Below are 225,061 nucleotides of genomic sequence, written 5' to 3'. Positions count from 1 at the left end.
CCAAAATATATATATATATATATATATATATATATATATATAAACTGATTTAAAATGAATTTTGAAGAGAATTTTTGTTGGCGTCTGTGCGTACGTACGTATATACGTATCTCGCATAACTCAAAAACGATTAACCTCAGAACGTTAAAATTTTGTATATAGGACTGCTATAACATGTAGATGTGCATCTCGTATTTTGGTTGCAATCGGCCGCACCAAAAGATACTCTGTTACTCGGCTCAGTGATCTCAGTTACGTTATTCTTATATATTTGCAAATTGTGCATTTTTTGCTTTAAAAATGATTAAATTATGTTGTTCTTATCTTCCGGTTAAGTTAAACCACATGCCTTTAGTTAACCCACATGCAATAATTGTGGACTTATCAAACATTTAAAAGTTTTTTCAGTGCGGCTAACCCTAACTTTTTATTACCATGGCCGCCATGTTCGTTTACATTTCAAATTTAACAGAATATTGGATTTGTTGCCAAGCTAGAGAAATTAAGCTTCGCAACAACAAAAGAACGTTTTCTTTTATTATTGCAAATTAAATTATGCTTAATTCATTCTGGAATTATCATTTAAGTTGTTAGCTTGTTTTTGCGTTGAAACTATAATTTTAATTGTAAAAATTGTTTTTTAATTGTTTTAACTGTATTTGGTGTTTTATGTTGTTCTATAGCCTTAAAATTTTAATGAAAATATTTTGAATTTTATGTATTTTTGCCTTGCCGCGAAGGGAGAAGTAAATTAATTAGTAGCGCATGCGCATTAGGTAAGCGGCGCTGAATCGTCGGCGAAAAAGTTTTTTTTTTTTTTTTTTTTTTTTTTTTTTTTTTTTTTTTTTTGTTTAATTTCTTTTATATATCGTTTTAGATTTATTATAGTATTTGAATAGAACTTATGGTAATTCTTCAGATGATATAATTTTTGTAAAAATGAATGTTAATGCTGTTAAGTGAACGTAGCGCCGAAGTGTGGCTATGGTAAATAAATATAGTGAACTTTAAAAGAGTGCATTTATTCTATGGTAGTCAAAGCGCTATCAACGAAATAGATTTAATTCAAAATTCGTTAATTGTTAATTCAATATGTTTAAATGAAATGTGGGAAAATTGCGTATAATTTAATATTCCATGCAAGTTCCATACGAGGAAGTCTTGTGGTGTACACATCAGATTTTTGAATTTAATATTAAATCGTGTAAAAATAACTTGATACTATTATCTCAGCTTTTGTTAAAAATTAAGACGCAAATTCAATTAAAATTTCAATAAATATATAACACTTATTTCTATAAATAGATATTTCTAAGAATAGGACCCAATCACAAATTTTGAATCAAATGTATGATGTAATAATTAGAAAATTTTATTTCAAATGAATACGTTCAGTACATTCCAAAAAAATAACATTGTTAATTAATTTACAAAGATCCTTCCTTTAGGAACTATAATCCTTTCCTGCCAAAATCATAAGATATTGCCAATCAGAGAGGTAAAAGATTTCCATTTATTTCTAAACATTTACCTTTATAGTATTTTCGCAGTTTTTAATGCCAACAAAGTCAATAGTAGAATCATTCTTATCGTATATATCTTTGCAGTGAATCCCATTTTTACTTTTAGACAGCATATTAACATTTTCTAAAGATTCACACCAATTAATGCAAAACGGGTGATAATTTATTTGACGCCTTTTATGTTTTATTATCGAAGATGGAGTCCCTTCCCTTCTCTAGTGCACAGTAAGAACGACTAAAATAGTTCTTTTCTGAAATCTGATGATGTCCATGCTTACATTCATCGCTTGATGGTTGATCGACCTCAGAAGAAACTCCGATCCCCCTCTCTACTCCACTTGCTTCTTTACCTCCTCTCTGAGGGAAGTGTAACTCTACTTTACCGGTGCCTAATCCTTCAGCAGATTACGTATTATTCAATCGCCGGAGCGCTGCAGAACTGGCGACGGCAACAAAAGGAAAGTTGGTGCGCACCAACTTCCCAATTAACTGGGATTTAGGCGAAGAATCTTTCACTTGGGCAAGATTTAAGCTGATTGGAACAGATTTCGGAGCCACCTAATTGGGAAATACCTCTCCGTGATTTGTCCTGCTATGGTGGCAGAAGTAGCTATCCGCGAAAAGCGCTAGTTTTATGCCAGGCTTGTCTAATATACAAAGTCCACGTGACATCAGGAAGTAACCACGCCTCCTCGGAAAGAGGAAGAGAAAAGGAAATCTCGCATGCACTTGCCAGGACCGTGAGGGGTCGTATTAGTTTTATTTTTGTAGCGCAGTAAAAAAAAAAAAAAAAAAAAAAAAAAAAAAAAAAAACATTTATAAGTTTTTCAGGGAACAGTTCGGAAAAGTAAAAGAAGATAAAGAAGACAAGTCAGACAATATAGTCAAAATTTCTATTTCAGAATTAGGTATATATTTTTCAGCTACAGAATTTTAATTTTCCTAATGGACGACTATTACACTACTGCTATTATACACAAATTTTTTCAACCTGCTTTTAGTTTACTTAAAATATTTTCTGGATTGTTAAAAAGTTCTAATATTTCACAATATAAAAAATTAGAATGCCCTTACTTTTATTTTAGTTGCTCATATAAAGCAAATAACACTTTTTACATGATGATTTTAACGTGGATGCAAATTCTATTTTTTCCTAACGAAAAACTAAGTGTCGCCTGATGTGTTGTTTTGTTGTGAGCCTTAAAAGGGAAGGGCTAAGAGTGAAAAGGGCAAATAAAGTTTATATGCTTACCAAATAAGACATGAAAGAAACGTCTCCCATCAGCAAACTTATCTCGTCATTAGACTCCTTTATTTGTCGTAGTCTGGTTACTATACCCCTTTGTTTATCGTAAGCCACCTTTCTTTTCATGCATCAGCCGATTTTTAGTTTCAGTGTACACTCTAATTATATTATACATCTTACTTTTCCCTTCATTTATCTTAATGTACAACTTCCAAATGTTATAGAGAGAAACATACGCTTTTTTAAACAGATTATATTATTGCTTACTAAGGTACTATCGAACTTCTAAGATAAAAATGTCGGTTGCTTCGAACTAGAGCTTAAATTGCGCCGGAGCCCGGCTCCGTTACTTCTTAGTTTTTGGGATAAATTTCTAATTCTAGGTAGAGCGCACCGCAGCCCTAAATAAGAAGGCTTCGGCACTTCTTTTATGTAACTGAACAACAATTTCGGTAAAAATTTGATCTTGAAAATTTTATTTGCTATAAAATTATATAAAAAATTGCGTATTAAATTTTAATTTATCTCTTTGCATTTTATTTAATTTTAATCATTTAATTACTTTAATTATTCAATTATTTTAATAAATAATTAATTAATTACGAATTAAACTATAATTATCAATTATATAATTAATAAATGTTAATTATTAACATAAATTAAACAATTAGCCATAACAATTAATTATTAATTATTAATTAGTTTGATAATCATTACCTATCCAATTTTTAAATTATTAATGATTTTAATAATCATTTTATTCATTTATTTACTCTTGTCCTTCCTGACGATCTTCCAGGGCTCCGGCACTTCTAGTTTTAGAATTTAAGTCCTGCGTTAGAACTAAACTTGGGAGTTGAATAATAACTAATCTTTCTTACCAATTCATATGGAATAAGCTGATGAACAGCTTCTTTGCCGAATGATATAAAAATTTCTGCATCATTTTACCAGCTGGAATCTACATGAAGGCAGTGTGCAGTTAGAATTCAAGCCGTTAAAATATTAACGTAACACACTGTCATAGAAAATTCAAAAAAAAAAAAAAAATTCTATATTTTGCAAATGATACGTTCTTCAGTCTGCTGATGATAAATAAAAATAATCTTAAATTTGCATAAATCTGAAAATGATTTTTGGAGAAATTATTCAAGCTACCATCAACAACTCAGAAATTTTTACAGGAAAGTATCTCTTCGTACGCATGTAATCCTCGTATACTTTGCATTTTTCGATTAAACAGCAGTTTCCACGAGTGATTTTATGACGGGGGGGGGGAGAGGAGTCCACATGACCTGAACATTTGCGGCACCTCATCTTAAAACACAGGGTATGCTTTATATTTTTTTAACGATTCGGCGGTTGCGAGATTAAGCGATTCTTTCTTTCGAAATACGCGCGATACCTGCCAGTCGTAAATTTATAATGCTACCTGTGTTCGTTTTCGCGCACTGCTTTGCATAACTGGAATGCGAGTTGAGCTCGTTGATGAACATCAAAAGGTTGAATTAATTCAATAATGTAGACAGTCCCAGCTCTCGCGAGTTGAGCTATCCCATAAATCCGCTTCTAGTAACTTCCTTACACATTTTTCTTAAGTGTTTCAGGTTTTTCACCCTTTCAAAGTTTTAAGTTCAGTGCTGTCTTTGGGTTTTTTTTTTTTTTTTTTTTTTTTTTTTTTTTTTTTTTTTCAAGATTCCCTACTCTGACAGCAATAATAGTACATTTAATCCAAAGGAGCTTTGTCCCTGAAGGACTAGTGTTTTCGTTTTGCGATTTTGCGTTTTGCTATAAATGTCCATTTCACTTTTCAAACTGTTGCCACCAAATGTTTGAGGCCTGCATTATATTTGAAGAAATTAAATAATGAAAGATCTGCATAAATGTATGTATATTTCTCACATTGTGATAAAACAACGGTACATAGAGCCATCGAATTTAGAATGACGTAATCCTGTTGCGAATATAGGCATGTGGAAGCGCAAATTTGAAATATGGAATTTAATTTATTATCGATTTCCTATTTTGTAAAAATTGAACGAATTTTTGATTAACAAACTCAACGATTTCAAAGCGAGCAACATTCAACGTTGTACAGAAAAAAACATTTTTATCTCCAGCGCGTGAGACTGCGTATCGGAAATTCTAAAGATAGGTTCAATTTGAAACTATTTTGCGATATTACTCTTGACCTGAATTTTATGGTTTAAGTGCGACGAACGTGATATTTAACAAATAGAGGTAACAGACAAAATGATCGTAATTTAAAATCTGAAACCTTTCATTTTTTTTAACATTTTGTCTGTTACCTTTATTCTTTTTATATCTTTTCTTTTAATATGATTTGTAAGCACTGATTGAATGCGGATGGGAATTTTTAGATACTTATTTATGACTTTCGTTTCGCGTCAAAACTGTTAATCGCGAAGATCAGCTCTGTAATGATTGAAAACCTTTTTGTATATTTATTAATTATAACAATGAGCCTAGATTTGTGATTGCTACATGCCCGCCAAGCGTGCAAGAACGTACATTAAATTAAAGGAATATGCTTATGGATGTCGATACAGATTTGTAATCTCGGTTTCAAAATTTTGTACTAATAATTTAATAATTTTTGTTTGTATCTTTCCTTGAAATCAATAGCAGATTTACTCGCATATAATTTTGACTCACATGTATGAGGGATTGACATGATCTTGCATGATTCAGGCAAAGCTGATTATCTGTAATGCTTGAATAACCAGGTGAATGTTTAGGTGCTTGTTTACAAAATATTTAGGCAGCCTGATTTCTCACTCGCGTTCTTATTATCCATTTGTTTAATTACTTCTTTTAACATCAGCATCGCTTTCTGAAATCTTTACTACTACCGGTCACTGATGTTATTCCAGGTTGAGAGCCTGTAAATTAAACAAGCAAGACTCCCTTGATCGTCATGCCCACTTTAGTTTTTGTTACCCACTCTCTAGTAGAAATGTTTGAGAGTGAATTCCTGTATCTTAATTCTCTGTTCTTTAGAAACAATCACTTTATTTCTATTTATCTAAACCATAATCCTAGGATTTGACTTTTCCTTAATATCAAACTTTAACGAAATATTTTTTATGTTTTCCTTGTCTCACGAGTCAGTTGTTGCATTATGCTAGTTGCTATACTATAATGGTTATAATACGAGTTCCTTTAGAAAGAATCTTAAAAAGTTAGATATTTTCATGGCAATGAGTTACGCAAAATATACCAAAATAATGCGAAATATAACACACGTATACTTTATCAAGCAATTTAGCAACCAGTCAGCTTAAGTGTCAATCCAGTATTTATCTAACTAAATTAATTCTCGCACTTTTTTGGAATTTATTGCATTTAACACATGAAAGTATAATTAATCGTTTATAAACTATTTTTTTTTGGCTCCATGGGGCCACATAAAAAGTCAATTTCCATGTTCCAAGGCAGCTCTATCTTAATACTGAAATTACTTTCATAAAGTTCTTTGCTTTTATAAGACAATCTTTGTAATTGAAGCGTATACCTAGAATTAAAATTTAGAAAAACAACACTGGTACCCTTTGACGAGTACATCTATAGATGTATGGGTGCCTTTACGCCGAAACGCCGATACGTATGAACACCTTTGCGATGTGGTAATACTGTGCAACTTCTTCAGCTCAATTGGCCAATATTAATAATCTTTTATAGGCGTCTGCATTGCCATACAACTGTTAAAATCCAAAAATTGATTCTAACTGCTTGGGCACAGCAGTTAAAAGTATTTTATATGAATTTCTAGCTGACTTTCATGCAAAGAGCTTCATGTTAATTTGATTATAATTTCTTTTTTCACTTCGACTGTAAATATTTTGCTCCAAGTTCTGCTATCCCATTTCGACGTCAGATCATTTGATTGACGCTGTGTTGCCAGTATCACTTTATAGTCGGGCCGTTCTCGTTTCCCTTCATAATATTTTTTTCATTCGATCGTTTGGACAATGGCGCGCACTGTTGGCCTTCGCTTCTTCCGAGAAAGAAAGCGACCTAAGTTCCACAAGCAAAATGCAGTATGGGGGGAATTCCAGAGACCGAAAGTCGCAGGTCAAAGGTCACCGCGTCCCCGGTCTCGAGTTTTCGGTAACTGATATCCCAGTCGTGATGTTGGCCAGATGCGGAAAACTCGGCAAAGAAGACGGGTTGTCACCACAAGCAGAAAACTTCTGATGAAGTTATGATTTATACGTTTACTGTAACGCTTTGATTACAACTTGCCGTCATGTATACATTAGCGGGCAAACATTGGTAACCGTGGAACAAATTCCGAGTGCTTATTTTTCATGGATTTGCAGACTTCTGTTCTTTCAATGAAATCGATTGACGCATTTCTAACAAATCTAGAGTTGTTTTATTCTGAAATGTTAAAGCAAAAACATATTGCAAATTAAATTATTTGGACTTATTTTAAATATCAGTTTTTATTATTCTTCAAACAGTGAAACAGTCTAATAGATATAATAAGTGTGGGAAAAATATAAAACATAAATAACTAGAGAAAAAAATGACTTAAAATAAACCCTATTGTATAGTAAAATGCAGATTCCCTGAGAAGGAATAATAAGATTTCACGACGTGTCTGTGAAGTAGGTATGAGAAATGGATTGAAAGTTAAAAGTGCTTTTGTATAATTTAGTCACTCAAGAATATTGTGTGCTTCATATGAAAGAGTGTGGATGAAGATACGTTTCGGTTATGTAAACGGCTATAGTGTCTGAATTTGTGGCTCTGGAAATTCGCATCAGTTTCAATATGCTATAGATAAATTTTATTTCCTCACATTAAACAGTGAAGATATTAAATTGCTAATCTTCTTTCAACAAGAAGGAGCACTTTACTACTTTACGAATCTCTTAACAAACCAACTGAACCGTCAATTTCCGGAACGGTGGATTGATAGAAAGGGAACTATCCCGTGGCGTCTAAGAAGGATCTTACGTTTCTCTAGGATTTTGTTAAAAATCTGATTTACTGTGGAAAAAATTGTTAAACCTGATTATTCAAGATTTATTTTCAGAAGAGCAAATGCAAGTACTGCACCAGTTTTTCTTTCTAGAACATGGACCGAAACTGAAGATCTATGTATGACGTCTTTTAGGTAGTAATAGTACTTACTTGTCAACTTTGTTCATGACATTGTTGATGAATAAAAGCCCTTCCAATCCATTTCCATGACAAACAGTTCACAGTGACCCAAGGACCTAATGAAATCTCAAACACCATTTTTGAAGATCCTGGAGGGGAGGGCATTATTATATAGGATCTTCAGAAATGAAGAGTTGGATTTCATAATGTTTCTCATCGTGTTTAGAATAAAAGGCTAAAATACTTTCAAAGAATTCAGCACAGAAAAGTAAAATATATATATATATATATATATATATATATATATATATTAAAGAAACACATTTTCCATTAAATAGTATTATCATCTAAGTCTAGAGACGGCAGGAAATAATTTTCTATGTTAATAATTTACCGGATGGTTTCTTAAACACCATGAACCAGTACGTGAAACTTAAGGTAATATTTTTCTCACGTAAAACATACGGAAAACGACTGACAGTACTGGATTAATAATGTATCTGGCTCTTTCAATTGGGACCCTATTTACATATTTTGCTTCCAATGAAATCAAAATAATATCACACGGAATTTTTGTTAATAATACAAAACCCAAACACTGATATTTTAATAATTGTCTAAAAAGAATTTTAGGTACACATGAAAATATGAATTGTTATTATTAATCAGTCTTCAAAAAAGGAAGTTTTTCATTTTAATTTTAAAAAAATGTATGAATAATAACTTTAATTTAACCGCTCGAGAGCATCTTTCCCCCTCCACTCTACAGAAAGAAGTTTTGCTTAAAACGTTAAACTTTCCAGTCCTATTAAAATTTTTAAATAATATTAATTCGTTTTAAAACAGAAAAAGATCTTTCTTACAGAAATGATTAAACACATTCTTAACAAAGTATTTCGGTATCAAGAAAAGAAGATGCAATGCTGTTATTTTTTATGAATTGGTGCTTATGTTCGATCCCCACAAATTTATTTTCTCACCATTAAAATAAATTGGGCCAATTCATCACCTAGTTCTTCAGCATCAATATCATTGAGTTAAACATTTTCTGTTTGCTTCCCATAATGTTCATTTTCAGTTTTACATTGACACTTTAAATCACGTATGTATTGCGATAAAAATTTTAACAAATTTATACGGATCTTTAAGTTATTAATAGGATCTTGCATGCCTAATTTTCATTATTTTGCCTCAAATGAGAGTTACTAACAGAAAACAATTTTCTTTCATTTTTTTCAATGTTATATGCTTCGGCTTGAATCGAAGCATCTTCTTGAAAGCAGAGAAGAAATGCACTTCGTGTCTCATTATATCCATTTCGGATTGCTTTTATTGCATGTACACTACGGAAAAAAAAAAAAAAAAAAAAAGAGCCGGGGGGGGCAGTTCTATATCTTCCCTTCTACGGGGCCTTCCCTTTTTTTTTGAACAGTATAAAAGTTCAAAAAAAAAGTACAAAATTCAAATTGCGTTCTTCATGTCCCGAAAGCGCGACTTAGGATATATATTAGATTTATATATAGCATTGTTCTAACATAATAATTTATTTACTAAAGAAATATCGATTATATTATCTCCTAATATAAATTTAGTAGAAGTATAAAAAAAAAAGGGAACCCATATGTAGAAAGTTTAATTCCGAAAATTGTGTTTTAAAGTAACTTGGATGTAAATTATGAAAAAAACGTTTTACGGGGACTTGAATTTAAATAATGAGTAAAAAAATCTCAAACTTTGAAAAAGAAATTAATAATTAAGAACAAGTACAACAATAATTTACATCCAAGTTACTTTAAAACACAATTTTTGGAATTAAACTTCCTACATATGGGTTCCCTCTTTCTTAATACTTCTACTAAATTTATATTCGGAGATAATATAATCACTATTTCTTTAGTAAATAAATTAATCTTACTTTGCAGCTATTGCGCAAGTATTAGAAAAACATGTTTTCGAACTAAATAAATTTTAGATCATTCAACATTGTATTTTGACACAAAATCGGACTTTTTCTGAAACGATATGCCAATTTTTCCCCACATTTCATATCTATGACTCAATTTGCGCCAAACTATTAGTTTTGTAAAAATCGCACGAGTAGTTTTTAAAAAATTAGCTCTCAAAATTTTAGCTCCTCAATGTTAATGGAGTTTTTTATATATTTATTAATCTCTCTTTTTTTTTTTTATTAAACTTATTTGATTCTTCCTTTCACATTTCGAAATTCAGGTTCATTCCAAATAAAATTCGCCAATTTTTATGATTTATATTTAAAATTTGTATTTTTAAATAATTTTTATAAATTTTTCGAAAAAAATTTTGAATTATAATCGATAAAATTTTTACCCTCATCTTAAAGTAGACGTATTTCTAAGCATAGCTGCAAAAAATTACAGTTTGTATTCAAAATTTTCGAAGATATACGGGAATTTAGATACTGGCACATTTTGAAATTTAGCATATTTGTTGAAAACAATAAAATATCAAATGTGGTTGTTAAAACATCAAATTACTTTGTTAAAACTATTTGAAAGTAGGAACGACATAACATTTTTTCCGCTCATGCATAGTGCCTCCGCTCCGTCGTAATGGAAGGGAAAGGAAAATTGGTTTCCATATATAAAAAACTCCGCCGAGTGAATTATTCTTGGCACAAACTAAAGAAATTGCACCAAGATAAATTTTTGAATTTCTCCGTAATTTGCACCAAATTTTATAAAATTTAATATCTAGACATAATTTGAGTCGTAGAATCGAAGTATGGAAAAAAATTGGTATGTTATTTCAGAAAAAGTTCGATTTTATGTGTAAATACCTATGTTAGACCAATGTTATATATAAATCTAATATATATCCTAAGTCGCGCCTTCGATGCATGAAAAACGCAATTTGAATTTCGTCTATTGGAGATAAAGAACTCTCTCCCTTTTTTTTCCTCCTCCCCCGCAGTGAACTTTGCATGACCAACTAATTTCACGTAGTCTCTTGACAGTGAAATACATCTCGTTTAGGGAAAATTTAGATTCCAAAGTGTTTCAAAGGCTGGGAAACGTATATAAAAAAAAGATTTAATTTTTTTTTTTTTTTTTTTTTACTAAATTAGAACACGTATAGCTCGCAGACAGCTGTGTTTCTAACTGAATTAAGTGAATATACTGGAAAGACCTATATTAGTATAATAAAGGTTCATAATATAATAAATTATATTCATAATACAATATATAATAAAGGTTCATATATATAACATTATAATAAAGGTTATCATTTATTATATTGTTTATTTCTAGCTGGCAGACCTTTATATTAACCGAGCAGTGTACACTGCGAAAAAAATAAGACAGTTCTATATCTCCGTTCTATTGGGCCGATTAACGAAATTTATCTTGTTGTTTCTCATGTCTCGAAAGCGCGACTTGGGATATGTATTAGATTTATATACAGCATTGTTTTAATACATGTATTTTGACACAAAATCACACTTTTTCTGAAATGGCATGCCAATTTTTTCCAATATTGCGATTCTACGACTCAAATTGTGACAAACTTTACAAGTTTTATAAAAAATCGCACGAGTAGTTTTTAAAAAATTAGCTTCCAAAATTTTAGGTCCTCAATGTTAATTGAATTTGATGTATATTTATTAATATCTCTTTTTTTATTAAACTTATGTGATTCCTTCTTACAGAATTAAAAATTTAGGCTTAATCCAAATATAATTCTCTCATTTTTTATGATTTATTTTTAAAATTTGTATTTAAAATTTTTTTTTATAATTTTTTCGGAAAAGTTTTGCATTATAATCTATAAAATTTTTACACATCATCTTAAAGTACATGTATTTCTAGGCACGCCTGCAAAAAAAAATTATATATACATGAATTTACATATTGGCACATTTTGAAATTTGGCATATCTTTATATATATAAGCGGCTTAAGTATTTGTCGCCGATAGTTTATTGTTGCCACTCGGAAAAATGAACGCGGAAATTAACGTTTCCGCAGTTTTTAATTAATGTCTTAGCCGATTAATGTCGTACGAAGATGAGAACGGTATCTATGGATTCGGAGAATTTTTTGGAATCTGAGGATACGCGTCTCGAATTTCAACTCGGCGCCGTTCCGTAGATATTCGAGAAAAAAGAATTTGCCACGTAGCCAAATCCGTCTAATAGGGAAAACGAAGAAAGAAAGTGGAAAATGTAGAGAAAACGTAGGGGAAAATTAGTTTTTAATTAATATCTCGGCTAATTAAAGTCCCCCAAAGACGCGAATGGTCAAAAATGGCGTGCCACGGACCTGCGGAATCTAACAGTGTGCTTCGCTAAAGCCCGGGAGCCAGCCGTTTCGGAGGAGATAATGTTACTTCACCCCATACATATATATATGCGGCTTAAGTGTCTGTTTGTCGCCGATAGTTTATTGGTTGCTTGCGTAACTGTACTAGCCAATGGGTGAAGTTGTCACGGCACAGAGTTGCCGTTTCAATTGAGACGTAGACAATTTCCTGTAAAACTTGCGTTTGATATGACCATCACTAAGTCTCACCAAACGCTTAAGAGTGTCGGCATTTTTTTACCTGAGCCTGCATTTGGACACGGTCAACTTTATGTTGCCTGTTCAAGAATCGTGAAAGAACGGACGTAAAATTAAAAATAATGGATAATCCTCTGCAAGGGGAGCTTAAAAATGATGGAAAGATCTACACAAGAAATGTTGTGTACAAAGAGATCTTTGACACGTGAATTAACATTTCATTATTTAAATCACCTTTATTTATTGAGCTAGTGGTGACTCTTAAGAAATGTACCGCCAGTGGTTTCCTTCATTGCGCTCTACTTTAAGCAATTAAGCAAGTAGAAGAGGGAAACCCCGTGGGGCAGTAAGCAAAGGGATGTCCTCGCCGCCTGCCCTGGGTAATTCCGTTTGAGTTAGCAGACACCTTTGCAAAAATCATTTTAATTACAATTTATAATATCTGGAACAGCGGTCATTTCGTATGACAGCCGGTTTTCTAGTATGCTATAAGCGATAATAACGCCAAATGTGGCTTACCCACTTTGTTAAAATTATTTGAAAGTATGAAGGATAATTTTTTTCCCTTTCGTTTACAATGAAAAAAAGAAAAAGAAAATTGGTTGTCATAAATTAAGAAGTTTGCCAAGTGAATTATTCTTGGCGCAAACTGAAAAAAAAATGCTCTAAGATAAACTTTTGAATTTCTTCGTAAATTTCGCACTAAATTTTACAAAATTCAATATTTAGGCATAATTTGAGTCGTTGAATCGAAATATGGAAAAACTTTGTCATTTCAGAAAAAGTCCGAATTTGTGTCAAAATAACTATATGAGAGCAATGCTGTTTATAAAATCTAATACGTATACTAAGTAGCGCTTTCGAGAGATGAAAAACGCCAAATGAATTTCGTCAATCGGTTCAGTAGGAGGAGAGATATAAAATTGTCCCCCTATTTTTTTTTTTTTTTCCTCATTGTACGTGCAATGATCTCATTTTCGCTCTAATTTAAGACTGACGTGTTTGATCTCAATCTCATTTCAGTCCAGATATTATTATCCACACGATAAGCGAGAAAGTACCAGACATCAGACTCAGCCTTCGCCTTACAAAAGATGGTGTGTTCGGGGAAATGAAAAAAGCTCACTATGTCTGCTTAATGTATGACTAATGAATATTATGATAAAAAGTACATATTTCAGTGTTAAAGTTTGTTCGATTAGTTTTCAAACACCATTTATCTTAAAAACCAAGCATTTCACTCTTCTTGTACCTATAAAACAAAACGTATACTCAACGTAATAACAGAATTTTAAGATTAAAATATATATTGTATGTAAATGTGCAGTATAATTTAATTATTTGCATTAATGTTTCCTTTAAAAAGGGCTTTCCTAGATAAATGTTCATGCCTTTATCATTAAAAATTCGACATTGATTTTTTTTTGCCTTTTTACTTTATAACATCTTAATATAATTGCTTACTTGACTTAAAAATGCTAAACTATTGTAGTTCCAATTATTTAGTTTCAAACTGGGTAAAAACCGGGTTCAATTGAAACAAGCAACATATTTTCATGATCAGGAAGTTCTCTGAATACTTTGACACACAGTTGTTGCACGAGATTAGTGTTAAAAGCGCGTTCTAGCTAAATTAGAATTAGAAGGAATTTATAGCGATGATAATTTCACAAAATTTGATTCACTAAATTAATAAAGAGTTGGGAGAATGAAGAAGAAGGCACGTACCTGAAGTGAATACAAGGAATAATCCATACTCATTTTATGCTGTATAGCCATCAAAAGATCAGCGGATAACAACGTAGAAAAAGAATTTAACAAGGAGACCTCTTTAAACTTGAGGCACCTTCCAAGCTAGAATCTTTTAGATGAAGTCTTGTACAAAATTAGGAATTTGAAGAATAAGAAAATTGTAGCTTTAATCAAATTCCCCTCCCCCGTAACTCGAATGCAAGCAGTTTTCCGAAAAAAAAAAAAAAAAAAAAACTTTATGAAAGAATCTTCCGCTTCTTTATCTTACACTCATGTCCATAAATTAAGGATAATGCAAAATCAGGCAAAGGAAGAGTTAGAAGCAAAACAAATTTGACTTATTTGTAAAGCTTATTTATTAAACAAAAGGTAAAGAGCAAAAAAAGATGCTATATGTTTGATATTATTAAATAAATAGCGATTTTTTCTCCCTGGAACAAATTAAAAAAAAAAAAAAAAAAAAAAAAAAAAAAAAAAAAAAAACAATATTACATGGTTGGTATGATTGTTAATACATTGTATGTCTCCCAGACGATGCAATACAGTCCGTGCAACGCCTAGGCATGCTGAGTATCAAATTATCGATCTGATCTTGGGGGATATTACACCACTCAAAAAGCAATGCTCTCCGAAGTTCCGGTAGACATGTAGGAGGAGGTTGACGGGCTGCAACTCGTCGGCCAAGCATGTCCCACACGTGCTCCACTGGATTCAAGTCCAATGAGAATGCTGGCCTGTCAATACGGGTAATATCCCCCGATTGAAGGCATTCGTTTACGATGTTTGCACGGTGAGGACGGGCGTTGTCATCCATAAGCACAAATTGTGCCCCCATGGCGCCCCGAAACAAATATACATGTTGTTCCAGAATGACATCCAGATAGATTTGGCTTGTCATGGTTCCAATTTGAACATGCAGGTCAGTTCTGGAACCCAGAATAATTCCACTCCAAAATGAGCACTCCTGCACCACCGTAACGGTGTCGTTCAGTGATGTTTTCTTGGTGGTAACGGGTACCTGGAGCTCTCCATATAAAAGTCCGGCGAGAATCAGACTGCAAGCTAAACCTGGACTCGTCGGAAAACATCACACAAGCCCACTGTTGCGGTGCCCACAATGCATGCTCTCTACTCCAGGCTAACCGCAGGCGACAGTGAGTTTCAGTAAGTGGAACGCATCTGAGAGGTCTACGAGCATATAAACCAATCTTCCCTAAGCGTCTGTACACGGTCTGCCTTGAAATTGTCGTACCAGTGGCTGAAGAGAGCTGACGAGACAGGTCTGAGGCTGTGCTCCGCCTGTTTCTTTTGGCAGTAACTGCCAAATACCGGTCCTCATTCGGCGTTGTAACTCTGGGACGACCTGTGCTGTAACGTCTACTCACATTACCATCCTCTTGGAATCGTTGCCAAAGCCTGGAGATGACACTCTGGGCAATTCCAAGTTTGTCTGATACTTCCAGTTGGGTACGCCCATATTCCAAACGGCCGATAATTCTACCACGTAAAAAATCATCCAAATACGTCCTTTGTGTCATAACTATTTGGTTATTGCACTGAAAGGCTTATAAAGCGCCTGCGAACAATTTTACTTCTTTGCCTGTTTTCTTTATATATCACTCTCTCTTACACTCTCGTCATTGTGACGTACCATCGGTGTCATCTGGTTACTTCCTGAAATTTGCATATGATTCTTGAAGATATATGTAGTGATTTTACATGTGATATATTTATTTTAGAGTTCGATTTCCGCGTGACTCCGAATTATCCTTAATTTATGGACATGAGTGTAGATAACATTATAGTATTCTACTGTATTTATTCAATTATACAAATATCACCAGCTCTAAAAACATATTTTTGTATTTAAAGTATTTAAAGTTGGTTTAGACTTTACTGTAAATTGTGATAATTTCAATATTTATTACTAATTTGAAGTTACCGATTTTTCTATGAATTTACTCATAGAAAAAGATTGTATAAAACTAAAATGTTAAAAAAAATTACTGAAAAGATCCCATTTCGAAAACTTCCGATTACATTCTGTTTAACATTAAAAGCAGTGTTTATGATTAGAAATTCTCCCATACCAAAATAAAAGGAAATGAAGAAATACTAAAGAGGAATAACACATCTGAACTCACTATTCAAATTCCAGTTCATGAAATGAAACAGATTAGGTCCCCTAATCCCCCGTCGCTCTTTAAGAGAGGGAGTATATAAGGTACTTCTCCCTCCTTCTTAGCATGCCTTCAGCACACTCGGCGCATATTCGACAGGTTCGAGTCAAGGCGAGGGTATGGCTCATTCCTGCTTCGAAATAACCTAATGTCTCTACAATGTTTCAAATTCTTGCCACCAAATATTATCGGCATGTATTGTATCTAAAGATGCTGAATAAGGAAGAAGCTACATGAATATATGTAAGTTTCTCGTACTGTGGGGGAAAAAAACACTTGTACCTAGAATCATCGAATTTTGAATAACATTGTCCTCCACCCGAACAAGGGCACCCGGAAGCCCGAATTTGGAATCGCAAATTTATTTGATTTTGTATTTCATATTTTGTAAAACTTTAACGACTTTTTGATTAAAAACCTCAACAATTCCAATGCGGGCAGTGGCACCACTGTAAAGAATAAGGTTTTTTTATCTACAGCGCGCGAGACTGTCTATCGAAAATTTTAAAGATATGCTGTTTTTAAATATTTTTATCACAATGCGGTATTAGACCAAATGCTCTCGAAACGTGTATGTGTCGGTAAATGAAAAAAAAATGCCCATTTGAACGCAATATAAAATCTGAAAGCTTTTAGTTTTGAAGTGTTCAAAGTACAGTGTGCTTTCGATTATCCAAGATGATACCGAGGAAGGTCACGAATAACTGAAAAACACGGGTAATCCAAACTATCGAATTTCCTATGCATATTGTTATATGTTGACAAACAACTTTGTTTTGTTAAAGAACATTGTTGTTATTTTTCCAAAAGAATAACTTTGTTTTTGAGAACACTTAAATATCTGTTGAATTTCACTGCGTATTTTTCGAAGTGCTATTTTATCATTGTTTTCGAATCCCCTTTGGGCGACGAAGACCAATATAGTTTCGCAGAAATGATTTCTGTCTCTGGAGTAATCTGTCTGGTCTAATTTCATTCCTAATTTAACTGTTAGTATCTTCTTTGCTTGTATTTTCAGTATCACTTTCTGCCTTTTCTATCCTTGTGAGATTTGAACCACCATCCGCATCACTCCAGCAGCTCTGAAAGCCCGGCTCATTCGAATCTCCATCGAACCATTCCTCGATGTTTTCCCGATCGCCACTTTTGGAGAATGATTCGTTTCCAATTTTTTGGCAAGTGACATCAGTTAAGCCTCGGCTTCTTCACAATTAGTTAATTGTCTGATTTCTATATTAGGAAGAGTTTTTCTCCGTGATCGGATTTGGCAAATGTTTATCTTTTACACACTTCACACATAATGTTGAGTGCGCGTGCGTAGGCACAAATAATCCGTAAGCCTCGATAAACCGCGTACGGATAAACGACAGTACACTGTACTTCATTTTTTAAACTGATGTAGATATTACAAATTATTTAACAAAATGATACCAAAATTTTAAGAAAAATCTGAGATGTTTGTGCTTAAGAATATGTGAAAAAGCAAAAATAAATAAATAAATAAATAAGAGTAAGTTAAAGCAATAACATGGCTTTACGTAATCAATATTTATTTGTACATCATAATTCTCAGCGTAATCCACGTTATGTCAATACAACAATGTACAGACTCATTAAGAACATAAAAACTCTCTCAGAGACGACTTATGGACACGGAACAATACACAAATACATTAGCCTTCTTTTTATATATTAACTCTGTAAATCAATAATAAAATTTTCCCCATTTTCATTGCTGTTCGCTACGAAAGCGATGCTTATTGCACGTTACTCGTAACTTCGTAATAAGAAAAATCAGCATTTCTAAATGACAGCTTTTACTGAAGTAATGATAGTTCGTTCGGAGATGGTAAGAATTAGTTGGTTTCTTCCTCGCTGTTTCAGTTAGATAGCTTCTTTTACTCTCCAAATTTTCGTCACTTCATTTCAGTTTTTATTCAGTTCGAGTGATATAGTCACAGAAGAAGAAGATGAGATCACATATTTTTAGTGTAGTTACTCATAATTATTCCTTTATTTTTATACATTCAAAAACTCATACGAAGTTTGAGGTGATTGTTGGTATTTACATTCTGTTAACTGCCTTATCTGTAAGATGGTATCATTCTGTGTATAAAAAAAGAGTAATAAATCCAGGATTCATTTTGAATATCTCTGGTATCACAAACATGAATCAAAGAGATGCAAGCTTCATTTCTTTATATAACAGCAGTTAATGACAGCCGTAACTGAAGTCTGTTATGCAAACTTTTCATTATTTGTAATTTGCTCAAAAATGTTTTAGATTTCTTTTTCATTATTTTCTTAAATTCATTTTATATTTGAATTGATTACTATATTTAATTGTTGGATGCAAAAGAATGTAACTATATCCTATGCTGTGGTTTTAAATTTGGTTCTAAAATTTTCGCATTTGTTTGAATTCCAAATTTCGCTATGGAAAGAAATTTATTGCTTTGTTACTAAGAGACGTGACAATTTAGAAAACTATTATTGAAACAATTTTTTTTATTTTAAAATTTTGTAAATTATTAAAATGAAATTTTGTTAAATAATGCTAATTTGACTATGGTTATTTCACTTTCCGTTGCTTCCGCCTTTTATTGTAATAATTTAAAAATATTATTTGGAAATCGGTTACTTAACTTACTTTTGATACATTTTTCTTTTTGCCCCAGAGCTGGGAAATCTAAAATCGTAAATAAATCGGTTAATTTTTTTTTTTTTTTTCATATAAAACGATGAAGTTTACCTTACTATAAATAACGTTATTTCAAGCGGCATGGGAAAGTCAGACTTCATAATTTGTAAATAAGACTTTTGACCATAAAGATATCAAAGCTTTTTTAACTCTTTCATGACGAAGTCACCCGAAACGCCCGTGCATTAGACACCGGCAGGTGGCCAAAACGCATGCGTTCATTTTCTAGCTGATGCTGTCCTATCAAGTTAATTCATTACTCATTGGTTTTGAGAGTTTTTGAATGACGTCTCTTTTCTTTAGCGTCAACATTTAGCTACTGATACTCGCATTTGCAATCCTATCCGAAGAGCAAATTGCGCACAGTGGATGAAACCAAAGATCTTCAAGATAGAAATAATTGCTTCACATAAGTAGGTTATTGTTAATTGTGTAACATTAACCTACTTATGTGAACTACTTATGTTAACTATTTGTCGAACAAAAATCCGTATACACGGGTGTTTCAGATGTTTGACAGGGACAAATTTTGTCCTCCACCGATATGAAAGAGTTAATTTAATTGCTTCCTAATTACAGCAGAGTGCTTTCCATGGTTGCGTAATTCCCATACTACATTTTTTTCAGTTTAGTTTTTTCAATCTTATCAAAATTAGCGAAACATAACCTTACGGAATTATGTCATTAAAGAAAAGCAATACTGAAATCTTCTTTACATCCTATCTTAATTATTTCACTCATATATTTAATGGTTACAAAATTGCAAAATTCCACCATTTATAATAATCATAGATTACATTCAATACGCAAAGAAACGTTATTCATAGAAATATTATCCATTAAACTTGAGAATTAGATCCATTAAAATCTATTTTCTTTATTTTAAGTTTTATTATTTCCATTATTTTAAATTTTTGCTCTCTCTTAATTCTAACGTTACATTTATCAATTAACTTATTTTTCGTGTTCATTTTGGACTTACAAAAATTGAATTATGTTCCACCGATACTGCAGTTTCAAACGTTTATCCGTTTTGTACCTGCTATGATGTTGCTCTAAGGCATTGCAGCTTTAATCACTTACAAGTGGGGACAAAATTTCAGCTGTGAGAGATGTTGACATTCAGAGGTGGAAAGATCTTCAGTTTTATGGATGTCAAACTGCTAATTCCGCGAGGATAATTTGAGGAAAAAGACTTTTACTTTTAGATTATAACTGCATAGTGTGATAGACTGGAAGCTTCCGAAAGAAGCCTGGCAATTATTACGTCTATCATGAGTCATAATAACTACTTTGCCTTTGAATGCGTTAATTCAATCACTCCCACTGTATTTTCGATTTCAAATTGAGACGTTTTATCTTTAAAGAGAAAAAACGCTTAGTTTTTGAGCCTAAACTTGTACACCAACGTCGTTTTCAAAACAGAGTTTTAACTGCAGCAAATGATAAATAAGGTTCAAAATGTCAAATTGCTTTTAAATAACTCTCTTAATTCTTTTAGAGGATTAAAGATTTCTTTATTTTCTCCATCAAAATCATCCTAAAGTGGTGAGAACAGCCTGTAATTATCTTACCTATGCAATGATAAATCTCCGTGGCAAAGAACAGTTCTTTCTTTATTTTTTTTTTTTTTTTCAGCCTATAGAGGCGTTAGCCCAGAAGGGCTATTAATCACGAAACAGCATTTTGCGTCGTTTTTCTAAAAATGTCCCTTTTACTTTTCAAATTGTTGTCGCCAAATATTATCGCTCTGCATTATTTAAAAAAAAATTAAATAATGAAGAAACTGCATGAAAGTATGCATATTTCTTGCATTGTGAAAAAGCAACGATACCTAGAGGCATCAAATTTTGAGTAACGTAGACCTCCAGCCAAACATGCGCATCTGGAAGCTCGAGTCTAGATTTTGGAATTTGTTTTATTATCTCTTTCATAGTTTTTAAACTTTAAAGATTTTTTGATTGAGAAACTCAACGATTTCAAAGCGAGCAATGGAAACACACTATACGGAATAAAATATTTTTATCGCTAGCGCGCGAGACTGGCTATCGGGAATTCTAATGATATGCTGTTTTTAGCCCAAATGTTCTCGAAACGTTTATGTATGGGTAAATTAAAAAAGCGCCCCTTGGAAGAAATACAAAATCTGAAAGCTTTCAGACTTTTTTTTTACTTTTATAATTTTAAATACTTACAACGTTTGTTTTATTTATTTTACTTTTAGAAATTTTGCTTGTTGTAAAAATTACTTACAGTGCAATTACAGTTACAATTATTTTGTACAATACATTTCTGTTCCTCAAACAAATAAAGTTACAAGTTTTCTTACATTTACAGTTCAAGTTCTATATTCTTTTATGAGCTTTCTGAAAGCATAAGGTTTTAAAGACCGCAAAGTAAACCGTTCTGAGGTGGAATATTGTTTCCAAAATGTATAAGTAATTTTAATTATACATTTTTAGTAGAGTACAGAAATGGTTTATACACACTTGTGCAAACATCTTTTACTTATACTGCTGATATTCACTATAACATTTTTTCATTGTGGAAAGCACCTGCATTTTTATAATAATGCCGTTTTCCTTTTCTAGTTAGTATCAAAGGTTTAAACATACACACACACGAAATAATAATTATTATAAAAATAGTAATAATTATTTTATTTACGTTTAAACTTTATATCGTTTTGGAACTTTTAAGGAGATTTAGTTGTGGTTTACATAAACAGCAAACATTCTATGCAAGTTAAAAAAAAATCTCAATAATTTCAGCTTATTATAAAAATTATGTAAAAATTTAACTGTAAACTGATGTTAACTTTAGAGTCAAGCTGGAAGCATTTCAAAATAATCTGATACACATATTCTCTTCGAAGAGCTTTGCTTAATAATAATGAAACCTCTACTAGTAATTTAATTCGTAAATAATTCATTATTTCGATTCAGACGTTATTACCTCAATTCTTGAAAACTGTGCCATTTGTTATTACATATATATAATCTAATCACGATTATTTTAATTCGGATTTCTCCTCTATAATAGAATATTTCAAAATTCTTAAATCCAAGCTATAAAGCAGTGATAAATTAGATACTGATAATCTCAAAAATCTTTTGTAGCTTTTAATATAATTCATTTCAAAGTGCTTATCTTTTACGTCACATACTGGAAAAATTGAGGACTCCAAGTCTCTTTTGTATAATCAACATTTCATGATGCTCTTTTTCGAACGTGAACAAAACGCTGGTAAAATAGTTATATGACTGTCTCGATTTAGTTAGATTTTTATGCACTTCGATGCGATAAAGAGTCAGATCACATAAGACTGCTTGACACGTTCATAGAGAAATTCTCATTCGTATAAAATATTAGATCATCCAAAATGGCAACTCATCGTTGGGGTCGCATATGTTACGGGCTTTCATTTTAGCTCTTTTGTCGTTGATAATAGTCTTTCATAAATTTACATCCGGCATGAGATCAGAAAAATCGTAACATTCTGTGTAAATTATACATACATGAGTTCTGTTGGATTCAGTTTCTTTTTCTCAGTAAAAAATTACTGTTTGAAGTTATCACAAAATGGCAACAATTCTATGATGAGTTAACAGCACACACACACACGCCATACAGCAGGCTAGAAGAGTTCTTGGAATGATGTCAAAGGCAAAGACTCGCCGCCGGGCGAGACATGGCGGGGGACTAGTGACGTCATACCGGGATTGCCCTCATAATCCAGGACGCTTGGGGCTGCGGGCGGCGGCAGTGAAGAGGCGTGGGGAGGCTCCACACCCATGCCGGATCCGCCCCCGCACGGGCTGGGCTCGGAGAAGGAACTGGTTGCGCCCGGACTGCTCACGTGTGGAGGCTGCGAGGATTGCTGAGGATTCTGGGAACTCTGGCTGCCGGGCTGGTGATCCACCTGCCTCAGATTGTTCCGACGCCACTTGGCTCGGGCGTTCTGAAACCATACCTACAATGAGGCCAGAGGTCAACAACATAGTTTGGTGAAAGGAAAATATATGTATATACATGGAAAGTATTCTGTTTATTTAATTAAAATTTTAAATTTCAGTGTCAATGCAGAAAAATTTAAACAATGTTTAATTTCAAAGACGCAGAAAGAGTGTGAAAAAGAAAAAAGAGATAAAACTTAAGTACAGCCAGTTACCTGATTAATCGGAGCAGATAAATCAGTTTGAGAATAAGCCGATCCCTATCTAAAAAGAACTATCTAAAAAGAAAATGCTATTTGTTTGTTGTCATAGACAATTACATAGTGAACGCTTGATTAACGGGAATGGATTAATCGGATTGCGGATGCAACTGACTCTGTCTTAAAGTTTATTTATTGTATAAGGATAGAAAAATTGCTATCAGAGTAAAACAAAGCTGTCTATGGAAAGCACAAAAAAGAAAGAAAATTCATCAGGTAAAAGCAATGAGAGTAGATGATATTCTAGCTCTTGGGAGTTATTTTTATCCACAGCAATATGTAAAGTAATTACACGTAATCCTAAATTGTACAGAGAAAAATATTTTAACTGCTTCGTTTATAAAAGTTTGAATTCAATGACATTGTTCAAGTTCGGTTGTGAATATATTGGTCTCAAGTGCCATTTATAACTTTCCCTCCTAATTTAAAAGATGTTTATTTTTCTGTTATTTACAATGTGTTTTTTTAATGTTGATTTAATATGTATGGATAAAAAACCTATTTTCCTTACTAAAAAGCTTGGAAGTGCTTGCAAATAAAGTAAATATTTAATAATAACCTTTTATTAATTTTAATACGGATTTCTTGCATTTCTGTGTTTTTATAACAGCCTTGGATTGGCAGTTGAGTTTACTGTAGGTCCTAGCCCCGATCTTACTCCAGTTAATCGGGTTTAACAATCGGGATCAAGGTAAAGTCAGAAGAAAGTATATTTCAACTTCTCGTCGGTGTTGGTTACATAAAGAAGCTATATGTGGTCTTATGGTGGATAACTCTTAATCAAGGAAAAAAAAAAAAAAAAGGGGTGCGAAAGAATACTTTCTTTAGGGCGGCTAAGGAGAGTGCTTTTTCTTCCTTGGAAAAAAAGGTTCAAATTCAGGTTCAAAAAAAGTTCAAAAAAAGGTTCAAAAAAAGTTGAGCGCAATTTGGAGCGCAATTCCAAATAGGAGCAAGACAAAGTTCGAGCACCATGTCCAGTAATCTACCAAATACGTAGAGATTTTCGATGGAAGCATAGTGGAACCAAATGAAAGTAGCATTATTAATAAATTGCTTCCTTTCACTCCGAAGCTTGTTTTTATGTTTCATGACTACTAAATTTGAGATATTTTCTTGGTATCAGTTTTAGCTTTTACTTAAAAGTATGAAAACTCGTCATTTACTATATATTATAGCAAAGTTCATCTTTAAGTTAATCAGTGGCAAATAAGTTAAAATCTACCGAAATGTGACAGTTTCTTTCCAGAAATGATTCCAATAAATATCTACTGAGTTCATTTCGCATACTGCTTGAGTGAGGACAAATCAGTTGCTTTATGGGGGGCACAGGACCTTTGGGCTCGTCGAAACGATAATAAAATCCTCATACTCGAAACACAAAAACTCATATTATATGATTAAAAGGTTATACTTTTTTTTACTTTATACCTTAAATAAATATGCTTTATTAGACTGTATATGAAATGAAAATTGTAAATATATAAATAATTTGTAAATTTTAAATTTTAAAATGTACATAAGAGACATGTAAATAAAAATTATCAAATGTTGCGCGCATCATAAATTTGAAAATATTGCATATAGAAAACAATTTTGGGTAAAAATTTATTCGAAATACATTCACCTCTAATGCAAAACCAAATATATTATAAAATGAGTCTTAAATTTGAAAAATTAAGAAAAAATATTTTAATTTAAAAATATGTAATTTTTTATCATTTTTTCAAGGTAAATATATGTAAATGACATATGTAAATTTTTTGGTTTTAGCATGCAGAGTAACAACAGTAGCATACACAGTTAAATTTTTATGGGCATAGCATATATGGTTTGATAATAACACAGCGCGCAAACTTGAAAATTACCAATTTGAGAAAAATCCAATTTAAAGATACAATATCACTTTTCTCTAATTTTTTTTTTTCAAAACAAATTTTAAATGCACCAGAAGCTTAAACTACGCCTTCATTTTATTTATGAAGCTCATCAGCTTCCTTTTTTCTCCTTCTTTTGGTAATTCGAGCCTTTAAAGGTTTGTTCTGGGCTCGTTTCTGTGCGAATTTAATACGAATTCTATTTGCTTCTTCCGCAAATGCTACACAGTTAACTCCAAGTATACATTCTAATTCTTTCATGATGAACAGCGTTGCCTGTTTCCCATCATTAAAGTTAGCTACTGCTTAATTTGCAGAAATTTTTACAATTTTCCTTCCAATTCAAGATTCCACCGTCTCAAAATTCTGCCGCTCGAGGCAGCTGACCCAGTTGTTCCGGCTCTGATGTCAGACCTGACATCAGAGCCTTGACATCAATGGATGTTTAATAATACATGGCGTCCACGAAAATCCTGATGTGGCCTTTGAAACGTGAGTCACAGACATATACTTTCAGTTAAAATGTTTTACCTGACGCAAAAGATTCACATTTTGTAATTTTTAGATTGAAGTCATAGGGTTCCAACCTCTTCTCTTATAGCTATGTGCGTGGAACGAGAACTGGTAAGCGAATAATCGCTTTAGCTCAGGAAACAGAAACGTAAACTCAAGAAGGGTTAATTATCATTTATTTCTAAAAATAAGAATTTACAGACGGCTCCTGTCTTAGAGCGTACAGGAAAGCCTCCACTTGGGCTTGAACTCAAGAGTACTAAGAAATCAAACTTAACTAAAAAGATACAGCCGAAGCTATCAAAATTCTTAAGGAGGTGGCCCCTAAATGTTAAATAAACGGCGAGGCTATCAAGGGCCCGAAATACGGCCGAGCGTAGTAATAGCTTAGAGAGAGTGTAGCCGAAAGGCAAACGCGCGCTAGTCAGAACCTCTGGCTCTCTAACGAATTCACTGGAACTTCGATTTAAGTACCGCTCTTTCTTCGTTTGCAGTAACCGCGATTCTAAAAGCACATTCTGGTAGGAAATTGTAAGCTGAAATTAGAAGGGACAGGAAAGTAGCTTTAATTAACGATAACTGTTAAAAACTTAGGATAAACCTTACAAAGTAATTATTAGTTATTTTAAGTTAAAATACTAAACTTTTTGTACGGCTCCCTAATAGTTATACCAAACATTTATTCTTGCATTAAAAAATAAAGCGTAAAACATTTGACTTCCATGCGACAAATTTGATTGATATATACATAATCTCAAAATGTTAGATTTTTCCCATCTTCTTCGGCTTTTCTTGAAAGGCCGATTAAAAATGAATTAGAATATATGGAGATTGAATTTTTCTCCTTTAATGGCCATTCATTGATATTCTTTCAGGATTTTCTAATTCATTCCTTAATTTTGTCAAATAGGTTATGTCGAAAGAATTTTTTTCAAGAAGTTTATAAATTTTTATACCCTAAAACTAGAGTATTAATATTCAAACTCATTTGTATTACTTTAAATTCATTATCCAATAGTCACCAAAAATCAATAAAATAGAAATACTTTGAGATGTTAGTTCAACCAAATAATATTACAAGCTGGCTCTTCGTCAATACTGAAACTAACGAGTGTTTTCTAGAACACGGATTCTGTAAGATTCTATGAATAAGATCTCCTTTCTGAAAAATTTATATTGTTCAGCAATTTTCACGACAATCTGCATAGCAGCCTTGATTATTAACATGAGAAACATTTACGATAATTGAAATTTAGACGTACCGCCATTGAGCATGATCTATAATTTTAAAATTAATTACTGCGGTTAAGTTTTGTCGTTCGGAAGTTAAACATTGTTTTTATTAAATATAACTAGGGCCCAGGAGGACGGTACAAAATGTTACATTTTGTCGTTTTTAGAAAATTTTTATTTGACAACAGGAATATTTGCATCACTTAAAGCAATTCTGTAACTGAAAATATATGGCTATGTCCAACAGTTGGGAAAATAAAAGTCTTTTAAATACTTTGTGGATACAGTGTATAAACCTTATGAGCGAAACAACTGTGTTTAATTCCAAGTTTAGTGTTTTGGCAGAAAAAAAATTATCACTATCTTAGCGAGGAATATTTGCTGCAAGTCTGGTGAGTAAGCGATCCAATGAAGAAAAAATGCTTTAATGCATAAAAAAAGGTATTTAATTCTCTCATATTTATTCGTAATTATGAGGCAAATAAATGTAAATTATTTTTAATTAAAAGTTTCGGTTGAATATTTAAATATTGAATATTCAAATATTTTTATATTTGATACACATGAATTCCTTATTGATCAATGAATATGTTCCTTGGTGATAAAAACGTACATGAAATTTCTACAGACAAAACAAGAATTTTGCTTAAGATTAAATTGTATAGGTAGATAAAGAAGAAATTCACACCACGACACATTTTTTCTGCGGTTACAGTGGTGTATCTAAAACGGAAAATCTCAGATTTTGCCGCCTGAGGTGATCCCCGAATTTGCGAGTCCTCTTTGTATACAAACAAAAACTAAAAAGTGTGTCGAAATGATATATATCGGAAAAAAAGTCTTTTGTTAGCAAAAACATAAATGGCATTGTAGAGGTTCACGGGATTGGGGTCCAGTTGCTGTTATTTAAAAGGAAAGATTGCTTAAATGCACAATATACATTTATAGCAATTTTCATTCAAAATTTCTACGGAATAAAATAGCTATAACAAGCGTATGTAGCTGCTGAGATCCAGTGGTGATTTCTTTAAATATTTTAACTGAGTAAAAACTATTTTTATTCTCAATTTAATTAAATACAGTAATATGAAATCTCATTATTCTTCACTTGCCTCGATGATCCACGTTAGTGAAACCTATAAAATAATGTTTCTCGCGAAAAATGCCCCAAAATGGGCGCCCAGGGTGTACCACCCCCTCCGCCTGTCTAGCGTCACTGTGCAGCTGTTGATAGAATTTAAAAATATTTCCCACTGATACAAGGAACAACTCGTAAGAAATCTGATTTATACTCAATATATGTCATTTTTTTTTTTTTTTTTTTTTTTTTTTTTTGTTCGCAAAGTAATTCTAAACCGGTCTCCGTGATTGAGAAAAGAGAACGTGTAGTGTCGGACCTAAAGGCGTTGAGTTCTTTGTTGGCGTGTCAACGTATACGACCTGAAATGCATGTTGCTTTCTCAGAAACAACTCTGCAGTTCAATGCTCTTATTGACATTAAACAAAATGAATCTTTGAAATGAAATAGTTTACACATAAGTGGATTATTTAATAGATTTTGTATTATAATCCACCGCCGACCGCTAAACTTTTATTAAAATTTACTCAGTAAACGCAATTGTAACATTGTAATGTTATTTTGCATGATATTTAATATCACTTTTAACGTATACGCTGCCTTAGTAACCGAGGTAAAATTTCTAATACTTCCTATGGTTACATAAAATCGTAGAGTATTCACATGGCATACATAAATACAAATTTTTTGATAAATTGATCCATCAGCTGGCGAATGGTTAAAACTGCCGAATACTCGTAATTCTACGTGAGTTAAATCCTGGCAAACGGCGGTTACTCAATGAGGATTTTCATGGCATTTTTATGGCGTATTTTTCTTCACTTAAATCAGTCAACAGACTATTTAATAAATTATGTACAGCGCTAAGTACTAAAATTACTAAAATATGTAATAAAGTGCGCTGTAGATTGTCTTTACACTTATATATATTTACAGAATATTTGCTTTCGCTGTCGTAAGTAGGAAAATAAGAATTCTGACCTTTCAGATTAACTCTTATCTGTAGAGATGAGAACACTAAAGCACCTCTGTGAGAATATAGAACTTAACGTAGTTTATATAAACTGTAAAATTATAGTAGGGATAACCATTTTTAAGAAAAGGATAACCACAAGAACCATTCTTATTATCAAAGCACTGCATAAGTAACGAAATATCGTTGCAAAAATAGCAGTTAGATTTAAATTAATTTCTATCCTATATTACCTGGCTCGTCACGATGTTTTCTTAGACCAGAGGGTTATGAAAACTAGCTGTATCAAGCTTCATGATTTTAAAAAGTAGGTTGTGAATCTTACCATAAATCTTTGGAGCTTGTTCTGTGATTCTGTGACCTTTCCTGTATAAGGGCGAGAACCTGCCAAAAAGGCTGGGTATATTTTGATAAGTTGTTAAGAGCACGGTCATCCGCTTCGATCCCAGATGATTGTAGATTCAAGCAGAATATTGTTGGAATCACATCGCAAGCTTAGCACAAAAGCAAGCAGCCTTTTGTTGTAATATTTGATGAGAAGTACTCGATTTATTTTGCTATCATAGTTATTTTTAATATCCACAAAAAATCCGAGGACCCCAAAATATTTACAAAAATTTCGTGGGACCCCATAAGTATTGCGCAAATCCGACACACGCGTGAATGAAACTGCCAATTTTTAAAATTATTATAATAAGTTAAAGAAATATCAAAACTGCTAAAATTTTTGGCGACCCCCTGCAGCAGGTCCCGCGACCCCCATGGTAGTCGCGGCCCACAGTTTAAAAAATCCTGCTGTATTTGATAGTAAATAGTAGTAGCGACGTCAACTTCCCAAGCTTTAATTTAAATTCTTTGGTTAGCTTTTTAGATATTAAGGACAAGTTACTTCCTACTGCAGGTTTCGTTTGCTTTAGCTGAAGACTTTTGTAGGGAAATTGTCTCGTTTACACGTTAAACATAGGGAAAACCATCAGATCGCTCACTAGGCAGGAACGCCTACAATCGTACCCGGTTCAGAATTACAAATGTTCAGATATTTTACCGCTCGGTCGCTGGTGTGCTATTTTACTCTATCGAAGTTGCAAGGTAAGATTTTTTTTATCCTATGTGTCCTATGTGTGAAGGCGTCCATCAGTTTAGTCAGCTAACGTTCATATGCTTTTCTTTAATAAATTAACAAACTTGAGCACGCAGGGGAAAGACATACTGCACGCAGAGATCTCAGCACTTTGAAGTCGTCTCTGAACTAAAAACTGAGAATAGATGTTCTCTCTGGTCTTACGTAATTTTCCCCCGACCAACCGGAAATTTCCTGTTCCTTTCATTTCTCGAAATTACTGGAAACTATATCGGTTAAAGTATACATCTAAAGGCCCGATACTGTTATAGTTACATACAGGGATCAATTACAGTTATTCAATTGCAGTACCAATAACAGTTATACAGAGACCGAACCCTAATGTCCCTAAATGGTCAATATGTTTGGAGACTTTTGGAGATTTCTCGCCAAATGTCGAAACAAAAAAATAATCGCCAAAAGCATTGCCAGCTTGACGATATCTCGCCAATGTAGCGAGATAGCCATTTACCTCAATGTTAAATAGACTTGCCCCTACAACCTTATTTTTTCGGCAAAGCTTTCGCATTCTTAACCCTTTGTGACACGCATATTTAAAATATATTTTAATCTTTAAAAAAATGCCTTAGAATAAGTCAGATGGACTTACTTAAATGTCTTTAAGGCTTGAAAAACATTCTGCGCTTTTATTTTTTGCGTGGGAAGGTGGGATACCGTTTGTCCCACCATGCAACTAGCACATGTCATACAGCATATTGGTGTATAGCAGGAAAAAAAATTATATGTGGAATAAATAAACAAAATAAAGCGTGCATTCTAAAATATTCATAATAAACACACTAAAATGCATTTTGTACTTATTGCATATATGCATGACTTGTAAAATTTTGCATATGCACATTTTATATATATATATATTTAATATTTTTGAATTTTAGGAACAAAAGAAAATATTTTCTTGAATATTATTTTAAGATTAAAATTTGATACACGTACATATGATACTAAATAAAATATTAAAATTGGCACTTGATTCAAAAACATTTATATATGATTAAAATTGAAAAAAAGTCATTTTTCATGAAACTTTGAAAAACATGTTTCATTCTTTTGTAAACATAGAGGCACTTCACATGTTTCACACATCCAAAATGTTCGTCGTTCTTCTTTCAATGTGCTGCAATATGCACATCTTCTCCTGCTCGTTCTCTTTGGCGTGTGACTTACATTTTTTAGTCTTTTTTCTGGTTGTACGAACGGGTTTTTAGTTTTTATTTGAACTGGGGATTTCAGCTTTCTTTTCAGCTCTTTCTTGCCTGTAAGTGCCATTAGACCTTCTATAACTGAGAGAAGAAAATCTTTCATTGTGTTTACATCATGATCGGGTTCGCGAACAAAGTTAAACAGAATAAATGCGTTTACTATACTCGCATCTAAAAAGTAAAAAAAAAAAAATTCATGTGCCACCATTTCTTGCTTTTGCGGTATATATTCATATAGTCCTTTCAGTTGATCAATCAGTCGACCTATCCCATGTTCTTATTGTATGAAATAATGCTGTTTGGGCACAGTACTTTTTTTTGTCTTTCCACCTCGTTCTTTTCTATTAATTTCTTTCATTTCAGTTGCCTTTTCTAAGCAAGACAGGATAGAAACGGATCTTTTATCCTGCCATTTTATGCAATAAATTGAATCATCGCTAACTGAAAAGTCTATATATTCTCTTGACATATATTTGTGGGTACAGTGCCACATGCATAGATGGGTCTGTGTCTTTAAAAAGCGAAACAAATTATAACTACTTCCCTTTCTTCTTCAGCAATAACTTCAACCTCAGTTATTCTCTCCTGGATTTCAATTTCATCTGAATCAGAACTGACATCTGAAGCATTTCAGTCGCAATTGGATGGCAATTCAGCAAAACGATTTAAAGCTTCCTGAGTTGTTAATTTTTTTTTTGCACATTTTAGCACATCAGAGCATATAACGGATGTAAAAGTGCGCGCAATCACGAAAAAAGTAGATGCAAAAAAGAAAAGAAAAAATAATCGTGAGTGCTGCCATCTATTGAGCGGAAATTCAAGTGTGTGGTGGGACAAATTTTAACCCACTTATTTCAACTTCAAAATTAATGTTATAAAATATTAAATCCAATTAAGATTTTTGAAAATAAAATACCTTTGAATATTAAAAAGAATCATACATATCATAAATTGTATACCAAAATTTTTAAAATATTGAAAAATGCGAGATACAGGGATATCATTCTTATGATCCTATTTTGAATATTTTTTTGCTTATAAACTTAAGCCCTGGTATAGTAGTGACATCTACAGAGAAAAATAATAACTAAAATAGATTATTTTTAAAAGATTAGAAAATTTCTAACGGAAATTGCTAACTGAGAAAATAAATATTAAGTAGGTGGGACATGTTTTGACCCACCATGCCGCAAAGGGTTAAGGAATTTAATGTGGCATTTACAAGATACCTCAATTTTACGTATAATTTCACTAAAGTTATTTGCACATATATAAAATTCGTAAAAATATTTTCGGTTATTTTTAAAAACTTCTTGTTGCGTAAATAGTTGAAGGAATCCCCAGGCTCAGTTTTAAATAAACTTTTTACTGCAAACTTGTTATTTTCTTTTTGCGAAATATTTGTTTCTGTTGCCTGTTGTTCAAGAGGCTTACTAGAGTTTTCTAGCTGTTTCGGATTTAAATTTTTTCCTTTTCTACTGATTTTGAAAGACACTTTTTGACCCAGAAATATGCTAATTGGATACTAATAAAAACTGAAGGAGAAGAATGTGAACGCGTGTTGATTTCAGGTTAAAGTAGTTACTACAGCAGTTTTTCTGTTAAAATTGATATCTAGATGCTGTTTATTGTGTTTCGTATTTCAGCCTGGAATAATATATTTGGTTATTATAACTTCTGAACCAAATCAGTTAACTCAAAATGAGACAAAATTCAGCTTCAGACTGGCACTGATTTTGCAGAAAATCTAAGAAGCCAAAGGGCAAATTCTGGCAATGAATATTTTTGCTCCTTGAAGAAGTAGACAGCGTTAAAAATCTCTAGTGAAATAAGTAGAGTTTTCCTATAAAAATGCGCACTAATGGATTGAATTTTGTCCAATTTTGAATTTGAAATTTGATTGTTTCTCTTCCATATACTGCCCACTGAAGTTAAGATTTATGAAGTCTGAATAATGAAAAGCTTGATGTTACATCATGCTTAGTAGGTATGCTCTCTTTATGGATGTACACTTTGACTGTTTTTCAAAATCTGATGCTTCAGTCTTCATAAAAGCTTCTTGTTACTGATTGTTTAATCCGCACACTCTTCTACAAATGTCTATTAAACATATTATTTATTTGGGAGCGTAATATTTGGGATATCGCGTTGAATATGAGCGTAACTGATATGGTAACGTCTTATGATAACATCTAAAATTCGAGAAACTGTTGTCGTAATTTCAAGCAGAAGTTTACAAGAAATTTTGAGATTTTGTAGCTTTCATTGCTGCAGTTAGTCTGCCTTTAACAACAAAGATAGTTAATTGGATAATAATAAAGACTGGTTATGCATGTCAAATAAGAAATTGGTTACAGCAAGTGTTACGTTTGAAGAAAAACTAAGCGGCAACACATACCTGGAGCACCCTCTTGGACAACCCCGTCTTCTGGGCAAGCTGCTTCAGGTCTTTGGCATCGGGATTCTGGTTGATGGCAAAATAGGATTTCATCGTCCTCAGCTGGTGATGCTTGAAAGAAGTGCGCATGCGCTTCGTTCGCTGAGGGCCTGTGGGGTTGAGGCCTGTGGAGGTGCCAGAGTTGGAGTCGAGAGAGGAGAGATGGAGATTACAACCATCCGCCGCCTCCATCACTGTGAATTGCAAAACGTCACTTTCAATTAGTATTATGTTAACTTGCGAGGTCAACTTTATACTGATATTTAAATCTCAGATAAATTAAATTGTTGAGCCTTTTCTTACTTTTCACATACATTTGGTCCAGTAAACTTTCTAATTGACACATGAAGATTTTACAATATGTAGGGCTATTTCAATAATACTTAGAGTTATTAACTATGCTTGCTCTAAGACCTTGAAGGCCTGGATTAGAATCATCAAATAGGAAGTTAATACAAATAAAAAAATTACTTTAATGTATACGTATGGTCTAAGTGAATGTAGCTAATCTTCTTTTTGGTTACCTGCAGCTGGGGGGGGAGCAAAATTAATACTGACATTTATATTGAAGTGACACTCAGCTTAGAATATGAAATAAATTTATGAAAGAATATATGAAATTTTTAGCGAAAGAGCAGAGTAAAGTAACATCATCTTTAAAAGTATGCGGGAAATATAACCATAAAAAATTTATCATAAATTTACTACTCTTTCAGGAAGCATTCATCCTTCGATGGAAATAGCTATAACTTACTTTTCTAAGAAGTATATAAATATGCTTAAAAGTAAAAGTTTACTGAACTGCATTGGGCGACTGAGAGGGAGGGATTTCTCTATTCGAATCAAGAGTGCTCAGATTTTCAGGTTTTCTGAGCCCTACTGAATGAAAGGAAATGATTTGATGGACCGTGTTGAATACATAATATATGCAGGATATGTAAATTAAGAAACTTTATTTATTTTTTATGCATTTTTAAATTTAATTAAACGGAAATTCGAAGCATAAAAGTAGGAGGTTATTTGACCTTACTTTGAGATAACTAATTCTTCAGTGTCTGGTTCGTCCGAAGCGATTGCAGCGCTTAGTGAGTTCTAAATATTCAGATCTGTTATTGAATTTTTAATTTTCTTTGTTTCACCTTGAAAACAGATTCTCACCAATGCAAGTGCTGCTGAATTGAGATGATAATGCTTTTCCATAAGAAAGGGTATTCGGCAAAAAACAAGAATCACTAAATGTCAAAAGTCTCCTAGGAAATAAAGCAATTTTCCCCTTTTCTTTCTTTTTTTTTTCTTCGTCCTCTTTTTTAAATTAAAGTTTTTACTCACACTTAGCCTGACATTAACCGCTTTAAAAATGCAGTTTCTCAAGGGAGTGAGTACGCAGGACATTCTGCACATTGTAAGATCAAAATGTTTGGGAAAAAGCAGCAACGCCATGATCATCTTGGAAGACATCTCCAAAGGCACAGGTCATTGTACTGAAGAAGTGATGCCTGTCTTGTGAATCCAAGACATACCAAACCGTATCTAAATGCCTTTATTGCTGCGCATTATAATGTCTTATCTTACTTTGAAAAGTGGATGTTAAATGCAGCCCGCTGTAAAATGAACCGAATGGCATTTACTTTTATTTTATGTGCGTACATATATTGCTAAACTTATAATGTTATATTAATAATATTAGAAATAGATATTTTGTTTTATTTTACCTGATCTTCAGAAATATCATAGCTCGATTTTCCTGCACTGAATTTCACTTGTTGAACTTATTATTATATTTCATTTTTGTAACATTAATATTGGTACTCTAAAATATAAGAATTTCTTTTGACTGTAATATTCCAGAAGAAGCTGAGAAAGTGTTAAAATACGGACATGACAATTATACACGACAATTTTCAGCATAATGCATAATACCTATTTTTCATAAATTCGCATAGTATCGAACATTTTAAACGATGCTAAGCACCAATTTCCTAAAATACTTAAATTTTTAATTGAGCTTTTCTTTTTATCTGCCTGCAGTGGTATCTATTTGCTTATAGGATGTTTCTATATAAAACTTTCAGAAGGTTAAGTTCGCAGTTAAATTGGCTCTTTAAGTAATAGTTCAGCACAATGACATTCAGAATATGCTGGATTTACTTAGTTGCAAGACTTTGTTTTTTAATAAGTGGAAGGAAAATTGTTGGTAACGATATTTTAGATCACTTCGATTTCCCAGAATATTTTCTTCAGAGTAGTGATCTTTCAGGTTATCATAGTAAATAGAATCTAAAAATCGCACTTTAAATTTTTTTGAAGATCCTGAATAAATATATGTTCAATAGATAATTTTTATTTAAGAAGAACCACGAGAATTTCACAAATTTGAGATTAAAATAAACATCACAAGCACATTTCAAATATTTATTGATTTTATTTTACAATAGAACACACAATGCAATTTATAACGAAGCATCAACATTTATTATTCAATCCAATCCATTCCTTTCTTCAGTCGCTTACGTTTCGAACAACAAATTTTTCAAATGATTTGCATTATTTAGAATGCATTTTAGACCATGTTATTTGGAAAAGATGTATTAGTTTACAGAATATTATTCTAAAATCACCACGGCGTAATATTACAGTTTGTTGATGGATATCTTACACAACTCCATTGAGGATAGTTGCATATTAATAAGTCATCAGCATACGTTTTCCAAAGAATATCTCTTCTTTTAGAAACCACATGGCAAGCATTTACTGTAGCACAGTCATAGATTCTTTGGCAATATATTATGCTATCCTTATCTTCAAGTAACCATGGTCTGTCGAGATATATTACACAGTGATCTAGCTCTGAAGCAAGGAAGTTCTGTGACAGGATATTGGCCTGATGTTGAAATCATAGTTTCTCGCACCCTCGGTATTGCATATTACTCAGAAATCTGTGAGATTTCGTGTAAAGCATTAAAAAATATGTTGCTCACAAAGTAAGAGTCTAAAGAGATGATGACTGTTATAATAAACGGTACTGTATGCCTTATCCTTTAAAATAAATAACTATTTCAGTTATATTTTATGTTATTGGTTTGAGCTTCAAAATCGACATATTCCCTGTGACACATTCTTTTCAGACTTCCTTTTATCAAAGCATCAAAATTGGTTCAAGTTTTATTTATTTATTTGTTTACAGGAAATTCGCCCAAATTAGGATAAATTAAAGACAAAACTTAGCATCATGAAAATATCTGCATTAATGAGCGACATTCACTTACTTAGCGTTTGCGACAGCAAGCCTTCTCTGACTACAGCATCCGTTGTCTTCCTTTTACGAGGGCGCCCCTTCCTCACTGCCCCTGTTGCTCCCGAGAAAGAAGCAAATGCCCCTGCGGGAGGACTGTTGGCGGGCTCGTGGCTTGGATGCAACAAAGTGACACCCGGATACCTGTTAGAAAAACACAGCTATAGTTTTTTGTATCAAAACATAATTTATTTTCATTGTGAAACATTATAAATGTTCGAAGCTGGTATCTCATATGAAACTTCATTTATTTGAGATGTAAAAAAAATATTGTTATGGCCCATTGTAACTGTGTGTTCAATCTGTCAAGATTTTCTTGGACACAATATTCTGAAATTAGCTGCCGATTAGAGTACATTCTCAGCTTCTTTCAATGGTTTTGCAAGAAGGCTTATATAAGAACTGCTAAGTACTAGCAAATAAAGCTAGTTGTGAGAAGAAATACTACGAGCTGTAGGACATATTTATTTCTTTTTCACATAAACTATTATCATGCAAGCATAGCTATCATCTAACATGTAAGCTCGGAAGCAAATCTATTCATGCAGTATGCAATTTGTATCATTCAGTTTGCAGTTTGCTTAAACTGAAAGGCGGTTGCTGGAATGACAGATTTATTCGAAGAGTAACTTTTATTTCCTTAATTACTGTTCACTGTTAAATTTCAGAAACAGATAATTACAAGAAATCTTTAACTTATTGAATAACGATGCAAAAATTATACGGGGCCACATAATAGTTCTACTTGTAATATCTTTTACTGTGAAGCATTCCCAAATACAACTTTTTTCATTACATTTAAAAATCTTGTTTTTAACTAGTACTTGCTTTTTATATGCATGGCGAATCGGTAATAAGCGTTGATGATTCGTTTGTAGACAATTTTCTTTGAATTTTTTAAAAATTGTATATATTTTTTTAATTGGAAAGTTATTTGCCATAACTTGAGTTCTTTGACTGTCGGCACTTCAGCATTATCAAAGCATGTCATTCTTAACATTAGCACAAGATATTCATGGCTAAATACAGATGGAATAACAAGAACTGACAACAAACATCCTGAAAACGTTTGACGACAGAAGCTCTTCGGAAAAGGCGCTGCAAATATCCTTGTGATGCTAAATAGTGAAGTTCTCGAAACATCTAAGAATCAAAACCGTCAAAATATCTTCTCATATTCTGGAGCATAGGGATCTAAAATATATTCTTAAGATATCAAATCAGGAAGTTCTCAGGACATATGATAATAAAATTTTTCAGGATATCCTCAGTGGGCTCGGAATTTTTCGATACATCCTGAAGATATTCTGTGTCCTGTGTTTTGAATATAAAGATTATTGCTACACTTTGTACTCTGACTTTACGAATTTGCATTAATAACTAATAAAAAAAGGGCAGTTTTAATAAAAAAAATTGAAAATAGATATATATATAAATTGAAAATCACATCCTGTTTTACAAGATAGAAACAACTGGACTGACCTTGGCAGAAGGGGTCCACCTTCACCGTTTGGTAGGAAGTTCTCTCCGTGTAACATGAGCTCGTAGTGTACCCTGCAATACACAAGGTTGTCTCGCAGGCCAAAATAGTCGCCCTGCGTCAGCGCTGTGTTGCACCAGGCACACGTGAAACAGTGCAGATGGTACACCAGGTCCCTAGCCCGCATCACCAGCTCGTTGGCAAAGATACCACGTTGGCAGCGGGCACATCTCTTCACCGCAAATAACCTGTAAAAGCAAAGTTTCACTTAAAATTGAACTATTTGGATTAAGGTGTAGGTAATGAGTGCAAAAAAATTAAAGGTAATATTAATCAGAGGTAATACTGATACACCTCTCTTATGTTTTACAAAATTCGGTATAAAGTTGACTTTGAGTTCGGTTCTGTGGAAGTCGTATACTTTCTCAGGAAAAAAAAAAATTACTTTGCCAATTTCGGGACTAAAATTGATACAGGTTAGGCTTATTAGTCCTTGGAAACATTTTATGTTGAAAAGCTATATTGGTATTTTAAATAATCAAAAGTTTGTTAGATTATATGATGAAAACCTCATGCACATAATAAAACAAATCCACATAAATAATTTAGATGCACAATTATTTCACTTCCTTATATAACTTTGTTATTGGATGATTGTCAATGCAACTCACATTAATGTCTCTTCCTTCAGAAAATTTTTCCATTCATCTAACATTTACGAGCAATATTAAGTGGATCTCTAATCAGTCTGGTATCATTTACCTATCTTACGTCATAGGATTATTGACATTTTCTGATGGCCAATGTCCATACACTCAGAAAAGGCTAAAGAATCTAGATGACATAATCGGACAAACCTGAAACAGTTAGATGGTTGAGAAAGTTGACCTGTGCCAGTTAATTAATAAGTTTCAAAGTTAAAAATAATTAAAGGAACATCTGAATAATTTCTGAAAAATTAAACAGATTTTTGGAATTTTCAACTGTATGATGCAAGGAGCAACTGCGTTTTGGTAAACATGAAAATTGCAACATACAAAAGCCTATCAGTGGCCGCGTGGGTAAAATCACAAAACACCAGTCTTTCGATCAGAATTATTTTCTGACAAATGGCCTGATTTCAATTGATTTTCTTGACTTTTTCGGTATCAAATATGAATACGAGCCAGTTTCCTTAGAAAATCCATAATGGATTTCAGTGTGTCATTTTATTATTTTCAGTTCTTCTGTTTTCTGTAGCTTAATAGATGACCACATTGCATTATAATTTGCAAATTATCACTGGAGTTTTACTTCATAACAATAATCAACCAATAACCGACCAAACCCTTAAAAAGTCTTCCTTGACGAAATACCTTCCATAATCATGTAATATGTGCTTTGACATAATCGATTAAACTTGCGACATAAGAGGAGTGCATAAATATGCAGAAATGAAAATGTATAAACGCCGCTCCCCCCTTCAAATACTTATGCTTGCGGGAAATCGTAAATGTTCACGCAGACTGGGTACAACTGCGAAACTGTATACTTGGTATCCTGCATTTTTATTTCCTACTTAGCTTTTCCGCTCTTACAAAAACAATAAAATGAAAACTTTCAAAGCAAAAATTTTTTTCTCTTCAATTCTGAAATTTGAGATAAATCGTAAGTTTTTAGTTGCTAAATACAATGAAAGACTTTTTATAAAATTTAAAAGTGTAAGATTTTTATTGTTTGATTTTGGCTCTATAAATTTAAAAAAAATTAAGAGTTACTTATTCATTATTTTCATGTTCGAAAATATACAGAAACTTCTCCAAGCAACTACCCCCGAAAGTGAAGGCCATTGTCTGTGTATTTTAAATACTTGAAATCTTTAAAATACAACGATATTGTATGAAGAAATATTGCATATTTCCTGTCATTTGTAATACAATTTTTAACCAATTAGATAAACAATATTTGTATGGAAGTCGCTTACCTGCAAGATGATACAACTTTTCTTACAAAAGATTAGATAAATAATAAAACTCCCACTAAATTTATTAACTTCTTTCTTAAAAAATCTGATGCTAACTATCAAATTTAATCTCGAATCCAATAACATAATAATGACATTACTTTAAACTGGTAAGATGAGTAAATCAGGAAGTGTTTATAAGTATTGGAGATTTCTGTACATTTTGTTTTTAATTTCTATAAATTTTATTACTATAAATTTCTGGCTCTTTACTTTCACTAATTAGGCTGTCTTATTTTTAAAAAGTTTTCAATAACGGCCAATATTCAGTGAAGACTTTTTTTACCATTCTTTTACTTTTTTTTCTCTTTTCTTGAGTTTTAGCACGAAATAATTATTTTTAAAAATATTCTATAACTCCGGTTCTGAATTCTTCTATTTTAATTTCACTGCCTCGTGATTCCTACAGACCAATTTTCTTTCCTGATTCAGCCCCTCATTTTAACACTTGACTATTCTTTATCTACAGACCAATCAACAATACTCTTTATTTTTAGAATTTTTTCTTTATTTTACATCCTCAAATACAGAACTAGGAAATTTTATGCCAAGTTGAATTTTCCCTCGCTCTTAAATGTTGCAATCCTTGGTCACTATTCCTCCAGAAAATTTTTTCAAACAAAATGACTAAGCGAACAGGGCAGCCATTTTATATTTTTTTAAAAATTAGTTAAATATTCATAAGTATTTTTTTTTATTTTTGGCTTTATTTTCATAGTATTATATTTCATAGCGTGAAACTTTATTTTATTGTAAAAGATTTGTAAGTATGTTGTTTTGATTTATATTTTCAGTTATTTTTTATATTTGATTATTTACATATTCTTTCACAGCATATTCAGGTGTTTTATGAGATATTTTTACACAGATGTAGAAATCGTGTTGGGGGTATTTTCCTGGTCTATTTGGGAATAAAACTAACTTGAACTTGTAAGGATCTTAAGTTTTACTAACGTTTATTTTATTTTAAATCTTTACTATCACTTCTTATTTTCTACTTCCGGCCAGAATTATAAGCGTGAAGGAGTTTATGCAAAGTTGTCTGGCGAACGCCAAGTATTTAAGTGTGGCCTTTTTGCCAAGCAGAAGAGAGGAAGCCGTGAGTTCGAAGCAGGCCGCTTACCTTAGAAGTTACGCAGTTGCTACTTTGCCTTCCAGGCCAGAGGTTTTAATCCTCTTGATAAATTAAACGTATTGTAGTGTTCACAGTCTCTGGGCTACATACGCTTTCTGTTATTATAAGGCCAATCTTATTCTAAAGTTAAATTAGAGTTTAGTTTTATTTTGATATCTTTTAAGTTAGACCCCGAGTGGAGGGTCATTGTATTCCGAAGTACGGAAGTCATTGTATATAAAGAAAAAATAAAGGGTTTTGTATACCCTTCGTCTGTATCCTGTCTACTTACTACAATTAGTGAACATAGCTTTAGTAAGCTCTCTGTTCTAGTCAGGTCATTGAATGTTTCCGAAGAAGGTTAGAAGAAACATTGAACCTGATAGTGGCGCCCGACGAAGAATAACCATGGCCGAGTTTCAAGAAGAACCTGTGCTGCCTGCAGAAACAGCTCAGAACCCAGAAATGCCAGCTGCCGCCCTGGAAGGATCTGGGTATATTGTCCAGACCATGCGCGCTTCGATGAAACCAGAAGCAACGTTTAATGGAAACTCACAGGTAACCAGTTTTTTGGAAAAATTGGATGACCACTTCATGCTCTACCCCGTGCACGAGTTTCAAAAAGTTACCTTAGCTACCAGCGCTTTGAGGGGCCAAGCGCTTAACTGGTTCAAATGTATCGGCAGAAGTCTCTTGGGTCAAGCAGGAAGTCCCACCTATACTTACGAGAATTTCAAGACTGCCCTACTAAAAGCCTTCCCTGTTGTAAGGGATCGTGCGAAATTAGAAACAGAACTTTTCAGTATATATCAACAAAGAATGGAAAACATCTCGAGCTTTATTTTAAGAAAAATTCACATTTTCAAGCTCTTGTATGGAAACCGTCCGGATCCTGAAATAATTCAAGTGATTTTGCCGAGGTTACTACGCCAAGTGCAAGACTTTATTGAATTGAGAAATCCGACTACACTGGAAAAATTATTTGAGCTAGCAATCCAGTTTGAAAGTAGAAGAACGGCGGACGTCGAAAGAAGACGCCAATATCAACAGCGAAACCAATTTGGTACGCCAAGACTACAGCAAACTCAAGCACATGGCTACGGAGAAAAAGCGAGTCAGTGGGCAAGGAAACCCGAGCATTCAAAAACAGCCGGCGAACGTCGACAGTTCAATAGCAACCCAGGAAAAAAGTCTCAAGGCCAGTGGAGAAAGAAGGAAAGCACCGAGAGGAAAAATAATTTAAACTAAAACGGATTTCTGCTGACGAGAGGGTGCGGAAATCCGAAGGCCACGAAAACCCCTCTTCCTACAAGTTAAATACAGTAATGGTGAAAAATTTAACTCTTCCGAAGATTGAAGTCTTGGTAAATAATATCCCGGCCACCGCACTCCTGGATACCGGCGCGCAGTGTTCCTGTGTGGCAGAAGTCTCTTTTAGAAAGTATTTTCGCAAATACCGCATATATAATGCGGATAATACAACAGTATTAGCGGCGCAAGGAGAACAATGTAAGTGCGTAGGTAAAGTACCTTTGTACATCCGTATCAAGGACGAACAAGTAAAGGTGATGTTTTTTATAGTAAAGAATTTGCAAGCACACTTAATACTAGGAATAGACTTTTTTCAGACGCACAAGCTACACTGGATTTTAATGAAGCGTCCCTTAAGCTGACGATGAAACCAGTGCGTGTAGAAAAGGTTGAACCGCCAAGGTTAAATCTCGACCACCTGCCTAATGACGAGCAAGATAGAATCCGACAAGTGGTAAGTGAATTTGCTTCCTTATTTAGTGATATTCCAGGATTTACCCAGGTTACTAACCATAGTATTGACACCGGAGATGCATTGCCGGTTCGTCAAAAACTATACCGGTATGATAAGAATAAGGAAAAAATTATAGAATGGCATATTACCGATATGCTACGTAAAAAGATCGTAACGCCTATCTCAAGTAGTTATGCTAGTCCGGTGGTTTTATGTAAGAAAAATAATGATTATCCTTTGGAGCATCCAAAAAGGTGGAGATTCGCTATTGATTACCGTAAATTAAATTCCATAACGAAATATCCGGTATATCCGTTACCGATTATAGAAGAAATTTTAAGGAACATAAAATCAACCAAATTTATGACAACTTTAGACTTAACGAATGGTTATTTTCAAATAGGGATCAGGCCTGAGGACGTGCCTAAGACTGCTTTTATAACCAAGTCTGGCACTTATGCATTTTTGCGAATGCCGTTTGGCCTTTCAGACGCCCCAGCAACATTTCAGCGATGCATGGACATTGTGTTAAGACCTGTTCTCGGAAAGTCCACATTTATCTATTTAGACGATATCATTATTACTAGTGATAATCTAGACCAACATGTACAGGATTTAAGACAGGTGTTTTCTTTATTAAATGAGGCCGGTCTAAAAGTTAATGTCGAAAAATGCAAATTTGCAGCCCCTGAATTAAAATATTTAGGTTACAAAATATCGCAAAAAGGGATCGAGACAGATGAATCAAAAATAATCGCTGTACAAAAGTATCCGACTCCAAACACGGCAAAGAAGCTCTCTTCTTTTCTAGGACTTTGTTCATATTATAGGTCCTTTATAAAAGATTTTGCGGCTATCGCTGAGCCATTGTTAAAATTAAAAAGGAAAAAGGCAAGATTCTCGTGGACGGCCGAAGCCAATAGTGCTTTCGAAAAATTAAAACAAGCATTAACGCAAGCCCCTGTGTTGAAATTTCCTGAAAAGGATGAAAATTTAGAAATTTCAGCGGATGCTTCGGATTATGCGGTAGGAGCGGTACTTTCGCAAAATCAGCAGCCAGTGGCATTTTTTAGCCGAACTTTAAATCAAACACAAAGAAACTATTCCGCGACCGAGAGAGAGGCACTTTCAGTTCTGTTAGCAGTGCAAAAGTTCCGAGTCTATTTTGGAAAGGCGCCGATAACAGTATATTCTGATCATGCGGCGGTAACTAGATTGTACTCTGGAAAAAATTTATCCCCAAGGTTAATAAGATGGGCACTCAAGCTGCAAGAATATAATCTGGTAATCAAGCATACCCCCGGAAAGGAAAATATCGTAGCAGATGCCCTGTCACGAATTAAATTAGACGAACAGGGTAATACCGTAAAAGTTGCAATGCTGACAGCGTGTACAATAAATTCCCGAGAAACTGTAATAACCGAACTGGGTAAGGATCCTGAGTTTGGAAGTATTTATGAGTATTTGAAGGATCCTGAAAATTTTAGCCACCAAGATATTGTGGCGATAAGAAATAGGGCGGCCCATTACGAACTAATAGATGGTCTATTATTTTATACAAAAACTACGAATTCCAACAACGAATTTCGACCTGTTATCCCAGCTAGTCTTAGATTAAATATCCTGCAAGAGCTCCATGACAGCCCTTTAGCTTCTCATGCTGGTATTCGAAAAACTACTCAACGCGTACGCGAGGCAGTCTACTTTCCTGAACTGCAAAAGTTAACAAGGGCGTATGTCCAGTCCTGCCCAACATGTCAAGCCGTTAATTATATTAATTTCCGCCCGGCCGGGTTTCTAAATAGTATTAAATCCGAATTTCCAAATGAAATAATCGGCATCGATTTATTGGGCCCTTTCCCAAAAAGTCAGTTAAACAAAAGTCGCTATCTCCTTGTTATAGTTGATCATTTTAGTAAATGGACCGAAATTGTTCCCTTAAAACGAGCCTCCGCGAAATTAGTTACCGATTCTATTTTAAATAAATATATTTTAAAATACGGGGCGCCCCTAAAAGTTATATCGGATAATGGTCCTCAATTTGTAAGTAATATATTTGAAGACATGTGCCAAAAACTGGGCATACGTCATTTAAAAATGGTCCCGTATCGGCCGCAATCAAATATAGCGGAACGGGTCAACAGAAATATAGTGAAAATTATCCGTAGTTATGTTAAAAATTTTCATAAAAGCTGGGATAACTATGTCAATGAATTTGCTTTCGCCCTTAGGACCGCAAAACATGATACAACGGGCAAAACTCCTGCTGAGTTATTTCTAGGCAGAAAGGTTATAACACCGTTAGATAAACTATTTTATGTGCAACAAAGAGCCCCAGAATTTAAAATGGGTGATATAGAAAAACTAATAAAAGAAGCAAAAAAGAATACGGAAGTAGCACAAAGAAAACAAAAATTGTATTATGACTTGAAACGACGGGGAGTAACTTATAAAGTAGGGGATGAAGTACTAAAAATTAAGCATTCACTTTCTTCAGCACCAGAAGATAAAACTGCCAAATTTTTTCCACGCTTTGAAGGACCATATGTTATAGAAAAAATAACTCACGCTGTTGTAGTGTTAAAGGCAAGAAATGGTGAAACCTGTTCCGCAAACATTGACCAGATAAAACCATTCTATGACCGTAATAAAATGCAAATCTTTTCAGATCTTTTGCAGGATCCGGTACGGCAGACACCGCAGGTACAAGTTCCAGAGGTGGGAAAACGACAAGTACAAGGGCAAGCCAATGAGAGACAGAAGCAAGTGAAAAGAAAATTGCCCCGCGGAAAAATTGAAGGTACAAAGAAAAAGAAGCCGTTCCACCGTCCAAAAAACAGAGTTCACGAACACCCCCAGAATGAAGAAGGGAGAAGGACGACGTATGTGGAAAAGACCGGGAGAAAGGACGGCAACTATAACCCGGCTGTGAAACGGAAGATTGACTCATCCGACAGAACTCTCCGCAGCAAAAGTCGCCGAACTGCGGAAGGGCCATCAGCGGCGGAGGAAAAAGTACAAGAAAAATTTGAACGGCCAACAACGAGGTCCAAGCAGGATCACGACAGAAGTTTCCCGGTTCCACCAAGACCAGCTGCCTTCAAACGGCCAAGACCACAAGCAGAGGACAGAAGGAAGATGTTCAAGGGTGGCCGTAGTGGTGAAAAACGGAAGCTTCCAGAGGAAAGCACTGAAGGGCGAGCCCGTACAAGAAGGAGGATCAACCAAGCTACGGTCTGCAGCACCTTTAAAGACTGGGCCCAGAAAAGGATGTCTGAATATTACAAAGATAAGTAAAATTTTATGTTACTTTACAAACTTAAGTTAATCTTTCATTCTTACTGCAAGTGGCAGATTTCAAGAAGTTTTACCTCATGCGAGGTCTACCTTTATCGCCAAAAGGGCGAGAAATGAGTTGTGACCGATTTTCTTATTATGTTTTTCAATTACTCGCGCGTAAAACTAAAGTTGATGTATAATAGCGTTGTATAAAGACTTAAATATTGTAAAAAGTTATTGTATAAATTTTATTTAAAACATTCTAACAAGAAAGAAGTTTTAGTCTGAAAGACTTTTTGAAATGTAGTATTATTTCAATGTAGAAAGAATTGGCACTTGCTTTGAAAAGAATAGAAGTTAACAATGTACTACTAATGTATGTTTTCAAATGTGTAAAATTAACGGCATCTTGATATGTTCTTGTATACATGTGAACTGTTATTTTGAATTTTTAGAAATACCGTGATATGGTAAAAGTGAAAGTAATGTTAAAAATTTGTTATTCGTGTGACTGTAAAGATTAAATCATGGTGAATATGTGTTAAAGGTTGAATGATGTAGTTAGGCTCTCTGACGCTACACTTTAGAGTTAGCCACTTTCAGAATAGTACCTCAGGGTCTAGAGTTGAAATTAGGGTGTGTTAAGAGGTCTCGTATGTTGAATTTTAACACATTAGTGTTTTGATTGTAGGAGGAAGTGTTGAACACATAGACAGAAACACATTCGTGTTTGGTGTTTTTACAACACATGTCAGAGAGCACGGGGAGAGATAATTAAAATAGTCATGAATGAAATAAGAATGTTAAGAAAAGTATATTCTATATGTTATTTGCAATGTCATTCTGTAACATTTCATTAAACTAGTTTTCCTTCCAGATCTCTGGAAGGAACCAGAATTGAATAAAGCTCCTGTTTTGATGCAGTACAGATGAAAAAGAAAAAAGATTGTTGTATATTCCGGGAGCTGCTATTGTAACAAATTTCTTTCTTTTAAAATTTTCTAGTTTCTAGCTAAGTTATGACTGTAAAAGGTTGGCCTCGCGTTAGTTTCTAGAGCTAAAAGTTTTCAACAAGGTCGTTTTAGACCTCAGTTTCAAACTAATTAACTCTGGCGGGAAGTATGTAAGGATCTTAAGTTTTACTAACGTTTATTTTATTTTAAATCTTTACTATCACTTCTTATTTTCTACTTCCGGCCAGAATTATAAGCGTGAAGGAGTTTATGCAAAGTTGTCTGGCGAACGCCAAGTATTTAAGTGTGGCCTTTTTGCCAAGCAGAAGAGAGGAAGCCGTGAGTTCGAAGCAGGCCGCTTACCTTAGAAGTTACGCAGTTGCTACTTTGCCTTCCAGGCCAGAGGTTTTAATCCTCTTGATAAATTAAACGTATTGTAGTGTTCACAGTCTCTGGGCTACATACGCTTTCTGTTATTATAAGGCCAATCTTATTCTAAAGTTAAATTAGAGTTTAGTTTTATTTTGATATCTTTTAAGTTAGACCCCGAGTGGAGGGTCATTGTATTCCGAAGTACGGAAGTCATTGTATATAAAGAAAAAATAAAGGGTTTTGTATACCCTTCGTCTGTATCCTGTCTACTTACTACAATTAGTGAACATAGCTTTAGTAAGCGCTCTCTGTTCTAGTCAGGTCATTGAATGTTTCCGAAGAAGGTTAGAAGAAACATTGAACCTGATAAACTAACTTAATTGAGTTAACATATTAATTTAGATCCTATTAAATCGAATTTTCTCCCAAGTAAACTAGGAAGACGATTCAAGTTTCCTTAACTGTTGGTGATTATGTGAAAAAGGCTTTGAAAGTCAGCCTTTTTACATGGAGTCAGAAATAATTAATTTAATCATGCTTTTCTAATAGTATATTTAACTGAACAGTAACTTATGTGCGATACAATAGTTTTCAAATTACAATAAATTTTTACTCTGGTTTTTCTGGGAAAATAATATCTCTAGTTAATATATATACAGAGAGAGAGAGAGAGAGGTACGTGTGTGTGTCTGTTTCTCGGATTCTTTTTTATATATTACAGTGTAAATAAACTAATTATTATTTTAAGTGCACTAAGAGAATGTAAAATTTATAAAATTATAAGAGAATAAAGGAAATAAATAAACACATTTCTTTACTTTCCTATTCGTATATATTTGCTGTTTTAACTTCGGAACTTCTTATTATTGTATTGATACTGAACAGTTGTCAGCTCATTTTTCCAGAAAAATGTTTCGAAATTAAAATTTTAGGAAATATCTGAAAAAATTTTGGGTACTGTATTTTAAATGTATATGAAGATAGGGAATCCTTCCTAACATTATTATTTAGAGTTCCAGATGATTTTGGTCTTCTGTGCAAGCGGTCGCTTATGGAAGATGACGTTCAATTATTGAAACTATTAAATTTTTCAGAATCGAGAAACATCAAACATTCAACTGCGTCTTCACGAGGATTAGGACCACAGATGTTTCAATGACGCAATCGATGTGCTAAGAACTTACATCAAGGCAGCATGCAAGCAAGTATTTTATAATTTCTTATATTTTCCAAAGGCGACGGAGGAAAGGTGGGATACTCAGTCGACTAAATGCAAGTGGCTACGAGTTATCGTCCACCACACTTTAGAGCACATAAAGGTAAATGCAATAATTCCTTATACAATATCGTTGTATTCTAAAGATTTCAAAGGCAAAAAGAATGCCTTTGAATATGAATGAATATGAATGAAAAGAATGCCTTTGAATATGAATGAATATGAATGAAAAGAATGCCTTTGAATTTGAATGAAATGCCCTCACTTTCAGCCATAGATTCAGGAGAAGTTTCTGTGTATTTTTGCATGTGCAAATAAGGAATAAACTCTTGATTTTTTCTTTATTTATCAAACCAAAGGTAAACAATAAAAATCTTCCACTTTTAAAGTCTATAAAAATTTTTCATTGTATTTATTAACTAAAGTTTTACGAATAATCTTAAATTTTAGGTTTCAAAAATACGTTTTCTTTTGAATATTTTAATTTTATTTTTCTTATGAGAAAGAAGAAACGATGTAGCAAATAAAATTGCAGGATACGTCTCGCAGAAGTCAAACAATGATCACATGATTTAGCGTTTTAAACATAGCCGATCTTCGTTATAAAAAATACCAGAAGAGAAAATTTGACCTATACAAGCATCTCTCTACTTCGTCCTGTACGAGAATAAGCATAAATTAAATTCAGTACAAAACTTTACTCGTCGTGCATGTGATCTATCCATTCTCAATATAACCAAATTTTAATTAAAAAAAGGGCAAAAGTTATCTTCTGGTAAGCATAAAGTTTCTTCCAATAATGTGCATTTTAAAATTTCAGAATAAATTTTAAAAACATATTTATATGTTTATTAGAGTATATTTTTTAATGTAAAGTGATTTGGATTCCTCCCTATACAGTTGTAACTTTCCTGTAAAAGGGCTTTCACTGCATGCTTTAATTTTGTGCCGCGAAGCTCATATCGGAAGTTACAGCAAATGACATTTTTTCCTTTCAAAGCACGTCGAAATCGCAGTTTAACTTCAATCCTATTGATGACCTTTCGAATGTAATCAAGAAAGCTATGATAATAAACTTCAACCTTTCATTATTATAGTTTATATAATAAGGACGTAGAAGATAATATTTAGAGAATCAGATTTTCTCAAGTAATACTTTAAACTCTTCGAACTCTTTAACAAATGAAATGATGGTAAATTTGATTGTTTTACGTATAGTAGTTAATTTAGTTTAATCTTTGTCTCTTACAGAAAAAAATATAAATACAGCTTAAATTTATAAAGTCTGTAACATCACTTGCCTTTTATTTTTTACCACAATTTCTTTTTTTCTTTTCTTTTTTTTTTTTTTTTCCTTTAAATTTTTCTATTTGTAATTCCATCTTTAAAAACTTTTTTAGCTCAAAAGAGCGTTAGCTCAAATGGGCTCTTAGTCTCGAAAGGGGATTTGACGGCATATCACTTTAAATGTCTGAATCACTTTTCAAATTGTCGCTACGATTTACTATCTCCCTATATTACTTTTAAAGAAATTAAATAATGAAGAATCTGCGTGAATATTTGTATGTGTCTCGCTCTGTGAAAAGGTCCTAGGGTCATCAAAATTTGAATAACATAGTCCTCCACTTGAACATGGCCATCTGGAAGCCCTAATTTTGAATTTGGTTTTTCATATTTTGCAAAACTTAAATGAATTTTTAACAGACTCAACGATTTGAAAACGAGCAGTGGCAAAACTGTACTAATTAAAACTTTGTTATCCCCAGCACGCGAGACTGTATGTCAGAAATTCTAAAGATATGCTGTTTTTAAATAATTTATGATTTTGCTATTCAACTGAATTTTACCTGCTGTAAGGGCGAAGAACATGATATTTAACTAATAAATTTAACACATAAAACATTAATAATAAAAGCACACAAAAATTTAGCAAGCCATCTGACTAAGAAAAATGTACATTGATATGATTAACAGAGAAGGGACTACTAAAAATAGAAAAATGTATGTCGACATTTAATACTTAATCGGAAATTCTAAACACATGCTGCTTTTAAAATCTTTGTAATTTTGCTGATGTATTGGTCCTAAGTGCGAAGGTCACACGCACTTAGCGCCAATTCACGAAGAAAATGATACATAATAATAAAGCTAAGAAGACAAAAAGAAATGGGTTAGGAGGAGAAAGTGCAACAGCAGACTGGTAAACGGCACGCTCAGCGAGAGCGTAAAGAACCTTAACAAACCCTTTCAGGCAATAGTTAAATCTGAAACTTTCAGACTTTTTTTTTTATTTTGTGCTTTTTGCATGAAATAGGATGTATAAACTTTATAGGATTAAATAAGGATTTATATAAAATTAATGCTCACTTGTTACTTACAGAAAAAATATTTCATTTTATATTAAAACCGTAGTTTTGAATGGGTTATCGCTGAGGATTATTTAAAATTTTATTAATGCCATTTTCTAATTTTTGTTACATTTTTCAAGTCATTTTCATATTTAAACGTGGAGATTAACCTATCGAGATTCTATTCGACCTTAGAATTCCGAAAATATAAATTTAAATATAAATTTGTGTTCTTGACAATGCAATGATTTAACCTTTACATCAATACGTAATACATGCAATTATTTTTGGACAAATGTATGTAATAAATGTAGTAAACATCCTTAGAGGAAATACTGGCAAATATAATATGTTTACTAAATAAATTAAATGACATATATCAAACATTTTCTGGTAGTTATTAGTTGGTTTCAGAAGGAATGGATTGAAATATTTTACGTAAGTTTGAAAACGTTTAACAAATATCGGTGTACTGATGGGAAATAAAATAGAAAATATTGAATAAGATTTTTCATCGCTGAATGCATAATTCAGACTTTTTTTTTTTTTCAAAATTCACTTGAAAAGGTAAGCTGTAAGTAACAAAATGCATACAACAGTAGTCTAATTACATTTAATCTAAAATGTTTCCCACTGCCTTCATTTACAAACTGATAACAAGAAATGTGTTAAGGCAACTATAATATTTACTCTTACTCTAGCTTGAATTTACATTTAATGTAATTAACAAAAGCTGAAGTTTTTTTTTCTTACGGGTTGCCAATACAGTATATCGCAATACAACGCAAAACAAATACTAAAGACTAATTAAACAAATATTATAGCTCTCCAGCATCAAATTGCCATAACACTTTCTCTAAACTTAGATTATTGCTCGTTATTTAAACTCAGTTAATTTGCATTTTCTGGTGGAATAATAGAAGTAGAAAAAGTACACGAAATTCTATACATAAGTAAGATGTTAATTAAACAAGCTAGTTTAGTCTAGTATTTTGCAGAAATGGTTTCCGGCCACAGTTATAAGCCAAACGGAATTGTACAATTCTAGCGGACATTGCCTGCATTTACTGTTTCGAAACATAGTGAAAACTGACAAATAAAAACGATTATTTTTAAAAAGCAGATGGATTTTTACAGGTAATATTAATGATGTGCCAGCACAAGAGAACGATAACAAAATATTCTAAGCTGCATAAAATAAACTAAAGGACAATAATAATAAGTTAAATATATATATATATAGAGAGAGAGAGAGAGAGAATAGTCAAAATTGTAGAAACTACATTGGTAAATAAAAAGATAAAAGACGAATCTATGCTGAAGCTGCAAGATCAAAATAATTTCAAAGTGAATATAAAGCCGGAACGTAAATTAAATATAAATTTAATTCCAAAAAATATAAAGGTCAACCTTTTTTTTTATCTCTGTGAAACTGATAACAAAAACAGAATTACGTCTACGAAGGGTACATAGTTAAAAACATAAGCGATCCATTGAAAATCTTAAAACCAACGTAAGAGATTTGAATATATATATATATAAAGTTGTATAAAAGTGCACGGAAAAATTAAGCTCCTTTGTTTAAACGCTTCAAATGGAACTTGTCAAGAAAAAAGTGTTTTAAAGCTTTAAACTCAGTTAATCAATGAGTACCGAATACATGTTTCGTTCCTCTGAACCATTTGAGATTCTCTACCGCTTTTGCAATTCTTTAACCATACATTTTAAAATGAGTTTGAAATGAGTTTCAGATGGGCCAAGATCTTTCCCCTACATGCATTCGTACTCAAAAAAAAAAAAAAAAAAAAAAAAAAAAGCAGATATACATGAAAATAAACAGTAGTAGATGCAAATGATAAAAGAGTAGCATAAACTATTTAAGCATTTCAAAAACTAAGTAATACAACAAATTACTAAACCAAAATAAAAAATATTAATTAAGCAAAGAGCTTCTAAAATTAGTTATTTTAACAAATAAAATGACAAAATCGTCAACTATCGAAGTACAAAGCACAAAACAGGGCAGGCTCAGAAGCCTAAAGAAAAAGTATGTGAAACTGCTAAACAGTAAATCTAATTAAAAACTAAATGCTGAAACAAACATTGTCTAATCTTGTCCATCTCTTCATTAGTGATGAAATCACAGCTAGAACGCTAGCAGCTAGAGGCTAGCGGGTGGGATTTATGTCGAGAAATCGAAAGAAGTTTGTTCAATATTAAAATAAATTACCCTTGATATAAGTCGGAAGTGGGAACAGCAAATAACATGCAGGTGAAAATAGTAAATATCATGCTTTACAAATAGTATGCATGTGGAAAAAGCACATTTGCGCTATTTGTACCTTCTAACTCCTAGTTTGAACTGTATAAAATGAATAGTTCGCATTTTATCTCACTTCGTTCTTACTTTCCTAATCTCTACGCGAACATAAATAAACCTTGCAGCTATACGAAATGCACCTTACGGACTTACGGACGAATGAAACAGAACTTTCCTTCAGATTTCTTATTTTATTTTGGAGATATAATTCTAAATATTTAAGATTTTTCTAGTAGGAGACATATAGATAAAAAATGATAGAAAATGATCCCATAGCTTTACCATAGTAATTAGTCGAAACTTTGTGCATATACATCTTGATATCTTGATCATTAATAGTGGTTTTTCCAAAAATCAAAATCCACATTCGAAAACGAGAAATCTCGGTGACTTTATATATAAATCCGCTCCGATTTGCTTCGTACTTTCGAAAACTCGAGTAGCTATTTCCGCAAAACTCCCCGTTCTGTCTGTCTGTCCGTCAAATCTCGAGAGCCCCTGAAACACGAGTGTTTGGGTGAACTTTTGTAGATGCTTCGTTCCCTCTCCTCGCCTTCCTCTTCAAACAGGAAAAACCGGAACACGTTTAAACCCTTCAAGAACGCGGGGTTCCGAAGAAGCGGATATTTTTAAAAACCTTGTTTTTATTATTTAAACTGGAGGTAAAATTTGAGTGTTCTGTGAAAAGGTGGAGCGTGGAAGGGGGTGGCGTCAATTGGCTGCCAAGAGAGCTGCCTACTACTAACGTATGTTCGCGTAGAATGCGTCTTCTGGGACGTGCGGTTGCCATGACGACAACAACGCTTGAAATCGTGCGCGAGGTTTTTAAGAATATCGATTTGCATGCGAGCGAGTTTGGTTTACTTTGCTAGAAACTTCCAGCCTTTTTGTGTTACATTTTTTTTTTTTTTTTTTTATTTATTGGAAGGCGAATTCCTTCTTTCTGGTTTTGTATGAGTGAGTGAAGATCTTGGTATGAACTAGAGAAACGAGATAAAAAGGAATAAAAACTAAGTGTGAAAAATAAAAGGCACGTCATGGAGCGAAACAGTTCCGCAAACACTAAGTTTTCTTTCATCTTCAATACTCGTTTGGTGAATTAATGTAATTAAAAGTACTTATTTAGTTTCTGTGAAGCTAAAATTTCGCGCAGAGGTGCTCTTCCAATAACTAGTTGTGTGACTGCTGTTGATGTTTTTTTTTATTTCTTGTTGTTGTTGCAATTATGACTGACTACTTGCTTTTGATGGGTTTTTTTTGTTTGTCTTTACTTTTAATCAAGGCCACTTGAGGGCAAGGAATTATTTAGAAGTTGTGTTTATTTACTTTGAAGATTAAAACCTGGAAGAATTTCGCAAAAAGGTCGAACTTCTTCAATGGGAAAAAACATTCAATGGCAAAGTGATAAACACTTTGATGGTTTACGTTAATTTCGAGAGGTTACTTCTTTCGAAAGACTTCTACATTAGATAACACAGACAGAGAGAAGTAACAGTACTCGAGGAATCAGATATTTCATAAAAGAACTACTTGAAATAGAAATCTTTTCGAAGTACACACCTACACAGCCTTTTCTTATGCCATATGGAGTAAATTTAGCAACATGCGCTTCATTCTTGCTCCGCGAAAGAATAAAATCAAACTCGAAAAGGAAAAACTTGTGGTATTTGTTTTGAACGGGGGGGGGGATTAATAGAGGTGATTTCGAAGCAGCAGGTATAAAAAATAAACTAATACCTTTCCTGAGAATCGGAACACGAATCTTCCAATATCTAGCTGATTGTACTCTCCACTGCACTATACTACGAGAGACAACATGGGGAATACGACATAAGATCTGCACGGCAAACTCAAAAACATATTTAGATCCTATGCCACTGCGAAACTGTGTTGATAGTCCCGTGCAAGTAGCTTAAAAAATAATAATTTCATTAAATTATTTCTTTCTTGATTATCTTCCTTGATAAGCGTTGTTGCTAAATGTAAACCTTGTCCACGTTATGATGATATCAAATGTATGCCTGTGTCGATACTATACCGTGTCTGTCGTACACTTGTGACGTTCATGTACATGTGGCAAATGTGAATTAATCCTCTCTCTCATTATTTCGTCATCAGCAAAATTTCTTTTCCATCGTGCTAATAATATATCAGGAAACTTGAGTCAGTCGTCTATTAGGGTGGATTATATAATGAATCGACGCAGTGTGGATCCTATGTAACTATATTTTATGAAAGCAAGCCTTATATGAGAAATGCCATCACTCTTCACATTCCCCTAGGCACACGCATATGACTTAAAGGGTGAGTAGGTAGTCCACCAGGAAAAGATGGAAAAAAATAATCATATATTAAATTTTAGTTTAGGGACCAATATATAGGTTGTTAGCTTTACGGAGTGGTTTGGTTTGTTTGATTACGGAAAAGCGCTCGAAGAGTATCTACTATTAGAGAACAGACTTGCGTTCATGGATGATGTTCTAAAGGAAATTGTCTCATATCTACGTTACATATGAGAAAAACCACGAAAGCGGGAATTTTAATCGGAATCTAACTACAAGTGCTTAGGGACTTTCATGAACTACACTTCAGTGACTTACTTCTCGGCTACCGGTTGAACCGATTTACGAAACGTGAACTTCAACCCCATCCTCACTATGAAACCAACCACAGTTGCCTTCTGGATGTTACAGAGTATACAAAAAGAGCATCGTTGGAAGAAATGCCACTTCCTTATAACGACATAACGACTTTTGCAGCGAATCTTAGTACTAAGTTCTGAAATTCTGTTCAAAGCTTTAATACTAATTCATGGTTAGAAAAAAACTAACCCATAATACGTAAAGTAAGAATATAAAACCTTGTTATATTTAATTCTTAATATTTAAGAACTTAAAAATATGAGTGGAAAACGATTAAAAAGAGAACCCAGTAACATACAAAGATAAGTATAAAAGAATAAGAATGTTTATGCACTGGAATGATTAGACTATATGAGTAAATAAAATGAGTCGAAATTTAATGACATAAACTTTGCGCAATGTTTTTCGCATTATTTAAAAGGATTCTCTTCCTTGTTGTTAGCAGAAGAGCGATACTATACCATCAAATTGCCTCCGTCGAGGGATCCTTGATAAAAACTCAGAACTCGGTAAGACACACCTTCTATGCCTTACCTAAATCAAATAATTCGGACCAAACCTCTCTCTCTATATATTGTATTGTCTTAATCAAACTCTACTTTAAAAAGTAAGCTCCATACCTTTCATTTAGAAAATAAGAAGAAAACTAAGAACAAGAATATAAATTCCTTTTTTTACGGTACTTCGGGATTAATTGCAGTTTTACATTTCCGTTTTGTAACTACTCGTGTTTCCGATTATTTTTTTGAATTCGTATAACTGTGCATTAAGTACGAATGATCATAAGTTTTGTGCATGCTATTCAATCACATAAAGCTTACAAATCTGTTTGACTGTAAAGAAATGGAATGTAGGGGGTGGAAAATCTTGTTGTTGTTGCAAGTCGAAAATTTAAAATTACAACCTATCAAAAAAATAAAATATTTCCTCTAACAAAAGCATTTAAGTAATTAACATCTGATTTCATAAAATTAAGCTGACCCTTAAACAATTTTATAACAATTCTGTTCAATAATTTTTGGCTTTCTAAAAACTTGATTAACAGTCTACTGTTGATAGGAACCAATCAATTAATATTATTTAAAATTTCAAAAAATATTGATGTTTACTGTTCTGAATTTGGATATGGTGTATTTTTAGTACTTTATTTTTGCTTATTTATTCGTTAATTCATTTTAATTGATAACATTAATGCTTACTTTTTATTTAATCTCCTGTATGATCACTTAGTATCATGATAGGTATTCATTATGTAAATTCTATTACACCTCTGTTAACTTTTAATTGATAAACGTTTTAACTTTAACGATAGCTCAAATCAAAACCAAGCAGAAATCCTACTACTGGCTCATGACGTCATTGGCGTTTCTCGGTAATCTGGAAAAATTCTAAAGTTTTCGGCAAAAGGTCCTTTTGAAATATTAAATTCAATTGTTCTTCAAGCTTCGGAATAAGTGCGTACCCTCTTCCTTGAGCAGTTGCATAAAAGGACGTTGTAAAAGACAGTAGTTAGTTTATTTAGTTTATGAGACTGGCTTGCTAGACAGCATGCCATTTTGCTAAATGAGACTCATTTTTAAAGTGGTTTTTACAGTCTATCATAGTCTTCGAGTATTAAGAATTCGTTTTATCTCTGTTTTTGTCCTTGGGCTACTAAAAGATATCTTTTGCTGCATGAGCTATTATTTATTTCAATAAAGTTTTAATTTCTTACTATTCATCTAGCGTAATTATTAATGGAATCTCTACTAACCCATAACATGAAGCAATACGTATATTTTATATTGCAAGTTATTTGTGTAATGTACACGTAAAAATAATTTAAGTAAAACGTGAATAACATTAAGAAAATCATAAGCAAGAGAAAATATCTCTAAAATAAATTCACAATTTAAAAAAATATTAAAATCACAAATTATGGATACTTAAATATAAATCTTCTATTTTCAACATGAATGGCCTTTTCTTTTATTACCTGCATTATATCTTATATCACTCATGTTTAGGTCTTTTAGAAATGCCTGTGAAGAATTGCTTCCTACCAAAAGTACTTAAATTTCTAAAACAATAAGATGTTCGAACAAAGATCTCAGACAACAGATCAGAGTTTCCTTCTTAAATGAGAGCCTTAAGAAGGAAACTCAAAATAGAGCAAGATTTAAGTACAGGAACAAATCTCCTAAACAATTTTTAAGAGGAAAGAGCACTTTATAAAAAAAATATACTGACAGCGAAATTAAACAGCTGGAAAACTTTTACACAGAAAATCCAGTGTGTATGGTATGCAGCATAAATTAGCTATGAAAAAAACTATTCACTCCAACTGATCTGCTTCTTCAGATCTCAGAAACTGGGTCTAAATGAACAAATTTCACTTTTAATATACTTACTGAAGTTTCTGTTTACAGATCATATAGCTGTGAAGATATTTTAGAGCAAACGAAAACGCTTAGAATCTACTCCATAAAACGCCAAAGCGATATTTCCTATACCAAAGAAGAAATCAATAAACAATACTATTGTTCATTCAAATATCTATATGACAGTATGTCAGTAGTTTTTGCAATTTCAAATTATTCGCAAACATTACCATTAGTTTACAAAATTCAGTAATTACTACGAAACAGCAAAAGGGTTCGTGTTAATATTTGTTGGATAAAAGCTTGTAGAGTCTAACCTTTTTTGGTAGAATAAACTGGTGAACTATAAAAAGACTACAGAGGAATAATCCTCTTGTCTTAAACTGCAGACAGACAAAATCAGAAGAAGGATGTAAATAGTCCTTTAATTTGAATTAAATAGCCCTTTAATTCTGTCATTTACATTGATTGCAGACTTCTGGACCAGGAATTTATTCTAAAGTATGATGGAATCTAAGCATGTTGAAAACTTTCTGTTACTTAGCTCAGAATTTAAAAGAATATTATTATTATTATTATTTTACTTATTACGTACTCCGCCCTTAGGCAGTACATGGAAAAGGATGGATACTCTGTGGAGGTCTTTTTTAAGGGTCACTGGCTCGTATCTACGTTACACATGGGATAAACCATGAAAACGCCCATGCAGCCAGCACGTTCGCCAAGACTCGAACCTCGGACCGAATTACCAGTGTTCAGCGGCTTTTACCGCTTGACCGCTGGTGGGCCAAAAGAGTGTTATAAGGTATGCTTTTTTGTCTAGCCCATTTTATTGTTCGCAAAAAAAAAAAGCATTCTTGGACTAAGACAGAAGTGACTTCGTCAATGGGAATATTTTGCTTTATTCACAAATCCTAAGCTAAATTAGAGATTACTACTCTTCGTGTTGATGTAATACAAGCACAGAAAATAAAAGTAATAAAGTTTTCAAACTAATTAACTTATTAAATACAGATCATACATAAGTGTACATTGACAGTGAAAGCATTTTTTGGGGGGGGGAACATGATTCAAGCTTAATCGCAACTTAAAAAAACAAAAAGCAAGTACAGAAATATGTTAACTACGCAGTATGACATGGTGAAAAATAACATGGTGCTGGCATGCAGTGTATAAGAATATATGTCAAATTTTAACAAGTTGGAAGCGAATATTAATAATCAAATATCTCATTAATAGCAATTTAATGACTTTATAAGATATTTCTCCCGCCTTCTTAGCATGCCTTGGTGGTTCGATTCCTGGCGGGTTCATTGCTCATCTTTCATGTTCTCCTGTTTCAAAAAATACCTAATGGCTCTACAACTTAATGAGATATTTTACAATATACCAGTTACATTTCTTTGCATTAGTAATTAGTTTATTAACTTGTGGTTTTCTTTATTTTCTAATTTGAAATAAATATAGTTTCAGCCTACATCAGAGCCGGGACAAGTATGAGGGACGATTATTCACCTGAGGCAAGTGCCTCGGGTGAATCACTAAGAGGGCGCCAAACTGGCTATACAAATTCGAAAATTACTTTAATTATGTTTTTAAATTTGTTAGTTATTATTAGGAGAAATAAGCTTCGGCAAACTTAAATTAATAAAATATTAGGAAGAATTTCAAGAAAACCTGGAAATTAATGCAGTGTGCATTTCGATGTTATTTCTTATTTATCAAAAAAGAATTTTTTAACATTTTCATTTGAAAGCTATAAATAATTGGCTCTATTATTTTTCTGAATTTATAAAGCTACGATTAAAAAATACTTTATGAATTATGGTAAAATTAGAATAAGAATTATAAGTCCAAAGGGGCTTTGTACCTGAAGGACTATTGTTTTCGTTTTACGATTTTGTATTGAATCATTATAAATGCCCGTTTCATTTTTCAAACTGTTGCCCCCAAATGTTAGAGTCCTGCATTATATTTGAAGAAATTACGTAATGAAAAATCTGCATCAATGTATGTATATTTCTCGCATTGTGATAAAACAACGGTACATAGAGCCATCGAATTTTTAATGACGTAATCCTCGTACGAATATGGACATGTGGAAGACCAAATTTGAAATTTGGAATTTGTTTTATTATCGATTTCATATTTTGTAAAACTTTAACGAATTTTTGAGTAACAAACTCAACGATTTAAAAGCGAGCAATGACAACACTCTACGGCGGGTCGAAAAACCTTTTTATCTCCAGCGGGGGGGCGGAACTGTGTATTGGAAATTCTAAAGATATGCTCATTTTAAAATTATTTTGTGACATTGCTACTGAACTGAATTTTATGGTTTAAGTGCAAAGAACATGATATTTAATAAGTAAAGGTAATACACAAAACGTTAAAAAAACGCCCCTTTGGACGTAATTTAAAATCTGAAACCTTTCAGAATTTTTTGTTTGTTTAAGTAAGTTTGCTTAAGTATAGTTATTTTGATAGGGGCATATATTTACCATTTTGCCTCAGGTGAAAAAATATCTTGGTAACTACACTTGCGTTTTATTAGTGGATTTTCTTCAGTTTTTTGTAGGTTCATATTAATTTTGCTTATTATTTGAGAGCACCAAATAGTCTAATAAGATCCCATATTTTCACGAAATTCTTATTTTCCAAGCAGGAAATACTGGGTGCACAGCAAAAATTTGAAAGTAACACTAAAAGTAAAATCGGTCAGACACGACTAGTTTAGATATCTATTTTTGAGCGTAAAATGATTTTAAGTGCATATAATGAGTTATTAAATGGTATGAAAGGTGAAAAAATTAAATAAATAGTTACCAAAATGTTAAAAAAGTATACTACCTTTAAATATTAAAGAAATATGTACAGATAGTAATAATTAATATGTTAGTTCAAATTTTCAGCTTAGCCATTTGTTTTCATTTTCATATAGATAGTACTAAACAGGGAACACCATAACATGTTACGCGATATTAGAAACCTATTTGATTTATGATATTTTTGACAAAAAGTCCAGATAAAATATCTTTTAAAATCATTAGTTATTTGTACAAATGCCTTTTATAGTATCGAACATAAATGAAAGATAACATTCATAATACATTTGAAACAACGTCTGGGGTTTCTGTCAGGTTTCGTGAGTTGAAGATTTATCTTTTTTTAGCAAAAAATAACACTGCATCCAAGTGTTAGAAAAATCTCAAATTTGAAAAAAAAAAATTATAGTCTGGAGCAAATTATATACGAAATAGAAGCACACAAATTTCTTTATTTCAATTTAATATTTTAATAAAAAATTATTTTATTTCATTCAGGTTATCACACCCACAAAACGTTTCGATTGAGGAAATTTCTTTCACAGTTTTTCGTTTATATTCTTGTTTTATTCCTTTTAGTAATACGTTTTAAAATTAAATAGTAATTAGATAAAACCTGTGAAATATACTTCAAGATCAAAGATTTCAACAGTTTTTGCAAGGTAAAGCAAAAAAACTTTTATTTCATTGTCATATAACAAGTGATTGAATGAATAGCTGCTTCTCAAAGTGTCTGTTTTTATTTTCTAATTTGTTTTGTATTTTAATTCTATAAGCAGTGCTTTTCTTTCCCTCGTTAGACCTCGACCTAAACGTCCAACAAAGTGCTTCTGTTTCAAAAGCCATTAAGATCAGATTTCTTGTTTAGGCGTTATGCTGAAAATGAAAAAAGAGCAAATTAAGACAGTGAGAAAAAAATGCTTTCTGATCAAGCCATTACAGAAATAGGTGCCTAAATTTCAAGAAGTAAATATCATAGAGCGGTGGAGTCAAATTCGCGACCTGCGGGTTACATGCGGCCGTCACAACTTGCTGATGTTTACCACAACATACACCCGAAAAATGAGCAGAAATGTATAGGCTTTTGAATTTATATAGGTATAGGTATTGAATTTAAAAATAAGAGTTAAGTGGATAAATTTTAATGGAAATGTTTGCCTACTTAAATGAGCTGAATGTGAAACTTTAAGGCTAAAATCTACTAACAAACAGTACATAATAATAATATCTTCCCATGTTTAATGTTTCAAATAAAACTTTTCATGGGCTTAGTAACTGAAGCAATAAACTCGGAAGATTAATTTGTGCCGAACACACATTTCGCTCTTTCTGACCCTATGCGACTCAAATGGCTATTAATTAATTATTCGCGAATGCTAAGTAATATTTTTGATAGCCTCATAATGTCATAGAACTAGCTCGAAGTGTTATTTGTCTCTATTAATTACAAGAAAAGAATAAAAGTAAATTTAAAATCAACCCAAACTAAACGCAGAAAATACAAAACCATAATATACAGAAAAAAAAGTCTAGAAAAACTGTACGCAAATACATTCGAAAACGTATTCTTTTTTAACTAAGATAACGTTCCAAAGAGTCCTGAATACATCGCTAAAAAAAGAGTTGAGCTGAAGAAAATTAGCTAAAATCTTAACTTCTAATAAACCAGCAATTTTCTAAAAATGATATTTAGATTAAAATCGTTATTTTTGTAGCGAGGAAACTTAAAGCTGTTAATGCCTACAGTACAAAAATTAAAAACAAAATTTATAAAAATTGTATGGTTTCTTTTAGTTTGCCTAACAAATTATTTTAAGTTTGGTACCTTTTCTGAACCACTTATTTTCCCCTCTCATTTTCTCTCCAGGATGCAATTTGAAGTCAAGTGAAGTGAGTATAAAACAGACGAAAGGAGTAGTTTATTCAAAGCGGGATTTCGCTAGCCAGGGTACGTTACTAGTTTGTCCTTGCTGTTACGCTGAGTTACTGATACACCTTTTGGCCATTTAATAAGTATATCGCCGGGTAGGTTGTTGAGTCAGCCTAGTTAGCCTTAAATTATGTTCTTAGTCCAGCACCACATCTTTATCTTTGAATTTATCGTGTAACGATTCTTGAGTTCCATCGCAAGTCGTCGGTATTATTGTAAGCGCGAAGAACGTTCATCTTAAAGAGTTTGATGAATAACAAAGGGTTTATTTTACCCTTCTTCTGTGCTGGTATTATTCACACCTGTGGGACAAGTCCCCAGGTTTCTTTAGGATTCAGTTCCCTTTATGATACCTAAGAGACTCAGATCTTACAAACTTACATATGCATTTTGTAGGCAGGTAAAAATTGCTAATATTCCTGAAGCCGAAATGTTAGTGAGAGGGCAGGTTGTCAAATTCTACGGTTTGAGCGCTTGTGATAAGGAAAGAGTCAACATTCTGTAAGAAACTGCCGTTAGAGGAGGCTGGACACACCTAGTATTGGTATGTTAAAGGAAAGATTTGTTGTCTGTTCTCCTAAGGACCCGTGTTTTGGCATATATTTGGTTGAAAATTACGTTCAAGTTACAAATGGATTGTTTAGCGTGCTTTGAAAAATTTCCTGTGAAACTGTTTGACGTTGTTTTCAATGAAACGAACTGTTAAGACAAAATTGCGAAATTATTTGTAAAAAAATTTGATTTTAAATACTAAATCTGGCTAAAATCAGAAGAAAAATTAAAATAGCTCAAAAGCTCAAAAGCTTAATATATTCCAGCTGCAATACGTCTTAGAAAAGAGTTGGCTCTTCGTTAATAAAAGGAAAGTGTGAGATTAATTTACAATTATAGAACTTAGATTTCAAGATATTACTTCCATATTTACAGTAAACGTTATGTATAAGCCATCCTTCTTTACCCGCCTCTCTGTTTACAGGTGCTATTGTTACTACTCTCGCTTGTCTGATATCAGAGCAATCCCAGGAATATCATCGTGGCAAGGAGACAATATTGCTCTTGTCGTTGGCAAGAGCCTTGGGAATCATAGAAGTGACAGTACGACTTTACTCACTTTCGGCCCCAATTTTAAAGGACAGCAACCCTTGGGAAACTGGTCGAAAGGTCTCCTACCCCCTCTTCACCTACCATCAACCTCTCAAGAACACATTCGGCTCTCCGCATATTTAGAGTGCCCCCATGCCGCATAGGCACTATAATTTTACGAACATCCATGCCTTCTTCGGGATTGGAACCCGAGCCTTTCGATACGACAGTCGGAGTCACTAATCACTATCCCGGTTGGGCGGCCTATTTAGAGTAAATTAATTATATCGCTGTTAACAGGCAATTTCCAAATCATAGATAATGCATGCTTTTTAGTGTTTGGTTAATTTTAATTTTGGGAATTATATTATCAATAAGAAGATTTATTAGAAGTCGAATTTCTTCTAGAAAGAAATTTATATATCGTTGCAAACATTTTTTATCCTTATAAGCTGAGTGTGAATAAATAACGTCTAAAATTACTTTTTTTTTTTTTTTTTTTCTTTTTTTTTTTTTTTTTTTAATGTTAGAATACCAGTTAGCGAGTTCAATAGTACTGAAATCAATTTCTCTCTTTTTATGTCATAGATTTTTAATTGTTTGTGGTCTAAAATTTGCAAATCTAAGTAATTAATATCTTCTAGCTGTTGACTCGTCTTATTAAGTTTTAGGCAAGACGGATAGATATTATTTTTTTTTTCAATTTCTTCAAGATTATTAATTGCCGAGATATCATCAACATATCTGAAAGTATAAGAAAAGTAAATACGTTTTTTTTTTTTTTTTTTTTTTTTTTTTTTTTTTTTTTTTTACTATCTGTTTTTGGAAATGAAACTCTTAAGTGAATAGGTAAATGTTACATATAACAGGAGAAGAATTTGAACCCATAGGGTTTCCGGTTACCTGTTTAAAAATAGTATTATTAAATTGCATGTAGTTATGAAATAACACCATTTTAAGGTAACTAAACCGATTTTCTTGTATAACGATAATCTGACGAACAGCATTTGAGAGTAGTTCTTTGACATTATGAGATTATTATGAATATTACATAACTCTCGCGAACAATTGATTAACGACATTTTGAGTCGCGTAGTGTCAGGAAGCACGAAGCGAATGTTCGGCACTGATTAATTGCCCGGTTTTAGTGTTTCAATTGCTAACCGCATGGAAAGTTCTCATCCAATAATGTATAGGATAATTTATAGTTTTAATTTTTATTTTTATTTGTTTTTTCACTTCATACATTTTCATAATTTTATTAGCCCTTTAAGAGAAATTGCCCTATCTGGCTTTATTTTTTTCACTTCTAGTTAGCATGCGACCATTCTACTGCCCTACACAATCTTCCTCAGATAGGATAACTTTATTTTTTTTTAATACTGCTTATATATATATATATATATATTCTAAATAAAATTTAAATTAAATGGTATATGGAAAGTTTTCTTGTTATGAATTATTGGTTTATATATATACACTAAAGTAATATTGAGTTTATTATCTCCTAATAGTATTTTTATAAGTAAATTGAATTTTAATCATGAAAAATAGAAATGAAAACTTTTAAAATGAAAATTAATTTTAAAAGGGAATAACAAAAATGTGAAAGAAAAATTACATATTTTACCCTTTGCTCAACGACACAACATTGCCGCGTGTAAGATGAAAAAAATTTTTTTTTCGGTAGTTGCAAAACATTTATTTTCAATCTCGATGTTTGTTGATTAAATTCAAAAGAAAAATATATGGAGTTTATATTTCTTTAATTTCGCTGAGTTTTCTGATTGCATTTGAAACTTAAATACTTTACCCTTTGCCGAGTGGCAACACAAAACTTTTATGTCGTTACATTTTTGATCAAAATTTTCTTAAATTAGCACAAAATGGGAAATAAAAGAAAAACAAACTCAAAATTCTTGGTTTAGGATGCTCATATTCGGGTTGAAGATTACGTGTGGTCAAAAGTTGGTGTCTTATTGGTGCCGCCATTTTCCCATGATGCGATCAAAATAGAAAAACAAAGATATTTCATTTTGCCGAATGGCAGCACATTTTTATATCGCTGAGTTTTCTGATTAAATTTGAAACATCTTATTATTTGCCGAGTGGTGACACAAAGCTTTTATATCCCTGAGTTTTTAATGAAAAGTTCCTCAAATTCGCATAAAATATGAAATAAATAAAAAACAAAATGCGAAATTCAAAATTTGGTTTTCGAGATACACAAGTTCGAATAGTGGACTACGTGTATTCAAAATCTGGTAGCCGTTTATCACCCGCATATTTTCTAATATGCTAGTTCTAAATATTCTGAATTTTATTTATTAAATTCTTCCTCTTTGTATGCCGACGATCACTTCACATTTTAAGTATTCTGACGCCTACACTAGAACCACGTTCCAACAAGAGTGGTACTCAAGCAGCGTACAGGCAACGACTGCATCAACACACCTACCCCTATTCCATTCTCTCTTATGAGCCACGAAATCGAAAGAAACGTTCTCTGAGGTGTTGTAAAGAATTTCATTTGAAGAACAGCGAAAATGTAGTAATTCGGGATTGCTGAGGTGTGACGACTGCCCGTGTTTGATGTTTCCCGCTCAAACGTGTTCCTAGATGCTTCCACTCGAATTTCGCACCGTCTTGAATTTGTATTTCGTTCGATCGGTTGAGTTTTGGAGTTGATTGTGTTTCGGGCTACTGCGTGCTGAACTTCAACTACTTTTATTCGATTTTGGAAGCCGCAGGAGCACGTTTAGAGAACATTTGTTTTTAGTGAGTGAATTAAATCCGTTTAGTGAATAGAAAATGTTTTTTGAAATACAAAAATCAACATTTTTTTATTTTTAGGTTTTTTGATTATTATAATCTCATTAATGATATGTTAGGAATTCAGAAAGACTTTTATTAAAAGATACGGGCTAAAAAAATGCGTATAAAACAAAGCCTCTTAAGATAAGATATACAGTTTTAGTTAAAGCACTTAAAGTTAAAATTATAATTTTTTATAGCTATCAGAATATTCTTGGTCCCATGAGAATCAAAATACAGTCGTGGGTCAGCTAAAAATAATGAATTTTAAATCAAAATGATTAAAAACGAATTTTAATGAAATCACGTAATCATTCTTAGGTATGGAATATATGTAATCATACTCAGGTATGACATTTCTGTAGTATCTATCCCATTTAAAACCCCGTTGTTTGCTTCATTTAATGCTTTTTCATCTCAAGAAGGAAAAAAAAATCATTGCGTCCGAAGTTAGGAGATTTATTTCTTTTAAATCAGCAAGCACTACTACAACCAAGAATACGACGCTTTTGGATCTATCTGGTGACATAAGATCCTATTCAATTCATTTCACTTCTCATTTATTTTCAAAAATCCGGTCTCCTCTAAGTCTTTTAACAATGATGAGTTTAAAATTCTGACATTGGCAGTAGCTGCATAATAGATTAAAAAATAATTCCAGATTCCATAAATTAGGTTATATATTCCAAAAGACTGCCTCTAGAAGACCATTTTTGGGTTTTCTGGATTATGCAAATGTTGGAATCCCGTGGTGATTAGTTAAATCATTTAGTAAGATTAGATGAGGAAAATTCAATAGGAAACAAAAAATATTTTGTATCAAATTTGGAATAAAATCGTTGGGAGAAACACAGTCTATAAAGTTTTGGATTATGTTCGCAAAAAATCAAAAGTTAAAGAACGAAACAAACAGAATCCGACGGTATACCTGAAGAAACTCTTCATGTTATCCGATAAGGAAAATTTTTAAGTTTATAAGGTATGTCATTTCTTTTAAATAAACAGAATTTAGGTACATGTAGAAATCTAAATTTTTTATACTGATCTTTTCTTTAGTTTCAAATGTAACACTTTTACATCTCAATTCACTCGTAAATTTTTATTCTTATTTTTTTATTAAAAGTGTGCATTTTACACCGTAATAAAACTTTTTTTTAACTAATTGTTGACTCATAAACTAGGAATGGCGCGATTAACGTCGGCTAGCAGTATGGCTAACGCCGCAATATTAGCTGCCACCGAGGAATAAGAAAAAATATAGCTACGAGATTCGCTGCCAAAAGCTCTATCTATGAAAGATTCAAAACTCTCGCGTTAAACAGTCTTAAAACTCATCTGCATTCTGGTGAGGGTTACGAAAGGGAAAAATAATGGTAAAGATCCAAATCATAAATATGGATGGATTTACATTGAATGCCTATTAACGTATTACGTGAAATGTATTGAAAGCATTATTTAATTCAGTCACTTAAAAAGATCACAAACAAAATTAATAATTTTCAATATGTGCTCTGTTAACAGCATTACAGATGTCATAATAAGTAGGATTTCAGTGCATGAACTTGTGGTGTTAAGCTTGTAACTGCTTTTGTAACTGCATCTGATCTGATCGAGATTATCAAGTCTTTAACAGTAAATCTGCTTTTCGACGAAGCTCTAGGGGAAGAAATCTAACGCAGTAACACCAGGACTTCTTGCTGGGCAGAATTTCCATCAATCTGACCATCCTGATGGAAATCGGCGATTGAATTTGTTTTGCATATGATTAAAAAAGTAATGCTGTGCTCGATTTTGTTAAAAGAAGATTTGACACTGAACATGTTCCATTTACATTAGCTCGATTAGAGGGAATAAAAAGTAGCATAAAAGTAGCAGCTGCATAATAAAGTTGATAGTAATTTTATAAAATTAAAAGGGCAAAAAGAAACTTATTAGGAAACACCAGATATACCTTAAGAGAATCATAATAATTTGTATATGTGTCGCAAAAGAATTTGAGATTTCTAAATTTTTAACTATGGTTCGTAATAACATATGTCATTATCGTTCTGAATAAGTAAAGCAATAAAGGCACTTTCAATCTAGTATTTTCCATATTTCATACTTTCACAGCTTACTTCTTTTTCTGATGGCCAATGTATTTAGGTTACAGTAATCGATGATTAAGAAGTGTTCTTTTTTGACCATAACTAATAAATCCCGATGGCCTTGTTTTACCAATATGAAAAGTGTTCTACTTTACCAGCTTGAAGGAAATGATTTGTATTTGTTATTGCAAATACCGTAGAACTTCGTGATTGCAGAGAAGTCATAAAGAGCTTTGCAGGACTCTTAAATATGAATTTTTCTATCACTTTTCATTCTCTCATATATTCAATTTTTAAACCTCCACATTCTGAATTATGAAAAGCAAGAGGTAAATTATCAAGTTTAGAAAAATAGAAATGGCTCACTTCTTATGGTTAAGTCCCACTTTCAATTCATGTCCGCCATTAACCATGTGGTTAAGATCGATGAATGCTGATGGCTGACTAGTTAAAGACCTGAGGGATTTGGACCTATCTCAAAGTTCCAGACTGGATTTCACCATGCGAAATTTTCCAATTTCCTTCAGAAAAACTCTCTGCGAAGGTGCTTCTTTCTTAAAAGGGAAAATGTCATCATGGCTTAATCAATTATTTCTTCATAAAAGTTCTTAGATGCTCTGAAACTGCTCTAAAGGTCCTGCAGGTTAAATATGCACTATAGGTGAAGTGGCAACATGTTTCATTCGCTATATGGCCACACATGATTGACAAGTTCAATCTTTCACTGCACTGCAAGTAATATACGAAAGCCAGAGGATCTGAGGTCACTTCCTGTGCCGCATAAACGCTGAGCGAAAAAAAAAAATATTAGCTAGAATCATATTTGAAAGCTTTAGCAGCTTTGAAGAACTTATAAAATGATGTAATATAATATTACCAATCGCGAAGACTTCAAAACTTATATTTGCCAGTTCAAGTAGCAGTTCTCGCAGATATTTAGATAAGGTAAAAATAGGCAGAATAATAACGATTTTTTTTCCCCTAAAAGAGGACGAAAATTAGGGTTAAGAATTAGTGCAGTATATTAAGCAAAACATGTTAACAGTAGTTTTAATGGTTTGACCATACTTTTCTTCTTTAGTTGAGTGTAAGGAAATATCCAAGTATTAAAGAAGTAGGTTATACGTCATGTGTGCAAGAAATATGAAAGTACAGGTAAAATACTTTTATCACCTCTTATTCTTCACTCAGCAATAAAATGTTATGTGTAATAAATAAAGTTCAGAAGCACAAGAGCCTTGATGTTGCTAATTGGCGATAAATAAAACTTTTATTTATCTTCTGTATTATAAAAGTACAAACGATTTCCTAAGACAGTTAGTATTTAAGAATTTAGCATGTCTCCTGTTATAGGACAAAATGTGTTAAACAATTTTTTCTTGAAAATTATACGTTATTGACTCTTCCAAGAGAGAAAACCTTCTTCTCCTTCAACGAAAGAGAATGGCACACCTTAAAATATTATTATTTTTTCACTATATTGTTTTTGGCAACAAGAATACTGTTGTGATAGACAATGAATGACCACTTTAATTTAACGATTGCAATAGGCACATTTTGGTGCATGTATGTGGTGTACAGATCCATACCTAAATATTTCATTACCTGAGACATAAAGGTAAATGCTCCTTCTTATGTATAAAACGCGGAGTGCAATGCGATTATCAGATATAAATTATAGGCACAAAACAGTCAAGAAAAGAATATGCTCCGCTTTTACTGTATGTTTTTTCGTTATGCATTGTAGATTGTCCATTTCTATCAATTAGCTATCAGTATCCAATCTTCTCTACTCCCCTTCCTACTTCTTGAATAAGAAAGGCCAATGTTAGTCGATAGTTTTATATAAAACTTACGCTGATCTAAATCCTTCTCATTCACCTAATTGAGCTATCACTGTCATCCAGAATATCAGCTAAAACCAGAACGATTAATGGGTTTATACAGTGTTGGAAAAGAGAAATATTTTGAGACTCGAGGAGAAGAAATGGCGCTAGGTAATTACAATTTATCAGATTGAAGCTTTGGGATATGTGTAAAGCTTCATGAAACTAGAATGCTTCCTTCTTTGTATTTTTTCAAGTGGCAAGTAAATGAAATGTCAGATAATAAAGTGACTGACAAGGCCGTTACTCAGTACTTTTGTCGGAAAGGCTCGCAGCAGCAAAAATACACAAGGACATATTATAGTCGTTAGGTAAGGAAGCCCCAACATTTTCAGCTGTTACACAAATGCTCGCCGACTTTAAATATGGATAAAGTAACATTTTGGACGACTCACGAGAAGAATGTCCTGTGACGGAAACAATATAAGAAAACACCAGCATTGCCTCAACGAAGGAAAGAACCAATATGATCAAAGGCGATTGTGAAGTGACATTAAAAACAGTGTCTGAACGTTTGAAGATCTCGATAAACAAATGCGATACGTCACCCATCAAGAACTGTCCATAGACAAAGTGCCGGTTTAAATGGTCCCTAGAAACTTTGCCAGAACCAAACCGAAGATTCATTTTGAAAAGGAAAGGGAAAGAGAAATATTCATTTTGAATTATTTTATGAATAAAGGATTACTTTTAATTGAGAATATCGTGCCAATCTAATACACAACCTGAAAGATGGTATAAAGGAGGAGAGGCCAAGAAAAATTGAGAAATGATTTATCCAGCGTTACGACTGTACCGCAGTTGCATAAATTGATTGAGTCGACTTTGGCTTCATCTCCCTTCCCCATCTATTTTATACCTCTGATCTGGCTCCATGAGATTTTCATATGTTTGCTTCTTTAAAGAATTTACTCCGAACACATCAGTTCAATACGGCCGATTATGTCATTCAGGCGGTTGTTTAGTGTGTAAGACTCAGGATAAATTTTTGTATAAGATGATTGAAAGCGAAATGCAACACAGAATGCATAATTTCATTGATACAGAGGATAAAATTGTCAATCATAATAGAAATAATAATAGAAACATTACCTTCCCTGTGAGTCTCAAAACGTTTTATCTTCTCCTTATATAGGAATATTTTTCTTATGTACTTTATAATAACTAATTACTACAGAAAAGTTTCCAACGTATTCTGTATCCCAATTTCTTTTTCTTTTGTCTGCTGCGATAGCAGCTTAAAGAGACACCATGAGTAATTTTATACCTCATAAATTGGCACTCATATTGTAGTTCGCCGAAGGCAAATTCCTCTCTCTCCTCTAGCTTGCCCCAGCCCTGCTAATAGTTCGCTCTTAAGGCATTTTGAAAAAAGAAAAAAAAAAAAAAAACCGGCCTGTGATTTATAGTAACAGATTCATGGTCGAAGTTTTATATTGGCATTATTTCAAGGGGGAGGAAGGCGAAAGCATTTCGAAGAAGAAGCAATAGAATGTAACTAAATATGAGTTATACAATACAATTTTAAATTTACATTTCCATATATAAACCAATTAAATTCTGGAAAGGCATTCAGCACTGTTATTATAGATCAATATTATCATTTAACTCATAAAGTATTTCTCCCTCCTTTCAGCATGCCTTCGTGGTGTAACGATAGCACACTCGGCGCGTATTCGAGAGCTTCAGAGTTCGAGTCTCGAGGAGGATATTGCACATTTTTCACCCCTTCAGCTTTAAAAAGACCTAATGATTCTACAAACTGAACTGAGTTTATATATATATATATATATATATATGTATATTGTTCTGCAAATACGAGTATTTTTGAAATTAAATAACCCATTTTCAAAAAAGAATTGTTCAGCATCGAAATATATGTTGTTCTGCAAATACGAGTATTTTCGTCATTAAATGGCCGATTTTCAAAAACGAATTGTTCAGCATCGAAATAGTTTGTCGGAACTGACAGGCAAAGAAGGGCAACACTGTGTAACTTCGGAAAACGACATTCTGTTGTATTGTGTATGCCCAGCAAAATCATTTTGGAAAAAGATCACTCCGCTTTGAATTTTTGTAGAAATGCAAACGGAAGTAGCACAAAAACAATTTGGGAAACAAGCCAAAAAAAAAAAAAAAAAAAAAAGATGAAGATTTTTTTGGTATTTGAACAAAAAAAAAAAAATCTGATATTTGTGAAATCTTACAAAATCCCTTAAATTTCACGAAAACATATGGGGAAAATTGCATCGCAATGAAGTTATTGACCTGTCTACATATATATATATATAGTATCGAATGCAAAATTTCTAAACCTAATTTTTTTACACTATCTGGAATGGCTGTTGTTTCTTTTTATACGAACTAACATCGGTTTGTCATCTTGTACAGCTAATACCGTCAGATATCTATCAGGTTAATGTTTTATAATTTTCCCACCCTATTTCTAATTTTGCAAAGGTTTGTCTGTATACACGCCATTTTATGTGTCAATAAATTCTTGCTTTTATTACATAGACAGACACTCACTTGCAAGGTGAGAGAGAAATGACCGAACCGAGAACAACAAATCTTATTACAAAAACACGAGCCAAATAAATATTCATCCCTTCATTATTATTCCCACCACGAATACGACGTAAACAGCTCACACCGACTCGGAACAGCGTGGTCACTTCAAACTTTCCGAAAGGGGCTGCAGACGATAAACCCGTTCGGTTACGGACTGCCCTCGGGCTGCTGCTGCCTGTCGGTCTGTATGAATGAGAGAACCTCTTTCGGCGGGAGAGCGGTGCGAAGTGTCGACGGAAGAGTGGGGAGAGGGAGGTTGACAGCAAGCGATCGCCATCTCTTCCGCTCTGTGTTGCGTGAGGAACAGGTGTCAGCCGCGGGCGATGGAAGCTTCTGGGACCACCCCTCCCTACCTGCATTCCCCGAGCACTGCAACCTGTTTTGTTCTATGAATACCAAGTGTTGGGTTATTATCAAACAGTGGTTTTTCTTTTGATGATGTTTAAAGTCTGAAGATGCTTTTGGGATGAAATCAATAAGTGCTATTTTTTTTTTTTTTTTTTTTTTTTTTTTTTTTTGCAATTATCTGTATATACTGGGCTTGAGTCTGAAGTTACTCTATAAATATTTTTATATGAAGCTGAAGTGTAACAGCATCAGTAACCGGACCTCAGTTATTATCCGGATCTATGCGAATTATTATTTATCCGAATTAGTTGACGCTCTTTCAAGGTAATGCAAATTTAAGCTTTATGGGACCAGCTACTGATATTTGATTTGTTTTCTTATTACATGTGTATTAAAAGAAAATCATTATTTTCTTAAAAGATTCGAACGGTGGTTTTATAAGAAGAGTTATTAAATTATCCGTCAGTATTGCTAGTTGAGATATGCTTCCATTTTTCTTTTAACACAAACTAACAAAATTTGACTCTATAGACATCATTTGTTATTTTTGATTTTATTTCTATTTCCACATAAGTTGAAAATAATTATTTACCTATATGTCATACGATTTTGTAGCTTCATACCTTTATTTTAGTTCGGTAACCTAACTAGGCAATCAGAATTGCAGGAAACTAAAGTTCTAGCAATTTTTTCTGAGATCTGATTGCAGTTTTACCCATAAGCCAGAGATATAACCATAAGATTTACCCATAAGTTATGTATTTGCATTTCTTTAGATTATAGATTGAGAGAACTTAACCTGTCAAGCGATTAGAGCTCAGTTACATCTCACCCGAAAAAAAAATAAAGTCCCAATCGGCTTTAAAATTTACTTGTTTATAATTAACGGACAGAAGTGCATTGACGCCCAGAAAGAGTTGTTTGCATCTCCATAAAAATATCGCGGGCTAAAACTTAGAAGAAAAAACAACGTAAGAGAAAAAAATCGTACAAAACATTGTGTTTCGTAGGAGAAACGAAAACAAGGACAAAATACTATTACGGTTCTAAAACATCGTGGCAGAAAATACGGTGCAAAAGTTTTGCAATTTTAAAACATCCTCGCGTAAAATACCGTGGTAAAAAATAAAGCAACCACAAATCATCGCATAATGATAATATATCATACATGTATTTGTGGACTTTAAAAGTTTTAGACACATGTTCGCATAATGATTTGTGAGCTTAAGAGGAGATGAGGCATATTTTTTAATGGAAAAAGCAATAAGGAAACTTAAGCATGCAAAATCTAAAAATGCATAGCAATGAAAGTTAGTATAAGAGTTAATAGAATTTTAAACTTACGCAGGTAATTATTAAAAGTCATTATTTAATTAATCTCTATCACTAAGTTGTATTAATAGCTATTAATAAACTTATATAAATACGTTAAAATATGGCTACGTCCCATTTCCGGCTTTACCAGTTGAATCATTTTTAAAAATCGTGCTATTTGCGCCCCATTTGATGCGGTGGATAAAAACGTTTTTCCATTTCAGCCTTTTCAGGGTCAACGCCCACCAGCGGCCGAGCGGTAAAGACGCTGAACACTGGTAGTTCAGTCCGAGGTTCGAATCCCGCGAACGGGCTGGCTGCATGGGCGTTTTTGTGGTTTTCCCCATGTGTAACGTGTATACGAGCCAGTTTTCCCTAGAAAGTCCTCCACAAAAGGCATCCCTCCCCTTAGGCAGATAGCCCTAGTGTGCTTTTCCATAATTAAATACACCACCACACCACACCATTCAGGGTCAACGCAAAATCCGAAAGCTCGATAGGAGGTCATATGACTGTGATATATAGTGATGTCACAATGATTCTTCGCCCTTTAAACTTTAGACCCTGTTTAAATAAAATATTAATCACAATGGTGATTACATTTAGTACGATTAGTACGATATTGTAAAAGTCGAACAGAAAAATGAAAACTTTGAGAATTTGACTAGCATTAAATCTGTGTTTAAAATATAATGTTCTAAGGATCGTGAAATTCGTGGGTGGTATTATGGTCACAGTTTTTAATAAAATATATTTATTATTTTATAGACTTTTAAGCATATGACTTTCATAGTAGAAAAAAAGTGTTAAACCACGTATTAGAGAATTTTTGACGGCTGTCTCCCTAAAAGAGTTACTCAAACTCAACCTCAATTATATGGTACTCAAACAAAGAATGTGTCTTCCTTTCCTGCTGAAATAAGAGTTCTTCGTGTTTCTTAATCTCCCTTCCAAATAAATGAAAGGGTTACGAATAAAAAGGGTGAAATAAAATGATTTTTTGATGTCCTCATCCAGAACACCCGCAGAAGAGGAAAAAAAGACTACGACTTGAATCGCTAAAGCCAGAAATGGTATATCACGATAAAATATACTATAACACATGTCTGCGATGCATGCAATGATTTGCAGGTGCTTTATTTTTTAAAACGAAATTTTCTAAGACGATGCTCTAGAGCTGCGAAATTTGGTAACTGTTTTATTTTCTACGACATTGTTTTACACCATGATGTTTTATAACTGCGATTTTCTCTCCTTGTTTCCTTTTTTCAGGTGACGCTTTGTACGGCCATGTTCTCTTCTTGTTTGGTTTTCCCCGCAATATTTTCGTCAGAGATGTTTCCGCCTGCAAGCCAAAAAAACACTGTCCACTCACAAATCATTCCTCCTTATTGTTCTCCTAAACTGCTTTTTACTTACCTCTCGCTGAGAAATTCCTTTTCGTGCAAATAGGTCTACTTCATACAATATTAGGTAATGATATTAAAGAAATGTTATTTAATTAGCTATTTTAGATGTTTGGCTTTGTGATCCACATAGTCAGAATACTAGAAAATGCCGGGGTGCTGCGAAATGCAGTCTAAAGACTACTAGCCTATATTGAAACTGGAATTTCATGACCATGATCAATCGTGTAATAACACAAACATTGCAACATTGACAGAATGTGATAATATTATTTGAAAATGGCAGATTTGTGACACTTCATCTTACTATTAAATAGTATCATATAGCATCTTCATAGTTTGCCTGACAGGTACAAGTAGAAGTTAGGCCAGCACCTCCGTAGTACCACAGGTAATTGACGTATTGCTGAACCTCTGACAGAAAATTGATCAGATCATACTTGATTGTACGTTATGTTGCTGTGCTGTGACTTATCTCACTCATTTGGCAGTAACATGAGAGCACATCCACGAAGTACATGATGGCAAGGAGACCAAGAATGCGCCTGTCGCTGGCAAGAGCCTTGAGCGCCATGACTGTACGACTTTGATCAGTTTCGCCTCCAGTTTTGATGAAGAGCACCCCGGGGGGTGGGGAACGGTACGAAGGTCTCCCATCCCTCGTCCCCTACCACCAACCTCTCGAGAGAACGTTCGGCTCGCCGATATTTAGAGTGTCCCTGTGCCACATAGACACTACACATTTACAAACATCCATGCCTTTTCTGGGATTCGAACCCGGGCTCTTCAATACGGCAGTCAACGTCGTTAATTACTATCCTGGTTGAGCGGCGATTGCACATTACAATGTTGTTAACCATTTTAAAATTCTTGCTCGTTAAAGCGTTACGGCTCGTAGTTGAGTTACTTTCTCCCATGAACCTCGGTCAAAATTTTTCGCTTCAGGAACCATGAGCATAAATGCTGTAATCCGAGATTTTATTCCGAAATCGTTTCAATATTTTTCTGATATTTCATTTAAAAATATTATAGCAGCTCCCTCTATACATAATATTATCTTTTTTGTTGCCAATCTAGAGAAACTAAGCTTCTCAACAACAAAGATAGTATTATACGCAGAGGGAGCTGCTACATTTTGCTGCTATAACTTTGCGAGAAGTGAGAGCTGTGTCTGCATAGTTTTTTTATTTTAGTTAAGTTGTTTGGTGATTTATTTATCGTTGCGAAACTGATTTGCTAGCTGATCTACTGAGTCATATAGAAGCTTTCTTTAATTTTTGCTGTACTGTGAAGGCAAAGATATTTGAAAAACTACTGGAGAAGTACTGAAACGTGTTCTTGAATTACAGGTCATAATAAAGAATTCCAAAACGCATCACGTTCGGGTCACCAGATGTTGTGCTCAGTCAATACATGAGATAGTTTAATAACTTAAATAATAATTCCAGAATAGATTAAAGATATTTTAATTTACAATAATAAAAAAAAGATGTTAGGGTTACAACATCAAAGCGAAATAATTTTTATTTTCGCTTTTTCTTGTTGACAGTCTAGTGAAACTAAACTTCCCAACAACGAAGATAATGTTATACGTAGCGGAAGCTGCTACACAATCATAGCAATCCTAAACCAAGAAACTGTAGTTCAGTTGCACAATGGGGCAGGGCACGAAATTTCTGATTTTAAAAAAATCCCAATTTTTCAGAAAACTGGAAATAATTTCTTTTATTCCGAGCCTCTGGATTTTTCTGAACCAGGAAAATATGGAGACAGACAAAATAATTCTTAAGATACGGAACTCGAGATTTTTTTGCAAATCTCCAGATTTCTCGCAACGGGATCCTTGAGCATAGCTTTAATTCATCTGTGTTCCTCTGTTAAGCAATCAGGCACTTTGTTTAAATTGAAAATTGTATGGGAAACACTGTTAACTGAAATATTGATTGTAATTAAAAAATTCACAGATTATGTATTAATTCATAGAGCACATACATGCACGCATGTTGTGACTAAGTATTAATTAGGGAACTAAACTAGTATGTCTATAATGAGTAAGTATCGATATTGTTGTAATAAGCAAATTTTCAGTTAAGAGTTAGTGTGGAATTAAGAATTTTACACTTTTTAACATGCCCTACTATGCCCTAACATGCTAAACTCATTACTAATCGGTTTCAAACAATTAGTGAAGATAATTTTGTTTACGAATGAGGGTTTCTAAACTTAGTCCCCAAAACTATAAATGGAACAGTACTACGAAAGCATTGAAAATAGAACATCTCTAGCTCAATTTTATTTGTTTACTTATTTTCCTTCCTGTCAAGCAAGGATTTTGGAAGATGAAATCAACTGACATGAAAAAACAGAAGAAAGAAACTTTCCGCCTTACAGCGTGAAATTCAATGAAGAGAGTCTAACCACGTATGGTTTCCATCAGATAACAAAATTAACAACATCAAAAAATGAAAGCAATTTAGAGATTTCACACCGTTGCAGCTAAGCGTACAGAAGGAATAAAAATGTAACAAAGAATTATATTAATAATAAAAAAAAGCAAAATGTTGTATCTCAATCTATTCATTTCCAGCTTCGCCATAATCCATCAATTTGTTTATTACCATAGTTCAATTTCTTTTTCTGTTTCTTCTTTACACGGCGTCGCCACATCCGTTGCCAACGGCAATCTAGAAACTAAAGAGTTAAAAAAAATATATGATTCATTCTCTTCCTATGGCAGGCTGGAGCGTGACTAGGTTTATCAATATAAGAGGTGTAAAAGCTGTCAGGTGAAATAGAAAATATAAACAACTGCGATTTGGTTCAGCGGAAGTCTAGAAGTACCAGTCGAAGTTTTTTTTGGTAAAAATAAGACTCATTTCCAGTCCGTAAAGGGAAACTCCTCAAGATACATGGAATTAGTGATGTATCTGTCTCATATAATGAGATTAGTGAGTAAGATTAAAGGTTTTAGATTCTTATCTGATAAAAATTCCATTCGTATTCAAGGTTTGTAGTAAGGGCCGGAAGCATTAATTGTATCTGTGTTAATCAAGAGTTTTCGTTACTCAAATCTACTCGTAAATTACACTTTTGGTCATAAGACAAACAGGAAACTTTTACATGCTCTATTTATTTTATGATGTACACATGAGTTGTCAACACTGCAGAGTCTAAGACTTACTGTGATTACACTGTAAGTTTTGAACTAAGGAAAAATATTTAATGGTTTGAACTGAAATATATATATATATAATTTATTTCCTAAACAGTATTGATTAATTGATTATATTATCTCCTAAGTTTAATTAAAGTAGAATTATTTTAAAAGTGTGAATCCATACTGGTAAGTTATATTTTGAAAGATGTTTTGAAGTAATTTGAAAGCCAAATGTTAATAATGTTTTAACGGGGACTGGAGTTAAATCATCATGAAGAATAAAATTTCAATTGTAAAAGGAAAAATTAAAACATGTAATCATTGTCATTGATCGGAAATTAGTTGACTTTTCAAGGGGAACAAACCAACTCCCGTTCAATGAACAATAATTGATAAAAATACGTAAAAATCAATTACTGTAGAGAAATCCTAAGTAATCCTAAGTAAGTACTCGAGTTACTTAGGATTTCTCTACAGTAACTGATTTTTACTCCAAATTGAATTGACTAAAATGCTTCATAAGAATAAGTTCTTTGAGTATCAGCATTGGTTCATAATTCCTTCTATTCGCGGAAATATTTGGCCTGACTAGAATTGCCGGTTTGGCTTTAACTTATAACTCGAGTAAAGACGAAACACTTTCGTATTTACGTATCTTTATCAATTATTGTTCATTGAACGGGAGTTGGTTTGTTCCCCTTGAAAAGTCAACTAATTTCCGATCAATGACAATGATTACATGTTTTAATTTTTCCTTTTACAATTGAAATTTTATTCTTCATGATGATTTAACTCCAATCCCCGTTAAAACATTATTAACATTTGGCTTTCAAATTACTTCAAAACATCTTTCAAAATATAACTTACCAGTATGGATTCACACTTTTAAAATAATTCTACTTTAATTAAACTTAGGAGATAATATAATCAATTAATCAATACTGTTTAGGAAATAAATTATTATTAACTAACTTTGCAGCAATTGCGCAAGTAGTAATAACTTGTATTCGCACTAAATGGATTTAAGATTATACAACATTATATATATATATATAAGCGAAATACCCCTGACTCATCACGAGATTTCCAAAACTATGTACCGAACTATGTACAACATTTAAATGATAGGGTTACTAATAACATTTATATTTTACTATTATCATAAGTTTCATGAAAATAAATGTTATTATTAAGAGTAATAAGTTATTGTGATGAAAAATAAAAATGTTGTTATTTATAAAAATTGCCATACTTAAAAAATCAAGGACAAATAATTTTAATTAATTAAAAAATTTGATAACAAAGATAATAACATTTATTTTCATGAAACTTATAACAGTTAAATATATACAAATCTTAGTTTTATGTTGGCAATTTTTCGTGGCCTACTGGGGATCCCGCCACGTTAATTAATGGGGATTCATCCCAATACACAGTACCTCATGGGTGATGGAGAAATCTGTGTATGACAGATTCACTTACTGGCACTATATTTCCCGACTTTAAATTTAAAAAATTTACATTGAGTATCAATTCGAAATTACACATTTCGTCCATGTAGGAAGTCTAGGTTCACATTCAAATAGATAATGTGCTGCCCAGCAAAGCGGGCGAGTATCAGATAGTATATATATAACGATATTAAAAAATACTTGATTCTTGTATGAGGAATAAGACTTTTAGTAAACATAATAAATATTTATCATACGAAAAACATAACCATTACACTTCATCAAAAAAAAAAAAAAAATCCATGATCGAAGTAAATGTATGTTTTGTTCACTAAGCGTTCTTATTCGCACTACTCGAGTCAGAGACATTTTCAAACCTTGTGTTTTTAACGAAAGGAAAAGCACATTTAAAATTCTTAATGCGTTTCAAGATAACGCATTTATTACATTTAAAAATAACAATTTGTTGCACTTAACTAAGTATCCGAATTACACTAAGTAAGAGATGTGTAACATATGTTAGGTTAATTAACCATATATTATAATTTTGATCTTTTTTATAATGTGTTCCTTCCGTATTCCTTACCAGAATGCAAATTAGGTTTGATAGTATTTACGCTGAAGGCGTTGAATCTCAGGGTGAAAGAGAACTTCTGGCACTTTCGTTATTAGGATTCATTTCCAGCTCTATCTAAAAGTGATTCCTTCTGCCTTAGCATTCTTTCGCTAGCCGATGTTTCAGACTTTCGCGTCGGAAAATTATTGAGCCAGCTTTTACCTTTTTTTACTGAATGTGCAGTCTTAGACAGCGTTACTAGCGTTTGAATTTAACTGACTGATGTTATTGCTTAATTTACATCACCACAAGTGGTGATTTGCGTGTAACACAAGTCGTGCCTTTTACGTTCAAAGTTCAGACTAAATCAAAAGATTATTTCAACACTTTCCTTAATACATTGAGGGTTGCAAGAGGTAGCGATAATTTCACTGTCTTTATTAATTTATTTAATTTATAATTATGTAATTATTGATTAATTAATTAATTATTGTTTTATTAATTTATTAATTATTTTATTAATTTATAATTATTTAGTAGAATCTGCAAGGCTTAACTTTCTTTTCCCGATCAATAGCAACCCTACAAGATATTAAGCTGAGAATTGCGTAAAAATTTTAAACATAAAAGTTTTAGATCAGAATGTAACAATTTAAAGAAGTTATCATTAAAAATTTAAGGATATTAAAATAAATAAAATAACCTAATAACATAAGAAATCGTGAAAAAAGAGTTATTTCTCTTTTTTTAATGTGAGTATGTTATTATATATCTATTACTGGCATCAGGCCTCCAAAAAATTAAGCCTTCATTATACGAGTAAATATTAAATCAATTTTAAAGAGTTTCAATTTTTAAAGCTAAGATATTTCATTCTTAATTTCGTTTTAGAATATCTATGAGTACAAACAGGAAAATATCAAAATATTAAAAGTGTATTACCCTTTCAAAGTTAATAAAAACATGACGTATAAGAAAAAGATTATAATACAGCAACACTGCAGTTCATCATCCCGATTCGGCTTATATTATATACAGATGCTAACAGAGTTAGGAACTTTGTTATTAATATATTATAGGGAAACTAGTATATAGAAATGTACGATCATGTATAAGATATTTTTCTCTCTCCTTTCCGTATGCCTTCATGATGTAACTGGAAGCATGTTTGACGCATATTCGGTAGGTCCGAATTTCGAATCTCGGCGAGAGCATTGCGAATTTCTTCAGTTTCCTGTTACTGAAAGAATTCTAAATTACTCTTCTCATGTTTAAGAACTCTGCAGCACTATGAAGGGACTATAAAACTGCAATAAAACTTACTTAAGAATAATCTAAAGCAGAATCTGAAATGCAGATGCTTGGAAAAATGCAGAGTGAATGCACATGCTTGGGCTCAAAAGATGCCTTTGAGCAATTCTCAAAGATCAAAAGCTATTGGGAGCCTAGAAACTATCTTACAGGAAGAGTCCAAAACTCAGAAATGGACGTCATCATATGAGGTATCAAGGAATAATAGATATTTAATCAGCGTGGCAGTAACAAACCACACAGCTTCATCTCGAATGTTAATACAGGATTGGAGCTCTGTTACTGTCTGCTTTAAAATTTCGAGGAATCCATTTCTGGGGAGACAATGTTGAAGAATGTGCTATGAGCCTTAGTAATGGCGAGTAGATTGGATTAAAATCTTGTGTTCTGACAACTACCAATTTGACTTGGAGTATCTTGATGAACGCAAGTGAATCCAATTATTATGAATTACGGATATTTTCAAGAGCAGCTGCTATTTATAGAAATCTGTAGAAACTGATGTCATTCCTTTTATTTAGCAAACACTTAGGCTATATTCCAGCAAGACAAGGCTCGATCACATGTTGTCTGAAATGTGTAACATTTCATCCGAGAAAAGTAAATTCCATTTCTACCCTGGCTTACCAATCGGGTAGACTTATCACTGATTGAATGCATATGGAAATGATCATTCGATGACAGGCCAATACCTCTCCTCCTGCAGTCAGTACTAACGAACTGTGGGTTTGGATTAAAGCAACTTGGCAGACAATACACAGAAAACATATCCAAAGCCTCTTTGTTTCGGTACCCTGATAAACAGAAGCTCTTATTCCTGCTTCTGGGACTTCATGAAGCATAGATGTTTTTTCGAATAATGCAGTTACATCAGTTTGAAATTTGAACTATTCATTTGTATCACTATTAGTTATGCAGGTCTAAATTTCCTTCTGCTCTGATTAGTTCTTGGTATTGCAATTTTTACAAAAATATAATTGTATTTTAGTTGAACCTGTGTAGCTTTAAAAAGAAAACGGAGCTGACATCGTTCCTTAACTCGAGATCAAAAGGTAACTCCAAGGGATCGGATATCTCCCCGAGTTCTTTTTCTTTTAGCTGTTTAACTCGTTATTTCTCTTTACAGTAGATGCTACGGATATCAATATTACGCAATAAAATTTAGAATATTTAATTTAGACTTAATAGTTTCTTAATACTATAAAATACTTAAAAATATAAAATTTAAAATATTTAGTTTAGAATATTTAAGTTAGACTTGTTTTTATATTATCAGATACTCAGCGAAAACTAAAGTTTTAGAAATTACAGTTTAAGCTTCTTTAAAAATATCGGATTTTATTTGTAAAGTGATTTATATTTTCCTACAAATTCGAATGGCTTTTGTTTCCTTTTGCGCTAGAGCTCCCTAGATTTTTTTCGTTTTTACAATGAAAATATATGATTATAGTTTATTAAAAAGTTAGTATAATGCTCAATATAAAAAACAGAGATTATTTAAATGGAAACCTTAACTTGTTTAACTTTTTAATTTCTTATCATTGTACATGAAATAATATCTTATCACATTCCATTTGAGTTTAACTGACAGTTAAAAGTTTTAATCAGCTTTTTTTCTTTATGCCTCAGTTCGTCACGTACTCGCTCAGTCCAGAGGTTTGTCCAGATTTGTTTGGCAAACAGCAGCATAGTATAAACTAAGGGAATAAATCTTTATTACAGACCTGGTAGATTGACGTTTCGATTTGTTTTGCATCCAGAAAACTGCTGCTGCATTGAAATAGTTTATCAAATATTAATAGGTTCATTTATCGGATATTGGTCCGTTTATCAGATATTGGTTCAAGTCGGTAAGTTCGTTTTAATTTAGATTAGGTTGTTCGACCAAAAGGTGTTGTAGCCTTGAATTAAGCCTTATGTAACGAACTAATGGCCGCTCGGTTAAGGAGACTTTACTGTAACATTTTAATTTAGCGCTCAAAAGGTGTAAAGCAAAATAAAATTCTTAGTTAAGTTTTTACTTGCTCGTGGTTTTGTGTTTCGATAGTTACTTAAGCTAAGGGCGATAACTCGCATCATAGTTTTCAGGTAACTTTCAGAGGTGAGAGTTTGATTTGGGTTGCTAAACAGATAAGTCCCTGAGGTGTTAAAACATAATAAAATGACTATCGCAAGAAATGAAATGAAATGAATAAGAAAATGAATTGATGAATATGAAAATTTGAACGAGCTTAATTTGCAGAGTTATTAGGTTTTCTGAAACAGGAGACGTGAAAAATGTGCATAGCCCTCACCGGGACTCGAACCTTAGACCTCTCGAACACGCGTGGGGTATGCTTCCAGTGACACCGCCGCGAGAATACATGGAAAGGGGGGAGAAAACACCTTATACTGTTTTTTCCAAAGTACTTTTTTAAATGGAAAGGCGTTTTATTTAATTGCTATTAGCTTTGCGGCACTGCAAGGGCGGAAATGGTAATCATTTTATTATGGAAGGACCTAACAGGTGACCACCGTAGCATTCTGTGAAGGGGGACTGATAGTTACAATAATGCCTTCTCCCAGATTTAAACTCAGGCCCATCGTTATAGCAGTCAGAGTCACTAGCCACTATACTGGCTGGGGGGGGGGCATTCTCCGAAGTAAGCGTTAATCAGTTACAAGCTTCCGGATGTGAAAACCTCCCTGTGAATTGAACTACACTGTGCAAACAGGCATTAGTCTGGTACCAGCATTTGCTGACCATGGTGTTCATTTATTTCGCAAAATATTGCCGCATCATATTTGTGTACTTGTTTGCGATATACATAGATCATAGTCAGCTCTTATTTTAATCAGCTCTGAGGCTTGTGTTAATAAAATCCATGGTGAAGTTCCTTTATGTAATTTCTATACCAGAGAAAATTATACAATTAAAGGATTATTTTCTGGGGACACGACCCCTTTTCATACATAAGGTGTATTAGTTCCCCCTATTTATACGATTTTAAAGTTTGTACCTTTTTTTAACTCACCCAATATGTGTTTTTTCCCCTTTCATATGAGGCTTATGAATATTGAACATATTAAAATAAACTAAATATTTATTTCTAAATATTTAATCGTAAAGCGTTCATAAAATGATTAGCAATTAAGCATGATACTGGATTTCAACAAAACAGGCTGAACAATTAGATTGCAAAACCAAAAACAATTTGAGATTTAAAGAAGATGTAAATTAAAGTTAAACGCAGTGTTAAGAAACAAAGAAATGTCTTTTCTTGAATACTCTTTCACCTTGTCCTTCCTTAGCTCTGCAGTTGATAGAAAAAAAATATAATTAAGATTTTAACACAAAATAAAAAACTGTGAAGTAGCATTCATCCAGATGTAACTGTCAAACATTTTTCCCAAATGCTTGCCCAAGTCTGCTCTTGCGCAAAACCGGATGGAGAAACATCTTACAGGACAATTGCTTCCTGAGACTTGAAATTAAGTATCTCAGATATGACTCTGTTATCGATCGCCCGAAGGGAAATTATGACAGCGTTGGACAGTTGATTCTTCTAGAGAAATGTAGGGTGTGTCACAGGAATCTGACGATTTCGAAATTGAAATCAACACAAAAATGTTACACAAACATTGTTGATTTTATAAAACAGTAGGATATGCAAAGTTATTTAGCTTAGCAGAGTGACCTTTTGCACGATTCTTAATTTTTCAGCAACACATTTTTCAAATCTTCTCATTCATTCGTGTAACATTCTTCTAATTGTCATGCAAGTTTTTCATCGCATTTTGGACCATCTAGATTCTTGTAGTTGTAACTGTAACCTTTGGTGTTATTTTGAGTTCCTCTGTGTTCAGAGGTTTATTAATATAATGTTAAACCTAGAGAAATTAGGCAGTACTGTTAACCTATATTGATGAAATAATCGTCATACTCCACGCAGATTATTCGAAAAGCTTTTTATTCAAAAGATTATGGCATATTATAATAAATAACATTGTATATACTAGGTAACATTACAAATAGTTACTTAAGTTATATTTCTTCGGCGTTAGTTCAATCCAAAAATAGTCAAATTTCCATAATCAACAGTGGCTTGGATATTTTATTCAGCTGAATGCAAATCTTTTCAAGTTGACAATAGGATACGATAACAGTTTTTAAATATTTAGTCGAGGACTGAAGGAAATAGTTATACCTAATTATTTCTGCTTTTGAGTCTTAACTATTAAGTTGCTTTAAATAACTCGCGTGCAAAATTAAGAGAATTTGCAAATTATGTCTATTTTTACGAAATGTATTGAACCAAAGGGTACTATTTATGCCGCCGAAAAATTATGCAAATATGATGACTCGAATATGTAAGCGTACACGTGCATGTCTGCAGAGCTGGGATTGTCGAGGGGATATAAACGCAGGGGGGGGGGTTTGCTGATTTGCGTACTCGTATTCCTTAATGACATTCGCCATATTTCTCGCAAGAGATGGGTAAATTTTATAAGGTATCATGTGAAATGAGTAGCCACGAACGTATGGGTGATGGAACGAGATGGAGAATTGTCGGTTGATTGAAGGCAGGCCAAACATAAGCGCAAGTGGCTAGAGAGCTCAGTGTAATGCCCACTGTCATGTACAGTTTGTGGAAACTGTGTCAGGGCACTAGATCTGTATCAAGAAGACCTGGACATGTTCGACCAAGATCCATAACGACGAACGAGGACCGTTATTTAGCACTTTTACAGTACTGCTACAGCTTCATAACTCTCACATGAGCTTTATGCTGCCACTGGAACCCAAGTTTCGCGTTCTTCTATTTGCCTGAAGGATTCATAAAATAGGACTGTATACCAGATGATCTTCTGTTTACTTTGCGCTCACTGCAGCACAAAAGAGAACGAGTTTAGCATGGGGCAAACAACATGCGCCTTCAGTAGAACATCCTGCGTTTTACAGATGAGTTGAGATTCAGATTGGACATTGATCCTTGGTGTACCTGACTCTGGAGAGAGCCGAACACGATACGTTCTCTTCCTTATCAGGAAAAAAGATCATTGGATAGGTCTAAAATTCTATGTTCGACTTTTCAGGGGCGAAGTTGGTCCTGACTTCCTGTTAATGGACAACAGTACTCCTTCGCAAAGCGGTCATCTGGTCGCCGATTATTTGTAAAGTGAGGATATTCATCACATTGATTGTCCAACAAGATCTCCTGACCTTAACACTATACACCAGGTATGGGACGCTCTTGGAAGGGCCATTTCATCTCGCCATCTTCCTGCGAGAACCTTCCCAGAGTTGAAAACTGCCTTTTGCAGAAAGGGGATTGACTGTCACAGAGACTCCTCAACTGCCTCCTGTACAGTATGCTGTCACGCTGAGCAACTTGTTCGGCTGTGAGAGGGGCCCGTACCTCCTGTTAGACTCATTTTGAGTTTGATATCCCATCACGAATATCGAACGCACCGGTCTGTTACATTTACTAATAATCATGCATACATGACTTAACGGTAACTCTTTTTCTCTCTTATAAATGTATATTTATAATAAATTTCATTAAAATTTATCCATTATTTTATTTTTTTACTAGGTTCTTACAAATGAAATGACTAATGAAAAATGTGATAAATTCTATTCAGCGAAATCAAGAAACACAGTTAACCTAAATTTTTAGTGATACGAAATGCATGCACGCACTGAAAATTCCGTAATAGGAACTGCTGGTTTCAGTAAACGTGTTAAAAAAATCGTTAAAATAAAGTCAAGCAATAAAACCAGGAGAAAGAAATCTGGGAACAGTTTTTTGGTTTGCTTCGAAATTTTGGGTTTCTATAAGCAATACAGACAAAAATGCAAAAAATACTAGAGAGATAACCAACTGTTGTCTGGCACTAGGAGGTGGTTCACAAAATTCAGATCAGGAGATCCGAGTTTGCAAAATGAATTCCTTACTCATTCTCTACATGTTTCTTTTTATCAAATGAACAATTTGTTTGAATCTGATAAACACTAATTAGTGCAAATGATTTTTCAGATTATGAGGCATGGATGTCTTATGTATTGTGTCCTGTTCTACTAAACAACAAACAAACAATCTTCAGAAGTTGAAAATCCAGTATTTAAATTATTTCTCCACAACTCAACAGCAAAGATGCATCTAGCATCCTAATGCAAAATGCATTTCAATTTGCTACTTTAATTAATTAGGCAAAAAAAAAAACTTACTTGCATTAAATGTAGTGGCGTTTCGTACCAGGACTTTCGTGGAGAAAATTTATATCTTGGTGAAAATTTTCTGAACTGCTTATGAATGCCTGGCATCTATCCCAACCCTTTCAAAATGAATACCTTAATGGGAGAAGAATTAAAATTCAAGAATGTTCCTATCAGTTGCCCTACTTTCCTTCAGAATGCATAGTTCTCTATCAAAATGCTCTTGTAGAATGTCTTGTAGAATGGTTCTCTGTCATTAAGCTACTAAAGCCAAATTGTCATAATTTCTATTCTTAATGAATGTTAAATGTTAGGTGCGTTTGGTTTATTATGCAAATCGCGCGGAAGATTTTTGCCTGAAACAAACAATGTTTTATGAAGACTGGCTAACCCATCTTACATTCTACATAATTAAACTTCAACAATTCTAGATAGCCAGATGCACAATTTAAATGAGTCATTTTCCTTCCGGATGCTTCTCTAGGACATTTTACTGCAATAGCCCAAATAGCCATTGCGTTCATCCGCATAAAAATGACTCAGAAAGAAATACCAGTAATCCACAGTTAGCCAGTACATATGTATGTACTGGGTTAAAACGTAAGTTAATGGCCGTTTATGTTGTGTTTAAAATTATGCGGTAAAAATAAAATGTATTGGCACAATGTTTTGTGTTATTCGAAAGAGAATCTTTACCTTTACAAGATGGCGTATTTGATTTTTTTTTAATCTGAGCTAATATGTGTTATTTTCAGATCATTAAAATGGAGTGTCAAGTGGACAAAAAGAAGCATTTTCGACGCCTTCTTCTTTTTTGGGTTTAACCGAGTCGCCAGTGCTGCAGAAGCTGCCCGATAGATTTGTGAAGTGTATGGAGAAAGTGCAATGCCTGAACGAACTGCAAGAAATTGGTTTGCGAAATTCAAAAATGGAAATTTTGACGTCGAAGACGCTGCTAATTCCGGAAGACCAAATGAGTTTGATGAAGAGCGATTGAATCAACTTCTGCATGAAGATGCGCGTCAAACCACTCGAGAATTAGCCGAGCGAATGGGTTGTAGCCAAATGACTATAGTTCCACATCTTGGGTCTATCTATGGGGAAAGTCGGAAAACTCGAATATTATTGACTAATTTATTGTTTTTTGTTTTGTTAACATGAATTTTTTTTAATTAAAAGATCGGTCATTACTTAGGTTTCAACCCAATATATTTTATAAACTGGACATGTTAGAATGAATAGTAGGCAATTTCTCTTAGAAATGAATCCAGGAGAGTAAGGTAAGCGGCTCTTGCGTACTTTGCTTTGCTATAATAGGAATAAATAAGCAAAATAATAATGATGATACAAAGCTCCTCTTAATGAGAGTGAATATGGAATCTTTGACCTGTCAATGTTCAACTTTTGCAGAATAAGTCATATATTCAAACATTTTTCTAAAAAACTATCTGACACATTAGCAACATTTTTATAGAGTTGAAATAATATGGGAAATTTGTCAGTTGATAAATTGCTATGCTAATATCCAACATCTATTAAGCTAATCCAAAGATGTAAATTAATACAATTGTAAATCGCATCGAAATTAAGGAAAAAATCTTCAAATATATATGTATCTCATTAAAAGATCTGTTTAAAAAAATTTTAAAAATATATATATAAAGAAAAATAGCAAAAAAAAAAAATTGTCAGAACATTCATTCCAGCATCTTGCACAGTTTAAAAATGCTTCTATCGAAGCTTTGAAATGTATGTACAACAAGGGAATAAAAAGGGAAAAAAAAAAAAAAAAACTCCGGAAAAGTAAGAGAAAGAAATCAGAGATACTAACAAGGAGTTTTTGCGAAATATCATGCATAAAAACAAACATGATCTTCTTCTCTCCTCCCCTTAAAAATAAATAAATAAAATAAATTTAAGTAAAAATCGGGGCACATTTTAATGGTCTTTCGCTATACACATGCATTAGAAAAAAGGTAGCTTACCAGAAAAGGATTATGAGAGATACACCGCTTTTTTGCATATTCAAAAATTTCAGAAAATGTATGCGAGTGTATCTGAGCATGCCATGCATTAAAAAAAAAAAGTCATAAATATACGTGGAGACGGGGGGAATGGGCATGGGGAAAGGCTATGTTACTTCCCCCGTGGAACAACTTGAAAGAGGCAGAGCAGCGTGAAACTCGCATCGGAAAAGCACGAACATTTCGCTAAAACACATTTCTGTGCTTTTGTTATGCACGCCTCACACTTCGCCAATGTGCCCGCCGGTCATAAAAGTTCGAAATAGGAAAAGAATTTTCCGAATTTGAACATTTCTCTTTTTATTTTCGTTCGTTTTGAAAGCGCGCAGAGCGAGCGCTGTTTTGTGCTATTAGATAGACAGAGAGAGAGATGTGTGCGTATGTTGGGGCGCATTTGTGCTTGCTTTGCTTATTTGTTTACTTTATTTTTATTTTAGAGTTGAGTACATTTACTCGGAAGAGAAATTCGTTGTGTTCTTTTCAACTACGTGTAAAAGCTTCCATTAGCTTGATATGGAGATGTTGTGTAGTTCGATGAAGCGATGTTTTGATGGGGGCCATACCTACATTGCATAGACAGTTGAACGGGATTCCGAATTCATACACTTCCCGTGTAAGGATTACTTTAATTAATATATTATTTCTTATTTATAATGTTTCCTGCACCCCCGACAATTGTGTATACCCCAACAGAATACTTAATTTAAGTGAGCTTGAAATGGGACCGAAAAATCTAAGTTTTAGTGAAAGGTTTGGCAACATCAGCCTGCCTCTGAACTCCTCTGCCTTGACTGTTGCTAGTGAAGCTCATATTTCATTGAAAATTAAGTTAGTAGACATGGAATAGCTGAAAGAAATTACTATGTTTTACATTTAAATTTTGACATGTAACCACCTTGAATCATTGCTGTCTCAATGTCACAAGAAGCAGAAATTAATTGCTATTTGTTTCAGTTTTGTATTAGCAGCTGAAGCTAACCAAGACTTCATCAGAAATGTTAAACTTTAATGAAAGATTGAAGTTAAGTTTAATTTATACAAATAAGCAGAGATTGTTAGGAATATATATATATGTAAAGTTTAGCAACGCAATTCTTGTCTAACGTTTTGAACATCCAATATAAAATCCAGCATGCTTCTTGTAGATTTTAAATTCGTAGTTTCCCTCTGGTCATTATTGATGTTTGCCATTTGGACACTGCTGAGCACATATAATTACAAAGAACTCAAATATATTGAAAAGAACTACTACTGGAAAAGCAATACAATAATATCTCCATATCATCAAATAATGCATTCTAAGATGAAGTGCTATTATTACTATGATGAGTTTCGCTCATTGCAGATGATAGCGAAAGTTACATTTAACTGAATATGTATGATATATGCAGGGAATCCCAAGCTAATATTTACACTCTTTGAACGTTAGTAACATAAACTGGTAACAGGAAGTGTTATCTTTTCTTTCTTTCATGTTTCGTATATTAAGAGGTTTTCGTGCTTTTTCCTATGTGTAACGTGAATACGAACCGGTTTCCCTTAGAAAGACCTCTATGAAGGTATTCCTTCCTTAGCAAAGTGGCCCTCGCTTACTTTGCCATAGTAAATATAATCCAACCCCCTATAAAGAGATGCAAAACATAATGAATACTACACGATTCTTGTTTCCTCTCCGTACTATGAAAAGTCCCAGCAAAGGCCGAACACGGTAAAGTCGCTGAACACTGGTAGTTCCGTCCGAAGTTCGATTTCTGGCAAACGGCCTGGCTGCATGGGCGTTGTCATTATTTTGAGCGTGTGTAAGGTGTATACGAATCAGTTTGCCTTAGAAAGTCCTCCACGAAAGCATCTTCTCTTAGGCAGATAGCTCTCGAGTGCTTTGCCTCAACCAACCAAATCAAACCGTTCTTATGAAAGTAAGAGATTTGGCATTCTAGTCTAAACCTCAAAAGATGGAGAAAGGAAGAAAGGTAACACAACATAATATATCGTTTTAAAGGATAACAGAAACATCGCTCCAAGACTTGCGTATATGGAAGCAAGGATGCGTCGAATGTTGTCTGCCAATGGACAACTTCCTCTCTCCAGCCACTCCTAATACCATCAAAGTTGGTACTGAATAAGTTAAGAAGAACTTTTATCCCAGGATTGGTCTCCAACCTCAGAAATATACGAAGTTACACGAGGACCATTTTAATATTCCTGTAGATGGTAAAACCATTATCAGACCCGCTAGGAAACCATCAACAGCGCGACGAATGAAATATTTCTGAGAATATTCGCTTTCAGGGAATCTGACTGGTTGACCTACGCGAAGATCTTCCGGAAGTGTATTCTGTCCTTCCTCTTCTACGCGAAACAGAGCTGTAGACAAAACACTTTCCCCAGCCTTGTAAACTGTTGCCGGCTTGTACATGTAATAGATCGATGAGCGCAAATGTTTCCGCTGTTGTTTTAACCAAAATGTGTTGTTGTCTTTGATATAAAAGTTTTAACTACTAAAATTGAAAAGTTTTGGACTATACTTAAATATAAATTTTCATTTAGAAATTGTTATGGGCTTCAAATAAAGCACCACTTTCTGGCGTCCTTTAAAAACTGTTTCGGGCTTCAAGTACCACATCTGGTTGCCAATTTTACACAAACACTAATCAGCTTCTTATATGAATACAGGAAATTTAAATATGTAAAAAGAAATTTTTAAGTTTTATATAAAAGTTATGGACGAAAAAATCATTCCACACCCACTCAAAGACAGGCAGATATCATTGTCAAAATACTGGCGCCATACGGCGAATTTAATTGAGCTAAGGTTATGCATTAAATTTTATTTTCGTAACGAGATTTCTGCTCAGGAACGTTTGAAATACTGAAAACAGAAAGTCTTTGAGGATAACATTTTATCCAAAACAAGATTTGTTTGAAAGACATAACATGTTTAAGGAAGGTAGGAAATGCATCGAAGACTAAGCTATGGTGAAGAGGAATTAGATGAATCTCTTGAACCACCTGAATTCTGAGGATGTGCTCACGAATTTTGTACCAGAAAAATGCCCCTATTCCTATTATTGTTGTAGTTCTTCTTGAAGTCAGGCCAAAAAATTCAACATATGCGACTCTGAAAACTCCTATTCCCATGACATGGCTCTGTATGTCTTTTTTATTTCCTTATTTCCACGGTTAAAATCTCTGTGTTATGGTAACTCTTTTGAATCTAATGCATAAGATTACTGATATAGCCTTTTTCATCTCTCTTATCATACAGGATTATAAACCCGGGAAGGGTTTACATGTTCTTAGCAATATCTCATAACGTCTTTGCCAAGTAAGTGGATATCTTTGGATGTAAAATAAATTAAAGTGACGTGAACCTTTCTTTGCTTAATTAAAAATTTAGAATTATAGGAAACTGATCGTAAAGTCTGGGTAAATTAGATTTTGAAATATTGAAGTTTTTGAATCAGTTCAAGCTAAACTTCTAGAAGTTGCTAGTGGGCAGATTAGAAAACCAATCCCGAAGTTTCTGAGCCGAATCGAGCAAAAATTAATAGAAGAATTCAAAAGATAGAAATGCTTTAGTATCAGCTGATATATACCAACTAAATATACCAACCAAACAGGTCTATAGTTATAATTAGTTTGATGAAGGAATTAATATATAAACAGAAGGCAAGTCTATGCAGGGAGCGTTTCATAAACGTGTTTGAATTCTAGAAAAACTTGCCAAAGTATGTCCCTAAAAACCTGAAAAGTTTTTAAAGATTTTGTTATATCTTAGACTATAGAGATTGATTACTCTTTCTTAATTCTTAGATTGATTGTTTCTTTGATCCTGACAAAGAACATTGGAGTTATCTGCCTAAGAGGAAGGATGTCTTCGTGGGGGACTTTATAAGAAGCGTACGGCTTTTCGAGTAGACTTTTGGAAAAAATAAAAACAAAAATCAACACAGTTTGAGAACAAAAATACTGGTATAATTATAATCTTAGTAAGTGTTTAAACTATTTGCATCTTCTCAAATCTTTTTAAATCACAGGTGTAGAAACTAAATTATTATTTCTGTAATTAACACAGTATCCTGAATTTTCTGAAATTATTAATGCCAATAATAAATGGAAGAATAAAATAATATAAAAAGTTTGTTTTAAGAGTACATGAAAGTATTAAAAAATTTTAAGCAAAAACTTTTAATGCTTTTACCTTTGGTTTTGAAAGATGCGAATGCGGAATAAATTGGTATGAAAACTCGAATTTTTGAATCACAATTTTTTTTAATTGCAAATTTTTTAATTTTTTAATAAAGATTTGCGGGTTTGGAGAATTCAAATGTTCCTTCCCGATTTACAGCACCAATTGTAGTTTATATATATAGACATTTTTCTTGACTTTTGCTGCAATTAGTAAACCAACTAACAATTACTACTTATAAGCCCCTTACCCGGCCTATCAAAGGCCGAGCGTTAAAATCCACTGAACACTACTAGTTCTGTGGGTTCGAGTCCCAGCGAACGGGCTGGCTGCTTAGGCCTTTTTCGTGTTTTCCCCATATGTAATGTAGATGCGAGTCAGTTCCCTTTAAAAGGTTCTCCACGGGCATCCCTCCTTTTCCTTGTAGTGCCTAATGGCAGACCACGTAATAAATAAAAATAAAGCCTCTTACCCTAAGGCGGTTTGGCGCCGAGTTTAGGAAGCACTGGAATAACGCATATTGTGTTAGGCAGATGGGAATGTGATTGCTTTATAACAGCAGGATAAAAGTAATAGTTAAGATAGTTTCTAAATAGCTTAGCCAATAAGTTTACGAATCATCGCAATTATTACAAAAATTTGATGGAACACAGCATAACAGAGTCCTGAAAACTGATATTATAAATGTCGACAATATGCATCAAGCAACTACATTTCTTTTCTTCAGAACATTTCTTTCAATATAACTACAAGCATTTACCTAAAACATTTATCGTGCTATGTAGGTTTTTTCAATATAATTTGCAGTGTTTAAGCAAGGAGAAAAATCAAATTAGATGCGAAACACTCCAAAATAAAATTTTAAACTGGGGAAAAAACGGTTTGGCATACATTTTCAATACACTTCTGTGAATTTCGAAGATGATCAGACACAGAACCTTCTTCAACAGATTCGCTTATTACGGTCCTCAGAGCCAAATAAGCCATATATGCAATCTATCAACCTATTTTGCAAAAATGTTTTGGCTCCTGGACGAAGACGATACTGTATTTGATTACCCTAGAAATCGACAGAAGTTTCTTCAAAATCTACACTAAGAGATTTATTTTTGTCTCCTTAATTTTAAAAAAAGGAAAATAATTGAAAACTGCTATTCTAACTGAATCAGTTTACAGGATTCGTGAGCTGTTCTGGAGAGATGTCCAGCGTCGTATGGTGTTTTAAGGAGATATTAAAAAACACTTAAACTTACATAGATATTACAATACTGCCTACTAGCGGCTGAGTGTATAAGACAGCTCACCACTAATTTCGTACCGAAATGAAATCCCGGCGAACAGGCAGGCTGCAGAGATTATTTTCATGGATTTCCCCATGAGTATCTTAATATGAGAGAATTTGTCTTAGAAAGTTCTTCACGAAGGTATCACTTTCTTAAGCTTGCAACCCTGGTGAGCTTTGCCCTAATCGAACTGTCCCAGTCATTATAAAATCAGTCTCTACAGTACTAACAATAACAACTAGGTATGAAATTATTACAATGATGCATTGTAAGTGTTATAACTAATTTAATGTTGATATGATTTTTATATGGAGATGACTGCAATCCAGAAATCAAGAATGTGGGTTCAACTTTCGCGAAAGGCTTGTCTGCATGGCTCCGCTCTTTCGAGTGCAGTGAGGGTCTTGTCCTTCTCCTTAAGTCCCTATCACATATGTTTCCGCTATTCTGAAGCGGACGTCGAAAGGGACATTTCTAAGAATCCGCATATTTCCATGAAACCCACGTTAGTTAGGTTACCATTTTCATTTACTACAAAGACCTTGAGCTCCAAACAGTAATCGAATATAGCTCAGATTGGGATCACGTGTTTCTTCAGAAGCAGGACTTTCGTCTGATTGGTTAATCTCTACCCGGGACAGAGCTGCAGCCGAAACACTTTCGGCGAGGTTTCGAAAAATCCCGTGTATCAGGTACATCGTTTCAGTAACTAGGCGGGATTTCGCTTCTAGCGAGGCTGTTTTTCTCAAGGAATCCTCCCATTTAAACCAGTGCTAGCAGAATCTCGTTTCTCAGAAAAGTACCGTCCAGCAGCGACTGTCGCTAGATATGATAACCCCTTTACAATGTACCTTGAGCAATATACATAATAGAAGGCTTTGACCATTCTTGAAGAATCCTTTCAAGAAAATGTCTGGCTATAAGAATGGGAAATGGGGAATTATTTCATTACATTTCTCCTACTGCCAGTTCCTTAATGTGAAATCTGCATAGGTTTGTGTTTATCATTTTGGAAAACTTTAGCTTTTTATAATCGGTATACTTCAAGAGTCAGCGACTTATTTAAGCTTTCTATAAAAAATTTTCTTAAATAAAGAACCTAAAAGTTTTCGCATACAAGAATCAAATACAAATACCGTAATTCTAAACGAAATTTTATTATCAGAACTGAAACTGGTGAAAGTATAGCTTTGTAGAAACTTGCAAAATATTATTTATTTTTAGAATTCGAATAAAGTTTCAAAAATAAACCAGAACTTAAGAAATAATATCTAATTTTGAAGGTATTTTTACAAAGAATTTAAAACATCAATAGCATTTGAACCTTTCGGGTAAAGGTTAAAAAAAAAAAAAGGAAAAACACACGCGGAAAAATTTTTCCCATCACGGCTGTGGTTAAATATCGTGTTGCAGATAAACACCGCCAAATACTCAAAAGTAACAAAACGCTTACATTTACGGCGTAATAAAAAGTCAACTTCAAAAGCTCCCGGTGAAAATTTAAAAAAAAGAAAAAAGAAAGGGGGAAAAAAAAAGAATATTCTTTTTGAAACAGATTCAAAACAGACCGTCAGAAGGTGGAAAAAATCGATTATAAAACATATCTGTTTTACTTTTTGATTAATTTTTATCCAAAAGTTCTAAGGCAGGGGAAAAAAAAAGTAATCATGAAATAAAAATCATAAAAAGGCGTGAAAAGTGAGAGGAAATCATGCATGAAATCACAGACTTTGAGGGATCAGAAGAAGCAAGAAATGGGCGGAACTATCATCTCGGTAGCGCCCTATAATCATTCCTTTATTCATCTCATGCCTTAAATCGAAAATGGCAGATTACCCTTTAATTTGCAGGGATAAAAAAGAAGAAAATCCCCTCCCCCTTCAAAGAATTGAAAGGTCTGCTTCGGTAGCTGCATGAGTAACTTGGTTTGTATAATCCTTCAACTGCTTGCTTTCTTTGATGGAGATATATGGTAGCCCGTTGAAATCTGAAGATAAGGAAAATGTATTAGTGAGCATCTTTAAAAGAGGAGACAGAGTGCCTCCTTTAAAGCACATCAGCCATGAAACATTTTTCTGTTTTTCTAATCTCAGTGCTTAGATTTTTGTTTATGAGAAGAAGAAAAAGTATGGCTAATTTCTGAGAAACAATTTTAGATGCTCAATTATTATTTTCTCTCCCTTAAAAGTTTATTATTTTGCACTCTTCCAGCAATCGGGTAATAGGTAACGGACAGGCGGTTTAAGCCCCACATCTGTCACGGTACAAAGTGTGCTATCTAGGCGGGAGGGACGTAGAACTTTCACGCTTTGCATTGATCTTCGGCAATCTAACTCATTTAGGTGAATCTGTACATTATACCATTCGACAGAGGTACTATGATACTTAAATAATTTTTTTGACATTGCTACTGCACTCGAAATGAGATGCATTCATTCATAATTGGAGAAGTAACAAATGATTGCACGCAAATGGAAAGATAATGCTATGCATTGTACTCGTACATTTTATATGGTACTACACGATGCTTATTCAGTTTCTTTGCGTGCTTGAGTACATACACATCATCAAACGCTAAAGCTACATCTTTTTGTACATGTTTGAGTATAAACGCATCATCCACTCTAAAGTTATATCTAAACTCTTAAGAATGATATAATGACAAGACTAGTTGCATGTGATGTTTTACAGAAGAAAATATTATATTTAACCTTATACATTTTACAGTGGTACACTGTATGACAGTTACACGAGTGTCATTATTGTATTTTTTAGAAGCCGAAAATGGGAAAAATCAGCTATGCCCTCGCCAAGATCCCAATTATGAATCTTCTAACTACTAGCCGGATGTTCTACCATTTACGTACGAAGAGTACGGGGGAAAGGCGAATTTTCGTTATATTCATCCCGGCCTTCTTGATTAAGGAGAAGGGAAAAGGTGGTTAAGGAGAAGGAAACGACACTCACTTGGCTAAATCAAGGTGGTGGCGAATTATCATCCATCATATTTCAGTCGGACGACAGAGCCCTAGAATTTTTGTTAGCTTGAAATGGGGAAAATATACTAGCTTTTGCCCGGAATTGAGTCACAGCGGTTCCGACTGCTAGCTTGGCATGTTACCAGTTACACCAGGAAATAATGCAAGGGGAAAGGTGACAATTTCTTGCATCATTATCTAGCACAATTACATATGCAAATGATGGTGCATTAATAAATTGCTGGAATAGTTGCAAATGATATTATGCAGAAATAAAAGACGAAGCTGTACATTATACATTCAAATCGTTGCTACAGATGACTTTCTTACCCTCCCAAAGCATACATACATTGTCAGCGCTGCTGTTGCGAGTCAAGTTTGGTGTGTTAATAAGTTGCTGGAGTATTTATAATTACACACACATATATATAGTCCCCGTTAAACATTTTTAACAATTTACATTCAAGTTACTTTAAAACAATTTTCGGAAATGTTTACTGTATTATTTTTGCCTGTAACTCTCTGTTTGTTTTCCAATCTATACTTCTTTATTTTATGAATTAAGCATTAGTTTTAATGCACATGAAAGTAATAACAATTTTTGTGTATATAGGATGTTAATTCTTCTGAATTTCAATACCTCTGAACAAAAAAAAAAAAAAAACTTTCAGATTTTTTTTTTGGTGTTACCTTTATTTATTAAACATTATGTTCTTCGCACTTAAACTATAAAACTCAATTCCTCAGCAATATCACAAAATAATTTTTAAAAAGCATGTCTTTAGAATTTCCAATTACACAGTCTCGCGCGTTAGGGATAAAAATAGGTTTTTTTTTTTTTTTTTTTTTTTTCCCGTAGTGTTGTCATGGCTAGCTTTAAAATTGTTGAGTTTCTTAATCAAAAATTCTTTAATGTCTGACAGAATGTGAAGCAAATAATAAAACAAATTATAGGCTCCGGCGCAATTTAAGCTCTGATAAGAGTACAGGTATCCTCATGTTGGGACATCATTGTAAAGGCTTCTACATGATTTCAATATGATTTGTTAATGCAGGTATTAGTTTGAAAATTAAATAATAATGCTTATCAATTATGCACTAAAACTTCTACAGGTACCATTGTTTTATCACAATGCAAGAATCATACATACATTTATGCAGATTCTTCATTATTTAATTTCTTTAAATATAATGCAGGGCTCTAATATTTAATGGCAACGATGAATGAAGTAAAAAGGGAATTTTCCTGATGAATGAAGTAAAAAGTGATTCGCCATTTATAGTGAATCAACACAAAACGCCAAAACGAAATTAATAGCCCTTCTGGGCAAATTGCCTCTTTAGGCTTTAAAAAAAAAGAGAGGGGAGGGGAACATTCCAAGCATAAAGAAAAAGAAAGAAAGGAGGTGAAAATTAAAATCCTCCCGGTAAACTGGTAAATCCTGGTTTTGAGTAAATTAACTCTACAAATACTTCCTCTTAGGAATTCTTTTTTATTCTAAAAACACTCTAAAGCAAATTAATATGATTAAAATATTTACAACTTCAAACCTTTTAATGATATTAATTTTGAAATTGCAGAAATTAGGCCAAGGTACACACGGTTAATTTAATTTTATATTGTCTTGCCGAATCTGTTTTCATGAAAAATTATCACTTCAGAAAATGCGCATTGATGAACGTATAATGCAGTAAATTCAGGAATGCGCATCTTTTGAATGTCAGCTTCTTTGTTAAGATCAAGGTCTCGAGCAAGAAAATATTTTGATGTTCATTTCTTCGGTAATAACGTGGTAATGAATGTGAGAATTTAAAAAAAGTTAAGTTGCATTTATTTTTTTTTTAATGTATGTATCGTCAGAAGAGTCATAATTTTATTCGGGAGAAGGATAATGAAATTAGTTTGGTGATTGCATTGTAAATCATGGAATGTTTCTGCAAAAATTTACGTCAAATATTCCGCGAGAAAGGATTTTGACGACATTACCAAAATCTAGTACGTACGAAGAAGCAATGTAGAAATTTTAGTACATAATTGATAAGCATTATTATTTAATTTTCAAACTGATACCTGCATTAAAAATCACATTGAAAATAATATGGAGACGCTTTTATAACGATGCCCCAACATGAGGATACCTGTACTCTTATGCAAGGAGATAACTGTTCTTCAAACAGAAAATTTCACAAAGTGCCCCTCATAAAGGGCACCTGCATCTTAATAAATTTCAGTTATGAATTTGGAGAAGACTGTTTCCATAAAAATGCATTTCACTTTTCCGCCGCTATTCAGAATTTTCATCTTTTTTTTTTTTTATTTTATTATTATTATTACAACAGAAAACTAAGACTTTACTTGCATTGCAGTGCTCCGATATAAAAAAAGGCCCACATCTTTATTAAGGTCGCCTTTTTCAAGTTAAAAACGATTAAAATTAGCTACACACACTGTCCAATGAATTAGAAACGTTTGAGATGTTCATTTGAATGCGTAATAGAGATGAAGTATGCAATTTTTTATGACGTTTGTTATACGTGGTTAGAATCCTAGTATAAGTAAAGTGTAAGAGTGCTTTTCACAATGAATGAAGTAAAAATGGGAAAAACGACAGATCTTTCTCCATTTGAAAGAGGGCTTATTATTGGTGCCCGTTTAGCAAGGGCCTCGATTTTGAAGACAGCAGATCTAAAAAGCAGTCATATCAAAGGTTTTCAAAAGTTGGAATCAGAACCTACAGTCCTTCTCTAGAAAGACGTAACTGATGCGGTTCGAGAACATTTTCCCAAAAGAGTGATCGGCGTCTTCTCCGACGAATTATACGGCAGGACATGGAATCTACTGTGCTTCAACTGACACATATCGTCAACCAAGACTCTTCCCAACCGATTTCAGCTCGAACCATGCGCAGCGAATTGCAGAGGATAGGAATGCATAGTTGGATACCTCTGAGAAAACGACTCATTTCTATCCGACATGAAAGAATTATTTTGCAGTGGTGTCGAAAAGGAAGACAGTGGACATCTGAGGATTGGCTAATGTGATCGGATGAATCACGCAACGCCTTATTTTGCACTGATGAAAGATGTCCAGTTTGACGAGAACCTCATGAAGCCATGAAGCCATCTTGCCTTACTCGCACTGTGGAAGGGTCTGGTGGGAGTATCATGATATGAGGCATGTTCTGCTGGCATAGACGTGTGCCCTGGAGTTCCTCGAGGGTAAGCAAACAGCCATGAGATACCTAGATATGCTGGAAGATCAAGAGCACCCTGCAATGTTACAAATTTACTCGGATGGCGACCGATACTTCGTGAACGATAATGCAACTATACATCGTGCAAGAAGTGTTCAATTTTGAACACTTCTGGCACGATTGGCTGAACATCGATCCGAATTCCAACACTTTCTCTGGCCACTGCATAGCTCGTATCTTAACCTCATAGAAAATGGGTGGGAGATGGTGGAAAGATGCATCCGACAGCACTCTCCTCTTCCATCTAATCTACAAGATCTAAAAAGCTACATAGCCAATGCATGGTATTCTCTGGACGTGAGTGCACTCGATGCTCAAACGAATCAGAGCAGTTATCCGTGCAGAGAGTAGTCCAATAATATATTGATCTTGGGTTTATAATTCATTGGCCAGTGTGTGTATTTTATAAGGGTTCAATTCTTTGGGTTAAACCCTTAAACCTCTTTATAACAGTGCAAGCACCTTTATATCATAGCATCATAGTGAAAGTTCCTATTTTGACCAGGAGTACTTAATTGCATAACGGCACCAACAACAAATTTATGGCAAGTTATCGTATAAAGTGGTTCCAATAATGAGTTCAAGATTTTTTATTTAAGTGAGACACCGAACAACGACTTAGAAAAATGACTTCCATATGCCTGAAAAGGGTAGCAAATTGTATTTAACATGAAATTCTTCTACGTAAGTTTTATATGAATAAAATTCACTATTTGTTGCTCTTCATCTTCAAATGTAATATTGTTGCGGCTAAAAACAAAACAAACTGTCACCTTCATCATCATTGGAAAAGCACCAAGGAATTTAATTATTATGATGCAAATTAAAAAGGAATTAATAGGCTATCCGTGTTTCTAGACTAGAGGCACTAATAAACCCTTTTTCTTCGGTAGAAAAAATTAATCTGCGCAGATAAAAATTACGAGGGAAGATACTTTAGATTGGAAACTCCTCTTCTTTAAGATGGAAAAAAAAAAAAAAAAAAAAAATTGAAATTTTTCAGTCTGAGAAACTGCAATTTGAATACTTTAAGATTATTTAAGAAATCTATTAGAAGGTAATCCAGTAACTAAAATTTTTAGTGTCAGAAACCTTTTTCGTGAATATCTTCACCATCAGTGCTCACAAGTGGTAGAGCGGTAAAGTGATAGTCACTGAACACTGGGAGTTTAGTCCGAAGTTCGAATTCTGGAACTCGAAGGCATATACGATTAAAGTTACATATAAAGTCAGGATACGGTTACAGTTACATATAACAATCAATTACAATTTTTCAATTACAGTACCAACTGTAGTTATATAGAGACTGTCATGTGACAGTATAGACCAATATATCACCAAACGGCGACTTATCTCTATTTTTAGTCAAATTTGGCGACAAACCTTAGTCGTTTAAACAATCACCAGCTTGGCGATATCTAGCCAATTTAGGGAGAAAGACATTTACTTCAATGTTAAACAAACTTGCTCCTGTAACTTTATTTTTTGGGCATAGCTTCGCTTTTTCAAATATTTCATGTTACATTTTACAGAAGATAACACAGTTTCACATGTAATTTCACGAAAATTGTTTACATATGTACAAAATTCGCAACACTATTATGCCCAGCATCGCCTCTTTGTGTACCTCTATTTCTTGCAAGAGCTGAACCATTGAGAGAAAAATACTGCATGTCTAATATGAAGGCTAAAGAAAAACATTTTTAGAGTAGGACTTCGATCCTCAATGACGGTCTCAGGGACAAAAAAAAAAAAAAAAAAAAAAAAAAAAAAATTAAGACGCAAAACACGTGTTAGTAGAACGCTTATATCTCAATAACTCCAAATTTTCAATTTAAACTGTTTGATAACTAACAGTAAAATTTCACGGTGTGGGTACATTATTCAAATGGTTTTATCGTTTATATAATATTCTAGAGAAAGAAATAAAAGCAAAATTAAAAATTTTATGAATTTGATAAAACTTTTCCCACTGAGCACTTTAAAAATTACCTAAAATTTATTTCGATTTTTTGCTTGCTCCATCAGAATATACCAATTAAAAACTAGTTTTAAAATGCCCTTGCCACCTTGGAACGCACAATACTACACAAAGTGGGCCAAAAGAACCTGATGACTTTCAGACTGGAACCAACACTGTGAAGTGTAATACAAATATTTACATACTTTACAAAATAATATGTAACAATAAGTTATGGTATTAATGATAACAGCACAGTTTTCTCTTCAACTTCTTATAATCCGAACAACACATTAATTGTTAGACAACATCCTCACTTCAAAGCTAAGCCGTTCTGGAATAGATCTCGAGAGTCTATAGTTCTAGGCAATATCACATTTTCCAGAGAATCCATGCCTGTGCTTAAGCAGGTGTTCTCAATCGTATGATTTCTTAAGCAAGTAATTGTAAAGGTGATTTTCATGATTTCTTTAGCAAGAACAAACATTAGTGGTACTTCCTTTCAAGGTCGCACGTTCTCTTCACTGGATGCATTTCTAACGATGTTTCGTCATTAGACCTGTTTCGTCATGCTTATCATTCTGTACAAGTCAGTAATCGTTCAGAAAGCGAGAAGCCTTCATAAAGGTACCCATCACAAAGTGCAGGCGCCTTTGCATTAAATCGATCTCTGATCAAAATGACAGAACTACACTCTATTCTTCATAATTGCACCCTGGTATTTGGATGCCTGTATGCAACTTTAAGAAGATCAATTTCTACTTTGTAAGAGCAACCTTCATAAAAGGTACAGACTTTCATATGTCGCAACACCGCTCTGAAAATAGACTTTCATTTTACTTTGCTAATTAGAATAGCAAATTCAATCTCTACTTGTATAGAGGTGCTTCGGCATATAAGTGTCCGCACCTTTAAGAAGATTGGCATTTTACGGGTTAGTAACTCATCTGCATAAGGATCCGGGCTCCTTCGGCCAACTTGCATGAAGATGCCGACACTTTTATGATGGGGTATCATTATGAAGGCATCATGCTCTGTCAGGAAATGTGGTTATAGTTCTGCGTTCTGTGGCTATAGTGATAGAGCAGCATCACATATTACCATAGAATTCATTTTTGTCTAGCAAATGTCTCTGATCTTTTAATTTGCTTAAGGAAAAGATGTTCCAAAGTCATCACATTCTCCAGACTTGTTAGATATGGGATTATTACCTTCATAACTATACGAGATTTCAGGTGTGCTTTAATATACCTAAGATCGTAACAGCGAAGAACTGAATTAGCATTGTCCAAAGAACGATGGAAAACTTACATGATAGATTAGAGCAGTGTTGCACAAATAGAGGAATAACTGTGAAAAATGTTTTGAATAATGATAATAAAAGGGTTGAAGTACAAATTTACTTAAAAATTGATCTCATTATATCTGCCTCTTTTGTGAACTGAATAAATTTTTGGGTTACATTTGATGGCCTTAATTTCAATTTTAAAACCGCCATATTATTGTAGCTCACGCTATACAAGCAAAGGTTTTCAAACAATTTCAATTTTGCACACCGTAAATAAGAATTAAAAATAAAAGTATGTACATCATGTACCAATTTGTGTACTGTAACGTCAGGACACCCGTGTCGGGTGAAAGAAAGACAGGTTGTCTTTTAAATTATTTATTTGATAAACTAAAATAGATTTCTTGATTAAAACATAAAAATAAACTGATCATTACAAACCTAATCATACAATATCCGCTAACGCAGATTGGACGCAAAAAAGCGTCCCTTTTACCGTAGTTACAGCATAAAAAAAAACTATTGTTCTACAGAAACCACTGGCGTGGTTTAGAACGTAAAAGATGCATCCTGTCACCTCAAAATCACATGAAGAACTCTTACACAAAGATTTCACTCGTTTTGTTATCTGCGAAGAGAAACATAATTAGTTCCTTGTGTCCGGAAACTCCCAGGGGGTTTTACCTGCAGTCCTGCTTTTTTCAGGTATGGTCCATTTTGTCCGCGAACAAAACAGGAAGTTATAATTCAGCACCTGTGCCCGCGGGGGGGGGGGGTGCTAGTAGCTGTAACGTCACAGTACATGATGCCATTATGCATTCATTTTTAACATTAATTTAAATCTTTTGTGTAAAAACTGTATAAAAAAAACTTATGCAATGTACAATTAGTGGTACATATAGCATAGTCTGAAAAACGCTAATATAAAGTAAGGCAGTGTTTATAGGTTTTTTAAGAGATCTCTCAAAAAGATAAATAAATAAGAAAGCAGTATCTAAACGAAATTTCTGTTTAAGAATGCAATATTCATATTTCAGCTTTAGAATCAAATGCTGTTAACATACTGCTAATACACAAATGCAGTTTCAAAATTCTATTTTTAGTTTGGTGGCCTTTATTTTATTTTCTCATCTTGAGTAAATAACGTTGTTTCTTAAAAAGACATTAATTAATATGCATGCATGTTTTATTTTTTCATACAGGAAGGATCTTCTCATGTGCCAATTCAATTTTGTGCTTTAAACAAAGACTGCTTAAGATATGCTTACCATACGACATAAAAGTTTTTCAACGGGAAACTTGTATGGTCAGGGAACAACGTTCACTTGAAATGATATTTTAAAGATTTAAAGAGTTTCTTCTTCGAACCGCAGTCTAGATTTAAATTCCTATCCAACCTGAGATATCCTTCGTCTTCCTCCCCCCCCCCCTCGTTTTCGAACATCTCCCAAACGCTACTGAAAAAAATAAATGACTTTTAGAAGAAACACGAAAGAAAAGCGTTCATGAATAAGGAACGAAGTTTAAGAAAAGTCTTGAGCTGTATTTATAAAAAAAAAAAAAAAAAAAAAAAAACCACTATTAACATGAACAAGAACAAAGACGTGAATAAGAACAAAGACGAAAATATGTATGAATGTAAACCGCATGTAAATGCGAAACGTATAAAAGGTTATTTGTTGTATTGTTTTTAATTTGCAGTGAAAGTTTACATTGATAATTTCTTTTCTTGTGCTTAATATCAAGTTCATTTAAAAATATGTAATGATAATCAAAGAATCTGTTAGCAAAAATTGTTATTAGTTAGAGAATCAAATGCAGAAGCATTAGTTGCGATCAGCCTCAAAAGTTATTTCCCAAGACCACAAAATAATGTAATATGAAGAAATCCCCTTTTCTGTATTTCCCTAATCCAAAACGTTGCGGGATATGCTCGCACTCTTCCACTTAGCCCCTCTTTTTTTTTTTTTTTTTTTTTTTTTACTTTTTTCATCACCCCGTATCCCCGGGCATTTTTGATAACATGCGTCAAGGCGCGCAGGCGTCGCAGGGGCGTTCACCATCTCCCGTTTCCCCTCTCGCCCTCACGCGCCAATTGAAACAAAAGCGCATATTCGTCCTAGCCGTGTAGCGTGGGCGGGACTAGGTGGAGGGAGGTGTGCGCGTGCGGTATGGAGAAGAGGGGGTGAGCCGTTGCCCGTTGACAGAATCGCTGGAGGTGTCGGTTCCCAATTAGCGGAGGGAAGCATTCCAGGGCACGCGACGGATTCCCGATCGATTTTCCCGGATGCGCGAGAAAGTCCCTATTAAAGGGAAAATATGGTCCCGTAATTTGATACTGCACTTCATTCGACTACAAGTAAAATTTAAAAAAAAAAAAAAAAGATTTCCTGTGCATGCACATTTACAACTTTCGTAGATTAGATAAGGTTTCCCCCCCCCCAACAATTTTCTTCAAAAATTGTTTTATTTTAGCGAGTAAATCAGTCTCAGGCACTTAGAAAAGGATGACAGATTTTGATATAAGCTTAATATAAATTGTAATACGTTTTATTATTATCAAAAATATAAATATATGGTAATACTGTTTTATGTGGAAATAAACTGTGAAAATAAGTTTTACTGAATATTTCTAATTTCGTCCAACGGTTTCTGCAAATGTAAAAGGATGTTTTGGTGCAATACAATAATATTTTGCTAGTAAAAAAGGGTAACATATTTCCATGCGAAAGGCTGGAAAAAGGGTAAAAAATTAAATTAAAAAAAGAAAAAGAAAAAAGTAGAAAAATTTACCAATGTGTTGGCAACCAAAAAAAAATATATATATAGAAAAAAAAAAAAAAAAAACTGAAAGGATTCAGATTTTAACGTAGCACTATAGGATTTGCTAGGGTTGAGCATCGCAGGTTGCCAGTCTGTCTTCTAACTGCTCCACCCGCCTCAAAGAAAGAAAAAGAAAAAAGTATATAATTATTTTAATGAATGTAGATAATGCCATTTCATAATTATATTAAATAATTCTGATTCGAAATCTCATTATTTAAATGGACTTTTATTTAAATCAATGAGATTAAAAAGTAGAAAAAATATTTTTGCGAACTACTTTTTTGCTTTTCAGTCACACGATTTGCTACTCAGTAACTTAAAGAATAAATTTGAAAGTTTTATTTTACTTTTAAATAATACATTGCGAGAACATTTGGAAGGAACAATGGGAAAAGTGATTCGGACAAAAAATAAGTTTCGAGACTGATAGTGCCTATCATGCTAACAACAAAAATAAATAAATAAATAAAATATAATCACAAAAAAATCTGAAAGGTTTCAGATTTTAAATTACCTCCAAAAAGGCTTTTTTTTTTTTTTTTTTTTTTTTTTTTTTTTTTTTTTAATGTTTTGTATATTATCTTTATTTGTTAAATATCCTGCTCTTCGGACGTAAACCATAAAATTTAATTCAACAGCAATATCACGAAATATTTAAAAGAGCATATCTTTAGAATTTCTGATACACAATCTCGCGCGCTGAAGATAAAAGTGTTTTTTGATACTATTCCGTTAGAGCGGCGTCAGTTAGAAATGAAGAAAAAAATGAGGAGAATACACAACACGCCAAATAGCTTGGCTCGAGAATTTTACGTTTGAAATGTTATTACTCGTAAATTTTTTGCCATATTTCGCCATTTTTTTAGTACGATGGATTACACAATTTGGCAATTACCTAATGACAAAGAGGTTGTCATAAGATTCTTTCAGGACTAAGGAATAATTCATAGCAATAGTTTTGGTTCTCAAAATCCTCCAATGAAGTTAACTTTTCACTCCAAGCTCCCATATAGCGTTGCTACGTACGTTCTTGCTTTGGAGAAAAAAAATAATTGAATTGACGTCGATTCAATTTTGCTAACTTCAGTTAGAAATCAGCCATAATACGACAATAGATTGAAATAGCTACTTTAAAGTCTTTTCACCTCTGCATTAGCCCTGACAAAATTTGATGGCTCTAGGTACCGTTGTTTTATCACAATGCGAGAAACATACGTACATTTATCCAGATTCTTCCTTATTTAATTTTTTTAAATATAATACAAGGCTCTAATATTTGGTGACAACAATTTAAAATGTGATTTGCCAGTTATAGTGAATCCATGCAAAATGCCAAAACGAAATTAATAGCGCTTCTGGGAAAATTGCCCCTTTGGGCTAAAAATGCTTTTCAGACTTCAGTCTTACAACCTCAAGGGATGAAATTTTAATATTATGTAAATAAAATTAATGACTATTGTTGGCAACTGATAAAACGAAATGTTTTTTGTTAATTGAAACTGAATCTTATTTTAAAACTACTATTTAATTTTAAAAACGTAGGTTCATTTTTTTTTTCCTAGTAAAATAGTACAAACAAGGAAATGTCAAAATATTAAAAAGTTTGTTACCACCTATAGGAAATTTAAGGGGAAAAAAAAAAGGTTTAAGAAAAACTGAAGAAAATAGAAGACATTCCGTTTTCCCCACCTTGCTTACTAATCTTTTAAAAGTAAAGTCAAAAACCAAAGGAAATTAAGTAGTGTGTAATAACTTAGTGTTATGCAATAAAAAACTTTTGATCCGTGAAAACTCAGAAGTCGCTTAATCTAGTAGCAGAGTAGCTAATTTAAGCAGAGTCGTAGCTAGGGTTTTCAGCGCCCAGGGACAACTGAAGATTTCGCGCCCCCTACTGCTTGCCAAGGATGGAAAACATTTAATTCTAAAATGTCGTAACATCAGTTTGGCGCCCCTTGGATCCTGCGCCCGGGGACAGTTGCCCCCCCTTGCCCCCCTCTAGCTACGCCCCTGAATTTAAGCGCTCACTTTATAGGCATTCCTGAAATTCACCCCATGTTTCCTAAAATTTCACCGTCGTAAGCAAACATCAGATTAGAATAAATTTAAAGCACATTAGTCTCTACATACTATAATAATAATGAAATAAAAGTAAGTGATTAAAGTTTCAGTCCAATGCAACTGAATAATGATACAAAATCAGTATTTACTGAAGACACCTCCTGCGAAAAGAATCTCTGTGCGTCGTCGCAAGACATCAGAGGCTTTAAAAGTGATCCTGAATTACTTAATATCTCTCAGGCTACTATGATCTGAGTTCACAGTTTATTTTATTTGGCAAAAGAGAATGATGACCCAGTCGGAATGGCCATATCCCATCCAGGAAAAATTGGCGTCCTATTTGGTGGGTAAGTAGATCCGAGGAGGTTAGAATTCCCTTGAGTAAGGAGAGCAAAAAGCATTCAAGTACTGTGCTGCGAAGAAAGAATGGACATTCAGCATATATTCATATAATCGATATTCATATCCATACAGAACTGGTACTGGTATACTATCGACACAATAAAAAGGAATTTTTATAAGATTAAACATGTGTAGAGGATTCTTGCACAAGTGTCAACTTCATAGAGTTGACACAGTTTTGACACAGCTACTCAGAGGAGACATGTTTGTCACCTTCGCGATCGATAATGAGTAGGTACGATTCCGGTATACGACTGATATGATGTAAAATCGGCACAGCATAAGACCAAAACTGCGTAGGGTCGAAACTGACATGACATCACTTGGCGTAGGATAGACCCAGCATAGAATGGAAGCTACGTAATTAAGTCGATGCAAGCATAGCATCATACGACGTAGGATTATTATGGCATATAAGACCAACTTTGCGTGGAATAGATACCATGTAAGATTGGCACCAGCACAGGATTGACACAGCATGCTAATGAAACTGCAATGAATCGTCACACCGGTGTAGGATCGCTACAGTACAGGGCTGAGTTAATATAGAATACGATTACCATACACATAGAATACGACTACGTACGATTGGTGTAACAGAACTGACACAGCATGAGACTGATAGGTACAGCCAGAAGCTAGGCTAGTACCTCTGTATTAACACGAGAGATTGAGGTATTGCTGGACTGACACTGTATTCGTCTGGCATAGTATCGGGAATATATACTGGCATAGTTTCGGGAACCCATTCTGCACATATACTGGCATAGTATCGAGAACCCACTCTGCACAGACTCGACGCCGCATGCTTCTGACAACGGCGCAAAATCAACACCGGCACAACATCGACAACTGCACAGAAGTGACTGTTCCTATAATCAAGCCTGCGTAAAGTTGACTTTAGCGTAGAATCGACTTGGCATGGAACTGAGAGATATAGGTAGAGGTAAAAGTGGGCGGGATACCATAATTTCACCACTGGTCATACAGGTATAGTCCAGCCTCCCTAATTCTGCATTCTTCCCCCAATTTTGAGGGATTAGACATCGGAATGCATTCTGATCGTTTCCTACCCTTCTTCCGAACTCAGGCTTATTGGTACGGCAATTAGCATCGCTAGCCCCTATAGCGGCTGCGCGGTATATGGGACTGACACTCTATAGATTCGATACTAGAGCAGGATCGACATTGTAAAGAACTTACTCACTATTGAACTGATGCCGCATGTGATTGAAACCGGCGCGGAATCAACACGCTGTATCTGCACAGAGCTGACACTAGCATGAAATCTGCACGGCAAAGAACTGATTCTGTGATTCTACCTACAATCCACACCGGTGCAGAATCAAAACACAAAGGACTGAAAATCAACACGATGTTATGTCGACATTACATGCAATCGATTTTGCATAGCATGGTCGAAGATCATAATTACTCGAAAAACTCGAAACCGGCTTTGCAGTTGCAATGCGGATCCTGCGTCGCCAGAAATGGCAGCACTGTCCTATGAATGATCAATATTTTGCAGTTATAAAATTAATAAACCTCTTTCAAAGGTGTCATGTTTCAATATTCATAAATTCCATTGGAGGGAAGGAAAAAATTCAAAATCTTCAAATGACGCACACATGCTGAACCTTATATATTTAATGCATTTCAATCAAAACTAATAATTAAAAGAATGTTATTTAAACGTTTTTAATGCCGGTATATATTATATACCGGCGCCTACTGAGGTTACCTTGCCAATAAATGGCAGCACCAGGCTTCTCTTTCTCTACTCTGTGAGATGACAGAATTTCTTTATATTATAATAGTATATAACGTAGTAACTTGTTTATGATTAATTTACAAGTTGTTTAGTATTCAATATTATGTTTGGGTTGGATGGTGTGTTTAATAATCCTGTCCTAGGACTGAATACAAGTATATTATTTTGTGTTTATTCTTTGTCTACTCCACTCAAGTTTTTCATTCGTCTGTTTAGCTAAAATTTTAATTTCAGCACTTCGCCCTTTCCCACGAGAAAGACTCATCGATTTTAGTAATTATCGTCTGCGTCAAAACGTTAAACCACTGTAGGAGGTTGAGTGGGGCAAGTTCATGAAGGTAGGAAAGGGAGGAGCGGCCATTCCGCGCTAGAAGTGAAGCAACGCTTTGAAGCTTGGGTTACCAGACGGGGTGTTCTTTGTTTACATTCAGAAGCTCGCTTGACAAGATTCTGATAGTATTTCGACACACGACAGTTCCATAGAAATCGAAAAAGGGACACTCTCGCATGAAAGAAACATTCATAGTGGGACGAATAATAGCAATTTGTATAGTTTACTGACATTTACGCAAAAATCACATCTTGGTTATTTTTCGATAACTAACAACAGCGATTTTGATTATGAATTTGTTTTATAAAATTCTAAGCTGTTGCACTACAAAAATATAAATTTTAAGAAAATTGCTAAAAGAGATCTGCCAAAATTTATTTTCTAGAAGATTTGAAAAGTTTGAAACTTGATGGCTAAATGTAAATATAAAATTATGTATGCTAAAATATTTGTAATTAGGCACATAGGTCAGATTAAGTTTTTATTAAATAGAGTAACGCATGCAAGGGCTATCTGCCTAAAGAGAGAGATGCCATCGTGGGGGAATTTTGAAGAAAAACTGACCTTTGAGTGGGTATTAAAAATAATACTTATAATTTTCATTCAAATTATATTCATATATATTTTTTATGTAAAACTTTCGGGTGTATGCTAAATTAGTGTAAATTACTTTACACGAAAAATATAGTGAATGCACAGAAATTAAAGATTTGCACATGCCGGAAATGATAAATAGGAAATATGTATGGGTATTTATGCATGTGCTTGCAAAAAGCATGTATCTGCCTTTGACAAAATACTTAAATATTCATTAAATTATTTATAAATGTATTTGAAATGAAGAATTTATTCACTTATAAACAACTGTGAAGAAATCTAATGATTAAATGTATCTAATTTATAATGTTATAAATGTTATCTAAATATATAATAACCTTAATATTGAATTGTAAACATAAATTGAAATCCTGTTGACAAATACGTTATAAAACTATTTAAGCAAGAATTGTTCGTATTGGAAAGCAATCTGTTAAAAGGTATTGTAAAGCAAATGCTATGAGATGCGCACTTAAGAACGTAATAAAGAGTTTTGGAATATGTATTGTTGAAATGAAGGGTAAAAAAAAAAAAAAAAAATCTGATAAGTATAATTAAAAGAATTATTCCCTTTACATTTTATAATAACTCAGTTACAAGTTTTAAATAATACTTAAAAAAAAAAAAAGAAAAAGAAAAAAAAAAGAAAACTTATTTTATTCCCTTTCAGAAATGTTCAGAGAAAGTCAAATACTATTTAATACCTATTTAATTATTAGGAATTAGCGAAATACTTATTTAAAGTATTTCGTTAATTCCTAATAATTCTCTAATTTAAAATGAACCGAACAGAGCATTAATTATAAATTGACTTACATTTTTCGATTTAAAAGAAGCCAAAAAATCATGTCATATTTAAGAATGTATTTTAGGAAGAAGCTCTATAAATAGAAAAGAAATAATGCATAATTTTAATATTAGTAATACAATAAACTTTGATCTTAATTTTTGTACCTTAACGAATAAAATCGAATTACCTTAATTTTTTTTTCTAATGTAATTAACGAAAACTTGTGAAAATATTTCATTCAAATTAAACCATTCTGAGAAAACTGTCCTGTGAAAAGTATAGCATTTAATTCCGTTCAGAATGAAATGTTGTTTAAAAATATGTTGTTTTCACATACTGAAAAGTATGTGAAAACTCTGAAGTGTTGTAGAAAAAGAAAATATATACATTTATATGTGTATTTACGACGTAATTACAAAATATTTACATCCGAACGCGTCAAATCCCATAGAATTCAATGGTAAATGACCCAATGTTTTGGTCACCACGTAGGGATCGCCGGTGCTTCAGAGCAGGGTACGGAGAAACTTGTTTAGGGCGACTCCATCTTACTTCCTACCTCCTTGGGCAAGTTAGCCCCTAAAGACGCCTGTTGTTTCGTGTTTTCTAAAATCCTACAATGCATCTAAAATGAAAAGAAGTGGTTGACGCGCAGGTGTCACACCATCTTCACAAAGGAACTGTGATAACATCACACAAAGGGAAAGTTCACTTAAAAATACGGGAAACTGGAAATGCACTTTAGCTCCATCTCTTAGTGTAATGGAAAAACTGGTGATTTGAAAGCACGCTTTTATTCATTAGGGTATCTTCTTTGTTACTTTCAGATAAAAGACTAGGGAACACAAGGAAATAGGGTTAGGATACAAATAGGTGGTTTTCGAAATAAATTTTCACATTTGGAAGGAGGGAAAATATTTCTAAGGCCAGTTTTAGATGCAAAACATTTACCTTTGGAAGGAAAAAACGAGCAAATTTTGAATAATTTAGAATAGTGAAGTTTTATAGAAAATGCCTAAAAGAGGACTCACTGTGGAGGAAGCACTTACTCTGTTCGAAGAGCTTCCTTCTGATGGCTCAGATATTGCCGATTCTGATAATTCTGATGAAGAATATTCAGCGCAAAATAAAGAAGTGTATGTCTCGTATGAATCAGATTCAGATGAGAATCAAAGTCGTGTTGATGATATGCAAGAGATAAACTCGTCTCAGACATTAAAAATAACGTGGGAAAGAAGAAGTGACGTGACAGTAAATCCGGAATTTTCGGAAAGATCAGGGCCATAGGATGAAGTTTTGTCCATGGAAGACAAATTCCCTATTGCGCTATTTTTGTTTTTATTTGACACGGCGCTGATTGAAAACGTAGGTTTCCAGACGAATTTGTATGCAACACAAAAGGACAAACCTTTTAACAGTTTAAATTTAAAGGAACTGTTAAAATTCTTAGGAATAAATTTATTGATGGGAATAAAGAGGACCTCCAAGGGATTATTGGTCGTCTACACCAGAAATGCATGATACATTCGTTTCTGATCAAATGTCCGTAACAGGATTTACGTGGATTTTATCCCATCTACACCTTAATGGTAATACTGTTCAACCTCAGAAGGAATCCCCAGAATTTGATAAACTATATAAATTGCGGCCAATTTTGTCAAATTTGGCTGAAAAGTTTTTGAATGCATTACAACCACACCAAAATCACGCTGTAGACGAGTCTATGATCAAATTTAAAGGTCGTTGTTCATTGAAACAATACATGCCAAAGAAACCGATCAAACGTGGCTACAAGGTATGGATGCGATGCGATGAAAGCGGATTCATCTGCCAATTTGACATTTATACTGACAAAACAGGAGAAGTAGCCGAAAAAAAAATTTAGCGGAAAGAGTAGTAAAAAATTTGTGCACACCGTTATATGGGAAAAATCACAACCTTTCTATGGACAATTTTTTCACAACGTGTAATTTATTTAGGTTTCTAAAAACGCTAAATATTTATTGTTGTGAAACAGTAAATATGAATAGGAAAAACCTGCCTAAAGAGGAAAAAGCCTTAGGAAGAGGAGATTTTAATTTCTCAGTTAGCAGCCACAAGATTAGAAGCGATAAAATGGAAAGATAAGAGATGAGTGAATGTCTTATCAAAATCAACCGACTAAAATTCTTCAAATACAAAGAAAGGAAAAAGACGGAACTATGAAAAACATTCCCTGTCCAAAAGCTTTTGTGGACTATAATAATAGCATAGGATTTGTAGAATACTTTGATCATTTGAAAAGTATATATGAAATTGAGAGAAAAAGCAAAAAATGGTGGCATAGAATTTTTTTCCATTTTTTAGATGTAACTCTAGTAAACTCTTATATTTCGCATAAAATATGCCACGAAAAATCTTAACAAAAACCTCTGAAAGGTTTTCGGCTAGAAATTGTCACAGGATTAATAAACTTGGGCAAAAGTGATAATATTTCTAAACGTAAAATTTCAGTGAAATCACCTGTTGCCATAAAAGTACACAAACCCTTTGTGCCACAAGCAAAAAGGTTGAAACATACTGAGCATCTTGCAGTGCGATGCACACTAAGACGATGCGCATTATGCAGCACGGAAAAGAAACAGAAAAGAACAAAATGGATTTGTTCTACTTGTGATATTCCTTTATGCATGCAAACAAATAGTGAAACATATTTCAAGAAGTTTCATTCGTAATAACATTTCGTGGATATGTACATGTTTATATTAATTGTAATTCGTAAAAAGCATTGGAGTTTTATGTATAATATTTTATGCTTCAGGTTTTATAATTTGCTACAATAACGAAATTTCATAAACTTAGGAAATTAATTGTAAAATGAATGCTACTTTTTTCTGATGAACATTTCGCCATATATTCCAGAAAACATCTGTATAACATATTTAGAATTATTTTGATGTTTTTAGTTATATAAATTTTCTTTGGGAAAAGATTACGAAAAATTTCTTTTTTTCCATTACAAATATATTATTATTATTTTTTTCATTATACACTTCATTTTAGAAATATACCAAGTTTTTAAAAATTTTCTATGGTAATATTAACAAAATAATAGAACCTGTGTTTGTGAAAAAGGTTGAAAGATGGTTCCACAAGACACATGGGCCTGATAATCGAAAAAAAAGGGGCTTCGAGATATACTAGTACTTTACTTCTATCGCAGAGATATTCTTCCTCAGCTGAATTATATATTACTACCTTATTTATTCAAAAGTTGAAAAAGGGCCGTTAGGAGGCCAAAGGGACTGAAAATCGAAATAAGAGTTTTGAGGTGTATAAAATAATAAAATTGTTTAACTGCATTTCTCCCTGAACAAAGTGATGTATTACAACCTATATTTACAAAAAATTAAAAAGGGGCCCTTACGGGCCTCGATAGTCGGAAATGTGTGTGTGCGGGGGGGGGATTCTTGGTATCATAGCAGGCAGTATGCTTTTCTTTATATATTATCTATATATAAGCATAAAATATAATATATATAAGCATAAAATATAATAATTTAAAAAATGCAACATAATTTTTTAGCTGAGTCGTAGAGTTTCATTTTTCAATTTTTTAAATTTTCGGCTGAGTTACATCTCTTTGTAACATTATAATAGCTCGGTTACAGCATGATAGGCTTACACATGCAGTGTTATATTTACTAAATTTTTTCATAAAATGATTATATTGAATTTAAATCAATTTCAACACCTTTTTACCCATATTTTACATAAATATGTTCAGCTGGATTTCATCATCAAAATGCATAAAAACATAAATTTAATTTTTTAAATTTTAAATTTCTAGCTAAATTCTAAAAGTTTTCGTCTTCAGATTTGCATAACTATATTCAAGCACCCATCTATACAGACGCACATCAAAAGCACGCAAAGTTCAATTAAAAAACAAAAATTAACAATTGGTATCTACCGGGGGGAAAAAATGGGAAAAAATGTCTTAGAGGGGCACAGGTATAAAATATATACCGGCTCTCAAAATTCAGGATTTCTCTCTAGATTTTTTTAAGTCTCAATTTTGTGTTCTTAGGGTCCATAAGTTACAATTCATGCAAAATTTTACGACAATTTAAATTATTTTATATACCGCCCCTCAAAGGGTTAAAGGCCGAAGGCAAAGATGGATTGGAATTAGGATCGTTAACTAGAACGGAAAGATTTTTTTGAATGTGAAATGCCTCTAGAAAATCCAGTTCTCCAATGGAAGATGTTTTTTGAATAATTTGGGCAGCAGAAAAATTGAAAGTGTGATTTTCGGACCAACAATGTTGGGCAACAGAAGACTTCTGTGTTTCCTTTTTTCTAACATATGCCTCATGTTCTTTGACGCGAATGTAATGTTTGGCCAATGTAAATTAAACCACACTGGCAAGGAATCCTATAAATACCCCAGGAATTCATATCGGAATGGGGTCCTTGAGAATGGAACTCGGAATTTTTTTGATGGGAGAATAAACCACCCGAAAGTTAAATTTCTGCAAAATAGTGCAACTTTATAGTTAATTGATGGAAAGAAGGGAATGACAACAGAATTTTTATAATCTCGTAAAAAAAGAGTGTGCCTTTCAGTGTATTGAGATAAGAATTTTTTAACTGCTTGACTTTGTTGACTATCTTTGTTGTTTGACTTCTGATTTAGTATTTGTTCGGCGTGCTATGGTGTCTTAGCCTTAGGATGTTGAAATTTTTTATATTCGGCAGCTATAGCATCCGGTGTGTACCACCAATTTTTATTTCAATCGTTAGTACAAAACGTTACGTGTGTATTTATGTATACATGCGTATGTACGTGTTTTCCCTTGACAAGTTCTTTTGAAGCGTTTTGTTTTCAATACGAATATTTGTAGGGAATATATTTTCGAAATTTAAGCAAAACAAAATTCGATCTATAATAAAAAATATGAGTTCCATTTATTTATTTATTTACTAATTTTTTTAAGTCTACTTTGACTGCCATAAAATTAACCGTTAAGCCTAATGTTTCCTTTAGTAAATTAGATTTCGGAATATTTCTTCGAAATTACATTACGTTCATTAAAAAAAGTTAACATTTATAACTTTAATTTCAAAGTACTTTTTTATCACTAGAAAGAAGAATTTTTTCTACAGTACAAATGTTGATAATTATTCGCTAAAGATATTAAGTTTTTATGTGGTTAAAAAACTTTCTTTAAATGGAATCTTTTCACTTCTCTCTGAAAGTGTCTTTCTCCGGTTTTTTAATATATTGTATTCAGATGTCATTTATCTTGAATAAGTAAACGATGTTTTTTTGCACAAAAAGCGGAAAGGGGGAGAGCTTGGGAAACACTTCTATAAAATCATACATCCAAATCCTGCCCCCTTTAAAAAAAGGGTTTATTTTTGTAAAATCCTGCCCCCCTTTAAAAAAATGGTTTTATTTTGTAGGGTTTGTTTTTTTACTTGCTGTAGCAAGAAAACTTCGCAATTACTCGTAGAGTAATTATTGGATCACAAAGCAGAAATTTTGCTTTTGCCTCGGGAAAAAAAAAATGTTTTTTTCCATATTATTTATAATAGATATTTAAGCGCTTTAAATATTAAAAAAGTTAAAAATTAATTACAGAGATCTGCAAAATTTGTGTAAAAACTTTTCGTATTTATACTAAATTAAAAAAAAAATTTTTTTAGCACAAAAGAGGCTTGTATGTATGTTTGTTTCTCGAGATGAGAAAAACGAACGTACCTAAGAGTCATTAAATATTGAACAGCATAATCTTCTACCCGAACGTGTGCACTTGGAAGCCCAAATTTCGATTTTCTAATTTATTAGCCCAAAAGAGAGTATTAGTTTCGAAATGAGATTTTGCGTCAAATCACTGTAAATGCGTGGTTTCATTCGACAGGAAAGGGGAGGAATAAGTTTCTCTTTCTCGGAATTACTGCAAGACAAAATAAATGTTCACCTACATTTTTATTTCTTAAAATTTATTCTAAAATCTAAGCAGGCTTTGATATTCGAGAAGGTATTATTTTCAAGTAAATATCATATGTTGTCTGTTGAGCTTACTTAAATATTTGACTTACTGTGACTCCGCAAGTAAGGGTGCCTGATACTTGTTAAATTTTAATTGTAGTACAAAATACCTTTTGTAAACGTTTTAGTTTAGCTCTAACCTATGTTACCGAAGTTCAACTAGACTTGTAAAGACGACAATTCGTTAGATCAACAGGTTTGTTAGGTAGTAAATTAAGTTTCAACCTCATACTCTGACATCATTTTCCCTTTATTTAAAATCTTTTAAAAACGCTATTCATACTACTCACGTACTGTGCCTATATTTTCCAGAGAAAATTTTGGTGTGAATTTGTAAACTGAAGTTTTATACACATTGATCAACCTACAAATTCGAACTTTTATTTTATAATTTCAAGTATGGCCATAGAGTCAGGGCCCTTTTTTAGCCAAAAAAAACGTAATAATTATATGCTCTCTTAATTCATCCATCTATGTGTTTCACATGCCTTAATATTCTAATGTTTGATTTGACAAAAATATCGTCTTTCACCTTACAAGGAATTATCGTAATCATCTGTGCATGCTGTTGTACTGTAAATGGTTAGCACGTCCAGCTAGGAAATGGAAGATCCACAGTGGGAATCTCGAGAATGGCAGACATGGTTTTCACTTTTCTTGCTTCGAAAAACTTAATGTTTCTTTTGCAATAACGCACGAACTTAACTTAATTCGTTACCAATTGGATTTAGTCGGCTGAGTCTTGTCTTTTAGTGAAAGAGAATGTAAGTAATAAGCCCATTCACATTTGCATATTGTCATAATGTAAATAATAAACATGTCCGCTTAATCCGAAGTTCTGTGGTCCAATTCGCAGAAGGCCACAGTTGATTTTTGATGCTTCCCGCTTCGAAAAACTTAGCTTGGTTTCGCATAGGAAAGGAAATTTTTCATAGAGGTATCCAAAAATTAGAGTTGTGTGTATTTTGCATGAATATCTCTTCTTGGACTTGTTTATGTGTTTTAACAGTGCCCGTGCATATGTATCTGGACATGTACGTACATATATATATACACTGCCCTCTAAAAGTTAAGGAACAGCATGTTTTTCAGAGCTCACCATTATAAAAATATCAGTAACGTTTAAATTCGCAGTCATATGCATGACAAGTAATGAATTTTAAGAAAATATATGTAAAAAAAAAATAGCTACCACTTTAATTTCTATGGAAATGAATACTTATATAGGAGTTGGAGACAAAATGCAAAAAGTGTAATTTTTGTTCACGAATGTTGATCTTCAGTTCTTATTATTGTTTCGTGGACAATATTCAGAAGCCATTTGCCCGTTGAGATGGCGGGCGATCAGATGGATGTAGATGGGGATGTCACTAGCTGATGCTGTTGGACGTTTCAATGTGTTACTACAGTCCACCGACTATGGAATCAGTTTGAAACCGAGGATTCTGTGTCTAGAAGACATATTCCAAGCAGACCTAGAGTTACAACAATTGCGGGTAGTCAATAAAATATTAAAAGAAGTTTGTTATTTGCATTTTATGATAAAATTGGATATAAATCCTTAATTTGTTGATTATGCATTCAATTATTCCTCAATACTTCTTAATAATTGATTTGTATATGCTATAATGAAAATAACCAAATATTTAAAAAATCATCTAAATAATGTTAATCAAAAATGACGCTTCATTTATAATATTTTAAGCCAATTTTTAATTAAGCATGCATATATTAGGAACAGCTGAAACCTCCTATAACGATTTTTCTTTTTTGGTTGTTATTAATCAAGTACCAGCAGTATTTTATTTTTCTTAAAAAGAACTCTTTATTGTTACTATTATTTTAATTTAAGACCATTTTGTGAATTATAAGCACCTAATATTTTGAAATTCATTATTTTAATTTTAAATAAAAAATTCTATATGTTTTTAGGTATGGTTAAATCTTACAATAAATCAGTACCAAAACCGAAAAGCACCATAATATAAATAATAACACAGTTCTCCAACATGCCATCACATTGCTTTAAAAATAACGTTCGCTATGAGAAATGCATGAAAAGTGTTTTTGTCAATGCGCTATTTAACGTTCAGGAGGTGTAAGCGGTTTCTTTGACATTAATATGCTTTACGTTCCGTTGGAAGAGCTGTTAATTGACCTCATCAAATCAAACAGCAGGAACTAGATAATGAAACATTAATTAACATAACAGAAAGACGGGCTTGTGAAGATCGGGAGACAACTTAGACAACAATGTCTCCGTGTTAAAACCTACACAAGAATTAACAATTTAATATCTGTAAGAAATTTTTTTAATGGTTGAAACCTTCTCAGAACATATTATGGAAATCGATTCCAATAATATTGAATGCAGCTTTACAGTTTGCCTAACACTAAGCAATGTAATTCGTTGCAACAAAGAAACGTATGAAAAGAAAATGCTAAGCAGAAAAAGTACAGACATCGATACTGCAATTTTTGGAGAATAAAATTAATTACGAAAAACTGGCAGGGTCGGATTGGGCTGGTCTGATCGGTGCAGTCAACTTGCATGAAGTATCGGTGCCATTTTGTAAGTTGGCCGTTATTCGTCAAGAAAAAAGAGGTTCTAGGCACTCTTATGAAGTTCAATTTATACAATGAAGAATGCACATTTCTACCATTGTGAAAAAACAACGGAACCTAAAATCATTAAATTTTGAATAACGCAGTCCTCCACCTGAACATGGGTACCTGGAAGTCCAAATTTTGAATTTCGAATGTGTTTTATTATCTATTTCATATTTTGTAGAACTTAACGAATTTCTGATTAACAAACTCAACAATTTCAGAACGAGCGATGGCAACACTGTACGGGGGGGGGGAATTATCTCTAGCGCGCGAGACTATCTATCGGAAATTTGTGATTTTGCTGTTGAATCGAATTTTTTGTTGCTTAAACGCCAAGATAATGGTAGTTAATAAGTCAACGCACAGAATGTTAATAATAAAAAAAGTTTTGTAAAACTATCTTAGTAAGACAACTGAACACTGATATGAATTGAGAAAAGACTGAACACTTAACGCTGTATCGGCAATTTTAAACATATACTACTATGCTGCTTTTAAAATTTTCGTAATTTTCTCTTGAATTGTATATGTGGTAAATACGAAGAAAATGATGCTTAATAATAAAGCTAAAAAAAGGGGGGGGGCGGTAGTAGGAGTGAGTGCAACAGTGACTTGTAGACTGCGAGATCAGCGAGAGCATAAAAAACCTCAACAAACTCTTTTAGCCGACCGTTAAAATCTTAATCGTTGCAGATTTTTAACCATTTTATTTTTACTGTCATTAAATCTTTTTCTTCCAATAAGTTTACTGTTTCTGTTGCATGAATTATGTAATTATGATCAATGTTTCATTCTTTCTTAGATAATCGATATCAGGTGACAAGGCAGATTTATGGCCTCCATAATAGCACAGCAAGAGCTTCTTAATATACAAGCAAATAAATAAAAAAATATCAAAATGACATACAGGGAAATAAATGGAAACCCTACTTCTTTGTTAATAAGGAATTCTTCCATATTAATGTCACCATGATTATAATTTAGCTGATATTCGTAATTTGCATTCAAAAGTAAAGGGAAAAAAAAAATGCTTAAAAAGGGTTATGCAGCTGTTGAAACCTAGTGGTGATTTTGTTGAATATTTTAACTCGAGTGAAAACTATTTTTTTCTCATTATTAATTCTGCACGCGATTCAGAATCTCATTATTCTTTATGTGTTTCGGCCATATATTGTCAAATAATGTTCCACTACAAAAATTCCACTTCCAAAAATGTGCCGCCGCCAAAATAAGGGTTAGTTTTATTCGAAAGGAACTTGCTTAAAAAAATTTGACGTCATAGATTATTTTGGGAATTTGCAATTCGTCTTCTTCTGCTGCTTATGATGAATTTTTAATTTGCTCTTTAACTTAAAACGCTAACTCGCTCCTTTTTTTAAAAAAATAAAACATTCCCCTAAAATGGTTTCTAGTCCTCAGATCCTTAAAAGTCGACTGGCTTCTGCCATGTAAACTGATTTTTCCTTCAACTGAACTCTGAACAACGGCTTTTTAAACCATGTTAAAAATTAAAAAAATTAGCTGAAAGACTTCTTTTCTCATCCTCCAGAATTAACTAAGGCAGAGGATAAATACCTATCAATCCCAGCTCCTTGCTGCTATCCCAATATACTAGCACATTCATTCAAATCATTATAAAATAATATAACTGAAATTAGCTATAGGAAGGGTAGCTTTTCTTTTATTAATTTTTAATGTTTTACAAATCTTTTTTTTTTTTTTTTTTTTTTTTTTTTTTTTTTTTTCCCAGTCTTTCTGAACACACTTGTTATTGTAGTTAGGAGCTAATCTAGTGGAGATAGGCACAGATAAAAGTATAAGATATAGGGCAGAGATAAAATGCTGTAACTGTCTTAATAGAGCCCTGGTCGTTTGGTTAAATATCACCTTGAGTTCGCCTTGAGTCAAAAGTTACGAAATGGAACTTAGGGGGTATCTTTAATGCTCCCTACCCCTGTCATATAATGCCATGGAATGAATACAATTTTGATATTTATCTACTGTTATGGTGATGGCATAAGTTAAATTTTTGCTTTTTGTTGACTCTGTTACGAGGATATAATTACTGTGCTCTGCAACTCAATTAACGCCATTCGCGGGAATAATAGAAATATTTCAATCCCTAAAGTTAATTAAAGGAAATTACTGGTGTTCAATACTATAAGCCTCTTGGTTACTTGTTCAGTGTTTAAAACCTCTTCGATCTAGCCTTCATGTTGAAAAGCGCCAAAATGAAAAAAATGGTGATATTGCAGGGGGAAAAAAATACGTATTTACTCTGTAATTCTAAAAGCTATGAATAATGAAAAAAAAACTGGTAGTTTACAGTCACAAATTTTAAATCGAGTTTTCCTATCATGGACGTTATGGCCCACCGCAGAGGACATCGAAGGAGCGTTGTTATTTCGGCAGCAAGGGGCATTGGGAAAAAGTGAGCGACAAAATTATTGTTCAAAAATATGATTGCCTACGCATTTTTGAAACAAATATTTAAGTAGTCATTTGTTTGTCCAAATAGTGCACTCACGCATCTTTACAGGAAACACACCAAATTGTGTAAATCGAAACTTCACACAGGTTTGTCCAAGTTGCGCTTAATTTCATTTTCCATTCCAATGATTCTTACAAATATTCTAATATTATAAAAACATGACAAAAACTCCATACTTGTAAGGACCAATTAACATATTCTTTTAACATGCTACTTGGGACACTGTCTGTGCTTTTCAATACTGCTTGTGCTCTGATATGGATCTGTGCATAATTTGCCACGTTCATTACTAAAATCTGCCTCTTGCCTTTCTCTTCTATTTCTGTACTACGGGATGTGTTTTAAATGATAACTTGATACGATACAAGAGCAAGAAATATTTAATAATTTTTGTATTATTTAAATTAAAGCCTGCAAATTGTACTCAACCGACATTTTATATATCATTGTTGCAGAAACTGGGGAAAGGCGTCGCGTAAAAGAAAGCTCGAAAGGGGGAAAATGAGTTAAAAAGACGGAGAAACAAATTCTGAAACAGGGCAAATAGTTCTCTAAAGTTAGTCCTACTGCAATTTGGATTCTGAAGGATATGCGTACAGGCGGTATAATCAGCGTTTAAAATCGACCTTCAAGGAATAACAGATACATATTAAAAGAAGCTAAAGAAGAACGTTCATTGTAAAACAGAGCTTGAACTTGCGCTGCCCCACTTCAGCTCCAGCGCCCTGCGGGCACGTGTCCTGCAGGCCTTACTTCCTTAACCCCCGGGGCACACGTTGCAAAACGTCATTAACTCATTCAGGAGGAACAATAGACTGATCCGAGATTACGATACAGACAAGTCGTAATAAAAAATAAATGGATAAAAAACAATCATCGCAAACAGAATACTCGAGCACGTTTCATTGTACACGAAACCGTATTCCTTCTCGGTGTTCTCCAACTATTACGTGCCAAGTTTCTCTAAGTTAACTTTTTTTTTTTTTTTTTTTTTTTTTTTTTTTTTTTTTTTTACTGTTGTTGCTGCTATTTAGTTTCTAGTGGTCAAGAACGTTTCTGAAGGGGTTGGTTGTGGTGACGGGAGATGACATTGATGTTTGTTTTGTCTTGATTGTTTTTTAATTTTGACAACAGGAACGAGTTTCATAAGAGTCGTTTGTTTCCAGCTCTTTGTAGAGAGTCCGTGAAGATAAAATATTAATTGTTTAATAGAAAGTTTCAAGACATATATGTATATCTGATGGCTAATACAAACGTCTCAAAGCTCATTTTAGCTTATTTTATGTTGGTTTCATTTGGATTACTTTGTATCAAACAGATTAATCAAAGCCACCCAAAGTACTTAGCGACGCTGACTGCTGTAACGAAGGGTCCGGTTTCGAATCCGGAGAAAGGCGTGGATGTTTGTAAATGTATAGTGTCTATGCGGCTTAGGGACACTCTAAATATGCGCGAGCTGAAAATCTTCTCGAGAGGTGGTGGCAGGGAAAGAAGAGTGGGAGACTCTCTTACCCATGCCTCTAGGGAAACTCTCTCTCTCTCTCTCTCTCTCTCTCAAAAAAAAAAAAAAAAAAAAAAAAAAAAAAAAACCTCAAAATTCAAAATTTTTCAAAAAAAGTGACAGCTGAAGTCGAGCTGTCACTCAGACGGTACTCAAGGCTTGACTCCTTGCCACGAACAAAATCGTGCGCTTGTATTGATCTTTGTCAGACAAGTGAGACTGGTAACAATCACAGCATAATAAAGCCATTTATTGGATAAACCATTGGATTGAACAGAGATATGTTAAAGCAGTGAGTGGCCGAAACTCCGAAAGATGATACCTGACAGTTTCGTAATCTTATACTCTTGCCATTAATCCTGCGAAAGAAATTGCTTTGCGAGAAGAATTTTACATGCATTTTTTTCAGAGCAGTACGATTATAAATCTTCAAACTTTACCCTGGACAAGAAACCCAGGTATATAGCAGTCAGTTCATCCAGAGTTCGTATCGACCACAGTGACACCGACGGAGGTAGTTACATTCGTTGCGCTGTCAGCAGAAAAAGTTTTCACTGTGAAGGCGAAGAGGACAAAATAAGCGTCAATGAGGAATTCTGTTTGCGTTACTGATATCCTTCGTGACATAAAGAAAATACCTGCTGTTTGTCACTAGGTAAGGCGTAAACGAAAGTTCGGTATGGCCACTACGACATTAAGATTGCAATACAAACTAAAATAAAATACTTATTTCTCAATGAGGGTTGCAGGTTTACGGGCAGTTACTATATTTACATAATACCTATAAGTCTGATATAAATCTCTAAAGAAAAGTTTAAGCAAAAGAAAAAATTACTGGTACCGCATGAAGCTCATAGATAAGCGTAAGAAATAAATTTAAGAAAATTACATAAGGTGCTAATAATTTAGAAGAATGCCTTCATAAGGTGCCGTAGCATAAAGATGCTGACACATTTGTGCAAATCAACTTGCTTGATAAGGTAAAAAATTTCATAAAGATACTCGGCATAAAAGTTCCGAAATTTTATGAAGCTTAGGTAAAAAGTAAACCTTAAAAAATTGCCGTGAGGCGAAGGTCCGTAATGCAAGTAGAATACTCATTTGTCTCCTTAGTCAGCAGTGCCCTGGAATGAAAGTTTTTACAGATACAAAGATTGATCTTAGGAAGGATGTAGGCGCCTTTATGCTAGGTACCATCATAAAGTTTTCTGTCTTTTTCGAAGAGTGGATGACTAGCATAAATTTATCGACATCTCTATCCCAGTCCCGTATCGTAAGAGTTAATGCACATCTCTTTTGTTGTGAAATATTGCCTTAATCTCCAGCTTCCAGTCGCCGAAAGAACGTTCACTGATCTCCTTCTGCCACGAATTGGCAACATGGTATCTTAGTTTTTCTCCGAGAATATAACTGTTTGTACCACCGCCGGCAAGACGAGATAATGCTTCGTGACATAAACCATTCAGTTGGCCTCTTACCCAAGTATATTTCCCTATATCTCCCTATATCTTTCCCTATATCTATGCGGAAGTGGTTAGCAGAACAGCAGGTTTAAACCACTATCTCCAAACCAAAGCTCCGACGCCAGGCCGACAGGTCAGGCAACCTTCATTAAATCGAGTAAACACAGATTAAACCATATACACAGAATAAAATCTGAATAAAATGTAAATGACACCATGAAATGTACGCATACTATATATAAATGCGGGATATATATACAAATTACGCAGAATAATACTAATGATAAAGAGGCATATATAAATGTCAAAACACATAAATACATAAACACTGTTATTACTAAATACAAACGCAGAAGAATGAGTCCAAGCTACTGTGAAATGGCAATATGTAGCAAAAATAAACAACAGAGTATGCAAGAAATGTAGTAAATATTGGCACAGGTAAAAAAGTAAGGAAGCAGTCTGCTTAAGAACTGCAGTGAAAGTTGCAATCAGCCGTAAAATCTAAGTGCTTCACAGTGGATAAAGCAAAATGAGTAGTCTGACAAGTGAAAGCTTTCAGAGGCTATTTCAGAGGCTTTGTACTTTTAGGCACAGTCATAAGTTTTAGCTTCTGCTGAACAATTATGTTTCAGTTTCTAAAACCATTGGTGTTAGAAGCTTATGCTTAGTTGTTTTTGCCCGATGTTTTCTAAATGTAGGCAGGAGAACACAAGGTGGTCTGAATGAGCCTCCTCCCTGCACACGCAGCTGCTGTCCTCTCTGAGCTCAAAGTGTCTGCCATATTCAGAAAAAGACCCATACCCCGTGATATACCGTGTCCGATAGTTGCTCATTGATTGCGGCTCCAGAGAGACTTTATGAAGAAACTTATAGATCCGATATCCAGTCGTGTCTTAGTTCCTTGCCATTGCCATTTACAGATTAAAGTGATTAGTGACGCTGACTGCCGTACCGAAGAATCCATGTTCGAATCCCAGAGAAGGCAAGAATGTTTGTAAACTTATCGTGTTTATGCGCCGATAAACACTTATCGTGTTTAAGCACAACGCATGACAATCCGAAATCCTCTTGAGAGGCTGATGGTAGGGGAAGAGATGTGGGAGATGCTTGGAACCCCCTCCCCGGGAAATTCTCTCTCAGAATGGTGGAAGTGAATGCTTAAAATTTAGTTGGGCACAACAGCACCTCAATCATCTATGTTACAATAGAGCCTGTAGCATCTAGAAAAAAGATCTGTCGTTCTTGTCTTTAGGTGAATCCTATCATCGTTATATATCATTAAAGTTATTAAAACTGCAACAATTATTAAATCAGTACACTGTAAACGGGAAATGGGGTATTGTATCGGATAGATCCTATAAAATATGTTTTGATACTGCACTTCTCTAGACATACTTTAATTAAAATGACTTTGATTCATCCAGTTTTGGTTATTTTTTTAATTGCTTACATCAAAGTCCAAAGGACACAAAAGGATGGGATGAATTCTTGGAACACTTTCGGAGAAAATTGGCAAGCATTTACATTACTCAGATAGAGGGCGATATTCGATTTTAATTACGTTGCAAATTAACATTACTCAAGGACAGGGTTATATCCGATTTAGTTCTTATTGCACACATTTTTTGAGATAGCCCTTCTACGTTCATTTTATTTCTAGCCATGTTTTTATTAATGAATTCATAACAATTGAGTTCATACAAAATTACTATTACCAGATTTTTTTTTTTTATGCTAGCAAATAACAATGAGGTTTTCTTTGATCATTTCAAACATTTACTTCATTTTTTTATTATAAATGTTAAAGAGGGGTTACAGAACAAAGCACAAAGTTAAAGAGGTAAAAAGAAACAAAGCACAAAGTTAAAGAGGTACAATTTTAATATCAAATTGAAGACTATTTGGAGATTTGAAAGTGACGAAAATAACACAGTTTGAGAGATTTCACTGTAGATGATGCAGGAAGTTTTCCATCAACAGGGACAAATATTGAAGGCAAATAGTTATTTAATTACTTAGTTTAACGCAAATAAATACATATACTATATATATGCGTAAGTACAAAAACACTTTTCTGACTCCATGGAAATGTCCTGTTTGCCCTTCTGTATATAATCCTATGTTGTTGCATCCTTATCCATCGAATTTAGTTGTGCCTTATTATTAATATATTTATTAGTACCTGCTATTCTCCGTTTTTAATTATTCATGCTTTTTATTTACTTCTAATATTTTTATATCAATACTTCATCAGAGAGAACATGCAAGTATCGTATTGACTCTCTTATTTTTTTCTCTAGCTTTTTGAGTGAGCTCTTCTAAATTTAAAAACAAATTCGTCCAGGTAGCGATTGTTTTCGTCATACTATTTGAAATTTTTTTTTTTTTTCCTTTGAGAACATACAGACTCGGATTTTCTAAGGCAAACCGGCTCGTATATAAGTTACACAAGGGAACACCCCGAAAAACGCCTATGCAGGCAGCCCGTTCGCGGGATTCAAACTTCGGACTGAACTACCAGTGTTCAGCAACTTTACCGCTCGGCCACTGGCGGGAGTCGAAGACGATGACGGCAGGTGACGAACTGCAAGCTGTGCAGACAACACACAGAGAGCACTTCAAGCACCAGTAAATGATTTGAGGCTTAGGTATTAATAGTAGGCAATAATAAAAAGGCGCAAAATTAAAAATACGGAAAAAAAAGAATGACGGTATCTTATTAGATACTGTAATGTTAATATTACTATGTGTTCTTATTCAAATGCAGTTTTTTTAAATAAATAATTTTTTTTTTTTTTTTTTTTTTTTTTTTTTTTTTTTTTTACTTGTAAACGCTTTTTATATCTATATTATATCCTTCTTTTCATCACTGAATTCAAATTTATTGTTTGCTCATAGATATAATTTTTTGAACATAACTGAGTAACAATTATTTTCGTTTTTTTTCCTAATATTTGTTAATTTCGGATTAGAATATCAGGATATTCAATGAATTCGGATATTTCCAAAAGTGTCTATTTATAATGAACTTCGGATGAAAATATATTCAATTTTAATAAAACAAATTATATTAAAACTTCGTTCCACTCGAAAAGGAATTGAAACGAATGTTTTATTGAACAAAATCAGAATTATGAACATTATACCTTTTATCATCATTTGTAAATGCTTGCAGTTGACTTAAACGATCGCCATTAAAGGATAGTTCTATGACAAGGTTCTTCGAGGTCGCTACGATAAAAACTTCCTTTTCATGACCTGCCAGTATCAACTTTTTCATACATAAGAGCAAAAATAATAAGTTTAATATAATTTATACGTCAACTATTTTTAATATGGGAAAAAACTTTCAATATCAGTTAATAATAAATTTTAGCACAAAAAAGGGCATGAGTATTTTATGTCATTCAAAATCTTACAAAACTTAGAACTACCTCGAATTGTTTCAAATTTTAGAACTCGAAGCAAGGAATGAAATTCTTCTCTCCTGCCCATCGATCCATCTGCTTTGGCAATCAATTTCACTTTTCATTTTCGTCAGGTGAAAGCGAAGGACACCCCTACTACACTCTCACACACGCCCCTTTCATCCGAGCAGCGCCGAACTTCAATTTTCAAATCCCTCCTTCCGTAACCCCCCCTTCGTGTCAAGTGCGCCGCTTCCGCCGTTTGCCGAAGGATTCCGAAGTCACAGGAACAGGAAATCGAAGTTCAATGCCAAAACAGTTCGTAGTGAAACAAAGAATTGCGATGAGAGTTCTAATAGCAAAATTCTACACAGCATTAAAGCAAAATTCTTTCAAAATTTGTATTTAAATAGCTAAGTTTTTGTTGATGATACAGAAAGTCTTTTAAGATTAAGTATGAACTTTTTCGGATAGATGTAATACACACAATGCATTAAAATCATAGGCCTGGTTTCATAAAATATCGAAATCAGCTTGTGACTTAAAAGTCTACCACTGTTTAATCAGCTACACACTACGTTCTATCTAACTTTGGTAACTCTTGGCATGCTCAGAGAGATTCTGGAGGTCTTTTAAGAAACTACTAAAGAACCTATTAGCCAAAACTGTAAGAAGGCATAGGACTGAATTCATAAATGTTGGAGATTTCAAGGAATCTATGTAATGCTCGACCCCGTGTTTCTAAAATCTGTGCTCCGAGAGGTATTTGAATATTATTATTCAAATGCTATTTATTCTTTTAGGTTTCAGAACATTAACAGTCGATATATTTACAGTTGTCATAAGAGGAACATCTAACGATCATAGCACAGACCACTATGTCTTAAAAGCAGCTGTTTTGGTGTTCGCTGTTTAGAAAATTGCTTCCAGGAGATAATGTCGGTAAGTTCCCATAGATTCAAAATCCTAGAGTGAAAGTTTCATTTGCATTTAATTCTGTAAAAAGAATTTTCACTCAGGCGTCCTGCTAAAACGTACTGAAGACATTGAAAACAAGTAGCTTAAGAAACCCTGCGTGAAAACATGAGATATAGGAACTATTTGCAGTTTGATCCTGAGATTTCCAAAGATGAACAATGGAAAAAGGCCTCATACGTTTTACTAAATTGATCCGAATTTAGTTAACAATGCGACTGTTCAAAAATAAGTATTTATTTCATATTCCAACCTAACTGCAAAAGCTGCATGCTGTAACTCTTATACAGGCCTATGTTCTGATTTTGGATGCTACGGAAAAATTTCTGACCTACCAAAGGCTTCTGCAAAACGAAAAAGTTTGAGAACTTTGGTTTAGCCTATCACATTGACATTCTCTAAATTCCTTTTTATGATACTTTGATACTTTGTTGGTTATTCTGGCATGCAGCGGAAGATGCATTACTCTATGCTCTTTCCAGATTCCTGAATGAGTCCCCTTAGGGTCCGGACATTTTTAAATATCCAAAGATGAAGCTTCTGCAGTTGAGAAAGCTTTGTAAAAGAAAAAGAGAAGTGAAGCCCTGAGTTTCGTTGATCAGCAAGCCATGTCTGGGCAGCTGCAGAAGGACAGGGAGGTGGGAAAAGCTGGCCGGAAACACATGAAGAATTTTGTCGAATATGAAAAATTCCTTTCTAAAATGCAAGATATAGTTTTATCTGAAATTCGAAGGAGTTTGAAGACTGATTTTAGGAAAAATCGAGATTTGAAGGAGCCTCTCACCGTTTAAATTTTTAAGTACAAAGTTATTTTAATACTGTGTGTCTCTCAGCCTGTTGACAAAGCTTCTTCATGCTTTATGGGTGCTCCGAATGGTATGTCTAGAGGTTAATTTATGCTGAATTTCCAAGCCGTTAGGCCTGTTCCAAGTATGAATGTCTGTGACTTTAATGTCTTTGCGACATGGGGGCTTTCAAAATCTATGAACCTTTAAGTCTTTTTGAAAGGTTACTAATAGGAAAACAGAGTACAAGATCCCTGAACACCTTAAGTCACGGCCGTCCGCAAGGCGGCTCAAATGAAGCACTTGCCTTCTCTTCAATCGGCTAAAAATATTTATCTTCGAGTTAATGCATATATAATATACGAATACTTTATGTGTTTTTATATATTGATGCAACACTATATTCTATAAGCTAATTGTGAATTCCTTAAGTCAACTAATTGAATAAAAATTTATTGATGTATTTATTTCTCTAGAATCATTGTTCCTCCTTTTAGAAAATTTTCTTTGGAAGAACATTGTTTTAATTGTCCTAAATGGGAAGATAATTAAGTGCCTAATTTACTCTTATATAATTTCTCTTTGTATAATTTGCTCTTAATTAAACTATTCAGTTCAATACTAGATGCCGTTTGACAAATAAGCAGAGATACTTTTAATCTGAAATTTTAGAGCGTTACAAGACTATTTTTTTATCTATTATATACTATTTTTGTTTTGAAGTTTACTGACTTAAATTTGACTCTAGAGCCTACTAAGTATTTTTTGGATCTAATATTCTAAAGATTTAAATTATAAAGCATATTTATTATTTATTGAAGACAATTTTCTCTCCTCTTTGTGATTGTGATTCCTTCCCCCTTAAAATGTGAAAGCGATAAAATTTTAAAGAGAGACTAAGAAAAATGTACTTATTTAATCTTATACTAAGAAAATTTTTTGTCAAAAATAATATAAAAAGGGATTTAGTTCAAAAGAATGGTTCTGCAGATTCTTGTTTGTTTGTTTATTATTATTATTATTATTATTATTATTATTATTAAAATGTTATTTCCTTTTAAATGTACCTCAGCTGACGGTTAGTTTAATTGTCTCAGTTTTTAATTTGGGGAAATATCAATATGTATCTGAGAGAAAATATGGTAAGTAATATGAAATACGATGATGGAATATGAAACATGGAAATATGATGAAATTTATACAGAAATAAATGGTATTGTACGTGTCATAGTCTCCTTTTTGTTATTTGGGGTTAGCTTATATGGTAACAAATGGTACTATGTATACGTACTGACTATTATCACATAAATTAACACCAAACGGAACAATTATTTCTCAGATATTTTATGTCTAGGTAAAGTAGGATGTTGTCAAGTTTTTTCTGATAGTTTTTAGTCCACAAACTTTCAGAAAACTTGAGATTTTATTCGCGTAATATCTATATTATTATTTTCTGAAAGCCTTGTTCATAGTTTGTCAAAAATATATAAAAAACGAAAGCTATAATGGAGAGTTTCTCAATGGTTCAGTCTTGCAAAATTTTCACTCCTTTTATATTTCGAAATATGACACAACGTCCGATAAGTTTGGAAACGTGACTTTTGACACAACTTTTTCTTCGAATATCGGACTCCTAAATTCTCTTTACTCACGTACTGAATCCAGATATCTATGCCTGAGGGCAGATGCAGTGAATACGTTATGACCGAGGTATGAGAAAGTGTGGGAAACGTCGTAAGCTTTGGAGGTCACCGTTTCTACCATGCTGCATTGTAGCTGTGTGTGTTTGAGAAACCACACCTTCCGGCCACTCTTCTCTCATACTTAAAGAATATTCTCATCGTCCTTTTATTTATTTATTTATTTATTTATTTATTTTTTTTTTTTTTTTCTGTTCTTGACAGCTGTTTTTATGATATGGGAAGAAAAGCTTATTCTTGTCTTCCTGAACAAACGTCTAAGAGTTCTGCACTTTATATTACGCAGGATTACCCGGATACATTATCTAAATCCCAAAATTTTAATTTTTGACTTCGAAAAATCTAATTGTTACGTTACGTTAACAAAAAAATTACAGTCGGGGGGGGGGCTGATAAATATTGTCACAATTCGAGGTATAAGATCTTTCATTTATGATCTGCACAGGTTCAGAGGTATTTTCAACCGATTTCAACCAACGCGGTATGTCCTCAATTTATCTTTTAAATTTACACTGTACATTGCTAAAAATATGGAACTGTTTAAAAGCAATATATGTACTGCTGGGATCTTTTAAATCGTAGGACATTACGCGCTAAACTTTCTTTAGATTGAGATGCTTGCAAACTTGTCACTTCCAGTGAGAAAACACACTTCAGTCATTAGCTCATTTCAATTGCAGTATTTTTTTTTAATTAAGAAATACATCTAGCAGATTAATTTCTGACATTTGAGTTTAAGTTTTCCAAATTAGCTTTATGTTGATTCTTTCCTTCTGTCATGTATTCGCACATTCAAGGATGTATGCAAATTTTATATGATTCTGAGAAGTTTGGGGCCCTGATGCTGCTTGCCTAGGGAATGTAACGTCAGGACACCCGTGTCGGGTGAAAGAAAGACAGGTTGTCTTTTAAATTATTTATTTGATAAACTAAAATAGATTTCTTGATTAAAACATAAAAATAAACTGATCATTACAACCCTAATCATATAATATCCGCTAACGCAGATTGGACGCAAAAAAGCGTCCCTTTTACCGTAGTTACAGCATAAAAAAAACTATTGTTCTACAGAAACCACTGGCGTGGTTTAGAACGTAAAAGATGCGTCCTGTCACCTCAAAATCACATGAAGAACTCTTACACAAAGATTTCACTCGTTTTCTTATCTGCGAAGAGAAACATAATTAGTTCCTTGTGTCCGGAAACTCCCAGGGGGTTTTATTTGCAGTCCTGCTTTTTGCAGGTATGGTCCATTTCGTCCGCGAACAAAACAGGAAGTTATAATTCAGCACCTGTGCCCGCGAAAGGGGGGTGCTAGTAGCTGTAACGTCACAGGAGCCTTGCGTCCGAGTAGAAAATAGCATGGATCTTATAAAATTTCTCATAACATTCATAGAAGGATGTTCCTGATTTTAGCACTCCTGATAAGTGTTAAACATTAGTTATGTTTTTACCTACTTGATCCGTCTCATGCTGTAGCACAGTGCAGTTACAATTCACTTATAATCCAGCTAATGCAGTGTAGAATTCCAGCAAGTCGCGGACCACAAGAAATGAATAATTTTTTTTGGGGGGGGTGGTATTATTTTAAGTTTAGACAAACAAGTTCTGAAGAATGAAATTTAGTGTGCACTTTTACCTTTTGAGTAGTGCCCAAAGTAGGAATTAAGAAAAAGTGACGACTCTCTAGTATATACAAGCAACTTCTAAAGGTCACTAGTTAAGTAGTTAATTCAGTATGTAGAGAGATTTAGTTGTTACAAGTTAATTCTATAAGTATAGAACGAAATGGAATGGCGTATTCAATAACATTTTAGTGACAGCATTTACTTTCAAAACGAAGACTTTCAAACCAGATAAGAACAAATTAAATTTAACGGTGGCTCATAGGTAATGATAGCGCTATCTCTGTACAGAAAACTGCTTGGCGAGTATTGCTGTATGACAGAAAATACTTATACATCTTAATAATGAATCTTTGTTTTACTTTTAATGATATCTGGGTTAATATAGTTTATAGACTATCTAACCAGATGAATGGTTTAGTAATTAAGACAGTTAAACAACAGCAGTTGGAAGACTTCTAATTAAAGCTTGTCGCATGACCTTTTTCTAGGTTTCTCCAACTTTTTGAAATCAACATATCTTTAAAATTTCCAATAGACTGTCTCGCGCGCTGGAGATAATTCTCCCTTCCATACAGTGTTGCTATTACTCGCTTTGAAATCGTTGAGTTTGTTAATAAAAAATTCGTTAAAGTGTTATAAAATACGAAATAAGTAATAAAAAAAAATCCAAATTTGGGCTTCCAGATGCCCATATTCGAGTGGAAGACTACGTTATTTGAAATTCGATGTCCTTGTTTTTCACAATGCGAGAAAAATACATGCAGTCGTGCAGATTCTTCATTATTTAATTTCTTTAAATATGATGCAGGGCCCTATTTGTTGGAAACATTTGAAAAATGAAACGTATTTTTATAGAGAACGACGCAAAATGCCAAACCGAAATTAATAGCTCTTCTGGGCAAATAGCCTTTTTACGCTTAAAATCCTGTAATTTATCTGCGGGCGGAGAAAGTCCCATAAATCACATATGAAATGGAAAATCTTAATTATCAATAAAAATATCTGAAAACATAAAGTTTTTTGAGCACTGAAAGAACCTCTTAATGGACGGAAACAAATTTCCTCACTTCACGGCGGTATCTTCATTATTGATCTCAACAACTTGTCAACAAAACACTTGTTACAATCTCCAACATTGACTTGAGATTTGAATTATCAGAATAATCTTGCCAAATTAGTGCCGGCTGAAGAGAATTTTTTGCACTACTACACTAAAGAGGCGAGAAAAATATGAAGGACTTTAGGAACCTGGTGTTGTCACGTTATCAAATGCAACTTCATATTATTCTTTGATGGAGTTCCAAAAATAAAATTCTAACGGAACTTTACATTCTAACTATCGGAGTCACGCAATTATGACGGTTTGTGATTCAAATAACTTTTATTTGGATAAATAAATAATTATAATTGCATGGTGCAAGGGCTACGTTATGGAGTAGGTAAATGTCATATGAAAATATTTCCCAAAATACATTACGAAGTTGTGCAAGCCTAAAATCTTGCAGAAAAATAAGAGAGAAAAGTAGAAAATGGGTCCATAAAAAATGTAATTATTGCTAAGGAAACTACATTATTTTCTGTTGAAAAACTAATACAGCGCACTCTTAGTCACACTTGCAAATTATATCATGTTTTACTTTTTAATTATTTTATCTTATTATTTTATAAGTTTATTATTATTATTTATTTATTTAAATTATTTATTGGCGCGAAATTTAAATTTAGTATACCCTGTGTATTTGAATATAACCTTAGTTTAGCTGTCTTTCTTAGCTTTACCTATTTTGAAAGTTGCCGAATAACTAGGAGCAGCATTAACTGTTTGGCTATTACATGACAAGAAATTTTGTCTAATGGAAAATTACAGTTTACATAAAAATATAAACTTATATAAAAATTAATTTTAGATTAAAAAATGGATCAAAAAAGCACCTGTGAATAATTCTTTAACCATTAATTTGTAAGCACAGATGCAATTTATCAGTATATTTGAGCTTAAGTTGTAAGATATATTTTCCCTCCTTACCGAGTGCCTTCATGATGTAACTGAAAAACACGGACAATCGGAATGTCCAGGGCTTGAATTCTAGCAAGGATATAGCTTGCTCTGTCATACTTTTGCTTCAAAATTTCAATGATTCTGCAAGTGGGCTAGAAATAAAATGTGGTGGGCGGTAATTAATCACCACCAGGATTTGGCGACTGGATCGCAGATTGCTCTCTCATCCTCGAAGTGAGGGAGAATAAAGGTATTTTCGTGGCGTAATTGGAAAGCACACCCGGCTGGCACTCGGGAGGGTCGGAGTTCGAATACCGAAGAAAGTACTGTAAATTTTCACGTCTCTTGTTCTGAAATACTAAAATGCCTAACGATCTAGACAAAGCCAGTAGTCGAGCACTACAAACCAGACATGATACAAATGCTGGTTAAAGAAGTAGCTGAATGATTAAGTGCTTACATTTTACAATAAGATTTGGAAAATGTGTTTACGAAGTGCACTGTGTTCTGTAAACATCACAGATAATATTCAGCATATTGCATATATTTAATGTAGTCAGCGAAAAGTTGTACCCTCTACATACATGGCCACACTTACCAGTCTATATCGTTTTGTATTGTAACTACATGTAGTTCGTTCTTCCGTTTTAAAATTTCCTGTTGGCTTTTGTTAGTTAAATACAGACTGTACTGCACAGATATTTCTCCAGAGCATTCCATTTACAAAGCTAGGTCATTAGATGAGAGCTAATATATTTCCAAGGCTAGAAATTATAAAAGGATTATCATTAATCACGAACGTTATCAATAGAACTAAAGTATTGAATGGTAGCTTTAGCAACAGTTTAACTCCAAGAGTTACCCCAGAGTAGTTGTTTCGCCAGGACACACTTTTAGTTCAAGGATCTTTAGACTGATCCAGCAAAGCAAACTTCAGTTGCACCACCCTTTTTTGCACACGCAATACACATTGTCACCTCTAAAAATGGACTGGCTTGGGTGTGCATTGAATTCGTAATCCGTCTGAAACACTACTCTGTAGCAGGCCTATATCTCTCGTCGCAAACACAAAGCCTGACCCCTTGATCATTCAAGCGTTTAATACACCTGTTTCAGACTAAACTCAAATTCTGTCGTGGATGGGTTCCCCCCTTTTGCTTCCAATGTTATCTGTTACTCGAACAATGGGTCCGGGTTTTGTAGCGTTTATTTGATGATTGTTTGTTTCATGGTGTCTTAAGCTGGCAACACGCACATGTGTCCAGCTGTTTGACAGCTTTTCTTTTTCATTAGCCTTCAAAGGAGGTTTCGCTCAGCAACTACGAAATAACTTTGCTGGTCTGTTTATATTTAAAGAAGGCTGACGGAAGCCTGTGTTTATAATGTTTTAATTTTTATAAAGTTTGGCTAAAGTTAACTGATCTGAAATAATCGACGGAGTTCGAGTAAGCTTTGTACAAAAGAACTTTATTTTAAATTGCCGTTGGAAATTTAAAAACGCAGTTTATGGACAATTTAGGAGAAAGAGTTTCAGACAGATGCACCTAAGCATATTATTACAATTAGAGATAATTTGAAACATATAGTATTATTCAAAATGCCTATAGCCATACTTTGAATGAATGCCGACATCAATGTGCCCCACAAGGCAGCAGAAGTCGAATGAATCATATCGCAATAACTGAAGAAAATGTATGAAGCAAGAGGATCCTAAGACAAAAGGCTCCAAATCATATCTCCATTACATTTTGAAGTGTTATTTAGAGAAAAGTTACGTTCTAAGAATGATTAATGTTCTCAATAAAGATAATCTGAATCGAACAGTTTAGTTTTGCAAGAAGTATTTGGCAAAATGTGTTGAGAGGGTGCAATTTCCAAAAAAGAGTTTTTGGTAAAATGAGACTACTTCTAAAAACAAGCATTAATTAAAATAAATTTTGTTGTCGAGGCCATATTATATGGAAGAATTGTTTCCAGAGTCTACTCCAAACTTCTACTTTTCGCCTCAATTTTGAGGGAAAGCACCCTAAGGGGTAGTCCGGTGGTCTCTCATCCCTCTCTCACTTCACCACACCACACGAGAGGACTTCCGGATCGCTGCCTATTTAGAGTGTCCCCAATGTCGCATGGATACTATACATTTACAAACATCCACGTCTTATTTCATGTAATTATTTTTAATTTTGAATATATGCTATATCTTGTAAAATTTATTATTTCATATATTCAGTAAACACGCACTTGCATATTTAACTTAAAGGAGCCTCACGTTAACACATCCATGCTATTTTATTCCATCCTGAAAGGGAATAGTGTAACACAAATCTTGATTTCATTGGTATGTTTATATTTGGAGAAGTTTGATTGCACACTTATGATATATAATGTTGCAATTTTTATAAATAATGAAAGTATGTTTGGGATTTAAAATTGCTGACAAAGGCTTTAAGACTGAAGTAAAATTATGTAACTTTTATGATAACTGCTTTAAAATTTTTTGGTCTTTAATAAATTAGTTGCAAGCTTCGTGGCTATTTGGGAGTCTTCAAACCCGATTATATATTTAAAAATATACTATTCTTTTAATCTTTTTCGCTCATGATATGACATGTGGTCAACACTGACAATTCTCTTTATGCATCGTTGTTGACCTTTGACAGTGATCGTTCGTCACTATATAAGGTATTTTCTCGCTCCTTTCCACATGCCTTCGTGATGCGACGGAAGTACGTCCGACGCATCATTGGGTGTTTATGCGGCCGCATGCGGATTTCTTCGGTTTTCTAATATCGAAAAAATTAAAAAGAATCTCAAGTGATGTCTGAACTAAGAAAAATAGCAGACGATAATTCCTCATTGCCAGGATTTGGTAACTGGGTCCTCTTAATCCCAATCGCCCTCTAAAAGGGAAGTATATAAATTATTTTTTCTCTATTTTCGCAAGCCTTCGTGGGTGCAACGGAAACGCATCCGATATGTTATCGTGAGGTTAGGAGCTTAAATTCCGGCGAAGACATTGCATATTTTTCATGTCTCCTGCGTCGATAAGCCTAAAGACTCTATAGCAGTGGTAGGTATTTCGTCATTAAAATGGATGTAACTGTCAAGTTGTTTTATATTTGCAATACTTTGTGAGTTAAAAATTAAATATCGATTATGCGAATTAAGTAGGGCCAGGATGGGTGCGGATACCCGATTTTCTGTTTTAAAACGATGATTACTTTGAAATTTCGAAAAGACTTATACTATTTGAGGATTATGATATTGATATCTAAACCCTCCCCCCCCCCAAAAAAAAATTCATTTGCTTTCATCATTAAAATATTTCCCCGCTCTTACACACGCACACACAAACAAAACACTCAATAATACTAATAATAATAATAAGCAACAAAATCCGCAACGGTTCTTCGGGTGGAGAATTTGCTCTTATATCTAACACAACGATAGTCAATTAGGGGAAAACTGAATTTCGGGTCTCTCACAATTATGGAGGGAAGGGGAGCATAAATCATTCTTCTAGAATCCTAAAATTTGAACCTTAAAAAATCATACCTCCTCTTTCTTTTTTGCCGTAACAGATGCCGAAATTGTGGCAGATACAGAATCTACACTAGTTGACTATGATGAAATAGAATTATAGCAAGATTATGGAGACATGTCGGTGAAAGAAGTAGGAAGAAGCCTAACGTATTAGAGCCATCTAAAACGATTGTTTTTAAATCACTCGCCTCAATTTTTATTCTACGGAAAATTGTGTAATCCCGGAAAGAGACGTAAATAAATGGTAGATTGTATCAAAGAATTATTTTTCGCTATGTATGTCATAATTATTTACGTTTTTCATATATTTGAATAAACGAATGTATTTAAAGCTTTATAAGGCTTTAAAGCTTAAAATTAAAATTAACCATTCCTAACACTACATATTTTTATAAATGATGGTTCTATGTTGCTAACTTTGCATATATTTTTGTTCAAAATTTTTCTCAGACATTGAAACTTTAGTTATCTCCCAAATATTTTACTTTGAATATTTTTCTCTTCTCGCGATATTCAAATTATCGAAATTCGGGTGAATTTTTAATTTATAAAATTTTAATATATTTAATTCATAACATATCCAGTTCTTAATTTTATGACTATTTGAAGCATTATCGTAATTAATAAAAGATGTTTGAAATATTACTTAACACACTGCCTTACAGTGACTATATATATCATTCAAATTTTATACATTATCCAGATGATGGTGTCGTGAATTCATAATACTTTGAGCAATCTGTATATCTTTCAATATGTCTGGTCTTCCTACACAGCTACAGCTAGCAAAAGAAGGTCAAAAATTGCCTTAAAATTCCCTTCGACAATGAACGTGTTTAGTTCTGCCTTCAAACGTGATGATCTTACAAGACTGCAGAATCATATTACTCTCCAAGAACAAAGCTCTGTAGGGAGTGGACATCCGGTTCGAACAAGACTGTCTTTGTCGCCCTTTTCTAAAAGGTTGGGTTGTTGGTACCGGAAGCGATTTTGCTTTCCAAATAATTTTCGTTAGAAATCTATCACACTCGTCAGTTGCCAATGGCGATACCAATCTTCTTTAGGAAGAAGTTTCTACAGTGACAAACTTCAGACATTTCAGCACAGAAGAGGAAACAGTGGAAGATGCAGAGGAAAACCAAAGGTCACTGAACCGTGATGTCGATCATAACACTCGAAGATGCGGAGAGAGTTATTTCTCACTGAGTTCATCTCAAATATTCAGATTACGGAAATCTTCTAATAAGAAGTTGAGGAAATTTTTTTATTTCAACATCTAAACTAGAAGACTGAACTTAAAATTGATTTCTTAGGAACGAAAGGGGGAAAAAAAGTCGTGTCCGGAAGTTTCCTTAAGTGACTTTCCGTTGCCTTTAATGCAGAGAAGCAACTTCGATCCTGAAACGAACCTTTCTACAACACATTCTTAAATGAAGGAAATATACGCATGTACTTTATAATGCAATATAAAAAAGCCGTCCGAATAAATAGCAATATTGATGTAAAATAAGGTGGTATTGTAAATGTAAAATGGCTCCCATAATATTCCTCTGGACCCCAGGGGTCTGTTAGGCAAAATAAAATTAATTTGGGCCTGCATAGACAACGTCGGGGGTCTGCCAAAGGTTGATTATAAAGTAAAATAATTGAGCCCTGTTTTCATTATTATGAAAGTTAAAATAGTAATATATAAAATGGTAGAGATTTTTACATTATGAGTAAAATATAACTATAAATAAATACATAAAATGCACGTAATGACAAGCATCGTATGGTAGAAGTTGGGCTGTTATTGCCTCCTAAATCTTATTTAGAACGAAAGGACAGTCTATCTGTATATTTATGGAGGTATGAAATCTCACGATACATGCAGTACCTTGTCTAAAACCACTGAAAAATCGAAGAATCAAAATACGGAACAATCGTGCATTTAATCAACAATTTAGTTGTTTTGTACGCGCATTGTAAACTGCATGCAACAAATTTTTCTAGTTTTGAACAAAAAACAGTATCATTTTTTAAAAAATTTTAAGAAGATATCGAATGCTATGTAAATATTTTTATGACAGTTGATATCTTCTTGTATATTAAATTTATTTTAATTTAATATAAAAGAAGAATTTTTATTATTTAAGTTAAACTTTCTTAATGTACAAAAAATTTCCATTATATAATACTTATCAATATTAAATTTTAGATTTATTATCAATATTAAATTTTAGGATTTATTAATTTATGATGGTAATTGAATTATTTATTTTTCTTGAAAAATAAACAATGAAATTACTAAAAATGCGTAGCTATAAAATATGCGACACTCATTTAAATTATTTTTATCCTTATACCTTAAGTGCTTAAGTAATCAAATGATTCGAGCTTTATTTTGTAACATTCTGCTTTCAAAATAAAACAAAATATTTACGAGTAGTAATTTTTTGACATAATTTGTCTTATTCTTTCGCATATTAATATGCGCATATAATTTCGCATATTTGTTTTCTTTCTTTGCGGGTAACACTGTTTATGAGCCGATAAAATATAGTGTTGGAAATACTTAAAATGTGGTTTTATCACGTTACCTGTGTGTCTTCTATGCAATAAAGTAGTTTTAATGAAATCGAGAATCAATGAAATCGTCTATGCTTATGAAACATTTGACAAAAGTCCATAAAGATGATATATTTTAGGCAATCCAAAAAAGAAAAAAAAAAAAAAAAAAAAGTATTGAAAGCTTTCTTATTTTATATTACTCCCAAACAGGAGTTTTTTCATTTACAGATGCAAACACGTTTCGAGAGCATTTGGGTTAACGCCACATTGGGCTAAAAATATTTAAAACAGCGTATCTTTATAGTTTCTGATAGACAATCATGCGCGCAAAAACGCATTAAAACCAAAGGGGCGTTTTTTTCACGGGGCATTCAAAACGGATTTGAAAAGTGATACAGATATTCAAAGTCATTCGACGCAAAATACCGTTAAATAATATAACATCTTTACGTTGCTAAGAACATAATGCCAGTAAGAAATGTAAAGAAATCTCGCGCATAAAATATCCTTTCGTTAATGGAACGCTTTGAAATCGTTGAGTATGTTAATAAAAATTTTGTTAAAGTTTTACAAAATATGAAACAGATACTAAAACAAATTCCAAATTTGGGCTTCCAGATGCCCATAATCGAATGGAGGACTACGTTATTCAAAATTAGATGGCTCCAAGTACCGTTGTTTTTTCACAATACGAGAAACATACATACATTCATATTTAATTTCTTTAAATATAATTCAGCGCTCTAATATTTGGTGGCAACAATTTGAAAAGTGATCCAGACTTTTTTCTATGTAAAAAAGTATAAGCAAAATTTTTTCTATGTAAAGAAAAGTCATATCAGTATATAATTTTTCAAATTTTTCAGAACTGCAAAAACGAGGGGAAGATATATCCTTGCTTACTGTCAACATTTAATAACTCTTCATGTTCTATCTGTCATTCAGATTCAATGTGTGTGGCTTGTGCCATCTTCCTGCTGTAGCAATTTTATTAGCCCAATAGTGTAAGTTGTCAACTGCGAAACTGTTAATGCAATCCCTAGTCCCAAAAATTAAAATTTTTGCAATTTTTTCCCCTACAGCCCCACGAATTTTATACCTTTTTTCCCACGATAAAATTATTGCCCTAATAATAACAATAAATACCAACTCAGAATCAAAACTTTAATATTTTTTAACATTTCTGACAAACATAAAGAAAAACTATAAACAAATATTTAAATCCTTTTTTAAAGAAAACATAATATTTATTTAGCTAAGCAACTGTTGAGTACAGAATCCTTCGTCAAAAATATTTAGCTTGATGTAAGCAGATATATGTTATGGCTGTCTTATATCTCTTCTAACTGCTGATTGCTCATCTACACGAGAAACTTTGAAAGAAAAATAAATGTTTTCATTATCAAATAGAAAAAAAAAACCCTTAAACTTGCATTTTAAGGATACAGTGTTTTAGTAAACGTTCTTATGATTATTACTGACAAATGAGAAAATTAACATTACAAGAAAAATGTTAAAATAAGATCTTCTTGTCAAATCTTAATAAAATGATTAAAAATTAACAAGTTAACAAAATTATTATAAAGTCATATTTTAAATACGCCTGAATATAATTACTAACTTCCGTATTTTCATCCAACGACTCGTCAGAGTAGACCTTCACCATAAAGATAACAGCCATAAACCCAAATCCATAACTGAGTTTCATGAGGGAAAATAATAAAAAACGACAGATATTACATATATTGCTCTTTTTTGATATTCCTCAAACTTCCCTGATTTTCATTAAGGCATTACAGAGTTTCTGGAATGTTAAAACGCGGACACTTCCTGGAAACAGACCAAAAGTCCTGAACGGATTATGAAAAGCAATAGCAGCGGATCGTAAAAAAAAGTGCATGAAGTTAACTTTATAAGAGAGATTTTCCTCGTAGATAAAAAATGTGTTCTTCTGTTCGAAATCAAACATGTATTAAAAGTTTACAGAAAAGTCATTAAGTCAATACGTGAGAATTTCTAATTAAAGCGTTAATATAGAAAATTCCTCTTAAAATGCGTGGAAAAACATCTGTGCATTATCAAATGCTATGAATCTTCAATATTTATAGGAATTTAAAATTTATTTGTTTGGCTTATTTTAAGTTAACGTAATAAATTATATTTAATATATTAAATTATATTTCATAGCATTAATTTAGTTTATTTATCTTAATACACGTGAAAATTGGAATTGTTTAAGTTAAACAAATTACACTGATTTCTTAGTTATGCATTATTTTTTGTAACAGTCGCTGAAAAAAGTATAAACTGTGTTTGTTTTCCTGTATACACATTTTATTAACAGTTGAGAGATACAGGGTGATCAGAGAATAAGCCCTGATTTCAAAAGTTTAATACACCATTTTTACAGTTTTTACATTTTTAAATACACCATTTTTACAGTTTAAATACACTATTTTTACAGTTTTGTTAATAAACGTACAGTTTACCGCATAATTCTATCGATCTTTGTTGTAGAGATATTTAATTTTGAAATCAGGGCTTATTCGCTGATCACCCTGTAGTTTCACATGTTACGGTTTACATTATACAAAAAATTAATCCCTGGACTAAAAACAATGTTATTTCCAAATCACGCTGAATCAGATCTATCATTTATTTTCATTATAAAAGTATACTGCTTATTAGTCTAGCAAGTCTAATCTTATAATATACAATGTACCATTCTTTCTAATACTTTGGGAAGTGATTTGTTGACTTGTAGTATATATAATTGATGGTAGACCTTTTTAAGTATTAATATTAGTCACATTCATTAGGGGGCTGCTCTTTAAATAGCCTTCATTGAGTATTAAAACCTCATTACATAAAACAATATCTAGATAGAATATTTATTACATGATTTAGAGAAATAAGGATCTATAACACTATTTAAATTGCGATATTTCGCATGATTCTTCTGTTTTTTAATATTTTGTTTTAAAATAACTAATTAGCAGTCGGTATTATTTTTATTTAAAAAGAGAAACAATTCGAAAGGCACATAATCTACATTATAAACAAATGTTATAAAGCACTCCTGAAACTTTTTTCACTAAAGAGTGAGAGTATCGATAGTGAAATAAAAATTTTATTTAATATTAATCAAATAAATTTTGGATTGGATTATTAATTTTATGGCAAAGCACACGAGGGCTCTCTGCCTAAAGGAAGGGATGCCTTCGTGGAGGACTTTCTAAGGGAAACTGGCTCGTATACACGTCACACATGGGCAAAACCACGAAAACGCCCATGCAACCAGCCCGTTCGCGGGATTCGAACCTCGGACCGAACCACCAGTGTTCAGCGTCTTTACCGCTCTGCTGCTAGTGGGCTCAAATAAATTTTGCTTCAATTTCTGAGGGAAGAGTAATAATATGGTGAAGGTGAAAGAGAATTCGATGATGTACCTGGAGATTTAACGGGAGATGAACATGACGAACTGTTTATGTTATCCGATATTGAACACTTTTAAGTTCATAAGTTAGACATCATTTCTAAATAAACAGTATTTAGCCACATGTAAAAGTCTAATTTTTGTAGGCTGATTTTTCCTTATTTTTAAGCTATCATTTTTGTATCCAGCGTATAACGTGCAGCCATTTTGGTCGTATTTCTTGCATTAAAAGTGTGCGTTACACGCCGAAATATACCGTACTCAAAAATTTAAGTTTCTTCGCAGCTGCCACCGGATCAGAGGCGCGGGGCGGTTCTCCCCATCTCTCGATACGTTCCTGAACCTACTGATACAAGCGGCCAAGGAACATTTTACATTTAAAAAATTGGTAAGGACTTCTTCTCCTCTTAGCAGTGCTTCTACACATGTTATTCGGAAGAAGGTCCAAGCGGAATTTATAAAGAAACAAGTAATGGTTAAATTCATCGATGCTTGTCAGAATGGAGGATTTCTTGTGATTTTGAGATTAGAACTGTATGAGTTCTCATTGATTAGAATTTCGGTAAATTCTCACCACCATAATATTCAAAATTAGTAAAATACCCATTTAGAATTGCATATTAATATATATCTATGAGTTATAATTTAAACGGAATTGGTGTGTTTCGAAAGGGGTCGTTGCCATCTAAAGTGAATTTGCTTTGAATTTTTCAATTTTTCAACATCGAACGAACAAGTACACAAAGATAATCACGTTTTTTTTTAATTCAAATCCATTTAGTATTTCTTTAATATCATCTAAAAACTGCTTTAGAAATAAAATTTTATAAAAACTGGAAGTTTTCAGATATTACCTTTATATATTAAACATCATGTTCTTTGCCCTTAAACCATAAAATTCAATTCAACAGCGATATGACAAAATACTTTAAGACGAACATAGCTTTAGAATTTCCGATACACAGGCTTGCGCGCTGGATATTGCCATTGCTTGCTTTGAAATCGTTGAGTTTCTTAATCAAATCATGTTTATAAAATTTTACAAAATATGAAATAGATAATAAAACTAATTCAAAAAAATTCTTAGTAAGATTAATAGATAACGGACAGTTTTTCATTAAATAAAGAAAACACAGCTGTATGATATAAATAAAATACACTCTTTTGCAAAAAAATCGAACCACTATGAAGGAAGTGGTTGTTTTTGATGAAATTGAATATGTGTATAGCTCATACACAGGTAATAACATAATTAAAAAATCAAGGTCGTAGTATCTGTTCGCGGTTCGCAATCACCCATTGAGTATTGAAATTAGTAGTTGGTCGACCCGGCCCTGGCGGCAGTACATGCTTGAATTCTTCAAGACAAGGAATGGTAGAGGTTCCTACTGTCGTCCTGCGACACATTCTGCCAGGCATTCATCAGTTGTCGCTCCAGATCTGCGATATTTTGTGGTGCCTGAATCTGGAGGCCTACTATGTCCCAGACATGCTCGACTGGTGAAAGGTCTGGTGACCTTGCTGGCCAAAAAAGAGTATCAACCGCACTGAGACAGTCCAGAGATATGCGAGCGGTATGTGGCCTGGCACTATCTTGTTGGAAAATGGTCCCAGGATGACGTGCCATGAAGGATAATGCAACTGGCCGCAGGATAACATATCGTTGAGCTGTTAAAGATGTACGGAGGATGACTAAGGATGACCTGCTGTCATAAGAAATAGCGCCCCACACCATCAGACCAGGGGTTATGGCTGTATGCCTTTGTAAAACAAAGGCTGATTGGGACCGCTGCCCCCGTCCTCTCCAGACGCGAACTCGATGATCATCTGCTTCAAGAGTGAAGCGGAATTCATCGCTGAACACTATACGATGCCAATCTAATGGCATCCAAGATGATCGGTTGCATAGTCGACAATGATACCACGGCCTATTGCTCGGTATGACTACCCAGCTTTACGCAACCCTACAATGTGACCACGTTCAAAGTCGTTTAGTTGTCTGTAAGGTCTTTGATATCGTTGTAATGGCACCTTTAGTTGCTTCTTTACGGAATTACAATGGCAGCAACAAAAAAAGATAAATTTTCCGTCTCTGTTACTGATTTTATACTTTGCGAATTGAAAGCGCGTTATGATCGCTATTCCTGTTCATTCGCTTTGAAACTTTGATCATTTGCATGTTCGATCAAAATGTCTTTGCAGACCAAATTTCGTCACAATCGCGAAAGTCCTTCTTGGTGCTTCGATGTTTTTGCAAAAGACTGTATTTAGTAACACAGCGTATTTTGATTTACGGAAAAAATTATGATTTCATAAGACTTATAATAATATTATCAGTAAACGAAATGTAAGTTATCCATTTTTACTAGGGATAAGTGCTCAAAATGTAAGAAACCTAAATTCATGATTGCTTTCTAATTTTCATTAAGAATCGGAGTGAAGCCATTCAGAAGGATAAGGACTGTTCTTTGTATTAAAGTAAAATAATAGTAATTTTTTTTTATTTTGCTTATCTTTAATGTCAAATTAAACTTTTTAGAGCACTAAGAATGCTATTAATCTCGATCCTCACTTTTTTGTCCTTATCATTTTTCAAATAAAAGTATGTGTCCACTAAATGTCATAGCAATGCAGGATGCTTAAAGAAATAATATAGCAAATGTAAAATATTTACTCGATTAGGTATTCTAAAAATGTGTTGCTTTTAAAAATTTTGTGTTTACTATTGAATTTTACGTGGCGTAAGTGCGAAGAAAGCGATGTTTAATAAAAGTTAAAAAGACAAAAATAGCTGTGCTAGCAGTAGTGAGTCTAAGAATAATAATGGCAAATTGCGAGCTCAGCGAGAGCATAAAAAGCCTTAACAAACCCTTTGGTGCGACATTAAAATCTGAGTCCTTTCAGATTCTCTATTTCTTCCGTTTTTTCCCTTTCTTCCTCCCTCCTTAAGTTTCCTCAATGATTTTCGACGCATTTTTGAGCTCCGATCATCCATTTTCTCATAACTCTATAATTGCATTGAACCTGTAACCGCCATGCTGTGATTACCATCAATGGTCTGCCTTTTTAGAATCGAGAATGCACAAGATCGACACTGTGTAGTTTCGACATGCCGTACAATCGAAATCAAAAAAGAAGAGGGAGAAAAAAAGAAAATATAGAATTAAAAAAGAAAAGCCTCCAAAAAATTGCGTTGCCAGATATACCAGCATAAATTATTTAACATAAAAGAAAGCGATATTCCCTTTAAACTACTTTTCTCACGCTAAAATGTACATTTACAAGATATAGTATGATTAGTAAGGTATGTTTAATATACGTACGAGTTATCCGAGAAATGGGTGTCAGAACTGCCTCGAATAACCTTAAACACAGGTAAATTGAAGAGGGAGAAAAATGAACAGCAAGGTGTTCTTCGTGATGCTAATTGTCTAAATATGAATGGTTTTCCAAGTTAGTAATTTTCCTGTTAAAACTTCTAGAAATTCTGGAAAAATTTTTTTAAACTGCAAAAGATTTTCAGTCGAAGATGTCTATAAAATTCACTAAATCCTGTTTCTATACGCTTGGAAGTTCGTTATAGCCGTGCAAAATTATATTAAGTATGGAAAAAAATTGAATGGGACTTAAAAGTTCGTTCGTTATATTCGGATTTTCGTTATAAACGGAGCTCGCTATAACGGGGTTTGAATGTAGAAGATTAATGCTTATTTTTCACCTGCACAGAATCGTCACTAGTGTACGTTCAATACTGATATAGTATTGACTCAGGCAACTGATCGGCACCGCATAAATTCGACATCGTGTAGGATCGACAACTTGCAATCGACATTGGCATAGCACATATAATGCTTATAAATAATAATGGCGCTAAATAAAGACAGAAAGAATTTAATTACATCATTATTGTTTCTATATGGTATCAACACTAGCATACTATCGAAAGTGGATTGTAAGCTGCTACTTCAATCGAACCCCAGTCTCGATTCTGTACCTATTCGCCTTTCAATCATTCATTCTGATCAAACCTTTTGAATTCCACATTTACAAAGTCTATTGATTGAAGGTCCCACTAGTGGTCGAGTTTCTAACACCTCTAAATGCTGGTAATTAGAAATCAGGCGAGTAGGCTGTCTGCATGGTTACTTTCGTGGTGTTCGCGGAGTGTAACGCGAATACGAGCCAATTTCTTTTAGAAAGTCCTCCATGGAGGTATCACTTCCCTTAGACAGAATGCTTTTGCGTACTGTGTCATATTCATATAATGTAACCTCATTAATTGGGATGTGAACTGATTGTAAGATAATGTTTTCAAAAGTTACAGCCATACTTATTTTTCTTGGACAAATGTCGATAGCCAAGTCTCATTTACTAATCTTGCATTTTCGTCACAAAAAGTACGTTCGCATTTTTTTAAAAAATGTCTCGCAGAAATAAGAGTGTAGTAATGATACAATGGCGAAACAATAAGCTTCAAAATGGAGGAGTATGCAAATCCTTTTATGAATTTGAAGTTTCCACACCACCAGAGCCAGATTTAGACTTGATAAGTCCCTAAGCTATTTGAGATATGAGGCCCTTTATAAGTCTGTTATAATATATTTTAATACTATTTATACTACATTTTAATTTTTTGAAATTGGCCCCCAAGAAAGTGGGGCCTTAAGCTATAGCTTGTGTAGCGTTATACATAAATCCGCCCCTGCACACCGCAGCAAACAGAAGTAGGATTCCAGGACAGAAGTATGTTTCCTTTTCAGTTATATTCCTGATTTTTAAAAAAAAATGAAATTCATTTAAGAATAAATGGGTTGTTTGATAGTCCGAGGTCTTGTCTGGGTGATCTGAAATGATTCAGAAACATTTTGGTGTGTTGTGCAATTGAATCGCTCAATAAATAACATTTTAGTTATTTATGGTTTTGAGAATGCTATTCTTGTAGACCATACATGAAAAAATATGTTGATTACTTTATTAAAAAAAGCAATGGCTTTATAAATGCCATTCAGGTAATAACTTCAAGAGAAAATTTAAAAGGAAAAACTACTAAAGAATCACCAAGAAAATTCGGACTTTAAAATTTGTTCATGCGAACAAATTTTAAAAAGAGCTTTTAAGAGAATTTAATTTTAAAATAGAGATCTTTAATTTTAAAAGAGAATTAATTTTTTAAGAGAATTTAATTTTAAAAGAGCTTAATTTTGCTTTCAAGAGAATACAAGTACAGAGGAAAAGAATTCGAATTTCTAATATACAAGCATATTGCTGCGTCTACCAATTTAATTACATATTTATTGCAGCTGATAAAATAAAAAATTGTTATTAAAATACACAAATATGCAAAATGGAACTACAGAGTGGCATCAATTTTTTATAAAGTGGTTCAGAATAATATTTCGTCGCATTTAGGAAGAAGAGGCTCTTATCAGAGTATTCCTTGTAATGCTAAGAGCAGTTTTGTTGAAAATTTATGTCACTATAAAGTTGAATTTTGCATAAACCTATGACTATGTTGCATTTTTTAATTATTTTCTTTCCTTTTCGTTGAATTTTGTTTTAAGTTTACTTTTTTACCATTAATTTATGAACTTTATTTTTTTATTATTTCTTTTTTAAATCAGTTTTCTAATCATTTTCAAATGCTTTAAATAAATATTAAAGGATAAAAACTAAAAACTTCTGTTAAACTTCCTTAATTTTAAAGATATTACTGTAACATCCACATTAAGCACTTCGAAGCATTTTTATAAAACCCAAATCTAAAACATTACATTCGTGCCTTTAAAGTTCTCCACTTTTAAGCTGCTAAATCTGGAGAATAAATTCATTTTGTTACGCAGAATCGGCATTTGAATAAAGAACATACTTCAAAGCAGAAAAAAAATAATGTTTGATTTATATTACTCTGATAGGAGTCATGGGAAACAGAAGATTTATTGTTGCATACTTTGATTTACTTTTCGCTATTTAGAAATTTATCTTTCAGATGGTTTATTGAGATTTATATCTTCCATATTAGTACAATTAAATTACATACTATAATGCATAAAAAAGAGTTCTGTTCTTAAATACTATGACATCATCTGCTATCACACATTTCCTAAGATAGTCTCATAGTATTTTAAGTCCAAAGTGAGGTGCCACCTAAGTGGTATGAGGAGAATTTAGCACATATAAAAGCACATTATACATATGTTATCATATATATCTAATGCATATATGTATTAATTTATTCAAAGATATATGAGGTTCTTTATATATTAATTAAAAATTATGTATAAAAATTATAATATACAATGGTTGAGTAAAAAGTACTGGCAACACGTCGATAGCCTGAGAAAGCCTTTTTACAGTGTAATTGCCTACCATGTTCACCATCTTCTAACAAATTACCGGTAAACGTTGTGAATCGTGAGCCCGTCCACTTTTGTTGATGCCCCATGGCGAAGGTTATAAAGAATTGATAACCTGTTGGAATGGATCTATCGCAGTTGTTCTTTCGTTTTGGTGAAGAGATTATGGGCATACTGATTTATGTCGGATGTGAATAATGGATGTTCCAGTACTCCCATCACATTCGTCACAGGAGATTCGTGACAATGCTCTTAAATAATACTACGTACTGTCATGGAGAATGACTGGTTTCGTTACCTGAGACATCATCCGTGTCTAGCCCTCGAGAAAAAGTAGCGACATTTGTTGGTGGAGCGTTCCAGAACCTCGCATCGCCACCGTCGTAGGAGATTCTTAAAATGAGGGGATCTGTCACCAGCAAATTCCATCTCTTCCTTCGGAATATTGGAAGCAGATAATCTCTGCGGGTCCCATAATCACCAGAACAATGTACAGTATCATAATGCGAGCGCTACCATGGATCTTGTACGATGGTGGCAATGGGAGGTACTGGAACACTAACCATTTTCTTCGGATATGAATATGTGTTGCTATGGTATCTTCACCAAAATGAAAGAGTCACTGCGAAAGTTACATTGAACAGTAGAGAGGAGAATATCTGGTCTTTAGGACGATGTCCTCTGAATATCAAAGAAATTTCGTGTGCTTGAAGGCACACGTAACCTTCCTTAAACGTGACAGAAGATGATAGGCCTGGAAGATTATATTGACAGATTGAAAACAACTATATTTATGAAAAGAAAGTATTTTTGGAAATATCGAAGAGTTGCTATAACTTCATATCTAAGCCTAGTAGAAACTATCAAAGACAGCTCCTCAGGCAACAAATGCACAGAGATAATTCGGCAATATTGTAATTACATTATGCACACAGACTACATAAACCTATTTGAAAAAATTAATTTATTTAAACCAATAAAAATATATCAGGAGTATAGCGAAATTTGTTTGTTGAAAGTGAAATTTGTAACTGATACAAATAAAATAACGCCCAAATAAATATTGGGTTGAAACATAAGTAATGGCCGTTTATGTTGTGTTTAAAATTACGCTGTCAAAGTAAAATGTATTGGCACAATGTTTTGCGTTTTTCGAAAGAGAATCTTTCCTTCTGCAAGATGGCATATTTGAATTTTTTGTCGGAGCTAATTTTTGTTATTTTTCAAATCATTAAAATGGAGTGTCAAGTCGACAAAAATAAGCATTTACGTTCTTCTTTTTCTTTACCTTCTTTTTCCGTTTAATCAAGGCGCCAATGCTGTAGAAACTGGTCGAGAGATTTGTGAAGTGTATGGAGAAGGTGCAATGCCTGAACGAACTTCAAGAAATTGGTTTGCCAAATTCAAAAATAGAAATTTCGATCTCGAAGACGCTGCTTCGTTCCGGACGACCAAATGAGTTTGATGAAGAGCGTTTGATTCAATTTCTGCATGAAGACGCGCTTCAAACCCCTCGGGAATTAGCCGACCGAATGGGTTTAGCCAAATGACTATAGTTCCACATCTTGGGTCTATGGGGAAAATCCAAAAACTCGGATATTATTGTCTAATTCAGGGTTTCTTAAACTTTTTTTCAGTCGCGACCCGCTTTTATCACTGAGATCTTTTCGCGACCCCCCAGGACCCTATAATATTTACAAAAATTTTTTGGGAGCCCATAATTATTCCGCAAATCTCACACGCTTGATTCATACTGTCAAATTTTTCACTTGTACTGTAATATACTATTGCACTTTTAGGTCATTAACTTTAATTTCTAATTTTAGACATAGAACAATGTGAAAATTTTAAATAAGTAACAGACGAAATGACAGCGTCATGTGCAAAGCAAAAAAAAAAAAAAAAAAAAAAAAAAAAAAAACATTTATGTTATAAGGTATTTCTCCCACTCCCCTAGCGTGCCTTCGTGGTGTAGTGGTTCTACACACTGAGCCGGTATTTCAGAGGTCCGTCGTTCGATTCCTGGCGAAGGCGGTTGCATATTTTTCATCTTTTCTGCTTCCAATTAACCTAATGACTCTGCAATGTTATAAAAAGAATGCGTCGAAACGTTTTCGTTTTTTTCTTTGTCTGTATTTGTCTTATCTTTATCTATTTTCAGATACATTGTGTAAAAATATTTGGTAATTGTAAAATTATTATAATAAGTTAAAGAAATATCAAAACTGCTAAAATTTTTGCCGCCCCCCATGCTGTAAGTTCCGTGACCCCCTTGGGGGTCGCGACCCATACTTTAAGAAACACTGGTCTAATTTATCGTTTTGTGTTTTCTTAAAATAAAATTTTTTAAAATTAAAAAAAAAAGGCGTTTACTTATGTTTCAACCCAATAAATTAATTCAAAATTTTCTCCAATACCTAGCCATGTTAAACTTACGGGACTGCTAATGTTCCGTACAGGTAGTTTCTTCTGTATATTGCATTCATACATATAAATACATTTTACACGGGATCTTATCAAATAAAAGACAGAATTCGAAGCTGAGAGAAGCAAACAGAAGGCTGTAAGCTTCTTAACCCTACAGCAGTAATCACTAGTCATTTATGTTATTACTATCAGTGTTAAAGTAAAATCTCCAAGTATTTATTTTAAGCATATGTAAAGGATTGTTAAAAAAAAAATTGTACGTAAAAATTAGTAAGAAAAATTCTTATTTCTTGCCATTAGCTCAGAAGAAGAGAAAAACAATTCATTTAATTATTAGAAATAGTTCATTTAATTATGCTAGGTAACCTGGAAATGGTTGCTTTGTACAATTTACAATATATGGCTCCAGTAACATTTTATCGATTAAAATAATGATACAATTGGTCATAAAAATTTATCTTTTATGTATAAATGGTATTTAGTTTATTGCAAAACATATGAATAAAATATACCATTAATTATATCAGTTACATTCACTATAAAAATTCTAAAATGTAAGCGCATCATGGCTGGATGTACTAGCCCTTAGTCCACCACAAATCGCACAGCTGACTATGATAATTCCTTATAAAATAACAACACGAATTATTAAAAAATTTGTTCGTTGTATCTTAAATTTTTTATTTTGTTAAGCAGCTAAAGTTGTGATTTAAAAATAAATTAAAGATCCTATGCCATATTGAATGGCAATGCTGTAAGAATTGGGTTTTACCTGTCTATATGAATAATAGATTTAAAAACTAATGGAATGACAGCATTTTTCAGGCTCTTGCTATGCCAGAGTAAGATGAAATAAACTCTTAGATATAAGAAGTCATATTGTAGTCTAAAATTGGATGATTAAGTAATAATTTTATTCAATGTCATACGCACATGTGACTTCCTGTTCCCACTTATTCGACAGGTTACGGATCAGAATGCTATAGCAAACCAGAGAATGTCAAAAAGAGAATTTTTTTTTTTTTTTTTTTTTTTTTTTTTTTTTTTTGTCCTTACAAACGAATTTTTCTTGCCGAAAGGTTTAATGAAGTCAGTGTGTATTCACTTACGAATGAGAGAACTACGAATTAGATACTGACATATTTTATGAATATCAAAAAAAGTGTTAGCAGTTTGACTTAAAAGTAATTTTAAAAGTGTCTTTAAAACAACTCATCTGAAACCATTCCTGTATGCAGCTACTAACAATTAATGGCAAACTTCCACAGTGTACAAAGATTCCTATACGAAAGAAAGTTAATTGCAAATGGTGGGTTGCAGACAATAGTGAAAACTTCAAGGTTACATAAGAAAATGCCCAGTATTTTGTGACCGAAAACTACAGTACAATATTTCTAATCGCAAGAGTTTTAGCTATTTTAAGACCAAGGTAGTATTGCAGAATTTGAAGAAGTAACGAAATATTTTATGAGTAATGAGAACTTCACCATGGTTATTGTCCGAAAACTATAATCGTATAATTTCATAAATACTGTTTGTAAATTTGTGGGGAATATTAGTCATTTCTGACCAGGAAATGCGAGAATTGAACTGTACCCTTGCCGGGAGTCGAGCCCAGATACTTCTATGCTAGTTGAACATACTAACCATTTATACTACGGAGGGGGAATGTTATAATTCCTTATAACTTGTGTCGAGTATAATCTTGTAAATTTATAAATGCACTATTTACGAGCAAAACTGACGAGGTCAACCCCGTGGACGAGTGGTTAAGCCGCTGAATACTGGGAATTCGACCCGGGTTCAATCTCAAAAGTTGAATGGATTGACTGCATGGTTGGTTTTCGTGGCTTTCCCTATGTATTTATAACAGAATATAGAGAATACGAGCCGCTTTTCAGTTAAAAAATCCGTCACTGATGCAACCCATTCCTTAGACTTTGCCACACAGGGATAACCCGAACGCTATCCTAATCCATCAAAATAGCGGTGATATTATATTCATAAAATTCATCCTGTTATGCTTCTTTATCGAAGTAGCTAAGGTAAAACTGATTGCTTGATTAATGAGTACTGTAGAACATTAAAACGTAAACAATTGTATCTTTACACGAAGCATAGAAACGTATTACAAATTCAATATATGAACATTGATTATAAATAAAAAGCATCAAAACGATTGGAAAACAGGGCATACATGACTCAGTATAAGAAGTTTGCACTCATTCAATATCATCAACAAATATATTTCGTTTAAATACAGTAAAAGACATATAAATGGCATTCATCTACTCTGCATAAAATATTAGTTGAAACAGAGATAATTAAGGAATATCGAGATACGAGCCAAAATGGAGCAGAAAGAGGATGACATACATTTTGATATCATCCCGAGAGTTTTTTAGGGAACTTTAGATTCTATCCTTCCTGGGAAGATTTATCAGTAGAAGCCGTACCGTAAGTTAACCATAAATCAAGAAAAAATTTTTATCATGTCAACATCTGCTTTTAACGAAAAATTTAAATGCAAATTTGGCAAATTAAACGCAAAAGGTGAAAGCTTTATATTTTTAATGAAAATACTCAAATGTGTACAGTGAGACATGAGTGAACTGCAAAATGAAACTTTCATAGTGCAATCTAATACCCCAGTAAATATATACAAAGTCTGAAAAAAATCATCATTTTTTAAAAAAATTACTATCTTATCTTCATATTAGGATTGCACTTTAATACTTGAAACTGGTTTAAGCTGAGAGGTTGAAATTGGTCCACTAACTGAAAAATAAATCTCCGAAAATTCAAAAAATTAAAATAAAAGTCGAGAAATCATTTAAAATGAGCTGTTCAAAGTTGCAGTGCCAAATGGTAGAAAAAAAGAACATGCTGGGAAATTATCCCATTCTAAATTAAGGCCAGATAAAGATTTTATAATTTTGTGAATAAAAATAATAAAAGATGTCATTAGTGAGCAATTTTCATTACCATGCAGTTTTCTAACTTTGGAACGAAGTTTTCAACCAATACTTCTCGCAAGTGAAATGACAATTGCTAGTTTGCATTCACATGGAATTCTAGTAATGGAAACAAAATATAACACCTTGTTTGAAGTGTTATCAACAAAAAGAAAATCTGTTTTGAAGAGAAATTTAGTTATAAAAACAGGCTCAAATTGGTGGAGTAATTTTGAATAAAAAACATGAAGATTTTCAGTGTATAAAAGTTTTCTTAAAAAAAAATATATATATATATATATATACTGAAGAAAAAAGATATACAGCTTATTCCTCTCAAAGTTGATTATAGTTTTATTCAAAATTTACCCCCAATTTAAGTTTGCCGTAATACCTAATTTTAGAAAGAAAACATATGAATACGTCTCAAAGAAAACATAAGAGACTGTAAACTGCAGGACATGACTAAAGATGAGAGTACATAAGAAAAAGCTGAGGATATTTCAGAAAGAAAAAGTTTTACAGTAACTATACGAACTACGGATTTTTAAAACATCTTGAGGTTATATGTTTAAGAAAATTGAAGACTATAAAAGTTTAATAGTCAGAACAGAAATCATGCAGAAAGTGGAACAATCTGGGATTAACTCAAAGGATAAAATCAATTTAAGCATGCAAGTACTCACCGGTAATAATCATCCTTGCAGTAGATATTTCCATCCCTGGAGAAACATGTAAGTTCCGAGTCCAGCTGCACTTTACACTCGCAGCACGTGAGGCAGCGCACGTGCCACTGCCTGTCCACGGCCAGCAGGTAGTATCTGTCCGCAATCTTGCCCCCGCAGCCTCCGCACAGGTGCGGCACGGGGGGCTGGTACTCCCCCACGCTGATCACCGGCATCGGCCGCGGATCGACCCCGCTCCCCCCCGACACTCTCTCGCCGGGGCCTGATGGGGGGCTGCCGGCCCCCCTCCTCTGCTCTCCAGTCGTGGAGGGTCGACCCTCCAATTAGCCCACTCCAGGAAGGAGAAGTGCGCCGGAAGGTTCTCCTCTTGGTATGCCGACGGCACGAGGAGGGAGGTCACTTTAGAACAACCGCAGACGATGTTCCCTGCTCTAGGGGGCTCCTGTAGTTCTATCACAGCCGCTACTTCATTTCTCAACAGCTCCCAGAGAAAGTTGCCCTTAGATTTCAGTTTCAATTCTCTAGGATAGCACAGTTTCGATTGAAGTAGATCCAACTTTCAGTTTTAGATTCTTTGGTTCTGTTCGAGTAGAAGTCATCTTATTACACTTTTGTGTGTTTTGTTTCGTTACTGATTTAAATATTTACTCCAAAGTCAACTTTTTTAAATACTACTTTCGAAAAATAATTTTTGGCAAAACTGAAAAAAATTCTGAAAGGTTTCTTTTGCCATTTTAACTCAATGATTGCTGGATATGGATCAGGCCTTTTGTTCCGTAATTTCCCTATGTTGAATTCTTATAGATTATTTCTTTTCCAGTTCCGTAGGATGTTTCGCTGAGAAATTTTATTTAAATATTACGAGAGGAATCAATATCTAAAGAAAAATAACCTTCCAGTTTCAGAAATTTTTCTTGCCCTACGGTTTACAGTATTTTAGTCATATATTCCATTGAAATGCAGACTTCCATCGATAGACGATATCAAAGTTTAAGAGTACTTACAAAATATCACTTATGAAATACGAAAATTTATTGTGAATTCTACCTTTCCTCAGTTACACTATAAAAAACAACAAAACGCTTTCGATTTCTGAATTTCTACGAAATTCCAGCAAAGTGTAGAACTGATTTGAAATGGTTGATTTTCATTCAATATATAGGCAAACCTGTAACCGCAACTTCCCTTTGCTGACAGATTCGAAATTTATTATTGTAACAACTGTTATTAAAGCACAGTTCTTCTGTTGTCACTGCATCGATTAAAATGTTATAATTTAATGTTCAGATTTTGAGCATTTTAAGATAATTGAAACAGATTTGCATTGCATCATGGGTACCTAAATTATATCCTATTTCTTTAAAATACTGCTGCTTTTAATATATTCCGTAAGTTTTCAGATATTTCTGCCATATTTTTAGTATTGATGCTTGAAAAGTACTTCCGCGTACCAACAAAATTTAACTTTCTAAAAATATATCGTTGTGATTCCTCTGTTTCATCTTTTGATTACGATTTTTTTCCCTAAACAATAATTAAAAAATAAATAATTATCCAAATTTACGGATCCGCTAGTTGTATCAATCCAATGATCTGAATTCCTTTAACTTGAAAACCGAGGGAAATGATATTTCGAACATATATAATGCGCAATCCAGTCATAAAATAAAGCAAACAAAAAGAGAAACACCACTGTATCAGCTGCTGACGATTTGAGATGGTCACTCGTTAATCTAGCACAAAGAAATGTACAACCTTCCTCTCTCTGAAAGAGACACATTAACTGTGACCGAACCACTTGTTCCTCACTTTCATCTCTCCTCGCACCTGTCAGTAGATCAAGAGAAGTGCGTCGGCATCGTTCTCTTCCGATCCGCCACTGGCAAGGCGTTTGCCTCGTCCCGCCTCCAACCGGAAAGTCACGGCCAATGACCGCTGTTGTAGGAGTGGCTGAGAAAAGTGATTGACAGTTACGAGGGAGGAATGGTTGTGGTGTAGTGGGGGAAAAATGGATCGCCCTCCGAATGGTAGGCTCGCACACGTGAGTGGCACGTGCGGAAAAGGATTTCAGCTGTAGAAATAGGAATAGCCTTAGAAATCGCTTTTTTCCCCCCCTTCATAACTGCTTTTGCTCCTGCAGCGTGAATGATTGAAGTTGCTGACTTTCTAATCTTTATACCATGACGTGTGCCAATAAATAAACGGCTTACAAAGTATATTGCCATTTTATATCAATGATGCGTATGTTTTTTGAATACGCAATTTTTTTAAAGTCTATTTAAAATTTCTTATTCAATACTGTTTCTAATAAAGCCACATTCCAGTTTAAGCTAAGCTTTCGAGGAAATTTATCGTGATAATTAAATTTCATATGTTTTTTTTTTTTTTTTTTTTTTTTTATTTTTTTTAATTCACTCCATTATTTTGTCTTAAGGCTTTACCCTTATCTGTGTGTTATATGTATCATTTGCAATCTTTGAAATCATTTTGAAGCAGAAAATAAAATTTCCCCTTTAATAATTATTACCAGAAAATAAAATTAAATAAAATAAAAAAGGCCGATGTACATAACTTTTATAATTTTATATTCATCTACTAAGTATTACTAAAGTTAAAATTTTACTAAAGAAGCTTTGCTATAATACAAATACAAGCCAATATGAAAATCATCTGAATATTTTACTTTTAAGCTCTTCCTACTACAAAAATCAAGTCTTTAAATAAATTTTTAAAACTTTTGTAAAAAGTTGTTTGAGTGAAAATTAACAGCAAAAAAAGAATAAGATTTTTTATTCAAAAAATGGATAAAAGCATACAAATATTACACATTTTTTTTTCTTTAAATAAAAATTATATACTTTTGCCAGCTTTCGAAACTAAATTTTTACCCAAAACTCACCTCAAAAAATATTTCAACGAGAAAAAATTCAGGCATTTATTTCTGCATTCTTTTTTAAATACAAATAGCAGCAGATTTTGAATAAGTTGTGAATAATAGTTTACCGAATTGTTATAAATGCTGACTGTAGATTTTTTTTTAAACACAAGTATCGTGGAAACGAAGTTAAGACATAGGAATATGCTTCGAGTATCAAAATTCCAAATAAAAAAATCCTAGATTTTTTCTTCGTTGCACTTTTGGTTTTTCTTTTTTACTCCAAGAGAAATCGGAGATTACTAGATAGATTTGTATATAAATAAATACATACAGAGCTATGTATCTAAACAACCGATGGATGACACAATTATTCAATTAGCTGATTATTTAATACGCATTTATTAAATTCCTGCTATTAGCTCACACTCTATCCTATATCTTGTTCAAATTTTCAATCGTTAATAAAATACTTTTTATTTCTCCACTCAAGTTCAAATACATTTTTTTAAACTTGTAGTGGATGACACTCGATGTTAATACAATTTTTTCACATATTAAAGTCAATTCCTGCTTATTTATTCCTGCTTCTGCTGTTTTTATGAAATGTATGATAAAGACTTACAAATAATGACCGTTTATTAGGAATTTTCAGGTGCTGTAAAAATTAATTTTATAGCAACTTATAAATAATTGTACATGACTGTGATAAATGGGATTGTAATATTTAACAAAAATAAGTGGCAACAGTAAGACAGCGTTCTAAAGATTTTTAAAGTATATGGAATTAGAGAATTGTAGTTTCATAGAGTTGGATGAAGCGGATGTAATGTCCCATTATGTAGCGAAAATTATTAGCTTCCTAATTTTTTTTTAAAATAAAAATAGTTTGAGGGACAAATTTAAGGCAAATTTATGGACAAATCTAAGGCAGTGCGCAATGCCTAGTTTGTGCAATTCTAGGATATTTTTTAAGTGAAAACAGATCGATGTGTACATGGACACAGAGTTTGTGCTATTCTTTGACTTTTTATTTTGGTTTTTTGTAGCGGCCATCTTGAAATTGTGCCTTCCTGACGTCGATCTTGGCGTCAAAAAAGAATCGAAAAAAAACAAGGGGCACCCAATTGTAAACTTTTACCTTTCTAACTCGCGATGCACTAAGACTCTCTCGATGCTAGACTACTTTTCGCAGATCAAGCATATGTCGCCTTGAGTCGTGTGAAATCATTAGATGGAATATTAATTGAAGAACTGGACTGCTCGAAACTCACTGGAAAGGTTCCTTGCAATAATGAAGCATTGCAAGAGATGGATAGAAGAAGAAATTATAAACACCATCAGCTTTATAAATTAGAAACGAAAAAATTTTAATTACCTTAATAAAAAGTAACTAAAATTAAAAAAATTTTGTTGTTGAACTAAGTATTTTTGTTTATTATATTACTTGTATGTGTGAAGATACTGATATTTTGATTTTATGCGCATCCTCAAGCATTGCTTCGGAACGAACACCAAATTTCATTCATCAAATTCATTTCATTCAAATTTACTTTTTATTGTTGATGTCATTCAGATTCAATTAAATGTGTATATACTTCTGAATAATTTATCCTTTATTCTTACCGAAAAAATTTGAAATATGAGAACAGATAAGAAAAAGTAGAAATATCTTTGCAAAATTATATGCGCAAGGCTTAATTATACGATTTCAATTTTTAAATTGCGTAGCATATCATTATGAAAAATAAAAAAATTAAATTATATGGTTTCAATTGAATTTCAGATTATACGAAAAATTAACACTGTTTCTTTATGAAATTTTTTAAAATTTATCATTAATTTTTTAGTTATTTGTTAAAAAAGTGTATATCATTTATTAAAGACGAAATTACTATCTTGTCATTTATACCAGTACAGCCAGCCCTTCTCTATGCTCAGCGCTTTTACTCATATTCAAACCTATACTTATCTCTATATATTTATTTTCTTTTGTACCATGCACAAAAGTGAAAAATCGCGAATTTTTTTTTTAAGTTTCTTGGCTGAAAATGCTCTACCCCCCAAAGTTGCATATTCACAAATATATATGAGTATCAAGAGTGAGACAACTCAACGCGTCTGACAGTCTCGCGGGGAGAAGAATGATGGGAAATAAGAGTATTATGCGCACTTCTATTAAGAAGTAAGAACAACAGCGGTAATATGTAACCTCTCAATCATCAATTCTTTTTTATTTGTAAATACCATCTTAATGTAACTCCAATAATAGCTAAATTAAATAATTTAGTCACCTAAATGTGTTTCGTCTGTCTACCAATCACCTAGATGCTAATCTTATACATATCGCTCGTAATTTTTTTCAAAATTTTTCTACTTCACTTACATTTTTCGCAAGAACCTTGAATAATAGCAATTTCATATAATCCAGTAACACTACGAAATTTTCGAAAACTGTCGGATGAAAGCGAATCGTCCCCCAAAAGATCAAAAGATATGCACTGACAGGGACAAAAAGGACTAAAAGAGACTTAAAAGTTTCCCAGGACTTAAAAGAGATCCCTGGTCCTATTTATCCCATGCAACAAGAAACCGGATGATGCAAACTCTACGCGTGCTGATGTTGTTGGCTGTTGTTGGCTTGGTTTCTGCAAACCGTCTTCCAATTTTATGAAAAATATTTAAGTTATATGTATTTCATGGTGTAAACATTAAAATAACTTCTTTGGCAAAAAAAAAGGGGGCACCATGAAGAAAGTGACTGTTTTTATTAAATCTGAATGTGCGTAAACCTCATACACAAGTAATGAAGTGATTAAAAATTCAAAGCCATTTGGCCCAACAGCGCCTAGCAACTGCACATTGAACGCTCAAATCACTAATAAACGAAACTCCTTGTTGGTGATGCATGCTTTTAAACGTTGAGGTATGAAATGATAACGATTCCTAATCTCATCCTGCAATACATTTTTCACGCATTCTTCAACTGTTGCTCCAGATCGGCGATATTTTTTAGTGTTCGAATCTGGCGGCCTACCATATCCCGTACATGTTCGATTGGCGGAAGGTCTGGTGACATTGCTGGCCAAGGAGTAGTATCAACAGCTCGGAGGTATGAGTGACACGAGACTATTTTTCACTTGTCTTGTCAGCCCTAAAATCAGAAAGCTCCATGCTCACCCATCTTTACACCGAAAACTGCTCTACATCGAATTATCTACATGGGTTCGGCATTGGAGACTCGGATCAGTGTTTTTCTGGTAGCAATTTGACAGGTAATTTGAGACATTACTTTCATGAATGCACCCTAACACAGGACATGCACTTCTCAGAACCCTCTGAAAATAATCTTCAGACCTGGAGGCCTTGACTAGTGGAAAATGAAAAAAGTCTAAAGAAAGCTCTCAAGATAATTCCATATATTAACGATAGTAAGCATAATATTTAGGCCTCCCGAACAGCAAACTTTTTCTACCTTAGAACTGCCTGGTGTAAAATAGGGTAAGGTTGCTATCGATGGGCCTGCTCCTTCACTGAGCCACGTCCATTATTTTATTAGTATTAACTTTTATTAGTAGGCGCTACCTGTTGACTGTTTAATATACTAAATGCAGCTTGAAACTGTCATCTTGTTTTCATGCTACATTTGAGAAGATCCATGCTCAAACAAGTTGCTTTACAAGAAAATAAGACTGTTATACTTTTCTTCTAATTCATCAATGTAAAGAAAATATAGATATCAGTAAAACGTTAACAGTGTTATTGATAACATTTAAACCGTGTTCAGTCAGCGTTATTTGACTGCATTAACAATGGTTTTTTGCTTTGTTATAGCCGAAATTATGGAAGTATCACATACCGACTGCTAGTTGCCTTCAATGAGCCAGCCTGCGTTGCTATGATTAGGCTGGTGGCCCAACCATGGAAACCATTTCGAGGCTAATATTTTATAACTTTTCAAGTTGAAGAATAAAATGTCACTGCATCTGATTTAGCAAAAAGCTATCAGGAGTAATTAAATCTGTAATTAGGTAATGATCTCATTTTCTTTTTTTATAGAAATAATTACAAGATATTAATCTAATTTTAATCTAAATCGAAGTATCCATAATTCGTGCGTAAAATGAATATTTTATTGAAATTATTGTAATGTTTTTAATTACGTCTTGCGTAATTTATGTCTATTTGTAGCTTTAAAGTTGTATCTGTGCAACAAATAGATTAAGAAACATTAAGGAACAAGTTTCTACGACAGAGACAGAAAGAAGGAAAATTAGAAGTTGTCACCCAGTTCCATATAGCAAGATTGTTTGGGAAAGCATGTAGACAAGCAGCAACAGTTCTATAAAGATTTCCACGATGAACGGCGATGAATGGTTTTGCTATTGGCTAATGAACAGAGATGTATTTCAATACTCTCATTTTGTTGCAGCAGTGCAGGACTGTCACATGACATGCAGTCTCCAGGGAGAAAATCTGTTGCAACCACCAGTGGAACAAAATCAGAACCGCTTCCAGCTGGTGCATCAACATTGTTGTTAAAAGTTAAAGTTTCTATGAATGAAATTTGTCCGATTCCATTTAAATTCTCAGTTGGATAAGGCTCAAACAAAGCTTAAAAAAAAAAAAAAAAAAAAAAAAAAAAAAAAAAAAAAAAAAAAACAATACTGATAACGAGTAGCCCATAAAAGTAGGTCTTGGAAGAGGCTTAAAAAAAGCAAAAGGAAGAAGAGGCACCTCTGTGAAAAGACTATTCCAAACTTCTAGACCGGAGAGAAGACAGTTAAAGGCTAAACTTTCATTACCTTCAGTAAATTTTATAGCTTTGTTAGTTTAAAACTGAAATGTTTACAGTACTTCTCCTAATGCATTGCCTTCACTGCTGCAAGTGTACAGCATTACTGTGAAAAGTAACATACTGAAATAATTTGCCATAAAATGGAAAATTTAATGCAACATTGATAATTTCGAAGCTCTACCGGGGAATAATGAGGTTCGATCTGGTTTGGGTTCATTCGCAGACGAATGGGCTGGCTGCATAGTTTGTTTCGTGTTTCTCTTCATGTGTAACATGAACACCTGATACATTCCTCCATGAAGTCATTCCTCTTAGGCAGATAGCCCTCATAGCTTTACCGTATTCGAATAACTTAACCTATTCTACAAAGCTATCTATAAAAGTAATAATATTCTTTTATAAGAATACACTTAAAATTATTATTTTTTCCTTATTACTTAAAAGAATCAGTGAATCTAGCTTCTCTATAAAGATTTCCACGAATGTAACATTCCCTATAAGGATATATCTGAAGGAAACTTTTCTTTCCTTGCCCCTTAAAAGAATGAGTTATGTTGTACATAGTGAGTCAACAGAGTTTAGGACTAAATTCCTACAAAGTCCAAAATTTAAGAAAACGAAGTTTTCCCGTCTTACCTTTAGTATACGATCATTGTGAAGCTATACAGGGTTTGCGGTCCTACAGGTGGATTCGTTCATAAAATTCATCTTTTAGCATACATTGTAAGTCTATGATTACTATTTTCTGAATCTCTTTAATGCTATTAAGACATTAATATACAAGCTGAAACTCAATTTAAAAAAGAGAAAATAACTCGCAGGTGCCAAATCTGTTGACTAAGGGGTTTGAGGTAATACTTGACGAAAATGTAATTGTATGATGTATTGCTAGAAACCCTTGACGAGATGGAATTGTGTGATAACTCATTATCTTGCAGCAGAAATCAGTTATTCGATTCAGCTTTCTCAGTAAAATGTTCTGGAAAAAGTCTTTAAACATTTGTCCATTACATCTTTATAAAATGTAATGGACAGAACCTGTATACCTCAAGGTACACAGGTATACCTCAGGTATACCTGTGTACCTGTATACTTTATAAAATGTAATGGAGTATACTTCAGGTAAAAATCCCTTGGGAATTATCCCTTTCCAATCGAAAAAGTCACTAACTTAAATCTTTAGTCGACATTTCTAGAACTGAATTTCAGTGACCATGTTCCTTTTTTCCATCTCAAGCAGATGACTGCCATTTTGCATGCAGATATTTGATCTTCTTTCTCTTCTACATCATTCAGTGAAAAATAAAACGGTGTATTTAATTATGGCAAAGCACACTAGGGCTATCTGCCTAAGGGGAGGGATGCCTTCGTGGAGGACTTTCTAAGGGAAACTGGCTCGTATACACGTTACACATGGGGAAAACCACGAAAACACCCATGCAGCCAGCCCGCTCGCGGGATTCGAACCTCGGACCGAACTACCAGTGTTCAGCGACTTTACCGCTCGGCCGCTGGTGGGCTGAAAAATAAAACGAAAACAAATTTTTCTCTTTTTAAGATTTTCCATGGCGACAATTTCGTGAGCAGTGCCTTGTTGATGTTGAGCTACAAATCAGCAGTCATTCGAAATGACAGACGACAATTTTGTGCTACAATTTCTGAACTTTTTCGAATTTTTCGTCCACTTGAAACTGCGAAGAGAGGCCATTCTAAGTTCATCAACACCTTTTCGTCCATACCAATGAGAAACGTTGAATCGTTTTAAAGCTTGATCGTTATGTGATTTACACATTTCAAATGTCTCAAAGCTTTCATACCCATGTTCATTGGATCCTCTCCACAGAGAATTCTGTCCTTCAGCAGAAGATATTTCAAGAAAAGCAAGTTGAGATGTCATAGTAATATATAGTATCAATTATCGTTTGGCGAGTTTGGTCGACTTTGTTAAAAAAAAAATAGTTTCAAAATTATGAAGAAGCGATGTGTAGTTTCTATTATCTGAAATGCTAAAAAAGGAAATTTCTGCACTACCAAATGTTACGATGATCTGGTAGAACAAAAATTTATCTCTATGTTTTCTTATATATTAGATTATTATATTATATATTAGATATAAAATTATTCAAAAAAGGCTTCAAAAAGTGAACTACTTAAAAATTTTGCATTCATTAGCCACTGAATTTTCTCCGTACAAGAAGACTAAAGTGGTGACGTCACGAAAGACTTTGCGCCTTTTTGTCCGGAAATTCTCTGCCAATAGGCGTACCTCCGAAACAATAGAGATATGGAAGCTAGATGTCAAGATGAAAGAACGAGCTCCATTGGTTACTTTCCTTTTTTTTTTTTTTTTTTTTTTTTAATCAACCTTTTTTTGGCTTTATTGTTATGGTCCTTCTTGTCTTACCTTTGTCTTATTTTTTGTTTGATTTTTGCTTTCAGCGTTTAACAAGAGACAAAACGAGCCTCGTGCGCCATAGGAAACTCATTTTTACCCGTTGTGGCAAGCCTAACTCGAATGACTGAAAGAAATAGAAATTTAATGGTGAACGATATTTGAAATGTCAAACTCTTCAGGCAGCCATTTTTAAATTTCAGTAGGCATTTAACACATAGGTGACACATAATATATAACTGTGTATCAAATTTGGAATACATAGATAATAACATATTATTATCTTATATTCAATATGTAATTAATATAAGTTAGTCATGTTATGATGGTGCCAATTTCTATGAACACCTTTGGGAGTTTTGAGGAATATTTTGAGCTATTGTGAATAATAAAAAAAAAAATTTCGAATATCAAGTTTGCTAATTTCATACATCACCTTTAATTTTCTATTTATTTGTATTATTGCAGTTGTTAAATTATTTCTCGGCCTAAAATATATATAAGGTTAAGCTCACTTTTTTTAAAACTAGAATAGTCTGATTACCAAACCTAACAGAAGAAATTTCACATTGTATGCAATTTCAGAGTACTAAATGAATAGAAAAAAAATAATAGTAACTGAAATTTATTCTACGCTTCTGCTTGAAGTACTAAACAAACTTTACACAGATGTATTTCCATGATTGCAAGAATAATAGACATCAAGTAGATTCGAGCTATATCAAATTACGAATTAAATTCTATTATAAATTTCAAGGTCTAATTTTCTATTAAGCAAAAGCCAAAATGAAAACTGACTAGTTCAGATGTCTTTCGCTCGGCTACGGCTAAAAATAGAGCAATTGTTTTAAGGTTTTCCTGCCGGAGCTAATCCTCTAGGCTTCAATTAGATTCTTATTCTTTTTAACATTCTGTCATTTACATATTCTTGTAAGAGTAGATGAAAATTAGGTGTACGGAACAGATTTTAACATAAGCAAAGAAGTGTTAATTAAAATAAATCTTACAAATAGTTCAGTGTTACCTTCACTCATTTACATACTAAAATATTACGCAAAGTAATCCTGTTGTCATATCCAAACCGAAACTTCGAACTCTGATCACCATGCACGATTTTAGGTCATGTTATAAGGTATGTCTCCCGCCTTCTTAGCATACCTTCGTAGTGTAGTGGTCAACACGCTCGGCGCGTATTTCAGAGGTCCGTAGTTCGATTCACGGAGAAGGCACTGCTCATTTTTCATGATTCCTGCTGCAAAAAAAAATCTTAATGGCTCTGCAGTGGCGCCTGAATTAAAAAGGTGGTTAATAATGATTCTTCACCACCAGGATCTGGCGATTGGGTCCCCAAAAACCTCAGTCGCCCTTTAAAAGGGGGAGTATGTAAGGTATGTCTCCCGTCTATTTCGCATGCCTTCGTAGTGTAGTGGTCAGCATGCTCGGTGCGTATTCGAGAGGCCCGTGGTTCGAGTCTCGGTGAAGGCGTTGCTCATTTTTCATCTCTCCTGCTATTAGAAAAATTAACGTCTCTACAATGGTCTAAGATCAAGCTTTCAAAGCATATTAAATAGACTTTATGGAATACAGGAAAGGATCGTTTTTCTCAGCAAGAAAAAAACGCCCCTCGTTATCTGCCGTTTGTGCCAATGAGTGTCGATGCCAAGTGATCAATCATATTTAAAAAAAAAAAAAAAAAAAAAAAAGGATTTTACATGAAGGAAAAAAAAAAGAATATGGCAAAGAAGAAAATGTATGTGTATAGCCTGTAGAATCATTTGAAGTTTGAGTAAGAAGCATAAAATTAGCTGTAATCTTCGGAATTCGATTATCGGAGCTCACGATAGCTAGCTGGACGTGTTTCTAGCAACTGGTAGAGAAGAAGAAAACAAATGTAGTACATCAAAATATTCTCCGTTCTCTGAATTCTTGATTTCATGGAGTAGTGTTCATTACATTGCCAGAATTTATATATACATATACTAAAACCCAAGTCGCCCTTTAAAAGGGGAAGTATATAAGGTATTTCTCCCGCCTTCCTAGCGTGCCTTCGTGGTGTAGTGGTTCTGCACGCTGGGCTGGTATTCCAGAGATCCGTGGTTCGATTCCCGGCGAAGACGGTTGCTAATTTTTCATCTCTCTTGCTTTCAAATAAATTCTAATGTCTCTACAAAGTATCTAATGCTTTGCTGTCGCATTCATGCGTTATTTGTTTAATCTATTGCGGTGAAATATGTGATATTTAACTGCCTAAGGCAGGGAAACTTTCCTGAAGGACTTGCCTTAAAATGCTATTTTTTTTTTTTTTTTTTTTTTTTTTAAATTATGTATATCTTGATTTTGCAGTTATATATAACATGAGCGAAAATGTTGCGAACACATGTCAAGATTTTTCCTTCTTGATTTTAATAGATATGTAGGTACTGAAAAATGTTTCTCCAATGTGTCATTTAGATTACGTGACAGCTGTGTCAAATGGTTGGAAAATCGGAGCTTGCTATTGATTCAGAGCCTATTATGCTTCCACAATAAGACGGTCTTGCTCAAGCATCTCTAGGTATTTAAATATTCCTGCAAACATAATCTCGAAAACATGGAAGCTATTTGTTAGCACTGAAAATTGTCACCCAAGTGAAAATGTTAAGGGTCTATTCCAAATCGACCACAAATTCTTGAAAATATGAAACAACTTTAGCATTTCAAAATATTTGCGTATATTTTCACTCGGTAACTTTTCTCGTAAGATAAAAAAAAAGTGCATTACTGCTTGCATTCGTTCTAGAGATCCTCTATCGCCTTCTGATGGTTTGAAATGTACACGAGAAGATATTTGGGCCAACATTTTAGGTGTAATATTTCACAAAGAATCTGTCATTCAAATTAAAGCTACCATCACACTTACGGACGCGAAATAGAGTAGGCAAAATTTCCTGGAAACGTGTTTTTTTTTCCCCCGAGAATCAGTTTGACGGCAAGTTTTTATCCGCAGAATTTCACGTTTAGCCGCCTAGACGGCATACCGTTAGGAGAGCCTACTGCGGTACCTAAGGACCGAGATTTGAATCCCGGAGAAGGCATGACTGTAACTATCCGTCCCTTCAATAGTAGGCAACAATGGCAGCCTATAAGTGATTCTAGAACAAAACGGTCACCACTTATGAACTCAGGAGTGGACAATGCTGAATATACAAGTGCCCACTATAAAAAAAAAAAAAAAAAAACATAAAGGTTTTAGATTTTAAATTACGTGCAAAGAAGCGTTTTTTAAAGTTTCGTGTGTTACCTTTATTTGTTAAATATCATGTTCTTTGCACTTGAACCATAAAATTCAGTTCAACAGCACTGTCGCAAAATAATTTTAAAATGAGCATCTCTTTAAAATTTCCGCTACACAATTCCGCGTGCTGGAGATAAAAGGTATCCCCCCCCCAACGTAGAGTGCTGTCGCTTTTAAATCGTTGAGTTTGTTAATCGAAAATTCGTTAAAGTTTTACAAAATATGAAATTTATAATAAACAAAGTCCAAATTTCAAATCTGGGCTTTCAGTTGCCCATATTCGCAATAGGATTACGTCATTCAAAATTGGACGGCTCTAGGACGAGAAACATGCATACATTTATGCAGATTCTTCATTATTTAATTTCTTCAAATGTAATACAGGGCGATAATATTTAGTGGTAACAGTTTGAAAAGTGATACAGCTTTTTAAAGATTTCAACACAAAAATGTCATAACTAAAACAATAGTCCCTCAGGGACAAAGCCCCTTTGGACTAAAAAGAATTTTGCGATAATAATGTAAAAGTTTCGACATAGGTTTTGCCCCGCTCATCCAATCAGTAAGAAGGAAAATTCACAGGACCTAACAATGTAAAATTTCAGGGAGTAAGGATTCCTCGAAGTTTCATCGAACAGGTAGGTAAAATTCTTATCCAATGTAACAGCAATTTAATTCTACGAGAGGATTTTCCAGGAAATATTGTGAATTGCCTAAGATATTATAGAATTTATTACAGCTTAAATCATTAGGAAGATCAATAATAACTTAGCATCTTAATAAGTTCTAGTAAACAGTTTTAATGACCTACTGCCTGACTAATTTACATAGTAAATGAGCCCCTTAAAAATGAAATTATTGTATAGTGGTAGATTGCAAGCGTACTCGCGAGATCTCATACACTCATTTGTATGCCGTTAATGGGCTAGTGGAACTATACTAGCTCGAAAATTTTAGGTGATAAAATTTTCCAATAAATTTATATTTAACATTTCAAAATATGAAAAAGGAGCGTGGCAAAATTACGTAGATTTTTGGTTCATTTGTAAACCCGCCTTTCGAAAAAAAAAAGAGAGAAGAGTATAGTCAGATTTTCATCTGGACTGGATGAGTTCTTGTTGCGTTGATGCGAGAACGGATGAGTTAAAATTTACTTTTTCTATTATTGCTACAAGTATGTTGCTAACTATTGGCAGTAGATCGCAAGAAATTTAGGAAGGAGGCATAGCACTGTATGCCTATTATGATGGTATGCCGGTGTGGGGCCATTGATTCTGTCTTATGTTCATAATACCCTGTGAACGGTCGACACCAGAATTATGTCTTCAGATATTTAGGATGGATACAGGTGTAAAGTTAATGCCTTATGCGATGCTTTACGCTAATACTATGTTGATCCTACGCACGATCGATACTGTGCAGCGTCGATTCTGTGCACAAGCGGTCCTATGAATAATGATTTGTATCACAAGGACATGCACTAAGGCATCTCGCAGTTTATTAACATTTCTACTAAACGGTTAGTGATAACAACAAACGCTTTGATAAATTTAGAATGTGTTCCAACGAAGCTGTCAGTCAGCAGTAAGTTTTATGTTTATCCGTGTGTTAACTTTTATGCTGATTTTATTCACTGCTTTATCTCTACAAGTTAAAAACATTGTGGACGGGAAAGAAAAGAAAGAATGAAATTCGTCTTTGACCAAAGATGGAGGCTTAGAATTTCCCTTTGCCTTTTTGTTTCCGCCGGTGTGTAATGATCATTTTGCGACACTACCTTTTATGCGTCTATTCGTTAGGTGCAATTCGTGTTCAACCGGGGCGATTAGTTGCTGCCGGATCTTGTTTTTGCGCCGGATAATGACTTAGAGTAAAGCGTAATTCAGGGTTGGATAGCACTAAAGAACAGAAAGCTGCAACCCTGAAACTGCTAGAATACGGGCACGTCATGTGCCCATTTTCATTTTTTTTAACCCGCAATTTCTGATTTTGGAATCAGATTCACAACTCCTAACGAGACTTGATTAGGGACTTAAGTGTTTGTCAGCAGAAAATACCACAAACAAGAGGAAATGGCTGAAGAGATGCTAGAATGCTGGGAGGCATGCAAGAGTTAAAAAAGAAAAAATAAATAAAAAAGAAGAAGAAAACTATAAACTGCGATCTAACATTTTCAAAGAAGAGTTTATATGATCCAGAATCTCAAAAAATAAAAATTAAATAAAATGAAAAAAAAAAATGACAATAAATAAAATGTCATACGAGTACTTTACTTCTCTTCTTAATTAAAAAATATCTTCAATTACCAGTCTTACAATTAAACATGCTCCGTTGAATAAAACTAAAACTTAAGCCGACAAGAGTCTTAGTTTTTATAGCACAAGCATTTGGTCCGAAGGCGTTTTCTTTTTTAAGTGTAAGAATTATTATTATTATTACATTAAAGAAAAATAAGAATATTAAAAAAGTGCATTACAATTTGAATAAATTTTTTTAAAAATATGTACAAAAGATTTCAATCTATTTATTATTACAAAATTTCGTCATGGTCGTTCAATTTGATCTTGAATACGAACGCTTGTGACGCTAGAAACCTATTTATTTATGACATACATGACACAAAATAACGTTTTTCTCAAAATGCAATTAAATAACTCAGGTAAAACATTTTTTAAAGTTTTGCTGTTAATAATACAGCAAAAAGTATTATAACTATTTATTACACCGACGAGCAAAGTTTTTATGTCAAATCCGATAATAAAATAAATCTTGTGCATTGTCAATTGACAATAACAGGCTTTCGTGTTTTTCATCTTTATGCACCTCTTATCAAAATTAACGAAGATTGACAGAAATAAAGTTTAACAATTACTTAATTAAATAATTTTACAAATGGTTCATATAAAATCATTATTTAACTTAAATCACCATATTTGTTAATTTGGTTAATCTAAAAATACTGAATTTAAAGTCAAATTTATATAAGTTAAAAAAAATGAGAAAATCTTATAAGGTATTTCTCCCACTTCCCTAGGGTGCCTTCGTGGTGTAACGGTAGCACGCTGAGCCGATACTCCAGAGGTCCATAGTTCGATTCCCGGCGAAGGCGGTTGCTAATTTTTCATCTCGCTGGCTTCCAAAAATATCCTAATGTCTCTACAATCTTATCTCCTGCTTTGCAATAAACCATTCTTTAATTTGATGCATAGTCCCCTTTGACAGAAATGCAACTCTCACATCTTGGTTTTATAGCATTTATCAGGCTGTTGATCAGCTTTTGTAAAATTACTCTCCACTCGTCTGAAAAAAGCCCTTGCCAGGAGCTTTTGGGAGGGTCGGCTGAGATATTTGAACTCTGCTATTCGGTGCCATAACGCACCCCACACATGTTCAGTTGGGTTCAAGTCTCGTGAGTAATTTTTTTTTTTTACATGACCGGCTTAATATTACTATTACTACTAAATACTAGATAAGTTATAAATACTAGATAAAGGCGGACGTGGGCAGAACAGATTAACCGTAATGGTAGAGGAATGGTGCCCACATCCTCCGTTACTACTACTACTACTACTAACTACATGACCGGGGTTTTTATTTAATAGCCATTAGCCTTGCGCCACTACAAGAGCCAGAAGGGGTGGCCATTTCATTGTGTAAGCACCTAAAAGGTGGCCACCTTTTCCTCCTACGAAGGGTCGGGCAGTTACAACCATCCCTTCTCTATGATTTGAACCCGGATCCATCGCTATGACAGTCAGGATCACTAACCACTTTACAGGCTCCGCAGCCTTGTGAGTAAGTTTATCGGAGAGATATCTTCTGTTTTTTAAGTATTCTGACACTACAGATGTTGGACGTAAACGAGGATTGTCATCCGTTAACAAAATGTCTGGCAAATAGCACCCAAAAATTACTGGCTGCTTAAGTGCTTTCATAGTTTTCCTTGTGTGTCATGAGTGCAAGCCACAGCTTGTAGAAACTACAGTTTTCGTGACAAAGAAAGTTGACCAACCTTGAACTTCACAAATGTTTTGAAAAAAAAGTGCAATTGATTCTTCATATCGAGAAAGGATATAAGTTAAAATTAGCTGTTACTGCATATAAATAATACAGAAAAAAATTATTATACGGGAAGTTTTTGATAGTTCCATGTAAACTTTCTGATAATATTTGGCAAAATTTTGAAACAGTGGCGCATCGCCGAATTCCAAAGCATACACGTGTTTCCAACTGTCAGCATATATTGATTTTGAAACTATGCGATTTTTAAATAATAAGACTAGCTTACTACTTTTATGCATTGCTTACGCATTGATCCAATTTATAACATTCTACATGATACAAATAATCTCACTGCTTTATTGAAATCACTTTATTAATGTTTTACTATGCATGTAATCTGCACTTTGAAATAAAAGACATCAGATTATTTTTCTTACTTATTCTTTACCTATTAGTTACTTCCGCTGTTAGTTACTTAAATCTGTTTACATGAAGGAAACTACTGCTATAGCTGATTTGCGTAGTTAATTGTTCCCAAACTGCACTTTTTTTTTTTTTTTTTTTTTTTTTTTTTTTTTTTTTTTCAGTTTTCAAATCAATCAAAATAATGATTGTTTTGACCATTTTTTCAGCTTGTTTGTGATATATATTTAAACCAAAATTAATTTCTTTATTTATCACATGTATATCTGCAATAAAGGGTATATTTCCATAACAGCGTAATTTTGAGAATTTATTAAATTTTGCCCGCGTTTTTTCAACCTGAATTTTTTTCTTCCTTTTCATAGTTATTAAATTAATCCGTATTGACAAAATGAACACGTATAGAAAGTATGAATAAGAACTAACTGAAAAAGTATCTTATAACCATAGTTAATAAATAAAATATAAATAAATGAAGTTATAGATGAATGAGTGCATGTAAATTAAAATTCAGCATACAGTGACGCATATTTGTTTTCGGACACTTGTCTCCAGTTCTATTTGAAAATATCAGATCCTAAATTAGCGAAATGACATTGTTTTTCTTTCACATGCACTAATGATCATATTTTTTAAAACATGCTTGTTTTGAAAAAAAATATTTAAAATTTTTCTGAAAAAAAAAGACGTTTTGAAAATGAACTCACATAAGTACTCGGACACTGAGAACAAACACATTATATTTCATAAAAATATAAAAATAACGGGATATCCAACTCTCGTTTGATATCCGTTTAATCAAAATACACTTTTCATACACATGGATTTAACTAATTTATTGAAATATGAATGTTCCATTTTATTTTATTCTTCCGTAAGAATCGCTTTTAATACACCTTTTTAAGGAAATATCGCGTTTACTTATTCTTTGCTCTAACTTATTAGAAACATGCTTGATAGAATTTGGAATATGGAGGAGTTTTGATAATTCAGGATAGTTATATAATAATCACGAGCTAACGTTCAGGGCTGTATGTTAGCATCGTTATTCTGATAGAACCATGAATGTATTTTGCATTTTAAGTTTTCTTGCAGATGCTTTCAGTTTAGTATTAAAAATATTTATATATTTATACTGATTCATATTATTTTTTAATTAATTTTTTAAGTAAATTTCTTATTCCATAGGCAGCGACACATATTCAAATCATTATGTTTCCACTTTCATGCTTAAAAGAGTAGTCAACATATTTTTCGGATTCAATTTCCTTTCGCTTTTGCCACTCAGCAATTCCTCCATCGGACCCAAATGTCTTAAATTTTAACTCGTCTGTAAATATAACATTAGTTCAATATAATAAATCTTTGCTTGACATAGATTTTGTGAATGTCATGCTTATTTTCATTGTTTACTTGTTGATAAAGCCTTCCCCTTGCTGATCGCACATTGTAGTTATGTGCTCTAATGACTTTTCTGACTAGTTTAGCAGCCAACTTATATTGCAAACCGTTCTTCTAAATCCCCTGAAAAATCTAACAGTACTAAGCTTCGGGTTTTGTTTTATTTATATGGGATAAATCAGCGATTCTTTCTGGTTAGCTTGGGACGTCGTTCATACTTCAGTGCATTTTGGACAATTCCACACAATTCCCAATGCCTTAATGCATCAAAAGTAGCTGAAAGCTTTACATCAACGATTTTTTAGCTATTTTGAATACTTTGTACTTTGACTATCTTTAAACTAAATTTCAAGCAGAACTTGTTGTTAATTGTAGAGCCTTGACTTGTTCACTTGAGACATGGAAATGCTAATATATTTCTCTAAACAAGTAATAATTTCTAAATGCAGACTTTAATTCTTGTCATGAATTTCTATTGCAGAGAAAAAATAACATATTAGAAAAAACTGGAGTCTATGTTTCAATGTTTAATACAAGGGCCTATGCAAATAAATTTCAAAAATTCAAGTGTCCACAAACAAATGTGAGCAACTGTATGTATTTATTGGTTTATTTATCTTATATTTTCCTTCTAAGAATGGATTATCTGTGTGCTCCATCGCCATACAATGCTGAATAGCCAAATATAGTTATAATTTGCATACTTTGCACTACTTATTTGCAGCAATTTTAGGAGACAATTTTCTTAATAGCATGCATTTTTAGCTGAGCAAATTCATGTATATATATTTGTTTTTCAAAATTATTGAGGTTTAAAGGGCGACAGACTCTCGTAAGCAACATCCTAAAAGAGAGTCTTGCTGATAAATTTTAACGCTGGAGGAACATCTAAAAATTGATATAAATACACTTACAATTTTTTAGTTTTGCTCTTTTCTCGTTGTTTACAGGAGGCAAACTTTTTCTTTATTTCTTCATTTTCATGACTGTGCCTTTTAGCGCAAACGTTTAGCAAAAAAACGCACAAACCAAATATTCCTGAAAATAATTTAAGAAAAAATTGTCTCCATTGAGAATAACATAAATACCGCTAAAAAAAAGTAGAAATAAATCAGACATCCATCCTTCTAACAACAACTATAAAAGATTGCTCTTTTTTAAAGTCAAAGAGCAGAATAAAGAGCAAAATTAACTGTTGGATATCAAATCTTTGTGCAGAACAGAGCGAAACAAAGCACTCCAAATGGAGTGCTTTGTTTCGCTCTGCTCCAAGGGAAAATGAAAAACGCTAACACTAGGAAAAGAAACAAGAAGCATGCTTAAATTTTGTCAAACAAAAAGCCAAATATGTCACTAGTAACTAGTCATGTAAACAAAACTCAACAACTGGAGAAAATTTTGCACACAAAGACCCGCGTGGTATAATTAAAAAATATATATTAGAAAAGTTATTAAATAAGCATAAGTAAATCTCTCCCACTCGACGAGTCTGAACCTTCCCAATAATGAAGGTATTACTACCAAATCACTAAATGACATCTTTGATGCATTACTGCAGAATGATCTCCCAGAAGAAGATATCTCAGAGCAATGGGAATTAATGAGCGACATTAGCGTTCCAAATGCAAGAAACGATCTTCTATTCACAATAAATAAATAAATAAATAAACCATGTTTAAAAACTATCAAAGAAAAAAGCACCTGGACCTGATAGGCTTTGCAATATAATGTACCAGCTTTTAAACACACTCCACCCAAATAGATCAAAGATCAAATCAAAGATCTATTGAACAATAAACCGTAATCAAAGATCTATTGAACAATAAACCGTAATCAAAGATCTATTGAACAAATGCTTAGAACTGAATGTATTATTTCCAGAAAATCTCGAAGTGGGACAAATAACATTATTCAGCAAAAAAGACAAAGGCCCCGAAAGTACAGGAGCTTTTCGTCCCATAAATCTGTTTCGCGCACTTGGAAAGATCCTTGAAAGAGCCATCGCCGACAGATTAAGGCTAACTGTTTCAGAAATAAAAGTACCAGCAATAATAAATATGGATTTTCACAAAATAAATGTTCAGTTCACCATTAATGCCGCAGTTGACGAAATACAGAAGAACATAGCAAACAACCTACATTCGTCCTTATGTTGCGTAGACTTAAGAAAAGCATTCGATTCTAAGCTAGCACTCAGGGTAACTGAATGTCCTCAAAATATGTACTGCATCTCAGATGACTTCCTCCAGAACAGAAGAAACCTCATCTTACATAACAACAGGACAGTAGAGAGATCACAGAAAAACAATTACCCAAAAGGATCATGCCTGAGTGCTGAACTTTGGAATTTAACCTTCAATATTAGCACGTCACATGAATGGCTTATTTATGCAACATGCTGATGACGATGCATTTGTAATAAATTGGAAAACGAGAGAAAATATGATGAAAATGCCAATGAACTTGAGATGTTTCATAATCTGGGCCAGAAATAAAAATTGACGTTTTCGATGAAGAAATCATATGCAGTTGTCTTCAATAAACGAGGACAGTCATTAACGAAAACATCAAAATATACAACGAATAGATAAAGAATTAAAATTGTGAAAGATGTTAAATTCCTAGGAACTAACATAGACCATAAATTCCTAGGAAGATTTCTGCCGCATCTACAATATATACAGGAAAAAACATCGGCAATAATGAAAAGCCAAAAGTAAAGGCAAGGTTTCCTCTATTGGGTAATGAGCGCGTACATACAGAAAACAATATTCAAAATCGTAGTTGAAAAAACTGCTCAATGAAGAAGCGCAGTATAGACTCGTCCATTTAACAGAAGAAAAGTGGAAAAGCTAAGAATGGCTATTCAACGGCCATTTTTGTTGACAAGATCCAGATCTTACATGATAATATCAAATACAGCTCTGTAACCCCTCACAGGAATTCCACCATTATTCCATATAGCAGAAAACCAGAGACAGAGCATTACAACTTCGGAAAGATTCTCAACTGAAAACACGAAATTCATTGCCTCAGAATATGAAGAACAAAACATCCGTATGAAATCCACCTACCCAAAGAACCAGTCATCCACATAGGCTCTCATTCACATGAAAATACTGAGGAAACTTTCTAACTAGAAATTTTCAAAGACGCCTCCAAACCTAAAGGAGGAGTCGGATGCATAATACTATCAAAGTAACCAAAATCCTACTATTCCGAAATATGACCTGAAAAGTGAAAATACAGTCTTCCAAGCAGAAGCACTAGCCATAAAAGAAAATGCCGAATACTGCATTAACAACAGTTCCCAGGAGCAAAAATTGGCATAGATTCTCTATCAAGAGTCCATGCAATAGCAGATAAAACAAGCAAATCTTCAATAATGATAAATTTAATCAATGCCTTCAGAGATCATCCCGACACTAATAAATGTTTTAATGCTCTAGCAGGAACACTTCCTTTGGGAATGAAGAAGCAGATAAATGCGCAAAAGAAGGAGCCAATAATCAAGATGCAATAACAACTGATATTCTGCTTCCTAAATCTCATATTAAAAAATCACTAAAATAAACCATACTCGAAGAAAATGCGACAGCCGGTGAGAAAAATGCCCAACAAGGTAGACAAACCTACATATTGATTCCAAATATTAAGAAAGATTAAATAAACACTAATCCATACATGATTTGGTATATTACAGGACACGGCCACTTCCCCACGTACTTCTGTGAAAGTAACATTTTTCTGTTAGACATGTGCACATGTGGGAAAAGGGCTATTCTGAACATAATTTATTCAATTGACCCCCTAATAGAAACTTTACATTTAAAAGTTTCAGTGAAAATCTAGATAGCTTCTTACGTCATGCAACAAAAAATAGACACCTGAAAAGAAAGTAGAGATAACAGGAAATCTCGAAACAAAACTGGAAGAACTATGTACACCGAGATAATATAAGCATCACCAAACCTAATACTAGTAACTTACAAACATAAAGAAAATACTTGTAAATAACTGCATATAAATGTATGTAATTCATATGAAAATGAGCTTTCAACTAAGGAGAATTACGAAATATATAACTACGTAGTGACTATCAAAATTATAATCATCGATACCATAGTTAAACGCAATAAATGTATTCGACTGTCATGTGAATCAAAGAACTAATGTATTTATGTAAATTTTTTATTTCAGTAAAGCAATTCGGGCAAACGGAAGAGAGGAAACGGCCGCTAGCTGTGGAAAGAACTACGGTGGACGGTGAACTGAATATCTCCGTAGGGTACTGCAAACCATGGGGCCCTCTAGGCCCTGTAGGGCTTTGGTGTATCTGGATAGATAGTAGATGGGGATAACACTTGAATCACCTATTGGAAAAGACCTGGTGTTCCCCAACTTATACCTGTATCTGTATCTGTCTGTGCGGACAGGTACAGATACATATTACGTGTCATCTTGCACACGAATGAGGATGTACTTAGGGTAAGTGACGTGGTTTTTATGATCCCGTAAGCTGAGATGGCACGTCTGTCCTTTCGGGTGCTAGTGGCTGCAAGCCGTTGAGATCCTGCATGGCGATCAGTATGGCTATCTCGGACTCATCGATTCCATATTTGCCTGACAGGCATGAGATCCCGATCAACACAAGCGGCAATGTCTCGGAACGATAAACCTCAATCCAGATAGTCCACAAGTCCACAGTCTTATCGCTGTCGAAATTCGATAGATGCTGGTATAAGCTTCCTCTTTTTACATGAGGTATAACATGACATATACACAAACAACGAACGTTCAAATGAGATTTCGAAACTAGAAAAGTGTTGTACAATCTTCCTTTTTATAGGCAATGTAAGTGGTCTTACTCATTATGTTCGCATGCATTGGAATGTTAATCATTCGCATTTTCCATCATGTAGTACCTATCATGAAAATTTAACGTTAAGCTTTTGTTTCATGCCGCCTTCACGATGCAGCAATTTTAATGCCCGATAGTATATTTTCAAATTTTTTCTGGAAATCAAAAATCCTAGTACAATTTATTTAAAATAAGACAAATGAAGGAAAAGAGATTTCGTGCATTTACCGTAGAAAAATGTTTAGCTATATCCTCTTAAAAATTCAGGAAACATAACAAATTCCATTCTGAGATTAGAGCATTAAAATATTTTTGTATCTTAGTTTAATCAGTTCGTAATATATTCTGTTTTTTTATTACTTATTATGCCTAATTATACAGTAATACAAAACTTAAAATAACTGAAAACTGAGTTTTGTACCTAAAAAATTAAAATTTAAAATATAATATTTGAGTAAAATGTGTATGGAAACTAAAGCAACTTTGATTTAAAATGCATTGTATTCAGAAAAATTATAAGCAAATAGTTTAGGCTTTTACTGTACATTAAAACTCGAATCATTAAAAGGTTTTTCCGTACAGAAATAGTATTTTAATCTTATAGCTGGAAAAACAAATGCAAAATTTCAGCGACCGTTCATTAAAACAACATTAGCATTTACAAAAAAAAAAAAAAAAAAAAAGAACTATATGAATCTCAAAAGAAAAAAATTATAAAAACGTAGAAATTCAGAATAAACAAAAGTCAAATCATTTTACTTCTTCAAACCTAAGAGACAAAATAACAAAATTAAAACTAAAACAATCAAGAAATTTGTTCACATGTTGTTAGCGAGACTAGAGAGATAAAGCGACTGATACATGAATAATATGTTGTTTTTGCTGATGCAATTTTCGTAAAAGTACACGGCTCGAGTTATTCCATTCTAAAACTTTTGAAATACTTTTTAAGCAAAAACGTGTGATTTATCGCGATTTTTCTATGTCGGACTCCTTTGAAAAACATTGATTGTTGTTTTGGGATGATGAAATGAATACTTTTCTACTCTTAATATTTCGACTTTCGATGTATGACAACAACGTAAACAAAAGCATTCGACGGAGTTTTTATGAGTGTTTCAGTTTTACTTACCTCGGCGAAACTATACATTTGAAGATCACTGCACTATGGTTTTTCCTTTACAGCTTTGGTTGTGTAAAAAAACAATAACGTTCTATGAATTCCCGAGTGGGATATGTTCATTGAGCACTGATAGTTTGCTACTGATGGACCACTGATTGAATACTGATAGAACACTAGGGGGTCACGGGCCCTGTTTACGTTCCTCGTATTAGAATGGCGTCGACATGGATGACGCAGTTTCGACTTTAGCTAGCTAGAGGTGGAGATCCATCTTCGATGATAAGAACCACCGTGTCGATTTTTAGATTGGGTCTGTTGTGCTGCCACTTGTATCTCTGCTGAAGAGAAGTCAAATATTCCCTTTTCCATCGCTTCCAGAATCCCAGACGTAGATTCTGTACAAGTTTCCACCTAGAACTCCTTGTGCGAACAGACTGATGTGTCTCTGGAAAGGAAGTCAAAGTATCACCTGTAATAAAATGAGAAGGGGTTAAAACATTAATAGAGTCAATATCACTATCGTTCACGTAAGTAAGTGGACGTGAATTCAAAATAGCCTCGATCTGGGTAAGTAGCGTGGAAAACTCTTCGTAGGTTAAAAGAGTCTCTTTCAATACTCTTCTCAGATGAAATTTCGCTGAGCGAATGCCGGCTTCCCATATTCCTCCGAAGTGGGGCGAAGCAGGCGGTATAAAATGCCATTCACTAGATGACTTAGTTAGTTCTCGGGAAACCGATTCTATTGCATACAAGGAAGACCAAATCTGATTTAGTTCTTGTAGTTTCGGCGTGCTGCCACAAAATTGGTACCGTTGTCACTGTAAATCTGCCGTGGTGCACCGTGACGTGAAATGAAACGTCTAAGTGCCGCGATAAACGAGTCTGCCGTCAGGTCACTGACTGCTTCTATATGCACAGCTTTAGTCGACAAGCAACCAAACAGAGCTATATAGCCTTTCGTTGTTTTAGAGCCACGACCCTTATTAAATTTCATGCTAATAGAACCAGCGTAATCCACACCAGATGCGTAAAAAGTTCGTTCCAAAGTCACACGATGTTCAGGTAAGTCACCCATCAATTGCGGATTTGAAGCAGCTTTAAATCGATGACATATTAAGCAATGGTTGACACAACTGCGTATCAGTTTCTTCCCTCCAATTATCCAGTAAGATTGCCTGATGAGGTGTGATAATAAAGAAGGACCAACATGAAGGTAAATAATATGAAGTTCTTTCACTAGTAATTCGCTAAATTTATGTTCAGAAGGAAGTATGACAGGATGTTTGATGTTAAATGCTAAAGACATTTCGAAGACATCCTCCCACCCGTAAGAGACCATCTTTATCTACGAATGGATACAAAGAACATAGTTGGCTCTTCTTGGGTAAAAGTTTATCTCCCTTAATACATGCCAAATCATCTTCGAAATAATGATCCTGAATTCAACGAATAATGAAATTTTCTGCTACTCGAATCTCTAGAAATGTTAGCGGCATAAGGCAGCTGGAGCTACGTGAAATGTTCTGAGTAACAAGATGCTTCTTGCAATTAGTAATAAATCTTTGACAGTAAGCCAGAATACGAACGATTTTACAACGAGAAGAATAATGCTCGAACAAATTAGCTAATAAATCATTCGATTCACGTATATGAGAAATAAAAATAGGATCAGATCTTTGTTCGGCCTTTACTTCAGTATCATCTTCAGATTTTAATTCATATTTAGGCCATTTTTCCTCTTCCTGATGCAACCATGTTGGACCATTCCACGACAAAGTACAATTTGGTAGGAGTTGAGGTTCAATACCACGAGAAGCAATGTCTGCAGGATTCTGTTTAGAGGGAACATGATTCCAATGTTTAATAGGTATCATTTCTATGATTTGAGATGTTCTGTTTGCCACAAAAGTTTTCCACTTACGTTGGATGAGCGGATAGCCAAGACAGAACTACCTTGGAATCCGTCCACGCAAAGATTTCAAAATCAAACTTCTTTAAAATACTCAATAGAGATCGCATTAATCTGGTCAACAAATACGCAGCACAGAGTTCTAATCGAGGAATGGATACTTGCTTTATAGGCGCGACTTTAGTCTTTGATACCAAAAGATTAACCTTAACCGTACCATCGCATTTTTGGCGACAGTAAATGGCTGCTGAATAGGCCTGCGAAGATGCATCAGAAAATACATGTAGTTGGATAACACTGTCCGTTGTAAGTATGACACATCTCGGAATTTCACAATTATTGATTTGACTGAATGTCTTTTGAAATTTAAACCAATCATCTGAGATATGCTGGGGAACAACTGAATCTCAGTCGCCTTTAACTAACCATAGTTTTTGATAGAATATTTTAATCAATATAGTGCAAGGAGATAAGAGAAAAATGCGAGCAGATTCTGCCAATATGCGTCTCTTTGTTATAGGTGCGTTGATGTGCAGTGTAGCTTTAAAACTAAAGGTATCAGTAGTTGAATTCCAAAAAAGTCCTAAGACTTTCGAACTTGAATTAGGAGATATCTCAAAATCAGAATTCAATGAACAATGTTCCTTAAATTCAGTTAAGAATTCTACAGAATTTGAATTCCACTTCCTCGAATCAAAACCACATGCATGTAAAATTGAAAATATTTTCTTGCAGACAGATACTGCATCATCAACTGTATTTGCACCCGACAATAAGTCGTCCATATACATATCTTCTTGCAATATACGAGATACATCTGATTCCTCTTTAGAATCTAAAGCTATCTGCTTCAGACATCGAGTTGCTAAAAATGAAGCAGAGGAAAGACCGTACGTAACTGTTTTCAACTTGTACGTACGCATTTTATCACTGGAATTGTATCGCCAAAGTATCAATTGATAATTCTGATCTTCAGGGGCTACCATCACCTGACGATACATCTTCTCCACATCGGCTGTGAAAACAATTTTAGGAAATCGAAAATTAATCAAAATCTCAAAAATATCTCTTTGTAATTTCGGACCTACCCCTAAAAGAGAATTCAATGATATACCATTTTCAGATTTACAGGATGCATCAAAAACTACTCTTAATTTTGTTGTTGTGCTAGAAGGTTTAATGACCACATGATGAGAAGGATAAAACTTTTCTATATCCGATTTGTTAGATAAATCATCATTAATCACAGTCATATGTCCTAACTGTTCATATTCATGTATGAAATCTTTATACTGTTTTTCAAATTCCGGATTGTCTTTGAATTTTCGTTCCATGGAACGCAACCTTGAAATTGCTGCCGGTTTTGAATCACCCAACTTCAAATGCGATTTATAGAATGGAAGTTTTACCACAAATCACCCATCTGAATTAACAGAATGAGTGTTTTGAAAATGTGATTCACAAAATTGTTCTTTAGGTGTCAGAAATTCCTTCTTCCCAACATCGACAATATCCTCCATTTCCCAGAAGCGTTTAAGTTTGTAATCAATATTTATATTATCTTCCAGCTTTATGAAGTGTGAATTTGCTGTTTTGGAGCCTTCCATTTTATTTCCGACCTTCCCAGCAATCACCCAACCGAAAATTGCATTTTGAGCTACAGGCTCATTTTTCGAAGCATATATTTGGCCACATCTTAAAACGGAGAAAAAATAATCAGCTCCTAAAATAAAATCAATTTCTTTGGGTTGAGCGAAATTCGGATCCGCTAACGGAATAGATTTAATGTATTCTATATGCTTTACATTAATGACTTGTTCCGGCAATGGCAAAGTTAACCTATCCAAAATGTATGCGTTAACATCAATTATTTCATTATTTAGCTTTGACTGAATTTTAAAATCAACAGAACCACGAGTTTTGGAAGCTGGCACTCCGCCAATTCCACGCAAAAGTAACCTTTGATTTGTTCTTTTTAATCCTAATCTTCGAACAGCTCGTTCAGAAATAAACGAACTTTCACTTCCGGAATCCAATAAAAATTTAATTTCCATAGTTTCGCCACTGGACGAAAATGCGAGTGCGAGAACTATAGGCAAAATCGCCGAGTTGCAATTTTGAATCGTAATACTGATAACTACCTGACCTTGACCCTCGCATGATTCATTCGAAATTCTCTCTGGAATCTCCTCTGTGCTTTCGTTTTCATTTGGCGCTTTTAAAAGCTGTACGTTGTTAGCTTTAATATCTTCATGCAACAAACTATTATGTGTTTTTGAATTACATAAATTACACTTTAACTGTGAATTACAGTTTTTGATTAGATGTGAATTTAAACATAATAAACACAATCCTCGTTTTCATACAAAGTTCTTTCTAGCAGTAACATCCAAATTCTTAAATTTAACGCATTTATATAACGCATGAAGTCCGTTACATTTCGAACATTTAGTATTACTAAATTTAGAATTCTGTAATATTTTAGAACTGACATTACTACATTTATCAACAACTTTAGCTTCCGCTTCTTTATTTATGATAATTTCGAGAGAAGAACACCTTAAATTTAAAAATTCAAAAAATGATTCCAATGTAGGGAAATCATCTTCCGCTGTTTTCTGTGCCCATAACTTTCGAGTTTCTGAATCTACCTTTTGAAGCAACATAAATATTAACCATGGATCCCTAGAAGTTGCTTCGTCACCAAGAGCCTCCAAGAAGTTGCTTCGTCACCAAGTAAACCTCTGATAACTTCATCGGAAGTATCAGCTAATTGCCGTAAATTAACATTATCAACCTGTAAAATACATTTTTGATCCATAAATGTTTTAATTAAGCATTGTACGATTTGTTTCTTTTTATCGTACCTAGCGAGCAATTTTGCCCATGCTTCTTCATAAGAATTATTTGATAACGGAATATCCATAAATTCCAATAATCCATAAATAAATAAACGGAATATGTTTAATTATAGAAGCTGGTTCATCAGCAAGTGATCCGATTAAATACTGAAATTTCTGTATATTCGATAAAGAAGTATTATGTACTGTTGCAACAAACAAATCTTTAAAATCCATCCAGTCATTAAAGTTACCCGAAAAAATTGGAATATTTAACTTAGGTAACTTAAAGTTACTAATATTAGAATTTCCTGAAAAATTTGGCACATTAGCCACATTCAATACATCTAATAAATTTTGATACTGAAGTTTCAAACTAAAGTACTTCGATTCAAAAATCTTCAATTTCTGTCTGTTCTTCTGGTAATTTGGCATCAAATTTATCAAAATCTGAAAAAATCCTTTCCAAGCGTTCCAGATGCAAAATTATTTCATTTTTAGATAAATCGGAAGAAAGAGTATTCTGAAGCCTTGTGAAGGCCGCTTTTGCCCTACCACGCAATCTAATGACAGTAGCTTGATCCATAATAAGTAATCGAAGTATTCAAGTTCAAAATGAAAATCAATACAAAATAGATATAAAACTTCAAGAATCAAATTCAAATGTAAATCGAAACAAAAAGCACTCATCTGTACTTGAACTGCTGACGAATTTTCTATCTCGTCGGTGCCTCCAGAAATTTGTTTACGTTCCTCGTATTAGAATGGCGCCGACATGGATGACCCAGTTTCGACTTTAAATATACTTAATAAATTCAACGACTCAGTCTATTTAAATCAAACTCAATACATTTAATAATATAACATTCACACGTAAACATTTAGTAATAATTCAGGAGTGCAGATAAGCTTTAAAATAGGAATTACAACGGTTACAGGCCAGCTACGCTTTTAGCGACCGAATTCTACGAACGACAAATCTCAAAAGCGTGTTGCCAACGCAAGGCAACGAAAAGGTAGAAATTAATTCGATAGGCGTGGAAGTGAACAGGCCCCTTAGAAAAATCTGTGAAACCATCCTTCCTGAGGAAGAAGTGAGAATGGGCAATGTTGTTGAATATTTCACATTACAGCTTTTTTTTAGACTCTGAGTCATGATTGCCAGATCTATTATAATGCAAATATGTAACTATTCGTTCTTTATTAAAACTCACTTAAATCTGCATACGCCATGCAATATAAATGAAGCAGAATAGAAACTCATTATCCATCAGTATATACGGTGATTCCAAACGAATACATCATGAATACCAGTATAGTATATCACGTGAATACAGATAACATGAATGATGATAGTAAGCCCCACTTCTAAAGGAGGGTGAGAGAACTTTTAAGCAAGCCATATTGCAGCGTAAAATATGATTGCTTTGCTTCATTTACACCGTAAAAGGTACTTTACGGTACATATGAAACAAACTTTGTCTTTCTGTCAGTTTCAAAGAATACAGTTTTAAATGAGGAAAAACATCTATGTTAAAATTATCCCAATTACAAGGCATCATGTTCTTTATGATTGCAGTCAATTCGGGAGCGATGGGAATTGAGAAACGCTGGGAAAATTACTATCTCAAACCATTAGAATAAAAAAAAGGAAAAAGTGCATAAGATAATAGCAGCGTTAGCAGATGATGACACAGTATTTTAGAAATTGTTTTTATCCCCAGCACTACGTAATTTAATGGATTGTACATAATCTGGAATATATAATCTTTGCTTAATCATTCATTAAAAATAAATTGATAAATCATAAAAGTAAATTAAATATACAGTTATTAATCTTCTCTTTTCCATCCATTTCTTTGGATTTTTATTTCGGTATGGAGATCGGCTGGCGAAAGCCACGCGTGATATTTAGCATGAACTGTCGCTGTGTGGATGTTAGAATCTCTTTTTTCTTTCCTTCATCGGCAGGGCCCATGTCGCAGCTCCATATGTGACGATTTTTGTGATAACGGTTTTCTAGAGGATGTAGCTGATGTGAGGATTCAATCCCCAATTAAATCGTGCAAAGGTTCTGTCCCATTTGGTGGGTGTGAGTGCGAATCTTTATATCATGGAGATCTTTCTATGAAGTTGAATTTTTGGTTGTGCAGTAGCCCAAGATATTTTAATGATTTGACTTTTTAATTTCATTTGTTTCTAAGTTAATTAAGAGTTGCTTTTTAATTTTCTGTCCTGGCTTATGAATGATCATTACTTGCGACTTGAAGATGGAGATTTCTAATTTATGTCTCTTTCAGTGATGCTGGAATCTGCTTAAAAATACATGTAAATTGTTAATGGAATTCTATGTTAAATATAAAATAGGATTTATTAGTTCCTGTACAATTTTAATTGCGTCGGATTGGCCGTGATTTCGGTTTACTGTAATTTATAGAATAGGTTCTAAAACTTCAGTGAATCCATAAAATTGTACTTTCGTTTTTAGTGCTTGTTCATTGAAAGGAGTTAAACATGCAGTACAACATTTTAAAAACCCTTATAAAAATGCGTTTTTATTTAAAAGTACTTATAATAAATACTTTCTTAAAATAAGTACTTTTATTCATAGGGAGGGAAAAGTACTTATTTTTTATCATGTCGCCATTATTCGCTCTTTCTGATTTCTTTAAATATTGTACATTTTTTGTACCTAATCTGGAATAGTTAAACTTTGCTTTATCATCCATCAAAAATATATCGATAAGACGTCAAAGTAAATTAAGTATACAATTATTAATCTTCTGTTTCCGATCAACAACTTTCATGTAACAATAAGCTCAGTAATTCAAACAGAAATATTGTTTTCTTTTCTGTCTTGAAATTTGTTATCCTTGTTTTGAACCCTGGAATAATTCACATTATCAAACGCATATATTCTCCAATTTAAGTTGCTTTAGGAATAGTAAAGAAATTAAGGAATTGTAATATGATAAATTTTCTATTTAAATCTCGATATTTATCCATACCATTCAGTATACTATGTAGATCGATTTCTTTTATCCATAATGCAAAGCTATGGTCTTAGTAACAAGCCAGGCGGCTTTTCGCCCAGAACTACCAACAGAGAAAGAGTTTAAATTGCCATTTTATTTACTTGAAACTCTTTAGCAAAAATGCACGTACTTCGTGCTTACAATAACACCGACTACTTGCGGTGGGAACTTAAGAAAAATTTAAGAATAACTTTAAACTTCTAGTCTGAATAGAATTTAATTGAAACTTTTAGTCTGAATTTTGTGAAAGGATTACTTTATAGCGTCTTTTTGTAAAAATCCTAGCAGAAAGTAGCATGAAAATTACTTAAATGCAAAAATAACCTAACAGCTGTAATATGAATTAAAAAAATTCCGAAGTTTGCTAATCTATTCGACCTTTGTGCAAAAGTTCGTTTTCTCGAAATTTTGGAAAATCCTCTATACTTTGCAAAATTCAATTCATATTGTGATAAAATTACAGATGATCGATAGGGTTCCTATTTTGACATGTAAAGTTTAAAGTTTTCAAACGGTTAATACTGACTGAACATTTCATTCATAACAATATCACAAAGCATAGCAAGACCATCATGCAAACTTAAGCAATAAAATCCATTGAGACGCAGACTATTGAAAGCAAATCCATCCATAATGTTCACACTTCTTAGCATTTCTGTTTTACGTTGGATTTTGCATATCCCACAAAACATACGAGAATCCGTTCGAAGTTCTGGTTCCCCTTCCCACGACAGCTATCATTATCCAAGTCGAGGGGCAATATAATAACCGGGCAGTAGGTGGAAGATCGCGATTTACAAGTTCCCCGGGGAGTTGGCCTCTCTTTCCGAGGACAACCCTAGCGGTTCCCCTCTTCGGAGGAGAGATCCCTCTAATGAGAGGCAATACCGGCCTGAGGTTTGATTTAAGAGAGACAGAACATCTCTCGTATTTCTCTCTCGGGAATTGTGTGTATTCTCTTTTTATGTGCTGTGTATTAAATGCATACGTGTACATTGTTTTCTTCATTCTTCTTTGTCACGAGAGCTTTCTTTCTGTGTTCAGGGATTTAATTGCTTATTTTATCTTGCAGTCTTTATATTTTAGATTTACTCCATGTTCAGTTCACCTTGCTTCAAGCCAAAACTTCCCGCGCAGAGCAGAAATGAGCTTAAATGTAAATTTAGGCAACGTAAATCATATCAATTACCTGTAAATGATACATTTACTGTGGTAATTTTATCTCAATTAAGAAAAAAAAAAAAAAAAAGAAAGGCCTGTCTTGAATAGAGAAATTTCTCAGATTTGTTTATGACTCAGGTTTTATACTGACTATTTTGTCAAATGCTTTTGGTCGAGAATTATAGTCTATACTGAAAAAGAAATAACTAAACACTATTTTATACATCTTATCAAAATCCCACCATAACAAACATCGTTATTTCGAGATAAACACACTTGAAGTTAAGCTTTGTGAAAATTTGAATTGTGTACAGTAATTCTGACATATTTACTTCAGATATATATTCATGTATTTATTATTATTAGAATGAATTTATTTCTTTTACAATGATGTGAAATATCAAAACCGAAGTACGTGAAATGGTTATAAATGGCATATAATAAAAAATGGATTTCACCTTCTGATATAAATAAAATCTAGACTTCGCTTCTTTCTCTCAGGAATAAGTTTTTGTGAATTATTACTTTCTAGTCAAAAAAGGTCAGCAAATCTGTTATGAACCTTCTGCAACTAAAACTGATGATTGCAATTTAATCTCAGAATTGTAAGCAAAGCACTTAATTTTGTCTCCAATTAATTTTTTTTTTTTTTTTTTTTTTTTTTTTAAACGTGAGGATTAATGTTTGAAACTTCGTTCAAATAATTTGCTCTGTTTTTCTGAGCTTTTGAATTTAAAGGGAGGTGCTATTCATTGGATCAAAGAAATGATTAATTGCACAGAAAATTCTATTTGTAAGCAGACGATATTTCAGATTAAGCAAGTTGAGATGACATAGTAATAAATATGTCCAACTCTCGGTTGGCAGATTTAAAGGAATTTTTTAAAAATTTAATTCTAGAACTTTATTAATGCCGCATATTTTGAAAAATTTAATGCATTAAAACTAAATAAAATTTAATTGAAATAATTCATAAACTTATAAACATAGTAACGATGCATTTCTAAGAGGGTGCTCTAATAATAAAAAAAGACTGTATCAAAACCAACCAAATTGGATTTAAAAGCTAGGATTCGGACCTGTTCCTTCCATTTGCTCTTTTCATAATGCACTGCCAGCTAGCAAAATAGAAGAAAGGAATATGACATTTTCGCTTAAATGCACTTTCCTTGTTTCTGACATGCGTAGTCTAAAAAGAAGAAAAAAAGCATGTTAAAGAAAACTTTCCAACTCAACAATCCTTGCAGAGCGAAAGAGAGAGAAAAGATAAAAAGACTTTTTTTTTTTTTTTTTTTTTTTTTTTTTTTAAATAAAATTTAGTCCAAAATATTTCTTCCAGCAGAATTCGCAGTGAAATACTTTTTACCATTACTTGTTTATTTATTTTTTTAACTCTTGGAGGGGAGAAGGGGGTTATCTTTTCATGGCGAGCACCAGAGAGGGGGGTACAAGGAAGGGGTCGAGGTAAGGAAAAGAGAGAACCCCCCGTGAGTCGCTTTCACTGTCGCAGGGCGGCCATTAACAGTAATTGGTTCGAGGTTTCCATTGTGGAGGTGCAGTGGATTCTCCCTAATGATGATCCGGCAGGTCTAACAAAGTGGCCGGAACGGCGTTTTCTCCGGTGCCTTACTCCTCCACCCTCGCATCCGTACTTGTTCCCTCCCCCCAACTTTCCACATGCCCTTTCTGATCTCCAGTTCGTCGATGTTAGTGATGGTGTTTCTGCTTTCTAACGGAATTGGATAGATATCTTACAAAAAAAAAAAAAAAAGGGATTGCTTGAGAGCGGGATTAGGTGGATTTATTTCATAACGGTGCCCCATCATGAAGGTGTCCGCAATTTTATGCAAGTTGGCCGTTGTTCAAAAAGACAGAAACTTTCGCAAAGGTCCCCCGGCATACAGATGCTTGTACCTCGCAACCTTGTGAAGATTAATTTAAAATTTGTAAAAAACAATTATCGTACATGCACGGGTATTTTTACGTCAATGCAGCATTATGCCAGGATTTTATTAGTAAAGCAAATGATAATTCTACTTGCGTAGCAGTGCCCCAACGTAAAGACACCTACACCTTTTACCAAGTTTGATTTTACAAGTTCGAAACTATCTGCCACGTTTATGATGAGTCTCTGATATGAAAACATCCGACTGAACTGTGACATCGTTAGAGATCAAAGATTGAATCTGCAGGAAAGGAAACCTGGTCCAATTCAATACTATAGCTGCCAGGAATATTTTCACTGTTGTTCCCACGGTCAGAGATATTCGCAGTGTAAAATGGAGAGAAGAAATTTACTAAAAAATACCATCGTCTAAGATACCAGCCATTCAAATGTGTCCTGTGTCGAGAATCTGTAATATCTAACCTTCTATAATATCATACAGTTAGTGCGATCTTACTAGGAAACCTCGCTACTTCTCGCACAGGCGTGAATAATACCAACACAGAAGAAGAGTAGAACAAACCCTTTATTATTCGTCAAACTCTTAACAAAAAAGCACAGACTTCATGCTTACAATAACTCTGACAGCTTGTGGTGTAACTTAAAATAGTTAAAAAAATAAATTCAAAGCTAAGTAATAGTGCTAGAATAAACAAATTATTTTGAGGCTATTTTAAGTCAAATCAACTACCAAAGAAAATTCTTAACAAACAAAATCCGCTTCATAAAAATCATATGCCAGGAATTCAACAACCTACCCGATGATAGGCTTACCAAATGACCAAAATGCGTGGCCACAAATTACGATTTACGGCTGAAAAGGAAATGAGCAACGTGCGCTGTACTAGCGAAATCACACTCTGACTAACTTTCTCTTTTCTCTCTGACTAACTCTCGTGTTTAAATTCTCTTCTTCCCTTTAACTTAATTTGCCTCCTGCCGAGGAAATGCGAAGGTAAATTGAGGAGTTCAAAAAAGGTAACAAAAATTAGATTAATTGGTTATTCAAACTAAGGGAACCCCCCTCAACGAAATTTATTGAGTGTTCAAAACATCCCAGGAGATATGCCATTAATTTTAAGTCAATTCAACTGCCAAAGAAAATTCTTAGCAAACAAAATCCGCTTAATAAAAATCATATGATAGGAATTCATTTTGAAATAAACGACACACTTCACGATAGTTTATTCTCAGCATTTTATTATTATTTTTAGATCAGAAACAGAGAATAACCAAATCAAAGACTCTATGGGATATTAAAATAAAAGTTAGGATTTTAGTTTTCTTTTTTATCTTTATTATTAGCCCATAAGGCGTTCATTAGCACAGAAAGGCTATTAATTTCGTTATGGCATTTCGGGTTGATTCGCTATAAATGTCGGCTAATCTTTTCAGATTGTTGCCGCCAAATATTAGATCCCTGCATTATATTTAAAGAAATTAAATAATGAAGAATCTGCATAAATGCATGTATGTATGTTTCTGGCAATGTAATAAAACAATGGTACCTAGAGCCATCAAATTTTGAATAACGTAATGTTCTGGTGATGTCCACTTCTAGCCGTGGATTTTGAGCCAGATAGGAAAAAAGTGGATTCTTAGCCACCCCACTCAAGGAGGTTGGAGAAGTGAAAAGTTTCCGCTACTCCGTAAGCGCAACTGCATATTTGGCGATAACTTGCTAAACTTGGCTTCTATAGAGCAGTCGAACAACGGTGAAATACAATTTATATGAATTTAACCATCTTTAAAATTAATTAATTAACAAAAAAAAAAAAATGAGAGAGAGAGAACTGATTTAAAAAAATCTGAAAGGTTTCAGATTTTAAATTACTCCCAAAGGGGCATTTTCTTAACATTTTGTATGTTACCTTTATGTATTAAATATAGGTTATTATATTATTAAATCTTCGCACTTTATTTATTAAATCTTCACACTTTATTTATTAAATCTTGGCACTTAAACCATAAAATTCGGTTCAACAGCGGTAATGTAGCAAAATAATTTAAAATGAGCATATCATTAGAATTTCCCATACACAGTTCCGCTCGCTGCAGATGAAAAGGTTTTTTTTTTTTTCCCTCCCGTAGAGTGTTGCCATTGCTCGCTTTTAAATCGTTGAGTTTGTTAATCAAAAATTCGTTAAAATTTTACAAAATATGAAACCGATGATAAAACAAATTCCAAATTTCAAATTTGCTCTTCCAGATGCCCATATTCGCAGTAGGATTACGTCATTCAAAATTGGATGGCTCTAGGTACCGTTGTTTTATCACAATACAAGAAACATACATACATTTATGCAGATTCTTCATTATTTAATTTCTTCAAATATAATACAGGGCGATAGTATTTGGTGGCAACAGTTTGAAAGGTGAATCGGATATTCAGAGTGTTTCAACGCAAAATCGCAAAACGAAAACAAAAGTCCTTCAGGGACAAAGCTCCTTTGGACAAAAAAAACCTGAAAACTTTCAAATTTTGTATTACGCCCAAAAGGGCGTTTTTTAATGGTATGTTTGTTACCTTTATTTATAGCCCTTCTGGGAAAATTGCCCCTTTGGGGTAAAAGTTCTATAAATAAAAGAAAAGAAAATCAATGCTTTTAGCTTATAACATTATAAGTTTACAACTTCTCCTTTCCGTTTCTGACCAGAAATGTGAATGAGTTAGAGAGTAATTAAGTTGAGATTTTGGATTGTGAGACAGAACATGTTTTTGCCTCTCATGGCCAGGAGCTCTTCCAACTCAGACACGTCTGTAATTTTTTTCGCTTTGCGTTATTTGCTTACTTGTCTACATTTTAAATTTGAATTTGATTTAGTTACTTTAAGTTGAATCGCTATAAGTGACGGTTGATCCTGCGAATACTGTGAATACGATAAGTACGTTTACGTTCTAATTTCTGTTAAATGAAAAAGGATCTGTAAGTTCATTTCAGACACGGCGATAATTCGTTTAACGTCTGTTAAAAATTTGAATCTTGGTTATGCTACCAAATAGAGCCAAACTCTATAATATTATTTCCATTACAATTCGTATATATCGGCAAACCCATCACTCGTTTCCATCTAAAACACCTGTTAATATAAGTTATGGCTTTTAGTTTCGTTCGGTTTCCAATGTATTCCATCACTTTTTCTAAAAGAAAATCTTATAGTAGAAAATTGAGTTTCTTAAGTAGTTTCCATGAAAGAAATCTTACAGTACAGTGTAGTTCAATAAGATAGTGTAGGTCAAGAAGGAAAAAAAACAAGAAGGAAAGAAGCAAAAAATTGCTTTTAAAATCTTTTTAAGAAAAGTCAAATGTTAAAATAGGTTTGTTCATAGCAGGTGATTATTTTAACATTAAAAACGTAGAGGATGAAATGTTACAATCTGACTTTCTTAACATTTCTACGAGAGTGTCGGAAATGAACTGTGAATGGTGGTTAAGAGATATTACTGGTTTGAACTGAATTTGGAAAAAAACTGTAAGGGCCGAGTTGAAGCGGAACATCACTTGTTCAGTTAGTTTACGACAGAGATAATTCTTTTCAACAAGATAGGTTAAGCAGATAATGAAAGATCAGTGAAGCCAAATGCTATAAAACAAAACAGGATATTTGAATCTTTCACTTTCATTGTGGTAAATACGTGCTTTATTTACAGTTTTAAAAAAATTATCCGTATTTTAAAGTTATCCTAATGGGATGAGGTCCTAGTGAATCCCATTAACCGGAGTTTTGTCGTAGCGAGCATTTAGGTGCTGAAACTACTTGTAAGTAGTATATGTAGCGTTAGGTTGTACTAATTTTTAACTCCGAGAAGTTCAAAATGTCAGCTTATCTTAGTGCGTCGGCCCTGGAAGAGTACTAGAATATTTCTAGTATTGTAAAATGTAAAGTCTAATATTTAATTTATGATTTTATGCTTAGAGCAGATATTTATTGTTGATGTTTACTTTGATTAATAACTATGGCATTTAACAGTAAAAACGATTTAAATCTACTTTAGCGGTTAATAGTAAATGCAGAACATTAAAAAAAGCTTCTTGTTTTACTTTACTTATTCTCACTAAGTGTTATACTTTGCTAAGTATAGCACTTATACTTCTTAAGTGTTATACTTTACTTATTCATCGTGAAACATTACCACCATTTCAACATTCAGGAACAAATAATTTTTATATTAAAAGTTTTGAGAAATAAGAAATTTTTTCCTAAATACCTATAATAAATGGATTGAAAAATTCCTTACTGTACTTCTATGCATTTTCATTTGCATCTACTTTAAAATCGAATGAAGAAGATGAAATTTTGCAGTAACATATAAATTTTGATCTCCCTTATATACTGAATTTTTTAAATTGTATTCATAGGCTAAGATAAGTAAAACCTCGGGTCACGAACGCCTCACATCATGAACAAAATGTCTCGATTGACGAAAGGTAATTCGGGTTAGAGCATTTAACTTGGTAATAAATGACTTCCGAATAACTTCTGAAGCAGAAGTAACATTCGGAGACTTCTAAAAACATAATTTTAATAATTTTTATTGCATTACTCTCATTAACAAAACATGGCAGCTAGTGACGTATAGAGCCTTGAATACGGCCTGGAGAAAATTATGGCCAGATTGTTTTGCAGGCAGAGGTTTAGAGCGTTTGACACGAGGATTTTATTTTATCAGGATTTATTTGTCTTTATATTAAACTATATGAGCTTGGAAGTTAAAAATAAAGACGCTGTCTAAATTGTTATCTTCCAAACTCATCTTGGAAGTTGACATCTTTGAAGCTTTTCCGAGCTACATTTCAAGATAAAAGATGCTCAAGAAAGATAGTTTATATGAAAGGAAAATTACTCATCCAAACAATAATATCTTTACCTTTTCTCCTTGTCTTCACTTTCCCCTTCTGCCGTAACCTTCTCCTTCCTATGAACAAGATAAAATAAATTAAAGTTTTCTTCTGTTTTATTTTTTTGTAATAGTTTCTGTTCATGAAAATTTCGTTGATGACTAAACTGCCTTCAGGAACGTATTAAATTCGCGAACTTAGGTTTTACTATATATTTTCAATATTTTGATATTTTTTCTCTTTATGCAATTTTCCTTTCGAAAAACGAGTGCAAATAAAAGTCCCGGAGTTTTTTAAATTGAAGTTCTTTTGAGGGTGAGTCTTAATTTTATTCAAAATAAAGATTTAGTTTGCGACAACAGCCGATAGTTTTTTTATTAACGGGGGAAAAAGTGAAACATCTGTATAATCTTTATACATTTTAAGTCCAATTTTTTTTTTTAATTTTTTAAATATTTAGAAACGTTTGACACTTTTTTTAAGGTGTTAAACTGTAATCTTACTGTAAATTATAACTTTGATGAAAGTTTATTTCTCTCCCCTTTCTTTTGATATTACATTTCTGTATCTGAAAGCAATCTTTTTTAAGAAACTTGTTGAAGTTACTTTAAGTTTCTAACAGTTATTTTAAGTTTAAACATGCTTTACTATCTATTCTTGTTTCTCATCTACTATTCCCTTCCAGAATGAGCTTTTAGTTTCGCGTTTTATGTAAATGAATTAGAAGGAGTATTTAAGAAAGATTTAGCTTACTTCGAGAGAGAGAGAGAGCTTAGGAGTCATTAGTGGAGCCTTTTCCCTTCTGGCTACTTCGTTCTTAAATCTACTACGCTCGGTCATATTGTATGTGCTTGTTGATAATCGCCGGCTAGGTTAAATTAAGGGCCAACTACGTTAGGTATTTGTGTCTAGCTTCGACTAAGTCTGTTTAGTATTAGATTAGTTTAGTATTAGACTAGTTTCTTATTTCCCGGTACAGGTCAGTTCGACGCCAACGTTTCGACGCCAACGGTTCGAAGCCAGCGTTTCGACGCGTGGTCAATTCGACGCCATACTTTTTTTTGTTTTTGTTTGACGCCATACTTTTCGTATTTTTATTTATTTTTAGAATAAGTTTGTATCATCATCCAAATAAATGCGATATGCCTGATATAATATATATTACAATAGATTTTTTTGAGAAAGACACAGAATTCTACTTTTCCCTACTAAAACATACTCCAGAATTGGAAATGTGCTTGACGATATTGCATGCCTAACTTGTAAGTAAACATTTGTCATCTTAAGTATACAATCTATTACTCTGAGTATGAAGCTATTGTTAACTGCCCTTTCCAGTGGACCGACTCGTATGTGTCAGAGTACTGATACCTGTATGTGTCAGATTAGGGGGAGGTTATGAAATCGCTTCAGATTTGTCGTTATCTATTGCCGATTATCAACGCATGCGCATTTTTTATCTTCTCTAAAGAGTCCATAATCTATTTGGACGCGAGTCGACATTTTTTAATTCAATGTTAGCACTTGACGCCGTAGAAATGTCTGGAAGCGGAAAATATATGACTAAGAGAGGTAAAAAAAAGTATGAGCACGATGGATATTTATACTGTTTCGATAAATATATAGAAAGTGGAGCAAAAAAAATCGTGGCGTTGTGAAGTTGAATTTTCCTAAAACAATAAATGTAAAGGAAGAATTTACATTGATGCAGTTACGGGTGAATTTTTAAAACTTGTTCGCAATCATGCTCATGAAGGAAATGCAGCACGCGTGGAAGTTGTCCGCACTTTAACATCAATAAAGCGAAAAGCTGTTGAAACACAAGAAACTCCCGCAGTAATTCGCATTGAAGAAACACAAGAGCTGTCTATTGGAGCATTAGGAACAGTTTCCAAGTAGAGAAGCTGTAAGATTAGTTATTAAACGATGTAGAAAAGACATAAATGCAGCCCCGTCGCAACCAGTTGACAGGGCTTTCATTGAACTGACAGAAAATTACAAATATTACGGAAAAAATAACGAAAATTTTGTTATCGGCAATTCGGGATCGGGTGATCAAGACCGAATTTTAATTTTCGGAAAAGACAGTGTCAGCGATTGGATTCACCGAGTAACAAAAATTTACGTTGATGGAACTTTTAGTCTAGCACCAAATTTTTTTTCCCAGACTTTTGTTATTATGGCTGAATGTGGAGGTTTTGTACTGCCAATTATTTATGCCCTCTTACCCGACCAGGCGGAAAAAACATATACACGCATGATTGAAATGATTTAAGACAATTGGCCACTTTTTAAGCCGAAAAAAATTTCTTTAGACTTTTAAATTGCCTTAATTAACTAACACCTTTTCAAGTAAATTTCCAAACGCAGAAATTCAAGGGTGCTTGTTCCACCTTGGAAAAAATATGAAGCGCAAATTAGCAGAATTCCATTTAATGCAACGATATAATACCGATGCTGATTTTGCTATCTCTGCACGTATGATTTCTGCTTTAAGTTTTGTGCCTTCCGAAGAACTTGAAAATGTTTTAGAAGTTTTGAGTGAGAATTTGCTAAAAGAGTTAACCCCAATTTTAGATTACTTTGAAGATTATTACGTTGGAAGGATTCAGAGAAATAATCGTCGCCGTCGTCCTACTTTTAAACCAGAAATGTGGTCATGTTATAACTAAAACCTTAAATAACGAAGGACGCACCAATAATTTAGCGGAAGCAGCGCACAGGCGTCTACAGTCCGAATTTGGTGTTTCCCACCCCACATTATGAGAATTCATAGATGATCTCAGGCGTGTTCAAAAATCAATTGATCAATGTTATGAACAATTTGTACGTGGAGATGAACCGCCGCACAAGCGGAATAGGTATCTGCCAGCTGATATGAGAATTAAAGTAATAGTTGAAGATTTTGAAAATCGAGAAATAATGGAATACATGAAAGGTGTGGCGCATAATTTTGTAATGGATTAGTATAATAACAGTTCTGTGATGTAATCTTATTTATCTCTAATCTAATTTATCTGTAATTATATTTGTCTGCAATATAACCATATGTTTAATTACTATTTCTGTATTTTGCCTTTTTGATGCTGATTTGTAAAATAAATAAAAAAAAAAAAAAAAAAAATCCTCCCTCATGCCCCGGGGCCTTGACGTTGGCGAGGGGGCTTCACACTAATCTGAGACACAAACAAAAATCTAGAACACTTTCACACATATATTTATTTCAAATATGCATGCAAACAATCTCTAATTCAATAAATAAAAATCAGTCATATTGCTTATTTATATTACTTCATATTTATTCTAAAAAGAAATAAAAATAAGAAAAAATTATGGCGTCGAACTGCCCCCGCGTCGAAACGTACGGCATCGAACTGCTCCAGCGTCGTAACGTTGGCGTCGAACCGTTGGCGTCGAAACGACCTGCTTCGCTTATTTCCTTATCTTGAGTTAAAAGCCCGATTGGAGGCTTTCCTGTAAGCCCGAGAAGGGGCATTCTTTGAGTGAATAAAAGGATATTTTAAACCTTCCCTGGACTTAGTTATTATACACGTGAATTCAGCGATAGGTAGCTCTACAATTCATTAGGTTCCTTTACGTTCTACATATACAAAGTACCGAAGAACATTATGAACTTTAGCCATGATTTTGATATTTGAATAACTTTTCTTTTCGAGGTGCTTCAGAGGACAATTTAAGAAAAGTGTAATAACAGCTAAATAGGAATTCCTCTCATCATACCGGCATTTTACTTGTTTTTTGAAAAACACTAAAATGTGAAGATTGTTAAAGCTGTTTATATTCTTCTTATAATCCATTAGGTATTATTTCATAATTTCTAGTCGTATCCAGCGAACGGGCTGGCTGCATGGGTGTTTTCGTGGTTTTCCCCATGTGTAACGTGTATACGAGCCAGTTTCCCTTAGAAAGTCCTCCACGAAGGCATCCCTTCCCTTAGGCAGATAGCCCTAATGTGCTTTGATGATGATGATGATGTCGTGTCTATGACAAAGTGCAATTATATAGCTTCGAAGCTGTCAAAGACAGCTTTTGCAACCTCGGCAGCTCTATCAGTATAAAGTAGGTCCACTGGGTCTTCAATGCCGATGTTAAACAATCTGGCCTGGATTGCTGGGCAGTTGAAGATGTGATGGCGAGACAGTGGGATGTCATCTGGGCAATGAGAACAAATGTTGGTGTAACTACGCTTACCCTAGTGTGCTTTGCCATAATTAAATACACACATAATTTCTAGTCTAGTTTTTCTTATAACTCCGCTTTATAAATGCACTTGAGCAGAAGATTTTGGCAAGTTCAAATCCATGTCATTAGCGTTTTATATCTCGTTTGCCTAAAATCGAATGCGCATGCGCATTAATTTGGAGTAGTGACAGTCATTTGTAGCTGCATAATGCCATTTTTTAAAAAGGGAATTTAGGTAATCTGCAAATAATTCTAGGAAAGAGACATGTTATTGTAGAATTTAAAATTATGCATAAAAAATAACTTTAGACTATTGTAGATTTGATTACAACGCTACTAACTTCGATACCAATCTGATATAGGTTTTTTTTTTTCCCCTTCAAACGCAAATTTTTTCATAGGAGAAGAGCGCAGAGAAATATAACTAATTGCTATCTGTCGAAGAAAACAATAAGGATATATAAAAAGACTGAGATGTTACAATTTTGAAAGCGGCGTGAAAAATTGATTAGGAATTAATGTAATTAGGTAATGAAGGTAAAATTTTGTGCATGTAAAAGTTTTGAAAAAAGTCCTGTTAACTAACTGCAGAAACTTTGTGGATGCTTTTGGCAGTACCAAAGTCAAAACTGTGGTAAGGAACCAACTCAGATTACCTATCTAAGATTATTTATTTCTTATATTCGAGCGTAAGATTTGTGTTCCTTGATAAAAAAGTTTAACTCTTTCTTTCTTTTTCTTTTTTTTTTTTTTTTTCTTTTTAAATTTTGCCGATGTATATCAAACCACTTTGGCAAGTTGTGCTATAAATTTCCAAAGAATTAAAACCAGAGCCGGGATATTTAAGAATCGAATGTGATTTTTACTGATAGGGGAGAAAATGGCATGAAAATTGTGCTCGTGGATGATCAGAGCAGAAATGAGAACAAGATTATTGTAGTTATTTCTAGCACTGCTATGTCTTTTAAGATGACAAGAGGAAAAAAAAACAAAACTTCCAAAGACTTTAAAATAATCTTCAGAGAAAATCTTCTGTCAGTGGCAAATAATTTCAAATAATTGAATTCCTGAGGGAAGGAAAAGGCTCTAAAGAACAAATCTTGGACAAGCCAAATATGTATGCAAATATATGTAAGAATATACCAATGTAAGAATAAAGGCAACAACAGGGTATTATGATTTCGTGGGGAGAGGCAAGCAAACTCGACATTGCTTTTTTTTTTTTTTTTTTTTTTTTTTTTTTTTTTGTTATGTATTTTAAATTAGGTTAGCTTTTCTTAACGACGGATTCCCCTTTGTTTTTCATAGATTTCAAAAGGTAAGATTAACAAGTTCTCTTAAGCGGCTTAATCCAAAAAGGTTTTTTTATAGCAGATTAATTGGTTTAAATCAAACATTCCTTCTATCACTTTTTCCCTTAAGAAACATATAATGATCTCCTGCTGAATCCTCACAGGAAATTATGCAGTGAGTATATAAGGTATTTTCTCCCTCCTTTCCGCATGCCTTCGCAGTATAATCACGTCTCTTGCTTGGAAAAAAAAAAAAATAATGACTCTATAAGGTCTTCAGGAATCCGTGTAATAATTTCACCAATCAGTTTTTCTGGAATCCTTAAAAGAAACTCAGTAATGAGTCATAGGTACGGGGAATAGAGGGGGGTGTTTATATGAGTGTTCCGGCACCCTTCTGAAGATTGGCAAGTATTCGCCAACTCAGAAACTTTTTTAAAGGTATCCCAACATCATAATGCTAATAGCTAATTATATACCTTAACCTAACATCCACTCTTAGATACCTTAAGACGTTCTATCGTCGCCTGCACGAAAGATTAATAGTAATTAATTCCAAGGCACTTTTTTAATTAATTCCAAAGCACAAGTTTATTAATGTTACAGTCTGCGATTAAACTAAAATTTAATTAAAATAGCAAAAATCTAAGAAGCGCTCATTTGGGCCAAAATACACAATTAGCATACACTTTCTAGTAATTCATATTCTGGCTGCTCACACAATCAGAATATCAGAATTAATATCAGCAAATGTTAACGCCTTTTATTCATTATTACAATATTATCAAAATTTCTGTTTTATCATCTCAGTAGCACCCCCCAAACTAGTGTCAGTTGCATGCCAGTGTCGATTTTGTGCCAGTATCAGTTCTTCACTGGCTCTGCCCTACACAGTGTCAATCATATGCATTGTCGTTTTTAAGCAGTATCGATCTTATGAGTTTAATCCATTACTTCCGTGGCTACGATATTTTTAAAAACGTTGATGATTATTTGGTGAATTAAGAGTGAAATTCGTTTAAATCCAGAAATGTTCGTTATGCTTCAACATAGACAACAGTTTATGAAAGCTCGAGATTTTTCCCGAGATTTGCAGATATTTGTGAATTAGACAAATTGCTATGAGAAGAAATAAGACAATATGAAAACTTAACTGTTTGGAAGAAAATATAATTTTCACAGCTTGAAAAATGCAGTCAGCATAAAAGTGCCAGCATCTTTAAGCTACAGCACATTTATGCGAGTGAGGTTATTTTAATTAATAGAAATTTATTCATTTCATTAAACGAAAATCTTAAGGTGCTCGTAAAGATATCTCGGAATCACTGAGAAAATTTCTTTTTCGGTAAACACTTGATCTGTATAAGTGCACGCACCATAAAATCAACATTTTCTCTTCTAGTGCGTGATCAACACGGTAACTCGAAAACCGATCCTACGCCGGCGTGTGCTGTTGATCCTACATCGGTGTCTGATGTTGATTGACATCTGGTAACGATCGACATGTGATATCGAACCTACGTCAGTGTCAATCCTATGCAAATGACCTAAAAAATAATAATTTAATTAAATTCCTTCTCTTTTGATTATGCGCAGTTGTTAATTAAAATCAATGTCGACATTACACCAGTGTAGGTACTATGTTGATGTCGATTTTATGCTTGTGTCGGTCAAATCGCACGTCATGGGAACGTTATGCAGAGCTGATCAGTTTTGATCCTAAGAATGTAAGCCTAAGAAGCGATTTCAAATCAACTGCTTGTGTAGAAGGAAATATCCAAAGCGAAGATGATCTCTCAATGTTCGAACGTTCCCCCCGCTCACGGGATAAAGCCCGACCCCCGTTGGAATATCGATCGCTTTTTAACAAGCGCCCGCGTTTCTTATTTCATCGCAACCTGACAAGGGCCGGGAAAGGATGGAGGGTTGGGGTTGCCTCCACCTTCCAAGGAAGTCCAGTTCCCTGACATTTTCCTCCGCTGAAAAGAACGGAAAGAAAAATAGCAGGCGCAGGCGGAAAGAAATGCGGAAGGGGGTTCTCTTTTTATTTATTTAATCGCGGCTCGGGAACATTTTTTTTTTCTTCTGGGCGGAAGCAGCGGATCTGCGCTGAAGTGGTAACGGGAGGGTCATCTTTACTCTCTTTTTCGAGTCAATCGAAGATTTCTGCAACTGTGTGGGCAGCTGCTGAAAACCGCTTCTTCTGGTTGAATCGTGCCGCCACAAGATAGTACTTTCGAGAAAGCTCAAAACTTCAGTACAGTAGATTTCTTTTTTGAATTCTTACGAGGCTTTACTGTGTAGCAAAATATAAGCATAAAAGTAATCTTTGAGTACTCAATGCTAGGAATGTGCATGACGGGCATGGTCAAAGTGCGGTTCGTGATGCAAGTGCAGTCACTTGATTTAACAAAGAGCTACTTGTTACAAACTATGTTTAAAAAAAAAGCAATTTTATTGTATTATTATAATGTGAAATCGTAGGAAAGTGCGTAATTTTTAACAGCTTGCGAATTGAAATTTTTAAATTACCTTATGTGCATAACAATTTTAGATGGTTTTAAAATGCGCATTAATCAAGGTAACAAGTAAAAGGCAAATAATTGCATTTATTTAACTTACTTCGTAAATGCGGCACAGAACTGACAAGGCAACTCAAAAACCGACTTCGACTCTGTGGAGGTATAATTTTTGTATTGGAGGTTTGTCTATGTTACTGTACATCTCATGCAGGCACCTTAACAGTAATAATTTATTCGCATTTTTTCTTTATTATATGCAGCTACTAATTTTATTGCTTGGCTACAGTATGCAGTATCCATTGGCTACCGGTGTCGTTCTTATGTCATCTCAAAATGCTAGGCTTTGGCGTCGTTCAAAATAGTGTGGATTTTATTCCCGTCGGGATTCTGTAAGTGTTATATATGCCTATTAATCCTTTTATTCATTATTACATCATTATCACAATTTCTAATTTATTGTGTCATTCAGATGTCAATAACTAGTGTCGGTTTTATGCCGGTGGGTCGATTTTGTGCCACTCTCACTTCTTCGTTGGCTGTGCCCTACGTAGTGTCAATCAGTGTAGATTCTAAGCAGTATCGGTCTTATGAGTGTAATGCATTACTTCAGTGACTACATTTTTATAAACGGTGATGGTTACTACTTAGATAGCGAAAATATGTTAGCCAGTGCTATGCTGATGATGTGCCACAAATTTTAATTGAAAGGTGCTGAGATTATATATGCTGTAAAGCTACGATAATCCAACATCCTATCGTTCGGAACCATTCGATATTTTAACACACTTTTCATCGACATTTCTTCCGTACGACTCTGATACTATCCATTCATTCGCCAATTTTCGGAAAATCTCGGCAGCTGTTTTTCGTCTTTTTACCATTTTCAGTTAGTCGTTTGCTTCAAACTTCATTTAAATATCGTTTTCTTTATTTTTCTTTATTTACTTAAAATATTTTCAAAACTTCATAAAAAATATTCACAAAGGAATTAAACAAAAATTTGTCACTGAAAAATCCATTAAAACTGTATTTTATTAACCATTTCGTAATAGCTGTTAAAATAGTTTTGAAAAGTTTAGCCTTCCTAGCAACTCTAAAATCTATAGAATCTATAGAACACATCTAACAGCCTCTGAGCTCAAATGGCAAAATTTACTTCTCCTGCACCGGCTCAAATTTTTTTCAAAATTTTGGACATAAATATGTTCATCAGTAAAAAAAAGTTTATTTGTGAAAAATTCATTTTACCTTGATTGCAACGTTCGATATAGTAAGCAAGGTATAATTTTCACGGCCGCTTTTGCTTGGAAAATGCGAAATAATTGAATGGATAAAAAGGGGTAATAATGAACCATTTGGGAAAGATTTGATATTTCATTAAAAGCTAACTAGCGGTTACAGTTTATTAGCCCAAAGGGGCGTTAATCCAGAAAGGTCTCGAAACAGTATTTTGTGTAGAACCACTACCGCTGTATCACGCTTCAAATTATTGTCACCCACATTTTATCGCCCTGTATTATATTTAATGAAATTAAATAATGAAGAAACTGCATGAAAGTATTTACGTTTCTCGCCATGTGAAAAACAGCGATAGCTAGAGCCATCAAATTTTGAATAACGTAGTCCTCCACCCGAATATGGACACCTGGAAGACGAAATCTTGAATTTGGAATTTGTTTTATGATCTATTTCATATTTTTAAACTTTAACGAATTTTTGATTAAGAAACTCAGCGATTTCAAAGCCAGCAATGGCAATATTGCGGATAAAACGTTTTTATCTTCAACGCGTGAGACTGTCTATCGGAAATTCTAAAAAGATATGCTGTTTTTGAATATTTTTAGCCCAAAGGGACGTTAGCTCAAAAGCTTTAGAAACCTGTATGTATGTGGAAATGAAAAAAAACATGCCCCTTTGGGCTTAGTATAAAACCTGAAAGCTTTCAGATTATTTTTATTTATTTATTTAATTTTGCCTTTCCTTTATGCCTTGTTTCGTCAAGCACTCGTTTAATCCAGGGATGCAGATTTTATGGCAAGCGACATAGTTTAAATTCAGAGGAAAAATCGTAATTGGCAAGACTTGTAGCTGAGAAATTTGGCTGTTGGCTGTAGCTGTCTATCTCGCCTAGCGGGTGCCGCTGACCAATTAAAACTGATCGCCGAATATTTGTCATAGTTTTGGTAAATGCAAACTTTAATCGAGTTATCTTACCTATTAAAAGGTGTAGCTTCCAGTAGCAGTACTGGTATTGCAGCCGGTTAATTTGTTGGTACGTTCCAGTCAGTAGCTGTAAATCAAGGAGACTTAAACATTGTGTTTATACTTATTTTAAGTTCATTAAAGTACGCTGAAGAAATGAAGTTAAATTAACAGCCTACATTTTGAGCGTCTGTTGCTACAACAGCCAGTTTAAGCACGGAGGTAGAAAGTCCTGGGTAGAAAGTATGTCGAGCTGGCCACTCCTTCCTTTCGTACCTCCATGAGTTTAAGCTAAGGGTGAAAATTCGCCATGACAATAAGGGTAAAGTTTTAGTGTGAGGTTAGTAGAGTTATTTAATTAGCTGGAATGCCACCCCTCAATTATTCTAACTTAATTGACGAAGTTGTAACTTAAAGCATGCGAGCAAAAGAATGGTCAGAACCGAAGAAGAAGATTTAGCCAAAATCATTTAGCGTCAGGTTAATGACTTGTTAATTATATTTGTGAATAATAATACTATATTCGCTGAAAAAAATAAATGTTAAAAAAATAATGGATCTTCCTATTTTACAAAATGGTTTGGTTTAAAAAATATAGCAGAATCAATAAAGCAAGAGGGCGTTCAAGCTTTTTTTAAAATGACTTCATCTACTGGTAATGCTTCAAAACATTCAATAATGAGGAACAAAATAGTTATTATTCTGGCACTACTGAAATCCGGAATCGGAATATCTTTTCGGAAATATATTTGAAACTTGCAATGAGCAAAACAAAGAGCATTATGGTGATCCAGTTTATATCTGACGTAATCGATAACAACAACTTAATCTCATAATTAGCGTGAGTATTTGAACAAACTATAACTTCATTTGTAACGAATTCGGAAAAAAAAAAAAAAAAAAAAAAAAAAAAACGTAAATTAACAGCTAAATGTTTTAGTCAGCTCCGATTTGTATACAAAAACATCATTTTAACTTTGTCTCACATTACATTTGTGAAGAACATTGAACTCCATAAACAAAATTCCTGCGTATGGACGTGTATTTTATTTTTTCTACAATAATTTGTCATTTAGGACAGCATATGACATTTAATTGACAGTTAAACTAATATGAACATAGCAAAAGCACTTCTACATTCTGAGCACGAATCTCGGTATACTTTCAAGACTTAAGACATTTCGACGGAGGAAAAACAAAAATAGACAAGTTTACAATCAGGTTTAGCTGACCAGAATAGCTGATTTATTAGTTCTGTTAAACCTCCTAATTAATTGCATTTCCTTTCCACTTTGTCAAATAAATTTCATTTGCTGATTACAGCTGCAATATATTAGAAGCTTGATCGTTTAAATTATACAAAATTCAACTTTGCATTGTTGTATTTTATAGGGGAGTTATCTGTAAATCGAGGAAATTTGAGGTAATGTTTTTAAGATTGTCTTTCCTTCAAGAAGCAAGAAATGTTTTCAAGTAGTTAAATCGATCATATAAACAACGGCAACAAAAAAATCATTGATGCATTATAGTAATCTAGTATTTAAATTTATCTTACTAAGTTTTATCTTGCTTGCCTATAGAAAGCACTTTTTTCTATTCTAGTTTTTGATGATGTTATGAATGATGTTTACTGTATGTTACGGAATAGCCGAAAACGTTACTGTTACCTGTATTGGCAAAGATTATTATAGTGGTTTCAAGTATTTTATAAAACCGACAGAAAGATTTCTGTTTTCAAACTGGCATATAATGAAAATGTCAATACAGTTACGCTAATGCAAATATATAAAATTCCAAATGTATTTTTAGAACAAAACATAGGCGTTTAAAATGTTATTAATTAGTACATTTAGAATTAAAGAAACATACTGAAAAAATTATATTAGCTGAGGTACGAGATTTCCCCATCTATAAAATAAAATGTGTGAATTAAAAATGCTAAATGTGCCTTTTTGCGAGTTTTGTTTTCTGAATATTTGTTTATAGCTTCGTTACAATTAATGTCTTCAGTTAGTGCATTTTCAGTGTAAAAGGACAACCAAACCTTTAAGTCTCACTTCAGTCGAAGATAGCTTTTAATCAACTTCAATTTTAAAAAGCTTCTCTTCCAAGAAGCTATTAAAACACATACAGTCAAAAAGATCTTTAATGCCAAATATAAATACTGATTCTCGAAAGTCCATTTCCAGTATAAACTTTAATATTTTCAGTGCGGACCACTTTTTAGTTCCGTCCATTTTTATATTCCTATATATAGATACATATACTTAAACACTTAAATGTCTTAAGAAGATATTAGTTGAAACTGTCAACAAATGCATACGATGGAAAAAAACAACATGCCAACTAAAATTGCATGCAAATAGAACAATGTTATTTGGGGCCAGTTATATTAATACTTACTAGCAGACACCTAAAAAAATGATGAATCCGGCTTCCTGCTTGTGACATTTATCTTATTCACATTTACAGCAAAAAAAAAAAAAAAAAAAGAATCGTTCAATAGTTGAAAGAGATTCTGTTGAAGTAAACTTGACTCCAATTAACTTTTACTACCCGAAAACATACATACACACACACACACACACACACACACACAAAAAAAAAAAAAAAAAAAAAAAAAAAAAAGATCTCAAAACTCCCACCACTGATTTTATCGAGACGATAACGAGGAATACGATTTTGGTGTGTTCCCTTTTAATCAAACGAAGTCACGTGAAACTTTATTAAAGAGTTATACCACATTTTTTTTTCATCCCATACATGTCTTGTAAACATATATGAAATGAAACTGTTTTGTGCTCGTAAATTTCATAAATCAAATCACAAGAAATCGAGTCAATCATTTTTGAATCTGCATTATTCCCCTTTGTTAACATGAGAAAATTCCGAGAAAACTGTATTAAAAACCTTTTTGCCTCTATGTCTTCAGATCACCTAAAGATTTGCGAATTTTTCTTCTATCATAGTCAACGCAATTACATCAAGACGCAAAACGGTTCTAAATTAGATGCAGGGAAGTCAGCGCAATCGAGGGTACTTACGACAACAGTCGTCGGTCTGTCTGGAGGAATTCAAGCGGGAGTAATCCTCACCGAGATTGCGCGCACGAAACATTAACTCCGCAGAATTTAGCCCACACGTATAGCTGTCATGTCCTTTCAAAGAAGGTCCTTGTTGGGATCGAGGTAACTTCTCTGAATTGATGGATGAAACTCTAAGAGAAGAAACACCATCTCCTCCAGAACCAAGAATCGTGAAGCTTCACAGCAGAGTAAGTTTAGCATTTCTCCAAAGATCTCTTGCCCAGTTTCTTTGGCACATGACAAAACAGTTTTAAGGCCTTCACTGAAATTACAACTATTTACTCTCTACAAATCTCTAACAAGATTTTGACTCAGAAATTCTGAAGATTTTATGATTTTATCCTTGTGGAGTGCTTGATATAATATTTATGTCTCGGGAAACTCTACATAAAATAAGTTTTGCATGTGTGTTAATGTCGCGACGTTCATAATATATTTTATGTGGTAACTAGTTTAAGGATTTAAGTGAGATATTGATCAGAATTTTCTCAAATCTATTAAAAATAAGTAATAGATGGAACAGGAGAGACATTACTTGTTTAAGAAATCTAGTGAGTTTTTGCGCAAAAAACATTTAACCCCATATTTGTAGAGGCACATACATAAAATATATGTATTGAATATATACCACTGCGCACCACTACTACGCACAAATGCTTTATTGAAAATATTACAAAAGCATTAAATTTACTATATAAACAAATATACCTGTCGTGCAAATGCTATTTTTGGAAACAAGGAAAATAACATAAGAATATTTTTTGAAGCCAAATTAAATAATCTATCATACATATTATATAATAAAGTTCAGAAAAATATGATACGTATGATACAATACAAGCTATGAATTTAGATAATATATATAAAGATTTGAAGCTTTTGTATTTTACGTGACGTATTACGAGTATTGATAAAATACGATACATATTATATACAGTATAACTGAGATAAATGCAATACATTTCCTACAATACATTATAAGCCTCATTACATTGAAACATTCCTTCTGTGTGTGGCACAGTGAGGAACTGATTTACTCACCCACTGACAATTGGAAGAGCAGTGGTTCAATTCCTGGAGAAGGCACATCTGATTTTTTAAACATTTCTTTTCTAAAAAGATGATAATAATAATAGTCTCCGCAGTGGTGCCCGAAAACAAAATAGGGTGGACAATAACTCATTACTACCTAGATTTGGTTCTTTGTCCCATTTTCTAATCGCTTTTCAAGTGAAAGGAGGAGAGTTAAGACATTCTTCCCATGTAGTGTGGTGGTTTAGTTAGTATTTGGAAGGTCCACGGTTCGATTATTTTCTCTCTCCTTTCTGCACGGTTCGATTATTTTCTCTCTCCTTTCTGCATGCCTTCGTGGTGTAACGATTTACACCCTCGGCGCGGATTCGAGAGGTCCAGGTTCCGGAATGGTCGTTTCGTAGTGGCCGTTTCGTTGTCGGGACGTTTCGCCATCAATATATATTTTTCTTTAGATGACTGTATTATATCTTGACGTATTATATTAAGTTGATTTAGTTTAATAATTCTATTTACCTATTGTATATTTAAAAGTTATTTTTCTTAATATGCCTATATTATATCTTGCCATATTATATTATAAAATTTATTTAATTAAATTTTTTTTTTACCTATTGTATACCTCTGGTTGTCTGAAAACCTTTTTGAAATTTCTTGCAAGAAGTTCAAACAAATCGCATAAAACAACTTTCTAAATTTTTGTCATTTAAAGAACCAGATAGTTTGTTAACATTCACAGTTCATCAAATTCCTCGTATTAAAAGCTTTTGAATAATATATACAATGTTTTTGTATACAATTTTATAGAAATACATCGTTACACAGGACAGACTAATTTTAAGAGAGTGATGTGCTGATAAGATTCCAAAATAATCCCGTTTTCAATTCAGATTTGATACAAATGTGAATTTTCTGCTTGCATGAGTGATTTCTCTGAACTACCGATTAAAATTTCAAGGAATTTTGACGAATCGTGAAAACCTGCACCTGCATAATTTTAAAATCGATAATATATCTTCTGATATATCAGAGGTTTAGCACCAGTTCTCTTTGATACTGACATAATTTTCTAACTAGGCGTAATTTCTTTCTATCTTATATTTGCAAACAACTATATGCAATTTCGTTATATCTCATATTTGTAAACAACTATATACCTATATTACAAGCAACCTTTATCGCGTATACAAAAAGTAAACAAAATTATTAAACTAAATAAATTTAATACGAGTATAATACGGAGAGATATGATACAGTCATGTAAAGAAAAATATGTCTTGACGGCGAAACGGCCACGGCGAAAAGTTCTAGACCCCCAGGTTCGAGTCCTGGTGCACATTTTTCATGTCTCCTGCATCAAAATAACCTAATAACGCTACAACTCATTAACTAAATTTTGTATCATTTCTGCAGGAGCCCAGCCTTTCGTTGCTACTGCATATAAGGATGGAGAAACAGGCTCTCAAAGGATATTCTTCAGTGGCTCTAAATTTTATGGATTTCAGACCAATCCTCGGGAGACAGGTCTCAGTGCTAATAATTATTCTGTTCGCGTTGTTTTACTGCCTGAGCCGAGGTTGCCTGAATACTGAATTCAACTAGCACCATAGAAGATTTTAAGATAGATAATGCCTAAGATTACTAAATAACTTTAATGAATGAGGATTACCTTTGCATTCCAGGAAGCACATGCAGAACTGATGGGACAGTGCCGTGCCTGCGTCTTATACTAAAGTAAGTCAAGTAAATTTACTTTATACAATGAAGACTTAAATCCATCTCGCATTTGCAATGTATACAGACAATAATAAATAAATAAATAAATTTTCTCGGTTAATCTTTGAATTATGGTAACTTGGCGGGTTTTTTTTTTTTTTTCCCTCAACGTTGTATTCCAACAATCTGCTAGCCGAATTACGCTTATGCTAGAACTTTTATGGAACAAAAGCGCTTAATCATGACGAAGATTAGGTCCGAAATAGGGAGAATGTGCAGAATCGCCCACTGCTTGCCCGTTTTTAAGAATTGCACATACACGGTATCATCCATGTACACGTCGACCTATTTGCACTTAAAAGAAACATCCCAGAATTGCTCAAAAATGGCATTGCGCACACTCTTAACTTTATCTATGTACACTGCTAAAGTCCTAGCTAGTAACCTTTATCGCCTTACCAAAATGTCGCCAAACTACCTGTTACCATATTCCAAAGATTAGTCATTTTCTCTTATGATATCGCTTCTAAACGGCATAAAAGATTAAACTGTCATTATTGTGACAAGAATGCTCTGAGAACGAGTTAATAAAACATTGTACGGGAATAATAAAACTATACGACTGTAATAAAATTACAAATGTCTAATTAAACACAAAAGTAACTCAAAAATTAAGTTATTCGCCTCCCTTTGTGTGTAAAAATGTATTTTAGATAAAATTAAGTTATTCGCCTCTCTTTCTCGCAGAGCTCCAACCAATTTCTCGGAAATATTAAGATTCTTTAGAGCTTCGGTCGAGAAACTCTAATTTATAACTTAAAAAACGGCGTAAAAGCAAAATTAAGCGTAACTATGAACGAAGCTTAGCTCAGCATCCACGATCAGAAATATCTCCTCTTTCTGCGAACTGTCCTGACTAATTACTCTTTGTAACGTAACCTCGTAGACCATCCACTGCGCTATTTCAATGAAGTAACCAGAGCTATAATTTTGCCCTGCTGTACAAATGAATACCTACTTTCATTGCTGTACTCTTCTTTCTTTACCTTCTCTTTCCCAATAAGGTTTCACTAACAGAGTTTGTTAAGTTTTGCTTAGCACTGGTATGTAACCAGACAGTGGAACCTCAGCATCGATTTGATTGTACAGTGATCTAAATAATAGCAGAAGGATATATAGTAATGAGAAGTGTATTTAATTGCAGTGCCGCAATCTTATGAAACAAACCTTTAAAGCAAATAGTAAATTTCCAGAAGTAATCATTTGAGGAAATTAATATTTTTAATTAGATATATAGAGCTATAATAGTTCCCAAACTTATTAATAAGAATATGCGTGTCTGCACGCTTACAACTATGCACAAAATAGATTTTTCTTTCGTAAATCAGTTTTCCTATCAAGAATAATATTCTAAACTTTATTTAATGCTTATTTAATGCTTTAATAGAAACCATTTCCAAATAGAGCTGAAGCATTATTAATTTGTTATTTTACTTCAAATGGATTGGAATATTTAGAATATTTCAAAACAAGCTAGGACTGTCTGCTTAAAAATGGTATGACTTCGAGGAAGACTTTCTAAGAGAAGTCGTGTTCATGTTACGCGAAGGTAAAACCATGCAAGTTACCATGCAGCAAGCCTGTTTGTTCTTAGAGATGAGGATTTGAACTCGAATCGAATTAGCAGTATTCAGTAGTTTTATTACTCGGCTGCTGGCATTCTTCTAACTTAATTAATGGCTTTATCGTGCTTAAATGGTAACTACAAAACAAAAGACTCCTTAAACTCCAAGCAAAGCGTAGTAGTATTCTTTATGTTTATTCATTCAACAACTATCAAATAGTAATTTCCTTATAAAGCGCTAAAACTGGTGATTAATTTCGACTAAATAATTTTTCCTATATCTAAAATAAAAAGTGAAATAAGAAAACAGGTTGGTTTGGTTTATTTAAATATGGCAAAGCACTCGAGGGTTATGGGCCTAAGGGGAAGGATGTCTTCTTGGAAGAATTTCTAAGGGAAACTGGCTTGTACACACGTTAGACATGGAACTACGGAAACGCTCATGAAGTCAGCCCGTTCGCCAAGATTAGAACTCTGGACCAAACAACCACAGTTAAGCGACTTTACCGCTCGGCCGTTGAGCCTGAGAAGGGAAACGGAAATTAATGAAAGTCAGTATGCTCGTATTTTTTAACTCCTGGGTTAATGGTATAATTTGGACATATTTTAAAAAGCTTATACAAGGTGCCTCAAAACCAACTTAATAAACTTGAACGGCGATAAAACCCATGGGGGAAGGCACTTTGCATCACAGAAGGCTTCGTCGCAGTTTGCAGCTGAATTGCAGAAGGACTTTATCGACTGTCAGAGAGATTCATAAACTGTGTCATTTTTAATATGAAGTCACTTTGAGAGAGCTATATAACCGTTAGAAAGGATCATACGCCTATTAAAAGCCTTTTTTTTTTTTTTTTTTTTTTTTTTTTTTGTTCGATCTTGCAGCTTTTGTTTTAGATATTCTTGCGCTGACGAGTCTTACGCACACGATGCCACAACTTTGTACCCATGACTGTTTTGTAGTATATTTTTTATATGATATATCTTAATGCTCCTACCAAATTTCGCTAAAATCTGTTCATCCTTTCTGGAGATAAGCTTAAGATGAATGACAGCGGGGACAACATAACATCTTTGACGAACAGGAAGATGGTCTTTTTTCGCAGTTTTAATAGAGAACATCCCAATAGACAGATCCAAGGGTCATCCCTCTTATCCTAACTACCTAGAGGTACTTTCGACTCGAAAGCATTTTAAACGTTTTCATAGAGCACAGATGCAGTTGTAAACATCTAAGGCTGCATCTATGCTCTATGAGATGCTGACTACCAACCATTGGGCTCGCGTGCATCTTCAGGCAGATCAAACCCAAGCCCAATGATTGGTAGTCAGCATCGTTAACCAGTAAACCGATCACCGGGACACTTAAATTAAATATTATTAATGCCTCTTAGTGCATAATTTATCAATCATATTCAGTCGTATTTAGGTAGGTTATATGAATACTAGTTTTATAGTATAGCATTTATTCGGTTTCACAAATACGCGGAAAAGCTCGGAACATATTACGCGCGGATAAAATGTATTGCACTTCATGAAAGGATAAAATTAATATAAATTAAATTAAAATGGTACTTGTTTAGTCAGATGCAAAATGATTTCTTGATGCGTAAGGTAAGAAATGAAATAATTTAAATCTACCGAAGAGATTTCAGTAAAAGTTTCGTTTCTCTTAGGAGATCCGCAAAAGCTTCTCCTTTATAGAAAGGGCCGTTGAATATTTTTCTCTCGAAGGAAGTTCGCGTAAGGATGAAAAGAAAGAAACACTGTTCTAGCGGATTTTTACAAAGTGTAATTATAGCATTTTTACGTTCATTTTACCCCCTGACAGACATTTTGCTTTTACCGATGGGATATATTTTCCTTTATCTCTATCATGGAGCTTGGTTTACTTACAGAAAGACAAGGTGAAGTAAATGCCTTCTTTACAAGGTGGTCCATGTCAAGCATTAAAGACGTTAATCTTGAAAACGGTGAATAATTCCTGCACTGTATACTTCGGAGATTTGTATAAACGATGGTACGAGATCAGAAAGACCGCTTCTTTGGAAACTTTCTTCTGCAGCCGGAATCCCCACCGGCGTCAGCCAAAAACAGGAAACCTATCTCTTTCTGATGAATGATAACAACAGGAACACTGAAATCTTTTCACCGGGACACACTATACGCCAACCCACTGTCTGATTAGGAAAGAACTTAAAGAATAATCCCCTTCTTTTGATAGGATAATTTTGGTTCAAGGGTGAACAAAGACTCAAGAAATGCTGTCTACTTACTTTTGCAACTTAAATTATAACATAAGAAGCAACCAAGAGTAGGAATTCAAAGTTTGAAAAGTGGTCGTCTACTAGTTTGAGGCGCTCGAAGAAAAAAGCACAAATCACAAGGGCTCTGTTTGAGTTCTGAACTTCTGAAATTTTTCGCCAGTATATTATCAGCGTACGAAATTTCAGTAGCATTGTATCAGTTCTTTTATGTCAGTATCTTTTACAGAGAATTTACAGCGAAAAAAATCTAACACTTCCAGAGGAAAACCCAAGTTTAAGTTAAAAACAAAATTGCTATTAAAATGTTGAAAAAAAATTGCTATTAAAATGAAGAAATAGGAAACAGAAAAGCAGAAAAATACGAGAACATTTTATAATCAATTTACAAATTTCCAAAAATTTAACATACTAAAAATTGCAAAGGGTTGTCAGTTTTTTGCATCGTAAAAACTAATGGCGAAAGTGCTTTAGAAATTTCCTAAATGGTGTATTTAATGCTATTTTTTAAAAAAGAAAATATTAAAAATTTTTTAAAAAGTCTTAGGAAAATGCATAAGAAAGTAGGAAAAGGAAGTAAAGGATAAATATTAGAAAAGTAAAACATCTTTACGTCATGACTTTACCATGGGCTTATATTGGAAACAATATTAAAAAAAAATTAAAGTAAATTCCTGTTTAGGTCAACAAATAAAAACTTTAAAAATACAAAAAAATTAAATGCAAAAAAATTAATTAAAAATTTTAAAAATTAAAAAAAAATTTAATATGTAAAAAATTGTATTAACATCAAGTGTCATTCACTACAAGTTTTAAAAAATGTTTTTGAACTTAAGTGGATGAATAAAACGTATTTTATTAGCCACTGAAAATATGAGCAAGGTATAGGGAGAGTGTGAGCTAGTAGTAGGAATTTTTTTTAAAAAAAAAAAAGAGTGAATCTATGAAGCAAGTTCACACTTTCAAATCGATTTGAAAAGATCACAAATTTATTTTCAAACTTATTTGAAAAGAACATGCATTAATAATGACTCTAAAGCAAAATTTTTTTAATGTAATCAAACTATGAATAAATTTAATATTTACTAACAGTTTGATTTACTAAATGTACTTGCAGAATTACTGCATACACTTTTTTAAACATGACTTGGTATATTCAATAACTTGAAAAAAATCTTTTTGAGATTCCAGGCAATTTTATTCCAATAATCCGGCATCACTGAAGTCCCGCCTGATTATTGGATTTTACTTTAACTATATATACAGACTGATAGATATGCAACATAGAAAATATCTTCAGAAGCAGTGTAGGTTTCAGCAGATTAGCTTCTATGGCAGAGTGGCGCTGTGGAAGCGTGCTGGGACCATAACCCAGAGGATCCCCGTGGATCGAAAACCACGCTCTGCCAGAGGCATTTTGTTTCCTCTTCCATGGGCCAAGACTGAAGTCAAAAGTATGACTGATTTTTATGAGATAATCGAGAGTAAACATTATATTATATTTATAGTACTACTAGCTGGGTCCGTGTTAATAATTCGTAAGAAAATTTTTCATTATTCATTATACTTAGCCCGTCAAATCTTATAATCACTCCGTCAAGTTGAGTAAAGTATATAAATTAATGCTAGTAAATTATCGCAAAAAAGGAAATACATTTATAAGATTCTATTTTACTCTCAAAAATTGCACAGCACACTTTTAATAAATTTAAAAAATAATTTCGAAGTTCAAAATTCAGATTTCGAGGTGCACATATTCGGGTGTAGAAGTGTTCAAAATTTGGTATATGTAAAATGCCCAGTCTTTCCAGAGCGCGGCGTAGTCATTTACAGATTTAACGGTAATGATGTGAAGGCTGTATCAAATACACAAAAAAATCTGGAAAAACTTTGTGTGATTATTAGTGTCACCAAGCGAGTAAAGAGAAGTAAGAGAAGTTCCAGTAAAGAGAAAACATGCGAGAGTAAAATTTAAAATTAGACCAAAAAAAGCAACGCAATTAAACAAATCTTCGATAACTAATCTTAGTTTTGATTATTTTTGACATTGGTTCTGCTAAAACTATCCATATCATTTGGTGAATTGGATTTCTACGAAGCTTCAGTTCATAAAAATTTATCTTCTTC

The 225,061-nt window shown here is 33.5% G+C and overlaps 1 protein-coding gene across 1 annotated transcript; it reads right to left on the bottom strand.

Moving 5' to 3' along the window:
- Positions 1–17,897: 17,897 nt before the first annotated feature.
- Positions 17,898–163,937, bottom strand: LOC118181106 (LIM/homeobox protein Lhx9-like). The gene is made up of 5 exons (XM_035350183.2): positions 162,117–163,937; positions 38,511–38,756; positions 37,003–37,172; positions 33,698–33,930; positions 17,898–23,042 (listed from the first exon to the last, which is right to left on the bottom strand). Exons 1-5 carry the CDS (start codon positions 162,329–162,331, stop codon positions 22,707–22,709), a joined length of 1,200 nt encoding a protein of 399 aa, XP_035206074.1. The 5' UTR covers positions 162,332–163,937; the 3' UTR covers positions 17,898–22,706.
- Positions 163,938–225,061: the final 61,124 nt, after the last annotated feature.

This window comes from Stegodyphus dumicola, chromosome 2 (genome assembly GCF_044657685.1).
Source record: "Stegodyphus dumicola isolate Sdum_Otavi_A_Nest chromosome 2, ASM4465768v1".
In the NCBI taxonomy this organism is placed as follows: Eukaryota; Metazoa; Arthropoda; class Arachnida; order Araneae; family Eresidae; genus Stegodyphus; species Stegodyphus dumicola.
Note: the sequence above shows the minus strand (reverse complement) of the source record. Positions and strands in the feature narration are given on the sequence as shown.

Coding starts and splice junctions, on each gene's coding strand:
- LOC118181106 (XM_035350183.2), bottom strand. CDS start 162,331: ATGCCGGTGATCAGCGTGGGGGAGTACCAGCCCCCCGTGCCGCACCTG. Junction 38,757..162,116: donor TGCAAGGATGATTATTACCG/GTGAGTACTTGC, acceptor TTGCTTTTACAG/GTTATTTGCGGTGAAGAGAT. Junction 23,043..33,697: donor TGTCCAAGAGGGTGCTCCAG/GTATGTGTTGCC, acceptor GCCTCATTGTAG/GTATGGTTTCAGAACGCCCG.